General features: G+C 50.1%; 3 protein-coding genes across 6 annotated transcripts; 1 reads left to right on the top strand and 2 right to left on the bottom strand.

Annotated features, from left to right (window-relative positions):
* Positions 1-4,468: 4,468 nt before the first annotated feature.
* CYP2D8 (cytochrome P450 family 2 subfamily D member 8) lies at positions 4,469-17,743 on the bottom strand. Its single transcript, XM_073006656.1, has 9 exons — positions 12,676-17,743; positions 11,208-11,379; positions 10,519-10,671; positions 10,270-10,430; positions 9,646-9,822; positions 9,314-9,455; positions 8,922-9,109; positions 8,324-8,465; positions 4,469-8,220 (listed from the first exon to the last, which is right to left on the bottom strand). The coding sequence occupies exons 1-9, from the start codon at positions 12,853-12,855 to the stop codon at positions 8,042-8,044; spliced, it is 1,494 nt and encodes a 497-aa protein (XP_072862757.1). The 5' UTR covers positions 12,856-17,743; the 3' UTR covers positions 4,469-8,041.
* Positions 17,744-17,827: 84 nt separating this feature from the next.
* On the bottom strand, positions 17,828-204,471 carry TCF20 (transcription factor 20). 4 transcript variants are annotated; one of them, XM_007975962.3, is made up of 6 exons: positions 204,372-204,471; positions 67,431-73,121; positions 36,356-36,449; positions 27,557-27,606; positions 26,329-26,456; positions 17,828-19,160 (listed from the first exon to the last, which is right to left on the bottom strand). In XM_007975962.3, the coding sequence occupies exons 2-5, from the start codon at positions 73,083-73,085 to the stop codon at positions 26,373-26,375; spliced, it is 5,883 nt and encodes a 1,960-aa protein (XP_007974153.2). In that variant the 5' UTR covers positions 73,086-73,121; positions 204,372-204,471; the 3' UTR covers positions 17,828-19,160; positions 26,329-26,372. The 4 variants fall into 4 exon arrangements, with proteins under 4 accessions (XP_007974153.2, XP_007974156.1, XP_007974159.1 ...); XM_007975965.3 differs by lacking the exon at positions 204,372-204,471 and adding an exon at positions 130,562-130,877; XM_007975967.3 differs by lacking the exon at positions 204,372-204,471 and adding an exon at positions 130,562-130,682 and having other exon boundaries at positions 19,052-19,160; positions 26,329-26,423.
* Positions 121,773-134,573, top strand: LOC103223638 (uncharacterized). Its single transcript, XM_073007105.1, is given in 3 exon segments — positions 121,773-121,907; positions 129,636-130,250; positions 134,130-134,573. Coding segments are annotated over 3 exon segments (1,146 nt in total). The 3' UTR covers positions 134,526-134,573.
* Positions 204,472-224,039: the final 19,568 nt, after the last annotated feature.

Genomic DNA, 224,039 nt, shown 5'->3' with positions numbered 1-224,039 from the left:
CCTGTAACAGGGAGATAAAAAAAAAAGAAAAAAGAAAGGGGGCAAAGCATTCATCCCACTCCTCACCCCCACAGGAACACCAAATTTTAACAACTCTCTGCACACAGAAAAGCACCGTCACAAGATCCAAAAATCAGCTGAGCCATCACAGTACCTGCTTTTAACTTCATATCATAGGAAGACGCACTGATGAGGGTGGGAGAGACAGTCCTAAATCGCTGACACCACCCTGCTCCCTCACCTGCTGGCAGAGGCCATGCAGCACTGAGTCTGTGCACTTGTGGGAGGGAGAGAGCAGTGACTGGGGTGCATGACACTGGACTCAGGGCTGCCCTGTCACAGCAGAGAGCAAAGCCATGCTGGGCTCAGTCAGCACCCACACCAGAAGGGAGCATTTGGGCCAGCCCTAGCCAGAGGGGAATCGCCCATTCCAGTGGCCAGAACTTGAGTTTCTGGGCAAGCCTCGCCACCACGGGTCAAAGTACTCAGGGATCCTAGGTAAACTTGCAAGACAGTCTAGGACACAAGGACTGTGGTTCCTCAGCAATTCCTAGTGCTGGGCTCGGCTCAAACCCAGAGGACTGGGGTGGCACATGACCCAGGGAGCCAGGAGCCAGGAGCCAGGAGCCAGGGTGGCTCAGAGAGTGCTTGCCACCCCTCCCCCAACCCCGGGGTGCAGAGCTGGCAAAACAATGAAAGTAACTCATTTCTTCTGCTCAAGGAGAGAAGAGTGACAAGTAATGAGGACTTGGTCTTGCATCTTAGATACCAGCTCAGCCACAGTAGAAGAGGACGCTGGGTAGAGGAGTGAGGTGCCCAGTCCAGGCCCTAGCTCACCAGCATTCTAGACACACCCTGGGGCAGAAGGGAACCCACTGTCTTGGAGACAAGGACCCAGCCCTGGCAGGATTCATCACACGTGGGCCCTGAATAACCGGCAGCGATACCCAGGGGGTACACCATGGGCCTTGGGCTCTGAGACATGCTGACTTCAGGTGTGACCTGGCACACTCCCAGCTCTGGTGGCGAAAGTGAAAAAGGGAAGCAGAGGGAAGAGTAAAGGGGACTTTGTCTTGCACCCTAGGTACCAGCCTGGCCACAGTGGGGCAGAGCACGGAGGAGGCTCTTGGGGTCCCTGAGTCCAGGCCTAGGCTCTTGGACAGCATTTCTAGACCTGCCCTGGGCCAGAGGGAAGGCCATTTCCCTGCAGGGTGAGTCCCAGGGCTGGCAGCATTGACGACAAGCTGACTGAGGAGCCCTTGGGCTTTAGTGAACATCAGCTGTGGTCTGCCAGAACCCCCCACCATGGGCTGGCGGGGGTGGTGGCCACTGGAAGAGAATCCCCATCTGTGGAAAGTGGAGGGAAGAGCAGGAAGGACTTTGTATTGCAGTTTGTATTGTAAGGACTTTGTATTGTATTTTCCATTGCTTAGCTGCAATGGAATAGAAGAAGAGGCAAATTGCTAAGGCTTTTGACAATAATCTCTGGCTCCCAGACAACATTTCTGGACCCACCTAGGGACTGGGGGAACTCATCACCCTGAGGGAAGGACACAAACCTGGATGGCTTCACTACCTGCAAGTCGCAGAGCCCCAGGGCCTTGAGTGAACATAGGTGGTAGCCAGGTAGTGGTTACAGCAGACCTTGGGTGAGACCCAGTGCTATGCTGGCTTCAAGTGTGACCAGTGCAGTCCCAGTGGTGGTGGCCACAGAGGTGCCTGTATCACCACACCCCCAGCTCCAGGTGGCTCAGCACAGAGAGGGAGAGAGAGAGACTCCATTTGTTTGGGAAAAAGTAAAGAAAGAGAACAAGAGTCTCTGCCTGCTAATCCAGACAATTCTTCCAGATCTTCTCCAAGACCAAGGCGGTACCTCTACGAGGTTTCAAAAACCACAGCGTTGGCCGGGTAGGGTGGCTCACACGTGCAATCCCAGCACTTTGGGAGTCTGAGGCGAGCAGATCACCTGAGGTCAGGAGTTCGAGACCAGCCTGGCCAATATGGTGAAACCCCATCTCTACTAAAAATACAAAAAATTAGCTGGATGTGGTGGTGCATGCCTGTAATCCCAGCTACTCGGGAGGCTGAGGCAGAATTGCTTGAATCCGGGAGGTGGAGGATGTAGTGAGCCGAGATCATGCCATTGCACTACAGCCTGGGCAACAAGAGTGAAACTCTGTCTCAAAACAAAAACAAAAACACAAACACGGCTGGGCGCGGTGGCTCACGCCTGTAATTCCAGCACTCTGGGAGGCCAAGACGGGATCACGGGGTCAGGAGATCGAGACCATCCTGGCTAACACAGTGAAACCCTATCTCTACTAGAAAATACAAAAAATTAGACAGGCATGGTGGCGGGTGCCTGTAGTCCCAGCTACTCGGGAGGCTGAGGCAGGAGAATGGTGTGAACCCAGGAGGCGGAGCTTGCAGTGAGCCGAGATTGCGCCACTGCACTCCAGCCTGGGCAACAGAGTGAGACTCTGTCTCAAAAAAAAAACAAAGACAAAAAACAAAAACACAAAAACAAACCCCAAAACCACAGCATTATTGATCGTGGGGCCCAAGTCCCTTCAAATACCTGGAAATCATCCTCAAGAAGGACAGACACAAACAAGCCCGGACAGCAAGAACTACGATAAATACCTTACTCTTCAATGCCCAGACACCAGCAAACATCCACAAGTCTCGAGATCAGCCAGGAAAACATGATCCCACCAAACAAACTAAGGTGCCAGGGACCAATCCCAGAGAAACAGAGACATGTGACCTTACAAAGAATTCAAAATAGCTGTTTTGAGGGACCTTAAGGAAATTCAAGGTAACACAGAGAAGGAATTCAGAATTCTATCAGATACATTTAACAAAGTAACTGAAATAATTAAAAAGAATCCAGAAGAAATTCTAGAGTTAAAAAATGCAACTGACATACTGAAGAATTCATCAGAGTTTTAAATCTATGGGCAAATCTATTACTAAATCATAATTAAAGTTATTAAAGCATAGGGCAAATCTACGAGTTATTGGCCTTAAAGAGGAGGTAGAGAAAGACAGAGGGGCCCGGGTGTGGTGGCTCACACCTCTAATCCCAGCATGTTGGGAGGCCGAGGCGGGTGGATCACAAGGTCAGGAGATTGAGACTAGCCTGGCCAAGATGGTGAAACCCCATCTCTACTAAAAATATGAAAATTAGCCGGGCGTCATGGCAGGGTTCTGTAATCCCAGCTACTCAGGAGGCTGAGGCAGGGAACTGCTTGAACCCAGGAGGCAGAGGTTGTAGTAAGCCAAGATTGCACCACTGCACTCCAACCTGGGTGACAAAGTGAGACTCCACCTAAAAAATAAAAATAAAAAAAAAAAATAGAAAGACATAGGGGTAGAAAGTTTATTCAAAAGGATAATAACAGAGAACATCCCAAACCTAGAGAAAGATATCAACTTTCAGGTACAAGAAGTTTATAGAACACCAAGCAGATTTAACCCAAAGAAGAAGATGACCTCAAGGCATCTGGATAATTAAACTCCCAAAGGTCAAGGATAAAGAAAGGAACCTAAAAGCAGCGAGAAAAGAAGCAAATAACATGCAATGGAGCTCCAATACATGACATGGGGTAGTCACCTTTCCAGTGGAAACCTTACAGGCCAGGGGACAGTGGCATGATATATTTAAAGTGCTGAAGGAAAAAAAAACTTTTACCCTAGAAAAGCATATCTGGCAAAAATGTCCTTCCAACAGGAAGGAGAAATAAAGACCCTCCTAGACAAACAAAAGCTGCGAGATTTCATCAACACCAGACCTATCCCACAAGAAATGCTAAAGGGAGTTTTTCAATCTGAAAAAAAAGGATGTTAATGACCAATAAGAAATCATCTAAAGGTACAAAACTCACTGGTAATAGTAAGCACACAGAAAAACAGAGTATTATAATACTGTAATTGTGGTGTGTAAACTACTCTTATTTTAATTAGAAAGACTAAATGATGAACCAATCAAAAATAACAAGTACTTTTCAAGACATAAACAGTACAGTAAGACATAAAGAGGCTGGACCCAGTGGCTCATGCAGGTAATCCCAGCACTTTGGGAGGCCGAGGTAGGTGGATCACCTGAGGGCAAGAGTTTGAGACAAGCCTGGCCAACATGGTGAAACCCCATCTCTATTAAAAATACAAAAAATTTAGCCGGGCATGGTGGTGGGTGCCTGCTACCCAGGAGGCTGAGGCAGGAGAATCGCTTGAACCTGGGAGGTGGAGGTTAAAGTGACCCGAGATCGTGTCACTGCACTCCAGGCTGGGCAACAGAGCAAGACTTTTTTTTTTTTTTTTTTGAGACGGAGTCTTGCTCTGTAGCCCGGGCTGGACTGCAGTGGCCGGATCTCAGCTCACTGCAAGCTCCGCCTCCCGGGTTTACGCCATTCTCCTGCCTCAGCCTCCGGAGTAGCTGGGACTACAGGCGCCCGCCACCTCGCCCGGCTAGTTTTTTTTTTTTGTATTTTTAGTAGAGACGGGGTTTCACCGTGTTAGCCAGGATGGTCTCGATCTCCTGACCTCGTGATCCGCCCGTCTCGGCCTCCCAAAGTGCTGGGATTACAGGCTTGAGCCACCGCGCCCGGCCAGAGCAAGACTTTATCTCAAAAACAAAAAAAGACAAAGAGAAACAACAAAAAGTTAAAAAGCGCCGGGATGAAGTTAAAGTGTAGAGTTTTTATTAGTTTTTTTTTTTTTTGCTTTATGTTTGTTTGTGCAATCAGAGTTAAGTTGTCATCAGTTTAAAATAATGAGTTATAAGATAATATTTGCAAGTCTCATGGCAACCTCAAATCAAAAAGCACACAGTATGTGAGACTGTGTCTCAAAAAGAAAAAACAAACAATGGATACACACACACAAGAAAGCAAGAAATTAAATCATACCACCGAAGAAAATCGCCTTCATTAAAAGACAAGAAGGAAAAAAAAAAAAAAAAGACAACCACAAAACAGTGAGAAAACAAATAACAAAACAGCAGGAGTAAGTCCCTGCTTAGCAATAACAACATTGAATGTAAATGGACTAAACTCTCCAATACAAAGACACAGAGTAGCTGAATGGATGAAAAAGCAAGGCCCAATGCTTTGTTGCCTAGAAGACACACACTTCACCTATAAAGATACACATAGGCTGGGCACAGTGGCTCACGCCTGTAATCTCAGCACTTTGGGAGACTGAAGTGGGCAGATCACGAGGTCAGGAGATCAAGACCATCCTGGCTAACACGGTGAAACCCCGTCTCTATGAAAAATACAAAAAATTAGCTGGGCATGGTGGTATGCACCTGTAGTCCCAGCTACTTGGGAGGCTGAGGCAGGAGAATGGCTTGAACCAAGGAGGCGGAGCTTGCAGTGAGCTGAGATGATGCCACTGTACTCCAGCCTGGGCGACAGAGCGAGACTCCATCTCAAAAAAAAAAAAGATACACATAGACTGAAAATAAAGGGATAGAAAAAGATACTCCACGCCAATGAAAAACAAAAAAGAGCAGGAGTAGCAATATTTAGACAAAATAGATTTTAAGACAAAAACTGTAAGAGGAGGCCGGGCATGGTGGCTCACGCCTGTAATCCCAGCACTTTGGGAGGCTGAGGTGGGTGGATCACGAGGTCAGGAGATTGAGACCATCCTGGCTAACATGGTGAAACCCCATCTCTACTAAAAATACAAAAAATTAGCTGGGCGTGGTGGTGCGTGCCTATAGTTCCAGCTACTTGGAAGGCTGAGGCGGGAGAATGGCTTGAACCTGGGAGGCGGAGCTTGCAGTGAGCCGAGATTGTGCCACTGCACTCCAGCCTGGGTGACAGAGTGAGACTCCATCTCACAAGCAAAATAAAACAAACAAAAACTGCAAGAGGAGACAAAGAAGGTCATCCAGCAACAGAATATAACAATTGTAAATATATATGCACACAACACTGGAGCACATAAAGCAAATGTTATTAGAGCTCAAGAGATAGACCTTAATGCAATAATAGCTGGGGACTTCAACACCCCACATTCAGCATTGGCCGGACGTCCCAGATGAAAGCCCAGCAAGAAAACATTAGACTTAACGTGCACTACAGAACAAATGGACCTACTAGATATTTACAGAACACTTCATCCAAAGTCAGCAGAATACCTGTTCTTCTCCTCAGCACATGGATCATTCTCAGAGATACACCATATGTTAGGTCACAAAGCAAGTCTTAAAACATTAAAAAAGTTAAAATAATATCAAGCATCTTCTCTGACCACAACAGAATAAAAGTAGAAATCAACAAGAGGAATTCTGGGAACTATACAAACACGTGAAAATTAAACAATATGCTCTGGAATGACCAGTGGTTCAATGAAGAAATTAGGAAGGAAATTTGGCTGGGCACAGTAGCTCACACCTGTAATCCCAGCACTCTGGGAGGCTGAGGCAGCCAGATGACCTGAGATCAGGAGTTTGAGACCAGTCTGGCCAACATGGTGAAAACCCCGTTTCTACAAAAAATACAAAAATTAGCAGAGCATGGTGGCATGTGCCTGCAGTTCTAGCTACTAGGGAGGCTGAGATGGGAGGATTGCTTGAACCCAGAAGTGAAGGCTGCGGTGAGCCCTGATGGCATCACTGCACTCCAGCCTCAGTGACAGAGCAAGACCCTGTCTCAATAAAACAAACAAAAAAACAAAACACACACACACACACACACACAGAGATGCTCAAACTAGTATCATTTTGCTGTTAGAGCCAAGAGGGGTGGCCTGTGTAGTAAAAACGGGGGAAGTCATTCCTTGCACAATGCAAACCATTGGACCAAGAGTCCAAACTGACTCTTGACAGGCTGTTGGGAGATATCTGCTAAGGCCTTGGAATGTCCTGCCTGAAATAGTGCCTTTGTACATAGCTGGGGCCTTGGATCATACAACACAGTTTATGCCAACAATGTGACCGGGGGTGGGGCCCTTGGCCTGTATCCATCTGACTTCAGGAGGGGCTAGAGACTGAGTAACTGAGGTCAGCCATGTTGGGGGGCTCAAGCCTGGGTTTTTGTGTCCCAACAAAAACCCTGGACACCAAGGCTCAGGTGAGCTTCCATGGCTGGCAGTGCTCTCCACGTCACTTGCTGTTGGGGGAGAATTAAGCACTGCTTGTAGGAGTCCACCAGGAAAGAGAGCTGCAGCCTCAGCCTGGTTATTCTGGACTGTGGCCCCTGTGCCTTTCATCTTTGCTGACTTTAATCTGTACCCTTCTCTGTAATAAACTGTAACAGGAAGGATAACAGCTTTTCTAGGTGTGTGAGACCTTCTAGCAAATCACCGAACCTGAGGGTGGTCTGGGGGACCACAACACAGTCTCCCACCCTAGCCAGGGAATGGGCTGATTCCTGGCATATGCCTATTCATATCCACCCAGCCAAGACATATGCTTGGACTTTGTTGCCAAGCCAGGCAGCCAGTGATGGGTCTCTGGGCGTGACGTGGGGGTAGGCTGTCGCCTGCTGAGAATCACTATGCCTGTATCTCAAGTAAAGTCAGGTGTCCAGATAAGAATGAATGAGGTGAGGCCAGTCTCAGTGGCTCACACCTGTAATCCCAGCACTTTGGGAGGCTGAGGGTGGTGGGTCGCCTGAAGTCAGGAGTTTGAAACCAGACTGGCCAACATGGAGAAACCCATCACTACTAAAAAGACAAAAATTAGCCAGGGGTGGTAACGGGTGCCTGTAATCCCAGCTACTCGGGAAGCTGATGCACGAGAATTGCTTGAACTCGGGAGGTGGAGGTTGCAATGAGCTGAGATTGCACCACTGCACTCCAGCCTGGGTGACAGAGTAGACTCCATCTCAAAAAAAAAAAAAAAAAAAAAAAAAAGAATGAGGTGACAGGTGAGGGGTGAGCGCTGACATCAGGCAGGTGACTCAACACAACCAGGACCTTGGCAGTGGCCCAGAATGGATTCAGAAACCAAGTGGGAGCCACTAGATTCATTTTCTGTACAACAGGGTCCCAGCTGAGGAGCAAGTTGGGGGCTTGATGCCCAACTCTAGCGGGGCACAGCACAAAGCTCGTAGGGGGATGGGGTCACCAGAAAGCCGACCACATGAGAGTGGCTGGGCCTGGGCTGTCCGGCGGGCACCGAGAAGCTGAAGCGCTGCAGCAGGCAGGTGAAGAAGAGGAAGAGCTCCATACGGGCCAGGGGCTCCCCAAGGCATGCACGGCGGCCTGTGTGGAGGGGAGGGGAGGGGTGTCAGTGAGCCTGGCTTCCAGGCAATACCCCTGCAAGACTCCATGGAAGCAGGCAGGGAGCCGGGCTCCCCACAGGCACCTGCTGAGAAAGGCAGGAAGGCCTCTGGCTTCACAAAGTGGCCCTGAGCATCCAGGAAGTGTTCGGGGTGGAAGCGGAAGGGTTTCTCCCAGACGGCCTCATCCTTCAGCACCGATGACAGGTTGGTGAAGAGCGTCGTCCCCTGGGCAGGAGATGCAGGGTGAGAGTGGGGACGGGGCTCTAGGATGCTGGGACCCCTGCCACCAAACACACAGGGGGGACACACTGCCTGGCACACAGCTGGACTCTGTCAACTAGTCCGGCACCCGAAAAGCTCCTGGGCACCCTCTCTGACCCCATGGCAGGGCGCAGTCACACCTCCCAGGGGCGCCCACGCTGCCCCCTCTCCCTACAGGCACTGGGGTGCTCCAATATTCTGGCAGGTCCTGATCTGTCTACCCCACTAGACTGGGGTTCTGTATGGACAGGCCAGCCCTGCCTCTACTCTGCACCCGACACCCAGGCTGGGACAGTTGATGTGATGGCATTGAGGACTGGGTGGCCAGGGTTCCCAGAGTGGGCCCACCTGGCAGTGGCCATGCTGGGGCTACCACCAGGGGCTGGTGCTGAGCTGGGGTGAGGAGGGCTCCAGGCCTACCTTAGGGATGAGGAAGCCCTGCACTTCGATGTCACGGGATGTCATGTGGGGCATATTCAGGGGAACAATGTCCCCAAAGCGCTGCACCTCGTGAATCACGGCAGTGGTGTAGGGCATGCGAGCCTGGTCACGCATCTCTGGTCGCCGCACCTGCCCTATCACGTTGTCGATCTCCTGTTGGACACGGCCTGGACAGACATGCGAACCCACAATGGGTCAGCACTCAGGGGACCAGCCCTGACCCTCTCCTGCCTCCTGTGTTGGAGGAGGTCAGGCTTACAGGAGACTGGTCAAGCCTGTGCTGGGAGCCTTGGGTGTCCCAGCTAAGCTCAGGGGCTCCCGCCTGTACCCTTTCTCCCTTGCCCCCTGCACTTGGCCCCAGCTGGACTCACGCTGCACATCCGGGTGCAGGACCATGAGCAGGAGGCCCCAGGCCAGCGTGGTTGAGGTGGTCACCATCCCAGCAGAGAACAGGTCAGCCACCACCATGCGCAGGTTCTCTTCATTGAAGCTGCTCTCAGGGTTCCCCTTGGCCTGAGCAGGGCCGAGAGGGTACTCGGGGACAGAGTGGGAAAGCCCCCAAATGTCCTCCCATTCTGCACCTGTCAGCCCAGGTGCCACTCACCAGGTAATCCAGTGGCCCCACCTTTTGCCTGGCCACTCCTCATTCCTCCCAGGAGCTCAACCCACCACCCTTGGTCCCCACCGTGGCAGCCGCTCTCACCTTCTCCATCTCTGCCAGGAAGGCCTCAGTCAGGTCTCGGGGTGGCTGGGCTGGATCCCAGGTCATCCTGTGCTCGGTCAGCAGCTCATCCAGCTGGGTCAGGAAAGCCTTTTGGGAGCGTAGGACCTTGCCAGCCAGCGCTGGGATGCGCAGGAGGAGGGGGATGGCATTCAGCACCTACACCAGACACAGAACGGGGTCTCAATCTCTCCTGTGCTCTGCGTTCACCTGGACCAGTCTCAGGCCCCAGCTGTCTCCAGGGAAGACCCAGGGCCGGCCTGTCTCCACCACTGACCTCCCCAAGTTCCTCCTCAAGTACCAGCCTCCACCCTCTCTCCTTGCCTTGGGCTGCCAGAGGAGAAATCTAAAATAAAAATCTCCAATGCGGACAGGAGGCACAGGGTCCTTGGCCTTTCTTGGTGCCCCCTGACCCAGGCATACCTCTCCCCTCACGGTGTCTGAGATTTCCCCTCCTCCTCCAGGCCCTTCCTCTAGCAGTGAGCTCTCCTGGAATGTCCTTTCCCAAACCCTTCTATGCAAACCCACTCCTCTGAGGCCCCGCTGCAGCCCGGGCACCTCTCAGGAGCTCGCCCTGCAGAGACCCTGCGGTCCCTCGCTCCGCACCTGGGGCAGGAAGCCCGACTCCTCCTTCAATCCCTCCTGTGCTAGGTCCAGCAGCCTGAGGAAGCGAGGGTCGTCGTACTCAAAGCGGCACCCGCAGGTGAGGGAGGCAATTACGTTGCTCGCCGCTTTGTCCAGGAGGCCATTGGGGCGAAAGGGGCATCCTGGGGGCGGGAGATGCGGGTCAGGGGTCGCTTTCCCCGTCCCCCACCTTCCCAGTTCCCGCCTTGTGCCCCTCTGCCCATCACCCACCGGCTTGGTCGGCGAAGGCGGCACAGAGGCAGGCGGCCTCCTCGGTCACCCACTGCTCCAGCGACTTCTTGCCCAGGCCCAAGCTGCGCAAGGTAGACACGGAGAAGCGCCTCTGCTCGCGCCACGCGGGCCCGTAGCGCGCCAGGAACACCCCTGGGGGCGGGATGGACACGTGGGCGTGGCCATGAAGGCCTTGGCCCCGCCCTCCACCGCCCACTACAACCCTGTGGTTTTCCTGGTCTTCCGTGGTCCCTTGCTGCATCCAGCAGGGCACTGGGCCTGCTCTTTGCTCACCTACCTTGCTTGGGTCTTGGCCCCACCTTGGCTCTTCCGACCCTGACTGCCTTTCCACTCAGGGAAGATCCCGCCCGCCCTGCCCTGCCCATATTGAGCCCGCAGCACAGCTGGGACACCGGCTTCCAGTTGGGAAAGGTCGGGCTGCTCTTAACCAGGATCCTGGCAGGTCTGTGCAGTTGCCCCACCCACTCACAAGCCCCGCCTCCTCCCGCCCACACACTCGCACCTCCCCCGTGGAAGTGGTTTCCCGGTCCGCTGTCCCCAACCCACTCTCTGGGCTTTTTCTGTGTCCCAACTCCACGACCCCGCGCCCTCTCGGCCCAGCTTGGGCTACGGTCACCGCCCACTCAGGGCCCACGGAAACGAGGTGTCTGTCCCCCACCGCCGCTTGCCTTGGGAGCGCAGCCCGATGCCCAGGACCTGGTAGATGGGCACAGGCGGGCGGTCGGCAGTGTCCTCGCCGCAGGTCACCAGCGCCTCGCGCACGGCCGCCAGCCCATTGAGCACGACCACCGGCGTCCAGGCCAGCTGCAGGCTGAACACGTCCCCGAAGCGGCGCCGCAGCTGTAGAGGGAGGGTCAGGGCCTCCGTCAAGCCAGGGTCCCCCCAGACTGCAGGTCCTAGTCCCAAGTGAGCCTTGGGCGACCCCCGGTGATATCAGGAGCAGGTGGAAGGAGGAGACCCAGCCTCCTGATCCTGGGGCGTGGGGGTCACACCTTCTACGATGAACTCAGTTTGGATGCATCACCCAGCTATGACTTTGCAAGAGTCACCGAAATTGCCAATAGGCCCCAGTTAGCATCCCATTTTACAGCTGATGGTCCATGCTGGTGAGCAGTGAGGCCTGAAGACCCACAGTGCAAAAGGTTTGAACCGGGTCACTATATCCCTTCATCCTTGATTTCTAACTTATTCATTTCTTTGGACCATGTCTGGCTCTGTCACCCAGGTTGGAGTGCAATGGTGCTATCTTGGCTCACTGCAACCTCCACCTCCCGGGTTCAAGCAATTCTCCTGCCTCAGTCTCCCAAGTAGCTGGGATTACAGGTGCCCGCCACCGCAACCGGCTAATTTTTGTATTTTTAGTAGAGACAGGTTTCACCATGTTGGCCAGGCTGGTCTCCAACTCCTGACCTTGTGATTCCCCCGCCTCAGTCTCCCAAGATGCTGGGATTACAGGTGTGAGCCACCGTGCCCAGCCGTTGATTTCTTACTTATTCATTTATTTAGACATTGTCTGGCTCTGTCACCCAGGTTGCAGTGCAATGGCACAATCTCCACTCACTACAACCTCTGCCTCCTAGGTTCCAGCAATTCTGCCTTAGCCTCCTGAGTAGCTGGGATTAAAGGCATGTACCACTGTGCCCAACTAATTTTTTGTATGTTTAATAGAGACGGGGTTTCGCCATGTTGGCCAGACTTGTCTGGAACCCCTGACCTCAGGTGATCCATCCACCTTGGCTTCCCTAAGTGCTGGGATTACAGGTGTGAGGCACCACGCGCAGCCTGATTTCCTGATTTAAACGGCACATAGGACCCTCACTTGTCTTCCAGTCCCAGGGCCTTTCCTTCTGGTGTCAGCAGAAGGGACTTTGTACTCCATAACATATGCTGCCCAATGGGATTGCACGCCCATTGCCAAGTCCAGCCCCACCTCCAGGCCCTTGCCCCACTTTTTCTTGGACTTTGGAAAATCTCATCTTTCATGCCATGTATAAATGCCCTCCCCCAGGAAGTCCCTCAAATCTGCTTCCCCTTCTCAGCCTGGCTTCTGGTCCAGACTGTGGCTCTACCCACCACGTTTGCTGCTGGTGGAGGATCCTCAGGACCTCTGCTACCCTCCAGGACCTCCTCCCTCACCTGGTCGAAGCAGTATGGTGTGTTCTTGAAGTCCACATGCAACAGGTTGCCCAGCCCCGGCAGTGGCAGGGGACCTGGCGGGTAGCGTGCAGCCCAGTGTTGGCGCCGGTGCATCAGGTCCACCAGGAGCAGGAAGATGGCCACTGTCACGGCCAGGGGCACCAGTGCATCCAGCCCCATGACTGCCTTGCTGCCCACTGGGCTCCTCTAGACACACCTGGCTCCCCCACCCCACCAGCCACAGAGGACCAGGCAGGACACTCTCAGCACATGAAGTGCATGATCATTCCCTTATAAAGGAAACTGATCATGGCCTTTGCCCTCTGCTGTGAGCCAACCTGCTGTGTTGACTGTGCTGCCAGTGGGTGCAGGGTCAGGCCAGGGTGGGTAGGGGCTGCTCCAGAGGTCCTTGACCCTGCTGCTTGCTCTTGGTGCCTACCCAGGTTAGGGTAATGGGTGAGAAGTGACCTGGCATGAGAGCTCCACCCAAGCTGGCGATATGGGTTGTACTGGGTGCTGAGCTGTGTACTGGGAGCATGGTGGGAAGGCTGTGAGTGGACCAATGCCCCACCGTAATCATGACCTTGAGGAGCAGGAAGGTAACATAGCTGACATGAGAAGCCAGCGGTACCATGAGGGTCATGGGGACTCTGCCCCAGGCTGGAACAGGACTTTCTGTGAAGGATTCATGGAGAACTTTGTCTAGCTGACTGAGGGGCTGCCTAGCACCGTAGGCCACAGCACTGGCAGTGGGAAAAAGCCACCCCTGGAATTTCCTGTGCAGGTGGCCTGAGGGGCAGCAGGAGGCTGGCAGCTGGAGCCTAGGTCTTTTCAGGTCTGGATGAAGACTGGATCTGGGGAACAAAAGGTAGGGAGAACAGTGTATTTAAAATTAAAAAAAAAAAAAGTTTTTTTGAGAGACAGGGGCTTGCTCTGTTGCCCACGCTGGAGTGCAGAGGTGTGATCAAAGCTCACTGCAGCCTCAAACTCCTGTGCTCAGTCAAGAGATCCTCCTATTTTCGCCTCCCAAGTAGCTGGAACTACGGGTGCACACCATTATGCTTGGCTAATTTTTTTGTTGAGATGGGTTCTATGTTGCCCACTCTGGTCTTGAACTCCTGGCTTCAAGTGATCCTCCTGCGTTGGTCTCCCAAAGTGTTGGGATTAGATGCATGAGCCACCTGGCCCAACAGAAGTTTTGAGGCCACTCAACTGACAGAGAGCAAGACCCATGTCCATCTGGGGACTTCTCAGATCTGGCTTGTGGCCTCCCAAATTGGCCTCAACTGAATGAATGTTCCTGTCCTACGTGGCAGCACCCTTCTACCTCGGACTGTGAGAGAATCAAGGTGCAGGGACTGGTGGCCCTTTATACATTACCTGTATGCACTCTTGGCCTTTTGAGGTGTCAGACCACCTGCTCAAGCAGTCATCATGATGGGGGTATGAACGGCAGGGACAGGCGTGCCTGCAACGTAGGCAGTGTCCTCCCGAGTGTCCTCTTTACCAGCCAGAGGCCTGTAATTCAAGATACAGCAGCATGAGGAAAACCTTCGATAATGATGCCTATGGCCTTTTCCAATCATTGTGCACCTGTGGCTTCCATTGATAGGGCACTTATGTGCCAGAAACTGCTGGTCAGACTGTATGTGCTCCAGCTCATTAATCCTCCCACAGCCCCCTAAGGAGGTGGTTTTATGGTCCCCAAGGCAGAGACCGAGGTTCAGAGATTACATAACAAGGTTCAAGTCACAGAGCAGTGTTAGAGTCCATGTCTAAAGTGTATGCTAAGCTACTACTCTATACTGTTTGGACATTACATCCTATTAATGGTCAGTATAGAAGTTTCTGGGATTATTTTTAGGGAATAGATCCAACCTGCCTTCCCTCAACACTGGGACTGCTTGTGTCACGGTGAAAAGTGTACTGTGCCCTGGCAGGCCCTCTGGACATTGCCAAGTGAGATGGTGTGAAAATACATCAGCAAGTGGTAGACTAGGAAACTCCGGGCTCATTCTCCTGGAGAGCTCAGGGTTAACAAAGCTATAGGAACCAAAACATCATTGTGAGAATTTTAGAGACTAGTTAGGACGCTGCAATGCCAGCTGATGCAGAGCCAGGAAGGGACTGCACTGGAAGGGTAGTAAAGTTAAGCATTTTACTTGTTCTTGCCCTTCCCCCTGCCAGGCACAGCAATGCCACTGGGAGGGACCCTCCAATTCCCAGCTCCTCCCATGGGACAGGTTTCTGTTGGGTCTGACTCGTCCCCGAGTGCTGAGTGGCAGGGTCTGCCCTCAGAGCAGCACCTCTGAGTTTCCACAGCTGCAAGGGGGTGGGATTATGGGCAGTGGAATAGTTATCTCTGGGTATCCTGGAGGGGACTGGTGCCTGGATCCCCGGTAAATACCGAAATCCAAGGATGCTCAAGTTCCTTATGTAAAATTGCATAGTATACCTATGCATATGCTCCTGTATACTTTAAATCATCTCTAGATTATTTATAATACCTAATACAGTGTAAATACTATGTAAATAGTTGCTATATTGTACTGCTCTTATTTGTATTTTTAGTTGTTATACTTTTTTTTAGAAGTATCTTCGATGTGTGGCTGAGTTTGTGGATGTGGAGCCTGTGGGTACTGAGGGCTGCCTGTACCCTAGAAACAGAGATGGAAAGTCCAGGGGCAGGATGGGCCTGCAGGGGGGCAGTTTAATGGGTAAAGTTTGAGTTTCATAAAATGAAAAAGTTCTGAAGATTGGCTGCACAACAATGTGAACACACTTACCACCACTAAACTGTACCATAACTATTATGATGGTAAATTTTTTTAGCCACAATTTAAAAACTTTTATTCAAAAAATAAATGGCCACATACACACCTGTTGGAATGGCTTAAATCCAGAACACTGACACCACCAAATGCTGGCAAGGATGTGGACCATCAGGAACTCTCATTCATTGCTGGTGGGAGTACAAAATGGTACGGACACTTTGGAAGACAGTTTGGCAATTTCTTTTCCATTCTTCAATTTTTTTTTTTTTTTGAGACGGAGTCTCAGTCACTCTGTTACCCAGGCTAGGAGTGCAGTGGTGTGATCTCAGCTCACTGGAACCTCTGCCTTCTAGGTTCAAGCAATCCTCCCACCTCAGCCTCCCGAGTAGCTGGGACTGCAGGTGTGAACCACCATGTCCGGCTGATTTGTGTATTTTTAGTAGAGACAGGGTTTCACCATGTTGGCCGGGCTGGTCTCAAACTCCTGACCTCAGGTGATCCAGACAGTTTGGCAATTTTTTACAAAACTAGACATACTCTTACCATACAATCCACCAACTGTGCTTCCTGTACTTACCCAAAGGAGTTGAGACCTTATGCCCACACAAAAACCAGCAAAGGGATGTTTACAGCAGCTTCATCTTTAGTTGTCAGAACTTGAAAGCAACCAAGATGTTCTTCAGCAGGCGAATGGATAAACTGTGGTACAGCCAATGGAATTATTTGTCACTAAAAAGAAACAAGCTATCAAGTCATGAAAAGACATGGTTGAACCTTAAATGCACATTACTAAGTGGATGAAGCCAATCTAAAAAGGCTACCTACTATATAATCTCAACTATAGGACACTTTGGAAAAGGCATAACTTTGGAAAAAGGCTCAGTAGTGAGGGAGGGGGGGGAAGGAAGAATGAACAGTGGGACAGAGGATCCCTGGGGCAGTGAAACTACTCTGGATAATGGTGGGTCCACGTCTTTTTTTTTGAGACAGGATTTTGCTGTTGCCCAGGCTGGAGTGTGGTGGCGCGATCACGGCTCACTGTAGCCTCGACCTCCTGGGCTCAAGCGATTCTCCCATCTCAGCCTCCCAAATAGCTGAGACTACAGGCGTGCATCATCACGCCCAGCTAATTTTTGTATTTTTATGTAGAGATGGGGTTTTGCCATGTTGCCCAGGCTGTTCTCGAATTCAAGCCTTGATCTGCCCCCCTGAGCCTCCCAAAATGCTGGGATTATAGGCATGAGCCACCACGCCCTGCCAGATCCAGGTCTTCACACGTGTCAAAAGCCATAAAATGTCCACCAGGAGTGGCCCCTAGTATGAACTATGGACTTTGGGTGATAACAATGTATCCATCAGTTGTAACAAATGTGCCACTCTGGCTGGGATGTTGATAGAGGGGAAGGTATGCATAGGGGGGGTAAGGGGTTATATGGGAACTCTCTGTGCCTTCAGCTTAATCCTGCTGTGAACATAAAACTGTTTTAACAAAATCAATTAAAACACTGAAGGAACGAAAAGGCACTTGAGCAGTTGAGGCGAACTGCAGAAGGCAGAAGCGAGTCAGGAGGCATGTGCGTATCACTGCCACTCCCCAGTGAAGGTCATTTCTGAAGTCAATTTAAGGAAAGACCTAGAACAATTCCAAGTACTCCACTCAAGCCAATCAAAAGGGGACAAAACAATAAAAGGCAAAATGACAAACATTTGCTGTCAGGAAAATATTTTCCTCAAGATAACGTATTTTTCAAGTTTTGTGGTTTAGCCCTTGACACCTGAAATCTATCATTTTAACTGTATTAATGCCAAGACCAGAATGAGAATGCAACTAGCTCAAAAAAGCCATCATTTCTATGCAGGTCCTGTTCAGTTGCCCAAGCTTGGTCCTACGGCCAACACAACGTACCCACCCACACCTCCATCCTGGCAGAGTGAAATGAGAAATGGACTGCTTCATGTAGCGATTAAAACACCATTAATCTGCCATTTCTGCTGCCCTAAATTGATGAACACAGAACTCATTTATAATTGCTTATTTCTACTTCACAACATTCCTTCCAGTATTTCTACTCTCTAAAAAAGTCCATTAACATTCCATTATTTTTTTATAACCCTTAATGTTGATTGGAAGTATGTCCTCATATCAACTTGAATAAATCTGACTGTCTCCATACACTGGCCACACTCTACCTGCCCAGAGGAGTGGCGGAAGAACCCTGAATTTTGCTTGCTTCCCAACTGCGTGGCCATCGAGAGGCTAGGAATGGGACAGACCGGATCTGATCATGGCCTCCTCTGGAGAACCAGAGCTACCCTTTGGGGGTTAGAATGGGAGAAGGAAGAGACGCATTTGCTTTAAATTAAACAAAAGCAGGAAACAAGGTTAAAATGAAGTTTATTATTTTTTTGATTTTTTGATTTTTTTTGTTTTTTGTTTTTTTAAATAAAACTGTTTGTGAAACAGCTATTTTATCCCCATGGCAGAGTGACCCCTGAAAGATGCACTAACCCCTTCTTAAGGCCATAACAAGATTTTTTTGTACTTTTTTCTTTTTTTAAAACTCAGATATTTAAAAATTATACAATTTACAAAACAAAACAAAACAACACAACATAAAGAATCACGTAGCATGGGGCTGCCTATCTGACAGGTCCTCTTTTCCTTTATAAAAATGAAAGCAAAAAGAAAAAGGGGCTAAATGGGTGTTCCTGGTCAGCTTAACCCACTCTGATCACAGCGACAGTCCCTCCCCGTCCCTGCCTACAGCTCACACTGCCGGCTCTGGCAGCACAGGCCTGGGCCTCCTCTCATCCCCACGGGTACCTGTGGGTCAGGGCACAGCTGCCTGGAATGTGCTGAGGACAGGGGGCCCCAGAGGAGGGTCATCCCTCGGTTTTGCTGCTGCTGTGTACACTTAGGGTCCTCACCAGCCACAGTGACCCAGGACACAGCTATGACCTCAGGCATCTGCCAATTTCACCCCCAAAAAGAAAAAGTTAAAAAAAAATAAATAAATAGTGTTTCTGGAAATGAAAAACAAATATTTTTGTGTTTAAACATCATTCCCCTGCTCTTGAAAACATGGACCGTCCCTATATTTCCCCCTCCCCCTAAAACCTTCCCACTTTGAGACAAATTAATGACAAAAGGATGGTTCTGGTGTGGTTTTTCTGCTTTTTCAATCCTGGGTCTAGTGTTTTCTGAACTGGTGTGAGACAGGCTAAAGATCAAAGCCACACACACCCCGTCCTTTATGAGATGAGGGTTTGTTCAGTTCAATTTCACATTTAAATTTCACTTGTCATCAGAACAAATTTGGAGATCTTTAACTAGATAATTTTAAAATAGAATCAAAAGGGATAGCGCACCTTTCATTTAAACAAAGTCTTTCCAGACTAAAAATAGATTTATATATATATATTTTTTATCCCTCCCTTTTAATTCCCCCCACCCTTTCCCCGTCATCCCACCCCTCCCCCCCTCCCCCCACATTGTCACTATGGAGATTGTGTCCATGGAAACAGCCATTCCAACGTCTTGGGTCTTTCTTTCCCGTGGTGTCACTGGTTTGAGTGTGATGTGAGAACTTAGGAAGGAAGTGCTGGCATGGGCAGGCACGCGGGGTGGGGCGGGGCAGGGTGTGGCTGCACGGTAGGACGATTTCCATTCCATCACGAGTGTCCACCACCTTCTCATCTCCACAGTCTCACCTGCAAGACAAGGGACAGACACTGAAGGCCAGGAGCCTCCACAGGGTCCACCACCAACAGCCGCTGTTCCATGGTACCCCTGGGAGCTTTCAGTAGGAAGCCTGCACTCAGACCCCTCTGTAGATGTGCTGCTGGTGTGGGACACACCTGAGACCAATGCCAGGGCCACTGTGTGGCTTTGGATCTGGAATGTGATTAAAGGCAGCAATGACCTAGTGGGGGTGCTGGGGCCAGACTTTGAGGGCTCCTCAGGGTATATCTGCCTTCCTAGTGCATAAAGGAACCAGGACAGCAGAGAACTCCCTGACCTCAGGGCAAGCCCCCAGTTGTGGGGCAGCTGGTGGGGTTTTGCCAGTGTCGGACCCCAGCTGTGACTGAAACCTACAGTACCTGGTCAATCTGTGGAAGAACCTTCTCGAAGTCCAGCCTCTTAGGACAGTTTCACAGTTGCCTCTAGTCGACACAGCTAGCTGTTTTTGAGACAAATCTCACTCTGTCGCCTCGGCTCCCTGCAGCCTTGACCGGGGCTCAAGCAATCCTCCCACCTCAGCCTTCCAAAACAGCTGGGACTACCAGGTACACGCCACCATCCTCAGCTAATGACAAAGTTTTTTTTTTTTTTTGAGACAGAATCTTGCTCTGTTGCCCAGACTGGAGTGCAGTGATACGATCTTGGCTCACTGCAGCCTCCGCCTCCTGGGTTCAAGTGATTCTTGTGCCTCAGCCTCCTGAATAGCTGGGATCACAGGTGCACACCACCATACCCGGCTAATTTTTGTATTTTTAGGAGAGATGTGGTTTCGCCATGTTGGTCAGAGTGGTGATCTGCCCACCTTGGCCTCCTAAAGTGCTGGGATTACAGGCGTGAGCCACTAGGCCTGGCCCACAGTCAGTTCTTCATGCTTAAAAAGAATGCTCTTCCCATGGCCTCTAACAGGGAGGGCAGGATTTCTGAGGCTCAGACAGAGCTGGACTGTGTTAATCCTCTCGACCTCTCAGGAGCCTGAGAACCCTAGGTCTCCCATCCCCAGGCTGGGGGGCTTCTCTCCTCTTCCAGCCCAGGTGCAGAAGGGGATTCTGATGGCCCACATAGGACAGATGGATTATACCAAAGGTCCCTGTGGAATGCTTCATGGGCCATCCTATATGGAAAGGTCTCAAAGAGATACAGCAGTTTCCAAGGAATCAGTCCAGTAAAATTTCACCAGAAACCAGAAGTGATAGCAGCCTCGCCCCTCCTTCACTTGCTATCTGCCAATCACTGTGCTTAAGACTGTCACTAGGGCTCACTGCTTCCTCAAGCCCAATTTGGTGCCCTCCCCTTACAAATAAACCCCAGGAACCCAGGTGTCACCAGCCCTTTCTGCTTCCATAAAGTTTATACACACACAAAACTGCTAAGAAGGCTGGGGCCTGCAGGAGCTAAGATTGAGCTATTCCCAAGCACGTACATGCACATGCTCTTGCCCACAGAAGTTCCTGACTACTTGGCAGGTAACACCAATGAGCAGGAACACATTCCACAGAGGCCACGGCACATCATCACCACACGCAAGTAAAAGCAGGCCCTGGGAATGCAGGCCAGCAGCTGAGCTAATGGGCACCTACCTCCAGGAACACAGAAGGGTGTCATCTTGTTGGGGTTGCAGGATGCCCATGGGAATCAAAGTCAATGCCCACACGTACCCTGCCAGGCTCTGCTCATGGAGGGGACAGGGCAGGGTTTGCCCTCTTTACGAGTACAGAGCAGTCTTGGGCCTGCACCCCAATCTTGCTCATTACTCAGAAGAACAGGACCCCACACCAGCTCCCCACTGAAGAATGAAGTGTACGTCAGCAGCCAGGGTCTGCCTGGCCAGTTGACTCTGTGAGCTGCTACCTGTGGGCCCCTCCCTGGGGTGCATGATGGCCCAGGCAGCAGCAGTTCTTCAGCACCTGCAGCATGGGGCTCTGCCCTCCACAGCCTTCCCAACAGGGAGTGTTCCCCAGGTCTGACGACTAGACTAGCCCAAACACATGATATCCTGAATGTAATGGGACTCTAACTTTTCAAGAGTTGCTTTAAAAGAATTGCTCCTTCAGTAGGGAAATTAGGAAGGAAAATTCTAGAAAGGCGCTGGGCTAGAAGCTTCACAGATATTAGTTCACAGTGACGTGGACCTGCCTGACCCCCATCTTCAAGAGCTGAAGCTCAGGAAGGCGACAGGTGTAGCCCAAAGCGATATGGCCAGAGGTGGGCCTGGGGCTTTCCTGACCGGGTCCTAGGAGCTGCATGTCCTAGGGCACGGGGTGTGGCTGAGAGATGGCTGGACCCCAGACAGCGAGCCTGGGAGCAGCCGTGGTGCCAGCTGGTCTGAGCAGCAGGAGTGACCTGCCGCCCCTATGCTGAAGACTGTCAATTCTCTTTTAAAGAACGTCATCTTGCTGCTCAGCTGCCAGCATCCAGGGTTTCGTCTTGGGCCAACACCTTCCCAGGCTCTCTCACTTGTTCCCTCCCCCATTTCCTTCTCGCTCACACTGTCCTTTCTGCTCCCCTTTGGCCTCATCTGTGGCCTGAACCTGGGACGCCGTCCTCATGTCCTTCCATATCAGACTCCAAGCCTGCCTTTTCCAATTGTAGCAAAAACTTATCATCTCAACACCACTCACTTTGGCCAGGATTTGCCCAGAGCCCATTTCCTCATTTCTAAAATAGACATTAATTCTGACTAGAGAGGAAGGATGTGAAGAGAAACCTAATTCTGAATCTATACTGATTTAGGGCACTAATGGTCAGGGTCCAAGTGCCCTTTCTTCTCTGGGATGGCACTAATTTCTTTTTTATTTTTTTCTTTTTTTGAGATGTGAGTCTCGCTCTGCCACACAGGCTGGAGTGCAGTGGTGCGATCTAGGCTCACTGCAAGCTCCACCTCCCAGGTTCACGCCATTCTCCTGCCTCAGCCTCCCGAGTAGCTGGGACTACAGGTGCCTGCTACCACGACCAGCTAACTTTTAGTATTTTTAGTATTTTCGTATTTTAATTTTTTGTATCTTTGTATGTTAGCCAGGATGGTCTCCATCCCCTGACCTCGTGATCTGCCCATCTCGGCCTCCCAAAGTGCTGGGATTACAGGTGTGAGTCACCGTGCCCGGCCTGGGATGCACTCATTTCTTTAACACAGACTCACCTGGCACTAGCACAGTTACATGCACCGCTCTGGGCTAGGCTTTGACAGATGTGGTCCCTGCCCATGTGGAGCTTACATTCTAGTGGAGAGACAGGTAGTAAACAAGTAAACGATCTGAAATTGTGGTGATGCTAGGACGGCTGCAAGTGAGGAGAGGGGCAATGGAAAGAAGGATTTAGAAAGGGAAAGGCTTCTCTGAGGAAGCGGCATTGAAGCTGGGACTCAGGAGATGGAGCCTGTTTGCAACATGAAGACGGGGAGCTAAAGTGTTTCCAGCACAAGGAATTGTGTGTGCAGAAGCCCAGAGGGAGGCAGCCTGCCCCCTGAGGAGGTAGAGGAGGCCAGGGACCTAGAGAGTCACCTGAGACTCCCACAGGGCTCTGGAGGCAAGGTGAGACGTTTGGACTTTATTTGGAAGATGACAAGAATCTCTGACGTAGAGAAGAGACAGGACTGGAGGGAGGCCTAATGAAGATTGCACTTGGCTACTGAGCAGTGGCAGGGAGGCGGGCACTACAGAAGCTGCAATGCCTGGGCTGGTGCTGGTGGGGAAAGAAAGTGGACAGACTCGGGCTCTCCTCTGGAGGTGTAATGCTGGACCACCTTTAGACCAGTCTGGGAAAAAGGGAATCTAGAATGTGACATTCATTCATACACAAATGGGCTGTGTGACATCCAGTTCCAGGGGCAGGGGCGCCACTCCCCGTGCCCTGCCTTGCTCAGCTTCCATCCATGGCTGTTCTTTGCAGGGTACGTAGCATCCAGGATGCAGCATTAGCCCTGATCAAGGTTATAGGTTCCCATGTGCTGGACCACAGGGCCTGTTAGGGGAAGCTGGGGCCTCCTTGTTTAATTCACGACAGGAGGAAGGGCTGGGCCTTCCACTGTCAAAAGCCCTGCCAACCAATGACACAAGCCAGCAAGACAATCCACCTTGGCACAAGGAGACAGTGGGCAACCACAGGCCCGTGGAAGGACTTTTCCCCTCTGCACTCCTGGCGAGGGTCGGGTACCAGGTACGTCACATGCTGGGAGGCAGGGGCAGCATCTTTTAACCTCCAAGTCTTGGGTATTTTTTGCTATAAGAGACAGCTACAGGGTTCAATCTGCTGCCTTGACCTCTCCAACTCCCACGAGAAACCCACAGCTAGGCATGGCAGACCAACAGGCTGAGAGTCAGTGTGCTGTGCTGGCACTTAAAGACATTTCCCAAGGGAATCTCACAAGGTTGGCACTGCTATTCCTGTTTTTACAGAAGAAACTGAAGCACAGAGACATGGAGTGGTCTGACTTTAGTCACACAGTACCTATCAAACCACTCTGTCAGAACATGGCGCACCAGGAGGCAGACACACACGCACATCCACTGTCTGTTCCCTGCCTTGTCAGGGCACCCAATAATGGCGGCTCTCTGTCCCCAGCATGGGGCCCAAGATGAGCCCTCCTTTAGTTAGAGGTGTGATTCCAACCCCAGTCACCAGGGCTTCTACCACAAATGAAGGATGGTGACCACCCTCAATGTCACTCTGCTGAACTGGGAAACCAGGAAATGGTATCTGGCTTGTGGGAACAGCACATAAAAAACATTTCAGATGGACAGGACTGGATGCAGTGCGTCTATCCTCTCCCTCCAAGAGCTGAATGGTTCAACCTCAATGGACCTGAGACGACTCTATAATGGGTGAGGCCACTTCATCACTGTGCTTCAACCCAGAAGGATAAAGCTCATTGTTCTGCTGAAGAGTTGGCCAGGCACGGTGGCTCACACCTGTAATCCCAGCACTTTGGGAGGCCAAGGCGGGCAGATCACTTGATGTGAGGAGTTCAAGGCCAGTCTGGGTGAAACCCCGTCTCTACAAAAAATATAAAAATTAGCTGGGCGGGGTGGTGCACGCCTGTAGTCCCAGCTACTCGGGAGGCTGAGGCGGGAGAATTGCCTGAACCCCAGAGATGGAGACTGCAGTGAGCTGAGATTGGGTCACTGCACTTCAGCCTGGGCAACATAGCGAGAATCCATCTCAAAAAAAAAAAAAAAAAAAGAGTCAAGGGCCCTCTCAGGTAGGAAGGAAGGCCCAAGAATTACTAGACAGGAACAGATGATGAACAAAATCCCCAAGAGATTTGTCCCCCAGACCCAGGGCCCAACCCTTTTTTCTAACAGATGCAATTCCAGGATAAAAACAAAAAACACTTAAGCTCTTAACCAGGTCTTCTAGGACACATTCCAGGAATACAACATCACGGTCCCCTACAGAACTTGACTCTAACCATCTGGGCCTGTGCTGGCAGAGGGGCGACAATGGGAAGGCACAGTGGCACCCTCAGGAGTATAGGGACATGCAGGAGGGCCAACACAAAACAGTCCTTTCAAAACTACCCAATGCAATGGCTGCCTTTCCCTGAGGGCTAATCCCAGGGAAAGGGGCAAGGGCAGGCAGGCAGTGCTGCCCAGCAGGTTCTGGAAAACCAGCAGTCACTCGCTGATGGTGGCAATGTACTCCAAGGCCAAGAGGCTTCATTTGCTCATCTGATTCCTCTGACCCAGGAACACATGGAATGGCTTCCACCCACCTCCCCCACTTTGCTCTGATCCCTCCACTGCCACCCCTACTCCCTGGAAGAGGAAAGAGGAAAGGCACTACACTCAATGCTCTATCAAGAAGGCACTTAGCACCTGACTTCTCAAATGGTGCGGCAGCCCAGGGGCCTTCTCTGGAAATTAGTAGTGGTAACAAGGGGGAGGGCATGTTCCAGAAGGTGATCAGGCACATGGTGGTGCCAGAAGGGACAGGTCTAGCGTAGCTGTGTGGGTCAAACTCCTGAGGTTGACACAGAAGTCCTCCCATTTGAGAGAAATGACCCCTCAATGAGTATTTCTGAGACAACTAGTCCTCCTGCCCCATCCTGTAGCAGTAAGTGCCACAAGGTACATTTTTGTTTTTCTTTTCTTTACAACCTATTTCCCCTCATGCCTCAGTGAGGAAGGGAGGGTGAAGGAGCAACATGGAGCTCAGAGGCCTGCAGCTTCTAGAGACCCAAGTCCTATCATCCTGTTTTCACAGATGCCTGCCGAGGGCCGTGACCACAATCCCACACAAACTCACAGCAAGCACAACTCAATCACAATAATTTTTTTTTTTGAGACAGGGTCTCACTGTGGCCCAGCTGGAATGCAGCAGCACGATCATGGCTCACTGCAGCCTCAACCTCCAGATTTGATCAAGCAATCCTCCCAGCTCAGCCTCCTGAGTAGATGGGACTAAAGGCACGCACCACCATGCATGGTTAATATTTTTTAAAATGTACAGACAGGGTCTCACTGTTGCCCAGGCTGGTCTTGAACTCCTGAGCTTAGGTGATCCTCCTGCCTCAGCCTCCCAAAGTGTTGGCATTATAGGTAGACGCCCCATACCCAGCCTTAAGATTTTTAAGAGTAAAATTAAATCAGATGCTAGAGTCTACTAAATCTTTGAGGATTTTTCTTTCCTTTGTACTTCTGCAAAAAGGAATCCTTCAAAGTACTGGAAAAAAAAGATTTCGAATAACAAAACCCAAGAGTTCTGTTGTTTTCAAAGGAAAACACACCATAAGCTTTACAGTAATGGAGCAAATTAAAGAGAAGAGGCCTTTGAGTAGAACCCTTTCTGAGATGGGAGAAAGAGCAGGGGCTACTGGCAAGAGGTGCCCTGCCCGAGGAAGAGGCCTAAAAGCCTGCTGTGTCCACTCACAAGGCCACCCCTGGCTAGCTGTGCCCTGAAGGGCTGCCTTCAGGAACAGTCACCCTGCACCCCATCAGCAGTGGACAGTTTAGAAGGCCCCAACTCTTTTCCACAGATATTCTGGGGAGCTAAGTAACCAATGGAAAAACACTGCATCCACCTGGTGGTGTCATCCATAGGATGAAATGCTGGCGGCAGAGCATGGAGCGAGCGGGAGGGCAGAGGCAACAAGGCCTGCTGGGAGCTGGGCAGGGTACAGGGAGCCCAGTGGCCCCGACTCACCTGTGCTTGCTGTCCTTTCCATTCCCACGAGCACACTGCCCCCCTCACCCCCGCTCCGACTGCTCTGTGCTGAGGCTGCCTTTCGCGGTCTTGTTCTGCAAGGGGGGGAGAGGGCACGGAAGGGGAGGCTGACACAGGCAAAACCAAGAGGAGACAGACAGGTGGGAGAGGACAGTGTGGAAATCAGGGAGGGCAGAGGGAGGACAGGAGTGGCACACGGAAAAGGAAAGAAAAGGCAGAGTCAGTCCTGACCGACAAATAGGAGACATTCAGACAGGGTTTTCTGAGGCAAAATGTGACCCTTAAAAAGGGGAGTTCTAAAAATAACATGCAAATTAAGTAAAAATAAAGAGAATATAAGATCCTGTGACCACCCCTCCCTGGAAATAATTTTTAAAGAAAAGCATAAGCAAGCATCTTTCAGGAGCATTTTGAGGGCAGACCTCTCTGGACAACCTCCTCCTAGTACTTTCAGCCCTACTAGATTTAAGACTGTGAGTGACCAGTGACCACCAGGTGTCAGTGTGACCTCAGCCAGAGACACAGTGCAGCCCCTGCAGGAAACATCAGGTGGCAGTGGTCTCCGTTCTGGTCCTTTCTTGGGGCTCCTTCTCCGTATACACCCTCCCCATACACATATGTGGTATCCACAAACAGGCCATTCACGCCTCACCTCCCACCCTTTCCTAAAGGAAGCGACCACGAGACCACCTCCTAAATAAACTGGGAAGTGGACCCGAGGCAGACCATCCATTGCGCATCAGGCTGCTTCTGCAGAAGCACAACCTGGAAGAGACTGTGAGCTTCCCCAGAGCCTTGGGGTCAGCTTGACTTCTAGTCTGGGAAGATGCCTTTGTACAGGCCTCAAGGTCTAGAACCAGACTTACCAAACTCCAACCTGTGAACTGGGGTTCTATTCACCTCAAGTGGAAATCAGTGACTTGGTCGAGTTAGATATTCTCGCCTCTCTTAATGAACAGACAAACACCAACTCTCCCAAAACACATTTCTCCTGGGATCTCATACTACTCCGAGTGCTGGTCCCCATGCCATGGGTCTCCCTACAGCATCATGCCCCTCCACCCTCCCAGGGCCAGGAGTGGACTGGCAGTTAGAGGCACAGGTGGGGACAGGCATGGGTGAGGCCCACCATCTGGTCTTCAGATCTTCCAGGAGGAGCCACCCTTGATCCCATCCCTGCTAGTAGCTCTTGGGGCCTCTGACTCACCTTGTGCTTAGGGCACCTCACCGAGAAGTTCTCCTCATGTAGCAAACAATCTGGAAGACAGAAGGGGACAGTCAGATAGAGACTTCACAGCTGGATGTACGTGTGGTCATACTGGCTGGGATTGACAGGGTCAGACATAAAACTAGGAGGTCCCTACACTTACTTCTAATAGGAAAACATTAGAGACAACCCAAGTAAGCTATAATACCTTAACATGATGGATATCGGTCACTTAAAAATTAACATTTTAAAAGAGTTAATGGTATGGAAAACACTCATGAAACAAAACTGCTTGAAAAAACCAGGATATACAAATGTATAAATGTGCTAATTTTATTAAAATGTTTCTATGCATTAAAAAAAGACTCGAGGCTGGGCATGGTGGCTCATACCTATAATCCCAGCACTTTGGGAGGCCAAGGCAGAAAGATCACTTGAGTCCAAGAGTCAAGACCAGCTTGGGCAACACAGTGAGATCCTGTCACTATTTAAAAAAAAAAAAAAAAAAAAAAAAAAACACGCCAGGCGCAGTGGCTCACGCCTGTAATCCCAGCACTTTGGGAGGCGGAGGCAGGCGGATCACGATGTCAGGAGATCGAGACCATCCTGGTTAACACGGTGAAACCTCGACTCTACTAAAAATATAAAAAATTAGCCAGGCGAGGTGGCGGGCGCCTGTAGTCGCAGCTACTTGGGAGGCTGAGGCAGGAGAATGGCGTGAACCTGGGAGGTGGAGCTTGCAGAGAGCCGAGATGGCGCCACTGCACTCCAGCGTGGGCGATAGAGTGAGACTGTCTCAAAAAAAAAAAAAAAAACTGAAAGACTGGGCATGATGGCACTTGCCTATAGTTCCAGCTACTTGGGAGGCTGAGGTGGGAGGATTGCTTGAGCCCAGGAGTTCAAGGCTTCAGTAAGCTACAATCACATCACTGCACTATAGCCTGGGCAAGCAAGACTCTGTCTTAAAAAAAAAAAAAAAAAAGCTGGCGTGGTGGCTCACACCTGTAATCCCAGCACTTTGGAAGGCCGAGGTGGGCGGAACACAAGGTCAAGAAATCAAGACCAGCCTGGCCAACATGGTGAAACCCTGTCTCTATTAAAAACACAAAAATTAGCTGGGTGTGGTGGCACATGCCTGTAATGCCAGCTACTCGGGAGGCTGAGGCAGGAGAATCACTTGAACCAGGGAGTCAGAGGTTGCAGTGAGCTAAGATCACACCACTGCACTCTAGCCTGGTGACAGAGCGAGACTCCGTCTCAAAAAAAAAAAAAAAAAAAAAAAAAAGACCGAAAGGAAATCTACGAATATACAACAATAATTCTCTTTGGGTAATAAGATAATAGCTGATTTAAATTTGATCTTTTCTATATTCCCATGATATCACCAATAAATGCTATTTTAAAAATCTCTGATTCTAGGCTAACCCCATTTCCCAGGCTCAAGCCAAAGCTTCCTTGTAAAAACACTTTAAAATCTGGAAGCGCCTTTTCTTCTCTGTACAGAGAAAGCCCAGGTGTCTGAGACAGAAAGGTGGCCAGGCCCAAGAGCCCCACTGTCACCTTTGCCCTATGACCCATGGAGACACAGAAGCCTGCAACACAAATCACATAATCCACGCTAAATGCTTCAGAGGAAGGTAAAATCCCATGAGGATGCTTTTAATCCTTGGAGGAAAAATGATTCATTCCAACTTGTAACATGATGAGAGCATCCTGGATGGCAGCAAAGACACATCTGCCTCCAGGTGAGTTGAGCTCTCGCACAAGGGTAGTGCAAGGAAATCTAATTAATGAGTTCACTCTGCACACCACAGCTCCTGGAGACCGACAGCCAGGTCACTGGTGCAAAACGCGGTGGCAGAATGTTAATAAATATTGATAACACATTCTCAGAGAGCTCCCAGGCACCATGGCAGGAGACAGCCATGGTACTTAACCTTGTTAAATTTAAACTGAGATCCAGACTAGCAGTCTGTGTGCCTGCAGATTAAGTGCAATAGTAATAAGCAACAAACATACACATGAAAACTTTTCAGGTCCCAGTATCCTAAAACAAATCAAAAGACCCTTTTATATTTGGCCAGACCTGGAACATCATAGCCTGTCTTTCGTTGGAGCTCGTGAATATCTAAGAGTGGCGGCAGCCTTCTTGGCTCTGTGGGCCCAAGAGCTCAGCAACTTACCACTAACCTCCAAGCCCCTCCCGCAGCAAGCAACTAGCAAGGCAATAAATGAAATGTGTTAATTTAAAACCCACAAGTACATAGTGTGACCAAGACTCCTGCTGCTCCAATCTGCCAGAGAGTTTATAAACAGCAGGAGCGAGACAACTGGAGCTCAGGGGACATGCTCTCTTCTTACCTGGGCTCTGGCAGCAAGCACTATGCTGGCTCAGTTTCTAGTTTGGGCCAAACAGAAACAGTACAGCACACGTGGGGCTTGGCCATGCTTATGCCACAGGGGTTTATACAAATGAGGATGGGGACCACACAAGCAGCAAAGGGTGCCATGAGAAAGGCACCAGTGGCTCAGTTCCCTCATGGCCACGGAACAGTGACCAGCTGTGATGGACTGTTAATAAAGCACGCCTCATGTTAGGAACTGTGTTCCCTCTGAGTTAGAAGCAGAAAAGAGTAAGACACTATGAGTGCACACTAAAGACAACTTGAGACTAATGCCAGATACATCTGGAAACGAAGTCTCCTACAGCAATCTGCCTAAGGCAGTGTCCATCTCTGACAAGGCCTCCCATGCAGGAACACTGTGCAGACAATGCCCTACTCTGTTCTCATACATGTCCACAAGCCGTCAGGAAGAGCAAAATTCCTGTTCCTGGCAGGGGCCAGAACCACAGCTAGAGAGCTCAGAAACCTGGAGGGCACAGGGGAGCTTCTCCTCTGACCAGTCCCTGCTGGGAGGGACGAGTGAAGAGCAGTAGTGTAGTAAAACCTCTTCTGAGGATTCTGAACAGGCAACTGCACCTAGATGGCCAGTCAGTCAAGGTCTCTCAGTCTGTGTTCTTCAAGGCCCAGGCACCATCCTACACTGTCCAGAGGGCCCAGACAGCACTTCTGCATAGTGAAGTCAAAGTAAACAGCTTGTGAGATCAACATCCAAGCTTAAAAAGACCCACAAGGTGGCCTAGTCAACAAGATGGCTTGCAGACATAAACATCAACCCCCTAGAAGAGAAGACCACTTTCATTTCTCTCTTTAAGCTCAAAGGCAGGGTGGATTTACTGATCTCCTCATTATAAGCTCTGTAAAGCTTCAGATACCCACATGCATCCACATGCTTCCAGGCTGAGGATGGTGGGCTCAAGGAGGGAGGTGGGAAAAACAAGAAGGGTCTAATGTCCTTTGGATCTGCTGGGTACCAGACACAGACTACAATTCACCTACACTCTAACCCCAGTGTTACTGTTATTCCTTATGTTGGCACATTGCAGGGCTTGGGACACGGGGGCCTGCCAGCTCTATCCTGCCTTGCTGAAGGGTAGGCTCAGGCTCCTGGGCCATAAGGAGGGAAATATGGGGCTTTTGGCACTGGGACTGGCTTCTGTGATGCAGACAGCTATCCCTAGGGGAGGAGTCAGACTACCTGCATTTTCGAACGACCCATCCAGGGCTCTGACCACACTAGCAAGATCAAAGCCTGCAATAGAGATAGCAGCTTTAAAATGCTACTGCAAGAAGAGGTACAGAGAGTAGAAGAAAAAAACCCTCCACACAAGGTTCTTTACGCACAGTGGAATTATTAATGAGCTACCACAGCCTTTTTTTCTCTTCTAATTGTTGTGGCTCATTGCATTAAATACATTAATTAAAAAATAAAACAAAACAAAAAACAGAGCTCATGCTCTTACTGTAACCCCCACCTGGAGCCAAATCCTGTGCCTATGACATAACAAGCAACACAAAACAGCTGACCATGATGTCAGGAATGCAGGGTCAACATCAGGTTGGGGGGAAGGTGGCAGGAGTCACAGATCACGAAACAGAGATTCTGTTTCTATGGAGACATCCCAGTAATAAAAGTTTTCCCTGAGACATCAACAGCTCTTTTAAAGATCTGGGTGGCTGACAGCAAGGCAGAGATGAAAATGTTAAACTGTTTCTTACTCCATAGGGAGGTTAGGGATTCTCAAACCAAGGACTTATTTTTGTTATCATTAGAAAGAAAAGTCAATCAATAAACTTGTTTCCTGGATACAAAGTTACATCATATACAGAGAGCCAATTTCTAAGAAGACTGTGTGGAATAATACAAGCATCCATCCCCACAGAGCAGTGCATAACTCTGGGTCACTGTGACTTGGGTCATCAAAAAGACCACAATGACCAAGAAGACATGGTCATCTCGTGAAACTGCCTCTGGTCCCAGCTCTCCACATGAAGGAGCAAAGTGCACAGCAGCAGAGGCAGCAAAGCCAGAGGCCGACAACTTTAGCCTCACTCCTCCCAACCCAGAACCCTGTCTCGCTGGACACTTGGCCACCAACTTCTGTTAAATAGAGATGCTACCGGCTTAACTAGGCAGGCTACCAAGATGGGCCCCAAAACAGAAAATGACAGATACCATTTACTCACAAGCCCTCAGCTAATAAAGAAAAAAGAAAAAAAAAAAAAAAAAAAGCCATTTTCTTCAACTAGAAACAGAAAACTTTGTATTACTGGTCTCCCTTTCCTAGCCACTAGTCAACAGGGAATAAAACACAATATTCTGATGTAACTACGGGTCATGAAAATGAGAAAAGGCAACTGGTTGGCTCTTTTAAAAACTTTTTTTATTTGAACAGACCTGTTCTTGCTATGTTATCCAGGCTGAACTTGAACTCCTGGCCTCAAGCGATTCTCTAGCCTTGGCCTCCCGAGTAGCTGAGATTACAGGTGTGAACAACCATACCTAGTTAACTGGTTAGCTCTTTGTTTTTGGAGATGGAGTCTCACTCTGTTGCCAGGCTGGAGTGTAGTGGCACGATCTCAGCTCACTGCAACCTCTCCACCTCCCGGGTTCAAGCAATTTCCCTGCCTCAGCCTCCCAAGTAGCTGGGACTACAGGCATGCGCCACCACACCCGGCTAATTTTTCATATTTTAGTAGGGACAGGGTTTCACCATGTTGGCCAGGCTGGTCTCGATCTCCTGACCTCGTGATCCGCCCACCTCGGCCTCTCAAAGTGTTGGCATTACAGGCGTGAGCCACTGTCCACATGTATGTGTGAATACACACTTTTATAAGAATCTAACTGGCATCAGTGTTATCTTCTCTACCTCTCTTGTTCTTTTTAACTGTTTCTCCTACAGAAGCTTGGAGAGAAAAGAGGGAAGGAAAAGGTAAGGGCAAGGAGAAGGATGTGAAAGGAAGGGAGACATGCTTAAACAAAAGTCAGGAGCTGCAAGTAATTGCTGCGCTGGAAGGAAGGGTGGGCAGGATGAATTCTGAGACCTGATCCAAGTCTGTTGGCCCTGCTCTATGTGTATTATGCCTCATGCCTGTTCCCATTATGCAGTCAGCCATGCCCTCTTCCCCGTCCAACAAATTCACATCAAACCCCACCTCCTGTGGACAGCGTGGCTGCCTCCGTGGACAGCCCTGCTTCTCTCCTGGGGAAGCACAGAGAAGCGGCATGCAGATGACAAGCACCGTGCTACTTGCAGACTTCCCTCGCCACTTTTCCTCAAACGTGACCATAGGCATTATGGGGGCTGCCTGGGTGATGGTCTTAGACACATCTAATGCTCAAGAAGTAACTAGAGGACATTATGTCAACTGAAATAAGCCAGGCACAGAAAGTTAAAAGCTGTATGTTCTTGCTCACGTGGAAATTTAAAAAGCTGACCTTACGGAAGTATTAAAAAGTAGAACAGAGGATACTAGAGGCTAGGAAAGGGAAAGGAAGGGTAAGTAGAGATTTGTTAAAGAATACAAAATTACATCTAGATGAGAGAAATAAGTTCTAGTATTCTGTATCACTGTAGGATGACCACAGTTAACAACAATATATTGTATAGTTCCAAATGACCAGAAGATACCACATGTTCCCAACACAGACATGACATTTGAGATGATAGATATGCTAATTACCTAGTTCTGATCATTATATATATATTGAAACATTACTGAGCACCCCATATCTACAATTAATGTCCATTAAAAAAGTAAAAAAGGCTGGGTGCGGTGGCTCACGTCTGTAATCCCAGCACTTTGGGAGGCTGAGGCAGGTGGATCACCTGAGGTCAGGAGTTTGAAACCAGCCTGGCCAACATGGCAAAACCCTGTCTCTACTAAAAATACAAAAATTAGCCAGGCATGGTGACGCACGCCTGTAGTCCCAGCTACTCAGGAGGCTGAGGCAGGAGAATCACTTGAATCTGGGAGGCAGAGGTTGCAGTGGGCTGAGATCACGCCACTGCACTCTAGCCTGGGCAACAAGAGCGAAACTTCATCTCAAAAAAAAGCAAAAAACTTAATAAACTTGAAATTAACACTCACCCTGCCACCAAAAAAGTAACTGGGGAAAACACCCACTAAAGGGACTAAAAGTCTAGAGTAAGAAAGGTGATTTTCCCAGGTTACTGAAGCTCTAAGTCAAAACTCAAGTCTTCTGCATCACTCACTGGATGGCATTTCTTTAACAAAATGTTTCCCTTCTTTCAACAGTTAACACATTGCAAAACATCCCCCTATCATCTCAACAAACAAAATACAACACTCTTTGTAATACTGTGATTTAGAGTAAGAAATACATATTTTAGTCTTCATCCCTGATTCCTGGCACAGACCTCCTAAAACCCATGTAAATTCCTGAGCAATTAGGGGTGCTAGGACCATCTTCTAATATTTGGTTTTTGATCCTGGTTCCTGACATGGAGCTCCTAACCCCTTGGAATTTCCTGGATAGGAGCACCTTTTGTTCTAATGAGGCAACTCTTGGTGGCTCCTGAATGGGGGCTGGGCACCAGAGAGACTAAGCTGTGATTAGCAGCTTGGAACTTTTAGCTCTACCCACCCCACTCCAGGAAGCAGAGAGGGGGTGAAGACTGAGTTAATAATTGATTATGCCTACATGATGAAGCCTCCAAAAAATCCATGAACTACTGGATTCAGAGGGCTTCTGGACTGCTGAGTATATGAAGGTGCCTCAGGGGTGGTGCCCCTGGAGAGAGCATGGACACTCCATGCCCCTTCCCACATATTTGGCCCTATATTTCTTTCATCTGACTGTTCATCTGCATCCTTTATAATGAGTAAACACAAGTGAAGTGTTTCTGTTAATTCTGTAAGCCATGTTAAACATTAATCAAACCCAATGAAGGGGTCTTGGAAAACCTAGTTTAAAGCTGATCATTCAGAAACACAGGTCAGGTCATAACACAGGGCTTGAAGGTCGGCATTTGAAGTGGGGAGCAGTCTTGTGGGACTGAGCCCTTAACCTCTATGGGCTGCACTAACTCTGCTTGGTATCAGAACTGAGCTAAACTGTAGGACACCCAGTTGATGTTCAATGGTGAATTGCCTATATGATGCTAAAAATATTTGCAAACCACATATGCAGAATTACAAATAATTCTTTTTTTTTTTTTTGAGACGGAGCCTTGCTTTGTTGCCCAGGCTGGAGTGCAGTGGTGCGATCCCACAACCTCTGCCTCCTGGGTTCAAGCGATTTTCCTGCCTCAGCCTCCCGAGTAGCTGGGACTACAGGTGTGTGCCACCATACCTGGCTAATTTTTGTATTTTTAGTAGAGACGGGGTTTCACAATGTTGACCACGCTGGTCTTGAACTCCTGACCTCATGATCCGCCCGCCTCAGCCTCCCAAAGTGTTGGGATTACAGGTGTGCGCCACTGCGCCTGGCCTACAAATAATTCTTAAAACTTGACATTCCAGGCGAGGTGGCGGACGCCTGTAGTCCCAGCTACTCGGGAGGCTGAGGCAGGAGAATGGCGGGAACCCGGGAGGCGGAGCTTGCAGTGAGCTGAGATCCGGCCACTGCACTCCAGCCTGGGCGACAGAGCGAGACTCCGTCTCAACAACAACAACAACAAAAAACAAAACAAAACAAAAAAAACTTGACATTAAAAAAAAATCCAATTTTACAACGGGCAAAGGATGTGAATAGCTACTTCTCCAAAGAAGATGTACAAATGACCAATAAGCACATGAAAAAATGCTCAACATCATTAGCCATCAAGGAAATACAAATAAAAACCACAATCTAATAACATTTCATACCCACTGGGCTGGCTACAATTAAAAAAAACAAAAACAAAAAACACACACACAAATGAAGTCAAGTGTCAGGGAGGAGTTGGAGAAAGAAGAATCCTCATGCACTGCCGGTGAGAATGTAAAACGGGGCAGTCACTTTGGAAAACAGTCTGACAATTCCTTAAAAGGTTAAACAGAGTTACCACATGATCCAGCAATTCCACTCCCAGGTATACATCCAAGAGAACTGAAAACATGTTCACACAAATGCTTGCATGTGAATGTTCTACAGCAGCATTATTCATAATAGTCAAAAAGTGGAAGTAACCCAAATACACAGCAAAGTCCACAGAGATAGAAAGGACTGGGTCCAACAGAGCTTAAAGGAAAAAAAAAAAATCATAAAAATTTTAAAAAGAAAACAGAATAGTGGTTGCCAGGGACTGGAGAGAGGGGAAGGGAGGTAAGTGCTACTAATGGGTAGGAATTTTTTTATGAAGTGACAAACAAACAAAAGAAATGGAGAGAATCAAACTGTATGTCCTAACCCTTTGGACGTTCGGGACACGGGTCTGTGGTCTCCTCTTACCTGCATCAATGGCACACGGGTAATGGTATCGGAAGGAGCAGCCTTTGTTGTAGCAGCCCAAGGTGGCGCCTGCCTCCTGGCAGTGGGAACATTTCTGAAAGGAAGGAAAAGTCAGGCATGTCAGTATCCCAGATTTGGCCCTCTCCTCCAGGCCTTCCCTGATCCCCATCTGTTAGACCTCAGCACGTGTCTCTGTGGTTAGAGGAGTCTGTGGTGGCAGGATGGGCCAGTCAATTTCTAAACGCCACTCACTGACCACACCATGGGAAGGGATCCAGCAATAATGTTTTAGGCCAAGCCTCACAAATGTTCTCAAATCAACAACACAGCAGGATAAGATAAGCAATCCATGTCATAAAGGACATGCCAGAGTGGGGTTCCCAGCCCTGCCTCTGGTGCCCCCGCCATCCACCCACCCACACACTCTGCCAGGCATTTCCTTGCTGCTATCGTGAGCGGTCTGCAGATCTTCCCTGTTTACTTCTGCTGTGAAAATCTGGGGTAAGAGAGGGTAAGGTAGTAGAGTTATATATAAACCTTTTAGAATTAGAAGCGGAATTTGGTTTCTAGTTCTTGTATTTGTAAGAAGATTTTATTTTTATTTTTGATCTACTTACCCCAAATGCCCAATACAAGTATATTTCCCTTTTCAGAAAATATGGGCTCCTGTGTGCAAATGGTATTTTTATACATGAATCTTATTTTAAATGCACCAGAAAACCTGCCATGAATTTCTGGCTAAGTGAGACATTATTTTGTAATTGAGACACTCCTCCTTATATGGTCAGGTTCTCTTAAAGTGGGGCACATCTCTGTCAGCCCTGTGATGTGGCTGCTGTGAGTGCTCATCCTGTCAGGGTAAGAAATGTGTCCTATCAGCAACAAACATATTCATAAAACTCAACCACATGTGACCCTACTAAAGATGCTGGCTCTTCAGGCAGCAGAGGCACACAACCAGCAAGACTAGCTGGAAGAGACAGAAACTTGTTCCTGCTTCTATGAAAAATAAAAGTGTTCCCTAAGCAATTACACTGAGCTGGCTCAGGCCCCCGACACAAATACTGATGGGAAACTACACTAACGCCAGCAACAGCAAAGCCCAAGTACTCCCCATGCTCAGATTGAATGATCTCATCCAGCCCTCTGCACTACTCCACCTGGCAGGCGCTCCTAATGCTTTACATGAAACTCTTGAGACACCAGAGGCAAAATAACTTGTTCCAGGTCAGAGCTGAGATTCTGGATGACCATCTCTGGCATCCTCAAGAGACAAAAGAGATAGGAAAAAGGGCTGGAAGATATTAGTCCTTCAAAAGCTTTGCCCTGCTCTCAGAAGACCAAGGTCCTTCTGGGTGCCGATAATCAGTAAAAGTTTGTCATGTGCCCTCGCACCCTTGTTGAGAGAGAAAAGATCATTTGGTCTGGAGTAAACCAAGGACAAGTTCACAGCATTTCTGGTAGCCCTAGACTCTGTCTACCTTTGTCAGTGCCACAGAGCATCTCAGAATCAAAAGGACTCACTATCAACTTGAGGGAAGGAAGTGTGGGTAGTCCATTGGTGGCCAACCTGCAGCCATGTCTGCTGCCACTTTCTTTTTTTGAGATGGAGTCTTGCTTTGTTGCCCAGGCTGGAGTGCAGTGGCACAATCTTGGCTCCCTTCAACCTCTGCCTCCTGGTTTCAAGCGATTCTCCTGCCTCAGCCTCCTGAGGAGTTGGGATTACAGGCATGTGCTACCACGCCCGGCTAATTTTTGTATTTTTAGTAGAGATGGGATTTTGCATGTTGGCCAAGCTGGTCTCAAACTCCTGACCTCAAGTGAGCCACCACACCCGGCCTTCTGCTGACACTTTCTTACTCAAGGAGCCCGAAGATATGGCCCTCCCTACCCCGGGGAATGAATCACAGTGAGTGGTGGCCATTTAGGAATGGGTATGATCAAGCATTTCTGGTAGGAAAGTCTGCAAGAAAAAGGGCTTCTGAAAACATTTTGCACTCCCCCTACCTTTTTTTTTTTTATATTTTGAGACAATGTCTTGCTCTGTCACCCAGGCTGGAGTGCAGTGGCACAATCATGGCTCACTGCAGCCTCTACCTGCCGGGCTCAGGTGATTCTCCCACCTCAGCCTCCGAGTAGCTGAGACTACAGGGTGTGTGCTACCACATCCAGCTAGTTTTTTAAAAAATGTTTTTGTAGAGATGGGGTCTCACTATGTTGCCCGGGCTGTTCTTGAACTCCTGGGTTCAAGCAATTCTCCCATCTCAGTGTCCAAAAGTGCTAGTATGAAAGTTTCACCCTCTCAAAAAGAGACAACAGGGAGGAACAGGTAATTTTCTGCTCAGCCTCTGTGAGGACTAGACGGTGGGATCTGTGGCAGCCACAGTATCACCATAAGGGGACAGCCCTAAAGACAAAGCCAGTCTGCTGAGGACAGAAGAGTGGCAAGATGGAGAGACCTGGACCTACCATGACACTGTCAAGCACTAAATCACCCAAACCCAGGACCGAGCCACCTCTAGCCTTGTTACAGGAAACTTGGGGGCTGCTGTAGAAGGGTTAAGTATGCATGCTCTGGAACCTAAATAACTGCCTGGTAAGTGGCTCCACTTTCTAGTTCTGCCTTCTTGGCCAAATTCCTAACCTTTGTTCCTCAATCTACAGATGTGGGACTAATAATGCCACTCACCTCATAGAAATGTCATAAGGGTTAAATGAATTAATTCAGGCTTAAAATGGTGACTGGGTCAAAAGTGCTAAGTAAATGTGACCCAAGATGACCATGTGTCAGACACATGCTAGATAACCTACAAAGACCACCTCATGAAAAGCAACCACACAGCAGGCCTTGTCACCATCCCAGTTTACAAGAGCAAAGAGAAGACGTGGAGCTTAGATCTGAACAATGTCCATTTGCTTCCTAATTCAACCCCACAACCTGGCAAGCATTGCGAGAACTGCACGATGATTAATTTATGACATTGCATCCAAAGGGGAAAGACCCTCAGGGTATGTTAGGGACTCAGAGAAAGATCCTTAAAGACAGTTTAGTTCAGTGGTTTTTGAAGTGTGGTCCTCTGGAACAGCAGCATCAGCAACACTCAGGGACTTGTCAGAAATGCAGTTTTGTTTTTTGGATTATTTTTGAGAGTGTCTCGTTCTGTCACCCAGGCTGGAGCGCAGTGGCACAATCTTGGCTCACTGCAACCTCCAACTCCCATGTTCAAGCGATTCTTGTGCCTCAGTTTCCCAAGTAACTGGGATTACAGGCATGAACCACCACACCTGGCAAATTTTTGTAATTTCACTAGAGACGGGGTTTCAACATGTTGGCCAGGCTGGTCTTGAACTTCTTGCCTCAAGTGATCCACCTGCCTTGGCCTCCCAAAGTGCTGGGATTACAGGCGTGAGCCACCACACCTGGCAGAAATGCACACTTTTGAGCCCCACCTAAATCCGTGTTGTGAGAAGTCCTCCAGGCTATTCTGACGCACAATGCAGTTTGAAGACCACTGGTCTAATTCAACTCCCCAACTTTTCAGATGTGGAAAAAAGAAACCCAGAGAGATACAATGACAGACTGAGCTAGGATTACTGGTTTCCTGAGAGCCATTTAGTGTTCTGTCTCCTATAGAGCAATCAGATCTTGGGATACGGTAGGTAGAATCCTGAGAATCTGTGATCTTATATACAAAATGAACTTTGCAGATGAGATTAAGGACCTTGAGATGGGAAGAATATGCTAGGTTATATGCTAGGTGGGCCAATCTAATCACACAGGTCCATAAAAGCAAATGACTCCCCCTAGAGGGAGTTAAAGTTGTCAGCTTCAGGGAGACCTGATGATTTGGCAGCAGGGTCATAGGTGCAATGCTGCCGGCCTTGAAGATGGGAGAAGGGGCAGGGATTTCCCAAGACTCTCAAGTGATTGTCCATTTTCCTCTTAGGTTCTTTTTTTTTTTTTTTGGATGGAGTTTTGCTCTTGTCTTGTCGCTCTGGGGTGCAATGGCATGATCTCGGCTCACCACAACCTCTACCTCCCGGGTTCAAGCGATTCTCCTGCCTCAGCCTCCCAAGTAGCTGTTATTGCAAGCACCCACCACCACGCCCAGCTACTCTTTGTATTTTTAGTAGAGATGGGGTTTCAACATGTTGGCCAGGCTAGTCTTGAACTCCTGACCTCAGGTGATCTGCCCACCTCAGCCTCCCAAAGTGTTGGGATTACAGGCGTCAGCCACCGCGCCTGGCCTTAGGTTCTTTAATGCAACAGACTTCTCCCTCATGAAAACACCTACAAGGCCGGGCGCGGTGGCTCAAGCCTGTAATCCTAGCACTTTGGGAGGCCGAGACGGGTGGATCACGAGGTCAGGAGATCGAGACCATCCTGGCTAACCCGGTGAAACCCCGTCTCTACTAAAAAATACAAAAACACTAGCCGGGCGAGGTGGCGGGCGCCTATAGTCCCAGCTGCTCAGGAGGCTGAGGCAGGAGAATGGCGTGAACCCGGGAGGCGGAGCTTGCAGTGAGCTGAGATCTGGCCACTGCACTCCAGCCCGGGCGACGGAGCGAGACTTCATCTCAAAAAAAAAAAAAAAAAAAAAAAAAAAAAAAAAAGAAAACACCTACAATTTCAGTAGGCAAATTCTGACATCAGGAGATCAATAAAGAAGGAACTCTGGGTCTATCCTCAACATCTGTTTTTCTTGTTGAAGAAACAGAGGCCAAAACAAAGTGACCTGCTAAAGATCACATAGTAAGTAAGAGAACTTAGAACTTCACCCCTTTTTCTTCTGAACCCCAAGTTCAACTTTCTTCATACCATACCATGATGCCTGTTAGCCCCCTTCATTCACTCAACTATCTAACATTTGAAAAGTATTCTCTAGGTGCCAGGTGCCAAAGGTAGAATATAAATACTTATCTATAGTGTCTTCCATGTGTAAGGTTTTCCCTTCTACCCAAAAATCAATACCCAGGCTAGTACAATTTCTAATTAAATTTTTATTCTATACTTTTTACCTGAAGTAGCTATTTGCATTATCATCCTCCTATGCTACAAATAATATATTAAAGTCACTGCATAGCTAAATATTCTTTGTTTTTGACCACAATGTTACTACATTCACTCCAAGCAGAGGTAAGTCCATACTGCTCCCCAGGCAGAATGAGACACACTGGGGGCTCCAAGCATGATTTCTAAATTAAGACACATTTTAAAAATAAGGAAGGGCCCAAACTTCAAAATTTTTAATAGTAAATTTTTTATTATGGAAGGGAATAAAAACTGTTTATAAAGAACTCTGACAAAAACCTTACATTTTTTGATACTCTAAACTTGGGAATAAATTATAAAAGGCATTATTAGTTTTGGGGCATGTTTAAACAGAAGGTGGCCCAGATACAGAGCTTGAACCTTTCACTAGCCTTTGTCATTGTCTCAGAGGCAGGGCTTGCTGACTTGAGGTGGCAAACTGCAAGGACTGAATCAACTAGAGTTGCTTAATCCTCATCTGAGGGAAGCTTCACGGGAGACTTCTATGCAAGCCTGATGCCTGCTCATTCACAGAAAGGCTCTTTCTTATGAGATGTAACAGCAACCTGAATAACCACCCTGTTTAATTAGCATCTCAGAGCAGCCTCAGAACGCCAAAGCAACTGGGTCAGAGTAGTATTACAGCACATTGATGACGATTGGTTTTGTAGATTACTCTTCCACAACTGTGCCTCAGATGGTTCTTATCCAGCATGGCACACACTTCTGCTCATGCTCACAATATTTACTTACTCATGTTTGTCCACCTCCCTTAAACTGTGAGACTTGTTCTTGCACCCCCAGGGACTGGCACACCACAGGCACTGTAAATGTGGGCTGATGGAATGAATGCAATGTCTGACAAACTTGAGAGCCTGAAGACAAACTAATGAGGATACTCTTCAGTGAGTTACAAAACTGATGCTGGTGGAGCTTGGAGAATGTGGAACAAGGTATGTGTTCATTTTTGGCCACCAGCAAGAAGTTTTTTGTCCTCTCAATTATGCCTCCTACATCTAGGATGGAAGTCTCTGCCATCCCAGCTATCAATGCCAATTACGTGGCAGCTAGACGGGCTACATACAAGGAGCTACCCTTCAAGGCCCTGTGAGCATTTCTTTGATGCAACTCTGCATCCTATCAAGCTTCTTAAAGAGTATTTCGAAGTGTCAGCCAAAGCAATATGTACATAGCCCTAGGTGTTTCAGTCCTTACTTCCTTAGAGCTAGACAATCTCCTTATGCTTCTTCATGAAAAGCTCGTAAGACAGGCTGGAGCACCTTTAACTTGCCATTTACACAAAGACTCAGGGAATGGGCTCTGGCACCAGCCTCTGGGACTGCACCACAGCCCAGTACCACCAAGGCAACCTCAGAGGGACAGAGAGTTGACCAGTTCTTCTCAGGTCCATTTACTCCATGCTACTCAACGTATGGTGCATGAACGATTTAGAAGCTGCACTTATGTCCCACAGTTGCTCCAGCCAAAGTGCCAGTTTCAGAAACTGAATCCATTATGTCAGTATGAAACATCAGCCAGCCATTCACTGGCTAACAGCTAATTGTGTGTACTTAAGACAAAAGTCCCAGGCTTGACTAGCTTTTTAGAATAAATGTGGTTGGTCTAACGTGCATACTGTTTAGGTATGACACAGCACAAGGCTACTGGAGGAAAAAACTGAGGGTGTCAGCACATGTGTGAAAGCCAAAAGTCACCAGGTCAATTTTATCACCTGTAAAATGGGGATAACAGAATTTGCTTTGCCTTCTGCATAAAGTTGCTGTGTAAAATAACCATAGAAGTGTTTTATAAACTAGAAAGTTATGTAATTATTAGAACTTTTAAACAAAAATTATATAAAACATATTCATCTCTAAGTGTCATGCTTTGGCAATTACTGATATCAAACTCAGATATAGTCTATTAAATTACAGTCTATTAAAGTACAGTCTATTAAGACAAACAGTTAAAATTTTTTGTTAAGTAATTTTTCTCCTACAACCTGCCTTAAACAAGCAGACCCTGCATGGGTCTGGACACCTGCTGCTAGTCGTTTTTTTGGTAAGTCTAGCTGTTGTATGTTTCAGTAACGTTTCATCTCCGAGGGTGCAGAAGGTCAGTTCTTGGCCAAGTCTCTGGACACTTCACTTCTTAGCTACTATTTACTATTACTTTCATTATATCTCCCCTCTCAATTCTCCTATCCTGGACCAATACAAATTAATAACTATTTTTAAAGCCTTCTAAAGCATTTTGTATTGGAAGAACAGATGTTAAATAAATGGGGACTAATATGACACACAACTGCATACAAATTAAACTCTAGCAGGATTTTGAAAGCATTGAAAACTGCCCCAAAATGGCATATTGAGCACAACTAGAATGAGAAAAACTGCCTCACAAGCTTGCCTGTTGTACTCTACAGACACTGCCCTCTGTTATGTGGAGAGCAGACCTGGGCACCAATGACTCCTTTGCTGCCTGCATCAGAGTCACCTGCCAGGTGCTCCTAGCCATACTTCTCACAACCTATCCCCACTCACATTAGAGTAACTCTAGAATAATCTGCTGTGGCTGATTCTGGACCCTCTGCTGCCATGTGGATCTTAGGTCCAACAGATGGTACTACTCCTTCAACACACTTAGAGGCTAAGAGTTCATCTTCTCTGCCTCCTGGGACCCAGTCATCTGCTTCCCACCAATACAAGCAGGTGAAAACACTCAAACAAACTTTCTTTAATCTGATCATCTTTCAGGCATAATTTGAAATAAAATTATATATTTAGATCACCATTCTCCACCCATAAAAGCCCCAATCAAAATGTGGCTCTGCTACACATCCTGACAAGTATTTGTTTCTTTGGGAAAGCCTTTCAAGTCACATTATAAACCTGTAATAAGTGTCTCTGTGGCTGAGTGGAGGTTGTGTGGTACCTGGCCCCAGAAGTGGTGCAAAATGCACAGAGAGCATGACCAAGGTCCAAATCTCTTGAGTGTGGCCATTTTGGCAGCATCTCCCAGCTACATCCTTGGATTCTGTTTCGATCCACAAAGCCCATTCCCCTTCCCTTCTGATGTCTTTGTGCGCATAAGGTGGGACCGGCCTATCTGCAGTTTATAGTAAAGTTATGATGTTTTCCATCAAGTTAGAAGGGTTGGGATTAAGGACTTTTTTCCTTCATTAAGAATGTCCTTCTTTGTCTTTCTGTACTTCATCTACCAAACAGAGGATGTCAGAAATTAGCCACAATCCTGAGCAGATGAAGAACATATTCAGAATACACACAGCTTTATACAACGGACTTGTTCATTTTAACACTGAGCAAACAAATAATGAAAAGTTAGTAGGTCTAAGATGCAGGTGGGGAAGGAGGTCTTTTCTCCAGAAGATTCTGTCACATACACCTCTTTTTATGCCATTGTTGCTTTAAAAAATCCAGATTCTCACCCGTGAGCTGTGTTATGAGGAAGGGACCTCTGCAGTAACGTGAAGGTAACCCTTGGCTAACGAAGTTGTAAAAACACCAGACTGGTGCTTCTTCAAAATCATAAAGTGTAAATTATTCTACTGAATGTGAAGAAGGCAGTTTGACTTCCTAACGAGCTGTTCTCTGGAACTTTTTTTTTTTTTTTGAGACGGAGTCTCGCTCTGTCGCCCGGGCTGGAGTGCAGTGGCCGGATCTCAGCTCACTGCAAGCTCCGCCTCCCGGGTTTACGCCATTCTCCTGCCTCAGCCTCCCGAGTAGCGGGGACTACAGGCGCCCGCCACCTCACCCGGCTATTTTTTTGTATTTTTTAGTAGAGACGGGGTTTCACCGTGTTAGCCAGGATGGACTCGATCTCCTGACCTCGTGATCCGCCCGTCTCGGCCTCCCAAAGTGCTGGGATTACAGGCTTGAGCCACCGCGCCCGGCCAACTTTTAATTTGCCTTATTAATGTGTCAATCCTGATTCCACAGCATAAAACTGCAATGTACAGAAAGTAGAAACATGGGTTGGATGAAAATTAATAACAACTTGATCAGGCTGGACTTTCCCCCTGATGTGCAGGTTTCTCTAAAGGTTGTAAGACACTGTGTGATCAAGGTGCCTTTTATTCTCAGTGCTCTTTTCTTTGATATTTAAGTTCCCTTATGAGTTGATGGTATCGACTTCAGAAGTATAATAATCTTTTCTTTTTATTCATTCTACAAATTTTTATTGCATGCCTGTGTGCAGGGGCTGAAATGGGAAGCCAAAGTTCACCAAGTGTCTACCCTCCAGGAGCTCACAGAATGATGTGGGGGTAAAGCAAAATTTAAACAGTGATGTAAATAATACTTCAGAGCATAGAGAGGTAATGTCACCAACCTAGTTAAGGAGGTCAGGAAAGCATTCTTGACAGAGTGTAGCTTGACCTGAGTCATCAAGAGTGAGTAAGAGCTACCTGGGGGGGAAGGGGAACAAACTGCTTTGTGGAGGGAGAAGCAGGCAGGGTGTAGGGAACTGACACAGTGGAGCACAACTCTGAGGGGGTGGGCAGCTGATGTGCAGGAACCCGGGGCCAACAATGGCCGTTGCTGGGTTAGGGATGATATAGAAGAGTTTGGGTACTGGTGGTGGAAACGCATACAAGAGACTGCATAGACACTCTGGAGGTAAAACTGACAGGACTTGATGCTGACAGATGGCCAGGGGTCTGTGAGATGTGTTGCAGTGAGCCCACGTGTGTGGCAGTGTAAATCGGCACAGTGGACAGGGAGCCCTCTGGATGCCAGCACAGCAGGATTCTGATGAGGTGAGCACACACATGGCACCTGCTCTAAATGCAACTTTCTCCTAGAAAGATTCCATTTACAGAAGAGAATGTTTTGGACTAAGAGCAAAATCTCAACTGGTCAGGAATGGGTTTAATTCCAAATGATATTTTATGGGTAACTACGAGAAACCTTTTATAGAACATAGGCTATCTTCCTGCTTTAGTGAATAGCTCAGGATTTTGAGTAAACTGATTGTTTTCCATTGCCTTAGAGTTATGATTCTGTATTAAGAATATTCTTATAAGACATGAGGAAGAGACTAGGCTTTATCAAAGTGATCCCAGGAAAGAGACTAAAACTTGCTTTTTAAAATAAATCCCTGCTAGCAAGCTTTTCTCCATATCACTTTACTTCTCCTAAAGTAGAGGACAACAACAAATCCAGTCAAAGAAACTGGTCCAGTTAGTTTAACTGACAATTCCTCTATGTGCCTTCCTTAATTCAGATATTCCTTATCAGAAATCTTTCTTGATTTTCAGCTCAAATTTAGGCAGTCTAAAAACAAAGACACGAAGTAAGGAAAAGAGAGAAAGCTGGGGTGGAGAGGAAGTTCTCGGAGTTTTTCGCTGGAACGGAGCTGTCCACTGAAGCTACTGATCTGGAAGAGCAGCAGGGCTAAAAGAAACTAATACTTTGGCCCTGTCTCTCACTGGTACAGGAGCCTAGGCAAGTTAATTTAAGTCTCGATTTCCTCAACAGTACATTGGGGATAATACCCAGTTGGGAAAAAAGGACCGGGTAGGGGTATCTTCTGCTATTTAAAGACATTGATCAGGGCAAAAGAACCTGAACAGGGCCAGGTCTAAGGTGGCCCATGTCTGTTATCCCAGCACTTTGGGAGGTTGAGGTGGGAGGATTGCCTGAGGCCAGGAGTTCAAGATTAGCCTGGGCAACAAAGCAAGGCCCTGTCTCTACAAAAAATAAAATTTAATTTGCTAGGTGTGTTGGTGCTCGCCTGTAGTCCCAGCTATTCAGCAGGCTGAGGCAGGAGGATTGCTCAAGCCCATGAGGTCAAGGCTGCAGCCAACTATGATCACACCACTGCATTCCAGCCTGGATGACAGGGCAAGACCTTGACTGACACACACATACACCCTGCACGTACTTCCCAGGAAGTGCCAATACTGATCCCTAGTCATTTTCTGTTACTCTCTATTCCCATGTGGAGTGGATGGTCCCTTGAAACTACAAAGGCCCTCTAGGCTTGTCTGCAAGGCTATGGGCAGCATCACAGACATCCAGGAGTTAATGCTAACAATCTACTACTGCTGATTAAACCAAACCCAGCTATGCTGCCACACATAGGTGTTCCTTTTGTCTATTTGGAGTGTATTTTACAGGTAAGGCACAGTATTTAACCACTTATTCCCCACCCTCAGCTATCTGTTTTAGTATGTACACTTTATTGATGATAATGTTAAAGTAACACATGAAAATATGGCAGGTGCTACTAATTATTTCTACCAAGGTGCCCACAAGAAAGAAAGTTCATAATTATCACACATGGTATGAACTTCAACTGCAGATATGGTAGGCAGATATCAGCCACTTGCTGTAGGTTTTTAATGTTCTACAACACCATAACTCTAATTATCCTGGGTTTACAGCCTTCAGGTTCTGCATTAATAAATTTACGGAGGCAAAACAAAGGAGGAACAAAACACAATTTCCCAAATAAAATACATCCATTTGCCTCAATTTAAGTTAAATCCAATCTTTGTCCCCCTTCTGGAAAATTAAAGCATTACTCAAGAAGGCTTGGTTTAGTAATTTTTCTCTGGCACAAGATGTATACGTAGTTTGTTATAATGTTAATACAAAGTCTCATAACTCAGAAGGCCAACGCAGGTGTCACTAATGATGTTTCTTTGTGCTAACCAAACTTGCCTTTTTTTCTGAAACACAGTTTGCATTTTATTATTATTTTTGAGACGGAGTCTCACGCTGTCGCCCAGGCTGGAGCTCAGTGATGAGATCTTGGCTCACCAAAACCTCTGCCTCCTGGGTTCAAGTGATTCTCCTGCCTTAGCCTCTCAAGTAGCTGGATTACAGGCACCCACCACCACGTCCAGCTAATTTTTGTATTTTTAGTAGAGACAGGGTTTTGCCATATTGGCTAGGCTGGTCTCGAACTCCTGACCTCAGGTGATCCACCCTCCTCGGCCTCCCAAAGTGCTAGGATTACAGGCATGAGCCATCACACCCAGCCTGCATTTTATCTTATCTACAGTTATATACACTCCACTAAAATAATCCTAATCAGAACTTTCTTTTATAGCCCCAAAAGAAAACTGCAACTGTGTTGAAAACCTTATACATTTTGTCTAACGAGTTTTTCCATATTAAAAGGAGCTTGTGCCCTTTAAGAAGTTAGAAAGGAAGGGCACAGAGTGCTAGAGTCCAGGACTAGGTATAAACCATTAATTAGCACTTTTCCTCTGAATAAAAGCAGAGAACCTGAGAAAAGGCTGAACCCAGCAGGAGCAGGAGCCCTGCAGCAGCCCTGTGACAAAGAAAGAGAAGAGCTTTTTCTCAAGTACAGGGAGAGAAATGCTTACAGACATAGTTTAAAACACTGAAATTGAAGTTGCACAAGATCTTGCACTAGCTTATTTTTATTTTACCCTTTGCTCAGTGGATTAACTTATAAAGAGAAATGATTCCATTTTGTGTTTTCTGAATCTAAGAAGGCATCTTTTTAAAGAAATTACACTCCAGGGAAGTGACTCTTGATGTAAGCTGCTTCTCTCCATGGCTCATCCTACCCAGGAGTTGGGTCTGTGCTTCCAGAAAGCCAATTACTGGAAGCTGCTTATTCACAAGGCACCCATACTGAAATGTTTACAGTTTCAGCAGCAGAAACGACAAACCTGCTGCCACAATAGGACTCCCTTAACAAGATTTCAAATCTGTGAAGATCATACTGAAACGGAAATCTCCAAAGCTGTTCCAAACACTTGGCTCTGGAGGTCTTTCTCATTTACTCTTCTCTTCCTTCTTGCATTCGTACTACCTTCCTCTTTTCGCATCCAGAGCCACTGCCATCTCACCAACGCTCTCACCTGTCCATCTTTTCAAACAGGTTGAGGTATTGTCAGGCAAAGCCACCCTATTCCTGGAAGTGGCAAGTTTTTCAAAGGCAGGGGCAGCCTGACAGGAGAAACACTGGAGGCACTTAGTCTCAGATACTCAGGAAATAACAGAGTCCCAGCAGAAAGGAACGTTCAAAAACGAGGATATCTTGATATACTGAAGCTACTGCCAATGAAACAACCATAGGATCACTGGTCCTCAAATCCTAAGCCAGTCCCTGCCACCTCTCAGCCAAGCTTCAGTGTGGTCATTTAATTTGGCAATAACATGAGACATAGCCTCACATCTCATTTCAGGTCACTCCCACAGGTCATGCTCAATCCAGGGCCTTTTCTTCCTGGAAACCTACCAGAAGGAAAAACTACGTCCACACTAGAATGGAAACTTTGGCACCCAAATCTGTGACTAGCTTATGAACCTTGAGTTTTCAGAGTTGATTTCTGCATTTCTCAAAGTGTAACTCTGCCACCTGCACCAGCATGGTCCCAAGCTTGAGTTAAAAAAACAGACTGAGGACACTGTCCCAAAAGAGACTGAATGGGAAGCATCCCAGGTGTTTCTTATCCTCAAGAAAGTTTTAGAACTATTGGTTCAATTCATCCTCACAGATGTGGAAACTTTCTTCTACATTTCAGTTTCAGAAGATTCCTACCAGATTAGGAAGATACTCAGCAAGAGTACAATCTTCACTTCAACAGAAGGGGGGGGGGGGGGGGGGGGGGGGGGCGGGGGGAAGGAAACTCCAAGAGTCTCCATGAAGAAAATAGAGATCTGGAAGTAATATAACCAAGTTTAGAAATCCTGCATAATTCCTCAATACGTCTCCTCCTCCACCTTCTTCTTCTTCTTCTTCTTTTTTTTTTTTTTTTTGAGACAGGGTCTCACTCTGTCCCTCATTCATCGAGCCGGAGAGTTTGAGGTTGCAGTGAGCTTTGATTGTGCCACTGTACTCATAGTGGAGCGATCAGAGCTCACTGCAACCTCAAATTCCTGGGCTAGAGGAATCCTCTTGCTTCTATTTCCTTAGTAGCTGAGACCACAGGTACATACCACTGCACTTGGCTAATTTATTTTTTGTAGAGACAGCATCTCACTTTGTTGCCCAAGCAGGTCTCAAACTCCTGGGCTTAGGCAATCCTCCCACCTCAGCCTCCTAAAGTGATGGGGATTACAGGTGTGAGCCACCATGCCAAGCCCCAAGATTTAAGTGTCTATTAATTGTTAGGACAGATTTCATTTATCTAACAACTTGACAAGGCAGTCCGTTACTAACCCCATTTTACAGGTTAAGAAATTGGGCTGAGGGACTAAGTGATGTTTATAGTTTCCCAAGAAGCCAACTCCTACAGACATTTGGATGAAGGATAAAATATGACCTGCAAGATTCTATAATTATGACTCATTGCCAACAAGGACCATCTGGTAAATTCAAGAGCCTCTGTGCTCTCCTTCAGGCCTTGTCTCTGGGCAGCGTGATGGTCAAATAATAAAAGGTGGTTCCATCACATGACTTTTATTTCAAGAGATTAGAGAGAAGCAACAAGTAGAGGATGGCACTAGCCAGATTATTGAAATTGTCTGAAAATATACCAATGACTAAGGGATTTCAGAGTTCCCAAGTTAAATTAAGGAGCTAAAGGCAACAACTGGGTGTTTGCTGGTGGTCTCAGAGCTCCTTGAGGGTCCACGGGAAAAGTGAGTCTTTATGTGGCTGGATCATTTCCTGGGGTTCTCTAGAGCTAATCTGGAAGATCTTAAACAGATAATCTTCTGGAGCTGAGCAACAAGATTCTGTTGGCCTATTCACCCTAAATGGAACTTTTTTCCAAAGGCAGGAAGGGACGACGTAGGTCTAAGAGAACAGAATGCTGGGTCAGCAAATCAGTGAGATTCCATTGTTGGGAGATGATTTGCTTTAATGAAGAAGGGTTTCTGCGGCACTGCTAAGAGCCTTGCCCTGCCAGGAGGTGAAGCTAAAACATCAGTAGTTGATACAGATACCTATCAACAACCATGGCTGCCTTGCACAATGATCCTCAGGTCTCTACCAGGGATGCTTAACACTTATCGCTGTCCTGATGTACCCTAGTGAAGGAACAAGTCGTCACCTAGCCCACAGTGAGAGGGCTAAATACTAATGACTCTGTTTCTGCCTGGGAGAGTGTGGGGTGGGGGCGGGGGTAGGAGTAGGTGGTGTTACTGAAAAAGCCAGGTAAAATGGCTGTTCAGTGCAGAGAACTAACAGAGTGCTCTTGGTGGACTGTGAGTTTCACAGGGCATGGTGGAGGAGATTGGCAAAGCAGCAGGGTGTGGTTCTTGACATGTGCCTATCTATTTCCCCTGCCGCTCATGCTTCAAACCCCTCAAGTCACTCCAGTAGTGGTAGGTCCGAGTGCCACATGGGGAGGGCAGGCCTCTGAGGCCTTACTGACTCAACCTTCCCTTTGGCCAAGTTAGGCATAGCTTCTCCACACTTAACAAAGACCTCAGGGTATCCAGAGACCATGCCTCCCAGCACTTATGCAAGTGCTCACTGAACATACCATGGGGCTGCTTTTACCTGCAAAAAACTATCCATTGGAAATTCCTTCATTCTGAAATGGTCATACTGCACTTGAATGTCTAGGAGGCATCTCAGACATAACATGAACAAAATACAACTCCTGAATCCCCACCAAACCTGTTCTCTTGGGAGACCTTGGAGGAAGAACAGGTTTGGTGGGGATTCAGGAGTTGTGTTTTTCAACATTCAGGTGGCACTACATTCATCCAGTGGCAACTCACGTTTTTGTCCCCAAAGACATACATTGAAACTCATGAACAACAAAGCCTCATACAGATGCCCTCTATAATGAAGGCAGAACCTGTTCCTGGCATATTGTGCCTTACAAAGAACACAAGGGCAAGAAATTAAGAATATTGACGGTCATCCATCTCTCATCCATTCATTTTGTTCCCCAAAACTATAAAGTAACATACAGGAAAACAAGTCAGTCTCACTACCAAAACACTTTTAACAACTCCTTAATTTTTTATACGTAGATTAAAATTCTGACCAGCATATTCACAAATTATTTCCAATATTACGTACTTTTTTTTTCTGAGATGGAATTTCACTCTTGTCACCCAGGCTGGAGTGCAATGGCGCAATCTCAGCTCACTGCAACCTCCACCTTCCAGTTCAAGTGGATTCTCCTGCCTCAGCCACCCGAGTAGTTGGGATTACAGGTGCCTATCACCATGCCCAGCTAACTTTTGTATTTTTAGTAGAGATGGAGTTTCCCCACATTGGTCAGGCTAGTCTCAAACTCCTGACCTCAGCCTGCCTCTGCCTCCCAAAGTGCTGGGATTACAGGTAGGAGCCACCGCGCCCAGCCCAATATTACATACTTTTAAACATACATATTTAAATGGCATCCAAAGGCCCACCTCTTCCCACTGGAGATTACATTGCTCCTATGTCTCTCTTAAATAACCTATCAGTCACAAATTTATCCTGTACTGATCACCCCCATGCCAGGCACTAGGGTGGGCTCTGGGGCCAACTTAGCTCTTGGGGAACCTATCTGGTGAAGAAGACAATCAGGTAAGCTGGTAGTCACACCAAGAGCAACTCCAGCCTAGCTGAGCATTTGCATAAGTGCTGGGAGGCATAGGCTCTGAATACTGTTGAGTCTGTGTAACCTGTAAAGGGAAGGCTGAGTCAGTAAGGTCTCAGAAGTCTGTCCTACCCTCAGTGAGGAGGCACTCGGACCTGCCACTATTGGAGTGACTTGGGGGATCTGACCCATGGGTGCTAAGTGGTGTAACAGGTAAAATGGGAGTGCTGCTGGGCAGCACTTGCTGCCTGGGGGATGAGGTGACAGGTGAGCTGGTTTTAAATCCAAGTGCTTTTCACAAATAGTAGACTAAAATGCTCAGGCCTGCTCTCTGAAGAGAAGGGAGACACAAAGTCTTCCGTCAGCAAACAAATACATTTCATTTTTGCGGAGTTGCCCTTTTAAAGCACTAGTATATTTTTATTACTTCAATAAAGAACCCTACCTAGAAACAAGCAAACAGAATTAATTTGGCAACTATCCTATCACTTATCCTAATGAATTACACTATTATCCTAGCAACCAGCTTTGTATGAAAAAACAAGAATAACTTTCAAGCAAACCAGAGGCCTTCACCTGACATCTGTCTGAACTAAGATTTAAGGTTCACAATCACAGCTTTCGAAGTCTGAAACCACATGGCACCCCCAGGGAGCCAGCCACAATGAACAGGCCTGAGACTTGTTAGATGAATATACATTTTACTAGAAACTTCCACTAGCTGCTCAGTGAAACATGTAACAGAGATGAAATGCCTCCACAGTTGAACAATGTCAGGGCACCCAGGTTCCACTGGTGGTGCTAGTCCATCAGAAGGGACTAGCACCACTTCAGTCCTCATTTGAGTTCTGTTGGAAATTTGTTATTTTGTTGACTTTGGTATTATCTGCCTGTGTAGCAGTTCTTCAAATCTATTTTAATAAGGCATGTTAACTGACAGCAGTATGCTGCCAACATCTTCAAATTAAGTGACAGCTCCTAAGTGCATACAACCAAAATCACTCCACTATTACCAGGTTTACGTGGACAGTATCAGATAGGGCTGAATTTTTCTCTTCAGTTTAATTTCCACCAATAAGTTTAGAGACAGGAGTGTATCTTTACTAAACCAACACATGAGGACACAATTCTAAGGCTGATGCTAGCTCATAATATTTGCTTCCTTTAAAACAACAACTCAAAAGCTTCCAAGAGTATTTTAGTATCCACCAAGGAGGCTACCTGATTTCGAGCAAAGTTAGTTTTATCCTTTACAGTCCTCCACCATCATTTAATTTACAGATGAGAAACTTTTTAAGAGCTCTACGAATTTAGGGGCACCCCTGAAGAAAAGAGTTCCATACATCTGAATTTTCCAGAGAAGTGATTCAGGCTATGGGAAATAGGTACAGAAAAACAACAAATTGAGAATAAATAATAAAATTCCAGGCCGGGCGCAGTGGCTCATGCCTGTAATCCCAGCACTTCCGGAGGCCAAGGTGGGCAGATCACGAGGTCAGGAGATCGAGACCATCCTGGCTAACACGGAGAAACCTCGTCTCTACTAAAAATACAAAAAATTAGCCGGGCATGGTGGCGGGCACCTGTAGTCCCAGCTACTCGGGAGGCTGAGGCAGGAGAATGGCATGAACCTGGGAAGCACAGCTTGCAGTGAGCCAAGATAGTGCCACTGCAGTCCAGCCTGGGTGAAAGGGTGAGACTCCGTCTCAAAAAAAAAAAAAATCCAAAGTAACAATTAATGGACATTAAACACAAAATTAACATGGAACAACATTAATATCACTAATAAACGAAAAGGAACTAAAAGTTTAAAAAGAAGGTCCAATGTCACTGAGGTGGCAGTAAACAGGGGCTCACCTGTCCTCATGGATGCTCATGCCTCGGTATGACCCTTTGTTGGTTAAACCACAAGACAATGCCTATCAAAAACCGTAACAATGTTGGCCCTTTTTGACCTAGCAGTTCAATAGCTATAAATTTTTTCTATAAATGAAAACATAAAAATGCTTATTGCTCCATACAAAGTAGTAAATTAACTGGAAACCACCTCCAGTGCGTAAGAGTGCGATACTTGGATAAATCACATCATACTAACACTAAATTAAGAACAAAAAAAAAAAAAAACAGATTAGTATGAAAATTAAAATTACAAAATAAAGTTAAAAAAGCAACACAGACTTATATCTACACTGTGATGATGGAGACTCACAAGGTTTGAATCCTGGGCAAGTTCCTCTCTAGACCTCAAATCTCACCTGGAGTGTGATGAGACCCATCAGAAAGGGTTGGTTTGAGGTCTAAATGTGATAATTCACGTATAGTGCCTAGAAAGCATTCAGTACATGTTAGCAGTCATTATAGCCGTTCCTGGTATCCATGGAGGACTGGTTCCAGGAGCTCTGCCAATACCAAACTCCATGGATGCCCAAGTCTCTTATATAAAATAGCACAGTATTTGTATATAAGCTAAGCACATCCTCCTGTATACTTTAAGCCATCTCTAGATTACGTATGATATCCAATATGATGTAACTAATACTAGGCAAAGTTGTTTATACTTTCTCATCTAGAAAATAATGACAAGAAGAAAAAAGTCTGTATATATTCAGGACAAATGGAATTTTTCCCTCCTTTTTTTTTTCTTTTTTTTTTGAGACAGAGTCTTGCTCTGTTGCCCAGGCTGGAGTGCAGTGGTGTGATCTCGGCTCACTGCAAGCTCTGCCTTCCGGGTTCACACCATTCTCCTGCCTCAGTCTCCTGAGTAGCTGAGACTACAAGCACCTGCCACCATGCTTGGCTAATTTTTTTTTGTATTTTTAATAGAGACGGGGTTTCACCATGTTAGCCAGGATAGTTCTTTTTGTTTGAGATGGAGTCTTGCTGTCACCCAGGCTGGAGTGCAGTGGTGCAATCTTGGCTCACTGCAACCTCCGCCTCCCGAGTTTCAAGCCATTCTTCTACCTCAGCCTCCCTAGTAGCTGGAATTACAGGCGTGCAGCACCGCCACATCCAGCTAACTTTTGTATATTTAGTAGAGACGGGGTTTCACCATGTTGGCCAGGCTGGTCTTGAACTCCTGACTTCAGATGATCCACCCACCTTGGCCTTCCAAGTTTCTGGGATTACAGGCATGAGACACTGTGGCCCGCCCCCTCCAATTATTTTCAATCTGCTGTTGATTGAATCCAAGAATGCAGAACCCATGAATATGGGGAGCTGACTGTATTATACTATTGTATCTAGTGAAATAATCAGCACATGGACAAAGTCTAGAAAAGAGGCAGATATGTTGGGTTATCAGGATTATGGCATTCTTTTACTAACAGTTCCATTAGTTTTACAATAAGAATAATACTGTTATCTTTATGTAAATAATACATAAATTTTCATGACTCAGGAGTACAACTGGGAACCTTGACCAGCACGTATGGTGCCAGCACCTCATCTAAACCCTGCGGCCAGTTTATCTTTTCTTCTGCCTTTTTCCCATGTTTCCTGCTACTTCCTATGGGTACAGCAACGAATCCCACTTCAGAGCCCATTTCGCCATAAAGTGCTAGCACTTGGCCTAGTCTCAATTCAGTGCATAAAGGCACTGAGGCTGCATTCTGAAACTGAGGCAATAGGGTGCAACTGCACAACAGAGAGGTTTTCTTCAGGCCCATAAAAATGTTTGATATGTGCTCTTTCTCAGTTAATTAAATACAGTCTTGGTTTTCACCACATTGTCAGTATCTTGGGAAAATTATTTTAAAAGCCTACACAGGCCAAGTGTGGTGGCTCAGGCCTGTAATCCCAAGACTTTGGGAGGCCAAGGCAGGTGGATCACCTGAGGTCAGGAGTTCGAGACCAGACTGGCTAACATGGCAAAACCCCATCTCTAAAAAAAAAAAAAAAAAATTAGCCAGATGTGGAGGCAGGAGAATTGCTTGAACCTGGGAGGCAGAGGTTGCAGTGGGATTGCACCACTGCACTCCAGACTGGGCAAACAGAGTGAGACTCTGTCCAAAAAAGAAAAAGCCCAAACAGCAAGTTATCCTTTCTGTTTCCCCTTCCAATTGTATTTTAGGAATAATTATAATGACAGCTTAAATTTTTTTGACATCTTTTTGGGATTCTTTTTTTTTTTTTTTTTAATAAACATAACACAGACCTCACGATTTCCTATTTTTCTCTCCACTTTCTTTCAATTTGGACTTAAAAATTTACCAGTTTACATCTATTTGAAAGGCTAAATAAAAAGCAAGCAGCTCTTATTTAAAATGCTGTATTAGAATGTAGTGTTGACTGATCTAAACATTAGGCTGAACTGCCTTCATATCTAATATTTTCTTGTCTACTACATATTAAATGCAAACCTAAATTTCTTTTCTTCAACCCTTCTTTCTGTTATTGGTATGTTGATGATCCCTCACCTCACCCACTGACTTGCTGGAGCTAGAAACCTCGACTTCATCCTTGACCTCTGCCTCACTTTCCCAAACCTGCTACATCTAGTCAGTGTTTAAAATCTATCAACTTTAGCTGGGTGTGGTGGCTCACGCCTATAATCCCAGCACTTTGGGAGGCAGGTGGATCACTTGAGGTCAGGAGTTCGAGGCCAGCCTGGCCAACATGGTCAAACCCCATCTCTACTAAAATTACAAAAGTTAGCCAGGCGTGGTGGCGCATGCTTGTAACCCCAGCTACTTGGCAGGCTGAGGCGGGAGGATGGTTTGAAAATGGGGGGTGGAGGTTGCAATGAGCCGAGATCGTGCCATTGCATTCCAGCCTGGGTGACAGAGCAAGACTCCATCTCAAAAACAAACAAACAAACAAACAAACAAACAAACACTATCAACTTTGAATCCCAAAAATGTTTCTCAGATCCATCCAATCCTTCTGACTCCTGTTTCTACTACATACTCAGTCCTTACCAGCTCTTGCACAAATTAATCCCACAGCCTCTCGAATGACCTGTCTGCTTCTGATCTCTCCCTATTTCCTGAATTTTCTTTATAAAACACAAACCTGTACATGTGATTTACATGCTTAGAAATCACTAGAGGTTTTGTACTGCCCGTAAATTAAAGATTAAATCCCTCAAATACAATAGAGCACTGATATGGTTTGGATCTGTCTTCACCAAATCTCATGTTGAATTGTAGTACCCAGTGCTGGAGGTAGGGCCTGGTGGGAGGTGGATGGATCATGTGGGTGCTGTTCCTGTGAGACAGAGTTCTCACAAGACCTGGTTGTTTAAAAGTGTGCAGCACCTTCCACCTCACTCTGTCTTGCTCCTGGCTCCTTCCATGCAAGAAGCCTGCTCCCCCTTTGCCTCTGTCCATGACTGTAAGTTTCCTGGGGCCTCTCCAGAAGCTGAGCAGATGCCAGCATCATGATTCCTATACAGCTTCCAGAACTGTGAGCCAATTCAACCTCTTTTCTTTATATATTACCCAGTCTCAGGCATTTCTTTTTCTTTTGTTTTTTTTTTTTTTTTTTGAGATGGAGTCTTGCTCTGTGCCCCAGGCTGGAGTGCGGTGGCACGATCTCGGCTCACTGCAAGCTCCGCCCCCCGGGTTCACGCCATTCTCCTGTCTCAACCTCCCAAGTAGCTGGGACTACAGGCGCCCGCCACCACGCCCGGCTAGTTTTCTGTATTTTTATTTAGTAGAGACGGTGTTTCACGGTGTTAGCCAGGATGGTCTCCATCTCCTGACCTTGTGATCCACCCACCTCGGCCTCCCAAAGTGCTGGGATTACAGGCTTGAGCCACTGCGCCCGGCCTCAGGCATTTTTTTTTTTTTTTTTTTTTTTTTGAGACGGAGTCTCGCTCTGTCGCCCAGGCTGGAGTGCAGTGGCGCAATCTCGGCTCACTGCAAGCTCCGTCAGGCATTTCTTTATAGCAATGCAATAACGGACCAATACAAGGCCTCTGGAGTTCACATATTCTCCCTATATTCACTGTTTTGGGGGAGGAGGTGAAGTGCTATAGGGAAGTATTTGTCCTGAACCATTCTGTGAGTACACCACACAAACTTGGAATTCTTAATTATCTGGGGCCTTACTTTTAGTGCTGACATGTTAAAAAGTTTACTTAAAAAAACAACTTTAGACCAGGCGCGGTGGCTCATGCCTGTAATCCCACCACTTTAGGAGGCTAAGGCAGACAGATCAGTTGAGGTCAGGAGTTGGAGATCAGCCTGGCCAACATGGTGAAACCCTGTCTCTACTAAAAATACAAAAATTAGCTGGGCATGGTGGCAGGCACCTGTAATTTCAGCTACTCAGGAGGCTGAGGCAGGAGAATTGCTTGAACCTGGGAGGCGGAGGTTGCAGTGAGCCGAGATCACGCCATTGCACTCCAGCCTGGGTGACAGAGCAAGACTCAGTCTCAAAAAACAAAACAAAACAAAAACAAAAACCCAGTTTTACTACCAGGTAGACTCGTTTGGCTTTAGATAATCACTATCAAAACTTTGCCATTTCACTAAAATATTAATGCTTTTACTTAACATGCAAGGTAGATTTTATTCCCTCCCTTTTGCCTTCTCTCTTGAGAGAGAATTCCTGAGTGTGTTCGTGTTGGCTGATGCTATTTCATAAGACGTAATATTAATACTGCACCTGAAATACCTCACCCCCTGCCACCACCCTTCCCCCCGCAGCAAACTTGAGTTTCCAACAAGAGTAAAAAGGAGAAAATGTTTATATTTCCACACAGGACAACTTTCAAAGAGATTAAGTTCTGAACACCCCTGGAAAGATTAGCTAGCTCCACTACGATGGAACTACAACATGAGCTCCAGAGTACTGAGTGAGCTTGCTAACAGGAACACATCTTTACTAAGACGACAATGAGGGAGGACACCATCTGAGGGTGGACACCAGTCTGCAGTTTGCATTTCCTCTGAAACCACCTAACTGTTGAAATGTGCCAAACACTGCTCTAAGCACTTTCCAAAGAGTAACACATTTAATCCTCCTAACATTCCCGTTTACTGTAGGTACTGTCAGATTTCATACTTTGTATGATGAGGACAGTGAAGCACAGAGGTTAAGTGACTTGAGCTACTGACCCAGCGAGGAAACAGCAAGTCCTGGAACTCATATGAAGCAGTGTGACTGTGGGGCTCTCACCCAAGCCCCCACTACACAGCTGTTGAGCAGAATGGCAAAAGCCAGGACCTTCTGGAACAAGTGTTTAGCTGACTTGATTTTCTCTTCTCATACGTTATTCCAATAAATTGGACAAAACTGATCTACAGTAGCAAGCCTTGAGGGTCTCACAAAATTGGCCTTGGCTTGGGGTACGGAGGAGGAACCTCCATTTTTCTGAAACAGTATTGGATGAAGGAAGCCGTATCTTTTGGAAAAATCAAAGCCCCAATCACACAAACTTTCCTGCATGAAGTTCAGAAGCCTTGACACAGAGCTTCTCTAACCACACACCAGCTAAGGGGCCAAGGCTGAAGCTGAGTCACCCTGCAAGTTCCCTGACAGCAGTTTAACTTCAGATTTCAACTGGTTTTCCAGCAGAGACTCAGAAAGTTGTTGAATTGAAAGGGATGCCTGCTTTTACATGCTATTTACTGTTTGCTCGTTTAACAGATTAGCAATAACTAGTTTAACATCCCAGGGATGAGTAATTAATATATAACAACTTGAGTGTTGTGGCTTGTTTATCAATATTCTTGTTTATGGTCCTTTGGGATTTTTTTGAATATTTTTCTCTATTTATTTTGAGACTGGGCTAAAAGATTGGCTAATTTTCGTATTTTTGGTAGAAACAAGGTTTCTCCATGTTGCCCAGGCTGGTCTCAACCTCCTGGGCTCAAGTAATCCAAAGTGCTAGGATTACAAGCATAAGCCACCTTGCCCAGCCTTGGCATTTCCAAAGAATCGTGCACTCCTTATAAATTTTACTTTAAAATCATGTGTAATGCTCCCCACATCATCCCCCACCCTCTAAAAAGAAAAAAATCAATAAATAAATCATAGTAAAATTTGAGTCCTTCAATTTGTCATGATTTATTCTGTAAGGTAATATATGCAATAAAATTCAAAACTGAAAATTTCACTTGATCCTTTAGAATTTGGACAAAATCCTGAAAGAAAACCCTTTCTCTGGAAATTTAGTGTCAATGTCATCATGTAGTGATATAAAAAGATATACCACATAGTGTTAAGAAAAACAGGTATTTAATTAGATACAACTCTCTGCTATATACTTAAAGCTAAGGAAACAGCAAGGGGAACAGGGCGCCACCGCCTAGAGAGTGAGAAATGAAGATGGGTCCCAGCTGAAGTAACAAACAGCAAGTCCTTGCCAGAGAGAGGGGGCTGGGAGGGAGAGGAGAATGGACAAAGGGAGTGTGGGAATGTGAGAAAGGGCAGTGTAGCAGCTGCAGAGGAGGAACAATCAGGTAGGGGTGGGGGTGGGGGTGAGATACTGGAGTTAGGAGCAGAGAATAGGAGTTGAAGGGAGCCTTCACCAGGATGGGGGCCTTGCCAGGCCCTGGAAATGACCACCTTCAAGGAACATATAGTTGAGAATTTAGAGAGCATGTAGACTGATGGCTCTATTTTATAGTTAAACTAGAGAGACTACCTTTCTGACTTGGCTGTTTTGATGTTTTAATATGTGGTTTCATTTTCATAATGCAATCTATTTTATATTTTTCAAATCATGTTTTTCATCACCACTTAAAGTAAATTTAAGAAAGATGTGAGTCTGTTAGATGTGAGAAATAAATAATTATACATTATTTAAACTTGTATTAAAAATAAACCCCTAAATCGGCCAGGTGCGGTAGCTCACACCTGTAATCCCAGTACTTTGGGAGGCCGAGGAGGGTGGATTCCTCAAGGTCAGGAGTTCGAGGCCAGAGTGGTTAACATCGTCAAATCCCGTCTCTACTAAAAATACAAAAATTAGCTGGGTGTGGTGGCACACACCTGTAATCTCAGCTACTGGGGAGGCCAAGGCAGGAGAATCACTTGAATACGGGAGGCAGAGGTTACAGTGAGCCAAGATCACACCACTGCACTCCAGCCTGGATGACAGAGTGAGACCCTGTCTCAAAAAATAAATTTAAGAAAAACAAAAAACCCTAAATATAATCTTTAATATATTGATTCAGATGGCCGGGCGCGGTGGCTCAAGCCTGTAATCCCAGCAGTTTAGGAGGCCGAGACAGGAGGATCACGAGGTCAGGAGATCGAGACCATCCTGGCTAACACGGTAAAACCCCGTCTCTACTAAAAAAACAACAAAAAAACCAAAAAACCCCAAAAAACTAGCTGGGCGAGGTGGCGGGCGCCTGTAGTCCCAGCTACTCGGGAGGCTGAGGCAGGAGAATGGTGTAAACCCGGGAGGCGGAGCTTGCAGTGAGCTGAGATCCGGCCACCGCACTCCAGCCTGGGTGACAGAGCGAGACTCCATCTCAAAAATAAATAAATAAATAAATAAATAAATAAAATATTGATTCAGAAATTTAAAGAAAATTGGCCAGGCACGGCGGCTCACGCCTGTAATCCCAACACTTTGGGAGGCTGAGGCAGGCGGATCACTTGAGATCAGGAGTTGGAGATCAGTCTGACCAACATGGTGAAACCCTATCTCTACTAAAAATACAAAAATTAGCCAGCTGTGGTGGTGCATGCCTGCAGTCCCAGTTACTTGGGAGACTGAGGCAGGAGAGTCACTTGAACTCACGAGGAGGTGGCTACAGTGAGCTGAGATCGCACCATTGCACTCCAGCCTGGCAACAGAGCAAGACTCATCTCAAAATAAAAATAGAAAATAAAAATTAACCTAAAACGAGTTAACATACACTGTCAGGTAAAAAAAAGATTAAAAATTTCCCAAGGGAGGTTGGAAAAATTTGGGAGGGGCACCTTCTATGAGAGGGGAATAAGCAAAGCCTCTCCCACTAGTAGGGCTATGCAGCCTCAAGGGATCCATGGCCACCAGATCCACCTTCTGTCACATCCCTGCATGCCTTCGCATTCCTTAACGTCTCAAAGGTGATTTGTAATATCATTCATGTCAGAGGTCATTCTGATTCTCATCCACAATTATACCAAGGCAAACAAACAGGGGTCAATGCTGGACAGAAGCAAAGGGAACTGTGCAGAAATAAATAGATTCCCAAGTCCCACACTTGTGGGAAGGGAAAAAGGAAGGAAAGTAAAGGCCATTTTAAAATATAGAAATGTTCTAGTTTTCGGCAATTTTCAGAGTAGTGTGACACAGGGAGAGGAGCAATGTCTCTTGAGGACTTCCCAATATTTTAATGTAACATCGTGCTTGTCAAAACTCCTAATACACAGGCCAAAATGGATCTCTAATGAAATATACGTGGCTTTATCTTACATGATAGGATTAAGAGCATGCTCATTAAGCAAGACCAAAACTGAATACATCTATCTGCTAAAACCTAATAAGATAAAACTAGACTCAAAAGTATCCTGGACAATTGAAACATCATCTGTCAAATTAAATAAAAGGCAAGTTAGTGTAATTTTAATTTGTCCTTGAGTGCATTGAGAGAAGTAGAATAAAAGCTAGGTAAATAAAAGCTAGAAACGGATCTTATAGTGATAGTGGTACATCAGCTCTAAGAGACAATAAGCCTAACTTTTTTTTTTTTTTTTTGAGACACAATCCCGCTCAGTCGCCCAGGCTAGAGTGCAGTGGCACAATCTTGGCTCACTGCAACCTCTGCCTCCTAGGCTCAAGCCATTCTCCTGCCTCAGCCTCCCGAGTAGCTGGGATTACAGGTGTCCACCACCATGCCCAACTAATTTTTGTATATTTTTAGTAGAGACGGGGTTTGACCATGTTGGCTAGGCTGATCTTGAACTCCTGACCTCAGGTGATCCACCTACCTCGGCCTCCCAAAGTGCTGGGATTACAGGCGTGAGTCATCACACCTGGCCTAAGACCTGGATTGAGACACAGGATCTAGAGATTTGCTGGGGAATATTTAGCCTGATTGTTGATTATCAATTATTGCTATAGAATGCCTAAAAGTTTACACATAAAAACTGTGCTATGTTAATAGTAAATGTTGAAATAATGAAAACACTGTCAGATGGTCACATACACATATGCACATCAAAAAGCAATAAAAAGGCTGGGCACAGTGACCCACACCTGTAATCCCAACACTTTAGGAGGTCAAGGCGGGTGGATGATCTGAGGTCAGGAGTTTCAGACCAGCCTGGCCAACATGGTGAAACTCCGCAACAAAGTGAGATTCTGTCTCAAAACACAAACAACGACAAAAAAACCACCAAAATACTATGACTTTTCAAGGAAAGTTGGGAAGCAAGAACTCAACTTTGGCAAGAGGATGATTAACGGATTATTCTGAGGGCTCAACTTTGACTAAAGAATTTTGTACTTTAGGGTCTTAAATATTACACCCTCCTAGGATCTTTGCATTTTAAAATGTCATTGCGTATAAACTTCTTAGGGGAAGTAAATCTTCTACCTCAAACTTGGAGTTTCACAGTGACGTTAATTATTAACAGTGACGTTAATAATGGAGAGAGGGAAGGAGGGAAAAATAAAAGACCATAATTGGGGGATTAGGGGACATAAGAAGAAAGGGCAAGTTCCTTGCGTGACTGAATTAAAATGTTCTAATTTCAAATATATATTTCACATTCAATATAATTTTTACTATAGTCTAGGGGAACCTCCTTTGTGCCAGAAGGTTAAAAATAATATGGTAGACTACGAAACATACAGTTGTACATCCATCTGATCCCTTCCCACAAAAAAGTGGATAAACTTGCAAGATAAACTCATGACAGCATAAGCAATGGGAAACTGGAAATAGGAGAGATGAAGTAAGTAACAGTAATTCTGTGCACCGAAAGGAAGCAGACAGTAATGATGAGTGCAGTGGAGGAGCCATTAGAAAGCCCGCCACTTTATGGCACAGAGCTTGGGGAGGCCTCAGTAAGTGGGGGTGCAACATGGTGCTGAAAAATAGAGCATTAGCCCAAAGTTTCTAAGAGGAGTTAGATCCTTAATTCAACCAGGTAACTGTCCTCATCTACTAAAAACAGGTGGGAGACTGTCAAAGTCCACACACTGAATGATAAGCCCATATCCCCACACAACCCTACATCCCCTTCTCCACTTGGCTTTTAGGATGCTGGCAGCCAGGCTTGCACCTCTAGACAGGAAATCTCAAGATTTTTCTCTGGAACAAAACAAAAAAAATTTTTTTTTCCTCTGGGAAAACTCAACTCAGAGAAAACACCTATATGCTGGCTGCCTGCCTTATTATTCTACGGAGAGGACTACAGGCTAGCAAGCCTGGCCCATACTGTAACACAGAGCTTCAAGCCATTTTTTAAAATGTCTCTTTCTCTCCTAAATATATAAATCAAGGCCGGACACGGTGGCTTAAGCCTGTAATACCAGCACTTTGGGAGGCCGAGGTGGGCAGATCACCTGAGGTCAGGAGTTTGAGACCAGCCTGACCAACACGGAGAAACCCCATCTCTACTAAAAATACAAAATTAGCTGCACATGGTGGCGCATGCCTGTAATCCCAGCTACTCGGGAGGCTGAGGCAGGAGAATAGCTTGCACCTGGGAGGCGGAGGTTGCAGTGAGCTGAGATTGCGCCATTGCATTCCAGCCTGGGCAACAAGAGTGAAACTCCGTCTCAAAAAAGAAAAAAAAAGAAAAACAAACAAACAAACAAAATATATATCAAGACATCTGAAGAACCTCTAACAAGAAAAGAGAAAATAGGAAACAGACAAAGATTTTTAAGAATTACAATACAGACCAAGAGTGGTGGCTCACGCCTATAATTCCAGCACTTTGGAAGGCTGAGGTGGGAGGATTGCTTAAGCTCAGGAGGTGAGACCAGCCTGCCTGGGCAACAAAGTAAAATGCTGTCTCTACAAAAAGTAAAAAACTTTGCCAGGTGTACTGGCATGCACCTGTGGTCCAGCTACTTGGAAGGATCCCTTGAGCCCAGTGGTTGGAGGCCACAGTGAGCCATGATCACATCACTGCACTCCAGCCTGGGTAAGGGCGTGAAACTGTCTGAAACAAAAACAAAAAACACATTATAATGTATTCAAAAAGTAAGAGAAATTATTACAGCCATCAACTAGGCTCTGATTGTTCTTTAAAAGTCAGTACATTCAGAGAAAAAAAAAAAAAAGCTCTTCAAAATATCAGGAAAAAAATAAGTAAGTAAAAGACTAGAAGGCTGGACGCTGTGGCTTATGGCACATGCCTATAATCCTGGCACTTTGGAAGGCCAAAGTGGAAGGATTGCTTGAGTACAGCAGTTTGAGACCACTCTGGGCAACACAGTGAGACCCTGTCTCTGCAAAAAATATAAATATTAGCTGGGCATGGTGGCACACGCCTTTAGTCCCAGGTACCAGGGAGCCTGAGTTCGAGAATGCAGTGAGTTGTGAATGCACCACTGCATTCCAGCCTGAGTGACAAAAAACCAAACCAAAACAAAAATATTAGATGATAAAGTTGAAGAAAGCATGGAGAAATCACAACAAAGAGATAATGAGATAAAACAGAGAAGAAAAGATAAAAACAGAGGATCAATCCAGGAGGTAAAATGCCTTATATTAACAAGAATTATAAAAAGAGAGAGCAGAGAAAATGGAAGGAAATTTTCAAAGAACTATCACATGATAAATTTCCTGAACTGAAAGACATCAGCGTACATAAGATCTCATAGAGTAACCAACATAATCAATGAGGAGACCTAGTCAAGACCCATCATTTTGACATCTCAAGACCCTAGGGAAAAGGAGAAGATCCTCAAACTTTCCAGGAGAAAAACAGAACACGTACGAGGGATGAAAAATTAGAATGGCAGTCTTCTCATCTGCAGCACTGGAAGCTAGAGGACAAACCAGGAACAATGACTGCAAGACAGTAAGAGAAAAATCACTTCCAATCTAGAATTCCACACCTAGCCAATTCTCAATTAAGCATGAGGCTAGGATAAAGTCATGCTCAAATATACAGGATCTCAACATTTTTGCATTTCCACGCACCCCTTGTCACAAAACTACTAAAGGATGATGCACACCCTTAAACGAAGGCCCACTTTAAGAATCATGAAGACATGGGATTCAGGAAACAGAACATTCAATAGAGGAGAGAAAGAAATGAAGATGATGATCTGCCCCAGGATAACTGTTATGAAGCCAACCCAAAGAATAAATATCCCAACTGGAAAGTGTGGGTTAGAAAAGATGTGGTCCAACAAAATAAAAAGCAAATGAATACATGAGTTAGTAATCCTAGAGAAATTAAATGTTTTAGAAGGAAATATAATCATAGTATGCTTCATAAGTTATACATTTCAAAAAACGAAAAATGGTTTTAGAAGTCTACACAAATCTTCCAAATTACCTATTTCGTTTTCTGTCCATCATGTGGGGATAGGCGCTTTAACGAGGAAGAATAATCACGTGACATGTAAGAACAAAAACATGGGAAAAAAGGAACCAAATGAAATAAAAATCCCAAGCTGGCAAGAGATTTCTTATACTCACCATCTCTCTGGCTATTTCCAGCGCTTCCTGCAGGCCATAGAGCCTGCCACAAACCAGGTAGATTCCATTGGCCCAGAGAATACAACCCTCATGGACCCAAAATTCATTGCTGTCAAGAGGTAGTTCAGGGATTTGTAACTCCAGCTCAGGGCCACCTTCTGAAGTGGTGGGCACAGAAGGCTTCGAGTCCAAAACAGTCTTTTCACTGCTGCCCTCGGTGGCTGCTTTTTTACAAGGGAGCCCCCTGGACAGGGACCGAGGACCTCCACCACAGTCTTCCGAGCGGTGGCGCCGCTTAAACCTGGGGTGTGCGGCCAGGCTCCTCTGCTCCTTCTGCTGCTGCTGCTGCTCTTCCTCCTCCTCAGTGTCCGTCTTGGAACCATTAGAAGCACTTTTGTGCCGTACCTTAACTTTGCTCTGCATTTCTGTGGCCCTCTTAGGAGGCGGATTCTTCGGGAGAGTGGCTGCATAATCTTGGGGATAAAAAGGTCCAAAGAGGTCACCCATGTTCCGGTAACTGGCCCACTTGCCACACAGACAGCAAACCAGGTGCCCCATAACCGAAGACTCTGTCACAACAGGTCCCTGAAGCATAAAGGACGAGGCTGGGAGCGCCTTGCTTTCAGTGCTGCTAGGTGGAGGGGTCAGTGACCTCTGACCCTTCCTGCCCCTCACCAATTTGGTCTGTTCTTCTTCTTCAGCATTGATGATTGTACAAACGGCTCCAAGTTCACACTTATTAACTACATGGATGTAAGGGTAAAAAGACTTGTTCTTGGCGTCAGTTTTATCCAGTGGCTGGGTGGCATACTTTAGTTTGATCTCAGGTTCTTGGGGTTCCACAATGGGAACTGCTTGTTTGGTTTTTCGCTTCCTTGGCTGGGCCCCAGGCTTCCTTCTCTCCCTCCTTTGCCTCTGTTTTTTCGGCTTTGGCTCTCCATCTGCAGAACCTTCTGGTATCTGTGGGGGCTGAGGAGGTGGAGGCGGTGGCTGCTGCTGTTTCTTTTGCTTATTCACACTACCAATGGGTCTCCCCTTCTTTTTTCCTGATGGGAAATATCCCTTTGGAGGGAAACCTTCTTGCTTGGGTGAAATCGTCACTGTATCGTTCTCTTTCTCTTCAGCCTTGGGGTTTGCCTCAGGGGCCAATATGCCCGCTGGAGGTACATTCTTTGAGTCTGGAAACATTAAAGGTGCTGTTCCACCCAGGGAACCATCTGGTCTCCCTTGGTTACTACCAGGCTTCTGTGAGGTTGTGGATGTCATGGCACCAGGGGGTTCCTTTCCGGCAGTAACCGTTTCTGCATGTGTCTCTGTCTTCACTTTGTCATCCCCGCTGCCATGCCACTCTTCTGAAGACCTTGGAAGAGGTTTCTCAATGTGCAACTCCTGGTTTGCTGGACTGACTAGGTCAGAAGCCACCTCACCTTTTCTCTTCTCTACGTCAGCATCCTGAACAGCAACACTCCCACCTTCAGAAGGACCACTCTTCAAAGACAGTATATCATCAAGCGTAACCGTGTCTCCCCCAGCCTCCGCACTGTTCGAGGATGCACTCCTCCTAATATTTGGGGATGTAATCTTCTGAACTATAGCTTCCAATTTCAATCCCCGTCCTTTCCGTGGGGGCAGTATTTTGGTCTTAGCAGGGCTTGTGAGGGTAACAGCAGGGCAGTTTCTATTATCTGGACTTGGAAGGTCCTTGGAGGAATCTCTCTTAGGGATAGACTTGATATCCTGACTGTGAGAAAGATGGGCATAGGAATTGAATGCTTTATCAGCGCCTTCTTTTGATGGGTGAAGGAGGCGACCTTTATCTTCAGTGCTACTGTTCTTTACATCTTGTGACTGTCTCTTACTGGGAATGGGAGAGATAAAAGAACGAACACGCCTCCTCATGATTAAGGGGTTTTGAGAAGAATGATCCTCCTGGCCTGGAAGTCTTAGCATAACATTACTAGGTTTGGATGACTGTGTAGCCTCAGCTAGTCCATGTCCATCAGTCTCATGGGGTGGTCCATACCTTTTTTGACTGGCCATTCCTGGAGGACCGCTGCTTTTGGCTGGAGAAGTTTGCCGAGAAAGATCCCAACAGGATTCTTGTAATTTCTGAGAGCCATGCTTTAATTCCATGCCCTTGTTAGGCAGACCATCACTAGACATTAGGCAGCGCCCAGCCTCCTGAGCGCTTGGGTCATGGTAAGTCCCTACCGGTGGGCCATACATCATACCATCTTTGTCATTTTTCAAAGGGCTCCGTACTCTGTCAAGAAACTGCTGCTGCCTTGGACTCTTCCGTGGCCCCTCCTGCCTGTGCTGTGCTGCAGCAATCACTCCCTGAGCAGAACTGCTGCTCCAGTCTTTATACTCCTCTGGTTGCTGTTGGTACATCTGTCTCTTATAATGCAGCTGAGAATTCAAACCTGCATTAGGGTCCCCATAAGCATGAGCCCGAGTATTTGTGTGATAAGCAGAGGCCAGGGTTTCTGAGTTGGGAGAAAAGGGAGCATGTAAAGAACTCCGGTTGGCCCTCTCTGAAAAGGTCATGTGTGGATTCATGTGATGAGGGTCTCCCCCTGGGCCTCTGCTCCGCCCAGGAGACATTTTCAGTTTTTCTGCAAAGTCATGATATTGAGAAGGGGACCGACCCCTCATGCCCTCCCGACCACCAACTCTGCCAGGGACCCGCCGCATTGGCGTGGGTCTGCTGTCTTGAGGGCCGTAGTCTGAAAGGGAATCATGGGTTGCTGCTCCAGGGCTGGCATTGCTGCGGTAGGACTCATGCTTGATGCTAGAAGGATGGCAGTGGTCTCCAGATTTCTTGTTATTGAAACTAGCTTGGGATTTAGACTGTTCAAAGTCTTCCTCTTTTATCTGCCCGCTCTGGGATTTCATCTTGGTTTCCATGGACACTAAACCACCAGGAAGAATGACCGACTGACTTAGAGTTGGATTGAGACGGTCATTCCTCCCAATTCTGGTGTCGGCACTCATGTGTCCCAGTGAGTGAGCCCCGGGGTCCCTGACAATCTGTCTTAGTGGAGAAATATCACAGATCACTGATCTTCTTTCAGAGAGGGAACCCCCAGGCTCATGGGCTGATGACTGAGGCTCTATTTCAAACTTTCTGGGAATTGGATAGTCAGTCAAATTGATCTGTTTCATTTCAGGAGCTGTGCTGCTTGATTTCCTTTCCCAGGGGCCCCAGTGGGGATTTTCTAATAGAGACCCAATGCTTTTGTTCAGAAGGCCCCTGCTAGCTAATTCATTGGTTTGACTAACCAAGACATTGGGCCTTGTGGTTCCTTCTAGGCTACCAGCCATCCCCTGATGCTCCTGAGTACTCCTAGAATATCTCCTGTCAGGGTGGTGGTGGTAACCCTGAAGCACTTCCTGCAGGAGGCTTGGAAATTTTTCATTTCTACCCTTTCGTTCCCCATGGCTAGTGAAATCCCCCTTTTCTTGCCCTGTAGGATACTGAGGAAAGCCACTGACATTTCGTGGCACAGCTGACCCGAAACTATCTTTGTAACTATAGCGCAGACTTCCAGGAGATTTGCTAGGCTCAGTTCTGCTTGTAAAACCAGGGCCCACTGCAGAGTGGCCACTCTGGCCATTTCCTTCTCCATTATGGTTGGAATTGTTATCGCCATTCTTGTTTCCTTTGCTCCCTCCTCCTCCTGGAGGCTCTGGCTGGGGAAGTGATGCATGACTCGTTTCCTTTGCCCCACCATTGCTTGGTGGCCTTTGAGTCGCTGCAGGATCATCCTCTTGGGAGCCTTTATCTTGCCCACCAGGCTTTTCTACCCGACTTGTCATGGCTTCCCGGGAGACAATCACCCCAACTGTCTTCTCATTAACCTTTGGGTTCCCGTCGGACAATGGCATGTCCTTAGCGCCTGGTGAGGTGGTCTCTTCTCTTGTGGCAGGACTAGCATTGAGTCTGGCAGGTTCATTCTGAGCACCTTGTGCCGGTGAGGAGCCAGCTTTCTCAGAGGCTCCGCCCTTGTAGGTGGTGTCAGAGCTGGTGCTCTGACCACTTAGCTGCCGCACCCTCTCACCGTGATCCTCTGAACTGCTGGAGCAGCCTCCATCTAAAGACTCTGCCATAGGGGACTTCAGCTGTTCCTCAGGTTGTGAGGAGCCTTCAGAGTTTGTGCAGCTATCTGCTTTCTTGGAAGATGAGGGCCTCTTGGAGGTCTTCTTCTGAGGAGTCAGGGCATCAGAAAGTAACATGTGCTGGACAGTGTTAGGAAGATTGGCCACTTGAGTACTCAGAGCACTCAAACTACTCAACCCAGGATCTGTCAGTCGCTTTTCTGGTACCCCTTCTAGTCCAAACCCTTTGAAGCCTGCGGCATGAGAATTAGGACTGGGCATCATTGATGGAGTTGGACTGAGTTGAGGCATCAACTGTAAAATTCTGTTTCTGGAACCCATAGGCACACTGCCTTGCCCACACTGGAGATTCTCCCCAGTCTGCATGAGAGGAGATGGGGTAGAACTACAGCTTGGAGACTGAACCACAGAGGCAGCTGGGGAAGGGTTAGAAATGGGGCTGAAGTTCTGGTGAAACTGCATGGGGGACCTCACAGGAACCTCAGGTTGGTTGTACTGCCCCACCTGGCTTTGCAGGGGCAGCTTGGTGGCAGTGTTGGTATACTGCATCACATGCTGAGGAGGGTGTTGTTGTTGCTGCGGCTGCTGCTGCTGCTGCTGCCCCTGTTGGGTCCCTTGTGGAATCTTTGCCTGTTCAAAATTCTTCATAGATTGAGGCTGATAGCTGTAATTGGATTGTGTTCCATAAGCCTGTGCATTTGAACCCACACTGTGTCCTTCATACTGAGATCCAGCATTCACACTGTAACTGCCATCATAGCTCTGTCCAGACTGGCTAAAACGCTGTGGTGAAGGGAAGGAGGAGGAGGAGGAGGAGGAAGCAGAAGACTGATAGTGTTGGCCAAACTGACCCACTCTTAACTGGTAACCAGCAGCAGAGGATGGCAGAGTTGAGGGCCGCTGCATTGGCTGTAGATGGGATGAGCTGGATGCTGGTTGGCCAGTGGCCTGTGGCAGGGGCTGATGGGACTGGTAAAGCTGTTGTCTCAACTGCTGGACTTGCTGCTGCTGCTGCTGGCTAGAAGCCTGCTGTTGGTACTGAGCACTCCCTGGAGAGAAAGGCCCTGTGTAATCCTGCTGATAATGCGACACACTGCCAAGGCCAGAGTGCTGTGCTTGAAACTGGCCCACATGACCCTCACTCCCATACTGATTGCCAAAGCTGCTCCCCTGGGGGGGTCCATAGCTCTGCACAGGCCCAGAAGGCCTTCGCTGAGGAGGCTGTGGGGTTCCTGTAGTCACAGGGTCTTTGTTGCCTGCCATGTAGTAAAAATCTCCAGCCTCTTTCCTGAAACCCTGGTAACCTTGATGGCCAGAGGTCTCGCTAGCCATCGCTGCCGCAGCAGCTGCTGCTCCTCGTCGTCCACCACCACTGCCACTGCCACTGCCACCACTACTGCCACCTGCACCTCCAAAATTCTGGAACATCTGGGCCTGACGAGGGCTGAACTCTTCTATCCGGGATGAACCGTGTACCTCCTGTGGGTAGCTTTGCTGGTTTCCGTGGTAACTGCTTTGCTCCCGAAAGGACTGCATACTGTTCAGCAGCACAGCAGCAGGCCAACAGCCCTCCTAGAAATAGAAGAAAAGAAAGAAAAACATTAGACACGCATCTCCTCGGTACAAATCAAGTCTAGATGATGGAGGGGATAAGATGATTCAGATATCCAGATAAAGCTGACTGGTTTGAATTTCTTTTTCTTTTTGAGACAGTCTCGTTCCGTCACCAAGGCTGGAGTTCAATGGCCCAATCTCGGCTCACTGCAACCTCTACCTGCAGGTAGAGGTTCAAGCAATTCTCCTACCTCAGCCTCCTGAGTAGCTGGGACTACAGGCACGTGGCCACGATGCCTGACTAATGTTTTGTATTTTTAGTAGAGACAGGGTTTCACCATGCTGGCCAGGTTGGTCTTGAACTCCTGATCTCGTGATTCACCCGCCTTGGCCTCCCAAAGTGCTGGGATTAGAGGCGTGAGCCACCGAGCCTGATCTTGAATTTCATCTTTTATATTTTACCCTATCCACTTCTGAAAATGCACATATGCAGAGAAATGGCCTAAAGAGTGAGACAAGAATCTGTAGTACAATGAAAAACAGCACCCTGAGTGCATAAAACCCAACATAGCAAAAACATGTATGTCTCATATATCTAATAATGCCTTCATTATTAGACAAATGAGCCCCCAAACTCAACCAGATTAAAATATGGGGCTGTGTTATTACTGTCAATGAAAAACAGCAGTTTTTCAACCAGTCTTCCAGTTATGGGGGGGGAGGGGAGTGGGTACAGGGTTAAAAAAAACCAAATTTCTTTTTTTATTTTTATATTTTAGACAAGGTCTCACTCTGTTGCTCAGGCTGGAGTGTGCAGGGGCACAGTCATAGTTCACTGCAGCATCAAACACCTGGCCTCAAATGATCCTCCTGCCTCAGCCTCCCAAAGTTTTGGGATTACAGGCATAAGCCACTGCTTTTATTTCTCTGCTTTCATGTATTAGGGTGATCACTGAACTGCGGGTTTTAACACTGGCTGCTGATCGCCACTCCCCAACACTGAGAAACAGAACTGGCCAGAGAAATGCAACCAATTCCTTCTGTCCAAGTGCACATTTTTGCAGGTTTACTGTAATTGCCAACTACCTGTGATGACTGGTGACTCCAGGACACTCAGCCCATATGGGTTCCACACAAACTTTGAAGTCATCCTCTTCTTGGCGTAAGACTGCATCTAAGGCACCCCTCTCTCTCCAGCACTCTCCTTCAGTTCCCAGGTACAAAGGGCTAGACTTAAGCCAGTGAATATCAGTGACTATTCTTCCAGATTATTTTGGGGGGTTTTTCAGGACCTTTACCCACCATGTGGTATTTTTATTTGCCAATTTTTAAACTCACAGTTACTACTGGCCATTACTATGAAAGAAGAATTAGAAGCAATCATCTTGGAGGACAGCAAAAAACAGAGAGGAAAGCAGGAATTCATCAAGACTAGGACCCAGACTCTTTCCACCAAAGTTATCTGACTGAGCCACCGCTTTGTATTACCTTTTATGATCCCTCTTAAAACAATCAATCAAGCTGATTTCCCCCCCCTTTTTCCTGGGCCTGTCTCCTCAGAGTTAGAGATGAACGGGACAAGGCCAAATTGCTCCAAATGACTTTAGAACCAATTTAAAAAAACAAGTTCGAAACACATATGAGGTAAAGTGAGGTACTAATAGACAGTTTAGTTTAGTTACAATGGTTTATGAAGCTAGTTTCCCTGAAGGGGAGCTGAAAGTGAAGTTGCCTGCAGGAAAGTCAACAACCCTTTTAAAGGTAAGTCAGACTCATCCTCTCCAATCCCTGAAGTGGCTCCCACCTCATTCTTGGGGAAACTGGTCTCAAAGGCCCTGACTCCCATCCCATGACCTCTCTGACCTCCTCTCCTACCACTTCTCTGCTCTAGCCCCACAGTCTCCTTGTTCCTGGAAGGGGCCTACCGCATATCTACATAGGAACTCTGTTCTCACCTGCACATTCTTCTCCCAAAGCCAGCTTGCTCTCCCTTCCAGTCTTTGGGCAAGTATCACTCATTCCCTGGTCATTCTAGTAAAAACAGCTAGCTCCACACCTTTTCCCTGGCTGTAACTCCCTACCCTGTTTTATCTCTTGCCTGGCCCCGTACTTACTCCAAACAAGACACATATATGCTACTTGTTTACTGTCTGTCTCTCCCCTGACTAAAATGTAAACTCCATAAAGGGCAGAGACTGCCTGTTCCTTGTTGTAATCTTCACGTCATCACATGGGAGGCTGTGTGAATGATTAAACGGTGTAAGAACTAGGTCTTAGAGAACTAGGCTAGAACTCACATATTCAGAGATGGTGCTGTGGGAGTGACATGACAGAATTGTAGAAAGTGAAAATAGAATATGATCAACCTAAAAGCAGAGTTGGAGGATGCTGAAGACCTTGCCTGTAAAATCCCATGGGTCCAGTTCTAAGGGAAAGACCCAGCTTGAGTCCACACGAGAACTGTTAAGACTTCAGAAAGTAAATATGGATTAGAGCAGAAAATGGCCAGTAACCCCAAATTCTAAAACCTTGACCCACATCTTGAAATATCGTTAAGTCTAAAACAGCTAGACAAGGGTCTACCTCCTTAAGTTTGATTATATAGTCATGTGACCCAAAACCATCATTAAATATTCCTGTAAAATAATGTCAGAATCTAAAGGAAACAACTTCTCATCCTATTCAAAATGCCTCTGTTGCTTTGTTCCAATGAATCTGCAGGGCAGTAGGTAATAGCTATTCAAACGGTGATGATGATGCTTGACACTGTTCCAGCACTTCACATACACTAACTCATTTAATCCTCACAACACTAGCATGCTCGTTTTACAGATGGGGAAACAGAAGCAGAGTTCACAAAGCTCCTAGGCAGCAGGGCCAGGGGCAGGCCATGTTCTTAACATTACACTGCCCAGCGGGTCTTCCACACGGTCAGTAAAAGATGCCAGTTGTCCTGTCAGGTCGGCCTTTGAAAGTGGGTAGTCACCCACAATAAATCTGTCCCTTCACTGCCGCCCTCTCACAAGGACCTCCATACGGTTCCAGCTGGCTCTTTACCTCCCCCATCATTCTTAGAACTATCAAGAGCAATTCTGTCTACACGAGTATTAATTTTTTCTGCTTGTGATGTGCTCCTGCTCTACTCAGTGCCAGTGGCCTTCTCTAGATAAAACAAGGCTGAATGGGGGCTAAACTGAACAAAAACATTAAAGCTAGCAGTTTAAACTAATGAAAAGTTTTCTCAAGAGATATTCTCTATAAAAACCTATGTTACATGTTGTTTAATTAATCCTTCTGGAAATAAAATCAGGCTTCTGAAGATCTGAGTGTATAAACAATGTTGCCACTTGCTCCATATTCTTCCAAGAGCTAAAGGCCACTTTAAACATCAGCATATGAGGCCTCAGGCTGCCCTATCTCCAGACAGGGAAAACAGATACAGGAAGGACTCTTCTCAGGTCTGTTCTCAGCTCTCCCAGGCAGATTCCCCGTCCTGTATGATACCTCTTTCCCTACTGTTATGGTTCTACTTTATGGAATAGAAGAACAAAAAAATTCAAGGCCAAATACCTCCTGCATGGGTCCAGTCACGCTAAATATTCTTAGTATACATGAAGCACCTGAGTACTAGAAGGTGGTTGCCCAGGTTTATCTTTTCTAGGAATGCCAAGAAAACCAATTAAGAAAACCAAGTAGTATACACCAACAACAGAAAATGTAAACCTGAAGCTAAAAAATAAGTAACAGGCTGGGTGTGGTGGCTCACATCTGTCAATCCCAATGTTTTGGGAGGCTGAAGTGGGAGGATTGCTTGAGGTCAGTTCAAGACCAGCCTGGGGGGGAAAAAAAAATTAAAATACACAGTGTGATGAGGTATGCCTATAGTCCCAGCTGCTCAAGAGGCTGAGGTAGGAGGACTGCTTGAACTCAGGAATTCAAGATTGCAATGAGCTATGAATGTGCCAATGTGCTCCACCCTGGGTGACAGGAACCTTGTCTCTTAAAAAAAAAAAAAAAAAAAAAATGCTAACAGAGATAATTCCAATGTTATCCCATCATCTTAAAAAAAAGCATCAGTGTAGTCAGTTTTAAAGCACTGTGATTAGTAATAATAAGTGCCTGAATTCCTTTGTTTAAATGAATACAAATAGTAATAAGGAAAATCTGATGCCCCAAAGGAGTAAGTCACCTAAGGAACTTGCATACATACTCTAAAAAAGAGGCTGGGCACAGTGGCTCACACCTGTAATTCCTGAACTTTGGGAGGTCGAGGCAGGCATATGGCTTGGGCTCAGGAGTTCGAGACCAGCCTGGGCAACACGGCGAAACCCTCTCTCTATAAAAAATACAAAAATTAGCCGGGCATGGTGATGCGTGCCTGTAGTCCCAGCAACTCGGGGGGCTGAGGCGGAAGGATCGCCTGAGCCTGGGAGGCAGAGGATGCAGTGAGCTCAGATTGCGCCACTGCCCTCCAGCCTGGGCAACAAAGCGAGATTCTGTCTCAATAAATAAAGAAATAAAAAAGAGGTCTACCAATGTACTTCCCATCCATACTAACTCTCCCTTTCCTGTTTGTTTTTCTCTTATATTCCTAACAGTTTCAGGAGGGCTGTGGAGGTGTCTTAGTGAAGTACAGAACTCTGTGCCTATACATTCCAGAGTCCATGTGCCAACCTCACAAACTCACTCACATAACCAGCTGCAGACTTGTTCTCCCCATCCTATTGGAAGGTTGATGAGCTTGCCCTCTTACAGAAAACCAACACTGGCTTTCTCTGTCCTCCTTCCTCCATATGTCCAACAACATTCCACTTCCCAATCCATTCTCTTTTTTGGAAAGAGTCTCACTGTGTTGCCCAGGCTGGAGTACAGTGGCACAACCACGGGCTCGCCACAGCCTCAACTCCCAGTTCAGGTAATACTCCTGCCTCAGCCTCCCAAGTAGCTGGGACCACAGGCACGGAACCCCTGGCTAATTTTTAAAAAATAATTGGGACCATGGTTGGTTAATTTTTATAGTTTTAAAAAAATAAGAGACAGTCTCACTATGCTGTCCAGGCTGGTTTCAAACTCCTGGGCTCATGTGATCCTGCTGTTTCAACCTCCCAACGTGTTATAATTCAGCCACTGTGCCTGACCCCAGCTAATTTTTTCATCCTCTTTCATGATTTTCTTATTCTCCTTCTTTGCCTTTAAATCCTCAAGATATTGACAATGATGCATCTAGTTATAGCCCTTGTGTGGGGGATATTCCCTGCTCACCCCCACAGCCTCTCTTCATCCTACTCTGTGCCCTAGAAGTGACACTGGAGGGACAACTGACAGGCCCCAACACCCTCTGCCTTCTGACCCAGTTCAGCTGGTAAAAGGCAGGAGAGGAGGAAAGTAAGAGAGGAACTTACTCTCCTGGCTCCCACCCCGAGGTTACTGAGGCTGGCTGAGACCCTCCACCAATGGCTGCAGCTCCATCGGGCAACCTGAACATACAGCCACTTTCTCCAAGCTCCAGGAACCACTTCATCCTCTGCCCTTCAGGACTAGATGGTAGTAGGTAACAACTCCCTGCTACTGCCAGGCCAGAGGACTTCACTTTCTTGTTGGTTTCCCCAAACCCTGCTCACCCTGTACTGTCCCTTTATTAATCTTCTGCATTGTTGTCAACTCAGCATCATGACCACCCTCTTTCCAAGCTCTCCTCTGCAGATCAGAAGCTGAGAACTACCGTTCCAGAACCCTTTACCAGCATGGTTCTGGGTTAGAGTTTGCAATGAGAAGTGCAAGAGAGATTCAGAAGGCAAAATAAATGTAGAGGCTGATGATGTTCCCTGGAGGTAGATGCAGTACACGTGGATTCACAGCGGCTTCCCCATGAGCTCATGAGAACCACTCACTATGGGCACTCCAGTATGAAATCATCAGGAACCTTCCCCATTCCAGTTTTTCCAGGGTTGGTTAAAGCCTTAATTCCTGTATCAATATCATTCATACATGGAATAGAAAACTTCTTTTCCTGAATGAACCCTGAATGATACAATTAAACACTCCTCAAATTACCCAGTCTGAGTGTGCCATCTGTTTTCTACTGGGACCCTGACAAGAATTTTTCTCATTCCTAGGATTTCAGAGTAGACTATTATCACTTGGGAAATGAGAGACTTCTATTTCATGCACTATGACATAGAACAGGGACTAAAAATCCTCCCTCAACAAAACACTTAGAAATGTCAGACAAGATGCACAGCCAAGTTGCAAGAAACTAAGAAATGCCCAAAGTCCAAAACTGGATGAGATACTATGAAGAGAGTTACAGGCAGGTGCTGGGCTCTGAATGCCAAGGATGTAGTGGGGTCTGTAGGGCTTATTAACCACATGGCAAAGGTTTTAATGCCCATGAAGAGATAGAGCAAGGCCTCTGGCCCTCTAGACAGATCAGTACTTAAGGACTCTGGAGAGTGTCACTTGTGGCTGTAATCATTTCTAAAAGATAACAAAATGCCTTTATTGTTAGGCAGTAACTAACTCATTTTCAATGACAAAGATAACGTTGTTCTTCAACTGACCCAACTGCCCATTCTCAAGAAAACCATGATCGTCCCAAGAAGTTTTAGAATAACCCCAAACTAACCTTTCACTTTGACTCTGTATTTACCATGCTACCTCATCATGACACTACTCTCTTTCCTGTATTTGTCCTTTCCCATTCCATCCTCGTCAGTCATTTTCATCTTTCTTGGGCTAGAATAACACTTGAAAAGTTCTCTTTCCCAGTACCTTTTCTTTACCTGCCATTTTGACACCATCACACTCCCTATAGGCCCTGAAGCCCTGTGACATCTTCCCAACAATTTCTGCTCCTCCCCACCCTATCAAATAAGCCTGCTCCACCCTGTTTGTGCCATCAGCCCACTCTCACCTTGGTCTCAACTTGGAGCCTTCTCTTAAGCATCCCCAGGCCCATAAATTCCTTCTTGCCATGTGAGATCATATAGTTCTTAAGACCTCTTAAAATGTGTCCTGCTATATCTTAAGAGCTCCTAAAATGTGTTATCTATGTGATTTTCTCTACAAATCTTCCTCTAAGCAGAGAATGTGTTGGCTTTACCTCGCTTAGTAAAAACAAACTAATTATTCACCTTTAACCAGTATCTAAGTATTTATTATACTAACCAGTATTTATTATACTATTGATATAATAAAAAGTGCTGGCCAGCCACAGTGGCTCACACCTGTAATCCCAGCACTTTGGGAGGCTGAGGCAGGCAGATTGTTTGAGCTCAGGAGACCAGCATGGGCAACATAACAAGACCACATCTCCACAAAAAATATAAAACAATTAGCTGGGTGTGCTGGCTTGTGCCTGTAGTCCCAGCTACTCCAGAGACTGAGGCGGGAGGATCACTTGAGCCTAGGAGGCAGAGGTTGCAGTGAGCCGAGGTTGCACGCTACTGCACTCCAGCCTGGGTACTAGGAGCAAGACTTATCTCAATAAATAAATAAACAAATGCCATTTATTAAGCAATCTATATATGTCAGTCACTGTGTGGTTTTACCTGTATCTCAATTAATGAATGAGGGGGGAAGTTTATGTAATTTTTCCCAAAAGTCCAAATTTTCCAAAAGTCACTCCTCTAGGACAAGCTGGAGCTGACATTCTGTAACTCCAACTCTTTTGATTCTAGAGCCCATAACCCTTTCTTTCACTGTACCACAAAATTAGGCAAGGAGGACCCAAATCTGTATTTTTGAAAATCCTGACACACATTTGGGTCAGATCTCTAATAACTGTGGCTATCACTTAGTTACTGCATGCCTAACACATGTGACACACTCTACCAGGTGCTTTACACAAACGTTAATGCATTTCATTCTCACCACGATCTAAGAAATGTTAGTAGTCCTTTTCATAAATGGAGACTCAGAAGTTAAATAAGCAAAAGACTCATGGTAAACAATGAGGTAAGATATATAATATGCCCACTGCAAAACCCAGTCTGTATTTCCCAATCTGTGACATTGGGAAGCATTTTAGAAAGGAATCTTGAGGAATCTTGCTAGAAATTAGTTGACTGCTTGTACCTAGATATATCTATAGTACCTGTACCATTTGATTTGTGTGTGTGCAAATGTGGGATCGTCCTAAGTGCATCAAGCATAAAGATCTGCTCAGTGACTTAATATTTCATACTCTATGTCCTGTTTGCACATAGGCAGAGCCTATATTTTTCTCAGTGGCTAAAAGTTATCTTAGTGTAATAGGACTTCAGAATAAGATGAAGTGTAATGAAGGTGCTGGCTTTCTCCCTGACTTGGGATCAGAAGAGTCTGAAAGCAACTCAGAATTCGCAAGTCAGTTCCTTGTCTAGAGGAAAAGAAACACACAAGAATGCTGCATATCTAAAAAGATTGCTTTCTGGGTGTCAAAACTCATATTAGCCATGTAAACTACAGAAAATATCCACCTTCAATCATGATCAAATACATGCAGGCAAAAACTGGGGGGATAAATTTGTAACTATTACATTTCCTGGCCAGGCGTGGTGGCTCACGCCTGTAATCCCAGCACTTTGGGAGGCTGAGGCGGGCGGATCACGAGGTCAGGAGATCGAGACCACCCTGGCTAACACAGTGAAACCCCGTCTCTACTAAAAATACAAAAAAATTAGCCAGGCGTGGTGGTGGGCACCTGAAGTCCCAGCTACTCGGGAGGCTGAGGCAGGAGAATGGCATGAACCCAGGTAGGCAGAGCTTGCAGTGAGCCGAGATCGCACCACTGCACTCCAGCCTGGGTGACAGAGCGAGACTCGTCTCAAAAAAAATTTCCTATAAAAGATGATATCCCTTCAGGTTAGGTTAGGCTACAGCTGGTACAGGGGGAAAAAAAAGCGCAGCATAAATGCTTATGACTCTTTTGGAAAAGAAAACTGGTAATAAAACAATCAACCAACCAACCAACCAACCAAACAAAAAATACCAACATATTCACTCCAGTAATACGTATTAGAAGAAAAAACTGGCAACAACCTAACTCTTTTTTTTTTTTTTTTTTTTGAGACGGAGTCTGGCTCTGTCGCCCAGGCTGGAGTGCAGTGGCCGGATCTCAGCTCACTGCAAGCTCCGCCTCCCGGGTTTACGCCATTCTCCTGCCTCAGCCTCCGGAGTAGCTGGGACTACAGGCGCCCGCCACCTCGCCCGGCTAGTTTTTTGTATTTTTAGTAGAGACGGGGTTTCACCGTGTTCGCCAGGATGGTCTCGATCTCCTGACCTCGTGATCCGCCCGTCTCGGCCTCCCAAAGTGCTGGGATTACAGGCTTGAGCCACCGCGCCCAGCAACCTAACTCTTAAATTTGAAAATTGGTTAAGCAAATTATGGTATATCCACTCAAAGAAATAGTACATAATCAATAAACAATTGCAAAGATTCTAGCACCATGGAAAATTACATAGTATCACATGAAAAGAGCAGCTCACATAAACTCATACCTGTGCTATGATTATAACTATCTGAAAATGAGGCATTCATTTAGTCCCAGGCCAAAGGGAATAATGGAGAAAAATGGAAAACTTCTGGACCATCCAAGGGGGCAGCATTGTGGAAGTTGTTTTTTTTTTCTGTTTTTTTGTTTTTTTTTTTGAGACAGAGTATCACTCTGTCACCCAGGCTGGTGTGCAGTGCTGCAATCTCAGCTCACTGTAGCCTCTGCCTCCCAGGTTCAAGCAATTCTCCTGCCTCAGCCTCCCAAGGAGCTGAGACTACAGGCGCCCGCCACCACACCTGGCTCATTTTTAAATTTTTATTAGAGATAGCATTTTGCCACGTTGGCCAGGCTGGTCTTGAACTCCTGACCTCAAGTGATCCACCTGTCTTGGCTTCCCAAAGTGCTGGGATTACCAGGTGAGCCACAGCACTTGGCCAAAATGTCATTAACCTCATTTAAAAATTACAACCCTTACACTATCTCAACAGTATCAGAGCTTTATCTGTTCCCACTGACAGCAAAGTGCTGCTCTGCCCAAGTGAAAGAAATAGAGGCACAGGGGACCCCACAAGTCAGAAGCAGGAGGGAAGGGAGGAGCTTGCCAGACATGACCTGTACTTCAGGAAGCCTGGTGCCAATGCCACACACAGGGTTGTTGGACACCACAGTGCCCAGGCAAGTGTGCACACAGAATCACTAGCTCAAAGTTATTTTTCAGAATCAGGCCTAAAGTCAGCTGAATTTCATCCCACAATGGGCAGGCCTATTATTAGACATAATCTAAAACAGCCAAGAGGCTGTAAGCATCCTATCCATCACATGTTTCTATAACTGTACAAGGAGATGCCGTAAATCTGCTCCTGAGCAGACCAAAGGCACCTGGGCCCTATCCTGGCCCCACCCCCACTCCACGGCTACCTGTCTTATTTTCACAGGGGCATCCCAAGATCACTTCAGATTACCACATATGTGAGCAGGATGGCCAAACAGCTCCCCGCAGAAAGGAGGCAGAAGAAGGGTGGGAGCAGTGGCATCTCTGGGCTAGAGTTCCTGTGGGATTTTCTTAAATGCTGAGCACAGGGGCTTCTGAGATGTCACTGAATTTATTCTTTCATTTAAAGGTTGTATTAATACCTAATTTCTAAACCTTCAGAGGCAAAAGGGAAGTAATCAGTGTTGCCACTTATAGCCTAAAAGGATGTTCCATTTTATCATTCATTCAAATACAATTCTGAGGCCAGGTCTGGTGGCTCACGTCTGTAATCCCAGCACTTTGGAAGGCTGAGGCAGGCAGATCACCTGAGGTCAGGAGTTCAAGACCAGCCTGGCCAACATGATGAAATGCTGTCTCTACTAAAAATACAAAAACTAGCCACGTGTAGTGGCGGACACCTGTAATCCCAGCTACTCAGGAGGCTGTGGCAGGAGAATCACTTGAACACAGGAGGTGGAAGTCGCACTGAGCCAAGATCACACTACTGAAATCCAGCCTGGGTGACAGAGTGAGACTCTGTCTCTTAAAAAGAAATAATAAAACAAATATAATTCTGAATTAAAATTCAAAAGATATCAATGACCAATCCAAAGTAGAAGTGGGCAAAAGCTATATGAAAATTAGAGACTTTGCTGAACAACCCAAAAAAGCTCAAAACAAAATGAAAGAAACAAACTAGCAGAACAAACAGTATAGCTAGATAAAAAGGGCTAGTATTATAAAGAGGTTAAGTCTCCACATATTAGTTTATAAAATTCTAATAAGTTCCAGTCAAAATCTCAATAGGGTATTAAAAAAGTTTTAAGACTGGGTGTGGTGGCTCACGCCTGTAATCCCAGCACTTTGAGGCGCCAAGGCAGGCAGATCACATGAGGCCAAGAGTTTAAGACCAGCCTGGCCATTATGGCGAAACCCGGTCTCTATTAAAAATACAAAAATTAGCGGGGCATGGTGGTGCACGCCTGTAATCCCAGCTACTCAGGTGGCTGAGGCACAAGAATCACTTGAACCCTGGAGACTGCAGTGAGCTAAGATCATGCCACTGCACTCCAGCCTTGGAGAGAGAGCAAGAGCCTCTCTCAAAAAAATAATGATTTAAATTATTTCAAATGTACAGAAAAGTGCAAGAATAGTTCAAAGGGCTCACATACCCTCTTCAGCGAGATTCTCCAACTGATGTTTTACATCATTTGCTCCGTTATCTTTTCCTGACCCCTTTGAGAGCAGGTTGAATGTATGAAGCCCCACTGTTGCTCAATACTCTAGTGCGTTATTTCAAAAAACAAGGACATTCTCCTCTATAACTAGCATACAAGCCTCCACATTAGGAAATCAACACTGATACTACACTCTCAATCCAATCCACAGATCCCATTTGAATTCTGTCAACTGTCCCAACAATGTCTCTTTTTCCTTTCTGGTCCAGGAGTCTACCCCAGAGCTACATCTTACCAGTGTCAATCAATCTGGAATAGTTCCCTTTTCTCTTCCTGACTTCCATGTCCCTGCCAGAGTACAGTCTTTTCATTTTGCAAGATGACCCTCAATCTGATCTGTATTTCCTCAGGACCAGACTCAGGTCATGCTTCCTTAGTGGCAATACCAGACACATGGTGCTGTGTTCTTCCCAGGGCATTGCATCAGAAGACAAATGGCAACCCAGCCCACTACTGCTGATATTTACCATATTCACCTGATCAAGTTTATTAGCGATATAGTGTCTTAAGGCCCCACAGACCTACAGGATCTGCATGTTAACAAGGTCACTAGCAAGTCACACACATGTTGCTGTTTGAGAAGTATCAGTGAAAGGTCTTATAAAAAGTAAGAGCCACATGGGGAAGTTCAGATTTTATTAGAAGCCTTTGGAGGGTTTTAAGCTATAGAGTGGCATGATCTGGTTTCAGTTCTCAAATGGCTCCTTTGGCTGTTTTGTGGAAAGCAGAACGGGGAGGGGCAAGGACAGAGCAGGGAGTTAGTTGGTAGTCTGGTTAAGGGATATTGGCTGCATGGGTGAATGTGGTGTTGATCGAGGTGGTGACACATGGTCAAAAAAGACACAGTTTGAAGTTAGAGCCAACAAAAATTGCTAATGAATCAGAAGTGGACATGAGAGCCATCACAATGATAAACAGCAGCAGCCAACACTAGTTAAACACAAGCCATGTGCCAGGAACTGCTCCATGTCTTTTCAGGTGAAAAGTCATTCAACTGTCACAATAATCCCAAGAGGTACAGGTGACAACACCACTTTATTCAAATGAAGACAACATGGTAGAGACAGGTAGTGTAGCTGCCCAAGGCCTCAGATCTGAGCTTAGGCAGTGGCTGGGCAGCTTGTACTTCATCACCATCCCTTACAGAACAACTGCAAACATGGCACCGTTTATGAAGAGGAATGAAACTGGTAGCGGGAATCAAGAGTGCTTTGCCAAACATGGCAACACGCAATTCCCATTGCACGTCCACATGGAAATGGCAGGGAGACAGCTAATGTGACAGGATCTCCGAGGAAAGGTGGGGTAGGGATAAAAACGGGAAGGTCATTAGCACAGAGGTAGTACTTAAAGCCAACAGGTAGATGAGCTCACCCAAAGCAGTTTTTCAAACTGCAGGCTGTGAAATCAATTTAGTGGGTCATGAATAGCACTTAAAAAATGAAATAGAGCAGAATGGAAAATAACAGCGTCCATGGCTCATGAAGCATAAGAACCGTTTTGTGAAACTTTTGTTTCTGTTGTGTCTGTGTGCACAAGACGGTGTAGTGTGTTTGTACTTGGCTGGTATCTGGTATAGCTGAAAAAAAGATTTAAAACCACTGGTCTAGAGGTTAACTTGGAGTGACTGATCCCTGAAATCACTAGCATTTAGAAGTTGGAAAAGAGGAAAAGAAGCCAGAAAAGGAGAGTGAAGAAACAGGAAGGAGGAAAGGCAGCGGGGAGCCCCAAGCAAATGTGACATGTTGGACATTCAACGTGCTAGTGAGTCATGCAGTATGACAACAGAGATGTCCATAATTATGGAATCGCAAGGTAAGCACACAGCAGTGGGAGCAGAGGGGTGAGTGACCTGTTTAAACTTAGCACAGAATAAAAAAGGGAAGGAGAGAGGTGATATTAGGATTTTATTTGAGATCTAAGTTTAAGGGAATAGCAGGATATCCAGTCTGTAACTGCTATAAGCAGCAAATATCCAATTATTCTTTTATTGTTGTTGTTTTTAAGCATCTACTATGGGCTGGGCTGTTTACTAGACCTGGGAAGATAACTAGGACACTGTTCTATCCTGAAAAGCCTCAAACTGCAAGAGAACAACAGCTGCAGTACAGTGAAGAAAGGCTCAGAAGACAGAGTGTGTAACAGGTTTGTTGAAGGCCATGGCAATTTTCCTTTGCAACCATACTGTTCACTATTGGCCAATCAAACCCATCACTCCACACAGACCATGCACTCCGACCTCTTGATTTGCGCTTGGTCTCTCCCCAAAACACTTTCCAAATCTGAGTCATTCCTCAAGGCCACTTGGTTTCCTCACTGAAGCCTTCAGGAAAACTGCTCAGCTTGGTGATCTTGCCTTCCCCAAACAGCTACAGCACTTCTTGTCCATACAGCACTTCTTGTCCATTACCTGGTGGCTATGTCCTTATTTCCACACTTGGTATGAATGCCTCATCTCCCCATCTGAGCCATATATTGTTGAAGTCATGTAACAAATATGTCTCACATCTACAAGGTCCTCAAACAGCAGCCACGCAAACACTTGTTGCTCTGCTACTAGACTTCCCCCTCCAATCCAACTTGCACTTCAGCATCTTCCTGAAAAAGATCTGATTAATTCACCCCCTATTTTAAAACCTTCACTGGCTCCCAATTATTAGTATAGCACATGCAGACTTGTCTTCCAGGTGTGCCACACAGCTTTCCCATTCCCTGCCTCCCAAACACCTTAAAGTTGAAGCAACAGCAATAAAAAGTCACGTGCTACATAACGCATTTCTGTCAACAATGACCACGTACACAATACTGGTCCCATCAGAGTACAACGGAGCTGAAAAATTCCCATCGCCTGGTGACGTTGTAGCTGTCATAACGCAATGTATTACCTCCTTGTTTATGATGATGCAGGTATAAACCTACTATACTGTCAGTGGTAGAAAAGCATAGCACATACAACTATGTACAGTATATAATACTTGATAATAAACTATGTTACTGGTTTACATATCCTATGTGTAATTCTATATTATGTATACTATGTATTCTACTTATAAAAATTAAGTAACTACAGCTGGGTGTGAGAGCATGTGCCTGTAGTCCTGGCTACTCAGGAGGCTGAGACAGGAAGATCTCTTGAGCCCAGGACTTCAAGTCTAGCCTGGGCAACATGGCAAGACCACATCTCAAAAAATAAATAATTTAAAAAGTTAACTGTAAAACAGCTACCACCAGGCCTTGCAGGAGGTACCCAAAAGAAGGCGCAGTGGCTCACCTCCTGTAATCCCAACACTTTGGGAGGCCAAGATGGGCAGGTCACTTGAGACCACGAGTTCGAGACCAGCCCCACCAACATGGCAAAACCTCATCTCTACTAAAAATACAAAAGTGAGCTGGGTATATTGGTACATGCCTGTAATCCCAGCTACTTGGAAGGAAGGCCGAGGCGAAGAATTGCTTGAACCTGGGAGGTGGAGTTTGCAGTGAGCTGAGATCATGCCACTGCACTCCAGTCTGCGCGACACAGACTGTCTCAAAAAAAACCCAAAGCAAACAAACATAAGAAGACACTGTTATCATAGGGGATGACAGCTCCATGTGTGTTACTGACCCTAAAGACCTCCCAGTGGGCCAAGATGTGAAGCTGGAAGACAGTGATACTGATTATTCTGGCCCTGTACAGGTTTAGGCTAATGCATGTGCTTGTGTCTTAGTTTTTAACAAAAGTGTTTAAAAAATAAAAAATAATTTAAATATGGCTGGGTGTGGTGGCTCATGTCTATAATCCCAGTACTTTGGGAGGCTGAGGTGGGTGGATCACCTGAGGTCAGGAGTTCCAGAACAGCCTGGCCAATATGGTGAAACTCCGTCTCTACTAAAAAACAAAATACAAAAATTAGCCAGGTGTGATGGCGTGTGCCTGTAGTACCAGCTACTCAGGAGGCTAAGGCAGGAGAATCGCTTGAACCCACGACATGGAGGCTGCAGTGAGCCGAGATCACACCACTCCACTCCAGCCTGGGCGACACAGCAAGACTCTGTCTCATATAATAATAATAAATAGAAAAAAGCTTATAGAATAAAGTGGCTAGGCCTGGTGGCTCACACCTACAATTCCAGAACTTTTGGGAGGCAGAGGAGAAAGGACTGCTTGATGCCAGGAGTTTGAGACCAGCCTGGGCAATGCAGCATGATTCCAGCTCCACAAAAAATAAAAAAACGTAGCCAAGCATGGTGGCATGCACCTGTAGTCCTACTCAGGAGGCTGAAGTGAGGGTTGCTTGAGCCCAGGAGTTTGAGGTCACAGGGAGCTATGACTGTACCACTGCACTCCAGCCTGGAACAGAGTGAGACCTTATCTCTAAGAGTAACAACAATCATAAAAGAAAAAAGTTTATAGAATAACACAAAGATAAAATATTTCTGAACTGCTGCACAATGTGTTTGTGGTTTAAGCTAAGTGTTACTACAAGAGTCAAAACGTTAAAAAAATTTTTAAAGTTTTTAAAGTAAAACAGTTACAGTAATCTGGCCGGGCGTGGTGGCTCACACCTGTAATCAACACTTTGAGAGGCCGAGGCAGGTGGATCACAAGGTCAGGAGATCGAGACCATCCTGGCTAATATGGTGAAACCGTCTCTACTAAAAACACAAAAAATTAGCCAGGCGTGGTGATGGGCGCCTGTAGTCCAAGCTACTTAGGAGGCTGAGGCAGGAGACTGGTATGAACCCGGGAGGTGGAGCTTGTAGTGAGCCAAGATTGCACCACTGCACTCCAGCCTGGGCGACAGAGCAAGACTCGTCCGTCTCAAAAAAAAAAAAAAAAGTTACAGTAATCTAAGGTTAATAATACTGAAACAAGAAAACTTTTAAACATAAATTTAGTGTAGCCCAAATGTACAGTGTTTATACAACCTACAGTAGTGTACAGTAACATCCTGGGCCTTCACATTCACTCACCGACTCAGAGCAACTTCCTTATCTTTTATACCTTATTTTTACTGTACCTTCTCTATGTTTAGATATATGTAGATACATAAATACTTACCATTCTTTTACAACCGCCTACAGCATTCAGTACAGTAACATGCGGTACAGGTTTGTAGCCTAGGAGCAATAGGCTATACCACATAGCCTAGATGTGCAGTTGGCTACACCCAGGCTAGGTGCGTGTAAGTACATCCTAAGATGTTGGACCGATGACAAAAATCACTCAATGATGTACTTCTTAGAAATACTCTGTTAACTGAGGCATGATTGCACCAAAACAAAACAAAAAACAACCTACCACCAGCACCACCAAAGGTGCGTAGAGATGAAAATTAAAAAGACGACTGATATTCATTGAACTGCTGACAACAGATGTTTTGGGGGTGGGATTACAGGTCATAGTCACCTTTTAGAAACAGTTTGACCAACACGTTAATTTTAAAACAAGAAATAAAAAAGAAAACTTAATAACTGCAACTACTTTTATTGAGTGTTTAAATTATGTGCAAAGCAGTATTTTTTGTTTGTTTTGAAACAGAGTCTCCCTCTGTTGTCCAGGTCGGAGCGCAGTGGTGCAGTCTCGGCTCACCGCAACCCCTGCCTCCAGGGTTCAAGCGATTCTCCTGCCTCAGTCTCCCAAGCAGCTGGGATTACAGGCGTTTGCCACAGCACCCGGCTAATTTTTGTATTTTTAGTAGAGATGAGGTTTCACCACGTTGGCCAGACTGGTCTTGAATTCCTAACCTCAAGTGATCCATCTGCCTCGGCCTCCAAAGTGCTAGGGTTACAGGTGTGAGCCACTGCACCCAGTTGCAATGCAATATATTATAGTCTCATTTAATCTTAACTCTATGATGTAGTAACTAGTCATTACACAGATGAGGAAACAAAGGCTCAGAGAGTTTAAGTAACTCTCATAAGGTTATACAGCCAGTCAGTGAAGACGACAGGTTGGGACTAATAAGGAATGTGCCCTAATTTCTACCATTCTTAGCGATGTTGTGTATTCCCAGAACACCCAGCAGGCACCTTTTGCATCTTTTCCTTTGTTCAGCCTGGTCCTTCTGCCTGAATAATACCAGCTTTGCTGACATACCACTCACCTGTCAAGTCCAGTGCAAATCCCACTTTTCCCTTAACACCTTCCTAGAACACAAACCATGACAAGCATTACCAGAGTTATCTACCCTTCTATTTCCCCCACAGCGTGGGACCTTAGTTCTCCTACTGCCACGTACACAGCAAGCATTCAAACACTGGGTAAATTAAGTTGACAATATAAATTCTCTTTCCAACAAACATAAAGGTAACAGATGAAGACCAAAAATTTTAATCTGTGAAGAAAATGAATATCAAGAAAGGGTTTCCATAATCCCTCCCCTCATTCTCTGCTCTGAACCTCACCTCTCACTGAAGCATAAGGAAAGACAGGTTAATTTTCACCTCTTCCAAAAAGTGGCTTTACATAATAAATCTCACTTCTGAAGAATAAAAACTACCTAACTTGTTATTAAAAATGTAAGCAATGAGAATAAAAAGGTTTCTTTCCATATACATAAACATGGAGACACAAAACCAGTGAAACAGACACATTTAAATTCAAAATGCTCTTAACAACTGACCACATCTGAATTTATGAGCAGAAGTTGAGTCCAAACAAAAACACACTGTAAAACAAAAGTGCTGGCTAACAACCTTAGAAAGGAAATATAGGAGGGGACAAACAGATTTTAACGCGTCCTTGGCCTTCCTGAGCAAAACAATGAGAAATGCAGTCAACCAAAGCATTTAGACTTGATTTTACTGGAGATACCAACACCATAGGTCAACCTGTCAAATGAAGCAAAAAGCAGAACCGAGTTCTATGGGTTTAGTCCCCTACAGATAAAAGCCAATGGACCTTTTTACAGTTTATGGAGTCCTCTCCATATGGCTGGGGATGCAGGCATGGGAGGAATATTGTCTGGATGATTAACTCCTGTGAAATGAACATAGGAGTTAGGAGGAGCAGAGGTGAGTCAACACACTCTACACTTCCACGGTTGCCTCAAACTCACCACAATTCCAAAATACCAAGAAATGATGTGCTAGTTCTTGCTTTTTTTAAATGTCAATAAGCTAAAGTCCTTCTGAAGACTGAGCTTCTCACTTAACAGTCCAAACGAATAAATACTTTGCAGGATTATTTCAAATATATTACAAACATCAAAATGCTAACTCCAAACTAAGATGAAATAGTTATTACCTTTAATTATTCAAGAAAAGCATTAAGAATTAGCAAATTAATTCAGGGTCAGAAAACCTTAAAGAAACAAAAAGATCATTTCAGTAACATAAGAACTTTGTGCCGGGTGCGGTGGCTCACGCCTGTAATCCCAGAACTTTTGTAGGCCAGGGCAGGCGGATCACAAGGTCAGGAGTTCAAGACCAGCCTGGCCAATAAGGTGAAACTCCATCTCTACTAAAAAATACAAGAATTAGCCAAGCATAGTGGCGCATGCCTGTCGCCCCAGATACTTGGCAGGAGAATTGCTGGAACCCGGGAGGTAGAGGTTGCAGTGAGCCAAGATCGCGTCACTGCACTCCAGCCTGGATGACAGAGCAAGACTCCATCTCAAAAACAAAAACAAAAACAAAAACAAAAGACCAGGCACAGTGGCTCACGCCTGTAATCCCAGCACTTTGGGAGGCTGAGGTGGGCGGATTACAAGGTCAGGAGTTCGAGATCAGCCTGACCAACACGGTGAAACCCCGTCTCTACTAAGAATACAAAAATTAGCCAGGTGTGGTGGCTCATGCCTATAATCCCAGCTACTTGGGAGGCTGAGGCAGGAGAATTGCTTGAGTCCGGGAGACAGAGGTTGCAGTGAGTCGAGATCGTGCCACTGCACTCCAGCCTGGCCAACAGAGTGAGACTCTGTCTCAGGAAAAAAAAAAAAAAAAAAAAAAACTTCGTAAATGTCTGTAGCTCTAGACCTTATTTTAGGGTACAAGCCATAACTATAATAAGGAGTGTGTCATGTATAAATATAACAGACACCAAGACAAAAGAAAACCACTCCTGACAGCAGTTTGCCATCTGATTTGAGTAACCATTAAACCTTCCTCCTCCTTTCTCAATTGGGGACTTCTCTGATGTAATATCAGGGAGAAGAACAAGGGAACATTGGGTATCAAGTGGTGCACACCAGGGAGCATACCAGGGAGAAAAACACCAGGGTGCACACCAGGGAGAAGAACAAGGGAACATTGGGTATCAACTGGTGCACACCATCTCTCTCCTGAAGAGACAGAAAGAACATTGAGTAGTACTGTCGTACCTAGAGACAAACTAAATGACTTGAAGAAAGAGACCAAGAAAAACATGTTTAGAAAATCATCCAGAAATAGGATTTTATTTTAGTAAGCAAAGTGAACAAAAAATATAATTTTATTTTAGCAATCTACAATTGCTTCCACTATTAAATTTATTTTCTATTGATTCTCCTGGGTCACCTGTTGGAAAAAGTACTACATTCAGAATTAGGAAATCTAAATACTTCCTAGTTTTGCCACTTATTCTGTGACTTGGGCAAGTTATTTAACCCATATGTCTCACATTCTTCATCTGCAAAAATGGAGTTAACCTACCTTGCCACCGTACAGAAATATATCACAATAAGTCTGCAAACAGCTAAGTACCATGTAAATTAAAATTATCACTGTTAGAATTAGCACCCTCATTCCTTCTCTCAGGTAAAAACTTGAACCAATCATAAAATAGGTAAAAGACACCAGACACGGTGGCTCACGCCTGTAATCCCAGCATTTTGTAAGCCCAGGCTGAGGTGGGCAGATCACTTGAGGTCAGGAGTTCAAGACCATCCTGGCCAACATGGTGAAACCCTGCCTCTACTAAAAATACAAAAATTAGCTAGGCATGGTGGCAGTCACCTGCAATCCAAGAATCACTTGCTTGTACCTAGGAGGCAGAGCTTGCAGTGAGCCGAGATTTCAACACTGCACACACCAGCCTGGGCAACAGTGAGATTCCACCTCAAAAAAAACAAAAAAACAAAAAAACAAAAAAACAAGTAAAAGACAATAAGGAAAAAAATGGAAAAAGAGGTTAGCTATCAAACAAACAACAAAATAAACCCTAAAAAACACAATAAATAACTACTGATTGGTGTAACAGCACTCTGTGACAGGTAATTTTTGTCATTCTCTAATTAGGAAAGATCCCACACCCTGGAATCTACAGTCCATTAACAGAAATCACAGCAGGGTTAAATCCTCATCAATCCTCTAATTCACAACGAAGAATGCCGACGGAGCGCATTCTTACTCTATATGGCAAGAACTACAAGCCACAAGACCAATCCCCACCCTCCCCACAGAGGGACAGTGGCCTGACAGTTGGAGCTCTACTTGGAAGCAGACCGCCTCTAAAGTGCAAGTTTTCTCCCTCCTTCCCTGACCTCTGGCATGAAATTAGCAAACACCCTAACCCCAGTCATTCTGAAATAAGCCAATGGAGAGTCACCTGCAATCCTAAATTTTGAAAACAAAACAGTTAAAGAGACACAAACATTCTATGAAAAATCAGCCACAAGCATAACACTGCAGGTATTGTGGGTTTGGTTCTAGACCATGGCAATGAAGCGAGTCACACAAATTTTCTGGTTTTCCAGCACATATTAACTTTTATATGTTTACACTACAGTCTACTGTGAAATGGCATTATGTCTAAAAGACAATGTACGTACCTTAATTTAAAAAATACTTTATTGTTAAAAAATGCTACCAATCATCTCAGCCTTCAGGGAGTCCTAATCTTTTTGCCGATAGAGGGTCTTGCCTCTATGTTGATGGCTGCTGACTAGGGTGGTGGTTGCTGAAGGGCTGAGGTGGCTGTGGCAATTTCTTCAAATAACACAACAATGAAGTCTGATGCATGGACCGGCTCTTCCTTTCATAAAAGATTCTTTTCTATAGCATGCCAAACTGTTTGTTAGCATTTTACCCACAGTAGAACTTCTTTCAAAATTGCAGTCAGTTCTCTTCAACCCTGCCACTGCTTTATCAACTACATTTATGTAACATTCTAAATCTTTCATTGGCATTTCAACAATGTTCACAGCATCTTCACCAGGAGTAGATTCCATCTCAATAAATCACTTTGGTCATCCATAAGAAGCAACTCCTCATCTGTTCAAGTTTTATCATGAGGTTACAGCAATCCAGTCACATCTTCAGGCTCCACTCTTAATTCGAGTTCTCTTGCTATTTCTACCACATCTCCAGTTCCTGCCTCCACTAAAGTCCTGAACCCCTCAAAGTTATTTGTGAGGGCTGGAATCATCTTCCAAACTCCTGTTCATGTACTGACCTCCTCCCATGAATCACAAATGTTCTTAATGGCATTTAGAATGGTAAATCCTTTCCAAAAGGTTTTCAATTCATTCTGCCCAGACCCCCTAAAGGAATTATTATGTAGAGCAGCCACAGCCTTATGAAACATATTTCTTAAATAATAAGACTTGAAAGTCAAAATGACTCCTTGATCCAGGGGCTGCAGAATAGATGTTGTGTTAGTAAGCATGCAAACAAAATTAATCTCCTTGTACATTTCCATCAGAGTTCTTAGGTGACCAGGTGCACTGTCAAGAAGTAATATTTTGAAAGAAATCCTTTCTGAGTAGTAGGTCTCAACAGTGGCCTTAAAATATTCATTACACCATGCTGTAAACAGATGCGCTGTCATCTAGGTTTTGTTGATCCACTGACAGAGCACAGGCAGAGTAGATTTAGCATAAATTTATGGGCCCTAGAATTACTGGAATGGTAAATGAGCACTGGCATCAACCTAAATTCACCAGCTATACCAGCTTCTAATCAAGAGTCAGCCTGTCTTTTGAAGCCAGGCATTGACTTCTCCTAACTATGGAAGTCCTAGATGGCATCTTCTGACATAAGGCTGACATAAGAATATCTGTTCAATATAGCCACCTTCATCAGTGATCTTGGCTACATCTTCTATATAACTTGCTGCAGCTTGTACATTAGCACTTGCTGCTTCGACTTGCATTTTAATGTTATAGAGAGGGCTTCAAGAACTTCAGGAACCAATCTGTGCTGGCTTCAAACTTTCCTTCTGCAGCTTCTTACCTCTTTCAGCCTTCACAGAAGTGAAAAAGAGTTAAAGTCTTGCTCTGGGATTAGGCTCTGGCTTAAGTGGATATTGTGGCTAGTTCGATTTTCCATCTGGGTCACTAAAACTTTATCCGTATCAGCAATAAGTTGTTTCATTTTCTTCTCATTCATGTGTTCACTGGAGTCATATTTTCAATTTTCTTCAAGAACCTTTCCTTGCATTCACAACTTGGCTATGTGTTTGGTGCAAGAGGCCTAGTATTCAGCCTCTCTTGGCTTCTGACATGCCTTCCTCACTAAGCAATCATTTATAGCTTCTGATTTAAAGTGAGAGATGTGTAATTCTTCCTTTCACTTGAACACTTAATGACCACGGTCAGGTTATTAACTGACCTAACTTCAATACCGTTGTGTTCAAAGGAAGAGAGAGACCCGAGGAGAAGATGAGATGGGAGAACACCCGGTTGGCAGCAGTCTGAACACACATCTATACACAACATGTACAGATTAAGTTTGCCGTCTTATATGGGAGTGCTTTGTAGTGCTTCAAAACAATTACAAAAGTAACATCAATGATCACTGATCATAGATCTTCATGACAGATAATAACAATTTTAAAAGTTTAAGGCTGGGCGCGGTGGCTCACGCCTGTAATCCCAGCACTTTGGGAGGCCAAGGAGGGTGGATTGCCTGAGGTCAGAAGTTCAAGACCAGCCTGGCCAATACAGAGAAACCCCGTCTCTACTAAAAATACAAAATTAGCAGGGCGTGGTGGTACATGCCTGTAATCCCAGCTACTCGGGAGGCTGAGGCAGGAGAATCACTTGAACCAGGAGGCGGAGATTGCAGTGAGCCAAAATCACGCCATTGCACTCCAGCCTGGGGAACAAGAGCGAAAATTTATCTCAGGAAAAAAAAATTTTTTTAATATTCGGGCCAGGTGTGGTGGCTCATGCCTGTAATCCCAGCACTTTGGGAGGCCGAGACAGGCAGATCACTTCAGGTCAGGAGTTCCAGACCAGTCTGGCCAACATGGTGAAATTCCACCTCTACTAAAAATACAGAAGATTAGCCGGGCATGGTGGCGCACGCCTGTAATTCCAGCTACTCAGAGAGGCCGAGGAGGAGAATCGCTGGAACCCAGAAGGCGGACGTTATAGTGAGCTGAGATGGCGCCACTGCACTCCAGCCTGGGAGAAAGAGTGAGACTCTGACTCAAAAATAAATAAAATAAAATTAAATTAAATTAAATTAAATTAAAATTAAATAAAATGTTTAAAATATTGGGAGAATTGCCAAAATGTGACATAAAGACAAAGTGAGCACCTGCTGTTGAAAAATTGGCACCAACAGAATTAGACTTGATCAAGGCAGGGTTGCCATAAATCTTCAATCTATAAAACGAAAAAAATCCCACAATATCTGTAAAGTACAATAAAGTAGAATGCAGTAAAATGAGGTATCCCTGTATTTCCAAAGCTTCTAGGTGGTAATAACAATAGCTAAAATTTATCTAATGATTACTTAAGTCTGGCAATGTTCTAAAAGCTTTAGTTATGAACTAATTTAACTGGCACAACCACCCACGAGGTAGGTACAATTATTATTTTCCATTTTCTAGACAAAAAAAGAGAGGCAGAATAGTTATTTTGCTTGAGGTCACATTGCAAACAAGTGGCAGAGCTGGGATTCAAAAATCAGGGGACTGGCTACAGAGACCACACTCTAGATAGTGAATCTTTTTTTTTTTTTTTTGAGACGGAGTCTCGCTCTGTCGCCCAGGCTGGAGTGCAGTGGCCGGATCTCAGCTCACTGCAAGCTCCGCCTCCCGCGTTTACGCCATTCTCCTGCCTCAGCCTCCCGAGTAGCTGGGACTACAGGCACCCGCCACCTCGCCCGGCTAGTTTTTTGTATTTTTAGTAGAGACGGGGTTTCACCGTGTTAGCCAAGATGGTCTCGATCTCCTGACCTCGTGATCCGCCCGTCTCGGCCTCCCAAAGTGCTGGGATTACAGGGTTGAGCCACCGCGCCCGGCCGATAGTGAATCTTAAAGCACCCATCAACCAACACCACATGGTTTACCTGAACAATTCAGGCATCTTAACAGTGTCACACAGAGACATAAACAATAATACAGTATAGTATCTCTCACTGTTCGGTCACTTGTTTCAAGGTTAATGTTAGAATAACATGAGTCCATGAAAATAGATTTTGTTTTCTGTTTGCAGTAATATGGACTAAATAATTGGACAAAAAACTGGATATAATATATACATCTTTCTAAAAGTAACAAAATCTAACAAGATAGTGAGGTATTACCAAATTAATATCCTGAAAAGGATGGAAATCCAAAGAAAGAGGCAAGACCTGGGGCATCTGTTGATTTGCCAGTGGAGGCCCAGACAGTGTCTGGCTCACTCCAAGGCCTTGCATAGGAGATAACTCATAACTCATAACTCAGTAACGTGCTCCTCACCCCCAGCGAACCTGTGAACTGAAGCCCCGAAGGGCTGTATCCTAGGAGTAAGATTGAAATAGAAGTAAATCAGTCCTCCCATGGACTCAGCTTCAAACCATCTGGATAGTCCAGAAAAAACTCAAATCTTCAACTCTTTTTTTTTTTTTTCCCTGAGATGGAGTCTTGCTCTGTCCCCCAGGCTGGAGTGCAGTGGCGCCATCTCAGTTCACTGCGACCTCCGCCTCCCGGGTTTGTACAATTCTCCTGCCTCAGCCTCCAAAGTAGCTGGGATTACAGGCACCCACCATCATGCCTGGCTAATTTTTGTATTTTTAGTAAGGAGGGGGTTTCACCATATCGGCCAGGGTGGTCTCGAACTCCTGACCTCAGGTGTTCTGCCTGCCTCTGTCTCCCAAAGTGCTCTGGGATTACAGGTGTTAGCCACCACGCCTGGGCTTCAACTTGTATTAAAATGACCCTTATTGGCTAGTGCGGTCAGTCACCTGGAAAAAGACATCACACTCAAAGCCTCTAATTATTTCTATAAACAATTTTTCAAATACCATATCTAGCACACAAACATATGAACAAAGTACCATGAGTAAGAACCACGAGAGGCAGTTATAGATCCAAAGGAACTCCAAAACTGGAGATATCAGGCGACTATAAAAGAACTATATTTAGTATGTTCCAGGAAATAAAAGTGAAGTTTGAAAAATTTAGCAGGCAACAGGAATTCATGAAAAACAATGTAGCAGATTTAAAAAGAATCACAACAGAAAAATACAGTAAGATATTGGTAAGAACTATCCATTGAGTTATTAAATTAAAAGCAGACTGATCGGCTGGGCGTGGTGGCTCATACTTGTAATTCCAGCACTTTGGAAAGTTGAGGCAGGTGGCTCACTTGAGGCCAGGAGTTCAAGACCAGCCTGGTCATATGGTCATCATCTCTACTAAAAGTACAAAAATTGGCCAGGTGTGGTAGCACACACCTATGGTCCCAGCTACTCGAGAGGCTAAGGCACAAGAACTGCTTGAACCAAGGAGGTGGAGGGTGTAGTGAGAGCCAAGATCATGCCACTGCACTGCACTCCAGCCTGGGGGAAAGAGTGAGACTCTTGTCTCAAAAAAAAAAAAAAGCAGATTGGTCAAAGAGAAGATTAATTGAAGACAGTTCAAAGTAATCTACACGGAATGAAAAACAGAAAAGAAAAACCACTTGTAATGGATGCCATTTAATCCCAGCACTTTAGGAGGATTTAGGCAGGCAGATCAGGAGGTCAGGAGATCGAGACCATCTTGGCTAACACGGTGAAACCCTGTGTCTACTTAAAATGCAAAAAATTAGCCAGGTGTGGTGATGCATGCCTGTAGTTCCAGTTACTTGGGAGGCTGAGGCAGGAGAATCGCTTGAACCTGGGAGGCGGCGGTTGCAGTGAGCCGAGATCTCACCACTGCGCTCCAGCCTGGATGACAGAGTGAGAATCTGTCTCAAAAAAAAAAAAAAAGAAGAAGAAGAAGAAAAAGAAATCACAAAAGAAAGGGTGACTAAAAGGTTGAACATATCCCTGTATGGTTGGACTCTTAGAATGAGAAGGGAATGCAGGCAAGGCAGTAAGTGAGGAGAATTACTAGGAATTTTCCAGAACAAATAAGAGATACCAAAGATTCAAGAATCTTAGTGAATACAAAACAGATGGTCTCTATTACCTAGAAGGTTTTCCAAAAATAACATGAACCTGTTCTCTCAGTACCCACAGTTAAATATCTATTGTGGTCCTACTAGGGGTTATCACAGGGTATACTATATAGACAAACTTATAACACTCTCAGTGTGTGAGGAACTCAAAGTCAAGGATTTAGAAGAGGTATTTTCAACTGTAAAGATTTCCCTACCCAGTCAGGCAAGGTGGCTCACGCCTACAATCCCAGCACTTTGGGAGGCCAAGGCAGGCGGATCATCTGAGGTAAGGAGTTTAAGACCAGCCTGGCCAACATGGTGAAACTCCATCTCTACTAAAAATACAAAACTTGGCCAAGAGTGGTGGTGGGTGCCTGTAATCCCAGCTACGTGGGCAACTGAGGCAGGAGAATCACTTGAACCCAGGAGGTGGAGGTTGCAGTGAGTGGCGATTGTACCACTGCACTTCAGACTGGATGACAGAGCAAGACTGTCTCAAAAAAAAAAAAAAAAAAAAAAGAAAAAAAAAGACCTGGAGGAACCCTAAATGATTATTGCTAAGTGAAAGACATGAATCTGAAGCAGCTACATGACTTTATAATATTCTGGAAAACGCAAAAGTGTGAAGTCCGTAGGAAGATCAATGATTACCAAGGATCCAAGGGAAGAGCGGGAAGGATGAATACGGGGAGAGCACAGGTGACTCCTGGGATAATGAAACTATTCTGTATAACACTGTATTAGCAGATGCAAGACATTATACATTTGTCAAAACCTACAGAACATACAATGAAGAATGAACTCAGGTCAGTCGCTGTGGCTAGCACCTGTAATCTCACCTGAGCCCAGGAGCTCAGGTTACTGTGAACTATGATTGCACTACTGCACTGGCTGACAGAGCAACATGCTGTCTCTTTAAAAAAAAAAAAAAAAAAGTCAGGCATAGTGACTCACGCCTGTAATGTCAGCACTTTCGGAGGCTGAGATGGATGGATCACCTGAGGTCAGGAGTTCGAAACCAACCTGGCCAACATGATGAAACCCCATCTCTACTAAAAATACAAAAATTAGCTGGGCATGGTGGTGGGTGCCTGTAATCCCAGCTACTCAGAAGGGTGAAGCAGGAGAATTGCTTGAACCCTGGAGATGGGAGGTTGCAGTGAGCTGAGATCACACTACTGCACTCCAGCCTGGGCGACAGAGCAAGAGGCTGTCTCAAAAACAAACAAAAAAGGTCAAATATGAACTGAACTTGAGTTAATAATAAAGTATCAATATTGTACATCAAGTGTAGCAAATGCACCACACTAATATGATACATTAGTAATAGTGGAAACTACAGCCGGATTGAGGGAGGGTAAACAGGAACTCTCTTATTGCTCATTTTTTCTGCTCTAAGAAATAAAGTCTCTAAGAAATAAAGTCTACTAACATTTTTCTTAAAAAGTTCATGTATCAGGAAAAACAAACCACAATGAGACAGCACTTCATACCCAGTAGGATGGCTATAGGAAGGAAAACAAAAAATTACAAGTGTTGGTGATGATATGGAGAGATTGGAACCCTCACATATTGCTGGTGGGGCCAGGCACAGTGGATCACTTGAAGCCAGGAGTTACCAGACCAGCCTGGCCAACATGGTGAAACCTTGTTCCTAAAAATACAAAAATTAGCCAGGCATGGTGGTACACACCTGTAATCCCAGCTATTCGGGAGGCTGAGGCACGAGAAACGCCTGAGCTCAGTGAGTGAAGCCTGTAGTGATCCGCGATCACGCCACTGCACTCCAGCCTGGGCCACACGTGGGAATATAAAATATTCAGCCACTGTGAAAGTCTGGTGGTTCTTCAAAAAGTTGAATACAGAATTATCATGATCCAGCAATTCCACTCCTAGGAAGATACTCAAAGTAAGTGAAAACAGGTATCCAAACAAATAGATACACACACATGTTCATAGCAGCACTATTAAAAATAGCCAAAAGATGGAAACAACTGAAATGTCCATCAACAGATGAACGGATGAACAGATGGTGGTGTATACATAAAACTGAGTATTTATCCAGCCATGAAGAGGAATGAAGTACTCATACACAATACAATGTAGATAAATCTCAAAACACTATGTCCTAAGTGAAAGAAGGCAGACATGAAAAGTCATATATTGTACGATTCCATCTAATGAAATATCCAAAGTAAATCTAAAGACAGAAAGCAGACTGGTAGTTGCAAAGGACTGGGAGAAGGGAGCAAGGGGAGTAACTGCTTAATGGGTACCAAGTTTATTTTGGGACTAGATACAGGTCGTCATGGGTGCACACATTGTGAATGTAGTAAATGCCACTCAAGTGTTCCCTTAAAAATGATTAATTTTGGGCCGGGCGCGGTGGCTCAAGCCTGTAATCCCAGCACTTTGGGAGGCCGAGACGGGCGGATCACGAGGTCAGGAGATCGAGACCATCCTGGCTAATACGGTGAAACCCCGTCTCTACTAAAAATACAAAAAACTAGCCGGGCGAGGTGGCGGGCGCCTGTAGTCCCAGCTACTCCGGAGGCTGAGGCAGGAGAATGGCGTAAACCCGGGAGGCGGAGCTTGCAGTGAGCTGAGATCCGGCCACTGCAGTCCAGCCCGGGCTACAGAGCAAGACTCCGTCTCAAAAAAAAAAAAAAAAAAAAAAAAAAAAAATGATTAATTTTGTCACGTGAATTTCATATCAATTAAAAAAAATCTGGCTGGGCACAGTGGCTCACACCTGTAATCCCAACACTTTGGGAGGCTGAGGCAGGAGGATCACTCGAGTTCAGGAGTTCAAGACCAGCGTGGGCAACATGGCAAAACCCCGTTTCTACAAAAAAGTACCAAAATTAACTGGGCATGGTGGTGCACACCTGTAACCCCAGCTACTGGGGTGGATGAGGCACAAGATTCGCTTCAGCCTGGGAGGCGGAGATTGCAGTGAGACGTGATCATACCACTATACTTCAGCCTGGGCAACAGAGCCAGATACTGTCTCAGAAAAAAAACAAATATCTAAAAAGGTGTAACTGAGAAGAACCCAGGACATGCAAGAGTGAGTAATTCATTACATAGTCTTCCCCTTTCCTCCTCTTCCTCTTTGTAGCTGGGACTACAGGCACGCACCACTATGACCGGCTATTTTTTAATTTTGTAGAGACAAGGTCTCACTATGCTGCCCAGGCTGGTCTCCAACACCTGGGTTCAAGTGATCCTCCCACCTAGCCTCCCACCGTAGGCGTGAACCACTGTGTCCAGCCTCCTTTACACCTCATTCCCATGGCTATGCATCTTGGCCCTGCAAAAACATGAAACGTGGAAGAACTGATTGGTGGTTGCAAAGGACTGGGAGAAGGGAGCAAGCTATCTGGGAGGTTTCCAACACTAAATTAAATATTGTTTATTTGAACACTGACCTAATTCTCCCTTAAGAACTGCATGCAAGTACTAAAAACTAACCTTTCACCATCATCTTCCTAAAATATTCTTGTGATACCTTCTGCTACACCTTTTGAAGGGCGTCAAGACAATTCACGTATTCACCCTAAGACAGGTTCCTCCAGTGTGATGCCAACCTTTCTGCCCACCTGCTCAGGACCTCGATTTTGCCAAGATCGCTAGCTCTCACTAAGCTTTACTAGAATTAACCAATGTTTTCTAGAGCCTTTCCCTCTCTATGGCCAATTTTATTTTCAAATGTTATTTATGTACGTTTTGGAGAGGAGGTCTCACTACGTTGCCCAGGCTGGTCTCCAACTCCTCGCCTCAAGCAATCCTCCCACCGCAGCCTTCTGAATAGATGGAATTACAGGCATGAGCCCCCACAGCCAGCTCTATGGTCAAATTCTTACAATGTATTATCAAAGATCTAGTTGTCTGTTTCTCATACAACACTGCTGAACACGCTGAGGACAAGTACTAGGACTCATCCCCAAACTCTGAAAAATGGTGCTTCTCAGTTGTTTCCCCATTTGGTTTCTTTTCTTCTACTCTAAAATACTAGACCCAATATGCTTAACTCTTTTTCGTTTTTTTGTTTGTTTTGTTTTGTTTTTGAGATGGAGTCTCACTCTGTCACCCAGGCTGATGGGCACTGGCATGATCTTGGCTCACTGCAACCTCCACCTCCCAGGTTCAAGTGATTCTCTTACCTCAGCCTCCGTGTAGCTGGCATTACAGGCACATGTTACACATGTTACCACGCCCAGCTAACTTTCATATTTTTAGTAGAGATGGGGTTTCGCCATGTTGACCAGGCTGGTCTTGAACTCTTTTACTTCAAGTGACTCACCCGCCTCGGCCTCCCAAAGTGCTGGGATTACAGGCATGAGTCACCAGGTCTGGCCTCAATATACTTAATTCTTTACCTACATTGTTTTTCATGGCTTCAAAAAGGTTCCTGACCACCAAAACTAATCCTTGGCAAAGGACAAGTCTTCCCTACGCCAAAACGAAATACCACTTGTTTGTCTTTTTTTCCTACATTGTTTTTCTCTACCTCTAAAATGATTGTTTGTTCATGTGTTCAATGGACTGTAAAGGATATGGCAGGGGACAATACCATAATCTTGCCCTCAGGGAGGACTGCGGAAGGAGGGCAAGAACACGTTTAGAAAGGTATAATAGGCCGGGCGCGGTGGTGGCTCATGCCTGTAATCCCAGCATTTTGGGAGGCCGAGGTGGGCGGATCACAAGGTCAGGAGTTTGAGATTAGCCTGGCCAACACGGTGAAACCCCGTCTCTACTAAAAACACAAAAATTAGCCAGGCGTGGTGGCAGGTGCCTGTAATACCAGCTACTCGGGAGGCTGATGCAGGAGAATCACCTGAACCTGGGAGGCAGGGGTTGCAGTGAGCCAAGACTGCACTACTGCACTCCAGCCTGGGGGACAGAGCACGACTCCATCTTGGGGGGGAATAAAAAAAAGAAAAAAAAGAAAGGGATAATAAAAAGCAAAGATTAAAGGTGCACCAGACAATTACAAACGTCATGAAGGAAACATCCAGTTAAGGGAATGTTAGATTTCATGGAGGAAAAAAAATTTGAGAAAGGCCTTGAAATATAATTGTCTCAAAAGATGGAGAACAGGCTGCATGCGGTGGCTCATGCCTGTGATCCCAGCACTTTGGGAGGCCAAGGTGGGTGGATCACCTGAGGTCAGGAGTTAGAGACAAGCCTGGCCAACATGGTGAAACCCCATCTCTACTAAAAATACAAGAATTTGCTTGGTGTGGTGGCGGGTGCCTGTAACCCCAGCTACTCGGGAGGCTGAGACAGGAGAATGGCATGAACCCGGGAGGCAGAGCTTGCAGTGAGCCGAGTGGAGATTGTGCCACTGCACTCCAGCCTGGGAAACAGAGCGAGACTCCAACTCAAAAAAAAAAAAAAAAAAAAAAAAAGAAGATGGAGAACAGAAAAGAGGACACAGACCCAGACCTGAAAATAGAGGCACCTCTGGGACACGAAGCTGCAGCAGAGAATACAAGTGGGGAAACCAGGAGATGGGGCTGGAGAGGCAGGGCAGGGTCCTACCGTGGAACCCTGAAGACCAAGGTAAGGTGTCTAAATTTAATTCAGTACACAAAGAAAAGGATATGACAAGAGCTACCTTTCAGAAGACTTTCTGGCAGTAGTTGGGAAGACACTAGACCAGGGACTGGGGAAGAAGGGTTACTATTCACGAAGCTACAAGAGCTCAGGCACGTCCAGCACTATGCTCATTCAAACCACTGCCAATCTCTACTTCCACAAGCCTTGACCTGTCTCCTACTTGACTGGTTCCTCCACATCTCTTCAAGACACCTCTCTTCAATTCCCTCACTTAAAATCGCTGACTAGAAAGGACAAATTAATAGTCTGTACTAAAGAAGTGATTTAAAAAGTGAATATTGTGGACTGATATAACCTTCTGGTTCACAGTTTTTACAACAAATATGTTGCCTCCTACCGTGTGCCAGGCTCTACTCTAGGAAACAGGGATGCAGACAGGGATGGAGTAGGCCAAGTTTCCATTCCATGGTGCTTACATTTTGTGAAGGAAACAGGTAAAAAGACAAGACTGTCAGATAAATGCTGTGAAGGAGAGAGAATGGGGCAGAGGGAGAGAGCACGTACTCATGTGGGGGCTGCCTGGGCTCAGGTGGGCAGGGAAGGCCTGTCAGTGTGGGGAGAAAGCAGCAGCCACATGGTATACATTTTCACAAAGCATACATTTTACATTAAAATGGAGCAACAGGTTTTGAAGCCACATAGAGCTGCATGATAGCCCTGGCTCTATCACTTAGTGGCTGAGTAACCTTTTCCAAATGAATGAATCTCTCTTCAGTCTGTTTCTTTATCCCCATTTTACAGATAAAGTATTGACTTTATTGGGTTATTCTGAGATAATTAAATAATGAATATAAAAAGTGCACTGTGCCTGGTACTTGGTAACTACTGATTTACTAGATCAGTGATTAAATACACATAGAAATTACTTTGCTGCTGTATCTAAACACTAGATTTAGCAAAAACTGTCCGAAATCAGTACCAATCATAATCCCAAATGCCATAATCCTCAATGTTAAAATCCCAAAAGACTAAAGTCTAAAAATCCCTAATGTTTAAAATCACAACCCCAAAAGATTAAAATCCCAAATGTTGAAATTCCAAAAGCCAAACTGTGGGGCAGGGGATTTGCATAGTTTTGGTTGTACACAATAGTTACACCATGCTAGGTGGAACTATGACCTTGCTATTGTCATTATTTGGAAATTAAGTATGGTTTAAGGAGATGCCTATGGGTACCAAGTTGCCAAGGATAGATCTGTGGACTTAATTTTAGCTATCAACTTGACCGAACACCTAGAAACCTGGTAAAGCACTGTGTCGTGTGTGTCTGTGAGGGTGTTTCCGGAGATTAGTGTGCAAAGCCTCAGGAGGCAAGGAAGGACGGCCCTCTATGTTGGTGGGTATCATCCAGTCAGCCAGGAGCCCAGAGAGTACAAAGAAGGTGAATTACTGAGAGCTGGGACAGACTTTTCTTCTGCTGCCTTGGACATCAGAACTCCATGCTTGCCAGCCTTTGGACTCCAGGACTTAATCAGTGGCCCCCTGGGTTCTGAGGCTTTTTGACCTTGGACTGAGAGAACACCATTAGCTGAGGCCTTTGGATTTGGACTGAGGTATGCTACTGGCATCCCAGGGTCTCAAGTCTGCAGATGATCTGTCGTGGGACTTCTCAGCCACCATAATTATGAGCCAATTCCCCTAATAAATTCTCTTATATATCTATACACATATCCTACTGATTCTGTCACCCTAGAGACCCCTGACTAATACAGATTTGGTGTTGGGGAAGCTGAGTATTTCTTCTTACTTTATTCTTTACAGCACAATTGAAGAGATCTGTGAAACTGTTCCCTCGCAAAAAGGCTCTGATAAGTGTACAAAGCTACTTAATGGCGAAAGATAAAGGTTTAAAAGCTAATTATCACTGGTGCTGCAAAAGCAGAAATTGCAATGGCCAGGCAATAATCAGACTTTCAAATAGTATACACTTAAAAAATTTGTGGATCACAACCACTTTGCAAATAAAACTGTAGCAAGTGTTTTGAGGATCGCAGAAGTGAAAATGCAGACAAAAAATACATGAAATCTCCTCTGCCAAATTATTCAATGGTGTATGATTTCTGCTCCTTCACATGTAGTGCCAATTCGCTATGCTATTTTGTCTTCACATCATTTCTAATACTAGAAGTATAAATTGTGTAGAGACTTAGAGAGTTCTAATTAATTCTATGCATTTTTTTTGCAAACTGAACTCCACAAAAATGCATTATCATAACACTGACTTTGTGTGTAAGCACTGGCTGTGTACATAAAAATGTGGAAGCCAGGTGTGGTGGAGCACCTGTAGTCCTGGCTACTAGGGAGGCTGAGGTAGGAGGATTACTTGAGGCCAGCAGTTTGAGGCTGAAGTGCACTATGATCATGCCTGTGAATAGTCACTGCACTCCAGCATGGGCAACATAGCTAGACTACGGTCTCTTCAAATAAAATTGAAACTGGCCAGGCGTGGTGGCTCACATCTGTAACCCCAGCACCTGTGAAGCCAAGGTGGGCAGATCACCCGAGGTCACGAGTTTGAGACCAGCCTGGCCAATATGGTGAAACTCTGTCTCTACTAAAAATACAAAAATTAGCCAGGCGTGGTGGTGGGGCACCTGTAATCCCAGCTACTTGGAAGGCTGAGGCAGCAAAATCTCCTGAACCCAGGAGACAAAGGTTGCAGTGAGCCGAGACCAGGCCATTATACTCCAGCCTTGGCAACAAGAGTGAAACTCCGTCTCAAAAAAAAAAAAAAAAGTTGAAACTTCCTCAGTAAACGAGACGTCCTTTTTCTATATCTGCTTTTGTGAAAGATAAAATTCGACAAGATCTCTGCTCTTCAGGCTACTGCACATATAGTGATGACCCATCCTGGTTTTTACTACCTCATCAAAAGACCCAGTTTGTCCATCATGGTATTTCAGAGGACCACAGTTAAAAAATGTAACACCCATGCAACTGTTGTTAGTATACTGAGTGAGTAAACTTGCAAAATACATTTGTTACTATTTCATTGTGTACTAGGCCATTCCTGCATTGCTATAAAGGAATACTTAGAAGAAAAGAGATTTAATTGTCTTACAGTTCTGCAGGCTGTACAGGAGGCATAGTGGTACCTGCTTCTAGGAAGGCCTCAGGAAGCTTACAATCATGGCAGAAGGCAAAGGGGGAACAGGCATATCACATGATGAGGATGGAGCAAGAGAGTGTGAGGTGCCACACTTTTAAACAGCCAGATCTCGCCAGAAGTGGCTCACTGTCTCAAGGACAGCATCAAGGGGATGGCACTAAACCATTCATGAAAAATCCACCCACATAATCCAATCACCTTCTACCAGCCTCCACTTCCAATATTGGGGATTACAATTCAACATGAGATTTGGGCAGGGAAACATATCCAAACTATATTAAGTGGCCTATGAAGTGTTGTCATGTTTTTGTTTCTCAAATAAATCCCCCTTAAAAATGTAAATAAGTGTTTTGTCTGTTTTTTGCTTTCTTGAAGACAAAGTCTTGCTCTGTTGCCTAGGCAACGTTATCACAGCTCACTTCAACTTCTGCCTCCCAGACCCAAGAGATCCTCCCACCTCAGTCTCACAAGTAACTGGACTACTATCTTGCTAATGTTTGCATTTTTTTTTTTTTTTGGTAGAGACAGGGTTTCTCCATGTTGCCCAGGCTGATCTTGAACTCTTGGGCTCAAGCAATCTGCCCACCTTTGCTTCCCAAAATACTGAGATTACAGGTGTGAGACCCTGTACCTGGCCAAACAAGGGTCTTTTTTTTTTTTTTGAGACAGAATCTCACTGTCACCCAGGCTGGAGTACAGTGGCATAGATCTCAGTTCACTGCAACCTCTGCCTCCCATGTTCAAGTGATTCTCGTGCCTCAGCCTCCCGAGTAGTGGGGACTACAGGCACATGCAACCATGCCTGGCTAATTTTTGTATTTTTAGTAGAAACGGGGTTTTGACATGTTGGCCAGGCTGGTCTCAAACTTCCAACCTCAAGTGATCTGCCCACCTAGGCCGCCCAAAGTGCTGGGGATTACAAGTGTGAGCCACCGTACCTGGCCCAAATAAGTGTCTTTTAAATAATTTTTTTTTAAATTATTTTTTCCAGAATTACATTTTTTGGATTTTGGTATTTTGAGATTTCAGTATTTGGGATTACGGCATCAAGAACTGTGTCTTTTAGGCCAGACGCAGTGGCTCGTGCCTGTAATCCCAGCACTTCGGGAGGCTGAGGTGGGCAGATCACCTGAGGTCAGGAGTTCAAGACCAGCCTGGCCAACATGGCGAAACCCTGTCTCTACTAAAAATACAAAAAAAATAGCCATGTGTGGTGGCACGCACCTATAATCTCAGCTACTCAGGAGGCTCAGGCAGGAGAATCGCTTGAACCCGAGAGACGGAGGTTGCAGTGAGCCGAGATCGCACCACTGCACTCCAGCCTGGGCAACAGGGCGAAAGTCTGTCTCAAAAAAAGAAAAAAGAAAAGGAAAAAAAAGAACTGTTTATTTCAGAACGATGGCCTATACCCATCTGAAACAAATATTCAAGAAACCTTTGGGAGAGCTAACATCTACAAACATAAACTTGGGTAATATTTTATAACACAGTCTTAAAAGTTACCTTTATCCACACACAAGACAGTTTTAAAAGCTTCTGAGACTGAGTTCAGCTCTGTCGCCAGGCTGGAGTGCAGCGGCACGATCTCGACTCACTGCAACCTCCAACTCCCAGGTTTAAGTGATTCTCCTGCCTCAGCCTCCCAAGTAGCTGGGATTACAGGCACGCGCCACCACACCCAGCTAATTTTTATATTTTTAGTAGAGATGGGGTTTCACCCTGTTGGCCAGAATGGTCTCAATCTCCTGACCTCATGATCCACCCACCTCAGCCTCCCAAAGTGTTGAGATTACAGGCAAGAGGCATCGCGCCCAGCCTTTAACAGCTTTAAAAAAAAAAAACACTAGAGTAACAATCTTGGCATTTTTAAACGTATATAATTATCCCTATATATAACTATTTCAACAAAGATAACTTTTCATACAACCATTTTAACTCTAGAATAAAAATACTGTTATAGTGAGATTTTTTCAAATATTTAATTTAGTAGAGTCAAATGTTTAACAAAATATAAAATATTATGAAGTGTATAGTATATATTTTAATAAAAGGCTAATAAAACTGAATCAGGTCAATAAGAGAAGGAAAATATTGGTTTATAAAACTAAGGCCTTCAAGTTACAGGGGGCCATTGGGAAAAAAAAACTAAAGCTTTACTCATTTATAAGTGGCAAAACAAAAAAATTCCTATTTCCCTATTCCCTAATGATTTAATGTAAACTAAAGCAGAGAGAATGCATTAGTTACTCTTCCTTAGAAACCTATACCACCTATTAATTTGCTAATGAAATCAGATACATGACTTCTACATGATCAATGTTGTGACTTTACATTAGTAGAGATGCTAATTGAGTTGCATTGTGTCATTGGGTTCCAGGGGGAGAATTTCCTAACGAATCACTCACTGAGAAAGCTTCTTCAACATATACAGGATAGGCCAGTATCAAAATATTTAAAAAAAAAAAAAAAAAAAAAAAAACTAAGTAGAGATAATGCTTGGTCTGTTGAAAAATATTTATTAAACTTCTCTAAAAAGGATGAGAAACATATTATCTCAACTACTATAATCAGATGTCAATTCCAATTCCTTAGACATATTTTCAAGATTTATACCTTAAATATAGGCGTATGAAAAACCAAAAGCATCAACAAAAGTTTTATATAAAAAGTTATGCTGGAATGTTAAAATCTAATATTTTGATTTTGAAAGCAAGTTGATTTTTTTTTAAATCCTGAAAACAGTAGAAGTGAACTGGCATTCCTTGAAAAGCTGAACAAAGTCAGTCAGTAAAAACAAGTAATAAATTCATTAATTCAGAAAGGATCCTGAACCATGAACCAAAGAGAAAAAAGTAACTGAAGAGGCCGGGCATGGTGGCTCATGCCTGTAATCCCAGCACTTTGGGAGGACAGGCGGGCGGATCACCTGAGGTCGGCAGTTTGAGACCAGCTTGACCAATATGGAGAAACCCTGTCTCTACTAAAAATACAAAATTAGCAGGGCGTGGTGGTACATGCCTGTAATTCCAGCTACTCGGGAGGCTGAGGCAGGAAAATCGCTTGAACCCAGGAGGTGGAAGTTGCGGTGAGCCAAGATCGTGCCATTGCTCTCCAGCCTGGGCAACAAGAGCAAAACTCCCTTTCAAAAAAAAAAAAAAAACCAGTAACTGAAGCTTCCACAGTATATTCCTTTGAGAGCTGGCAGCAAAATTTTATTTCATTTATTGAGTCACTCAAAAATATTTGCTAACCATTAGCTACATACCAAGCACTGTTCTAAATGCTGGGAATATGATGGGGAACAGACAGGTCCTTGCCCTCACACAGCAGACTATTCTCCCAGGTAGATCCCAGGATCGCACTTTCCAGTTCCACTCCACTTTCTTTTTCTTTGTTTCTACAATCCAAAACTAAACTCTTCCTCTTCAAATGGCCACAAACTTATCCTGCAAGTTATATTCCAGTTCATTTAAATTAAACCGATTCACACAGGGTACAAGTTAAGGGCATAGAGTCCAGAGCCAGGGTGCCTGTGGTGTCATAGATATATAGTGGGTTTGGTCCAGCTCTTATAACAGTCTTCTATTATAATATTGGGTATGTTAAGGCCTGGGGAAACAGAATCTCTCACCTGCCCTCCATTCACCTGCCCTAAGGCAGGACTCTAATCCTTCCCCACCTTTCAGACTGTGGCTCTTAAGACCCTCCTCAGAGGGCGTACCACCCTATACTCTGGGAGAGGAAATACTGACATCAGGAAACTTCCATAAAAATCCAAGAGGAGCTGGTCCCAGCACTTTGAGAGGCCAAGACGGGCAGATCACATGGTCAGGAGATCAAGATCATCTTTGCCAAGACAGTGAAACCCCATCTCTATTAAAAATACAAAAATTAGCCGGGTGGGGTGGCGCACCTGTAATCCCAGCTACTCTGGGGGCTGAGGCAGGAGAATCGCTTGCAGTTGCAGTGAGCCAAGATCATGCCACCGCACTCCAGCTTGGACAATAAGAGCAAAACTCTGTCTCAAATAAAACAAAAAAAAATTCAAGAGGAGGTCCTTTCTGCTCTGAAACTCCTCTGTCTATAGAAGAGCCCCCCCTCTCTTCTTTTCTGCCTATTAAACCTCTGCTCCTAATCTCCTCCTGTGTCTGTGTCCTAAATTTTCCTGGAGCGTGACAATGAACCCCAGGGTATATAGCCCAGACAACGTAGCTGCTTCATACTGGTGGCCTCGTCTGGGATATCAAATTTCAACATTCATTGAAACTGTGAACAGAGGACCGAACTCCAACTCTGTCCTTTCATTCTGAGGTTCTTGGTCTCCATTTTAGACCCTTCTCTCTATAGAGAGCACTGCTGTTTCTCTTTCTTTCCTCTTTTGCCTATTAAGCCTCCACTCCTAAACTCGAAAAACAAACAAACAAACAAAAAACACCCCCTCCAAAAAAAAAAAAAAAAAAAAACAACCCAAGAGGACAAGGTTTGGGGATCTTCTGGATGCTGAACACATGGAGGTTCCAGGAGGGTGGTGGCCAGGAGGGCATGGAAGCTCCATGCCCCTTCCACCAAACATTGCTTCATGCATCTCTTCAACTGTATCCTTTCCAATATTCTTTATTTAAAAACTCGTAAATCGAAGTGTTTCCCTGAGTTCTGTGAGCAAATCAACTGAATTCAAAGAGGGGGCTGTGGGAACCCCAACTTTAAGCCAATCAATCAGAAGTTCTGGAGGCCCTGGACTTAGGACTAGTTTCTGGAATGTGGGGCACAGTCTTGGGGACTTAGCACCCAACCTGTGGCATCTGACACTATCTCCGTGTAGTCAGTGTCAGAACTGAATTAGATAACACCCTGCTGGTGTTCGCTGCTTGGTGCGTAGGGAATAACCCACACACATTTGGCCACAGAAGTCTTCTGTGTTGATGACTGTTGTGGTTTGAAAGTAGAGGAGGCCTGGCGCAGTGGCTCAGGCCTGTAATCCCAGCGCTTTGGGAGGCTGAGGTGGGCGGATCACGAGGTCAGGAGATCGAGACCATCCTGGCTAACACGGTGAAACCCCGTCTCTACTAAAAATACAAAAAATTAGCCAGGCGTGGCGGGCGCCTGTGGTCCCAGCTGCTCGGGAAGCTGAGGCAGGAGAATGGCTTGAACCCGGGAGGCGGAGCTTGCAGTGAGCCGAGATCACGCCACTGCACTCCAGCCTGGGGGACAGAGCGAGACTCCGTCTCAAAAAAAAAAAAAAAAAAAAAAAAAAAGGGAGAGGAAAAGGCCAGGTGCGGTCGCTCATGCCTGTAATCCCAGCACTTTAGGAGGCCAAGGCAGGTAGATCACGAGGTCAGGAGATTGAGACCATACTGGCTAACACGGTGAAACCCCGTCTCTACTAAAAATACAAAAATTAGCTGGACATGGTGCTGGGCGCCTGTAGTCCCAGCTACTCGGGAGGTTGAGGCAGGAGAATGGCATGAGTCCAGGAGGCAGAGCTTGCAGTGAGCAGAGATCGTGCCACTGCACTCTAGCCTGGGCGACAAAGTGAGACTCCGCCTCAAAAAAAAAAAAAAAAAAAAAAAAAAAAAAAAGAAAGTAGAGGAAAAACATGATTAGAGGTGAGTTTTTCCCAATTCCCAATCCTGGCTCTGCTACTTAATAGTTGGGTGACCTTAGTCAAGTCACTCAACCTGTGATTCAGTTTCCTCATTTGAAATAGAGGTAATAACACTACCTCCTAATTTTTTTGTCAAATTTTTAGAACAAGTCCTAGCCCTTGGAATTTATTATTTATATAAAAATATTCACATTGTTGGCCGGGCACGGTGGCTCATGCCTGTAATCCCTAGCACTCTGGGAGACCGAGGCGGGCAGATCACAAGGTCAGGAGATCGAGACCATCGTGGCCAACATGGTGAAACCCTGTTTCTACTAAAAATACAAAAAAATTAGCCAGGCGTGGTGGTACGTGCCTGTAGTCCTAGCTACTTGGGAGACTGAGGCAGGGGAATCACTTGAACTCGGGAGGAAGAGACTGCAGTGAGCTGAGATCGCGCCACTGCACTCCAGCCTGGCAACAGAGTGAGACTCCATCTCAAAAAAAAAAAAAATTCACATTATTTATTATTAAAAAGGTTTGGGTACATAAAATATCCTTGCCAATCTGTTTTGGAATCAAAATGGGTTGATGCCAAAATTTCCTGTAAATCCATTTTATTTAAGCCAACTGCTAAATTTTACAGATCCTTCTTATGCAGACTAGGGCTTTGGCCATGAGAAAATCAGAACAGTAAGAGGCCAAAATGATCAATTCATCATCTATTTCCGGCCCTTCCCTCTCTTTCCCACCACCATCCCTCCGCAGTTAGAACAATGCCCCCAACCATGTATTCACACCTCTCTTCACAAAACTTTGTTCCATTTACGAGACTCAAGTGCCCCAGCCCCAGGTTCAAAGCTATTCCTACCTTGCTCTCATACTATTAGGCCCATGCTCCCTTCTGACCTTCCCCTCTCTGTCATTTCCAGGCCCTTAGCCTGACAGCCCAAGGTTTGACTGATAATATGCTACACACTTTTGAGCCTTGGTTCCCAAAAGACCTCTCTTAAGAATGCTTTTCCCGGGCCGGGCGCGGTGGCTCAAGCCTGTAATCCCAGCACTTTGGGAGGCCAAGACGGGCGGATCACGAGGTCAGGAGATCGAGACCATCCTAGCTAACACTGTGAAACCCCGTCTCTACTAAAAAATACAAAAAATTAGCCGGGCGTGGTGGCGGGTGCCTGTAGTCCCAGCTACTCGGGAGGCTGAGGCAGGAGAATGGCGTGAACCCAGGAGGCGGAGCTTGCAGTGAGCCGAGATTGCGCCACTGCACTCCAGCCTGGGAGACAGCGAGACTCCGTGTCAAAAATAAATAAATAAATAAATAAATAAAAAAGAATGCTTTTCCCCACTCTTCCACTTGTCTCTCTCTCGTCCATCCTTCAAGGTCTACCCAAATGCCCCCTCCTCTACAACCTTCTCCAATATTCTTCCCATACTTAATCAGGAGGAACAGATTCTTGCCTAGTTCTCCCCAGCACTCCAGCTATACCACCATTACAGCCTTATCAATCCTTCATAGGTTTGATAAATATTAATTTTCCATATTGGACTCTCCCATAGACCCCGAACTCTAAGGAAAAGTGAAGTGTTTTATTTGATTTTTTTTTGTGCCTAGCATGGCAACTACTTAGCAATCTTGGCTGAACAAAAATTTTCTTTTTTTCTTTTATTTTCTCTGATGTGTTTCATTCCCATAGGCTTCATTTGGCCTGTGTCCCTTATCTTTAGGGGAAGCCAACTTTCAGCACATATGCTAGCCAACATAGCAAAGTTTTTTGTTTTTTTTTTTTTTACAGAGACATTTAACAAATTATGCAGGCTGTGATGTCCTTCATTCCAGCTCAAATTTCTCCCACTGAATATGCTAGAACTTAAATCCACTTCCACAAAGACTTCAACAAGAGAAGATGAAAATCCTATTCCTGCTATATTTAAACTTACATCTATTAGGAAAAAAAACCAAAAAGGTAGCATGAAGTTCAATGCATAGTGTACCTTTTCATTTACATCTGTCTACTAATGTGCAGGTACTGGTAAATCTGTTCAGGTTCATTTACACTGACTGTATGTTGCATTTATTTCTGGCTGGAATCTGGCAGGCATGTTCTCTATACTTCTGCCATGGAGTAACAATTCTATTTTATTGTTCTAAAATTCTCCAAGGGCCAGGCACAGTGACTCACGCCTGTAATCCCAGCACTTTGGGAGGCCTAGGGGGAAGGTTGCTTGAGGCCAGGAGTTCAAAATCAGACCCTGGTCAACAAAGCAAGACCCCGATCTCTACAAAAGAAAATAAAATTAGCAGGGTGTGGTGGCATGCGCCTATAGTCCCAGATAGGAGGCTGAGGCAGGAATATCATTTGAGCCCAGGAATTCAAGGCTGCAGCGAGCCATGATCATGTCACCACACTCCAGCCTAGGTGACAGCACAAGACCCTGTCTCAAAAATTAAAATAAAACCCTCCAGGAGAAATACCGAGCATTCCTTACAGGGCAGGTGGTTCTCTGGGTTTGTCACCTAAACTGCTAATATTCCATCTGACCCTGTCTGCAATGGTTTTCCTGCTTGTATTTTCTCTGGATTTTTTTCCCCTATTCTTTTCTGATTTTAGTTACTCTTAGAAAAGCCTTGCAAGTTTTCTACAACAAATCCAAATTCAACATTACTTTAATAAAATTATGTGAACAGGACATAAAGACATCGATTAATAAGGCATGGCGATCACCTAAGAATATACAAATTTGCGATGAAACAGACACATTTTATTTTAACTGTAATATATGGCTAGAGATGGGGAGGAGGGAGAAGTATTAGAGAGCAGAGGCTCAGAGGCAAAATGGTACATTCATTCTCAATGCACTGACAGGCAACAATGCAGACGATGGGGCTATAAAAGCAAAACACAGCCCTGACTATAAGGGCCTTATAGCCTAGTGAAGTGGTGTTTGAAAATATTCTGCAAGTCTTTTTTCAGCAAAAATCTTATGTTGATATACCCAAAAGATAAGAGAGATGATGAGTTGCTCTGGCTGGAGTTGGGAAGAGGATGACCCTCATTTCTACCCCAGCCAGGCCACCCGTGCCCCAAAATGCCTCTGCAGACCTGGGAGAGCCCAGCACAGAAGAGATGAGAGTACCCCCCGGCTTACTCCCATCTTATTCTGTTTTGATATAACACTACACTGCCACCTACCTACACAGCTAGTGCTACATACATATTTTTTAATAACATGTGAGGGCTCTGAAATAATTTACAAGTCACTGGTCTAATAAATGGGATTGGCAGAAGTGTATGGGGAACAGTGGAATTGCCAGACACAAGGCACAAAAAGTTGTGTCCAAATCACTGGAATCCAAAACTAGACAAAGAATTATAAAGGTCTGACCAGCTTCTCTAAAATCCCAAGAAGTAGAAAGCTCATCTTAACTACTTTCTTACTTTGTCCTTACAAGTATTGTTTCCTTAGTCAGCTCTATCTGCTTGGCAGGGAAGTTTCTTAAAATCTTCCATGCTTTCTTGAAATCTCCAACTCTCCACACCCCCTCCTCCTCCCTAGGCAGAGGATTTTTAGTATGCAAAGAGTATTCCTTACATTCCTGCCCTGTGTGCAGCCTGCTTCTCACCCACACACCTCTGCTCGCACCTCTGCTCTCCTCTGGGAGAAGGATATTCTTACTACCCAACGCCAATCACAGGGGATCACACTGGGTTCTGAGTTCCCCAGGAAAGTCCTCAATCCAACATCCTCTCAGTCTCCTGCATTTTCAACACCATCCTGTGTGCTGGCTCCTCATCAGGATTTACGCATGCTCTGGTTTCTCATATACTTAGGATTTTCATTTCAGGATGGTGCGAAAGTGACAAGCATTCAGTAGGAACCCTACTTTGAGTACCCACACAACCATTCTGCTTCTCACTTTTTCAGTTTAGTATTCAATAAATTCAACACTTTCATTATAAAATCAGCTTTGTGTTAGATGATTTTGCCCAATTATAGGCTAATGTAGGTGTTGTGAGCACATCTAAGGCTAGGCTAGGCTATGACATTCAGTAGGCTAGGTGTATTAAATATACTTTTGACTTAGGATGGATGGGTTTATCAGGACATAACTCCATAAAAAGTATTTATATTAAAAGAAAAAAAAAACACACAAAAGAGTTCTTCTCTTAATCCCACATTCTCCCTGCATCTGTATTTTACTTTTCTCCAACAGCCAAACTTTAGGAAGGTCTGACTCCCAATTTACTGTCTTCGCTTCACCTTTCTCATCAACACATGATAATCTAGCTTCAGTTATCACTCCCCAGAAGCCTGCCTCCCTCTCCACCCAACTGACATTTCTCAGTAATCTTGTCTACTGCCTCTGACATGAAAAACTCCTCCCTGGTTCCACGCTCTCTGGAGTTTCCTCCAGCTTATCTGGTTGCAGCCCTGCTGCTATTTAAGAGCCAACATGCTCCCTTAATTTTTCACTTTTCTCAGTTTCTGTTCTGGGCCCGTGAGCACTTGTCATTGTTAGCAAGAATAACATAACTCCCTGGGGGGTTCTGAAACTACAAAACCTGTTAGGGGCTGAGACCCAAGCTAAGTCTCTAATACTACCAGGATATGCCCATCACTTAGGAAACAAGGTAGAAACAACTTCTCCACATATTCACCTTCTTCATCTACCACTAAGGGCAATCTCATGTACTCCTACGTTGGAATTATGACACATATGCAAACCTCCAAGTCTTAATCTATAGGCCAGTTCCTTCTCCTAAATGGCAGATCTGTGCTCAAACACGTGATGCCTTACAAGCATCTCAAACTTACATTCAAAACCAAGTTCATCACTTTATACCCCATTCCAAACTTCGCTTCCTCAGTTGTTTTCTAATTCAATGAATGGCAATGCCATCACCTAGTTTCCCAAAAGAAGTCTTGCCTCTCCTTGGCACCTCCTCCCTCACCAAGTCTACCTTCAACAGCTCTCATCCTAACACCACTGTCCTCAATAACGTCACTTAACACATCTGGCCCACTGTGTATCAAATACTGCTGCCTATATAGCAGTGAAGGAGGCACGCTTAATCCTGAGGGGAAGAGGGAGGTAAACAAAAGGACAAGATAAATTCAGGCTGTTCATGGAGGCTCATGCCTGTAATCCCAGAAGGATCGCTTGAAGCCAGGAGTTCAAGACGAGCCTGGGCAAAGTGAGACCCTTGTCTCTATTTTTAAAAAATAAATGAATTAATTTAAAAATGTTTTAAAGAATAGATAGATTCAGACTATAATAAAAGCTATGAACAAAACAAGGCAGGGTGATGCAATGGGGCACTACTTTAGACAGGAAGGGTCAGAGAAAACCTCTCAGAGGTTACATTTAAGTTGAACCTGAATGACAAACAGAAACAAGTCACAGATTTGAGAAGCAAAGTGTTCCAGACAGAGGGAGGAGCCAAGGTAGAAATAAGCTTGAGGAGTTCAAGAAACAGGGAAGGCCAACAAACCCACAGCTTAGGGAGCAAGGAGACCAGGTCAAACGGGTTCAGAGGGAGACAAAGGTTAGATAGGACCCTGCTGACCACCATGAAAGCAATGAAAAACCACTGGAGCATTTTAAGAAGGCAATTGACATAATCTAATTTGAATTTTTAAGAGATCACTTTAGTTGATAAGTGGAAAAAATGGTTTGGGAGGAAGGTAAAAATAGGGGGTAGGAAAAACAGGAAACTAATAATACAGTTCAGATAAGAAGGTATGGTTCTTGAGATGAGAGGGAACAAATTCATAAGACACATATATGTATATGGTTTTTGTGTGGCACAATCACAGCTGGCTGATGCAATACTCCCACCTCAGCCTCCCAAGTAGCTGAGACCACAGATGAACATCACCATGCCGGGTTAACTTAAAAACATTTTAGAGACAGGGTCTCACTGCGTAGACCAGGCCTTTCTAAAACTCCTGGGCTCAAGCAATCCACCTGCCTTAGCCTCCCAAAGTGCTAGGATTACAGATGTGAGCCACCACAACTGGCCCAAACTCAGGATATGTTTTGAATATAACGTGAACAGAGCCTGCTGGGCAATTAGATGTTGAGAGTGAGGGGGAAAAGGAATCAAGAACAGTTCCTGGGTTGTTTCTGGCTGCAGGTTACAGGTGATTTTTACAGTTAAATCACATACAGCATACGATTTAATCAGTTTTGATGAGTGCCTATCAAGACCTAACCATTTTCATACTCTAAAAAGTTCCCTCACATCATCTCCTAGTCAATCCCTTTCTACCCAAGAAGCAAGACCAACCTGAAATCTAGTTCACAAATAAGTTCTGCTCATTCTGGAATGCTGTTAAGTGGGATCACCCATTACGTATGATTTTTGTTTGGCTTTTCACTGAGCATAATATTTGTGAGATTAATCCTTATTACACGCATCTGTAGTTTGTTCCTTTTTATTGTTTGTGGTCTTCCATTGCATGAACATGATGACTTGTTATCCACTGTCTCACTGATGGACATCCGGACTGTTTAGTTTTGGTTATCATTTGGCTATCAATATTCTCATATAAGTCTTATTTGTGGACATTTTCATTTCTCTTGGATAAATACCTAGAAATTAAACTGCTGGGTCACAGGGCAGATACACGTTCAACTTTGAGAAATTGCCAGTTTTCCAAAGTGGTTGCATCATTTTATACTCCCATCAGCAGTGCATTCAAGTTCCAGCTGCCTGAGTCCTACATGTTTTGCTTAAATAACTCTTACCTATGCCACAACCAAACTCACAGTCTTTCAGTTCTTCAAACATATTTCATTCTACATCTTTTTTTTTTTTTTTAGACCTTTGTAGATACACTCAGAGGACACTTTCCTCCTTGCCCCATCCCCTTTGCTGCCTCCTATTCATTCAACATATATCCTGAAGGATGAGAAAAAGGCTAGCCTTGCCAGAGTGCTATGGACAGAGGAAATAGTATATTAAAAAGTTCCAGATGGTGGTTCACACCTGTAATCCCAGCACTTTGGGAGGCCGTGGTGGGCAGATCACGAGGTCAGGAGTTCAAGACCAGCCTGGCCAACATAGTGAAACACTGTCTCTACTAAAAATACAAAAATTAGCTGGGCCTGGTGGCAGGCACCTGTAATCCCAGCTACTCGGGAGGCTGAGGCAGGAGAATCACTTGAACCTGGGAGGCAGAGGTTGCAGTGAGCCAAGATTGGGCCACTGCACTGCAGCCTTGGCAATAGAGCAAGACTCCGTCTCGCAAAAGGTTCCAGAGATGGGAAAGAGCTTGCCACCTTCCGGGGCCTAAAAAAAAAAGTGAATGTGACTGGAGGGCCGTGAGCAAAAGCAGCAGGAGGGTCAGAGACAGGTGGGAGCCAGATCATTCTGGCCCTTGTGAACCATGTGGAGGAGTTTGGAATCTAAGTGCTATGGGAAACCATTAAAAGATTTTAAGCAGACACACGACTCTTGGCCGTTCTGGGTGAAGTGGAATAGAGACAGGAGCAGAAATGAAGCGGCCATCATCATGTTCCAGGTAAGAGGTAAAGAGAGTAGTGGCAATACAGATGAAAGAATTTATCTTACAGAAATAGCACTGACAGTAACTCGGTGATAGATTTAGAGGTAGAGGGTGGTGAGAGAAAAGGAAGAATCTGATTTGAGAAACTGGGTAAATGGTAGAGTCACTTATGGACTGGGGGACAAATGTAGGACAAAGAGTTTGCGAGGAATAAGTGTTCAGTTTTGGACTTAAGAAGCTCATGATACCAGTGAGATGGTCAAGCCGCTGTGTCCAGCAGGAGTTGAAGGCGCTAGAAGACATCTAGCTGAAGATGTCAATGTGGGGATCATCGGCTTATAAACAAACACAAAAGCCTGGGGATACCAGACATCACCAAGGGAGACAGGACACTGAAAAAATAGGGTCTGGAGAATACCAACGGTCAAGCGTAAGAGGATGAACAACCAAGGCCGGGCACGGTGGCTCAAGCCTGTAATCCCAGCACTTTGGGAGGCCGAGACGGGTGGATCACAAGGTCAGGAGATCGAGACCATCCTGGCTAATCCGGTGAAACCCCGTCTCTACTAAAAAAAAATAAATAAATACAAAACACTAGCCGGGCACGGTGGCGAGCGCCTGTAGTCCCCGCTACTCGGGAGGCTGAGGCAGGAGAATGGCGTAAACTCGGGAGGCGGAGTTTGCAGTGAGCTGAGATCCGGCCACTGCACTCCAGCCTGGGCGACAGAGCGAGACTCCACCTCAAAAAGAGGATGAACAAACAGAGGTGGGAAAAGACACTGAATTCAGCAGGCTGATGAGGAAATACATGGTCTTGCTCTGAGAACCCTCTAGTGAACTTTCAAGTCAGGGTCACACACCTGGTACAGCACCTTCTATTCCCCTTATGAGAACACTTTTGATACCCCTATTTAATTGCCCTTCTCTACTATCTCCTAGGCCAATATTTGAGGACATAAAATCAACAGAATTGGCAGGGACCAGCCCTGCTCTAGTCCAGTGTCTTAGTACATAGCACAACACAGAGTGATGGTTTAATGGATAGCTACTATTCTAAGTGCCACCTGCAGGCAGTCCACTTCACCATATACTTTTCCTATTTTAGTTCCTTCCCCCAACAGCCCAAAAGAAGATATATCTCCATTGCACAGATGAGGAAACTACAGCTCAGGCAAAATGCCCGAAGTCACTGACAGCAAGTGATGGAGCCAGGATGAGGTTGCGCATCCTCCTTCACACACTCTGCTGCCTTCCATCACATGGACTTTCTTCAGCAATAGTATCCTCTCACATCACTGCCAAAGGGATACAAAATCTGTCCTCACATAATTGGTCTCCTACAGCACTAAGTCAGGGAAATGCCCAGGGAAGTACTTCCCTGCTTGACTTCTCAAGAATCCCTATTCTTGCCAAGCACAGTGAACATTCTCCAGACTTTCAAAGTAGTGCTTCATCCTTAGGGCACTTCTAAATGCAGCAATGAAATCTGGCTTCTCTGAAACTGAGGTCTGGAGGTAAAAGAACTTACAACTGCTGGAGCCTTAACTCTTTTTCAATTCTAGAAACCCATTATAGCCACCTATCAGGAGTTTCACCCTACATCTAAAAGGCCTCACTCTAAATGAACTAATTCTGATCATGGCAAAGGAAGTTTCTCTATGTCACCTATTTTGGACCAAGGCATAATTAGGATGAGAGAAACCAATGGGGCCTAAGAAGCCAACACTACATATCTTTGTGAAAATTAACAGTAGTACAATCTTGTCTCTGCTTTCAAGACTGATGTGTACTGTCTCCCCTTGATATCTTAAGATTGGAACTATATAGGCTTTTTCCTGAGTACATTAACACCCAGGAGCTTCCTTTTCCCACTCAAGAGCCACCGTCAACTATGTTGGTAAGAGCATGGGGCACAGATGGCAAAGAACAGGTCCTACCCTTGATTCTGTCAGTATAAAGCCGCATAACTTTGGGTAAATTACCAGCTTCTTGGCATCTTCCTGAGTTGTAAAGCCAAAGGGTTAGACTAGACAATTTCTTAGGTGTCTTCCAGCTCTAAAATTCTATCATCAGAGAGTATGGAAAGGTGGTGGGAGAAGGCACGCTGGATGCCAGCTGGCTGGGAAAGACTGAGAGGATGAACCCTCCTGGCTATGGTTAACAAAGCCTGTATGATCTGCATGGTTCCCTCCCTTGCCAGAGCCTCTGCTTAGAGCTTTCCTTGCTTGCCTTGACATCCCCAGCCCCCTATCCAAATAGAGGATTCCCAACAAAGAAACATGAACACAACTACAGATCTAGATCTAAAGTAGGGGAGCGGGGGGCAATAGACACAACCAGAGAAATGTTTCCTACACTAACACTCACCAATATTATAATACATATCTACATTTTTTATCAGAATGATTAAAAAAAAAAAAAAAAGCAGCCAGCACTCCTCTTTCTTAGCCTTTACAAAGTACCACTAATGATCGCCCTTAAGCTCTTTTGAGCCAGGTCCCTATTCACAGAGCATAAAGATATAAACAGAGGGAACACTTCAACCAGCCCACTTCCATCCTTTGGATTAACTTCTCAAGATGCTCAGGGCTAAAACAAATTATTTACTTTGTTTAATGTCATTTTCATCCAGCCCACAGATCAAGTTCAACTGCCCCACTGGCAGAAAAGGCTTCAGAACAGGGAGTATCTTTGTGACCACTCTAAAGTAACACCCCCTGAGTTATTTCACATTGTTTTCTTATTTTCTTCACCGCTATTATCATCACCTGACATTTTTATTTACTGTTTACAGTCTGTCTCCAGAGTAGGCTCTTTCTTGTCCATCATCGCATTTCCCATGCTGAGAATGCCTGTAAATACTTGTTAACTAAAATTAGCGCACACACATGCGCAGACCTTAATTCACATTCAGGGACATGATGTTCAAACGTGGAAACCATCTTCCAATCAGACTGATATCAAATGTTCCAGTGAATTTCTACTCTTTCCTATAGAACAGCTTACATACGCATACTGCAATAATGATATTTCCCCTAGTAGTTTTCTTTCTTAATTCCCCACTATGAAGCACCAGATAATAAGTCACGGATATACCAGCTAACTCACATTCTAGTTCATCTTCCTGCTGGGTCATGCATATTACCCACAAAGCAAACATTGCTCTTACACAGAAAGTACTGATTGTGTTTATCGCCATGAGACCCTTTTCACCCATACCACATGTATCAAGGGTATTAAAGGACTTTCAACAGCCTAACCAATAATCAAAAACTATCCAGTGCAATGTGACCAAATTATGCTCTAACTATAAATACGTTGATTTCAGTATACTGTATTCTATTTCTTTTTTTGGACAGGGTCTTGCTCTGTCTCCCAGACTGGAGTGCAATGGCAACAACATGGTCCACCGTAGCCTCAACCTCTCAGGTTCAAATGATCCTCACACCTCAGCCTCCTGAACAGTTGGGACTAAAGGCACCCACTACATCTGGTTTTTTTATTTTGCAGAGACCAGGTCTTACTATGTTGCCCAGGCTTACTGTATTTCAAACGTATCACTTTCATGTACGGCTTTTACTCCAATAGTTTTATTGTTTTGCTTTATCTTGTTACTTTTTTACCTCCACAAAAAGAAAATGAAGACAGTAGAGTCAAAGCCCCAGACAGAATGAATGAGTACTAAGGTGCCTTGAACACAAAGTCCCCATGAGTAAGAAGGCTTAAGGCATATACTGGGGAAAGAACTGTCTTTGGTAAATATATCTTTTGAGTCCCAACTGGTCAAACTGAGTGAGAGCAGTCACCCTACAAAATGATTCTAGTGCATTGTAAACTAGTCAGGAAGAGAGACAGCCCTTTACGTATTATGTTACTCTTTAAGCTGGTACCACAGTTTTCACCTCAGGACAGAATGAAGTAGGAAAAGAGAAATTTTTCATAGATTAAATCTCACGTACACTGGCAAAACTGACCAAGTATGGGCAAGGTAAAAGTTTAGGAAACTCCCAGGGGATCACAAAAGCATACGCAGTCTCAAAAACCACCCTTTCCAGTATTTCACCTGAATCTAGATTTCGGATTCATCATAGCTTTAAAATAAAAAAATAAAATAGCCGGGCGCGGTGGCTCACGCCTGTAATCCCAGCACTTTGGGAGGCCAAGGCGGGCGGATCATGAGGTCAGGAGATTGAGACCATCCTGGCTAACACAGTGAAACCCCGTCTCTACTAAAAACACAAAAAATTAGCCGGGCGTGGTGGTACGCGCCTGTAGTCCCAGCTACTCGGAGGCTGAGGCAGGAGAATGGCGTGAACCCGGGAGGTGGAGCTTGCAGTGAGCCGAGATGGTGCCACTGCACTGCAGCCTGGGCGACAATGCGAGACTCCGTCTCAAAAAAAATAAAATAAAATAAAATAAAATAAAATTAAATTAAATTAAATTAAAAAGCGGGGCACAGTAAGAAGATATGGATTCCAGGGCCACACTTACCACTGACTGATCTGTGCCTTGAGCAGGCAAACAACCTAGTACAGTACAGGCTCTGGAGCCAAGAGGGAGAGGGTTATATCTAAGCCTTGACCCTCACTAGCTCTCCCACCTCTCAGGGAAAGGAAAGATGGTCTACCTCTAAGGTCAGCTGGGTGGATGTTGTAACACAATTTAAAATGCCTTGGACAGAGTCTAGCACAAAGGCTTGTTTTTTATACAAATGCCAGCATTTTTTCCTACTTTAGTAGGACTCATGAGAAAAAGTCCAATTCCAAGTAAATGTGATCATTTCAATTACATTCCATTTTATCTTATAGATTTTTTAAAAGTTGGGCAGGTGCTCACACCTATAACCCCAGCACTTTGGGAGGCTAAGGCAGGGGAATGACCTCCTGACCTCACCTGAGGTCAGGAGTTTGAGACTAGCCTGGCCAACATGTCAAAACCCTGTCACTACTAAAAATACAAAAAAATAGCCAGGCATGGTGGCAGGAGTCTGTAATCCCATCTATTCCGGAGGCTGAGGCAGCGGAATTGCTCGAGCCTAGAAAGAGATGTTTGTAAGTGAGCGGAGACTGTGCCACTGCACTCCAGCCTGGGTAACAGAGAGAGACTCCATCTCAAAAAAAAAAGTATACCACTACTAGGCTATGGAACCTAAAAGCCACGTCTCCGGATATCTTACTAATTTTGGCAACCTTCTCTCACATAAATACATACAAATTACTTTGTTGAATGAAAATTTTATAACAATATTTTCCCTTGTAAGTTATAAGACATTCCCTTGTATGTTACACATGTGTGATAACTGCTTACAATTTAATAGGCCAGGAGCAGTGGCTCACGCCTGTAATCCCAGCACTTTGGGAGGCCGAGGCAGACGGATCACCTGAGGTTGAGTTCGAGACCAGCCTGACCAACATAGAGAAATCCAGTCTCTACTAAAAATACAAAATTAGCCAGGCGAGGTGGCGCATGCCTGTATTTCTAGCTACTTGGGTGGCTGAGGCAGGAGAATCGTTTGAACCCAGGAGGTAGAGGTTGCAGTGAGCCGAGATCGCGCCACTGCACTCCTGGCTAGGCAACAAGAGCTAGACTCTGTCTCAAAACAACAATAACAGAAAAAACAAAACCAATTTGAATAATCAGAGTTTTTTAAACACCACACTGAACACAAGGTCATAATTCAAATCCTAACAAATTGTTTATTCTGGAAAATTCCAAATCATCTGTGTGGCTATATAAAAGTATCTACTCGTGGGCTGGGCACAGTGGCTCACACCTGTAATACCAGGACTTTGAGGGGCTGAGGCGGGTGGATCACGAGGTTAAGAGATTCAGACCATCCTGCCCAGCATGGTGAAATCCCATCTCTAAAATACAAAAATTAGCTGGGCACGGAGGTGCGCACCTGTAGTCCCAGCTACTCAGGTGGCTGAGGCGGGAGAATCGCTTGAACCCAGGAGGCGGAGGTTGCAGGGAGCTGAGATAGTGCTACTACACTGCAGCCTGGGCGACAGAGCACGACTCTGTCTCAAAAAATAAACACACAAGTGTTCACTTGTGACAGGCCTGATGGTAACACACAAGAAAATTACTACCAAACTGTCTCCAAAGTCAGTATTATAAACACTCTGCCCCTATGCTGGGATCCTTTTAGAAACTGTTCAAAGAGATTGAATCGAAAAGTGATACAGGCCGCGCGCAGTGGCTCACACCTGTAATCCCAGCACTTTGGGAGGCTAAGGTGGGCGGATCACCTGAGGTCAGGAGTTCGAGACTAGCCTGGCTAACATGGCGAAATGCTGCCTCTACTTAAAATACAAAAATTAGCCGGGTGTGGTGGTGTGCGCCTCTAATCCCAGCTACTCGGGAGGCTGAGGCAGGAGAATCACCTGAACCAGGGAGGCAGAGGCTGCAGTGAACTGAGATTGCGCCACTGCACTCCAGCCTGGGCGACAGAACACCACACTGTCTCAAAATAAATAAATAAATAAATAAATAAATAAATAAATAAATGGGGATTTAATTTAAAATATATATATATAAAAATAAAAAGGGATCTGAGAAAGCCATATTGTACCCATATTGGGCACATATTCGGCCAAGCAGCACAGTTCTAGAAATTTAAGACAAAAATTCTGAGATTGGTATAGAAATACTTGCCCGTCAAAAGCATGGCCTAAGGCCTTCGCACACCATAAAATCAGTGAAACTAATTGCGGTTCTTCAGCATCTGCAGAGCATTGGCTACCAGTAAGGAGTAAGTTGGGGGAGGCAAATAATTAGTGCACCCTGAGGTGACAGTTAATTCCACTAGCATACCATTTCACAGGAGATGTTATGGCATTCTACTTCGTCCCCCTACTCTGAGAATGCTGAAGCTGGCTGGAAATTTCAACTGTTAGCCAAATGTCAAATGTCCTTTGAAGAACTTTAATAAGATCCGGATCCTCCACAATCCCCTGCATAGAAAGCTCTTGGAACTCCTCTGAGCCAACATACACAGACCCAATCACATGTTATCCACACATTTCCCAAGTAGACAAATATTCTCTGAAGTATTTCTGATAACTTCTTTCACAAAAACAAAAGATATGTAAGATGCATTCCACCCAGGTCAGAATAACACACTTTCCGTTCTGAAGCACGGAACAGCAAGTGGGATTTCAAAAAAGAGTATACCCTGACCAAGTTTTATGCTCTGTTGAAGGCAGAGGCTGGAAGCTAAAAAACAGGCTTTTAAAAGCCAGCTAAGGTACAGTCTGCATTTCTCAGAAAAGTTGCCTATGGCTAAAACAGAGCACAAAATGAGAGATAAAAAAGCAAAACCACAAACCCCTGTACTGTCTGACCCGGGAATCCTCACTTAACAGATGAGGAAATTACGAGGGTAAGTAACTTGCCCTGGGCTGCAGTTTATTTGGCGTCAAAGCTGTAAGCAGATTCCTGGTCTCCTAGGTCGGAATTCAGTGAAGTTACCCCATCCATCAAACAGCTACCCCAAGGAAGATGCTGTATAAAACTCTTCACTCTTCACTGAGGCTGTTAACATAAGGGTCCAATTATCATTCAAAGATCAGCCTGTTAGATAATAGCTCGAAAATTCCATCCATTTTACAGCAGTTACCAGAGACATCTAATCTTCGAGGGAAAAAAGCAAAAAGGAAAAGCGGAAAATCCTAATTTTGACCTGACCCCTAAGGTCCGACTAAAGGTATCAGCAGACCGTATTGGTATCCGCAACCACAGAAACCGACAATAATCCCACCCACAAGCAGAGGAAGACAGCCGCTCCTCGGCACCGCCCCCCAACTCACTAAATTCCACTCCCATTCCGGCGCCCAGGGGACAGTGCACCTCCTGCCGCAGCCTGAGAGGAATCGGCCCGACTGGCCACGCTCCTTCAAACCACCACTTTCCCCCGAAAAAGGGACGAGAGCCTCAGGTACCCAAACGAGCGCTCCCTCGCCCAGAGACCCCGGCTCGCACACCCCGCCCTGTTCCCCGCGGCGCGGGAGGAGAGGCCGCCCCACACAGGAAGTGTGTCCTGCGCCGGGACCTTGCTCCCAGCCCGCCGGTACCTGCCCTCCGCCCCCAACAGGCGAGAAGCAGCCGCGTCCACATGGCTTCAGGTGTTCACATGGCAGTAAACGGGCCCCTGCCCTCCCGGGCGCCCCAGCGCGGCGCCCTCCCGCCCAGAGCCCGGCCCAGCCCCGCTGGCCTCGCCTCCAGCCCGCAGCCAAGAGGTGAGCGCGGCCGGTGCCCCCGGGGCTGCCAGGGGCCCCGAGGCAGGCGGCGCTGACTCCCGGACGCCGCCCGCTCACACTCGCCGCCTTTGCACCCAAGGCCTCGCGCGACGAGCAGGTACCTTCCCTCCGGACCCTCGGGCAAGCACCGGCGCCCAAGCTCCGCCAGATCCCCGGGCCGGCCCGAGACACCTCAGCCCTCTGACGCCAGGCCTGGCCCGGGCCCCTGCCCGCACTCTCGTGTCGGGCCGGGCAGCAACACTCCCCTCAGCACCTCAAGCCCTGGCTTGGAGTCCAGGAGGCTCCGCACTCCCAGGTTGGGTCCGGCCAGGACGTCTGCTCCCAGCCCCCCAGGCCGGACACCCCGGCCCGGCCCCAGTCCCTCAGGCCCGACCCTCTCCTTGCCCCTCAGGCCCGGGCAGCGGTTACCTGCTGGAGCCCCCCGCCCAGTCCCTCGGCCTCCGCCGGGGGCGGGAGGGGAGGGAGCGGTGGCGACGGCGGGCGGCGCTGCGCGGGGTGGGGGTGGGGGTGGCTCCGCCGCCTCCAGCTCGGGCGCCCGGGCCGGCGGCGGGGCGGGCCGGGGCCGCGGCCCCTCGAGGCTCGCTCCGGCCCGCGCGCTCGCTCCCCGGTCGGGCGCGCCTCAGGGCGGGCTCCCCTGGCGGAGGCCGCGGCCGCCTCGCAGGGGCCGAAGGCGGCTCGGCTCGGGGTTTTTTCTCTCCATTCTCCCAACACACAGGAAATAACAGAGCGTCAGGTGACGGCGCGCGGCCAATGGGGAGGCTCTGGGCCGCGGCGCGCGGGCGGGCGGGCGGGCGCGCGGCGGGGCGGGGCGCGCGGCGGGGGCGGGGCGCTGGGGGCGGGGCCGGGCGCGCGCGTGCCCACCCGCGTGCGGCGGCGTCGAGGTCGGCGCGCGCCGGGCAGGGGCAGCGAAGACCCCCTACCCCACGGCCGGGTCGCGCGAGGTTCTCCTCCGCGGCCGCTGGGCGCAGTACGCCGCCCGCCCAGTGCCATCTTGGCCCGCGCCTCAGGGCCGTCTTGGGGGTGGCTGCGAGCCAACTTTCTGGGGAGTTGGTGGCCCGGAATCTCTCTGGGATTTCTGGAGTTCCCTGGAGCCGTCAATGCCAGAATCGCGCCTCTCGCGGCCCGGGAAACCCGCGGGCAAAGGGCCAGGCCTCCTCTCGGTGACCTGTTTAGTCGGGCAGGGCGTGGGGGCGGCTCCTGCCCACCAATAGCCCTCTGGGCCGGGACCAGCCCAAGGCCTAGCTGGTCCCGCCTGGGTCCCTGGCAGTCCCCGCCCATGGGCGCCGGGTGTCCGTGGAGGAACGGCTTGGGTCCTCTCAGAGCCTCAGTTTCCACCGCGGAAAACGCGAGGAGGGAGGCCCACATACCTCACCTGTAAAATGGACGCTCCAGTTGCCTTCTGCTGCTGCATTAAAAAGCTGCAATGCCAGGCTGACTGCGCCCAGGGTCCCGAATTAATTTGCCGATAAGGCAGAGGATTTGCGGTGCCAAGGCCTCAGCCTGTTCCCAGCCTTCCTTTGCAAACCTGATGTGTTTCTAGAGCAAAGAAAGAGCTTGACTTCTTTATAAAGAAAATCGCAATTGTAGAGCAACTACGGTGTAGATGTTGGCGCCCCCAGGGCCATCAAAAGTGACAAGGCCAGCAAGGGTAGAATACGTTGAGAATTTGTGATCCTGCCCCTGACCTTTGACCTGGCCAAATTTTCGTCCCACTTTGGGCCTCAGTTTCCTGTGGGTGAGGAAAGTTTGGATTAGATGTCCCTAATGTTGGCTAAAATTGCCGATTCGAAATTAGGCTCCCGTCTGTCCTAGATGTTAGGGGAGTATGTGGCTTCCTCTCCTGAAGCAACCCAACCTGCAAGTCAGTTGGGATTGGAAAAGTGCTTCCAGCAGCAGATGGGGATTGACAGGAACCAGGGGTGGTCTGGAACCCAGATTTCCATGTATTTGAGGTACACAGCTCCCCAGCGGGCCTGGTTTTACTTTTTGACCTTTCACCCCACCTAGCCAGAGATGTTAATGCTTAGCCTTTTCTCAGGCTATCCAAGGAGGGTCCCAGGGTCCCAGGCAGGGCCCAAGGTGGTCCTGGGCCCCTTGGCAGGAGCATGTCCTTGGGGAAGGCAGTGATTTCTTCCGGCTTCTGTCCAGTCTGACAAAGTGGGGGCTGGCTCCAAAGCAGGTCAGGACTATTCCTGGGGACTTGATTCCCTAACACCTCCTGCATGCCAGGCTCTTCCGGGGCAGAGCTGAACAAGCCACGAGGCCCTGCCCTTTGATTGTTCCCATTGTTCTTCTGAGTTTCATTTTCAAATTCTCAGGCCTCATGACTTAAAAGACCAGTACCTGGCTTCTCCTGGGGTCAGGGCTGTAAAGGGAAAGGTGGAAGAGGCACTCAGCACAGGGCCGTGTTTTCTGGACAAAAATAGGAGAATGCAGGGGAGCTTCCTGAAGACCGGTGTCGGAGGCACCCTCAATTTCTTGAGAGAATTCATGAAGAAAGGTGAATCGCTTTCCCTTAGAGTCGCCTGCCCCATCATTCCTCCATTCTTTCCCTTCCTCGTAAGCTCACTTGCGTCTCAGATGCAGGGCCCTGGGGATGGTGACAATCTGTCGCAGAGCCTCATTCAAAAGGGAAGGAATAAAGAATGCAGACGGGTAACCAGAGTCCAGGCTCTTGTCAGCTCCTGCCTCTTAGAACCATGCGGCCCCCTCCCTGCCCTTTCAGACCCTGCCAGAACATTGCCCTGATGACCTCCACCTGGAAACTTCCCCATCCTAGGACCAGGCCAGCTGGGCCTCTTTATCCCTGAAAGCCTGCCGCTTTCTCTTTTGGTACCATTTGGAAAAAGAACGTATATGGGCATCATAGCCAACAGGAAGACGTAGGTTACTCTTGCACTGTGTGGCCTTGGACAAGTCACTTTCCCCTTTGGTTTCCTCAGCTATAAAATGAAGATAATATTATGTCACTGGACCGGGTGTGGTGGCTCACACCTATAACCCCAGCACTTTGGAAGCTGAGGTGTGAGGATTGCTTGCAGCCAGGAGTTCAAGACCAACCTGGGCAACACAGTGAGACTCCCCCCATCTGTATTTACTTAAAAGAAAAAAAAATTTTTTTTTAATTACCTCACTCATAAGGTGTTGTGGGACTTTCAAGAGAGCTGCATAGGCTGGGCACATTGGCTAACGCCTATAATCCCAGCACTTTGGGAGGCCGAGGCGGGTGGATCACCTGAGGTCAGGAGTTCAAGACCAGCCTGGCCAACATGGTGAAACCTTGTCTCTACTAAAAATACAAAAATCAACCAGGTGTGGTGGTGGGTGCCTGTAATCCCAGCTACTTGGGAGGCTGAGGCAGCAGAATCGCCTGAACCTGGGAGGCGAAGGTTACAGTGAGCTGAGATTGCGCCATTGCACTCCAGGCTGGGCGACAAGAGCAAAACTCTGTCTCAAAAAAAAAAAAAAAAAAAAAAAAAAATTCAGTGTAGTACCAGGCACTGTTAACACTAGCTGCATGTTCTATATGGACACAATAGGACACTTGAGTAGACTGAGGCTCAAAGAGTTAAGTTGCTGCCCAAGATTGCACAGTGGCAGGCACTCAATAACTGAGAGCCCCTTCCTCTGAAATCACATTAGTGTTTTCTGTTGTTCTCTCATTGTCTCAAATGCATGGATCCTGTTTTTCCTACCACACTGGGAGCTCTTTAAGGAAGGAACAGTAAAAAACAAACAAACAAAAAAACAGTAGACCAGATTCTTCCCTCTCCCTCCTGACCCAGTCCACTCAAAAATTACTCATTGAACTGAATCAGTGTATCAATTCTATAAACAAAATTAATCCTCTGCCTCTTCCTCTGGCTCAAAGATGGCTTTTGGAAACACTGTATTACTCCTTTTATTACAAACTCCTCTGCCCTCCTCCAGGCGCCTGGGCCACTCCAGGATTACAAATGGAGCCTTCTGCCTCTAGGTCACTGATTCCACTACCATCTGTCAGCGCGGATTGATTGAGGAGACTGGCCCTGCTCGGCAGATCAGTGACTTGTGCAAAGTGAGCTGGGGTGCCTTCAGAGCAGGCGGATGTCCTTCCTCACTTGCCAGCTCTGGTGAGCAGACACACAGCCCTCACCTTTATCCTTCACCAAGCTCCAGCTCTCCTTCCTCTTGGGAGGGGCCGCCTGCTAACTCAATCACACCAAGAGCGAGGCCTGGAATTCCTGCTCACAAGCTCAGGGCTGCATCTGCAGTCTTCCAGGAGGCAACCTACAAAAGCCTCTGGCTAACAGAGCGGGAAACTCCCCACAGCCTCCTGCTGTGCCTGTCCCCAAACCACGCACTGTCCCCTTGCAAAGCACAAGGATACTGAGAGTGCACAAACAGCAGGGGTGGAGAGCCTCTGTGGGCACGCCCTCATTCTGTGCCCTCATTCCACAGGAGCCCCTGCTTTGTGCAAGTCTCTGAGCCCACATGGAGGGAGCATGGGGGCTCAGAACAGTTCTTTCTGGTGCAAGGTCAGAGGAGGCTGTAAAGCTATGGTGATAGGGAGGGCTTCAAAATAGAGGACCAGAGAATACCGAGATGTAGGGGTATGGGCGAGAGCCACCTGCTGTGCCCAGGAGGACTGTGCCCAGTGCAGGGGAAAAAGATGAAGCTGTGGAGTTGGGCAAGGGTGGGATCCTGCAGGGCCTTGTAGCATTGACATGTTTGGCATCGATTTGTTTCACGGGGTCCCACAGAAACTTCTGCTCTCCAGGTTTGCCCCTTACTCTGCCCTCCAGGATAGAAGTGCGGCATCCTAATCTGGGATGCATCCATCTCTCCCCCTGGACTGTGAGCATATGCAGGGCAGAGACACCTCTGCTTCTCTCGGGTCTCCGGCATCCTGTGCAGGGTAGGGCACCATGTCCATTAAAATGGTGTTAGTGAGGATGATACAACCCAGAGGAATCCAGGCTTACTATGAACCAGGCACTATGCAGATTTCCCTTTGTCATCTCAGTTCTTCATATTTGCAGCAGTCTAATGAGTTTGGTACTGTTATCACTCCTATTTTACAGATGGGGCTACAGAAGTGCAAAGAGTTTAACTTATCCCAAGTCACACAGCTTGGAAGAGGCTGAGCTGGTATTTGAACCCAGGTCTTCAGAGGCTGCACTCTTGAACACCAGGCTTCCCAGCACTCAGCAAACACTGGAAAGGCAGTCAGTGGGACCAAAAGTCTGCAGGCCAATAGGGAAAGAATGTAAGGATGGCGTGGGCACCACCAGCCTCTCCCACAGTCATATATTAAGCACTGGACACTGGGCAGCTGGGGCAGGTGGGGGGCCTCAGATTCTCGGACCCCACGCTGGGAAGACCACGGTCTGGCCAACAAGCAATAGCTGCTGTGAATCGACTGACACATCGTCCCCACAGGTGAGCAGAGAGCCAACACCTGAGGAGAGGCCAAGAAACGGGAAGCCCGTGCAGCCCCGGGCGCACAGATCACCCCCACCTGCCCGGCACTCACTGCCCCTAGTGGCTGGACTCTCACTGGGCCGGTCACGGAGCTGGGGCCAGCCTGGTCTCACCAGTGTGTGTCTTTAAATCATCCAATTCCTTCAGCTGTAAACTGGGCTGGGAGGGGCCAAGTGAGCTGCCTCCCTCAGGGGAGTCCTCGCCCTTACCTGAGGGATCCCATTCACTCCTCACAACAAACCCTTGAGGCAGGGATTGTCCTGTTCATGGTACAGAGCAGGAAATGGGTGCACACAGAGGTTAAGAGACTTGCCCAGGTCACACAGCTAGGAAGAGGCTACGACTTGAACTCAGACTTCTCTCCAAAGCCCCTACAGAGTTACTCGGGACTACAAAGAGTTAACCTGAATATGAAACGATCTGACAGTCGCAGTGACAAAGGCATGCTCTAAGCGCTTTTCCTGCAGTAACTTGCTTAATCCTTACAACAACCCTATAAAGTGGGTACTGTTCTTGCCTCATTTTGCAGATGAGGAAACTGAGGCACAGAGCAGCTTGGAGGGGGAAGAGCTGAATCTGACGGGCTGCAGGGCCCCTGCGTCGCTTTGTCACAAGATGACAATAAAGAAGTTCCTTTCCTTTGGGATTATTTCTGCCTGAAAGCTCAAGACTTTTAGCCATATCATTGTCTGGGCTCCACGGGAAGGCAGTGCCACATGCTGAGGCATGCTGGGAAAAGACTTTGTTCCATCCTGTTTTGTTGACATGCTCTTCATTTTTAAGCCTGAAACCCAAGCTTCCTGCTAAGAATTCAAACCATGGAGAAAAACGCAGCCATGATAACGGCCACTACTTCCTGAGCCTCCAGTGTTCCCCGTGCTTGGGGATCCATATATGTCACTTAACCTTAGCCTTCATAGCACCAGGGCAGCCTCCATTTTCACCACTGAAGACATGAAAGCCCAGAGTCACTTAGAAGATGCCTGAAGGTGCACAGCTGCTAAGTAATGGTGCTGGGATTTGTCCTCAGGTCCTCGAGAGTCTTGACTCTTATCTGCTGGCTCCCCACAGAGGCATGAAGTCTTGTTTGCTGGGCATTTGACAGAAATGTTTCTGCTCATCTTCTGCCACAGATTGGTCCTTCAGCATCAAGATTCCTGGACCACTTATTAATAGAAGGCACCAGGACACAGGTGCAGGGATGCAGAGCTGGATGCTGCCTTCTCAACAGGAAAAGCCAAGAAACGCAGATGCGAATGCTCAATCAACTCCGTCTCTCCCTCTAGTGACTCAGGAATAGCTGCCCTGCCACCAAGGCGATTGTCTTCTGGAAGCAGCCACGCCGTGTGAGGTTCCTCATCACTGCCCTGCACCTCCCTGCAAGCTCTCAGGGATAACTGCCAAATCAACATTTGATTCCAGGGGAGCAGAAAGCAGCAGGAGCCGTGGATTCTCCAACTCTTAACTGGTCCTCTTGACTGGAGCCACTTTGCCCTGCCCACCCATCCCAGTGGCGGATTCATTACAGTTATCCAAAGCCAGTTTTGACTTTGCTCCCCCGGCTCAGAAGTCTGTCAGTGGGTCGAGTGGCTTCATCATTCAAGTTTATTCCTATCAGCCTGGAATACAAAGCCCTATCTGGCTCCGCTTGCTTCTCCAGACCTCTCCCAGGTCTCATTCTGCCTCTCCGCCTAACTAGACAAGCTGGCTTCCTGTCCTGTGCCTTTCTGCTCCCTGCAGCAGGAATGCCCTTCCCTCCTCCCTACAGATTGAAATTATACCCTCTTTCAAGTCTTACTCAAATGCCACCTCCTCCACACTCTTACCTTAACACTTTCATTCAACAAACATTGACAGCCCTTATGGCAAGCATTGATCCCAAGGGTCCCTGTGGTCATGAAGCTTATGGTGCCATGCAGCGGTTAGAAAAAGAATCATCACATAATCATCTGATAACAGCCATGATACAAATTAGTAAGAAAGTGTGACAGGAGCACAGCAGGTGTACAACAGGGACCCTGAGCCTTGGGGATCTAGGACATTTGAGCTGAGACCTGAAAGACAAATAGGAAGTAACCACATGGTAAAGTTGGAGGAGAGCTCCAGGCAGAGGGCATGGCATGGGCAAAGGCCCTGTGGTAGGAGGGAGCAAGTAGATTTCCAGGAAGGGCACCAGGGCCTGCAGGGTAATTTAAGTGAAATGAGAAAGCTGGAGATGTAGCTGGAGCAGGACAGTATAGGCCACAAGGCTTTGCGACTTTATCCCTGGGCAAAAAGAGGAGATGATGAAGGATTCTGAGCAGAGGACACAAGCCAATGTGCATTTAGACGCGATCCTGCCCTGTGGCTGAGCCTCTTCTGAGAAGTGCAGGCCCTGTGTCACATCACCCTGAACCTCAGTCATCAGGGTTTTGGATGCGAGTTTCCATATCCCTCCTCCTAGACCAAGCTCTCAAAGGCAAGGCTGACCTCTGGTCTTCAGCTTCATCCCCATCAGCCAGGCCACTGCCCAGCACAAGGAGCTGCTCCAAAAACATACGTGGGATGAACCAGTGACCAGGACAAGATGCTTATCAGCATTTCCCTGTGAAGGAGCAAGGCTGCCTGTGAAGCCTTCCACATTCTCTAGAAATTACAAAGTTCAAGGGTTTTAGTGAGGCCACAACTCAGGGAGCCCTTGAGAGCCAAGCTGGCATCCCACTACTGCGCACACCCAGCCTGGGCACACAGTATGACCCTGCCCAGGCATCTGCCCATAGCCGTCAGGTGAATGACCAGAAACAGAACCAAAAGCTCTGTAAGGTGCTCTCGAGGTTACAAAGCATGTTTCACAGGAGCAGTCTCATCTGACATAGGCAGCCCTCTGAGCTGGGTAGCTACTGCTTTACAGATGAGGAAACTGAGGCCCAGGAGAGGGCGGGTCCTCAGCAAATCAAAACAAAACTCAGACTAGGACCTAACAAAAGTCCAGGCTATGAATGGCCCCCATAGGGTTAATAGAGCTTTCCAGACATTTCTTTGAAAACTACTGTAAAGTGACATATTTCCTCAGGATGTCTGTCACGCCAGCAGTGGGAGCCAACACACCAATTCTCAGAGGCTGTTCCCCCTGTGCGGCAGATCCAGACGCTCAGCTCCCAGGCCCCGAGGCTGGCAGCTTAGCCCAGGGCACAGGAGGAGGCTTACTGGGCTTGGCGCTGACTTACAGCAGGTGCTGAGGGAATGCTCAGGAGAGGCAAGGCTGATTCAAGAGGATGACAACAGAGAACGTTCCTAGAGCTCGCCCACCAGCTGGGCATGGTGCTAAGTGCATTACTTGCGTTCGTTCACCCACAACATCCTCACAACACTGTGAGTACAGTGACCATCCCCATGTACAGGCATGGACACTGAGGCTCAGAGCAATAAATAATTAGCCTGAGATCTAATGCAGGTGAGTGCAGAGGCCGGATCTGAACCCACACATTGCCCTTAAGCAACCTCATGTCCTGAGCAAAGGTGAGCAGAACCATCTTGGGAAGGGGGAACCACGACTGTATCTTCTTCAGGAGCCATGATGGCGCAGGGCACCCCTTCCCCTGCCCACCCGACAACCATTATTCCCATGATCAGTATATCCCTCTGTGGGCAAATAATGACAGACATGCATGGTAACCACCTCTTTACAAGTTTTGTGCCTCCCCAGCCTCCTCCCCTAGGGCTCTCTAGGCTTCCTTTACCCGTCCTGCCTCAGACGGGCTCCCAGCATCATCTGCCTCTGTGCCTTCTTGGTAGTAGGTGGGTGTTAAAAAGAAAGGAAAGACCGAGTGCGGTGGCTCACACCTGTAATCCCAGCACTTTGGGAGGCTGAGGCGGGTGGATCACCTGAGGTCAGGAGTTCGAGACCAGCCTGGCCAACATGGTGAACCCCCATCTCTACTATAAATACAAAAAATTAGCCGGGCCTGTGGCACGTGCCTGTAATCCCAGCTACTTGGGAGGCTGAGGCTGGAGAATCACTTGAACCTGGGAGGTGAAGGTTGCAGTGAGCAGGGATTGTGCTGCTGCACTCTAGCCTGAGCAACAGAGCGACTATATCTCAATAAATATAAGAAAGGAAGGACAGAGGGCGATGTGACCTACAGCAAGCTCCCTAAGGTCCTGTGGCCTCAGCCTTTTCACCTGTAGAATGGGGACATTAACATCACCCCCTGACCAAGGGCTGCAGGCACACAGGGCTCAATCAGTGACCGCGCCTCTAAGTGAAGTTGCCGTCATTCCAGCCTCAGGCGCCCCGTGAGGTGGGATCATTCACTCCGTGAGCAGACGGGCTCAGGGAGGTGTGGTGCCTGCAGTCACCCAGCAGCCACAGCGGAGCAAGGAGTAAGCCGCACCTGTTGAATCTCAACGCTTCTGCTGCGGGGGGGAGGGAGAGTGAATGAGCCACTGGGAGACTCCGTGGCAATCAGGCTCACAAAGCCAGGTGTGGGCTGGATGTGGCTCCTCAGCCCCGTAGACACCACCCCAGGTGCTCCTCACAGGCGATGGGGGGTGGTGTCTATGGGCTCATGCACCCTCTGGGGAGCTGCTACTGGGCTGGGCCCTCTTGGTTCCCCAGCCCAGACCAGGTGAGTTACTAGCGGGGACAGGAGGATAAATGGGAAAGCTAGGCAAGAGGTCACTTATCTGTGGGCTGAGTGCAGAGTGGGAGGGAAAAAAGCATCCTTTCTGGAAAAATCAATGGGCAGATGATACCGCCCAAGTCACTACCTACATGGAAACCTTCCAAGAAAATCAAAGCAACAAGAGAATCACAGCCCCTTAGAGCAGTGGCAGACCTGAGAGGTGAACAGACCCAAGTCCGCCTCACACAGCTAGGGAAATCAAAGTCCGGGATGGTGGTCATGACTCGCTCAAGGCCCCATGGTGTGTAGGTGACTCTGCCATGTATGAGGGGCATCCAGCCCCAGGCAGCTCATTTACAGTGGTGGGTGGGCCTTTGTGGTCTCCATGCCTCACACTCCAGCCATCCACTTCCCTCTGTTCTTGCCTTTGCTAAGCAAGGGGGCTGGTTTAGCTTCACCCAGAAAATACCAAATCTCTGAGGCTCTTTCCTGCACACTTTTAGTTTCTAGGCTGCCCTGGGCCCTGCTGTGCCCTTACATGTGGCGCAGAGTAGGGAGAGACTATTAAGCTAATACATAGTTAGGCAACTAGAACACAGCCTGCAAATCTCACAGTCAGTGCTCCTAGGTCTTGGCTATTATTACCAGACATGATGACCATCTCCATTTTACAACTAGGGAAACTGAGGCTCAGATGGATTGAGTGATTAGCCCCCAGATACTAGGTGCTAGAGCCTTCACTCTCTGGAGCTGTCTTTTTTTAAGCTAACAATTATTCAGTGGCCCCTGGGAGCCAGGCTCTGGCTGACTGCTTTGTGAGAATGATCTCATATAATCCTCACCTCAGCCCTGTGATGTAGGTATTATTATTACCCAAGAACACAAAGACTCAGAGAGGGCAGGTAACTTCCTTGAAGCCACACAGCTAGGAAATGGCAGACCCAGGATTGAACCCAGGCAGTCTGGCCCCAGGACGTTGGCCACCCCTCTGTGCTGCCATCTCAGTTGGGGATAGGTCTGGGGGACTAGCCACCCCAGTCTCTCACAGGAGCCTCCAGTCATCTCAGGGTCCCAGGCTGGAGGAGCTGCTCCTGAACCCTTCACCCCTTGATCGGCATCCAAACTACTTCCCCTCCAAGTTGGTTCCAGCTCAGAATGTGGCCTGGGCTGGTCCTGAGACTCCGAATTAAAAGAAGACCCAAGTTGGTCCTTAAATTCAAGTCTGAGGCCATCTGGGAATCCCAGCACAAGGCAGCCTGAGAGAGGCTGACTTGGGAGCAGCTAGAACAAGCCAGCTTTGCAAGATCCTGAAAACAGGTCCAAAGTGCTAAGACACAGGCACATCCAGAAGGCGAGTTTGCAGTAACAGCGGTGTCCATGTGGCACTGTCATCAGGTCAAGTTCTCCCTTCCTCCAGAAGTAGCTCCCCCAGGCAGCAAAACAAGGGTCCCACTTCCACTGTCACCGCCTCTCCCCACTGGTCCCTTCCAACGGCTTCAGCCACACGGTGCAACCCACCTCTTACACCCTGGATGCCCTGTTCTTGCACTTCCCTCTGATGGTACACCCTCTCCTGCCTTAGCATGGCAAACTCCTACTTACTATTCAAGGCCTTCAAATGCCACCTCCTCTGTGAAGCCTCTCTTGATTTCCCTGTCAGAATTCACAGGGGAACTCAGGGAAAAGATTTCTGTGGGGAAAAAACCCCCTTGGGGTGAGTTTGCCCAAAGGAAGTGAGCCCATCACACCATCTAGGACATGGGGAGAGGGCAGCTGTTCCATCCTGGTGGTCCCACTTCCTGGGGGAATCTGAGTCTGGGTCTGCTCCTCTGAGCTCTAGGCACAGGGCTCCTCTATGCCCAGCTCTGGGCACGTGCCAGGAGTGCAGAGGGGAGGCCTTAAAATGTCCCTGTACCCAAGGATGGTCACCCAGGCTCTGCACCCAAAGGCCTAACAGGGAGACAGACCCACCTCTGTGTGGTCAGGACTGTGAGAGGGCACAGAAAGTGGGCCAGGCACAGGACCGAAGTCCACCTGAGAGGAGGACAGGGAAAGCTTCCTAGAGGAAGTGAATTGAGACCAGAAGACTTGACCAGAAAAGAGAAGGTGGTGAGGTCAGGTGAGGGACCAGCTCCAGGGAAAGGGAGACTGGAAGGAGGGCCACAGCCTTCCCCTGACCCTCCACCTGTAGATGGTTCCTGCCCTGGCTTCTCAGCTTAGAACACACAGTCTCTGCTGGGGCCTGAGCTACGGCCTGGCCCTGGTAAAACTCACTCCACCACGCATTCTCTGGAGGCCTGCTGTAAACACACTGACCACCTGCGTCCATGTCACTGCACCTGTCTGAGCCCTGTGGCAGCGCAGAGCCTTGTACCATGGCTGCTTCCTGGCCCAGGGCAGGCTCAAGCTCCCTTGCCCTCATGGGCCTGTCAGAGGAGTCAAAGTCCAGGAGGCTGTGCCAACAGCCCCTGGCTGCAGAGCTGTTTGCCAACCTCCAGGCCAGCACTGTAGCCGGGGGAGTGCCCGGCCCTGGCCTTCATTCTGCAAAGCCCCATCCCAGCCTCGGTCCCGGGTTCTCGGTCTCTGGTTACGCTTGGGAAGCAGCTGCGGGCAGAAGTAGCCTTCAGAGACTCAGGCTGCCCAGGTTAAGAGAACTACGGAACCGTGACTCTGGCTGGGGCAGAGACCTGGGAGGGAGGTCAGGGAGCTGGGACAGTGCCTGGGGGTTGGGAGAGCTGCCCAGTTCTCCTCCAGGGTGAGCTGAGGAGGGGCTGCCATGCCTGGGAGGAGGGGGCCGGCTTCTCCTGCCTTGCCGGCCTGTCTGTCTCCAGCTCTTCACTGTAAAATAAATGGAAGACGCACACGCCAAACAGAAAAAAAGGGAGGGCCAAATAAAGCCCCATGCCGCCCCACACGGGCTCCCTCCGTGGGTCTGGGCCAGGGCCTCGGCCTGGGTTACTTGCTGCTGCTTTTCCCGGGAAACCACTGGTGCCAAATTTGCATTTACCACAAACAGAGACAACACAATGTCATAATCCTTCTCCTGTCATTCTCCGCTCTCTTCCTCCTCCCACCTCAGACACACACACGCTAACACAAAATGACGGCTCCCTCGACAGCCTGAATGAGCAAAGCCCTCGATCTGCCTCTTCATTGTTGGCGTTTCTCTCGGCCCTCGCTCCGTGCCCATCGCCCAACTCGCAGCAGACCACCCACTGCCCCTCCTTTGTCCCGCATCACCGCTGACAAATGGCCTGCTAGAGGTGGAAGAACATGCCTGGAAATAGTGGAGGGGGGCAGAGGGAGCAGCCAGCCCCCGCCCCCCGCCGCTCTGCACCCTCACACCCGGGCTGTCCACGCAGGGCGGCTGCATCTGGACCAGAAGGGACGGGGGCGGGCATTCGGCCCCTGGGACTGTGACCCGGGGCCCTGCCCTTCACGCCCCTGCTGCTGCCGCGCTCCCCGAGCAGCCCCCTCGGGCCCCTCCTCTCCCGGCCACCCTCCTGGGCACTGCTCTGAACATCCCCCGCCTCCCCGCCCTCCATCGCTCTTTATGGCAGTTTCAAAGCTACAGCCGCCACTCGAGCAGCTGCGGCCTTTGATGGGGACAAGGCAGTAAAGGCCGCCTGGGAGGCCCCTGCCCAGCCCTGCCCTGGCCCGGCGCGGCTCCTGCCCGCCCCCGGGGAGCCTCGGGCCAGGGCAGTGCGGTGCGGCGGAGCACCCGGCGGGCACGCCTCGCACGCCAGAGCAAACTTTCACGACCGCGGAAGAGGCATCGCGCACACCGTTACCTTTGCAGCCGCATCCTTCCCTGGCCCTTGCCCCAGACCCCCTGCCAGCCCGGCGACCACCGGGGAGGAAAACAACTCCTGAGCCGAGGCGGGGGAGGAGGGGAAAGGAAAAAAAGGAGAAGAAAAAGGAAAGGGGGGCAGTTTCTCGGCTCTCAGCCTCCTCGCGGCTCCTCCTGCCCAAGCCGGCAAGTGAAGTCACAGGGCCGGGGCGGTGACATCAGCTGAGCCTCTGACATCACGGCCCCTGCCGATCTCACCTCTGCAGGGTGGAGATGGAGGAGCAGCAGGGAGGAGGGATGGATGGATGGAGGAGGGAGGGGAGCACCCGATCCCTCCGTCGCCTTCAACTGCGGAGAGCGCGTGCCAGCGTGGAGGGGGGCAGGGGAGGGGCGGGCTCATCTGAAGAGTATGTCTTATCTCTATAGATAGGGGCGATTATGTGTCTATTTATAATTGGCCCCAGAGTGAATGGCTTAAAAGGGGCCAACGCCCACCACAGGTGAGAACCGCAGCTCACTGCTGTGCTTAGAGACTGTGGGGTAGAGGCAAGTGCGACCATTCATAGAGCACCTACTGTGTGCTGGGGACTTGCACCCAGCACCTTAGGTGGTGGTCATGAGGACCAGAGAGGGCTGCATTTTACCTGGCAAGGCTCAGAAAGGGAAGGGCATATCTGAGCTGCAAAGCAGGAAGGTGAGTTGGGATGTGAGGCCAGCACAACGGCCCAGAGCCCGAAGGGCTGGTTGGGCAGCTCCCGGGCTTTTTAAAGCCTTCATAGACCACTGAAGTGAGCCCAGGCTGCCCCCTACAAAGGTGAGCTTGGAAAGGGCAGGGCATGGCAGTCCCAACCACCCTTTGTCCCAAGTCCCATCTCAGAGAGGCCACAGCAAGAGGAGGCCTGGCTTGGGGTCCTGGCTCTGTTTCTCTGTGTATGGCAGCAGCATTCGTTCTGAGGGGCTGAGCACCTACTACCTGCAAGCCCAGCACGGGCGCTTCACACCCCTCTTCTTACCCCACAGCAATGCCTGAGAGGTAAGCACCAATGCCCCGTGTCAAGATGGGGAAACCAAGGCCCAGGAAGCATTGGGACAGAACAGAGACCCAAATGGCCAGTGCCTAGACTCGGGGCCATGGCCAGATCCTTGGCCTGAGCCGCCTACTCCATAGCTATTCAAGTCATCCTTGGCCTGGTGGGCCTTTCCCGTCCAGTGTTCCAGCTTCTGCCCTCCAGTGAGAGGCCATGCACTTCACTCTGCCATGCTCGCTTCAGCCTGAGGCTCCTGGCCCAGGGCCTCTCCAGGCCCTGCTCTGCCTACTCCACGGCAGCGCCCTTCCCCTCTTGCCTGGTGCCATGGGGCAGCTGGGCTACTGACCACTGGCTGCCCAAACTTGGCACACGCCTGCCACTAAGCTTCTGTGCCTGGCATCTGGTGAGGGCCTACTAAGCGCCAGGTCCTGGTTATCTCATTTCATCCTTTCCATATCTAGGATGTCAGGGTTACAGGTAAGGACACAAGGCAGCTCCCACTGACGATAAAGTACTTCCATTCCTCCTGGCCTTTCCCAAATCCTGGAGCTAGTGTTCCCACCTCAGTCCTTGGGACCCCCACTGAGCAATGCCCTAGTCCCTACCCCTACCAAGGGCTGGGTCTGCATTTAACACCTAACATGGTACAGAATCCACACGAGGCACTCAGTAAACCCTTCTAGATAAACTGACTACTCAAAGATTGCAACTGGAAATGCCAGTGAAGAAACCGAGAACAAACATCTTCATTCTGTTCTTTTTTTTTTTTTGTAGGGACGGGGGGTCTCACTATGTTGCCCAGGCTGGTCTCGAACTCATGGGCTCAAGTGATCCTCCCACCTCAGCCTTCCAAAGTGCTAGGATTAAAGGCATGAGCCACTGCATCCAGTTCTTTAAACAAACCATGTTCTCTCTTGCCTCTGGGCCTTTGCACAAGCTGTTCCCTCTCCTCCCCCTACTCCCACCACTTCCTGCATTACATGAGGGTCTCGACTTAGACCTCACTTCATCAGAGAAGCCTTACCCCCAAGTCCAAGTCAAATGCCACTTTCTATGCTTTTCCCCCATAGCAGCTCATATGCTGTGTCCTGGAAGGCAGGAAGAAATGGTGGAAAGGGGTAGGGACTCTGAGGCTGACTGCTCAAGTTCAAATCCTGGCTCCTCAACTTGCTCACTGGGTGACCGTAGACAAGCCACTGACCCCTCTGAGCCTGCCCCACCCTATGTGAAGCTGACAGCATAACAGCAGTGTCCCTTCAGAGGGTCTCAGCACAGGGCAGACCCTCGAAAGACCCTAGCAGAACTGTACCTGCCTCCTCCCAGTGGGGCTCTGAGATCGGCCAAGGACGTGGGTCTGTCATCCTCTGCCCCTTGTCCTCTGACCCACACAGTGCATACTCAAGAAATATGCCCTGAGGAACCTAGGCAAGGTTGACTGAAACAGTGAATTGAAGAACTGCAATTCAATTTGGCAGGCACCGACATCAGGCTGTCTGGTTTTAAATCCTGGCTCCACCACTTCCTTCCTGTGTGACCTTGAGCAAGTTCCTTCTCAGAGCCACACATGCTCCACCTGTAAAACGGGGATAAGAATAGGACCTACCTTATAAGGTTGCTGTAAGATTACATGAGATAAGAGATGCAAAATGCTTATAGCGGCGTGGCCTCTCCAAGCAGGAGCCAATCCCAGTTAGCGGCCAGCATGATTACTTTATCTGATCAGGGTCTACAAGGTGTCCAGAGGACAGAGCACGGTCTGAGAGAGATGTGCTGTGGCAGTGGGAAGAAAATGAGCTTCAGGGGATCAGAGACTAGGCTCCAAATAAGCTTGCCAAGCCTCAGTTTCCTCCTTTGAAGCAGGGTAACACTCTTTATGTCACTGAGATTTTGAGTGGGTAATTTCAGACAAGGAGTGCAAATGTGCCTCCTCACACCAGGCCAGGCACTTCATAGATAAGGAATAGACGTGGGTTCCTGTCAGTCCCTTGAACCATGGAGGACATGTGTGCACAATTATTCAATAACTTCTCACAAACACTCTAACATGAGTGAGGTGGGATCCCAGGCCAGGAGCAAAAGATGCAGAGAGGGGCCTTGAAAGGAGTACAGCTGGGAGTCGGCATCAGGAAAGGCTTCCTGGAGGAGGAGGTATGTAAGCTGGATCAGGATGGCTGGGGGGAAGGGTGGAGGGGGCAAAAAAAATAGGAGGGTATGGGCACCCAACCCCCGAAACAAAAAGGCACATTTCCAAGGCGGCAACTCCCAGGCACATTTGGGTAGAGAGGACACGTTGCCTCTATTTGGGAGCACAGGTTTTTGGGAGCATGGTGGCTGAGCTAGAGGGCTCAGGGAGCACCATGCCTTTGTTCTGGGCACATTATTGTTGAGGATGAAGGTCAACAAAGAAACCAGAACATCTGAGCTGGAAGGAATGCTGGAATCATCTAGTTCAACCATTTCACAGATGAGCAAACTGAGGCCCAGAGAACTGAACTGAGCTACCCAAAGTCACACCACTAACAAAGAGCAGAGCTAGAGTTCCACTCCAGGCTGTCTAGCTCTAGAGCCTAGGCTTTTAACCAACACACTCTACTGCACCTCATCATAGCACAGATCCATCCCATCATGTATGCATGCATTCACTCAAGCAGGGCTGTGTGAGCTCTTACTGTTCCCGGCACTGAGGAGTCAGCAGTGAAAACATAGCCCAAGGAGCCCCACCTGCCTCTCCCTGACCCCTGTCAGCTTGCACTGTGCCCAGCTGTTTCAGAGCTCAGTTGATCCTCCTGAAAAGCCCGGTTTCAAATTTAGCTGCTCAAGACCACAGACCATTCTACTGCTGGAAAACCACAAACCAACCCCCTTTCAAAGGCCATTACATTGCTTGCATGGGAAAGGGGGAGTAAAGACAATTGATCCAGTATCCATTTCTGGGCATGGTGAGTTGCATGGAAGTCTAAAGCCTCACTAGCCAAAAAGAAAAGAAAAGAAATGTCCTGCAAATCAGATTTGGAAATGTTCAACCCACAGGGCGTGAAGCAACTGAGTGAAAAAGTGCAATGGTTGAATTCCTTCACCATAAGAGTTTTCGGCAAGTCCAGCACCCTGGGCAAAGAGGAGGCAGACCAGTTGTATGTGCTGAGCACCCTTCAGAAGGCCCTCTCGCGTTCCCAGTAGAACGGGATCTTTTCCTGTTAAGAAAGCAGAGTGCTGGCCTGGCGTGGTGGCTCACTCTTGTAATCCCAGCACTCTGGGAGGCCAACGTGGGTGGATTACTTGAGGCCAGGAGTTCAAGACCAGCCTGGCCAACACAGTAAAACCCCGTCTCTACTAAAAATACAAAAATTAGCCGGGCATGGCCAGGCACGGTGGCTCATGCCTGTAATCCCAGCACGTTGGGAGGCCAAGGCAGGCAGATCATGAGGTCAGGAAATCGAGACCATCCTGGCCAACATGGTGAAATCCTGTCTCTACCAAAATACAAAAAATTAGCTGGGCATGGTGGCACGTTCTTGTAGTCCCAGCCACTCGGGAGGCTGAGGCAAGAGAATTGCATGAACCCAGGAGGCGGAGGTTGCAGTAAGCCGAGATCACACCACTGTACTCTAGCCTGGTGACAGAGCAAGACTCCATCTCAGAAAAAACAAAACAAAACAAAAAAATAGCTGGGCATGGTGGCGTGCTTCCCAGCTACTCGTGGGATTGAGGTGGGAGAATCACTTGAACCTGGGAGGGAGGCAAAAGTTGCAGTGAGCCAAGATTATGCCACTGTACTCCAGTCTGGGCAACAGGCTGTATTTTTGAGACCCCCATATCAAAAAAAAAAAAAAAAAAAGAGAGCAGAGTGTCTGCTCTGTTCCTTGCCCATTACACTGTTCCACCCCAAAAGGCTGGCACAACGTTCCCATTCTACAGATAAGGAAACCGAGGCCCAGAGAAAGAAAGACTTGCCCAAGGTCAGTGCAGGTCTGGCTGGCTCCAAAGACCACAATCCTCCCTCCGCACTGCCACTTTGGTGCAACCCTGGGCAGGCCTCATTCCTTCTCTGCACCTCAGTTTCCTTGCCCTTAAGTGAAGACACTGGGGAAGATCAGGAGGCTCCTTTCCAGCCCTGGCATTCAGTGCTTCCATCCAGTGAAGCAGTCAGGCTGGGGCCGATGACTGAGAGGAAGGCCAAACCAACAGATGTTCCCCGACTCACATCACCACCAGTTTCACCTGGTCTCCACTGCTGCCCTAAGTTAGACTACAAAACAGCCCCAGAAGAGCAGATCTTAAAACAGTCACCTGCTTTTCTCACTTTGATCTCCACTTCAGGGAAGTGCGGTATTTTTACGCCCATTTTACAGATGGGGCCACCAGCACTCTCTCCCTGCCACCACATCCCAACGACACGCTCTGGGAGGTTCCGAACACCAGATCTGCCATTGTTCAAAGAGTAGAGACAAAGCAAGAGGAACTGGTGGCTGCTGAACTCAGGTTCTTTGTAGAATTATTAACAATAATCTTTAACATCTGCATAGCACAGAGCCACTCTTGGCTGTGCAAAATGCTCACAGCCTGTTTCCTCCTCCATGAAGTGGGAAAAACAACAGTGACTTTCCCCGAGACGGCAGGGTAGGAATGAAGCATCCTGTCTACAGATGAAGAAACTGAGGCCCCGGAAGGTGGTGTGAAGTGTGCGGTGAAGCTACAACCCCAATGTGGGTCTGTGACCCTGAACATAGGCCGCTAAAGGGAGAGAAAGGTCTGAGATAGGTGTCAGATGGGCTGAGATTCTGAACCACACACACTTTTATCTGCTGGCAGTCTGCCGATGGCTGCAAATAAGGGATGATCTGCCCACCTGGGGCCACCAGGAGCCTGCAGCCTGCCCCGGGCACAGCTGCCACCCTGGCAAACCCCCAAAGAGACCCCCAAAGAATTGCTCTGCTCCCGAGCTTTTTTCCCATTCCAAACGTGCCAGAGCCCTGCGGACCCCGGAGGCTGCTACTTAGCGCCAGATTAATCACACCGAATTCTCCATCCAGATATTGCGTGCAGGCCGAACTCCCACCGCTAATCGCCGTAATATTCTCCTCGGCGTGTGCAGGCGGCCGGGGCGATGTTCCAGGAATATTAATTCTCCACAGCCGGCTCACTCCCGCCGCACGCATGCGCCCCCTGCACCGCCGGCTGCTGCTTGGGGAGCCGGGGTCAGCCAGGGGGACAGGGGCCAGCAGGAGGCAGGGCTGGGCCCCAACCCTCGCTGGGGGCCAGGGCCAGAGGTGGGCCAGAGCCTACAGGAGGGCCTGCCCCCTTCATCCTCTCTCCTCCCAGTCCTGACCCCCAGTACCCTGCCCTAGGATGTGCAGGAGGCTCCAGGCCCCCGAGAAGCGGCTCAGCACAGGCCGTCTGATGTCCTCTCAACACAGCAGAGCTCCGAGGAACTGGCAGCCAGGGTCTAGCTAATCCCAGCCAAAACACGTGTGTGTGTGTGTGTGCACGCACACACACACACACAGAATGAGAATCTTTCAGAATCTTTCATCTGCTCAAAATATAAAAACCCCAGTGAAGGGAGGCTGGGTCAGCTGTGGGTGTGACCAGGCCATGGAGCGGGCGGGCTGGTGGCAGGTGGGAGGCCTCTGCTCCTGACCTTTGCTTAGCACAGGCAGGGGACCCTCTCCCCACAGTGTGGCCTGTGATATTAGAGCCAAGGGCAGGCTGGGAGGAAAGGCTTCTGGTTTCTGGAGAGTACCAGAGGAGAAGGAGTGCACGCCTCTCAGCCCACTGGCTCTGGCTGCAGCATACACTGTTGGGCCTGCCCCCTTCAGCATTGGTTGCTGGGCTACACTAGGCCTGGGGAAGAGGCTGGGATGAGGTGCTAGCCTGTACCCGGAGGCAATTCAAGGACGAGGTCAGCCTCCCAGAGCACACAGGGGCCTTGGGGCAGGCCTCCTGACCATCCTGGCCCACTGAAGCCCCTAGAACAGTGCTGGGAACACTCACATCTTCAGGGGCTTTGCAAAGCACTCCCTCTTACCTTACCTCCGTACAACCTCAGTATGACCATGAGAGGCAGATTGAAGATGCCCACTTACAAATAAGGAAACTGAGGCATGGAGAGGTGAAGTAAGTGGTCCAGCCAGATCCGTCCCCAGGCTGCCAGGATCGGAACCCTCTCCTCTGGACAGTGAAGCTTCACTCCATGCCCCGTCCCTCCCGTCTCTGAGACTCTATCTCCTCTTCTCTAAACATTTTAAGGTCCTCCCAGTCCCCACAAACTGTCCAACAAACACAAGCATTTATTGAGTGCCTCCTGTGTGCCAGGGATCCAGAAATGCATGATGTTACTCAAGAAGCTCACAGTCTGGTGGGAAGGAAAATAAGTAAACCGATGACCACAGTCCAGCCTGAGCCCCAGGGAAGGGGCCCTCCCCACAGCCTTGGGGTCAGAGAGGGCTTCCAGGAGGAGGCATTCCCTGAGGAGAGGGCAGTGTGTGGAGGGGCAGGGGGAGGGGATCTCCATACTAGAGTCTCAACCAGAGTAGTCAGATGTGTGTCCTGAGCCCGCTGGAGGTCACAGGCCTCAGGTCTGCCCCTCGGCAAAGCAGTTGGACAGTCTGGACAATGAGTCCTGGGGCGGCAGCAGCAGTGCCTGTGGTGGGACTGCCTCTGGGAGACGTCATCTGCCAAGAGAGCAGTTTTCCTGATGGCACATGCAGCAAAGGCAGCCCCTGCATGGGGAATCAGAAGAGAGCAAGAAGGGTGTGGCTGAGAGCGTGACAGATGGGGCGCTGGGCAGGGCTGCTGTGGATCCAGGTGGATCCTGACCCCACTGCCTGGCCTAGCCCAGGCCGGGCAAAGGTGGGGTCCTGGGGCCACAAGGTGCCTAAGAGGGGCCTCTTGAGCCAGGGTCTCCTGATTCTGGTCCAGAGCACAGGTACCCACAAAGACAGCCCAGCAAGCAGAAGGGCTAGCGTGAGGGCGTGGGGCTCCGCCCAATTCCTTTCCAGCACAGATTAAGAGCATAGAAGTTGAAACCACAGATGTGAGGGAGGGAGGTCAGGCCCCTGGCTCCATGGCCCTCCCTGACAACAGCCAGCACCTGTTGTCTCCTGCCCCTGTGGACCTGAGGTGTCTGACCTGGGTAAAAGCAGGCACCTCTCACATACCACCCCTCGCATGAGTCCCATGAGCACTAATGGGGCCTTACTCCCATTTCTTAGATAAAGAAACTTAGCACAGCACCCATAGGCCCTCCCGTCATGCTGGGGCTCTCTGTCCATAGTCTTACAGAGTATGGGTGAGGGTTAGCACCCCCAATTTTGCAAGAAGAAAGCTCACCCAGGTCCCACGGCAGTAGTAGGCAATATCTTACAGTTCCCAGGGTTGGGCCTGGGTGTTCCATGTCCTGATCCTCTGAGGCCCCAGTGCTAAAGTCAGGCCATGTGCACCAGGTCAAGGATGCCACAGAAGGAGCCCTTTCTGGCCTCATCCTGCCCTGCGGTCCCCAAGCACGGTTCTGTGCTCTGGACTCACTTGACAGATGAGGAATCTGAGGCAGAGCTGGGACTCAGCTGGGACCCAGCAGATACACTGAGGATATGGACGTAACTAGGGCTCAGCCCGGCCCTCAGTGAGGTAATGTCCTGCGTGTCAACTGTAACCAAGGTAGGTTGTGAGATGCCAGAAGAGTGGGCAGCACAGTGGCCTGGATAAATCCCAGAAAGCATCCCAGAAGAGCAGGTGTTTGAGCAGGAACTTGGAGGACAAGAAGGCCTGTTTGAACCGCAAAGCAGCACGCACCTGGGACACAGGACCCCACGGTTAGGGAGACAAGGCTCAGATTGGACTATCAGGCCTCTCTGCTCCCGGCAAGCCCCTCTGTGCCTCCAGGGCCAGCCGAGCACTAGCCCCGGCCCAGGAGAATCTACTGAATGACCGGGTCTCAGCATGAGTGGCACAGACACATGGCTGGTGAGACCCTTCCACTGTCCCCAGCGCTGGATTCTAGATCCCACATCCCCCTCCCACTCTTCCCTGCCCACCAGGAGTGGTGGGGTTTGAATTTCAGGAGCCGGGCCTTATAGGCAGGGCAGAAAGGCCAGGGAGTGGGGCCCAGCTCTGGGGCAAGGCAGGGCAGGATCCAAAGTCCTGGGGCCAGCTCCCAGCAGGAGGCCTCCTGGCCAGGCCCAAGCCCAGGAGGAGGCCAAGTGTCCTTCCCTGGCACCTTCCCTAAAAGATTCAATAGTGTAGTGTTGGCCCCCCAGCCCCTCGAACAGGGGAAAGATCCAGGGCCAGACCCAGCTTCTCTACTCCTGGCTGACTCTGAGCAAACTGCCGCCATGCTCCAGCCTCAGTGTGCTCATCTGAAACAGGGGCTGGACACACCTGTCTTGCAAGGTTATTGCCAGGATTCACAGTATTGTCCCTAGGTGAGTGCCAAACAAAAAGGGCAAAGGTCAGCTCATTCTCTAGGGCTAGGCATTCAGACAGACCCAGGGGAACAAAACCAGGTGCTTTCCTGGAGGCAGGAATTCCCATTTGGCCTCCTTTATCCTGCATGACTACCCGGGGAGGGTGGTTCTCATTCCACAAATGAGAGTCTGAGGGCAGCAGGGTGAGGAGACTCCGCCAAGGACACAGAGCTCCCAATCTCAGGTGTCCCTGCCTGACTCTGTAAGGGGGTGTCTTTAGGCAATGGGAAGGGGAGGGGAGGGAGGAGGCCTGGGGCACCTTAACCAGCCCACTGACCAACCTTAGCCTAAGGGCAGGCCTGGGGAGGCAAGATGCTTAGCCCTCAGCTCAGAGTAAGAAAAGAATGCCCTCAGGCTGTGCACGGTGGCTCAGGCCTGTAATCCCAGCACTTTGGGAGGCCAAGGTGGGAGGATCACGAGGTCAGGAATTCGAGACCAGCCTGACCAACATGGTAAAACCCTGTCTCTACTAAAAATACAAAAACTAGCCGGGTGCGGTGGTACGAGCCTGTAATCCCAGCTACTCGGGAGGCTAAGACAGGAGAATCGCTTGAAGCCGGGAGCCGAAGGTTGCAGTGAGGGGAGACTGTGCCACAGCGCTCCACCCTGGGTGACAGAGGGAGACTCTGTCTCAAAGAACGACCTCAGCAGCCTGTCTCTCCATTTGGGCTCTGGCAGGGGCTTGTTTTGAAAGCCAGGAGCTGATAGAGCCCTAGGACAGGAGCCAGGAAGAGCCTGGGAAGTGGGAACATCCCCGCAGGGCCAGCCTCACAGTGGGGAATCCCCCCTCCCCACACACACACCCGCCAGCCCGCTCCACTCAGGTCACATCCCGCCACTGCGCCTGCAGTGCGGTGCATTAATAGAGCACAAACGCTGCGTGCACTGCACTGGCAGGCACCTGCCAATCTCAGCCCGCGACCCCGCCCCAGCCCCCTCTCCCGGAGGACAGATAATTCTCTTGCTCTCCCAGCCTGACAAAATAACTAATGCTAACTCAATAAAGTCCCCCTTGAAGGTTTTTAATTACCAGACTGTGCTGAAGACTAAAGACTCCAGGAGCGGGAGGGAGGCCAGGGGAGGCTGCTGGGGGTCGGCATGGCAGAGGCAGGGAAGTCACTGACAAGCTTTGCTCCTAGGCGAGCAGGTTGGGAAAAGGCCCTCCCTCCCAACTCCGGGAGAGGGCAGGGCCAGGCTGTTGCTGTCCAGGGTGCTGGGCCCAGCGGTCACAGGGATTTAGGACTCACATTTGCAACAGCGGCCACTGATGGAGGCCAGGCTAGGCTCCTGGCAGGGAGTTGATGGAGATTATCTTGTTTAAGCCTCACAGCCAACCACAAAGTAGACGCTGATGTCCCCACTCTACAGACGAGGACAATGAGGCTCAGAGGTGGGCAGTGGCTTGCTGTAGTCACACACAAGGCCTGGACTGTCCAATTGCAGCAGGTGCAGGCAGAGTGCCTGGCAGCCTGCAGAGGGGAATACACACCGGTGTTGTGGTTGGAGTGCCTGGCAGCCTGCAGAGGGGAACACACACCGGTGTTGTGGTTGGATGGAGGGCCCTGGGGGACAGGGATGGCCTTCAGATAGGGTCCAAAGGTGCTTGATGGCTTGTGTACAGGGAGACATGCTGGCGCTGGCCAGATCGAGGCTGCCCCAGGAGACCTATGTGCTGCCTAGAAGGCAGGGGCCACCTGGCTGGGCCCATCTGGAACACCACCAGACATGGACAAGGGACCTGAAAAGCTGGTGATGAACCCCCACTGCTACTGAGGGAGACGACGGCGCTGGGGGAAGCACAGCAGGAGAGGCAGTGACACAGTCTGGCCCCTAAGCCTCCTAACCCTAGCCCAGGCCCTTTCTCCTTGATGGAGATAAAAGACAGTAACATTTGAGGTGAAGTACACAGCTGTCCCTGCATCACAGCTACCCCGAACTCCTCTCTTGCTGCAGCCTCCCCACCCTCTCTGAGCCGGCCCTACCCTGTCAGCCCCATTCACTCCACACTCCCCACTGCTGGGCTGCCTTCTTGTCCTTCCCACCTGGCAAGCCTGCTGCTGCCTCGGAGCCTCTGCCCTGGCTGTTCCCCTCCCTGAGATGCTCCTCCCTTATGTTTTCATACAACCAGCTCATGTCCTTCAGGCCAAAGTCCAAATGACACCTCCTCAGAGAAGCCTTCCTTGAACTCCCCACCTCAGCAGCAGAAATCCTGTGCAGACTTCAGCCCCAACCCATATACCCATCCCCTCCTCCTCCAGGCAGGCTTTCCACGCAGCGTGACCAGCTCCCACATGGTACAGGCTGCCCTCTACAACACCCTGGGCATCACTGAGGGCATGAACTCTGAAGCCAGCAAGCTGCGGTTCCAATCTTGCCTTCGTCGTTTTCTAGCTATAGGTGGATCTGTTTCCTCATCTGTAAAATGGGGGTAAAAGCAGTCTTTAGCCCATTTGAGTTTTGTGAGGACTCCTGAGTGAAGATGTGTCAGGACTTAGAACCCTGCCTGGCAGGTGAGTGCTTGGCAGTGCAGGGTCACCATTATTACCACCGTCATCATCTTCAGCAGTAGCCTGGTCTCCCCCAGCCAGGCCTCAGCAAATGGGATGCTGCGTCCTTAATCTCCAGCACAGGCCCTGGACACACAGACACTCAGCAAGTGCTGGCTCAGTGTCTGACCCTGTGAGACAGGCCTGGGGGTGTGAATGGCTCCCACTGCCCTGGCTGCACTCTTTGCTGCCGCTTTGCAAACCCGCAACGGTGCCAACTTGGGGGGTGGTGCCGAGAGCCAGTGCAGCTGTGCCCAGCTCCCCAAGGGCCATGAGGGGCAGTTGGAGGCCCCAACACCCAGCCCTGCCTGGAGTCTCCTGGCCAGGATCACAGCCCTGCAGCGTTCGAGCTGCTGCCCACCAGCCGGCCCCCTGGCATCGGGCCCGGGATGCCAGCCAGCCAGAGAGGAAGCAGCTTGGCTGGCAGCCAGCTCATGGTGCCTGAGCTGTCAGCCGGGAGGCAGGCCAGGCAGGGCTGAGACCCCCACCCCCAAACAGGGCTCCAGCCAGGCAGTGGGACAGGGCCAAGTGTCTCCTCACCACCCGAGCCACAAGGGGGCCCTGCTGATGCCAGCCCCAAGCAGGGCTCAGGGATGTAATCGCGCTGCGGAGGGACCCAGGAGGCCCCGTCGTCATGGAGGTCCCATCGTCATTCATTCAGCTCAGCTTTTCACGAATGAGAAAGCAACACGAGGAGCAGGGGGAGATTTTTAAGTCAAATAACAATAAAAACAGCAGCAACTACAGCTGACACTCAGCAAGCACTCACTCCATGCCAGGTGCTCCATGCACTCCGGCACTGACGCTTCTCCAAAGGAAGGTGCTATAAAACCCACTCTACAGACGTGGCAACTGAGTTCAGAGAGGTGCAGTAACCCACCCAGAACCACACAGCAAACTGGAGAAGTCAGTTTAAACTCGGGCCCCAGAACCTGGGTCCCAACCCCTGTGCACTACTGGTTCAGGCAGGCCTCAGTGCTCATACCCACAATGGATGGCCCGGCTGGGCGGCCTTGGGCAAGGAGGCTGCCCATCTGGAAAATGGGCATAATCAGAGAGGGCTACGCTGTAGAACTGACCGGGGGGCTGAAAAAGAAAAACAGGTGAGGAGCTACTTCCTGTCCCCTGCCAGGCCTGGGCCTCTAGAGGTCAGGTTCCCTAGCTGGGTTAAGGGTTGGTCATATTCATGGAGCAGCAAGAATGAGGAGTGGGTCCTCATTTGCATTAGACTGTAAATCTAAAGACACTGGTTGTGCCTTCTTTTTCCCAGCAACAAAAACTCATCAGAGCCCCTCCCAACCTTCTCCCTCCCCCCACTGCCTCCTGAGCACCCTCCAAGGGCACAGCTGGGTAGCCCCATGGCTGGGCTGGAGGGGCCAGGCACTGGGGAGGGGCAGTTCACAGGGTCAGCCATGAAAGCCCATGATCCCTGAGCCTCGAGCTCAGCCCCCAGGATCTGCCCCTTCATAACCTCTTCTACCAACCCAGACCAGGCTGACTTAGGAAATACTGGCCAGAGAGAATCTTGAGTCACACAGTTCAAACGTGTGTGGACTCCCCTCTTGCCCCACAAACCACAACAAAAGGGCTCGGGTTGCATCCCCCCAACCAGCTGGGGCCCCTGTCAGGCAGGGCCCAGCATTCCTGGCTGATGGTGAGGAGGAGAGACCCAGGGTGGGAGGGACACACGGAGGGTTCACAGCAGGGCTCCTCTCCGGCATGGATGAACAAGTGCTGGGTTCAGGGCTGGGCCTAGGGGTGCAGAGGTGACCACTCAGCCCAGCTGCTCACATCTATACAAAGTGGTGGGGCTTTTCAGCATCTGTCTTCTCAATAGACTCAAAGCAAACCCATGGGAGAGAAGGTATCACCACTGTCTCCATTTCTCACATGTCCTGAGAAGGCCAGTGACTTGCCCAAGGTCACACAACTGATCAGAGCACAAATCCCAGGGCCCTGGTGCTCCTGTCACCAGATTCCCTAGCCCGGGGGAGGGCTGAGTCCTCAGCCAGAGCCAAGGCTCAGCTTCCAGCAAGTCATCCAGGAGCTGAGAGGGAGCAGGGGATGGGTGAGGACGAGCAGGGGATGGGTGAGGACGAGCAGGGGATGGGTGAGGACAAGCAGGGGATGGGTGAGGACGAGCAGGGGATGGGTGAGGACGAGCAGGGGATGGGTGAGGACAGGCAGGGTTTGATGAGCGGAGGTGTTCCTGGAGAGAGAGTAGGTGAGGGTGGGTACATGGGCGATTGACCTAATGGGCTGACTGTGCCTGGGACACCCACTGGGTGTGGAATGTGACAGCAGCTGTCGCTGAGAAGTTATCCTAGGGAGACAGGAGTAGTGTCACTAAGGTTTCAAGGAGGAAAACAGGGCACATGCCGGGGTGGCGACTCCAGGGCTGAATGAAGCCTCCTTGGCTATCACTGAAGACCATCCTGCCCAGACCCCCGAAGCAGAAGGCCCGGGTCCCAGCCCTGCTGCGCAAATCTCAGCACTTCCCTGAGCCTGGGCTCTTCGTCTTTGCACTGATGGTGCTGGGGGAGGGGGCAGCGGGACAGGCAACACTCCCACGTCCCCTGTGGCTAGCTGGGCATACAGTAGGCCTACCAACTGGCATGGTCGCAAATTTGCCCAAATTTCATCTATCTCTGCACTTGCCTTTTGTGGCGATACCCACCCAGATGACAAATTTGACCACAGAAACTAGAGCAGGGATGGGCCAGAGCCTGGGGTCCAGAGCAGCAGACAGCCCTCTCCCCACCAGGCCTTCCCCAGGACAGTCCAGAACCAGTGTGCCCAATGCCCCAGACTCCAGGAGCCACCCTTGCCTCTGGTCGGGGGAGGACAAGAGGGTCCAGGGCAGGGAGGGGCGGGCACGGCCAGCACAGAGGAGGCACCCACTGGAGTGTCCTCAGCCTTAGAAGCTGCGGACCGACTGCAACAGAGAATAACCAGGGCAATGAACAGTGGGCTCCAAGGGTTCCCACACCTACCGCCTGCTCAGACCCCTGCTGTGGAGGGGAACGGAGACCTGGAAGAGTATCCCCACAAATCTGGACTCAGCCCTGCAGGCTCCTCTGGCCTTTAGAAGGCACGGGAGGACGGGAGCAAGGGGGCGGTAGGCAGACAGCAAGAGCAACCAGAGAGCCCAGAGGACAATCACAGGGAGGAGTGCGGCAGGGAGGTGAAGAGGTGAGGCCGCGTCTGGCTGGGGGCACAGGAACTGAGGGTCCTTCCCAGCCCCTCTCCCCACATGCAGCCCCCTGCTCTGGCACTCTCTCCATCTGCCTCTCACACACCAGTCCCCTACCCACACCCTCTTTGCCTCCCTGCCGCCTGCTGGACCCCACAGTCCTTACCTTGTTCTCCCTCCCCATGGACTCTCTCTCCCATCTCCCCTCCCCACTCCTAGCCATCCTCCAATGCCCTGGAGCCTCAGTTTCCCCCAGGACAAAAGGGCCTCAAGGCCTCATGAACAGAACATGCTGGCAGTGGTAAGTCACCCAGGAACCCCGTGGAAATGGAATAGGGTTGGAGGGTATCACACGTCCCATTGGTCACCAGTCCCACTTGCCTTTCTGTCCCAGTTAGCACCTCTCCAACCTCTGTACCTCTCTCCCAATGCAGGCCCCCTGCCTGCACCCCGACACTTCAATCTCCTAGGGGTAACCCGGCTGGGGTCTCACCAGGCCAGGTAAGTAATGGCAGGAGGGGAGGGCAATTAGCAGATACCTGGAGTGGGGGTGGGAAGAGAGAATAGCAGAGGAGGAGGAAGTGGTGGGGATGGGGGAGGGGAAGAGAGAAGGGGGAGGAGGAAGCGGAGGGGAGGAGGGAGAAGACAGAAAGGGGTAGAAGGGAAGCATGGAGGGGGTGGAGGAGGAGGGGGAAAGGGAGCAGAGGAAGAAAGGAGAGGAGGGGAAGGAAGGGCGGGGAGGGGGAGGGGCGCGCTGAAATCACCCGCAACATCAAAGCCTTCCCCAGCCGCAGAGCAGTCACGTGCGGCCTGGTTCCTTTCGTTCCTTCGCTGGGAGAAGCTGCTGGGCCTGGGGCTGCTGAAGGAATTTTAAAATGAGGCAGATTGTCTGGAATATCGGGGGGTTGGGGGAATGCGGTTTTATCTCAAGGCAGGGTAAGAGGAGGCAGGTTTTGAAACCTGTTCCCCCAAGGAGAGCGGCAGGGCTTTGGGGCCTCTACTGGGCGGCTGGGCAGGTGGCCAAGAGTGAGGACCACCCAGCTACTCCTGCCGGTGAGAGCTCGTGGCTGGGCCAGCCCAGATATCAACAGAAGCCAGAAATCTAGATTTGTATGTGAAAGCTTCCCTGTTTTAATTTTGGCTCAAACTAAAAAAAAAAAAAAAAAAAAAAAAGCACCACATGGGCCAAACAGAGCATGTCCTGATTGGGGCCCAGGACCTTGGTCACCTCCCACTTCTGAAGGTTTGTTTCCCAGGGGGCACTGAGGCCCAGGAAGGGAAAGGGGCTTGTTCAGGGACACACACAGTGAGTACTCAAGGGGTGCAGGCTAAGGCTTGGGGTCTCAGGACTCCCAGGCCTGAAGCCTCCTGCGGTCAGCAGCCCAAAGGGCAGGGCTGTGGCTGCTAGGAAAGGGAAGTATAGGGAGGTTAGTGGCAGGGGAGGGTCTCAGAAACTCCCCTGGTCCAGCCCAGGGCCAACACATGACCACTCAGCCCACCTCATCACCCTGATGACTAACCTGGGCTTGCCTCTCTGCCTTCACCTCTGCTCAGCCCATCCTCCCTACCCACTTCTCACATTCCCTCCTCCCCCTGCCAAGACCTAGGCAGCTTCCCTTCCCCGAGCCCCACCTGCAGAATGCACCGTGCATTGAACCATTCATTCTTCTGTTGTCCTCCAAGGCCCTGAGTCAGCCTTAGCCTCACCTACAGAGGCCAGGACAGAGGAGGGTGTTTAGGATAGAGAGATGTGGCCTCCAAAGAGGAAGCAGCTACCTCTGTAGAGTGGCGATAGGGGAGTCTCCCTAAAGGTCGGTCCTAGGGCAGAGCATGGCATCTGCACTCACCAGGGTGGAGGTGTAAATGGCTGCTGGAAGCCAGAGGCAAGGCTGGGAGGAGGTGGATGTGGGGGTTCAGAAATGTGGAAGTTTATCTGCAGGCACTAGGAAGCTGTTGGAGGTGTGTGAGCAGGAGAGAGGTCAGCTCAGATCCTCACTATGGGACTGTCAGGACAAGGCGAGGCTGGAGTAATTCACTGGTTCAACAAGTGTTTGCTGAGCACTTACTCTGTGCTACGCCCCAGGGAGAAAGAGGAGAGCCAGACAGACAAGGTGCGCACCTTGGGGAGGCAGACGTGACCACACAAACACCACCACACGGTGAGGGGGCTATGGTGTGGGCTGAACTGGATAAGGCAGGTGGCCTGGTCCCTCCAAAGAGGAATCTACCTTCAAGGTGACGACAGGAGGGGACACCGTTCCCAGCCAAGAAAGTGGCATGCACACAGGCCCAGAGGTGGAGAAAGCAGGGTTTTCCTAAGTCAAAGTGATTCGACAGGCAGAGATGTCTTCGAGAACCATCCAAAGGTGACAAAGCTCCCTGGTGTAGCTTCAGGGCAATGCAGACCTTTGGGAGGGGTCTGGGAGCAGCGAGGGAGGAAAGGTGGGAAGCAATGCTTGCAGGCTGGGGAGACATGGCTGCGTCCCTTGGCTCCCTGAAGGCCGTCGTGGGGAACAAGGGGACTCCCTTTCTCACTGCCAGCGGGCAGAACCCGAGCAGATGGGCAGCCATTCCCCTGGCAGATTTCAGTGCTCCGAGGAGTCCAGTGCAGAACCACTTGGCTGGGCAGCCACGGGGCCTGGTGTGAGCAAGACTCAGGGCAGGCAGGCCTGGATTCCGGGCCCAGGGCTCGCAACTACAGCTGGACGACATCAAGCTGAGAACCCCGTGATGGGTATGCATGGCACAGACCCACCTCTTAGCCCAGAGCCAGAGCTGGCAAAGGAGGGACAGCTAACGGGACAGGAGGGAAAGGGGCCAGTCTGGGAGAGCTGAGGGGCCCCTCACTGAGCAGGTGCCTTGATGCTGCCTTAAGGGCACTAGCAGATGTTGAGTCCCCTTCTCCAGACGAGGAAACTGAGACCGGGGCTGACACTAGATGGCACACAGGCTGGTGGTGGCTGCGGCTGGGGCTCTCTAGGACAAACGCGAAGGTCTTTGTGGGGACCCAGAGAGTGGGCAGCCTCCTCTCTCAATTCCAGCCATGGATAGCTAAGTGGGGGGCTGAGGGTAGAGAGGCAGCCTTGGTGGGGGAGGTGAGAGGCACGTTCCTCTACCCTCAAAGAGCTCCCACCCCACCCAACAGCCTCCAAACCACGCAGGGAGGCCACTAGCCATGCCCCTTTCACAGAGGAAGAAACCGAGGCCAGAAGAGGAAGCTTTGCCAAGGTCACCAGCCAGTGGAAGGCATACATAGAGATGTCTCACATGGTGGGGCCAGGACAGGGAGAAGGAGGAAAAGAAAGAAGAACAGAAACGGGCACTGGCCACGACCCTGCCCTGCAGGACTTATCCAGAACCCCCTACCCACTACGCTCAAATCATAGACCACATGGCACCTCCCATCTTGTAGTTCCGGAACGATTTCTTCATCCAAATGTGTGCCCCACGCCTGGGTGCAACTTCAGGCTGGGACCCCGTCAGGTTCAACCAGAGCCTCCAGCCCTGGCACACACAGCAGCGGTTTAATAGACACTGGGTTGACTATTAATGGAAAGCACCACCATAGCCATCTATTGTTTTTTTTGAGACGGAGCCTCGCTCTGTCACCCAGGCTGGAGTGCAGCGGCGCGATCTCAGCTCGCTGCAACCTCGGCCTCCTGGGTTCAAGCAATTCTCCTGCCTCAGCCTCCCGAGTAGCTGGGATTACAGGTGCCCACCACCATGCCTGGCTAATTTCTGTATTTTTAGTAGAGATGGGATTTCACCATGTTGGCCAGGCTGGTCTCAAACTCCCAACCTCATGTGATCCACCTGCCTCAGCCTCCCAAAGTGCTGGGATAACAGGCATGAGCCACCATGCCTGGCCAAGCAGCCATCTATTGGATGTCCCCTTGTGCCAGATTCTGCCATGCGTCATCTTGTTTAGTCTTCACCACCTGCACTGAGGAGCCGAGGGGTGTCCACACTATTGTGCAGAGAAGACCAAGGCTCAGAGAGGTCCAGCTCAGGCCCTTGCCCCAGATCAGACAGAAACAGTTCATCCTCATGGACACTCCGAGCATTCACTTGACGCAGGGCAGGGATCCAGGCACTCTGCAGTCGAGCTCATGTAACCTGCACAACACCCTGTGGGCAGCTATTACACCGTTTTCCAGCCGAGGGCATGAGTATGCAGAGAACCGAAGTAACTTGCCTGATGAGCATATGAACTGGGAATGGATTCCGGACTGTCTGGCCCCACCTTTAACTACCTCCTCCCATGATGGCCAGCCAGGTGAAGGAGCCAGACTCCCACCCTCAGCTATGCCCTGCCCACACATTCACCAGGGGACCCTTATGGATTAGAGAAGATGGGTCTGTGGATGGCAGGGGAGTGCATCACGTGGAAAAGGCTCAGGTCAAAGGGAGAAAGAAGAGGACTGGGGGAGAAGAGGAAGTAGAGAGGTGAGAGGAGGAGGGGCAGGGAGCTAGGAACAGGAAGGGAGGGAGAGGGGAATGTGGAGAGGAGGGGAGGGGGGAAAGAAAAGGAATAGGGGGAGAGAAGACAGAAAGGAGAAAGGGGAAGGAGAGGCAGGAGAAAGAGAATGAAGAGGGGCCACTCTCTCCCAGATGCCTGGCAGACCACATTCCAGTCTAGCTGGGGCCAAGGCTGCAGCCCGTCTGTGCCAGGGAAGATCTGCCCCACCCCCCTGCTGCAAGAACATCAAAGCTGGGTCCCAGCCAGCCCAAAGGTAGCGTCCTTTGAGGTTTGGCGATGATGGGGCCATATTTCAGGCTGATATGAAGCAGGCTGTGCCCCACCCCCTCCCACTGGGAGATCCCCATCTGGGCTGTCTACTTAATATCCCATTAAGGGAGAAAATATACAGCCAGCAGCACCCCCGCCCCGCCTTAGCTGCCCGTTCCATGGAAAAGATCAAAGCTGTGCTAGATTCCCGCCTAGAAATTCCATAAATAGAGCACAGATTGGAGGAGAAGCAGGTAGAGCCCAACAGGGTGGTGACCACAGGGAGGTGGGGAGGCTGGGCTGGGTGCAGGAAGGGACCTAGCTCCTGGACGCAGGCTGGGGGTGTTGGGAGAGAGCCCTGGGCAGCCAGTCCCACATCCCCCAGCCCCTCCCCGCAGAGCCCTCCAAACTCACTGAGAGGACTCAGCATCGTCCCCTGGGCTCACAATGCCTGTTGCATGCTGTGTCCATGCACTGCTGTACAGAGATCCCCCTGTCTGGTCCTGGGAGGTGCAGGGTAGCAAGTCTACACCTGTTGTGCCAGGCAGGCACACTGATAAACGTTTAAGTCTCACAGCAACCCTACGAGGTGGGCAGAATCGTGTCATTCCATAGCTGGGGAAACTGAGGCACAGAGGAGTGAAGTGACCTGCCTAGGGTGGTGAGAAGCTGCAAGTTTTAGCTTCCTGGTGTCCACTCCTCTATACTGAAGTGCTAGACTTACACTGGGGGAGGTCCTCACTTCAGGGGCGCTCTTGGTGGGATGTGAAGTGTCAGTTGTACAGCCAAGGTGGGGCACTGGGGCCTGTTCCAGGCTGAAAATTGGAGTCCCGTGAGCTCCAGCTTAACCTGGCCCCAGCTTCTACCAGGGGCCTCGTACTCTTGGGGGTTTGTCTCTACAGCTCGTGCTCTTTCCAAACCAGGAAATAGGCTCAGAGATCCCCAGGGAATGCACAGCCTGTGGGGTGTTTGAGCACACAGCAGACTCTCTCCCTGGTCGCCCATGGGAGAGAGAAAGCAGGACCTGAAGCGAATACCCCCCTGGAGCCCCTCCACATGCAGTCCCACAGCACTGCAAACACAACCCAAGCAAATGTCAGACCACGCTCCAGCTCCAGCGCTGCCTCCTGGCCCCCAAGACTGCTGGTGAGAATCAGTTCAAGAGCTGGTCCGATCCCTGAATTCATACTAGGCAGTGACTGACTACTTCCTGTTAATGAGGACCAGTTCCCTCCCCCACTCAGGGAATGGCACCGCCATCCACCTGGGGCCAGAAACATGGGGCCATCCCACCCCTTAACCCCCAGCACCCTTCTTGATCCTCCTATGACTGCCTCCCAAACACTCCACACTGGCCACTCCATGGGTCTCTCTAAACTGCACATCTGACCAAGTCCTTCCCAGTCCCCAGGGGAGACCAGATTCCTGGCCCTGCACACCTGCCCCACCAGTACCTGCTGTTATCTCCCCAGCAGCTGCTAAGCCAACATCTACAGCACAAGCAGATGGATGAAGGTGCTATTCCAGGATGGGGGACCTCTTTCCCAGCCACCTCCCATTCGTCCTTCCAGACCCTGGCCTCCCCAGGTTGCCCTAACCCCTGGTCTCCACACCCCTGGCCTGACAGTGGCCCCTGGCTGGGTGTCATCACCAGTGTGCCACCTACCTCCCCCGTGGCTGGCAGATCCCTGGACCCCCCACTCCGGATCTGGGACTCCCCCACCCCATCTCCATTCTCATGCAGGCCTGGTCCTCAGAGGTTCTCAATGCTGGAGGGCAGGAAAAGCCCCTTGGGAGGGAGGCACTGGAAGCCGTGGAGGGCAGGGGTACTCCTGGAGCTTGGAGACTTCTGCTCCCTTCATGGTCCAGCAAAGGCTGGCACTGGCTGAGCCTCCTTTCTCCTCTCCCCACTGAGCAATCTCCCAGACCTGGTGAGACTTCGTGAGCCCATCTGAATATGGTAAAAACCTCCTGCCTCTGTGAGGGGGCACCGCAGGCAGCGTGGACTTAGTGGCTGCCGCGGCCTTGCCGCCCCCACCTCAAGCTGAGCGCATGGCTAAGCTGGAGACGGAGCCGCCGCGCACGGCTGCCAGCTCCCTGCCTCACAGAAAGCCTCCATTTTGCAGGGAGAAATTAATGAAAGGCAGAAGCCTGGGAAATTAGGAGTTGCCACCTGCAATTCTCCTTCCAAGGAAAGTGGCGCGAGGGCTGATGAGGGCTGCAGCCGCCCTGCCAGGCTGGGCCAGCAGCTGAGGACCTCATCCGCCTGCCAGAAGCAGGTGGCAAGCAATGTGGGTGGGGTGTGCTGCTAGGGGACCCCTAGGCTCAGGCAGCCCTGCCCAGGGACTTCTAAACTTGGAAAGCCTCCAGGAGAAACTTCCTTTGCCCTCCATTACCTCTACCTGACAGGCAGGCAGTGGGCCTCCACTGTGCCCATGGAACCCCTGGTTTACAGGGCACCCACAGGCCCACCTCCTCCAGGCTGGTGGGAAAATTAGGGAAATGGCACTAATGGGGCTTTGCCTGTGCCTGGGGCTGTGCTGGGCGCCTTTGCCTTGGGAGCCCTGATGCCACTGGGATGGAGCTGCTGTGGGCATTTTACTGAGCAGGAAATGGAGGCTGAGGAGGGCAACACTTGTTGAAGACTAAGAGGAGTGTCCAGGCGCAGTAGTTCACGCCTGTAATCCCAGCACTTTGGGAGGCCAAGGTGGGCAGATCACCTGAGGTCAGGAATTCAAAACCAGCCTGGACAACATGGTGAAACTCTGTCTCTACTAAAAATACAAAAATTAGCCAGGCGTGGTGGTGCACATCTGTAATCCCAGCTACTTGGGACGCTGAGGCACGAGAATTGCTTGAACCTGAGGAGCAGAGCTTGCAGTGACCCGAGATCGTGCCACTGCACTTCAGCCTGGGTGACAGAGCGAGACTCTGTCTAAAAAAAAAAAAAAAAAAGACTGAGAGGAGGGGCAGCCAGGGCCGGGCACCAACCCTTGCCATCTGATGGCAACAGTGGGGCTCTGACAACAGCACAGGGTTGCCGCTGAGATGCACCAAGGGAGGCAGCAGCAGAGGACGCCGGCTGCAGTAGCTACAACCAGCACCTGACCAGCAGTGCACAGCAGTCAGGGCCATTCTCTAAAAGCATCCTCGCCCCAGAATGTGAGGGTGGAACCTTGTCTGGTCACCAATCAAGCCAAGTTCCTTCATTCCCTGCCTTCCATCTGCACTTAGGCCCAGGGCAGCAGACAGCTGGGAAGGCTGACTTTGGAGCCACTGCTCTGATTCCCCCTGCCCCACCCACTCTGACTGGAGCTGGCCTACTCCTTCCTTTCCAAAAGCCCGCTGATCCGTAGCTCCCTCTGATCTCTCCCCTCACGGGATGTGAATTCGGATTAAGGTGTGAATGACTGATACCAGCTTCATCCCTCCTCCTCAAGGGCATGCACATTCTGAAGCACTAAACTTGACGTCCCAAATGTGATGATGGTGATTCACAGAGGTGAGGAGCTAAGTGAAGAGTCCCCTGGGATGGGAATCTGGAAGCTATGACCCAGCACAGGCATGGAACACAAGATAATCCAACCATCACAGCAGAAGACGAGGCCTCCTGTGCCACTCACACCCCCTGGGCTGCACGTCTGCAGGTAAGCCCCATGGCTCTCTGAGCCTTGATCTCTTCACACTCTCCCCTACCCAGCTGTGCGACTCTGGTCAGGTCCCTCAGACTCTCTGAGCTCCAGCTTGGACGGCCAGCTGGGCGCCAGCCTCCTGTTGTATCCTTCGGAAGACGAACTTCGAGGCACCGCTATCTCCCAGCTCCGCGGCCCTGGCCATATATTATTATAATGGCCTTGGCCAATAGGGGCGCAAGCTATTAGAATGAGTTAAGACCAGATTAATCTGCTTAAAAAAATATGCCTGGTTTTTACGCTATGCATTCCCTCCTAACAGCTCAGGCTCCTTCCAGGCCATTATCTCGTTTTATCATTAATTCAATTCCATAAACATGTATTAAGTGTCTATTATGTGTGGAGCCCTGGTCTGGTAGCTGGGGTGGGGAGAGGGGACTACGGGGGTGACGAAAGCCCTGGCCCCCAAGGTGCCTATAGTGAGGCGGGAGACCCACCTGACCCTCAACCCCTGGGACATGAAGTAGGTGAGAGATAGAGAGCTCGAGGAGGAAAATGTTCACCAGCCTAGAGGTTTGGGGGTGCTTCCTGGAGGGGGCCCACAAACACTAGGGGTGGAGACAGCAACATGTGACTCAGACAGAGGGCTAATAGGGTCCAGGTAGTGTTCTCAGCACTTTACAGACTCACTTAGTCCTCTCTACCCTTGGGGGCAGGCACTAACGTCACCCCCATTTTACAAATGAACAGAGTCTCAAGGAGGTAACAAAGGCCCCAAAGCACCCTAGGCGAAGCCATGAATCCCAGCCCAGAGTCTGGGCTTTACCTCTGCACAATGTCTCCGGGGCCTTAGAAGGGTGCCCAGGGCCATGGCAGGCACAAGATAGCTGGGAATGAAAAAATGAACACTGAGCCTCCCCCATGGCCAGAAGTGAGTTTGGTCCCTTCAAGTGGGTCCTTGAGGGATGGCTGGATTTTGGTGAGCAGAGATGACGTGAGGACAGGGGAGGGTGATCCCCCCAGCTAGGCCAGGAGCAGGACCACAGAGGCAGCTGGCCCTGGGTCTCAATCCTGGCTCCCTGTCACTGGCCAGGTGATCACATGCTGTTACGTAATCTCTCTGAGCCTCAGTTTCCATCTCTACAGAAATGGTAGGTGGCACCTGCCTTGCTAGACCCAGGCATAGGTGAAACAGGCTGGGATTGCCCACAGGTCCTGAGGGTAGAGCTTACTGAGAGCAGAGGGGCACTGAACACCCGGGGAATACGCCAGTGCCTGCTGCCTGGTGCAGAGGCCTCACAGGACACATTGGCTGGGGAGGCTGAGAGAAGCATGGCCAGCCGGGTGGCCACAGAGAGGCTGACCTGGAAGGGGCAGGGGGTGGTGGACCATACACACTCTGCAAATGAGGAGGCAGATAAGAGCAGGGCCGGCAACCCCTGTGGGACAGTCACTAGGCTCGTTTTCATGTTCTTCCCCAAAGATTTAGAGATAGCAAGTGCTCCCCAAGGCCTCCACTGGGGGACAAATGCCAGGAGCCCCCGCCTGCCCTGTCAGCTGGAAGGGGACACTGCTAAGGGAACAGGGTAGACTAGACAAACAGGACAGGGGACTACAGAGCCTGTGAACTGCCACAAGCCAGGATCCTCAACCTGTCACCCATACCCCGCCAGGCCCCAGTGCCCTGGGCCTCCCTCCCCAACTTGGGCCTCCCCACCCTGGCCTGACCCACCTCCCCAGCCTCCTCCTTTACTGCTCTCCTTCTGCCCATCTTGCCCCCGCTGCCCCAGGTTCCTGAGCTTCCCCCCTCCCCACATTCAGGAGTTCCCTACCCATCTAAGGCTGCTGCATACCCCAGCCCTGCCCGCGGCCCTCCACACCTCTGCCCACACAGTCCCCAATGCCAGCAACGCCCCTGCAACTCCCCACCTGCCTAGAAAACCTGTATTCTTCCTTCTAGTGTCAGCTCAGACTCTTTCCTCTCAAAGCGCCTCTGGACTGCCCTGTCTGGCTTTTCATGTCAGCTGCAAGTTGTCACCTCTCTGAGCCTTGCTGCCCTCGTCTGCAGAACAGGGGTGACATCAGCACCTCACAGTGTTGTGACGATGAAGTAAGAAAAACACAAGATAACTGCCTGGGCAGCTGCTTCTGTCATCATCGCCATGAGGATGCTCTGAGGTTGTGTTCACAGGGCTAACTCCACACTGGCCCTCATCTCACCCCTTCCAGCCCTGTCTCTCCAGTGCCCTGCACAGGGCCTGGTGCCCAGGCACTGCTGAATCAGAGGGCAGAACAGCCAACTCTGCCTGGAGCAGCCAGGAAGTTTTCCCAGAAAAAGTGGGCTTTGAAGGATGTGTAGGAGTTCATAAAGGGGCAGATGAGGAGGAAACTCCAGGCAGAGGGAATTGTTTCTGTTGGACCTTGCAGGCCATAACGGCCACACTGAGGAGTTTAAATTTCATCCCAAGGGCAGCAGGAAATGGAAAGTTTATAATTAGGGCAATGACAATCATATACATTCATCAAACACTTGCTAAGGGCCTACTATGTGCCAGGTCTGGGGGATCTAGTGGAAACAAGATGAACAGTCCCTGGGGTTATGGAGCCCATGTTCCATTGCGGGAGACAGTGAGAGACTCTCACAAATAACCCACTGATGCCAGCTTTCTAGGGGATTGTGCAGGGAGGGTAAGTGGTGCTAAGAGACTGTGGACAATAACAGGAATCCAGCCTGGCGGGTGCGTGGGCTCAGAGGAAGCGGTGTTTCAGCCAGGCTAAACGAGGAGGCACGCAGAGAACATTCCAGGCAGAGCCCTGAGGAGGAGAGGAGTCTGGCTTGTGGAAGTGGTGGCCCGCACGGCTGGAATACGGTGGAGAAGACTGGCGTGGCAATGGAGTGCGGAGAGACAGGGCCTGTGGGGCACGTGAGCGGTCTGGATTAGCCCCCAGGCAATGGGTGGCCAGGCTAGGAGCCTGAGCCTGGAAAGTTGCAAATTCCTGGATAGGGAGTGACAAGCCAGCCCCAGCAGGTGGATCTGTGGTTTAAGGAGGCCGCTCTGAGAGACCAGGAGGGCCCCGCAGAGCCTGGCCCGCCTGCCTGCCCACCCTCTTTTCTCCCCAGCAGAGCAGCAGCAGGCAGATTGATGAGGCGGAGGCCCAATCTGTCTTGAGTTTAGCTCAGCTTCTGGCTGCATCTTGGATGACACTGGCTCATCAATACCCAAGAAAATACGGCCTGGAGGGTGGACCACTTAGGAACCGTATGGCTGTCCCAAGGCTGGCCCAGTGGCATCCAGGGATCGCTCCCCTCAGAAGGTGCACACATGAGTGCAGGAATCAGGGCATGGGGGTGGCCAGGCTCCCAAGCTGCGGCTCACACACAGCCTGCCTCCCCCCAGGGACCTGCATGGCAGCCCTCCCACCTGCAGCAGGGCTGGCGACTGGGACCTGCAGTCAGGGAGGCAGGAGGAGGCTGCCTGAGTGCTTCATCTCCTGGCACCAGGACCAGGCCCAAGGCCTTTCCCAAGCGGGCTGAGGGGAAGGGGCAGGAGGGGCACTGAATGGTGTGTCACAGAGTAGGTACTCCCTGTGCCTCAGTTTCCTCATAAGAGAAAGGAGGACATTTTTGCCTCAGGGTGGTGTGAGGCTCAAATGGGCCTCTGGAAGTGATAGCCTTTCTGAAAGTACAAAAGGCTGTGAGAATTAGGCCCTCTCTCAGCAGCTGCAAACCAGAGGGGCTGCCCTTGATGCCCTGCGGGGGCCACACCGCCATCATACACCCATGTCGTGGGCAGGAGCAAGGTGCAGTTGAAGGGTATGGATGGGAATCATGCAGACCCCAGGCCTGGCCCTCCCAGCCGGGAAACCTGTTGGTGGTGCCTCAGTCTCCTCCCCTGTAAAACGGGGATGAAAACATCCCGAGCCCATGGCTGTAGGGCTGAAAAGTGTAATAATAGTGCAATCCCAGGCACCTTGCAGGCACACAGAAGCTGCTACATGTCCTCCCAACTCTGTTTTCCCTGTCTCTTCCACAGACCCCTGCACCAGAGCCCTGCATATTCACGACAGTCCTCTTCTCCTAGGCACCTGGGTTACCCAGAAGCTGGGACTCGAAAGGGTCTCCTTCCTAGAAGAGGTAGTGAGACTCTAGGGGTCTGCATTTTAGAAGAACTTAGAGCAACAGTTATGCCAAAGGAATGAATCACAAATGGTAAAATTTCTGCAAAAGGCAATAGAGAAGGAGGAAGACATGGAGGATAGGTAAGGCTCCTCCTAGGACTTAGAAATCACCATGCAGAGACAGGCAGTAGTGATAGGGTATGTACTATATGGCCAACATTACACCAGGTACAGGAGCCACAGAACAAGGGCACTCTCCAATGCCGAGAAGGTGCCATCATGGATGAGTGAATGAGTAAGCAGCTGCGGGGATTACAGCACCAAGAACTCTGCCACTGCCCCTCCTGACTGGCCCCCCAGTGGTCAGGGGGCCACCTGCCTGGTACCAGGACGGCCCACACAGACATGGCCCTACCTTGTCTAGATCAGCAGCTGCCGGGAATGAGATCCCCGTGGGTGCAGCTGGTAGAAAAAATGGGTTCCCTGGCTGGACTTAACCTTATTAAGGGAGTCTGATGGAGCCAGGCCAAGTGGGGTCCCAGGCCTCAGAGGAATATACAAAAGGAGCTATGGAAGCGGGCCTGGGGGAATGAGGGTTGGAGGAGCATGGATTCTAGAATCCACACTCCCCACAAAACCACCACGGGGATCAAAGCCCGAGATGATGACCCACGTTCATAGCCACCTCAATTATCACCCATTCCCCAGGGTGTGGAGTGGGCTGTGGGGACAGACAGACCTGTTGCTGCCCTGGCCCGGCAATCCCATTGCTGTCAGGTCCCGGTCACCCCCAAATCCCTGCTGAGCCTCAGGCTCCTCATCTGCAAGATGTCACTGGTCATCCCTTTATGAAGAGCCAGGAGCTGCAAGTCCCTGAAAGCTCACAGAGTATCTCCCTCCTCTCCCCACTGTCTGAGCCACAGGTGAAAGCATGGGGCACCCAGGCTGTGGCCCCAAGCCCGTGCCCTGCATGCCCAATGCCCAGGCCTCAAGGCCCACATCTGCAGAGCCCAGGAGTAAGGTGCCTCGAGGACGAAGCTGGGTCCTGGGAAGCTGGCTCCAGTACTGGGGGTGGCTCACTGTTCCCTGTCCAGGAATGTTCACGACAACCAGCTTCTTGCAATCTTCCCAGCTCAGACTCCCCAGCCTGGCTCACACCATCACCATGCTGTGGGCCCTGGACAAGCCTCCAGACTTTTCTGGGCCTCACCCTCCCCACCTGGGAGTGCAGGTGCTAATGCCTACCTGTGGGCTGTGTCACATAATATGCCAAGAGCTTCTTCAGTGCCTGGCACTCAGTAGGCCTGCAATAAATGGAGACAGCGGCTGGGATGCAGGTGAACCCCCTGGTGCACAGTAGAGCTTCAATCCAATCCCGCTGACCCCACAGCATGGACAAGGTGAGGTTCTCAAAAGTCTCTGAAAGCCAGAGGTGCCTAGACTTGCCTTATCCAATACAGCACCCTCTCCATGAGTTAGGAAAGGCCCCTGCCCGCTGTGCTCTCCCGTTACCCTCTCAGCCTTCCTTCACTTCACCTTGCTTCCTACTTCACACCACCTCCTCCGGGGGTGCCTTGATCATCTGCCAGAACGCAACTCACTTTCCTGTGGACACCTCTGGGGCTCTGTTAGGACCCTGGCTCTAACCCTGGATGTCCCTAAGACACCTGAGGCTCACAGCAGCCTCAACAGAATTCCTTCCTTCCTTCCTTCCTTCCTTCCTTCCTTCCTTCCTTCCTTCCTTCCTTCCTTCCTTCCTTCCTTCCTTCCTCCCTCCCTCCCTCCCTCCCCCCTCCCCCCCCTCCCTCCTTCCCTCCCTCCTTTCTTTCTTTTTCTCTCTCTCTCTTTCTCTTTCTTTCTTTCTTGACAGAGTCTCGCTTTGTCACCTCAGCTGGAGTGCAGGGGCACAATCTTGGCTCACTGCAACCTCCACCTACAGGGTTCAAGCAATTCTCCTGCCTTAGCCTCCCAAGTAGCTGGGATTACAGATGTGCGCCACCACGCCTGGCTCATTTTTGTATTTTTAACAGAGACAGGGTTTCACCAAGTTGGCCAGGCTGGTCTCGAACTCCTGACTTTAAGTGATCTGTCCGCCTTGGCCTCCCAAAGCGCTGGGGTTAGAGGCGTGAGTCACCATGGCTGGCCGACAGAATTCCCTGCCTCAGGGAACACCTTTGCCCAGGCTGTTCCCGCTGCCTGGACTGCTCTTTCCCGAGATCTGTGCATGACTGCCTCCTTCCTGTCCTTCACTTCTCAGTGCAACGGCAGGTGCTCTCTCTGCTGTGTTCAGAGCTGCGACCTCTGTGCCTAGACAGCACCTGCAACAAGGCAGATACGGGCTCAGCAGGGAGCCCCATTCCTGAGGCTGGGGTTGCCCTATAGGGGCCCCTTGTGGTCACTCCAGGGCAGGGAGAAGACATCTCCACCAACCCAAGGACCCGAAGATAAACTTGGAGGTGATGCGGTGCGTGTCTGGAACTGGCCGGAATCCATCTCTTCCGGATGTGTGCTCTGGGGCAGATGCCTAATGTGAATCGCTTCTGTCATCAGGACACCCGGGGGCTTGACACGGACCAGCTGCCGCTGCCGAGGGACAGGCTGCCAGAGCGCCGATGGGCTCTCAGCGAAATTGATGGCCGTTGTCAGAAAATGATTTCCCCATGGCCACGTCGCAGGCCCTCGGAGGTGCTTGAATCCCAGGCAGCGATGCCTCCTGCGGCAGGCGGGCGGGCGGCCAGGCATGTGGGCAGGCAGCCCACACCTGACCCAGCTGCTTCCCAGAGCTGGGGAGCTGGTAATTACCAGGCGGGAAGAGGAACCCGCAGGTCCTGCACCCAGGAGGCCTGAGGCAAGGGCTGAGGGCTAGCAGGGAGCCTCCCTCTCCCAGGGAGAACAGGGGGTCCTGACCTGCACCCCTTCTGTCTGCTCTGTGCCCACAAGCCCAGTGTTGAGCTGGCACAGTGCAAGCACCTGGTGGATGTCTGCTGAATGAAGGAAGGATGAACTCAAGAAAGCTTCAGAGGACTCTGGAGCAGCATCTGGAGAGGGGACTCAACAATGATAAAGAAGGCAGGGGCATGAAAACCTGGGCTCCAGAACCCGTCCCTCCAGCCCCTACCCAGGGAGGAGGGGAGTGGCTGAATGCGGGGAGGTGGCAGAGTGCAAGGCCCTCACAGCCCAGCCTCCTGGCCCAAAGTCTTCAGCTCACACCACGGCAGAATGTTTTTGTTTTAAACTGGCTGTGCCTCCTTTAAAAGTAAGAGATGGCAGGAAATTGGATCTGATGACACAAAGCCAGTTTTCACACAATTTTTCAGAAACCTGGAATCAAGGAGTGGTCTGGGAGACACAGGCAGGGGAGGGGGCGGACAGGAGACTTTGGACACCTCTAGAGATTTCCACAGGACGGTCCTGACAGGGAAGGTTCTGGAACAGCTCAGTCTGTCAGCAATCACCAGCCACCTAATGGCCTGAAGCACTGAAAAGTGGTAGAAGCCAGTGGGGGCCCCAGGGTGCTCACACACCATGCTGGGAATGCAGGAGAGGCACCCCAGTAGGCTCCGTCTGGGGTCCTCGTGGCAGGTGGGCTGCAGGTGAGGACAGGCTCAGAGAGGAAGGACTCTCTGAAGGACAGGCAGCTTGAAGCTGGGGTATCCAGGCCAGGTGCGCAGGGTAAGAGAGGAAAGGAGGGCAGCCCAGGCAGGTGGAATGGGCTGGACGTAGGCAGGAAGGGCAACATTCACTCCCTTGCCTATTCACTCAACAAACTTTCACTGGTTCTACCTCTGGGCAAGGTCCTGGGCTGACCATGGGGCCAACACTGAGTGAGACTTCCTCACTGAAGCTGGTGTCTTCGGGAAGGTGTGGGCAGTGTCATGAATGAGGGATGCCTAGGGGGCCAGGGAGGGGGGCACATAAGACACCTACCATCCTGGGACACAGCTGGTCAGAGAGGACTCCCCAGAGGAGGCATCATTAGAGTGGCAGAAGAACCAGGGGTAGCCCAAGTGGAGGAGGCAAGAAAGGCATCCAGGTAGAGGAACAGCAGGAGCAAAGATATAAAGGCAAGGCCAGGCACGGTGGCTCACGCCCGGGGTGGCTCCCAGCACTTTGGGAGGCCAAGGTGGGTGGATCAATTGAGGTCAGGAGTTTGAGACCATCCTGGCCAACATGGTGAAATCCCATCTCTATTAAAAATACAAAACATTAGCTGGGCGTGGTGGTCTATGCCTGTAATCCAGGTTATTTGGGAGGCTGAATCAGGAGAATCACTTGAACCCAGGAGGCGGTGATTACAGTGAGCTAAGATCGCACCACTGCACTCCAGCCTGGGTAACAGAACAAGACTGTCTCAAAAAAAAAAAATAAAGATTTAAAGACAAGAGGCCACATCAAGGCGGGGTTTGGACTTTATCTGAGCACCAGGGAGCCCTAGCAGCTTCTGAGAGAGAAGGGATCCAGGCAGGTTTGCAGGCCAGGAAAGTCACCAGGAACAAATGGAATAAAGACTGCAAAGTGCTTGCAGGCTTCCAGGGCCAGAGTGGTGATAAGAAGATGCTCCCAAACGGTGACCCTGTGAAAATGTGACACCCAAAAGAGCACTAGCATGGGAGTCTGCTCAGTTCAGTCCCCTGGACCTTCACTGCACCCATGCAGCAGGGGCACATCACGCATACTCAAGGAGACAGACTGGCCCACAAATTAATCTGTCAGAGGCAGGAGGGTCAGAGCAGGGCAAGGTGGGCAGAGGCTCCTCCACCACCCGCCAGGTTCAAGCGATTCTCCTGTCTCAGCCTCCTGAGTACCTGGGACTACAGGTATGCACCACCATGCCTGGCTAATTTTTGTACTTTTAGCAGAGACAGGGTTTCAGCATGTTGGCCAGGCTGGTCTTGAACTCCTGACTTCAAGTGATCTGCCTTCTTCGGCCTCCCAAAGTGCTAGGATTACAGGCGTGAGCCACCGCACACTGCTGGCCCACCTTTTCTTTCTGAAGCCAGGATCCGAACACATCACTTCCCTGCTCAAGCACCACCGATAGCTCCCTCTGCCTCCTGGATCACAAACTCTTTGGCCTCCAGCCCCTCTGAAGCTGACACTGGCAGAACTATCTGGTCTCATCTCCACCACTTTACTCCAGCCAAGCGTCACCCTTTCCCCAAATGCCAGGCATCTTTTCCCGCCTCCGAGCCTCTGTGCCCACTGCTTTTCTCTTCCCGGAACGCCCTTCCTTACCCCCTTCGCTGCCAAGTGGACTCTGGCATGCCCTTAAAGCATCTTCAACAGTCTCATGTCCTCAACACTCTTCCCAGACACCCCAAATCCCCCAGAGAGCACTGGCGACACTATCTGTCTGCCTCCCCTGCAGACTGAGCGCTCTGTGTGCTTGGCCATGTCTGACTCACCCCACCTTCCCCGCCCGCCCTCACTCGGCACACCCTCAGCATTTGCTGAAATGAATAAATTATCTCATTTAGCCACAGAGCACTCCCAGCTTGAATGTCGGAGGTTCAGCCAAGAGCCCTAGCGTGGAAATCACCACGCTGAAGGTGGCAATATTTCACCTCGCCCAGAAATTTACTGCAAGTTCTCAAGTCTCCCCAGAGCGCGTGTTTGTGTGTGTGTGGGGGGGGAAGGAGGGGCGGCGCTGGGTGACCAAGCTTCGATTTAAACACAGATGACGGATAAACCTCGTCCTCCTCCCACTATGTCTGGCCCACCAAGCCCACCTAGGCCCTTCCCCAGTGTCACCTCATTAACCACTCAATACCTGGTACATGGGCAGAGAAAAATACCCCCATCTCACCAAGGTGGAAACTGAGGCTTGGAGAGGCCAAGTGACTGGCCCAAGGCTCTGCTCCTGCATCCCTGCTGGGGGAATGGGGGGGTTGAGGGGTAGACTTAGCTGCAGGACAGCGGGAGGGTGCAGGTTCTGTGGGCCTTTCCCACGTCCAGCAGTGGGGAGGGTGGAGGAAGGGAGCTGAGGTGGGCACAGGGCGATCCCTCCCTCACATCGCTACAGAGAAAAATGGCAGCCAGCCAGCAGGGCCCAATTAGGTAGCCAGCTTCAAAGGCACCCATGAGCCAATAGGAGCCAGATACCACTAGAGCCCAGGCGGGGCACCCTCCTGGCTGCCTGCCGTGCATGCCTGTCCATCCCCTGGCAGCCCTGTTGGCCACACTCCCAGAGCCCTATGAGGCAGGCAGGCCCAGGCCCACCCGTGCCCAGGGCAGCCTGGACCTTGACCCCACAAGCACCCCCAGCCCGCTTACCTGCCAGAGGCCCTGGCCATGGCCACAGGCCCCACTGGGGCATCCCAGGCCCTGCCCTGCTCGCCAGGTATGATTTGCATATGCTAATTAGCCGCACATCTCTTGCTCCCCTTGGAGCCAGCTTGTTTGGGGAACGGCTGGATCTGGCTATACCTGTACCATGCTGATGTCACGCCGAGCTATTTCCAGCCCAGTTGCCATGGAAACCACAAGGCCTCAGCTCCAGTTAGGAGTTCAATATATAATTTACTTACTTCCCCATCCCCCCAGCCCCACCCCAAAGAGACTGGGGCGTACAGGGAACAATTGGCTAAAATATACAATAACACCCTCCACTTCCCTCGCGGCCTGTGAGAGGAGAGGGGAGGAGGAGGAGGGAGGAGTGCGGCGCAGCGAAACGGTAAATTCATTTTGGAAGAAGGGGGGGATGGCAGGGAGGAGAGAAGAGCTTTCCTCATTAAGACGAAGAACAGAGGCTGGCACTCAGGGATGATTCCAGGGAGCAGGCCCGGGCCGGGCAGGAGTCAGGATGCTGCCTTCTGCCCAGTGAGCCCTAGCACTGCCCAGCCAAGTCTTCATCAGGGACCACAAGTAAGGGATGACTCCAGGCCCCCAGTCACCAGGCTGCAAGTGACCTGGGGTTTCTGTGGAAGCCCAGGGCTTGTGAGGGCACTGCTGTCTCAGCTGGCACTGCTCTGGTACTTCCAGACACAGGGATGCCATCAGGGCCTGCTGTTGATAAGCAGGTCCCAGTATGGGGGTGGGAGCACTGGCCACCTCCAGGCCTGGGTGTCCGGGGTGCTCCTGATTGACCCTGTGGCCTGCTGAGGCCTGGGGCCATGAAATCAGCCAGTGGTGGCACCTGCCCAACGGGGCTTCGGCCCTGGTACTGCCCTGACCTGAGATCACTCCAGCTATGTTCTAAAAGCATTCTCTGACACCTGCTCCATGCCACACCTTGTAAGGGGTACTGGGGGCATGAGAGGACTCAGACACAGCCCCACATGCAGGGAATATTCAGGCTGGCCATGGGAGGGCAGATATGGTGCTATGAGGACACTAAGGAGGTATGTGACCATCACAGGTAAAGTCTAGGAAGATTTCCTGGAGGAGGTGCTGACCAGAGCTAAGGCTTGAAGGATGAAGACTTGGCTGGGGGCTGGGGGAGGACATTCCAAGCAGCACGTACTGCATGGAGAAGAGTACTCCTCTGGCCCTGCCCTTCCACTCCACAGGCATGGGGATCTGGGGGCCAGTCCACCTGCCACTGCTCTAAACTCCCTAAGTGCTCCAAGCAACCCTGGCCCCGCTCCTGCCTGGGCAGCCATGGAAGGCCACGGGGGCTCTCATCGTGTGTGTTGGGGAGACAGGGGACCTCATCCCAGGCTTCTCTCCCCAGACCTCCCCTGCCTCCTGAGCCTAGCCAGCAGGGCTCTGGGCAAGCCATTTCACTTCAGACCTTCAGTTCCCTCCCAGTAAAATAGGACATTATTTGAGCCCACAGAATCAAATGAGGCAGCAAGTAGTCAACAGGCACGGTTTTCACTTCTACCAGCGCTGGAACTTTGCAACCAGGATTCCTAACCCCCCATGAGTATCAGGATCCCCATTTCCCAGATGAAGAAACTGAGGACAAATAAACAACTAAACAACGTGTCAGGGCGGACTCTGGGCCCTTCTTCACACCCTGCAGCGGTCTGGATGAACTCCACAGTAGACAGGCGAGGAGGCCAGGGAAGCCAGCTGGGAGTCCTGGGTTCCCCACCTCGGAGCAGGGCTGTGCTGCAGCTGTGTCATTGGATCCCCTTACCCCCACCTGCAAGGCCTTTCCCAGGAAGTCTCCTTCTCCCTCCCACGCCAGCACCTGGGCTCTCCCAGGCCTAAGCCCCCAGATCCTGCCCCACTGCTCCACTCTAGGCTCTACCCCAAGGCTCTGCTCTGCTGTTTCCCATCTTCCCTCCATTCCCACCACTGCCACCTCGGTTCAGGAGTAAGATGAAGAAGCACAGTGAGCCCCTACTTTCACTTTCGAGATTGCCCCCTCCTCGACCTCTCCGCCTTCTCCGCTTCCATTCTCATCCCTGCTCACTCTACTCCAGTCACACCGCCTTCTGGCTGTTTCTCAAAATTACCGGCCTCCTTTGGGCCTCTGGACCCTTGCAAGTTCTGTTCTGCCCACCTACAATGTCCTTCCCAGAGAGCCATGGAATGCAGCAGTGACAGCAGGCAGGATAGAGCCGTACAGCCTGGGTCTGATGCGTTGCCACTTAGCAGCTGTGGACCTTAGGCATCACCGGTGAAATGGGCATGATGACCCTCAGGGCCTTGTTGTGTCGATTCACACACAGGGGTTGGACACCAGCCCCTTCCCTCCTTCAGGTCTCCGCCTCAATGTGCCCTTCCTCCACCTCAACCCCCACCACCAGCCCTTCCTCTCATGGCCGATCCAGTCCCCAGCCTGCACCGGGGATTTATTTGTCCATCAAGTGAACATCCCTCTCCCCTAGCACTTCATCTCCAGAATAGAGCACAGTCAGTTGCATTCCTGCTGTCTCTCCAGGCTGTGTACACAGCAGGTGCTCAACACGTGTGTGGGGACTGATGTGGGGATGAATGCACCTGGCAGTGCATAAATGAACAAAAGACACGTGACCCACAGGCCTCCCTGGAGCTCCAGAGTCATCCCAAGCTGGGAATCCCTGTTTATCAGCCAAATGGCTGCATCCGCAACTTTGCCAGGGGCGGCAGAGGGGACTCAGCTACCGTGAACACCTGGCTGGCAGGAAATGCCTCTCATGAGGGACCCACCAGAGGTGGGGGCCCCCAGATCAGCTCCCAGCGCCAGGCACACTCACAGCTGTGTTTGTCCACAGGCATGGCCATTCCCACTCCACCACCGCCCAGTAATGTACACACAGTCTCCCAGGAAACTGCAAAAAATGAGTTAATATAACATTATGGTTGAGAATTTAAATACACAGGAGTCAGGCAGCGCAGACTTACAGTTCCCCAAGCAACTGTAAAAGCCGTGCAAGCAATTCAGGAGCAAGGGCTGGGAGCAGATTTAAGGCCTTCTTGGCCAGAGGTAGACCTGGGGGCTGCCGTACCCTGACCTCTCAGTGACGGACAGAGGCTCCAGACAGGCGGCACTTCAGAGCATGAGAGAATGCCTGGCACCAGGGACGGGCAACACAGGCCATGTGGCTCACTGGACACAGCCCCTCTGGGGAACACAAGGGTGGCCCCAGCAGGGACTGGAAGGAAGAAGCCTGCCCCATGGCCAGCTCCGTGAGCCAGGTCCCAGCTCCACTCACACGCCTGCTTCCCGGCTCCTGCGGCCAGGTCACCCTAAGGGCCCAGGACCCCATATGCAGCTCTACACCCCTGTCCACTCTTCTGCAGAGGCATGGCTCACGGGGAAGCTTTCCAGGGCTCCTGTCCTCTATTCGACAAAAGGGACTCCTTTTTACAATTACCATTGTAATTCCCTGCTGTGTTCACACCCCAACTCCACGCTCAGGAGCCTTGCAACCTACAACTAGCAAATTGCTGGTTCGCTGGGTACTCAGCTTCTTCATGTAAAATAGGGGGACTAGCCTGGGCGCGGTGACTCACACCTGTAATCCCAGCACTTTGGAAGGTGGAGGTGGGCCAATCCCTTGAGGTCAAGAGTTTGAGACCAGCCTGGTCAACACGGTGAAACCCCGTCTCTACTAAAAATACAAAAATTAGCCAGGCATGGTGGCAAACGCTTGTAATCCCAGCTACTCGGGAGGCTGAGGCATGAGAATTGCTTGAACCCGGGAGGCAGAGGTTGCAGTGAGCTAAGATCACATCACTGCACTCCAGCCTGGGTGACAGAGCGAGACTCTATCTTTAAAAAAAAAAAAAAAAGATAGGCCGGGCACGGTGGCTCAAGCCTGTAATCCCAGCACTTTGGGAGGCCGAGGCGGGCAGATCGTAAGATCAGGAGATCGAGACCATCCTGGCTAACACGGTGAAACCCCGTCTCTACTAAAAAAAATACAAAAAAAATAGCCGGGCGAGGTGGTGGGCGCCTGTAGTCCCAGCTACTTGGGAGGCTGAGGCAGGAGAATGGCGTAAACCCGGGAGGCGGAGCTTGCAGTGAGCTGAGATCCGGCCACTGCACTCCAGCCTGGGCGACAGAGCGAGACTCCGTCTCAAAAAAAAAAAAAAAAAAAAGATAATAAAAATAAAAAAGTAGGAAGACTAACACCTACCTCACAGGCCTGGGACAATGAGATGAATTCACACATGTAAAATATTTGGAACAAGTCCCAGCACTCAGCAACTGCTCAATAAATATGAGCAGGTATTACGGCTGCTGTTATTAATATTGCTATTGTTCTTGTTCTTCCTTTCTCATTCAAAAAAAATCCAAGGAAACACAAAACAGGCAGTGGCACTTAAGGGAGGCAGAGAGAATAAAGAATTCATTCATTCATTCGTTCACTTGGTAAAGATTTACTGAGGGCTTGCTGTGCGGGCCTGGAGGGGCAGCTGTGAACACTCAGAAGATGTATAAGAGGACCCTGGGGAGTGAGCCCAGCATGCACCATGAGGGCCTTTCAGAGGCTGTCTGCCAATCTGGCTCAGGCTTCCCGGCAGCCGTCAGAGAGAGAAGGGGTCTGCTGGAAGTCGTCAGAGCCACAGACAGGGCCCTTCCTCGAGATCATACATCAGCAGTGAAGGTCCAGGGTCTCCCTGGGGAGGAGCTCCCGTGGAGGAGGCAGGGCCTGAACTGCGCTGAGAAAGGCTGCGCCGAGGAGAGGAAGGATGTTGGTTCATTCACTGGCTCAGCATTTGTTAGGCATGGAGTGTGTGGCCTGCAGGAAGGTTCCTAACACATCAGTGCTGAGTGACCAAAGGAGCGTGAGTGAGTGAGTGAGTGAGTGAGCGAGCGAGCAAGCGCCTGAGTGAGTGCCTGAGGGAATGAATGAGTACCTGAGGGAATGAATGAGTGCCTGAGGAAACGAATGAGTGTCTGAGGGAACGAATGAGTGTCTGAGGGAAGGAATGAGTGCCTGAGGGAATGAACATGCCTCCTGGCAGTGGGAAGCCTTGCCATCCCCAGGCTCAGGTCTGGATCACTCACCTGGCTGTCTTCTTTTTCGTTTTTTTTTTTTTGAGATGGAGTTTCACTCTTGTTGCCCAGGCTGGAGTGCAATGGTGCAATCTCAGCTCATTGCAACCTCCACCTCCCAGGTTCAAGTGATTCTCCTGCCTCAGCCTCCCAAGTAGCTGGGATTACAGGTGCCTGCCACCACGCCTGGCTAATTTTGTATTTTTAATAGAGACGGGGTTTCTCCATGTTGGTCAGGCTGGTCTCAAACTCCCGACCTCAGGTGACCCACCTCAGCCTCCCAAAGTGTTGAGATTACAGGTGTGATCCACCGCACCTGGCCCACCTGGCTGTTTCCTTTGGCCTCTTGTTCAGAGGCCAAAGCCCCCACTGGACAACCCACTCCAGAACCCAAGTCCGGAAGGGTCTGAGCCTCGTGGAAGGGTAGGTGGGATGGCAGGATGGCACTGGCAGCCAGGGCCAGCGTGGGGGGGCCACTCAGATAGCAGCGACTGGATTCCAAGGACATTGGAGCAGGAATGCCCTCAGAGGTCATTAGCATTAATAGGGAAGGGGACACCTGTCAGCTGAGGGAACAGGATGACAGTGGAAGAAATGGGGGTGCTACTCTCAGTCAGCCAGGCGTGGTATCTGGGAGGAGGTGGCAGCTGACCCGAGCCACGCAGGGCTCCAAAGTGAGAGCGTTCAGGCAGGGGATATAGCAAATGCAAAGGCTGGAAGCAGGAAGTGCAGGCGGGAGGGAGGAGAAGCGGGAAGCAGGCTGGGAGAGCAGGCAGTGGTGGTGGGACTAGACTCTGGCCACCGCTGGCTGAGTGCAGCCACATCTTCTTCCCAGAGGCAGAAATGCAGGAAAAGCCGAGATGTCGCGGGCACCACGGCTCAGAGCACAGACCCAGGAGCTGGGGGCCCGGGTTTGAATCCCAGCTTGGAGCCTTTGTTTCCTCATCTGTAAAACGGGGATGACAACTGTACCTACTTTCCAAGGTTGTGAGGATTAAATGGTAGCGTGAGCTGTTGCGGTGGTGGAGGTGGTGGCGGTGGTTGTGGTGATGGCGGTGGTTGTGGTGGCAGCAGTGGCAGTGGTGGCGGTGGCGGTGGCGGCGGTGGCGGTGGTGGTGGGGGTTATGGTGGTGATGGTGATGGTGGTGGTGGTGGTGATGGTGGTGGTGGTGATGGAGGTGGCGGTGGTGGTGATGGTGATGGAGGTGGTGGTGGTGGTGATGGAGGTGGTGGTGGTGGTGGTGGTGGTGATGGAGGTGGTGGTGGTGGTGATGGAGGTGGTGGTGGTGGTGGTGGTGGTGATGGAGGTGGTGGTGGTGGTGGTGATGGAGGTGGTGATGGAGGTGGTGGTGGTGGTGATGGAGGTGGTGGTGGTGGTGATGGAGGTGGTGATGGAGGTGGTGGTGGTGGTGATGGAGGTGGTGGTGATGGTGGTGGTGGTGATGGTGGTGGTGGTGATGGAGGTGGTGGTGGTGGTGGTGGTGATGGTGATGGAGGTGGTGGTGATGGTGATGGAGGTGGTGGTGGTGGTGGTGGTGGTGATGGTGGTGGTGGTGGTGGTGATGGTGATGGAGGTGGTGGTGATGGTGGTGGTGGTGATGGAGGTTATGGTGGTGATGGTGATGGTGGTCGTGGTGGAGGTGGTAATGATGGTGATGATGGTGGTTATTATTATTGGAAGGGGAAGGGATCAAGGGAAAGTGTGTGGGAGGGAAGAGAGATGAATAAACCAGTGAGGGTAAAAGGTAAACATTAATTAATTTCACTAGGCCTGATAAGACTTGAGAGAAATGGAAACTGGGAGACAAACAGAAGTAGTGATAGCAGAAATAACCTCCACATTCAAGAAAATAATCCCCACCATCCAAGAAAAAATAATCTCCATCATTTAAGAAAATAATCTCCACCATCGGAGAAAATAACCTCCACCATTCGAGAAAATGATCCCCGCCATTGGAGAAAATAATCTCCACCATCCGAGAAAATAATCTTCACCATCCGAGAAAATAATCCCCACCATCCGAGAAAATAACCTCCACCATTAGAGAAAATAACCTCCACCATTCGAGACAATGATCCCCACCATTCGAGAAAATGATCCCCGCCATTGGAGAAAATAATCTCCACCATCCGAGAAAATAATCCCCACCATCCAAGAAAAAATAATCTCCATCATTTAAGAAAATAATCTCCACCATCAGAGAAAATAATCTCCACCACTCGAGAAAATAATCTCCATCATCCAAGAAAATAATCTCCACCATTCGAGAAAATAATCTCCATCATCCGAGAAAATAATCTCCATCATCCGAGAAAATAATCCCCACCACTCGAGAAAAAATAATCTCCACCATTTGAGAAAATAATCCCCACGATTTGCTCTGAATGGTGTGGTTTGCTAATGTCCTTTTACAGCCACTGTCTCAGCTGATCTCCCAGCAGCCTGGGGAGTCTCATTATCTCCATCCTGCAGGTGAGGACCCAGAGGCCCAGAGGGAAAACAAGGCACGTGGGGAATACGGCCTGCCTCAGGTCTGCGGACGAGGAGAGGCCAGAAGAAGCCAGGCTCGGATGCCTCGTCCCAAAACTGGGTTCTCCCCTTGGCCCTCGCCTGGTGCCTGAGGATGCAGACCCAGATGCTCCCTCTTTGTCTTCCTGCCCTGCTCGGACTCAGGAAACCGCTGAATGTATGGGCAGGTGGGAGGATGCTGAGCTCTCTGCCGGCAGCCCCAACTCCAGATGCCTCTCCGTGCTCAGGCTGCTGGGCCAGCGCCCCGCTAACCAGAGCTCTGCTCCTCTGGGCCTCCTCCCGACTGGGAACAGATACTCTATGGTGCTGGAGCTGCCACCTCTGTGTGCCCCTGGATATTCTGGCATGGGGCCAGGCAAGGAAATGTTCCTCCCTGGGAAGCCCAGGGCAGCAGCAGCCACCCCCAGGCTGGCTCTGAGAGGCAAAACCTCCAGGAAAAGTGCCTCTGCCCAGTGGCCTCCACTCAGCCTCTCCTCACCTCAACAGATGGGGCCCCTGGGGCCAGGCCCACGTGACTGTTGCAGCAAGACCACCCTTTCCTGCCCAGTAAACCCTGATTTCCTCTCCCAAGAGGCAGGACTGGCACCAGCCCAAGCAGTACTCATGCACACGGTGGCAAGTCACACCAGCTCGAGGGGAGGGGAAACCATGAGACTTCATTCAATTCTGCCCAGGTCTGTGTAGTGAGCCCTTCGGTCTGGGTATCATGCCAGGCGTCCCAGGTAGGCAGGACAAAGGGAGGCCCTCAAGGAGCTCACAGTCCAGAAGCTGGGCTGCACCCAAAGATGGCACCCTGAGGCTACAAAGGACAGGGAACCGTCACCTGCCAGAGCTGGGAAGTGGAGGCCGTGAGGAGCAAGGCACCATGTTTCCGAGCCCCAATTCTGCAGCCGACTTGCCTGGAGCCAGCACGCCTCTCTGAGGTTCGGCTTCTCATGCTGAAAGTGGGGATCAGGGCCCTAGCTCACAGGGTTGGCGGGGTTCAGAGGCACAGGCACTGCTATTATTGCTGTTCTCAGGTGAGTAAGCCATGGCTTCTCCCGGGCACCAGCATCTGTCTTGCTCTGGTTATTGTCACAGGACATCTGGCCTGTGACGTGCTTCCAACTCCCTGCTCTTCAATCTAGGGCAGGCATTTGTGCCCAGCTAACGGATGCCAGGTTCTGGGTAAGGATGGGGGCCACCAGCGAGAGCCCTGGACTCAAAGCCTCAGGGAGCCAGGTAGCAGACTCAGCCCTGCCAGTTAGCCAGGCCACCCAAGGCCAGCACATCACCCCTCTGGGCCTCAGTTTCCTCGTCTATAAAACCATAACTGTAGTGTGGACAGAACGTTTACACTGGCAAAGAGCTGTCCTGTCCCCTCTCTTAGGGGGTTCCACCAGAGCAGCATCAACCTTGCTCATCTTCAACAGAAGAGCCCAGAGAGGGCCACACCTGCCTGATGTCACAGAGCCAGGTGAGTCCAGAGCCAGAGCGCTGGGCACAAGCACCCTGCTCTGCAGCAGCCACTCGGCCACTTAATCCTTTCCCAAGCATTTCGGGAATGCCTGTTATGGTGAGGAAAGGGCAGACCTTTCTCCACGGCGTGACACGATCTGGCAACAGATCAGAAGGGAGAAGAATGATCACGTATTCAATGATGACTGTGTGCCAGGCACTTCTCCAAGAGACTCTAACCCTTGCGGCAACCATGAGGCGAGGGGTTATATCCCAGCTTAGAGGGGAGGGGGCAGAGGCACTGGGTGCCCACAGAGATAAGCCGGGGTTTACCCCAGGGCTGACTCTGGAGGCTGGCAAGGATGTAGAGGGGCCATGGCAATGCCCTTGGCACAGGAACTAAGAATGCTGCTAGATCCAACTCTTCCTGAATATATCCCCAGGTGGGGAGAGGCCTCGTGCTGAAGGAACAGAAGGCGGAGCGATGGGCACCTGCCATGGCCCTCAGAAGACCCTGCTGAGGGAAGGCACCTCTGACCTTGGCCATGAACTCCCCCTCCCCCAACCTGCCAATGAGATAGAAACCAGAGATGCAGGGCACAGGCCTCTCCACCAACCTGCAGCTGGGCCCGAAGGGTGAGTGGGAACCCCAGGAAATGGGACAGGAGACACGGCTCACTCATTTCCCACGTGGAACCTTCGGGCCAGGGCACCTCGAATAGACACTTCACACACATTCCCACAATGAGTCCTCACGTGCAGGCTTTGATGGGACAGTGAGCCCATTTTATAGATGAGAAAACCGAGGCTCAGAGATGGCACCCTCCTTACCTGAGATTGAAAGCAGAGGAAGAGGTGGAGCTGGGCTGTGAACCCTGAGACTTCTAGGTCTGGAGCTCTGAGGACATTCCAGATTCACAAAATCCAAAAGTCCATGTCTGACATCTCATGTGACTGCTTCCAGAGGGCCCAGCTCATCAGGTACCGCACCCCCGCCCTCAGATCCTCTTGCTCAAAAAACACAGGTTGCCTTCCCCAGCCTCAAATTATAGCAGGGCCTTTGCACAGGCTTTCTCTTAGCCTTGCACACTGTTCCCTGCTTCCTCATTTAATTCCTACCTCTGTCCCATCATAGCTCTGGGCCTTCTCCTCCAGGAAGCCTCCCTGACCTCCTTCAGTCTTCACAGCCCTTGTGTCAGCTGTGATGTTACTTTCACCTCCATGAGCATCTGATCTGCCATTACTATTGTCCGGTCAGGCCTTGTCTTCTCTCAACTGAACGAATGCACCTTCTTCACCCACCCTCCCAGGCTCAGCCATGCAGGGGGCATGAGCTGCTCTCTCTGCAGGAGAACCATATGTCTCTAGCTATTCTGCCCACTTGTCCCCTCCAGCCAGACTGGACACAGCCTCTGCAGGGCCCAGCTCTCCGGAACATATTTTCAGCAAATGAGTAGCCCCTGTGGGGCGTCTTGTGAGTTTCCCCAAGGCAGGACGGGATGGGTGCTCTCAGGGTCTAGGCACGTGGCTCCGAGGTCTAGGCCCACTGAGGGCGTGTGTGGAGGCAGCTCAGCTCTAAGACTCCAGCAGTCCCCAATCCCACAGGGCTCAAGCACAGCTCCCGTGAACCTGGCCTGGTCCCCCGTCCAACCCCCTTCCCACCTTCATCTCTTGGTTGCAGGTCCAGGCTCTAGCTTCAGACCACCCAGGATCAAATGCCAGCTCATCCACTCCCCCATGCCCTGCGCAAGTCACTTAACTTCTCTGTGCCTCCGTTTCCTGGTCTATAAAATGGGGAGAACCACGCCACCTCACAGGGTTGTGGGTAGAGTCAAGGGGATCACACATGTGAAATGCTTAATCCAGGTGCTGGCACACAGTCAGGGCTCAGCACCCCTTCGGGAATGTCAGTGTTCACTCGTTCATTAAACCCCTTTGCTAAGGCCTGCCTCAGACCAGGGGAAAGACCTCACCCCAGGTCTTAGCCAGGGAAGGGCATCCCAGGTGAACGTCACAGGCTGGGACAGGGCAAGCCTCAAGCATCCTGGTGCTCTCTCCAGCCTTGTGCCTCCCTGTCCACTGTGTGGGAAGCCTGAGACGCCCGAACCACATGACCCCAGGCCCAGGCCGGCTGGGGCCTGCTCTGTCCACACAGGTCTCCTAGCATCCCCCAGCTCACTCTGCAGCCCCGTTTGTTCATTTCATTTCCCCACTCCCTCTCTGAGCCAGGACAGAGACTGGTGGGGTCTCCAAGAGCCCCGGAGAGAATCTGATAAACCATTCTCTTCCAGGACCAGCACCTCTCGGGCAGGCGGCAGTGCAGTCACACCAAGCAGTGATAAGGAGGCAGCAGAGCGGAGGGAATTCCTCCTTTCCCGCAGCAAGGCCAGAAACCATCCTCATCCCCAGCACACAGGCTGCCAAGGGCTGCTTCCGTCTGCCCAGCTATAGGGGTGAGCACCTGGCGAGTCTGGCGCCCAGCCTGAACGCACCTGCCAGGAGAATGGCCTCAGGACAGATGGCCGTGTAGGACTCAGGGCCTCACACTCACCTCTGCAGGAGGAAGAGACCATGGATATTCAGGAGCAAAGTGAGAGGGGCGAGCAGGCTCAAGGAAGAGAGAAGCGGGGCTCGAGGCTGGGAGGCCATGAATGCCGAGTCAGAACGTGGGCTTTGTGCAGTGGTAACAGGGAGCCATGGATGGTGTGGGGTGGAGAAAGCAAGGAGACAGGATGGAAGGTGGGGTTGGGATGACCATAGTATACACATGCTGGATTGCCACCCAAGAGGCCACTGCCGGGATGCAGGAGGGCTGAGAGGGTGGCCCAGCCATAGACAGTGGCAGAGAAACCGGGAAGCAGCCCAGGGCTGGCCATGGGGGAGGCCAGAGGCTCTTGGGGCTGCAGGCCACTGCCCACTCCGTTGCCGCTCCCCGCTTGAGTCCCCTTCCTCCCCCTGCCCGCCCGCCCCATTCCCAAGCAAAGCCAAGTGGGAAAGTGTGGCCCCGAACTGGCTGTGGGCTTAGTGGGAGGTGGAGGGAGTATGAACTCACCAGGGGCCACCAAGTTCAAATACAGGTAGGTCCTGGCCCAGAGTAATAGGAAACCTGCCCCGCCATCTAGCAGAGGCCCTGGGCTGCCTGTGGGCCCCTCCTGTTGGCCTCCTCCACCAGGCAAGAGCTTAGGGCCTCAACGGGAACCCAGGCAAACTCCCACCCCATCTGAGCGCCCCTGCAGATTCCACTCCAGGCTGAGCAGACAGACCCTGGCCAGGGCCTCTCAGGGGGCTGCCAGGCAGGCTGGAGGCTGCAGAGGACTGGAGGGCACTGCCTTCTAAGCTGTGGGTCTCAGTTTCCTCATCTGCAGCATGAAACAGTGATCCTTCCTTCCAGGGCCATCAGAAAGGGTCAATGAGAGGGCATCACAGTGAACTTGCTGAGCACAGGGCAGGAATAAGTCCCTGAGGCACTGACGTTTGCAGAGTGTCCCTGGGTGCCCAACATCCCTCCAAACACCTTGCTCCCTCCCTCCCACCTCAGGGCCTTTGTACACGCTGTTCCTCCTGCCTGCAACACTCTTCTCTGTGTCTCTCCCCTGCTGGTTGTTCTGAGCTCAGATGCTATGTCCTCCAGGAAGCCTTCCCTAGCCCCTAGATGAGGTCACGGCCCCATGAGTCTCCCCCAAACCAGACTGAAAACTCCATGAATGCCGAACAGGGACTGTCTTGCTCACTGCTATGTGTTCTTACTATTTATTAAATGAATAAATAAATGAGTAGATGAGCGAGACATGGCAACTCTCAACCTTCAGTGACAACACAGGGCCATCAGGGTGGCAGGGCCTGCCTTGAGGGCTGTGGGCACCCCTGTAGGCTCCTGATCCAGCCCAGAGTCCGGGAAGTGTTCCCAGAGGAGGCAACAGTTCAGCCTGAATTCAGAAACTTGAAGCTGCAAGGTCACCAATACTACTTTATAGATGGGGAAACTGAGGCCTAGATAAGCGGCTGCCTGTGAATGTCCTGAGAAGTTGTCCTGCTTCACTGGTCTAAGGCTCTGCCAAGTCCCCCACCCCTGGGTGGCCCATCTCATTCCCCTGGGGCTGCCCCACAGCCCACCCAGGGCCGCCACCCCCTGCCCTGGTCATCCATCGAGCAGGTGGCAGGGCTGCTCGGGGCTGGGGCGGTCCTGGGCATGCGGTTGCACTGCTGAGTCGGGCAGCTGGCAGCAGCACAGCTACGAACCAGCTGTTTGGATGACAAACTGCGTTCAAGCTTCATTAGGGTAATCACGGGCTCCCCTCCCGGCAGCGCCGCGGAGCGCGACTGTCAACCTGAACTAATCAAACCCGGCCCCAGGACACCCGCCCGCCTGGCTGACAAGCCGCTAAGCCCGGAGCTACTGTGCTGCACAGCTCCCTCCGCCGCATGCCCTGGAGACAGCTGGCCTCCCAGAGACCTACCCTGTGCTCCCTGAGATCTCGTCAGCCTCAGAGGCCCTGTCAGGGAGGGGCAATTCCCATTTCTACAGCCCACGAGAGAAAGTGACTTACCAAAGCCACACAGCCATGTGGGGTTAAGTCAGGCAGGAACCCAGGTCCACCAGGGACCCCCGTCACCACCCCTGTTCCCAGTGCCTCCCAGACCCTTGAGGGGAGGAGACCCTCTTCCTGCCCTTGAGGCCCAGCAGGCTGAGCTTGGAGCCCTGAGGTTGTGGTCAGATGTGTGGCCTCAGCAAGCCCCTTGACATGTCTAGGCCTTGAGCCCTGCACCCCAACAGCAGCCTGGGGGCGCTAGTGGTGCAGGTGTGGAAAGTACTCCACCAGGCACTGGGGGCGGTGCAGAACCTGCCTTGTAGCCTATGGTCACTGCCCCGCACAGCTGGCTGTAAGTCAGCCCACTTGCCTCACATCCTCAGAATCTAAACTTAGCCAGGAAGGGAAGGTCTGGTTCCTTCATTTGACAACTGGGGAAACTAGGGCCAAGAGAGGGGTGTCCGAGATGATGGAATGTAGTAGAAAGAGTATAGGCTTTACAGACAGATGGACATTCATTCATCCACTCATCCACTCAACAAATACTAGCAAGATGCTATCACATGCCAGGTGCTCAGGACTTGCTGAAGGAACAGATGACAGGAAGAAGAATGAATGAACCCGCGAAAGGCACCAGGGACCAGTCGTGAGCTCAGCAGACACCATCCCTGCCTCCTGGAGTTTACTGTCTAAAGCGAGCAGATGCGTAACAGATACTATCACAAATGACACGGGCACTGTGGAAAAGCGTGAATTAGCCTGATAACAAGCACCAGGAAGGCCCTGCCTGGCAGAGGAGGTGATACTCCAGCTGGGCCCTGAGGGTATTAGCCAGGCAAGGAGAAGCTTGGGAGGTCTGAACAGCAAGTGCAAAGGCCCTGAGGTAGGAAGGAGCTCAGGGCTTTTGAGAACAAAGGTCCTTCTATGTGGCTGGAGGGTAGTGACCGGTGCAGGAGCTGGAGCAGGAGTGGCCAGGGGGAGGATCTGGGTCTCATTCCAAGGGTGACAGGAATGTAAGCAGGGGCAGCACTCTGGGTCCTATGGGGAGAGTGAGTGGGAGACTTCAAATCCCAGTTCAGCCAATTTCTTTCTTTCTTTCTTTTTGTTTTTGTTTTTTTTTGAGACAGAGTTTTGCTCTGTCGCCCAGGCTGGAGTGCAGTGGTGCGATCTTGGCTCACTGCAAGCTCTGCCTCCCAGGTTGACACCATTCTTTTTTTTTTTTTTTTTTTTTTTTGAGACGGAGTCTTGCTCTGTAGCCCGGGCTGGACTGCAGTGGCCGGATCTCAGCTCACTGCAAGCTCCGCCTCCCGGATTTACGCCATTCTCCTGCCTCAGCCTCCGGAGTAGCTGGGACTACAGGCGCCCGCCACCTCGCCCGGCTAGTTTTTTGTATTTTTAGTAGAGGCGGGGTTTCACCGTGTTAGCCAGGATGGTCTCGATCTCCTGACCTCATGATCCACCCCTGACCAGCCTCAGCCCCCTAAAGTGCTGGGATTACAGGCGTGAAACACCACGCCCGGCCCTTTCTTTTTTGAGGCAGAGTCTCGCTCCGTTGCCCAGGCTGGAGTGCACTGGCGCAATCTCGGCTCACTGCAACCTCCACCTCCCAGGCTCAAGCAATTCTCCTGCCTCAGCCTCCCTGCTAATTTTTGCAATTTTAGTAGAGATGGGGTTTCACCATATTGGCCAGGCTGGTCTCAAACTCCTGACAAGTGATCCACCTGCCTCAGTCTCCCAAAGTGCTGGGATTACAGGCATGAGCCACTGTGCCTGGCACAGCTAATTTCTGATACAGCAATAGCATAGACAAACACGATGTAACAGGAAAGGGGCCATGCTGTGCTACTGTGTTTACATGAAGTGCAGAGACGGACAAGGCCAGCCTCTACTGTCAGACGCCAGAAGTGGGGGCAGCTGCTGGCAGCAGGCGGGGACTGACGGGGAGGAGCACGGGGCAGCCTCCAGGGGTGCTGGGGGTATTCTAGGTCTGGATCTGGATGGAGGCTACACAGCTACCTATAGCTGTACACTTAAGAAGTGTACACTTTTCTGTATGAAGTTATACCTTCAGGAAAAAGTAAAAACAAAAGCCTGGCGGCATCACTCTGCCTCTCTTAATCTCTGTTTCTGCATTAGCAAAATGCAGTGGCAGGAGCTGCCCCACTGAGCAGAGGCTTTAGAGGACAGTGCACCCAGTCTGCGTGCAGTGGCAGGAACTGTCTCGCCGTGCAGAAGCTTTAGAGGACGGTGCACCTGGGCTGTGTGTAGACAGGCAGGAGCGGCCTTGCTGTGCAGAGGCTTTAGAGACCAGTGTGTGCCCAGGCTGTGTGCAGACAGTGGCAGGAGCTGCCCCCCTGTGCAGAGGCTTTAGAGACCAGTGTGTGCCCAGGCTGTGTGCAGACAGTGGCAGGAGCTGCCCCCCTGTGCAGAGGCTTTAGAAGATGGTGCACCCAGTCTGTGTGCAGTGGCAGGAGCTGCCTTGCTGTGCAGAAGCTTTAGAGGATGGTGCGCTGTGTGCAGACAGTGGCAGGAGATGCCTCGCTGTGTAGAGGCTTTAGAGGACGGTGCACCCAGGCTGTGTGCAGTGGCAGGAACTGTCTTGCTGTGCAGAAGCTTTAGAGGATGGTGCACCTGGGCTGTGTGCAGACAGTGGCAGGAGATGCCTCGCTGTGTAGAGGCTTTAGAGGATGGTGCACCCAGGCTGTGTGCAGTGGCAGGAACTGTCTTGCTGTGCAGAAGCTTTAGAGGATGGTGCACCTGGGCTGTGTGCAGACAGTGGCAGGAGCTGCCTCGCTGTGCAGAGGCTTTAGAGGATGGTGCACACAGCCTGGCTGACAGCCACTGCACCATGAACGTAAGTCACACAGAAGCAGAAAAACATCTGGCTTCCACCACACCTTGGCCCTCTTTGGGCCTCAGTTTCTGTAAGGAACCAGTGGTCTCCATCTGCCTCAAAGGCAAAGGAGTAAAGGCATAAAAACCCTCATCTCAGGCCCCTGTGAGCCAGCCTGCCCCTCACCACAAAGTGAAGAGCAATTCAGAGACCGGAACACACAGTATGCCTACTGCTCCATGCAGAAGGTACTAAGCCACTTCCAGGTGCCCAACCTGCTCACCCACTATGTGCCAGGCCTGGCCCAAGGCTTCTCTCTAGGAGGAGTACCAACTCACCACGGTGGCTCCTCTAAGGGCCCACTGGGATACAGGACCATAGGCACAAGTGCAGTGGGAACCCAGGCCAAGGGGTGGCCCCTGCCTGGGACTGGAGTTTAGCAGACTCCTGTGGGAACAGGCTCACAATGTCCCAGATGAGCCACCAGACAAAGCTGACTCAACATAATGGTACCCTTGGTGTCAGAGGGGCTGCACAGCCAGGTGCCCCTCACACCACGGGCAGCTGGAGGCAGGGAGAGGCCTGGTTTCCTGTCCAGAGCCTGAACATCTCACCCTCCTCCCCTGGACCTTGGGTGGCCTTGGGAAACCAGACTGGTGGCCACCTCACCAACAATTTGTAGGCTCAGCTGTCCTCATGGCCCTTTAATATCATTTTCTCATGAGTCTGCCAACAACCCGGGGACAGGGCCTGGGGTCAGAATCATCATCGGCTCCATCTTACAGAGGAGTACACTGAGGCTCTAGGAGGTTTGGTGTCCCAGGGCACCCCAGTGAGGAGTCAAGAAGCAGCTAGATGGCTGGATGCCCACGCTCAGCCCACTGGGCACAGCTCAGTCCCTTGTGCCCTGTCCTCCCCATCACCTGGGGGCTGCTCACTCAAGCAGCCAGTTCACTCAGTCAGTCAACAAACAGCCACTGTGTGCTGCAGCCACTATTCTAGGAGCTGGAGGCAGAGCAGGAGACAGGCTGCAGGGAGACAGTTCCGAGTCAACAAGCGCTCCAGCCCTTACACACTCGGCAAATGCCAAGAACAACAGTGTCGCAGACACACTGGCGCCTGTCCTGAGCCAGGCGCTGCACTGAGATGATCGCATCTAATTCTCTAAGCAGCCTCACAAGGGTGGAACTGTCATCCCCATTTTACAGATGAGGATGCTGAGGCTCAAATTCAGGGCCTTGCCTGGGTGTGGTCTCACAGCCTAGTCGAAGTGGGGGAGGATCTGACACCAGGCACACGGGCTCCTCAGTCCTGTCTGTCCGTCCCATGGGACTTTTAGTCCTTTGTGTGAGTTGTCGGAATGGACCCTTGCTCTGGACCTCAGCAATGGATGGATTTAGCAGGGCCTCAAGATGAACCAGGACCCAAGACCCCACATCCCATCCCGTGTCTCAGGCCCTGGCTGCCTCCAGTACCCAGAGCTGTACACCCCCTGGGCCCGGAGCCCAGCCTGACTTTGGTTCTGCCTACACTCCTGGGACCTGGGCTCCATGGGGACATCTGAGACCATTCCTGCTCCTGGGGCCCTGCCCACATCAGCTCAGCCCCAACAAACATCCCAGTTTTGTGCTGGTCCCCACTAGGTATAAGGGGTGGGGAAACAGACAAGAAAGCAAAGAGTCCCACTTGGGATGCTCTCCCCGCATACCTCCCATGGCTGGCACCTTCTCCCTCTGATAAAGGCTCCCTGGCCACCCTGCCTCTATCAGCACCCCCTGCACCTCCCACTCTCTCTCTGGCACCACTCAGCTTTTCCACACAGCTCTGCCCACAGGCCAGCACCAGCCACGTTTTCACCTGACTGCTGTCTGTCACTCCTACTCCACTGTGAGCTCCTCGAGGGTCAGGACCTGGTCTGTTTTATTCACAAATGTACCTCTCCCCATCCCACCCCCAATTAGTACCACATCTGGTACATAGCAGGGTTGCAATATACTTACTAAGTGACTGCACTTGCTGAATGAATACTGACTGGCAGAGAGAATGTGAGAACACAGTGGGGGCATCTGTTACCCCTGACTCTGAGCAGACAGCAGGGGGGCAGAAAGCAGAAGTGTCCCAGGCAGAAGGCATAGCAGGGGCAGAGGCCTGAGGGCAAGAAAGAACTGGGCTTTGGGGACCTCTAAGTGCAGCTTCTGAGTGCAGCAGAAGCACAGGACACGAGACAAGGAGGCCAGCAGGGTGGCAAGGAGGTGACAGGGAGCCCTCCAGGGTGCCAGCTCTGGGGAAGGGGTGCCCCAGCACTCAGATCACCCCCCCTGCCCTGCCCAAATCAGCAACCAGCCTGGCCCCTAGCCCAACTTTACCCCTGAGGCCACCTGTGGTAGGCAACCAAATTCGGGGGCCAGTCATCACTCCTCCTCTGCCCACGGACACCAGGAACACAGTCCTGGCACCCACCCACAGGTCTGGGAGCTAACCTGCCACCGTGCAGGCTGCAACCTGTGACCTTGGCCCCATTAGCGTGGCCTCCTCCAGTCGAGCAAACCAGCTGGCGCCAAAACACAGAGCAGCTTGGGTGAACTCCTCACTGCAGAGGATGGCACGGCTGCAGGCGGCAGGCGACATCACTTATGCGCTCCAGCCGGGATCTGTGGGGGAGGGGTGGTGGTGGCAAGAACTGGGTGTGTCCAGGGCAGCAAACAGCTCTCACACCCAGGCTGGACTGACCTGGCATGGCTCGGGTAGCCAGGTGGGAAAACCCACCCCAGACAGTCTCTCTCTCTCTCTCTCCAGGCCTCAGGCTGGGCCTCGGCTCCCACTCCCTCTCCCTTTGGATGACCTCAGTTCTGGATGTCCCCGGAGCACTCCAGCCAGAGTGCTCCCTGCTCAAGCCTGCTTCAGGCATCCCTTCTCCTCCATGCATCCCAGGCATCCTATCCAGGCTCTTCCCTCCCCCACCGCCCCATGCCACATAGACTCTCCCAGTTCCAGCCCCACTGCCATCTCCCTCCTTCATCCATCTCTGCCTCCAGACCTGCTACTGAGACCCTCTAAAGGGTGCCTGCCACCTTTAGAATAAAATCCCTGGCCCCTCCTGGGCCCTACTGGCCCATATGGCACAGTCTGGTCCCTAAACCCCCCTCCACACACACACCTATCCACCATAGTCCAGTGACAATGGCCTCCTTTCTGTCCCACACCCAGACAAACTCAGACCTGCCACAGGGCCTTTGCACGGGCCCGACTAGGGTGCTCTTCCCCCTCACCTCCCTCACGGCTGGCACTCCTTGCTCTTCAGGCCTCAACTCAAATATTTCCTCTTGAAGAGACCTCTCCAGAGCACCCTGGCCTGGCCAGCGGTACCCACAAGTGCACCCCACCCTGATCACCACCACACAGCACAGAACTGCTTCCCATTGCCATGCATCTTCTTCCTCGCTCACTGTCTGTCTCCCCATCAGCCTGGGAGTTGCACAACACAGTGGCTGTGCATGAAGAGTCACTGCTGTGTCCTCGGGCCTGGCACAGAGCATTCCACACATCTGTGCACTGAATGAGTGCGTGGACTCCCAGTCACCATGGCGCAGTCAGATCTGACCACATCAGGGGCTCCTGGGCCCTCCAGATGCTGCTGCCTCATGTCCAAGGCCCCTGTGGTCTAGCCCTGGCTACTTCTCTAGTCCTGACACTGGGGTGCCTCCTCTCACTGATTTCCAAACCCACGCTGCCACCATGCCCTCCCTGCCACTCCTCTTCCCTTTATCCTCTCCCTGGCACCTCCTCTGACCTGTCCAAACCCATACCTCCTCCTCCTGCCTGTCCCTCCCCCAGTCTTCAGTACCTTCAGCTCCCATCCCTCCTCACCCTGGCATTCACAGCCTGACATCAGCTTCCATCCCCCACCTCCCTGCCTGTCACTTCTGCTTACAAGTCCTGGTGCCACTGCCAGTGCTTGGTGTCCCCCTCATCCTGTGCTTTCGTGCCTCCAAGCCTTTGAAACCTGCTATTCCCTCTGCCTGAGTGCTCTTCCCCCTCTTCTCAGCTGGATGAGCTCTTATTCATCCTGCAAGACCCAACTCAAAATGTCTCCTCTTTTGTAAAATCCTGCCTGATCCTTCTCCTGCATCAGTCAGGACATTACTGGTTGCAAGAGAAAGAAACACAACTCAAAATAGCTTGAGCAAAAAAGAGAACATGTTGGTTTATGTAACTAAAAATTCCAGGGGTAGTTTCAGGCATTCTGGATCTAGAGGCCCAAATTAAGTCATCGATCCATCCACATCTGGGCTCTGCCTCCTTCCACGTGACGACCTTCTCCGCAATCCTCCATCCTAAATGCAGCTGTGGAGGAGAGTGGCTGGTGGCCTCACATTCACACCCTTCAGTTTCAACAATCACAGCTGAGTCCAAAGCCAGAATGGGCCTGGGAGGGGGTCTCAGGCCCTGCATACTCAACCCTGAGTCACAGTTCCAGGGAAGCCTTTGACTGGCTCAGATGGGCCACATGTCCATTTCTCCACCAGTCAATGTGGCCACAGGGAGGGGGTATTGGGCCCCACCCTGGGAAGTGGGGGCATGGGTCCCAGGAAGAAAACTCTCTGGGCCCAGGTCCTACTCTGTAAACAACTCCTGCCTCAGTCTCCACATGTCCCCTGAGACTCCCCACCCCCCTGGATGTTCACGGTTCTGCAGCACGAGAAATCCCCTCAAAGCTGGGTCCCCAGTGCCTGCTCCGTGACAGCCCCAGAAGAGGGCCTGAGAAACTTTTCGTCTGAATGGAGGTCGGCTGCACAGAGGAAACTACACGTGCTGGGTGTGTAATAACGGGTTAACCATCACCCCTGGCAGGCAGCAGATCTGCATTTTCACGGAGGCCTCAGGGGGACACAAAGCTTAAATGGCAGCGTGGAGAGTTGGGAGGGGGGTACCCAGGGGGCCCTCAGCAGAGCCCCGTCCCTCCCGGCAGCCGGGCCTGCGGGAGCCACTCGGCCAATCCCGAAGAGCTCGCTCAGGGGCTGCAAGTGGAAAGACTGGGAAAATAATTACCGAGGAGGCCCGGGAGGGAGGCGGGGAGGCTGGCGAGAGTCTTAATGAAACTGCTAACGCGTTAGTGATTCCTGCCTGCTAGGGAAAGGCAGAGGCAGACAGCCATGTTGCCAGCTCCTGCGACGGAGGCTGCCAGGCGGGACGGGCTGGGCACGGCACGAGGCGGCAACAATAGGCACCTCTTCATCATCTGCCTCTCAACATGTGACTTTCAAAGGGCAATCTTAATATATCAAAGTCCCGATGACAGTATATTTCAACACATCTCGTATTAAATAGGGCTGGAGTTCCTTCAGATGCATTATAAATATAAAGGCTAAAATTCTGATTAAAGCCATAATCACAGAGATCTAAGGATGAGGGTGAGCAGGGTGTCTGGTCCCATTTTTCAGATAGGAGGTCATCTACATCCAGGGAGACAGGGTTGTTCCAGAAGGCATCCAGACCTTTAAAGCCTTCTCATGAGCAGTCCCTCTCCTCCCCGCCCCCGAGTCTTTCCAGTCTCAGAAAAGCTCTGTGAGGCAGGCAGATGCCACAGGCCCCCTTAACAGGTGCCCCCAAAGAGGCCGGACCAAAGTCACACAGCGAGGCCACAGGGACGGTCGCTGCACCCAAGGCTCACACTCCTGGCCCAGTGCTCGTCCTCACACAAGGTGGGCACTTACTGGTCACTGCAATCTACACTGTGGTTTCCAGTTTACACCTTACTGCAGCTCCAGGTGAGAAAACAGAGGCACACAGAGACTAAGTGATGTATCCAAGGCCACGCAGCCGGACAGATCTAGAGCCAGGACTCAGGGATGGGTTTTAAGAATCCAAAACTACGCACTTTTTCTTCAAACATTCTGCAGGGCACAGTGGGTACCTGGTACCCCCTGGCTTGTTGAAGGAGAGATCTGGGGCCATAGAGAAGCCCAGAGCCATTGAACCAGCATTCTCTGGGCAGCAAACTGCAGGGAAGGCCAAGTCAGGAGTTGGGGCAGCTGGTGGAGCCAGAAATGGCCACAAAAACGGCGCTCACTCTGCACCCACTCTGCGTCAGCATGTGCTGGGCAATTACTGAGGGATTCCCATTGTCCAAAGGAGGAAACTGAGGCTTGCAGAAACAGAACCATATGTCTTAGAGAGTGACCCTCAGCTAGTGAGTGGCACAGCCACAGTGAGATTCAACCATCCCAGGGGGTGGCCCTGCTCCAACTGCTGCCCATCCCAAGCCTGGGGCAGGCACTTGGCCAGCCGGGTGCTCACAGAGCCAGCCTGACGCATAGACTCAGTCCAGAACCTCAGGTATCCAGTGGGGCCCATCTCCCTCCCACCATCCCAGGATGCATGAAAGAACTTTAGGGTATGAGACAAGAATGGGCCTGGGAAGGAGGCCTCAGTCCCTGTATACTCAGCAAAGCTCCATCTGCTCCTGACCTGGTCAACAGCTGGGTCAGGGGGTGGGAGGAGTAGGCCAGAACCCCAGTGACTAGCTGGGCCCCTGCCATATCGAGACCTGGTACAAACAAGGTCTACAAGGAAGGGATGCACCTTTCCTTACCTGTTCTGCCTCACTGGCCACCTTAGAACTGTCCGGACATTCCTAGACCCAGGGAGATGCCTTTCCAGGGACCCAGCAGCTCATGCAGGCCTGTCCCCATCTGTTCCCAGGTCTGTTTCCCCAGAGGGACTGTCAGAGGTGAAGGCCACATTTGAACCGCCTCTGTGGGTACAAGACCCCTGTGCAAGAGGCTGTTCTAGATGAATGAATGAGTGAATAAATGATGGAACAAACCAATGCCACCCAACCTGCTACTGCAGTCCCTTCCCGTGGTGGCCTGCACCCAGCACGATCATTGTTTCTGTCCACTGAAAGGGACCTCCACTGCATGAGACCAGCCCTGGCCCTCAGCCATCACCAGACAAGAAAACTGAGGCTCAGAGGGCCCAGGGCCTCCTGGGAGGTGGCAGCACCAGGATTCAACCCCAGGCAGATGGACTCAGTTTGTGCCTTAGCCTCAGGCTCTGCCCAGCCTTCATTTCCAAAGACAAGTACACAAGCACTCACCTGGCCCACCCCACTCCACCCCACCCTGAGGGCACAAACATGCCCATTCCTGGGACAAGGACATTCAGGTGCAGAGCGGTCGAGGGCCTAACCCAAGGTCACAGAGTCATCAGGACGCACAGCAAGGTCTCAAACTCAAATGGCTGCCTCCATCCCTCATCATCTCTTCCACACACCAAAGCTGCCTCCTTCCCCATCAACGCAATAAAGAAGGGAAGGGGGAGGGGGAGGGGAAAGGAGAGGAGGGAAGGCCCCCCCAACCAGCCCGCAGCCGGCTCCTTTCTGGTCAGGGAGAAAGCCTCTAATGAAGGCCCTGCAGATGCCGCGAAGCTGGCGGTGTCAGCCTGGGAGCCCCGTGGAGCTGCGGGGCGCGCAGCTCTGCTCCCAATTAGCACACAGGTCCTCCATCAAAGCGCGCGCCGGCTGCCAGGAGCAGAGGCCGGAGGGACGGCCCTGCTAGCAGCGGGAGAGGAGGCCGTGGCTCTCTGGCAGGCCCTGGCCTCTGCTCCTTGCCTTTCTGGGGGGGATCCAAACCCCCTAGTCCCCCACACTCACTCACACCCTCTCCAATCAGCCAGCTTAGGGCAGCCGCCGTCACCCCGGGGGACACGCTAATGAAGATGGCCGACATTAATCTCTTCCCTCTCCCGACAGGTCAATTTATAGTTCCATAGGGAGTCCTGGCACTCGGCCAGAGGCCCTGACATAACTCTCCTGTTCCCCAGGAGGACATCGGGGGTGGGCTAGATGGGGCAAGGGAGGCTGGAGACCCCTGAGACAGGACAGGGAGGGCCCCTCTGCCTGAGCACCCACCGTTACCATCCCAGCGAATCCAGGTGGGTAAGGACCTGGGCCCCTGAACTCAAAGGCAGAGGGTCAGTCCTCGGCTCCTCAATCAAGAGCATCCTGCTCACAGGCAGAAGACCCCCAAGGAAGCAGGAGGCTTCTGACATCTCCTTTCAGCCTCAAGGGGATTCACAGAGCCCTGTAACGGACCCTTCCGCTTCTGCCAGCCTCCCCAGTGTTCATTCCTCAAAGACCTGTGAGCTGGCCACACAGGGCCTGGGCCTGTGCTGGACCCTGGGGACACACCAACCTGGGCCCCAGCTCTCCCAGTCTGGGTCGGGGGGGTGGGGAGGGCAAGATGGAAGCATCCTACCACATCGAGAGCAATAATGGAAGGATTTGCCAAGAGCTGGGGGCACCCATGGGAAAAGGCCTTCACTTCACCTGCCTGAGAAGGAGGTGGGAGTCTGGGAGGACCACAGGGAGGAAGGGATGTACCTGGGCCTTGAGGATGAGCAGTTCAGGAGGCTGGAAGACTTGGGGGAGGGGATGTGTGGGAAAGAGACCATCTCAGGCAGAGAAGACCCAGTGCTTAGGGGGTCTAAGATCAGAGGACATCCACTTCCCTGGGGTGAGGCCAGAGAGGTGAGCAGGGGAGACCACTCAGAGGAGAGGTCCAGCCTCGAAAAGTGGCTCAGGAGGTTGGCCTAGTTTAGGTTTGTGGACAGCTGAAGAGTTTGGAAGCTCAGAGCTGCATTTAAAATGACAGCTTTGGCAATGGCGTCCCAATGGACAGTCATGGGTGGGGAGGAGGGGCCGGTGCGTCCAGGGCAGAGGGGGAATTGGGGGAGAAACGACGGGAGGGCTGACTGGATGGACAGGCAGGTAGGAAGGCCACAGGCCTGGAGTCTCCGGTGTGGGTACCGGGTGCAGGGTGCAAGTGACGTCACAGTCCTAGGGTAGGATAAAGACTGGGGCCTGATGCTAAGCTTGTGAGCCTGGGAAGGTCTTAGCAGGCCCCAAAGCCCAGGGCTAGGAGAGGCCAGGACCCAAATGTTGGTCCGGGTTCAAAATTCTGAGCAGCACCAGACTACCTCCCGGAGGTAGTTCATCTCACTGGGCAGAGGTGAAGCCAGGGGGCTGTCCCCTTGCCAGACACTGGGGGAGCAGGCAAGGGCCTGCCAAGGGTCGGGTGTGTGGCTAGGCAGCCCCACCATGCTGGACAGAGCCCTCGGGTTGGAAGCATGTGGGCCAGGCTGCCTCCATCTCACCCAGTTCCAGAGCCCGACCCTACTTCCGCATTAAATTGATGCTCCTAGAATCCCAGCTGAATGGATGACCCTTCCCCTGGACCCTGGACCCTCCCCTTTTCCTCCCCCTCCTTCAGGGCTACCCACCAGGTCTCATCTAATCCCCTCGGGCACCGTGGGGGTGTCTCCTTTTCCCTAGGCTGGAGACCCAAGGCCAGGGAGCTAAGGGACTTGTTTAAAATCTCTTAGCTTCTAGGCACCAGTCAGGAGGGAGCCAAAGTCCAACTGACCCCAAAGCACATGCTCTTAAGGAAAGGAGGAAAAAGAACAAGGCTGAAATAAAAAACGCAAGCGCTTACAGTGGCTGCATTATGGTGGTGGGACAATGGATGATTTTTTTTTCTTTTTTTCTACAATGAAATATTCATAGGCTCACTCTGTCGCTGTGAGTGTCCTGGAGGGGTGAGCTCCCACTGTAGAGTCAAGCAGCCCCAGGGGCAAATCCTGGCTGGCCACTTGCTAGCTGGGGACCTTGAGCGAGCCATTTGCCCACTCTTAGCCTCCGTTTTCTCATCTGTACAATGGGGACAAACACCCCCTACTTCAGAGGAACGGTCACGGCTGGCGCACAGTAGGCGCGCAGTAAGTGCCAGCCTTTGAGCATCACACCCCCGCGTCCTCGCCACCTGTCTGGCCTCCAGAGGGAACTTGAGACGCCCCCACGTGCCAGACGCGGATGCTGGGCGGGCATCGGGCCCCTGGGGCTGGCGCCCACCCCCCGCCTCCCGCCGCGCCCGCGCTGTCCCCTTACCCTGGCGGCCGGAGGGCCGGCATCTGTCCCGCAGGAGAGCCCGGGCAGCGGGGCCGGGCTCCGGAGCGCGGGGCGCGGGCGCGGGCAGGGCGCGCGGGGGCGCGGGCCGCGCGCTCCGGGCCGTGCGCCCCGCGGCCGCCGCGTCCTCGCCTCCAGCGCGGGCCCCGCGCGCCCCGGCCGGCCCGGGGGCAGGCCCTGCGCAGCGCCGCGCCGGGTGGGGGGCGGGCCTCGCGGGCCCTGGAGAGGCGCCCGGGCGGCGCGGGCTCCCGGCGGGCGCGGGCGGCGCCGCTGCGGTGGCCCCGCTGCTGAGTGGTGGGACGCGATTTACTGGCTGCAATTCCCGGCGCCCCTCGATGGCACTTAAGAGAGACCGGGAGGGAGCCGGGGAGAGCGGGCGGAGGGCGGGCGGGCGGAGGAGGGGCGGCGGGAGCCGTGCGCGCCGGCGGGGGAGGGGCGCGGGCGGGGGCGGGCGGGCGGGAGGTGGGGAGAGGCCCGGATGGAGGCGGCGGGCGGCCGCGGCGCGCCGGGCTGGGGTAGGGGGGGCCCTGCCTCCAGCCCCCGCCCACCCGCGCCCAGCCCCCCACGCACGGCGCAGCTGCTGGGGGTGAGGCCAGCCCCCACTCCACCGGCTCTCCCCACCCCACGTCTTCAGAAAGCCCCCACCAACCCACCGGCCCCCCACCCCCGCCCAAACTCCCTCCCTCACCGACCCCTCTTCTAACCGGCCTGCGCCACCCCCACCCGCATCCCCACGGCCACCAGAGATCAGAAACTCTAGGCCCACGGGCCCAGTCCAGCCTGAAGCCAGGCTTGCGTGACACCATAGTATTTTTTGTTTTTAATTGGAATTAATTCTCATCGTTTAAAAATCGGGAATTTTCACATAAAAATCCACCGATGAGCTCGGTTTGGAGAAGAGGAGGCCCGGGCAGCAGCCTCCCCCTCGTGCATTCCGCTTGCCAGCCGTCTTGACAGACGCGGGCCCGCAGCTGGCCTCAGTCCCCACCAGGCCCACCTGCCTGTCCTGGGAGGCGCCCGAGTTCTCCCGTCCAAGCCTGCCATACTGCAGTGCCTCTGCAGGCCCCCCTCTGTGGGATGACCACCCCCACTCCCTAAGGCTCCTCTTCTGGGAAGCTTCCCGGGACTGCCCCCCGAGTGGCCACCCAGTCCCTCTGTGCAGCCACAGCCCCCGTGGAGGTGGTGGCGCCTGCTCTACCTCGCCTGAGTCCTCCGCGGCTGGCACCGCGGCCTCTGCGGCTGCGCTCTCGCCACAGGGCTGCTGCTCTCTGGCTGGATTCTCCCTCCGTCCTGGCTCTGGGCCTGGCCCACAGTAGGCGCTCAGTAAGTGTTGGCTGAGCAGCAACCAAAGAAGAAGGGCCGGGATTGGGATTCCACAAGGCAGCCTGGGCCGTGGCAGGCACAGGGCACCGGTCCCTGCAGCTGATGTTCATTTTAAAAGCCCCGAATGTTCATTCAGGGTGGCTCTCACCAACCAAGGAAGCTAATGATTTCCACGTTCATTTTTCTCCACCTTAATCCCACTGCCAAGGCTTGCAGGCCTCTGTTGCTGCTGCCCTCAGACTAGGATCAGATCCCTCCAGAAGGTGCAGTCTGCCTGGGGACTGTCCAGGAGGGCCCACAGGGTCCAGCTTTGCCACCCTGGCCCCTGTGAGGCCACAGCCAGCTGTCAGGGCCACAGGGTCTGAGGGTAGCAGCTGGCCAGTGTCCCGGGGGCAGGAGAGAGGGACAGATTAGCTCAGACAGCACCCCAGGGCCAACACAGCTCTACTGACTCCCTGGGCAGGTGCCAGGGTACCCCTTCATGCTGCTGCTTCCTGAGCAGAGGACAAGGGGGAGTGGGACAAGAGCTGCCCCTTCCCAGCCACTAGACGCATCTCAGGGTTTACTAAAAATCTGTGTCACAAACCCAGCCAGACACCAGCATCCCATTTTACAGAGAAGAAACAGGTTCAGAGTGGGTGACCTTGCCAAGGTCACAAGGCTAACAGGGCACTAAGCCAGGAGCTTATGCACGCCCCAAAGTGTTCCTACCCTGAAGGGAAACAAGACTCCCCTCAGGGTTAGATCCAGAGCTAAGTCCAGGAGGTGGGACTGGTCTGCAGTACAGGAGAGACAGGCACCTGCATCCCAGAGCTGGCTCCAGACACGTCTCCCTCCTGGAGACTTGCACAACCTGGGCAGACGCCCAGGACTGGTCCTCACCTCCTCAACTACTCCCTTGCCACAGCGGCCCAGCCAGTTGCCCTCCTCACTGCGGGTGCAGGAAAACAGGCCTAGCTGGAGCCAGCAACCACACACGAGCCACAGAACACCTTCCTGGGCCTCAGTGTGCCCATCTGTCATGTGGAGGAACACCCCCAGCCTCTATGGGCTTTTATGGGGGAGCGGGGGCAAACAAGACAGCTGATGATGGACAAGGAAGAGGGAGAACCAGGAAGTTAAATGCTCCAGCTCTGAGCTGGTCTGGGTTCACATCCTGACTTCCCGATCACCTAGCTGTGACTCACCTGCTCCAGGCCTCAGTTTCCTTATCTGTAAAAAGAGTAGGGGGGTTATAAAACCAACAGACTCAAGAGACTGTAATGAGGCTGATGGGACAATGCATGGTCGGGACCTCAGCACAATCTGACAATCCCAAGGCCTAAGACCTGTGACCTTGAAGGTGGAGACAGGAAAAAGGAGGGGCTAAACACACGGACCCTGGAGGGTTCACATCCAGCTCTGCTGTACCAGCCTGTGTGGCCTTGGGCAAGTTACCTAACCTTACTGCCTCAGTTGCCCTGTCTGTAAAGCGGGCCTATTAATGACAGTTCTCACCTTATCAGGTTGTGCTGGGGCTTAAATTAGATAACTCAGGTTCTGTACTTAGAACAGCACCTGGCACCAGTAACGCTCAAACAGCATTAGTTTGCTTCTCATTACTCTCGAGATTATAAAGGCAACCAGTCCCCAGCTCAAGGAGATGCTCCTGCTGTCCCCAGGAGACCGAGTGCCTGATTTTTCATTCAGAAAATAATCAGACCTACGTTCAAATTCTACTTCCGCCAGCTGGCACCTCTGGGCAGGCCTCAGTTTCCTCAGCTATGAAGTGGGGGCATAGCACCTACCACAGCTGCTCTCCAGCTACACCCGAGCCTCACCCTCCCATTGCCCCTTCCCAGCTCTCCAGTGAAATGAAAACAGCTCAGTTGGGGACCCTGGCCACAGCCCCAACAGTGGCCAGATGGGGCACCGGACCCAGAACAGCCCCTTGTCCACATGTCTGAGAGCCCCAGGGCTGCCTAGGCAGGTGGCTGGGGGACCAGCTGAGCCTCTCAGGGCCAAGATTGTTCCAGAAGCCATGGAGGGGTCCCACCTGGAGAGAGGGATGAGGGCCCCTCTGAGAGGCCTTTCCTGACCCCTAGCTTCAGTCGTTCCCAGTTTTCCTGTTTCTATGGTAACGACCATTATCTAAAGTCATCCTTCTTCACCTGTGAGTTGTCTGTCTTTGCCCTCCCTCACCCAGGGTCCATGAGTGTGGGGATTTTTGTCTGTCTTGATCCCTGCTAGACCTCTAGCATCTAGAACAATGCAAAGCACATAGTAGGTGCTCAACAAATATTTGCCACTGAATAAAGATTCTCAGATGGTAACACTTAGCTAGAAGGCTGGGATGGCAGAGCTCCCTGCCTGTGTGTAGCTCCCCTTCCTGGGAGACAGCCCCATCCAGCTGTGGTCCCCTCCTTATCTCCATCTCCCCACAGCAGGGGCGAGGAGGCCTGGAGTTGGTCCCCTCTACAGCCAGGAAGCATGTCACTTTCACTGCAGTGCAACTGGGTTTCTTCGGCGAGGGAGGGACCTGGGCAATTTTCTGGCTCACAGCTTATTCCAGAGCTGCCTGGTGGCACAGACGTCCCAGCCCCCGCAGGCCCAGGGAGGCCCTGCTCCAGCAGATGCAGCCTGGGATTCCCACCCTCGTGCCCACCCACGGGGACTGAAGGGGCTTGCTGAGTGAGCCCCAGGATGTCATCTAGGGGCTGGGCTCCCGTCCCCAGCCCCAGCCCCAGCCCCTCACGTGTGCACAGCACTCCCCCGTTACAGTTTACAAAGTGCGTTCACAGACATTATCACGTCGGCTCCTAAACGCCCCCTAAAAACCACAATAAATCTCTCGCTCTGGCTCCCGAGCCCACCGGCTGCTGCGTAATCAGTGAGCAGAGAGGCCTCAGGGCCCAGAGCCTGCCAAAGCCGATGCAGCGCCAGCAGGGGCAGAGGGGGCTCCACGTGGGCGGGTGGCAGGTGGCGGGTGGCAGGCCCAGCTGGGGCGCTGCGCGAGCGAGGAGCCTGTCGGAGGCCCAATCCTGCAGAGGCAAAATCAAAAAATGCTGTCTCAACACAGAATGTCTCCTGGAAGATGGGGCCAGCAGGTCTTGAGGGGAGGTGATGGGGACCTAGGGGCGGGGCAAAGTCTAGGAAGGGGCCTAGAGGGCTCCTCAGCACTTAGGAGCATCCTTGAGGAGGTGTAGCTTGGAGGTAAACACGGTTCTCAGTCCAGCACTTGGGGCCCGGGGACAGTCAGCCCAGCTGGCTTCTCCTGCTCTGCTCTTCTTCATTCCTAGATAACAGCCCCGCACTAGCGCGGGCCCCCTGGCTGTGGGTTCCCGCGGCAGGGCTCCCCACGTGCCAAGCCTTTACGCACTTGGCCGTTCTTTTTGTCTGCAAGATTCTTACCACTGTGTTGAAGTCCTAACCTTCCTTGAAGGGAAATTGAGAACTCTCTCACCTGGAGATCCCTCCCCAGCTTCTGGAAGCCACACTTGGGCCCCACAACTGCACCTGGGTTCCCCTCCCTTAACTGTCACAAGTCCCTTTACCACTTTGTACCTCATGCCCCAGGACAGGGGCTGTATCATGCTGCCTTTGCAATGGCCCAGAGCCCCCACATGCAAAAGGGGTGCCTCTGAACGACAGTGACACGGCAATGACATGAGGCTTCAGGCTTGTAGGAGGAGGTGAGACCCCATGTGACAGACACAGCCAGCACTGCTCCTGTGTTTGCAGCCCAGCCGCTGGCCCTGGGCAGCCCCAGAGAAAGATTCCCCCAAACGTCTGAGCTGAATCAGCCAGCGGCTGCGGTTGGGTTATGTTTTTTCACATTTCCCTTGATTCTCAAAGTTATAGGAGCTCAACTTACAAACTATGGAAAGTTCAAGAAGTTTAAATAAGCAGGGAAGGGAGGGCCTGGTGTAAGGGGGCAGTGGCTGCCCTGGCAGGCTTCCCTTCCGCAGCCTGCCCCGTAAGCCTTGGGCTGGACCTCCGGGCTGCAGAGGTGGCTGATCTGTCACAGTGGCGGTTGTGGCAGTGTCACAGCAGGCATGAAGCAGGTGGCAGCTTCTCTGTGGTCACCTCTGACAGGATCCAGCATTTCTGCTTTCCCTGGATATCAAAACCAGCTGCCAAAGCTGAGCCTTGGTCGGGGGTCAGGGGTACCATAGGCCCTGTGAAGTGTTCACGCTGCGGTGTCTGAAGCCTGGTAGAGGCAGAGGGAGTGGGGGAACTGGAGGTGGGAGGTGACTCATGGGGCAGATGTCCTCCCTCCCAGGGGACACTGGACCCCCTCCGTGAGACGCCTGAGTCCATAGCCAGAGGACTTTGACAGCAGAGCCCAGGGAGCCCCCAAGCCTGGCTCCTTGGCCTGGGATCCCAGCTCCTTTCTCCAAGAAGGAACTTGTATCCAGAAGTACAATGTAACAATCAAAGGACAAGGGACTTTTTTTTTTTTTTTTTTTTTTTTGAGAGGGAGTCTCGCCCTTTTGCCCAGGCTGGAGTGCAATGGTGTGGTCTCAGCTCTCTGCAACCTCTACCTCCCAGGTTCAAGCAGTTCTCTCCCTCAGCCTCCAGAGTAGCTGGGATTACAGGCATGTTCCACCACAGGTGGCTAATTTTTTTGCATCTTTAGTAGAGACAGGGTTTCACTGGAACTCCTGACCTCGTGATCCACCTGCCTCTGCCTCCCAAAGTGCTAGGATTACAGGCATGAGCCACCATGCCCAGCCCAAATAGACCAATTTTTAAATGGGCAAAGGATTGGAATAGAATTTCTCCAAAGAAGATATTCAAATGGACAGGTGCAGTGGTTCATGCCTGTAATCCCAGCACTTTGGGAGGCCGAGGTGGGCGGATCACCTGAGGTCAGGAGTTTGGCCAACATGGTGAAATCCTGTCTCTACTAAAAATACAAAAATTAGTCGGGTGTGGTGGTGGGCGCCTGTAATCCCAGCTACATGGGAGGCTGAGGCAGGAGAATCACTTGAACCCAGGAGGCGGAGGTTTCAGTGAGACAAGATCACACCACTTCCTGGGTGACAGAGTGAAGCTCTGTCTCAAAAAAAAAAAATGCTAGATATAATTAGTCATTAGTCAAAATCACAATGAGATGCCATTTAATACCCACTGGGATATCAAAAAGACAGGCAATAACACATGTTGGTGAATATTTACAGAAAATGGAATACGTGTGCTTTGCTGGTGGGGATATAAAATGGTGCAGCCACTGTGAAAACCATCTAGCTATTTAGCAAAACGTTAAAAAATGAGTTACTTTATGACCTAGCAGCTTCACTCCTAGGTATACACACCTAGGTATACACACCCAAAAGAAGGTACAGTATATGTTCACATGAAAACCTGAACACAAATGTTTCCAAGCAGCATATATATATTTTTTTCCTGAGATGGAGTTTCGCTCTTGTTACCCAGGCTGGAGTGCAATGGTGAAATCTTGGTTCACTGCAACCTCTGCCTCCCAGGTTCCAGTGATTCTCCTGCCTCAGCCTCCCTAGTAGCTGGGATTACAGGCATGTGCCACCATGCCCAGCTAATTTTTGTATTTTTAGTAGAGACAGAGGTTGGTCAGGCTGGTCTCAAATTCCTGACCTGCCTTGGCCTCCCAAAGTGCTGGGATTACAGGTGTGAGCCACTGTGCCTGGCCCCAGCAGCATTATTCATGATCTCCACAAAGTAGAGACAACCCATATGTCCACTCATGGATGAATGGATAAACAAGATGTGGCATATCCATACGGGGGAATATTATTCAGCCATAAAAAGGAGTGAAGTACCTATTCATGCTACTATACGTTATGCTAAGTGAAGGAAGCCAAACACATATTGTCTGGATTCCATTCATTTGAAATGTCCAAAATTGGCAAATCCATACAGACAGAAAGTAGATTAGCAGTTGCCAGGGGCTGGAGAAGAGGGAAAATTGGAGAGTGATTTCTAATGGATATGGAGTTTCTTTTGGAGATTATTAAAATGTTCTGGAATTAGGTAGTGGTGATGATTAAAAACCACTGAATTATATACCTTAAAAGGATGAATTACATGGTATTTGAGTTTTATCTTAATAAAACTTTATTATTTATTTAGAGACAGTTTCATTCTGTCCCCCAGGCTGCAGTGCAGCAGTGCAATCATGGCTCACTGCAGCCTGGAACTCTTGGGCTTAAGTGATCCTCCTGCCTCAGCCTCGTGAGCAGCTGGGTCTACAGGTATGCATCATTACACCTGGCTAATTTTTTTTTTTTTTTGAGATGGAGTCTTGCTCTGTCGCCCAGGCTGGAGTGCAGTGGCGCAATCTTGGCTCACTGCAAGCTCCGCCTCCCGGGTTCACGCCATTCTCCTGCCTCAGCCTCCCGAGTAGCTGGGACTACAGGTGCCCGCCACCACACCCAGCTAATTTTTTTGTATTTTTAGTAGAGACGGGGTTTCACTGTGTTAGCCAGGATGGTCTCGATCTCCTGACCTCGTGATCCGCCTGCCTCGGCCTCCCAAAGTGCTGGGATTACAGGCGTAAGCCACTGCGCCCGGCCTAATTTTTTAAATTTTTAGTAGAGAAGAGTTCTCACTATGTTGCCCAAGCCTGTCTCAAACTCCTGAGCTCAAGGAAGCCTCCCACCTTGGCCTCCTATAGTGCTGTGATTACAGATGTGAGGCACCATGCCTGGCCAATAAAACTGTTTTTTCAAAAAATAGGGTCCCCACACCCAGTCTATTCCACAGGCCCCTGGGAGCCAGCCCTGCTCGCTGCCTGGGCTCAGCCCCTGCTCCTCCCAAGCCACCGTCCTGGGACAATGAGACACGGTGGGGGCAGGGATGCCAGGGAGTGGAGGTGCTGAGGTGGGCTGGGCTTCCTCCACTGGGTCCAGCTGCCTCCTGCCTTGGGCCTTTCGCTCTGGCTGTTCCTTCTTCCTGCAATACTCTTCACTTTGTCCTGCTCACCCTCCAGAGCTGAGTTCAGTGTGCTGGTTCGCAGAGGGGCCTTGCCTGACCCTACACCCTTGTAACTGATTCTCAGTCCTCTCCCAGTTCCCAACCTTTGACATAATCATGGGGCCAGCGCAAAGCGGATGCACAGTCAACATTATGTGTGAAGCAGGGGCAAGTAGCTCAATGAGAGGTTGATGGTGTTTAGGAGGGGTGAGTTGTGGGGGGAGTGGACATCCACCCCACAAATCAGGAAGCTATGCTGATGAGGAGGGGGGCAAGCTGTACTCAGATTCTAGAAAGATCCCTGTGGTTGTTCTGCAGGGGATGGACCAGCAGTACCAGGCTGGAGACATGAGGCTGGATAGAGGCCATGGCCTTAGTCCAGGCCTGGAGAGGCAGGGCCCAGCCTTGGGCAGAGGATGCACAGGAGGAGAGGAGGGGCACACTTCAGAGAAATTTGGGAGCCAAAATCAAAGTGACTTGGGGATGGCAACAATGTGAGGGAGAGGGAGTCCAGGATGGCACCAGGTTCTGGTGGTGTGAAGGGCCAGATGAGGATGGGGACGTTTCTGAGGTTGGGAGCACTGTAGGAGGAGCACATCTGGTGCAGTTGACTCTCAGAGGCTGACTATGAGACCCCAGCAAGCAGTGTCACCCCCACTTATTAAGTCCATCTTCGTACCCCATGACACTTCCCATGCGCATCTCCCTTGACATCCAATTGCCGAGGTCAGGTCTCCACAGCCACTACCTGGTCAAAGCCACTGCCTCCTCTCTGGCCTCCCACTGTCAAACCAGGTGCCTTTTCTCATTTGTCCTCCATGGTGCCAACAGTTAAAATCAGCACAGCTTGGTCATTCTCCAGCTCAGAAACCTTTGATTGCTCCCTACTGCTCTCTGAACAGAGTCCAGATGCTCCAACCAGGCCCATGAGACCCTCCAGGGCCGGCCCACTTGGCTTTGCAGCCTCTCCTGCGCCTGCCCCATTCCTGCACTCCCATCCCATCCCGCACACTGTTCTCTGCTCTGTGTCTTTGCTCCTTCCACACTTCCCACCCCAGATGCCCTGCCCCTTGCCCCCTTCCCCACTGAGCCTCAGCAGCAGGGAGCCTCCGCTCCAGTAGTCTTTGCTGGAACCTAAACCAGGGGACATGGGCTGACCAGGAGTTTTTTCTTTTTGTTCATTTAATTAAAAAATAAATTAAAAAATTTTTTTGTAGAGACAGGTTCTCTCCCTGTTGCCCAGGCTGGAGTGCAGCAGTGCAGTCATAGCTCACTGCAACCTCAAACTCCTGCGCTCAAGGGATTCTCCTGCCTCAGCCTCCTGAATAGCTGGGACTACAGGTACACACCACCATGCCTGGCTAATTTTTAAATTTTTTGTAGAGATGGGCTCTCCGCATGCTACCCAGGCTGGTCTTGAACTCCTGAGCTCAAGTGATCCTCCCACCTCAGCCTCCCAAAGTGATGGGATTACAGGCATGAGCCACTGTGGTTGGCCAGTGTTTTCTGATAGTGACTTTATTTTAAATGACACAGAAATATGTAACAACCATAGTGGGACATGGTGGTGCACACCTGTAGTCCCAGCTACTCAGGAGGCTGAGGTGGGAGGATCCCTTGAGCCCAGGAGTTCAAGACTGCAGAGAGCTGTGATCGCACCACTGCAATTCACCTGGGTGACAGGGTGAGACCCTGTTTCTTAAAAAAATTTTATTTAATAATACAAAAATGACCATAAATTGAAAGATTGTATTGTGCCTGGTTGAGAATTTGCCCCAGGCTCAGACACACAATGTCAAAGTCCTGGAGAGCAGGGACCATGTCTGTCAAGTTTATGGATGTGGCCCCAGCACCTGGGATTGCTTGTTTGGGTGCCAAGGTGGGGTGGGCGGAAGGGTGAGAAGAGGGATGGGGCATGGAGAGTAGGGAAGGAAAGAGAGAGGACAGGAAGGAGGGTGGGAGATATTGGGCAGTGAGTAGGTGGGTGGGGGGATGAGTATTGGGGGATTCATACCAGCCTATGGCCCACTTTTTTTTTTTTTTTTTTTTCTCGGAAACAGAATCTCGCTCTGTCGCCTCGGCTAGAGTGCAGTGGTGTGATCTCGGCTCACTGCAACCTCCGTCTCCTGGATTCAAGTGATTCTGCTGCCTGCCTCAGCCTCCAAAGTAGCTGGGATTATAGGCACCTGCCACTACATCTGCCGAATTTTTGTATTTTTAGTAGAGACAGGGTTTCACCATGTTGGCCAGGCTGTTCTCGAACTCCTGACCTGAAGTGATCCACTGGCCTTGGCCTCTCAAAGTGCTGGGATTACAGGCGTGAGCCACTGCACCCAGCCACCCATGGCCCACTTTAGGCCCAGCCCCTAGTCCAGAGCTCAGAGAGGTCAGGATGGGATCCACATAGTCCCATGAACTGCTGGGGTGCAGAGGTCTCCAGCTCTCCGATCCACAAGGTTGCCAAGCTGGAACCCCCGCTTGGCCATGGGCATCTGACCATTGGGCATCTTTGTCCTCCAGCCTCCCTAAGGGCCTCAGCTGAACCTGTAGGCCCGGCCAGCCTTCCAGCCAAATTGACCAGATCTCTCAGGAATCATCCTTGATGCCTCTGCTCACTCCCTCTCTCCTGCATCCAACCATCAGCAAATCCTGTTGGATTATTTTCAGAGCCTCCTCTCTGTCTCCCTGTCCTGCCCTGGCCCCTCCCCGAGTCTATTCTCAACTCAGCAGCCAGAGGGGATCCTTTTAAATGGTGCGTCCAGGAGGCCTCACCATCTGGCCCCCATTTCCTCTCTGAGCTCATCTGCCACCTCCTCCCCACCACCTCCCTGTAGCCACATTGGCTCCTATTACTCCCCGACTGTGCCAGGCACACTCCCCGCTCAGGGCCTTTGCTCTCTGCCTGGAAGGAATGCTCTTCCCCCAGAGGTACCTTCTCACCTCCTCACTCACTTCCTGTCTTTGCTCAGATGCCACTTTCTCAATGAGACCTTCTGCGGACACCTATTTATAACTGAAAAAAACAAATGTATCCCCTTTCTGGCCTTCCCTGTTTTATTTTTCTCCCTAGCACTGAGCACTCTTGATCACAATATATGTGTCTTCCTTATTATGTTTTTTGTCTGTTTCTGTCCATTGGAATGTGATCTACAGGGGGGCAGGGGTTTGCCTGTCTTGTCCACTGTTGTGTCCCCAGCACAGAGGCTCTGAAAATTATCTAACAGGATTTGCTGGGGCCTGTAAGGCTCACATCAGATGCTCCAAAGACATGTATAGTATGAATGAATGAGTGAATGAATAAAAGAACCTTGGCCAGGCGTGGTGACTCACACCTGTAATCCCAGTACTTTGGGATGCCAAGGCAGGCTGATCATGAGGTCAGGAGTTTGAGAACAGCCTGGCCAACATAGTGAAACTCCATCTCTGCTAAAAATACAAAAATTAGCTGGGTGTGGTGGCACATGCCTGTAATCCCAGCTACTCAGGAGGCTGAGGCAGAATAGCTTGAACCCGGGAGGTGGAGGTTGCAGTGAGCCGAGATAGTGCCACTGCACTCCAGCCCAGGTGACTGAGACTCCGTCTCAAAATAAATAAATAAATAAATACATAAAATAACAAAAACAAAACAAAACAAACAAATCTGAGGTCCAGGCTTGTTCCTCCTGGGTTGGCCTGCCCTAGGCCCCATGCGGTCCCACCTGCTGCCTTGTCCCCCACTGCTCTAGCTTGCCGTGTACCACTTTACTGCCCCTACTGAAGGCTGCCAGACAGGCACAGCCACGGGCAGCACCGAAAGTTGAGTTGAGTTAAACAGAAGATGATCCAGGACTGGCCCATCTCCACTAGGTTCAGAACCATTTACACAACACCTTCTCCAGCAGGCCCAGGTGCACCCCGGACTCCTCTGAGGGTCGCTCCTAGCCACTACCACCATTTTGCATTTCTTCCCCTTTTTACTTCTCTATACTCATTTCCTACTTGAGCCTCAAATCCAGCCTGGCCAGATAGAGAGTGGGCGCAGCAGGGTCATGGGGGCCATTGCACAAATGAGTAAAGTTGCTGAGAAGTCACATGGGTTGTCCAAGTCCTCCCCTACTCTCCCCACCCCATGCCCCTGCCTGATGAAGTTGGATAGGGCGTGCTAGCTGGCCAGGACACTATGTGGGCATGGGGAGTCCCCAAGCCCCATCCCACCCCATGGATGCTGCCAGCTGGCAGACTGAGGCCAAAGGCAGCCCCACTGCAGCACTGCACGGGACTTCATGCGGGGCCGTGGATGTGGAGGACCTGGAGGCCTGGAGACCTGGAGGAGCTTGTCGGCCGCAGAGGTGGTGAGTGTGTGTGTAGGTGTTATAGGTGTGTGCATGTGTGCATGCACATGCATGTACATGTGTGTATGACAGGGCACAGGACTCATGATGTGACAGATCACCATGGGGTCCCCAAATCCCCACCTCTCACCCGAGCAACTCCAAGGGGTGGCCTGGAGATGGGAAGGGTGCCCACGAGAGAGAGAAGGGGGTTTCTGGACCATTCAGCAAGGGACATCACACAACAGGATCTTAACCAGCATATGGAACAGCAAAGTCAGCCAGATCCAGGTGCAAAACCCAACTGCTCAAGTACTCACTGCAGTTGAGGCAGGCGGCCCAGTCTCGCTAAGCTTCAATTATATTATCTGCAAAATGGGCCTAATAATTCCCGTATGACAGGGCGGTCAGAATAAAACAAGATGCAGGTTGGGCACAAGGCCTCACTCCTGTAATCCCAGCACTTTGAGAGGCTGAGGCGGGCAGATCATCTGAGGTCAGGAGTTCGAGACCAGCCTGGCCAACATGGTGAAACCCCTTCTCTACTAAAAATACACAAATTAGCCAGATGTGGTGGCACATGCCTGTACTCCCAGCGACTTGGGAGGCTGAGGCAGGAGAATCGCTTGAACCTGGGAGGCAAAGGTTGCAGTGAGCTGAAATTGCGCCACTGCACTCCAGCCTGGGTGACAGAGTGAGACTCCAACTCAAAAAACAAAACAAAACAAAACAAAACACGATGCAGTGCATGCTCAATAAATGATCACTGTTTAGTTTATTGCTAGAATGGGCTGTCCTTTCATTCTAGAATCACTGAGCGCTCCCTGAGCCCTGATCAAGCCTTACTATGAGCTGGGAACCAGACAGGAGGCCTTGCCCTCAAGGGACTCGCACATCATAGTTATAGTAACGACATGCATGAATGTGTGTGTCCCAACCGTCTGCCTTTCCGAGGCCGTGTGGTTTGCTGCTTTATAAGCACAAAGTCATTGAATCCCCGAGAGAATACTATGCGTCGGAGGCTGCTACCATCGCCTTGCTGATGAAGAAACAGCGAGGTGAAGAAACTTGTTCAGAGTCATCCAGTGAACAAGGTCCAGAGCCAGGATCTGAAACAAGGATCTCACCCCCACGCTCACGCAGGACAGAAACCTGCACAACCTGGGTCATTAACTGCTCAAATCCAGTTGGCACTTGGGGCTGTGGGAGCACTGGGGAAGGAGCAGCTTGAGGGGAGTTCAGGAAGGGACTTGCAGGGGACGCTAGTGAGCAGGGACTTAGAGGCACGAAGGCTTGGACAGGAGGAGAAGAGGAAGGGTGGGTCAGGCAGGGATGACAGCCCGGACAGAGGCCCAGAGCAGGGGACAGGCAGCTCAACCCAAGCCCCCTTCCCCTGCCTGGATCCTGGCTCCGATCCTCACTACTGTGGTTCTCGAAGGTCCTCTTACCCTCTGGCCTTTCACTATGCTGTTCCCTGTTTGCATGCTGTTCCCCTTTTTACCCTCTGCTCCAGGCTCAGTAGTGGGTGACAGGGCAGGATTTGAAAACAGGCCTATGGAACTCCCAGATATGTGCCTTTCCCGATGCAGTGCCCTGCGTCACAGAGAGGGAGCGACTTAAACCTGGCAAGACCGGAGGTTGAGTCTGCCAGGAAGAGCATGGAGAGCAGGGGGGCAGAATGTGGCAACATGTGAGGGCAGAGTCAGGACTGTGCCTGGTTTGTATTCCTGCCCAGCCTGGGGTCCCCCTCTCACACTCCAGGGCTCCAAAGCCAGTGCTCCTTCCCCTGGCCTGCCTGGGGGATGGCAGGATATAGACAATAATGCTTACTGACTTCGGAGTCCCACAGCCCTGGGTTAGAGCCCCGGCCTCATCTCACACTAGCCAAGTTGCTTCCACTCCCTGAACCTTGGCTTTCTCTCCTTTGAATGAGATTGTATCTCAAGAATGATTAAGGAAAGTCCCTGGCACAGAGTAGGTGCCCAGCAAATACCAGTGGACTGGAGCCTCGGGACAGATCCCACCCTGTCCTGGCATGGCGCCGTTTCCTAGCCAGGGAGCCAGCAGACTCTGCAGAGCAGGGAGGCTCCGGGCTCAGCCAGGTGACGTTGTGATGACAGCAAGGTTACTGAGTGAGCCCTGCTTCTCCTGGGGCCACTGTCGGTGGGGGCGAGAGCCCTGCTCTCCAGTAACTCACTGTAGTCCTCCTAGTTACTCAAGGAGCTGGCTACAGCCCAGCCCAGCGGACAGACAGAGGAGGCAGCTGTCTGGGGTGGTTCACCCTCAGCCTGGGCGCCACCTCCACACACAAGGAGGCAGTGGGGGTCCATGTGGCTGCTCTTCCTGGGCAGGGCTGTTGGAGGTGGCCCCTTCCCACTCTGCCCTGAGAGCCTGACTATTAGAGGGGACACTCAAAGGCCCAGGAGGCAACAGTGGCACTTACTGGACACTCTTTGGGCCAGAAAGGGGCTGGGTGCTTTACCAGAGCCTCTGACAACTGGGTATTAATATCCACATTTTGGCCGGGCACAGGGGCTCATGCCTGTAATCCCAGCACTTTGGGAGGCCGAGGGGGACAGACCACTTGAGGTCAGGAGTTTGAGACCAGCTGGCCAACATAGTGAAACCCCATTTCTACTAAAAATACAAAAATTAGCTGGGCGTGGTGACGGGCGCCTGTAATCCCACCTACTCGGGAGGCTGAGGCAGGAGAATTGCTTGAACCTGGGAGGCGGAGGTTACAGTGAGCTGAGATCGTGCCACTGCACTCCAGCCTGGGTGACAGAGTGAGAGTTTGTCTCATAAAACAATACAGGCCGATCGCGGTGGCTCACGCCTGTAATCCCAGCACTTTGGGAGGCCAAGATTGGCGGAACACAAGGTCAGGAGATTGAGACCATCCTGGCTAACACGGTGAAACCCTGTCTCTACTAAAAATACAAAAAGTTAGCCGGACGTGGTGACGGACGCCTCTAGTCCCAGCTACTCAGGAGCTGAGGCAGGAGAATGGCGTGAACCTGGGAGGTGGAGCTTGCAGTAAGCCGAGATAGAGCCACTGCACTGCAGCCTGGGCGACAGAGCGAGACTCCGTCTCAAAAAACAAAAACAAAAACAAAACAACAACAACATCAGGTAGGTGTGGTGGCGGGTGCCTGTAATCCCAGCTATTTGGGAGACTGAGGCAGGAGAATCACTGGACGTTGCAGTGAGCTAAGATCACACCACTGCACCCCAGCCTGGGGAACAGAATGAGACTCCGTTTAAAAAAAATTAAAATTAAAATTAAAAAATAATTAAAAAATAAAAAATAAATCCCCATTTCACAGATAAGGAAACTGAGGCTTGGAGAGGTCAAAGATACTTGGACTCCTTAGTCCAACAGCACCTCTAACCTTAATCTCCCCTCGTCCCACATGCAGAGGTTGTTTGAATTCTAGTGATGGGAAGCTCACTCCTGCCAAGACCCCACCTTTGGGCATACGTGAAAGAAAACTCTTCTCCGTGGAGACTGAAATTGGCCTCCTGAAACTCCCACCGTAGGGCTGAGCACTCTGTCCCCAAAACAGCCTTCAGAGCTTGTGCACAGCAGGACACCCCAATAAGCCACTATGCCTCCCCTGGATAGCTCCTCTCTGAGCCTTAGTTCCCCCAGCTGTAAAACAGGGTTACAACAGCCCCTGCCACAAGGGATGGTTGTGAGGCTTTAGGGCATTAATAAACCTGGAATATTCTAGGAGCATCCTGAGTCCTCAGAGAAGCTGCAGCCAAGAGGAGAGGCTCAGAGGGTCTTCCAGGGACCCAACTCACCTTCCCCAAAGGAGAAAAGTGGCCGTGATCAGGGCAGTCCAGGGCAGTCCACGGAGTGGGGACCAGTCCACAGCTCATGAGCCCGTGGTGAGTGGACATTTCACCTGCACTCTACTGCCTCTTCCCAGACCTGGCCCTCCCAGAGGATGTGGCTCAGTCTTGCTAAAGGACAGCAGGAAGTGGGGCCAGGCAGGGCTGGGTTCAAGTCCTTTGTCTGCCATTTACCAGCCACATGTTTGTTGTAGCTGTTGGTTACCTCGCTGCTCTCAGCCTGGCGTCTGCAGCTTAGAGGAAGGCCCTGTCTCCGGGGGCTGTGGTGTTCGACAGTGTGTGAGGCCCAAAACAGAGCGGCCCCTCAAGTGCAGAGCCAAGCACGCCCCAAGCCTGGGCCCCGCTGGGGACAGCCAGGTCACCCCATCACGGTCCTCCCTGCCTCTCTGCACTGAGGGAGGGACTGGAGAAACGTAGCTCAGGAGAAGGGCCCCACGTCTTGGCATATTCTGTTCCCCCTGCTCACCATGCTGTTCCTGGCAGACTTCTCTCTCCCCTGGGGCCTTCCAGGCTTACGTCTCTCCCTCTTTGTGAGGCAGGGCACTGAAGCGGGGAAGCATGTACGTGATCAGGAGTCCACTGATGGGGCAACTGAGGCCCAGAGAGAGGGAGCGATGTGTGCTGGATCACACGGCTGGAGGATGAGAGCTGAGGTTCCACTCCAAGCTTCTGCTCCTCCTCCTGGCACTTAAGTCCTTCCCCAATCCATCCCCACACACACGCCCAGCACAGACCCACCTTGGGGCCTTCGCCCACTCCATAATCCCAATCTGGGGTTATGGTGCCCTCTCTCTGCCCAGCTGGATCTTACTGAACTTTAAGTCCCCTACTCTTGCCATCCTTCCAGCCCTGTCCTTAGGCCCTGAAGCACACTGTCCCCCTGACCTGCCTCCTCATCCAATTCCTCTTCACCTTTCAGCTCACCTGGGGATGCCCCTCCTTGGGGGAGCTCCCTCTGTTCGGCTAGACCACCTCCTCTTCGGAGCCCACTCCCGGAGGCTGCCCCACTCCACCCGCTTTGTGATTTCTAGCTCAGTGTCTCTCTCCTTCCCCAGATGAGGGCTCTCAGGGGACTTGTTTACACATGTCGCCTCAGCACCCAACACAGAACCTGGTGCAGACCGGGTATTCGATACTGGCTGTCCCTGCACGGCACCCGTCCAGCTATCCTTTCATTTAGCAAATGTTTATTGAGCAACTGCCCTGTGTGGGGGACCTGGGATACAGCAGTGGGAAAACAGGCAGGGCCCTGCTCTGAGCCAGGTGACATTCTAGTGACAAGTATGCACATGTTCAAGCCAAGGACCAGTGGCATAGATGCTACAGAGAGCAAAGAGTGGGGGAAGGGCCAGCCGCAGTGGCTCACACCTGTAATCCCAGCACTTTGGGAGGCTGAGGCAGGCAGATCACCTGAGGTCACGGTGAAACCCTGTTTCTACTAAAAAATACAAAAATTAGCTGGGCATGGTGGCGGGTGCCTGTAATCCCAGCTACTCAGGAGGCTGAAGCATGAGAATTACTTGAATCTGGGAGGCGGAGGCTGCAGTGAGCTGAGATCTCACCACTGCACTCCAGCCTGCGTAACAGAGTGAGATTCTGCCAAAAAAAAAAAAGGGGAGGGGGGAAAGGATGGGGAGGGTCATAAGGGAAGGTCTCTCTGAGCAGGTCATTTTTTTTTTTTTTTTTTTTTAAGAGACAGGGTATTGCTCTGTCACCTAGGTTGGAGAGCCGTGGCACCATCATAGCTCACTTCAGCCTCTATCTCTGGGGCTCAAGCGATCCTCCTACCTCAGCCTCCAGAGTAGCTGGGTCTATAAGCGCACACCACCACGCCCAGCTGATTTTTATTTTTTCTAGAGAAGGGGTCTCACCATGTTGCTCAGGCTGGTCTCAAACTTCTGGGCTCAAGCGATCCTCCCGCCTGCATCTCCCAAAATGCTGGGATTACAGGCATGAGCCACGATGCCAGCCACACAGGTAACATTTGATCAGAGCACTGGAGGAAGCGAACGGGGGAGTGATGGAAATATCAGAGGAAAGAGTATACTGGGAGAGGCAGCATCACATGCAAAGGCCCTGGGGCAGGACTGCACACGGCATGTTGCAGGAATAGCAAGATCCATGAGGGAGTTGGGGGGCAGGAGCCAAGGTCTGACAGGAACAAGCTGGGGCCACTGACAGGGCCCTCCCTGACCCTGGGGGGCAGGAGCCAAGGTCTGACAGGGAACAAGCTGGGGCCACTGACGGTGCCCTTCCTGACCCTGAATGCCTGAGAGTCATTGCAGAGCTCTGGGCAGCGGTGAGCAAGAGCTGACTGAAGTTCTAACAGGACCACTCTGCTACTATGTGAAGAATGAATTCCACAGGTTAGAGGAGGCAGGGAGACCCACGAGGAGGCTGCTGTGCCATCCAGACAGGCAGTGCCGGTGGTGCAGTGGAGATGGAAGGAAGGGTGGATTGCTGAGATAGAGACAGAGGAAGAGTTAAGGGTCAGGAATAATCCCAAGGTTTTTGGCCTGAGCAAATGAAGGGCAAATGGAGGTGAGAGATTTGTGACTGGCTGACGCGGAGCTGCCCACTGGCCATCCACGTGAAGAAGTGGCACAAGCTGTTGGCTGGACAGGTCTAGGTTTTGGGAGAGAAATCCAGGCCGGTGTGGGCACCTGCTGTATGAGTTCCCATGTCCTGCACACAGTAGGTCCTCAGTAAATGCCTGCTCATTGGGCCTGCAGGGGACACATTACAGGCCACAGCCCAGCTCCCAGCCTCCAGGAGAGGCGTACAAGGGGCCTAGGGCCAATCATAGAGAGCCACACCCTGAGGGGCACGTGGGGCACCACCAGCATTTCTCAGGTGGCACTGTGGAGGGGGAGCTGGGAAGACCTCTTGGGCGAGGTGGTGGAAATCTTGGCAGATGGAGATGGGTGTTTTGGGAAGGCGAGAAAGTGGAGGAAGAAGGCCCAGTGGAGCCGAGGTTAAGTGGACGGTGCAGGAGCCCAACCCTGGTTTCAATCTGGGCTCTGGGACTGTGAGCAAGACACTTAACCTCTGAGGTCTCCATTGCTGACAGGAATGCTAACTATCCCCCTTCATGGGTTTGTGTGGGGATCAAATGAATTAATCCACGGAAACTGCGCCGAGCAACACGATGGCAGGCGCCCCATAAACGTCAACTGCCTGTTAGCATTGCATCCAAAGCTGCCTGGGAGGATGGACAGATTACCGG

The sequence above is a fragment of the Chlorocebus sabaeus genome, chromosome 19 (assembly GCF_047675955.1).
Source record: "Chlorocebus sabaeus isolate Y175 chromosome 19, mChlSab1.0.hap1, whole genome shotgun sequence".
Taxonomy (NCBI): Eukaryota; Metazoa; Chordata; class Mammalia; order Primates; family Cercopithecidae; genus Chlorocebus; species Chlorocebus sabaeus.
The sequence above is the reverse complement of the archived record's forward strand: the minus strand, read 5'-3'. Positions and strand labels throughout refer to the sequence as shown.

Excerpts from the sequence above, each read along its gene's own strand:
- CYP2D8 (XM_073006656.1), bottom strand. The coding sequence starts at position 12,855 with ATGGGGCTGGATGCACTGGTGCCCCTGGCCGTGACAGTGGCCATCTTC. Across the intron at positions 11,380-12,675 it reads CACCATACTGCTTCGACCAG|CTGCGGCGCCGCTTCGGGGA; the intron begins GTGAGGGAGGAG and ends CTCCCTCTACAG. Across the intron at positions 8,466-8,921 it reads AGGGCTTCCTCATCCCTAAG|GGGACGACGCTCTTCACCAA; the intron begins GTAGGCCTGGAG and ends TCTCCTGCCCAG.
- TCF20 (XM_007975962.3), bottom strand. The coding sequence starts at position 73,085 with ATGCAGTCCTTTCGGGAGCAAAGCAGTTACCACGGAAACCAGCAAAGC. Across the intron at positions 36,450-67,430 it reads TGGAAATAGCCAGAGAGATG|AAATGTTCCCACTGCCAGGA; the intron begins GTGAGTATAAGA and ends CCTTCCTTTCAG. Across the intron at positions 27,607-36,355 it reads CCCGTGTGCCATTGATGCAG|ATTGTTTGCTACATGAGGAG; the intron begins GTAAGAGGAGAC and ends TCTGTCTTCCAG.